The 267,600-nt window shown below is 40.3% G+C and overlaps 6 protein-coding genes across 13 annotated transcripts; 3 read left to right on the forward strand and 3 right to left on the reverse strand.

Annotated features, from left to right (window-relative positions):
- Positions 1-50,542: 50,542 nt before the first annotated feature.
- Positions 50,543-55,165, forward strand: C14H20orf85 (chromosome 14 C20orf85 homolog). The gene is made up of 4 exons (XM_049817091.1): positions 50,543-50,604; positions 51,325-51,406; positions 52,474-52,572; positions 55,010-55,165. Exons 1-4 carry the CDS (start codon positions 50,543-50,545, stop codon positions 55,163-55,165), a joined length of 399 nt encoding a protein of 132 aa, XP_049673048.1.
- A 4,136-nt stretch (positions 55,166-59,301) lies between these two features.
- Positions 59,302-81,465, reverse strand: ANKRD60 (ankyrin repeat domain 60). 3 transcript variants are annotated; one of them, XM_049816343.1, is made up of 5 exons: positions 80,135-81,465; positions 79,167-79,297; positions 76,922-77,087; positions 75,853-75,992; positions 59,302-60,043 (listed from the first exon to the last, which is right to left on the reverse strand). In XM_049816343.1, exons 1-5 carry the CDS (start codon positions 80,307-80,309, stop codon positions 60,035-60,037), a joined length of 621 nt encoding a protein of 206 aa, XP_049672300.1. In that variant the 5' UTR covers positions 80,310-81,465; the 3' UTR covers positions 59,302-60,034. The 3 variants fall into 3 exon arrangements, with proteins under 3 accessions (XP_049672300.1, XP_049672298.1, XP_049672297.1); XM_049816341.1 differs by lacking the exon at positions 59,302-60,043 and having other exon boundaries at positions 68,862-75,992; positions 79,167-79,294; XM_049816340.1 differs by lacking the exon at positions 59,302-60,043 and having other exon boundaries at positions 68,862-75,992.
- A 92-nt stretch (positions 81,466-81,557) lies between these two features.
- LOC126045335 (serine/threonine-protein phosphatase 4 regulatory subunit 1-like) lies at positions 81,558-108,802 on the reverse strand. 2 transcript variants are annotated; one of them, XM_049816321.1, is made up of 20 exons: positions 108,701-108,802; positions 108,524-108,568; positions 101,699-101,831; positions 101,242-101,348; positions 100,502-100,644; positions 99,861-100,007; positions 97,329-97,436; positions 96,117-96,182; positions 95,384-95,542; positions 94,670-94,863; positions 93,887-94,323; positions 91,790-92,022; positions 90,629-90,721; positions 89,917-90,102; positions 89,450-89,611; positions 88,724-88,824; positions 87,462-87,582; positions 86,657-86,791; positions 85,707-85,848; positions 81,558-84,755 (listed from the first exon to the last, which is right to left on the reverse strand). In XM_049816321.1, the coding sequence occupies exons 1-20, from the start codon at positions 108,705-108,707 to the stop codon at positions 84,601-84,603; spliced, it is 2,874 nt and encodes a 957-aa protein (XP_049672278.1). In that variant the 5' UTR covers positions 108,708-108,802; the 3' UTR covers positions 81,558-84,600. The 2 variants fall into 2 exon arrangements, with proteins under 2 accessions (XP_049672278.1, XP_049672279.1); XM_049816322.1 differs by lacking the exon at positions 108,524-108,568 and having other exon boundaries at positions 108,701-108,780.
- On the forward strand, positions 108,731-174,100 carry VAPB (VAMP associated protein B and C). Of its 2 annotated transcripts, XR_007508069.1 has the most exons (8): positions 108,731-108,737; positions 135,281-135,351; positions 151,708-151,860; positions 159,707-159,810; positions 162,111-162,191; positions 163,792-163,968; positions 166,108-167,576; positions 172,682-174,100. XR_007508069.1 is itself a non-coding variant. In XM_049816344.1 (6 exons), exons 1-6 carry the CDS (start codon positions 135,294-135,296, stop codon positions 166,264-166,266), a joined length of 732 nt encoding a protein of 243 aa, XP_049672301.1. In that variant the 5' UTR covers positions 135,024-135,293; the 3' UTR covers positions 166,267-170,057. The 2 variants fall into 2 exon arrangements, 1 of the variants encoding a protein (XP_049672301.1); XM_049816344.1 differs by lacking the exons at positions 108,731-108,737; positions 172,682-174,100 and having other exon boundaries at positions 135,024-135,351; positions 166,108-170,057.
- On the forward strand, positions 109,037-129,872 carry RAB22A (RAB22A, member RAS oncogene family). 4 transcript variants are annotated; one of them, XM_049816346.1, is made up of 8 exons: positions 109,037-109,164; positions 111,083-111,162; positions 116,006-116,087; positions 120,211-120,282; positions 120,406-120,512; positions 122,325-122,434; positions 123,050-123,093; positions 123,794-129,872. In XM_049816346.1, the coding sequence occupies exons 1-8, from the start codon at positions 109,129-109,131 to the stop codon at positions 123,869-123,871; spliced, it is 609 nt and encodes a 202-aa protein (XP_049672303.1). In that variant the 5' UTR covers positions 109,037-109,128; the 3' UTR covers positions 123,872-129,872. The 4 variants fall into 4 exon arrangements, with proteins under 4 accessions (XP_049672303.1, XP_049672302.1, XP_049672304.1 ...); XM_049816345.1 differs by having other exon boundaries at positions 123,062-123,138; XM_049816347.1 differs by having other exon boundaries at positions 123,062-123,093.
- A 1,624-nt stretch (positions 174,101-175,724) lies between the features above and the next one.
- Positions 175,725-195,062, reverse strand: APCDD1L (APC down-regulated 1 like). Its single transcript, XM_049816326.1, has 4 exons — positions 194,712-195,062; positions 181,803-181,932; positions 180,832-181,390; positions 175,725-178,337 (listed from the first exon to the last, which is right to left on the reverse strand). Exons 1-4 carry the CDS (start codon positions 194,746-194,748, stop codon positions 177,573-177,575), a joined length of 1,491 nt encoding a protein of 496 aa, XP_049672283.1. The 5' UTR covers positions 194,749-195,062; the 3' UTR covers positions 175,725-177,572.
- Between the last annotated feature and the right edge of the window lie 72,538 nt (positions 195,063-267,600).

Below are 267,600 nucleotides of genomic sequence, written 5' to 3' on the forward strand. Positions count from 1 at the left end.
GGTGCTGGTGACTTATGGGAAATACCACATCACACTTGCCATCAGGAAAACATATGAAAACACTGATTCTGATTTTCCGGATTTCATTAAGGCCAGTGAAATTGTATGTGGTTTAAATGAGACCAAAACTAGAATCAGGTCCTAATAATCTGTCGTGGTTTAATCCCAGCCAGCAACTAAGTACCATACAGCTGCTCACTCACTCCCTGCCTCCCCCCGCTGCCAGTGGGATGGGGGAGAAAATCGGGAAAAGAAGTAAAACTCGTGGCTTGAGATAAGAACAATTTAATAGAACAGAAAAGAAGAAACTAATAATGATAACACTAATAAAATTACAACAGTAATAACAGAAGGATTGGAATGTACAAATGATGGACAGTGCAATTGCTCACCACCTGCCGACCAACACACAGTTAGTCCCCGAGCAGCGATCCCCCCGCCCCCACTGTCCCCAGTTTATATACTAGATGTGACGTCCCATGGTATGGAATACCCTGTGGGCCACTTTGGGTCATCTGCCCTGGCTGTGTCCCCTCCCAACTTCTTGTGCCCCTCTGGCTTTCTCGCTGGCTGGGCATGGGAAGCTGAAAAATCCTTGACTTTAGACTAAACATTACTTAGCAACAACTGAAAACATCAGTGTGTTATCAACATTCTTCTTATACTGAACTCAAAACATAGCACTGTACCAGCTACTAAGAAGACAATTAACTCTATCCTAGCTGAAACCATCTAATGTGTACCTTTATTGCCCCTAACTGAGGTCCATGAGCGACCTGACTGAAGTTTAAAAAACCCACAGAATTTTAAGTTTCATGGTTGAACTCTTCATTCAAGTTCCTTCATAGAGTGAGCCTGGACAGGACAAGAAATGTATGCCAAAATCTGAGACACCACTACCTGAAGAAGAAAAGCATCCACTCTACAGTTAAATAAATCCAAAGCAGTCCCATCATCCCTAGCTGGTAGATAGCCTTCTTCAGTGAAATTATTGGTATTGTGTTTCCCATGGAGAACTCAAAGTAAGAACCAGATGTCTCTTTTCTGTAAATTCAAACCTAACTGAAGTGACAGCTGAATAACAGTAAAGAAGTTATTCTGAGAACTCTCATGTACAATGTATGGAAACCTCTTCCTTCTGTTTGCAGATGTTTGGATTGCTTTCTCACATGGACTATGACCAATAATTATGCCACTGTGGAAAAAAAGATGAACAAAAGCACACAACTCTCACCCACCCCAAAGTACAATTTCAAAGCTAAGAAAAACTTTTATTACAGATGTCTCCAATAAAATCACTGGAATTCTGTCACCATTACACCAATAAAGTCAGCACAGAACTACCACTAATCCCTGTGGAACAGTAAATTTTTAGGAGGTGCCAACTGTAAGAAGATTAAATATGACCATTGCATGCTTCAATACCAAGTGTCCAAATTTCATTCAACGGTGCTTCATTTTTGCTTTTTTTCTTTTACTTGAGCTATAACCATAAAGTGTAAACATTTTACATGGCAGTCAGCAGGGACACTGATCATTGATGTCAGAGACAAGTTGCTAAGCCCAAAGCGAATTTGTCACCCAAGGAAAAGATGTGTGGGGTTGGCCACCTTACTCAAACTTGTTAAGAAAATGTGCAACAGAAATAAGAATTGAGGAAGTAAAGAAATTAGATATCCTGTTATAAATGTCTGCTTCCTAAAAGAGTGGGCCCTTTGAAGAGAAAGAAATATGTAACCTGGGGAGCAAACACCATGGGGTTTTTTTCTGGTTTTGTAGCTATTCTAAGCGCACATGATTAAGAGTTTGTTGTCCCCAAAATCCTTGTTTATGTAGTAGATAAAAAGCATCCAGATGTCACCAAAAATATCTCCCCTGTTCCATAGACTGTACTGTACGTCACTCTTTCATATGCTGCTGAGTTTGACATTGATTCAACAACCCAGCAACAGATGGTTGAGTTCTATGCTTCCATTGTGCTAGCTGAATTCTTTTTTTAGGAGATATTGGGGCAATTCTTCTCTGCATTTTATTTAGGCCTGAAATTAAATTAATTCACTGCAGAAATATTTAAAATACAGGGGATGGAAGAGATTGCTTATGAGAATTTTTTTTTTTTTTTTAATTCTCAGAATTTCTCATAGTTTTTCTTTTTTATTTACACCTAGCAGCCAAAATTCATTGTGGCACTACCCTTCCAGGAACTAGAATTTATTTTTGGAGTATAAAACAACCTGCAAATTTATGGGTGCTATATAAATAAATAATCCAGTACTATTTTTGTAACTCCAAAGCATTTTGGCTTTTTCAAGTCCACATGATGAATCTGCAGTTGGGCCCAGGGTTTTTGGAACAACAACTTACATATTGTTGCACTTGCGCAAGATAATTGTATGGGTACAAAGACATTGAAAACTCAAAAAATCCTTGAGCACAGTGGTGGCTGAGGCATTTAGTACATATGGAAATACCTCTTCCCTGACCAATGTCTTCTGGGTTTTGGGTTTTAGGGTTTTTTTTGTTTGGGGTTTGTTTTGGTTTTTATTTCCTTGCAATTGCCAAAGGGTTTTAGGACATCACAAGAGGTCTCTGTTTAAGGCAAATCACCCTTTCTGCAGAAGACTGGTATAGCTTAGATACTTAGATTTTATTTTTTGTTAGAGCTCTGTGAGGCAGCAGTCTGATGGCTTTTGAAAGGACTTAACAAGTTCAGCATTAAGGTTCTTAACTGCAAATACTGCCAGAACTGTGATCTACCCAGCCCTTTTTGTTCCAATTTGAAGGAAGAGACAAATCTGTTGGGGTTTTTTTAGCCAGATCTTCATCCCACAGAATCTTCTTCATGCCGTTTGCCCAGTTTAGCCTGTAAACAACTTATTAAGTTTTCTCCTGATTGAAGGCCAAATTTTCATCTAATCTTAGTTCAACAGAGTTCAGTAGAGTTACTCCAGGCAACAGTTTAGCCCATGAACTTTTAATTAACCTCTTACCAAGAGCCCCCTTTCTCTATGCATATGTTTATCACTAAAGGAACCCAGTAAGGGATTACCTTAACATAATAGGTATTCTTCACTATGAAACACTCTTTGCAGTAGATTAACCACTGTTGGAAAAGAATTGAGGTAGAGAATGTAGTTCATGTACATCAGACATGATTAGGAACCAAACGAAAGGCTTTCAGGACAAAATATATACAACTCAGCCAAAGCCAGGAAGAAATGCTACCATTGAAGAAAAGAGGATGAGCGCTAATGGAGGAGGAAAACAGGATTTCATTACAAGTTTGAATCTCTCCAGAACACCAGAACAGGTTATAAGAATTTAAAATAAAAAAGGGTTAACAAAAGATTAGGATTTTGGAAGCCTTAGGCCTTGCAATGCCAGCTGTGACTTGTGCATCTGCATTGGTTACTTTTATTAACTGCATTGCACTGAAGCTATCACATCCTTGTTGTGTGACCTTAGGGATTTTCCTAAGAATCATTTAAGAACAATTTAATGATTTAATAACAATTCTGCTGGAATGATCCATTTCAGCATGAATGGATTTATGCAGAGGCAAGAGTTTAGACTTCGCTCCTTCCTTAAGTTCACCAACAAAACCAACAAAATAGAAAACCTTACTTCACGGAGATATCAAGGGGCTAAATGAATTGACACTGATTCCAATTTTGCCTAGCAAATGCTGAGAATCTGATTTTTTCAACACTTACAACAGCATAAACCTGAGATAAAGACGATCGTTTCAGCGATACAAAAGTCCTCTTGGTATTTTTACAAGAACTATTCCCGAAGCAATGATATGTGAAAAAGTATATAAGAAATAATTACTAGCACTGTAAGAGACCTTCTGAGTCCCTTTCTTCTTCTTGAAAATACAAAATGCTCAGTTTATTTTATTTATTTGAATATTTCCCTTCCAGAGTACACAGTTGAAGGACCAAGAGTGCTTTCTGCTGAGCTATGAATTTCTTGCAAATTGATTTTCTCCTTCGCAGTGTTCACTGACCATATTGGAAAACTTGCCAAGTTTTCTCTGGCAGGTAATGTTGTTAAGTACTGTCAGTCAGTATTTCTGTACAAGGTTACTACCATAACATGCTTTTCTAAAATGTTTGCCAGTGCTTTGCTACAACTCTGCCCAATTCTTTTAAGGAAAAAGATGTATCAACTTTTTTTAACAATAAGAATTCAGACTCAACAGAAATTCAGGACTTAATCCTACAAATTTTACTCACATTAACATTCTTATTGGCTTTAAAGAGAATGTTCATATAAACCCCAATGAGCTGAGAATTATGATGCTTTCCACTTTGTTAGTTTGTTTGGAAGACCTAGGGTTCAAATCCCAATTTTTCCACAGATTTCCTCCATGGCTGAAATACATCTATTAGGGCCAGCTACACAAGGTACTATGGTATTTAAACAGGGAATAAGGGAGGGAAGTATTTCTCTTAACTAGTCCCTCCCATACAAAAGTCAGTGCCCACTGTGCAGATTCCCTCTATAGTCAAAGAACAGAAATAAGAACATCTGGAGAAAGAGTCACCCCAGATAAGGTGTCTCTGATAGTAATCCCAGGGATGCTTTAAAATATCACTGTTCCCAGCTCTTTGCCCTTGACCTTAAGAAACCTTTCTGAAAGTAAGGACATCAACTCATCCACCTCTGTTCATAGTCTGGTCTATCAGCTTAAAGTGTGGAGCAAGGTGTTTCTTCACTTCCAGTCCAATTTCAGCATGGTAGCTTTGGGCTACCAAACAGAAAGAGAGCTGGGAAGAGAATGTCTAAAACCACCCTAGTAAGAGTCACTAGAAAACTCAGAACTAAAATTAGAAAACTAGTTAGTATTTGTGAGTGTAGATGTTCCTGTACCTCATTTCTAGAACTGTAAGACAGAGGTGACAGGTCCTCTCTGTCTCACAGGGGTTGTATAAATATAAAACACTGGAGGGCAAGGTGCTGCATAATATATAGTAATGATAGCTCCAGGAAGATCACAGTCCTCAGTTTTAGAATCCTATTATTGGCAAAGAAAACAAAATCTTTTTCTTTTTAAAAAGCTTTCTTAGAAGAAAATGCATGAAGTATGAAGATTTTTACCAAGTACTTATAACTGAAAAAGAAAGAATTCTAACTAACTGTAGTCAGCTGAGGGCTACCTTTGACATGGCTCTTCTGCTCGTGTACTAGCACCAGCCAGTCTTTAAGTACAAACACAGTACCTCAAGCAAAGTTGACTGACTGCCTTCTAGAAAACATGCATGGTCCTGAAAGGATCACAAATGGTTTAGCCCACTGAGAAATACCTTCTTCATGCTAACTTACACATTATCTGTGACCTCTTTGAGGAAATGTTCCTCTTTCAACCCCATCAGGTTATCTACCTGGATCTGAAATCCCTTCTGTATTATAATTATTGCTTGAAGATTAACATACATAATATTTCAGGCTTAACAAAGGGCTTTGTTTCTGTCAAGATTTCAAGCAGGTTGTACATACAGAGATGCAAGTACACGCACAGTTTGCTTGCTTCTGTGTGTACCTTTGTCTCCAAGGTCAAGTTGCTCTTTTGTGACAAAAAAAAAACTTTCAAAAATCTGGACATTTTCATCACTGTTTCTCTGTCACCATTCTTTCAGGGGAATACCCAAAGCATAAAATCCATAAGCTACACAGAATTTGGGGGCTCCAGCAAGATAAAGGGCTTCTGCCTATATATCCCATGCTTCTATAAAGAAAGCTTTTCACGAGCTTCAGTGTACGATGTTATTGGGAAACAAAAAGCAGAAAAGGATCCAACATTTCCTCAGGCCACAGCGCTCTGTTTTCCCCTGAGTACGGTGTTTATGTGCATGATAGCTGGGCTTCTACAGGAAGGAGGAAGATGAAAAGGAAGACTGGTGATGCAGGTGTTGTCATAAGGTCATGTAAGAGGATATATAGTCTAATTTGGGGCATTACATTAGGAAGCAAAGTCAGAACTCCAGGTTTCCTAAATTGCTTTCTTGAAGCTCCACTTGTTAGATTAGAAACCTTAAAATATGAGTCTACTTTTCCCAACTGACTATACAGTAATCCGTGTTCTTCTCTTTCCATGTTAGATACCAGAAATTAGATGAATAGAGTAGCCCAACATCCTAATACCCCAAAAATCATCAAGAGTAACTCATTTAAATTCATTCTCTTTGCAAAAACAGCTTGTCAAAGTACTACATATTCCCCGGAACTCTGGCCAAAAATGGGACATCTCGAATACAGTTCAGCCTGTTTCTTTTCAAGGTTTAAAAAATAAATGTTGCTATTATCTTCTGGGTTATTGGCTATGTCAAGACATTATATGGCCCGTAAATCAGAGAGTAATTCTCAATTTGTTGATATTACAAATAAAATCATTCTCTTCCTCCTTATCACGTAAAATGGACCGAAAACATTTTAAGAAAGCAAACACAACATAACACATTGCCTGGAAACCTACAGGTAAACCACCATTTCTAAATAATTTCACTTTCTAGAAAACACATTTTCAATATCTACAGTAACTTTCAGACTGCATTCATCTGTGTCAGAAATTCTTGCACTCACTTTCAGTTTAAAGCTCAAACTCCCTGTTTTTTCTGTAGTCAGTGTTGCTTCTGGCTCAATGTCATACTATCTTACTCGAAAGCAGAATCAGATGTGAAAAACAGCTCAGTAATTAACCAGCAATTTGTATAAGAGATAAAATATCTTCATAGTAGGGGTATAATGGAATCATTATTGAAAGCTGTCTAAAAGCACTACATGAAAACAGAAAGATGTTTGACCTCAACTACACCAATTTCACAAATAAAGCCTTAATAATAGCTTGCAATCACACTTGGCTGGGCATTATTTCCCAGACACGCAAGGTCTGCATTACAGGGCCAGAAGCAGTGACTCACTCTGCCAGCTGCTGTGATGGCCTGGGGCAGCTTGTTATTCTGTCATAAGTTGTTTTGTGCATGTTGTAAAAGCTTCTATACATCTGATCCCTCAAGAAAACATTCACTGTATATAAGCAAGAAGGTAGGGAGTTTTCCCCATTTCTGAAAATTCATTTAAAGTTAATTTTTTAAGGTAGAAGAGAGAAATCACATTATCTTTTACTCAAAGAACAAGAAGATTCAAAAGGTACTATTTTAAAGACATAACTGAAAAAAGAGGGTTGAATGTTTTCCCCGCAAAGGCAACATAAATGCATGCATTCAATGTTACATGTACATCTGCATCCATCAGCACTGCAGGCTGTGTATCACTGTGCAGTTCTGAACTGTAAAACAAGCAGACAAAGCTAAAAGGCTGTGCATCTTTTCTATACCAGTCCTTGTCTAGATCCTCAGCTGTTCAAATTTTCACAAGCTGAAAGCAGAAACCGGAAAGCTAGCCTAGCAATTCTATGTACAAAGACTGGCTAAAACAGCCTATTATTTGTGTCAGTAAAAGATTTAAAGTTAACAATACTGTTTAAAGCCCTTGATTAGTCCAACCATATGATCACTGCCATGTTTTAGAGATTGAATTTCTTGTGTTTATGCCTTTTTGCCCTCCTGTAGTACCTGCTATTTCCTCTTGCCTAACAGGTATGACATTGGTCAGTTTTAGCAAAAGGCTCAGGTTTATTTGCAGTGATTCTCCAAAGGTTTGGAAATGAATAATCATAATTTAGCAACTGACTAAAACTTTATACAACTTGTCTGTACGTCTTCATTTTTGATAGTTTATCTGAGTTTCTTATAGATTGGCTTACCTTATGAGACTTCTAGGATTCCTCATTTCTGAACTTCCTGGAGATAAGCCTGTCTTTTATAGCATGCTGACATTGCTGAGTCCAATCCTGGATAGTACCCAGACTTCTAGAGGTGCAGCCTATGTTGGACATATTTTGCAATAGCTTCTTAAACATTCAGAGGGAAATCAACAATATTTCATGTTGCAAAGTGATAGGATGAGGGTCTTGTTTTTTCTGACATGTATCATCCTGTTCTTCAGTCTGCTCCTTGCAATAAGCAAGTAAGGCAGTAGTCAAACTCTTCAGAAACACACCTGTTTTCAGTAGTTTTTATGATTTCTGATTTCCCACTGACACTCTCTTCAGATCACATACGGTGTTCACACCTCTTCAATACCTTAGAAAAACTGAGTGAGATGTAGTAGAGTTGAAAAGCTTGTACTTTAATCTTTCCAAAGAGGGAAAATCACAGCTAAAAATTTCCTGCTTGAGGGTATAAGCTAGCCTCTACATGCCTGAGGTTAAAACAGATGGTCCCTTTTGAGCATGTAATTCCAGGATTGTCTGCTATAGGGTTTCCTTGCAACTTTGTCATCTGGGACTGGCCACTGTCAGAGGTATGTATTGGACTAGATAGCCATAGCCATTGCAATATAATAGTACACTTCTAGTCATAGCATTATAATTAATTTATTTGTGGTTTCATCTGGTATGCTGTCCCCTCACATTATAATAAACCTCAAAACTTTCAGCTGCCACAGGAAAAGTAAGTTTGTTCTCTAGAGTTAACAACAGTATTTGTACAGTAACTGAGGTTGTGGCATCATTTAACACCAGTTTCTTCACTGCCACAGAAAACAATACATGACTGGTGAGTCATATCTGGGTTTTGAAGCTTAAGTTTGTGCTTAAATTCTTCAGAACCAGGGAACTCGAAGCAATAGTTTTGCAGCTTTTGGCAAAAGTAGCATGAATGTTCCATCCTGAAATCTGTAGCTAAAGAAAGGAAACTCGCCTTACTTTTAGTGCATCTTCTATTTATAGTCTTCAGACTGAAAACGCAGAGGAAGCAAGTTGAGGAGGAATGGTTCTCATATAAAATGACTACTGTACCACTGCAAAATTGCATGTGACCCAATTCAGAGCACAAAGCATCAGGAAAGAGTAAAGACAGCTGAGACGGCAAATTCACAATCTGAACGCTTAGGAGATTTTCCTGAAGGTAAAAGAAAGAATAAGACAGAATGAATGAGAGAAAAAGACAATGAATGAAATTACCCAAAATCGTTTGATTGAATCCTAATAATGAAGCACTGAAGTACATCTTCAGTTAAACTAGGAATACATGTTGAAGAATCCCATCTTAGTTGTTCACAACAGCTGAATGCCTAAATCCATAAGTACCACGAAGTTTATGTAATAACATTTATCATGCTTGTTATTTAATCAACAGTCAAATATGATAGTCTTATTCTGGGATGATACAGAATAGTACAAATCACATTTCATTACAAACACTGCTAGAACATGGAAAGTCAGTAAGAATTATGCAAATATATATAAATACTGTGAATGGAACAATTATAAGAGCTAGATATCCCTAAGCTCTCCACATCAAAAATATAGTAGACATCTGTTTGTATTTGAACACACACTGAAAACAGATCCTTAAAGATTCACAGATTTTGCAGATATATCCATTGAAGCTATCTAAACTTTCAGACTGTAATGTTTATTGTGCGTTTAAACGTGATACAAATGCACCTAGAAACAATAATGAGACAAAACTGAGGCACATAATAACTGCTCACCTGCTTCAGACCTCAGTGGGACCTTTGCTGGAGTAAAGGTGAGGCATTTCAAGGTATGAGCCAGTTTGTCTGAAGATGCCTTCATATCATGTATGCATGGCTTTCAGATAACAAGGTTTTCTCAAAGATCTTGCAGAATTTTAAAAGGCTTTAAAATGTTGGCCCATTGCATACTTGATAGATATGATAGATGACTGCATACCATCTTAGCATTTACTGTCTTTGAAGTGATCCGCAGAGCCTAAGATAATAAAGTGGGTGGCGTAAGAAGAAAGAATACTAAAAAAAGATTTAAAATGTTTTTGGGTGTCTCAGAGTCCTTTAGCTATAATGCAACATACATATACTTCTCTAACTGTACCTAGTTTACATCTCCTTTTGTAGCACAATATTATTCTGCAATTTATCAAAGACATCAGAAAGGTTACACATGAAACAGAGTCATAAACACTCCCCCAAACACAAAACCATAAGGGATCTTATGGTATCAGAATTACAGTGTAGTGGGCAGTACTTTGTGGTCTCTGTGGTGTCTGCAAAGAAAACCACAAAACTTGTAACATTTGTAATCTCTCATTCTGAACGGATGTCAACTCCTTCATTCACAGGCTCATTCATTCAGGTCTCTCTCACTCAGGCACCACTCTGACCAGTTGCTAAGCAGCTCCAGCTCTTGCCATCTGCTGAGGTAGGGCCTCATCGACTGGGCAGGTTCCCTTAAAACCATGGTGGGGAAATAGACTGTTCCCATTTGCACCAACACTGGCAAAAAGCACAGGTGCAGACGTATCAAAGATGTACTCATTCACATAATTTACAAACATGAGGACAAAACTTTTGTTAAACGTCATTCCAAATCCATCCTCTTACTTTTTCACCCTCTTGTATTATTGTCTGCTACATCTCCTGCCAGGCTGACCCTATAAATGAGGTAAAATTTCCCTGCAATTTATTTAACCACACACAAACATGAAAGCAGAGGCCATCCACTTACACTTGGGTCTTGTCCATGAGGTTGGCTCTAATGTCACGGTGTATTCACAAATTTTACAAAATGCTCGCAGTCAAAAATCTGTTTCTATCTCAAAGCTTTACTGAATCATCTGGATGTGGTAAAACATGCACTGCATGGCACAGTGCAAGTTGCAGACACATTCGAATACTTAGTTGCACCTACAGATCAAGACCCTCAAACAACCACATTAAGATTTCAGATAAAACAAGTTCTAAAGTATTCCGGATTTTTGTTCATTAGCCAGTGAATACACCTGCTAACCTCCAACTGATACCTTCAATTTTTATGCTTAAGTTTTCATATCTTTACATTTCTAAAGATTTTTCAGTTTATTTATGGTGTCAACTTTGTTTCCTTTTACCTTTTTGTTGCGCTTCCTTTAACGAAGACATTGACCATGCCTAGGAAATCAGTATGACAATCTAACTTTAGCTGTCAAAAGTGTCCTCAAATACAAACATACTCTGTTCACTATTGGTTTGAGTCTATGCTTGTATTTACTTGGAACATCTATCCTGAATTTAATCTTAATTATCAAAAAAGTTATACAAGGTTAGTTGTCATTTCTATTAATATTACTAACATTACTCAGCTACTTATTCCTATTGTTTCCCTAGTCTCTTCCTGAGCATAAAGTATCACTGTTTGAAAAGAAGAGAGAAGATGAAGACTACAACTCTCCCGCTTTTAGCACACATTGCAGTACCTTCTCAAGAGAAGACCTGTAGCTTCTGCACAATCTGTACAGAACAATCTCTAGCTCAGAGCTTTGCCCTGTTCCTCTGTTTCTTTCTTGCTGAGACTGAGGAGGGGCACCTGCTACATCTCTTTGCACAGAGCAAAGCACTTGTTCTCATGCATCCAGGAGCAACTCCAAAATCAGGACACAAAACATTCTGTCATAAGTTCACTTGCCCTGCAACGCAGATAGACTTACAGTCTGAGCAAAATCAAACAGGAGAACAAGTAGGAAACTATTCCTTTCTCCCTTTCATGGTTTAGTAATAGCTGCATCAGTCTAAGCAGGAGTAAACAGCGTTTGCCTAAAAACATCACCCAAAGCACATCACAGTGTCTCCGCAATATCTGAAGCCAAAGAACAACTGGTAATATTTTACATTCTGGGAATCAAATACTTAGTGATAACTCTGACTGCACTTTAAGGTAGTTGCTTTCAGCTCATAACTTCATACTTAATTCACGTTAACAATTGTCTGAATTTCACATTAGTTACTAAAATACCAGTGCACAAAGTGGAAATAGGGACTAGTACCTGAACAGTGCAGACACATACATCTATGTAAAGATCAATACATAATGCCTTTCATGAGATAAGGAGTGCTTTATTCCTCAGACTTTGTGCCTCATTTCTAAGATTTATTGCTGCACAGATAAAGCTTAAGTTATCGGCTTTACTCTTTTCAAGGACTATGGAAAGAAGGGCAGTTATGAGTACCTATTAACCGTCCACTTCATTTGACTGTAAATCATGGTGAAAGACTTCAGTTTTATATATTTAAAAATGGAAAAATATATGCCTGATCACAACTTTTTGTTAGAGTTGTGCTAATTCTTCAATGAATATATTAAAAGAATGATCATGATTTATTCTGCCTTTTAAAAGAAAAAGAACTTCAGCCAACCATTGCAGTTATATCGCTCTCATAGCTGGAAAAACACTGAAATGCAAAACATGTATTTATTAAGAAAATTTAGAAGAATTAACAGTTGTTTCAGCTTTAGAAGAAAGGCCTGTAGCACACACTGCATCTAAAAAATTCTAGTATACACAGACTAGCAATGGCAAAGGCATACCACTTTTACCATGATCTGAATTTTTTCTTTTCATCCCTATGTCCTATTAATCTGCTTCCACGTTCTCTGTGGATATGTTGTTACTGTACAGCACAAAGGACAATATACTTCCTCAAAAGGCTACAGTCCTCTTCAGTTTCTCCAAACTGTCCCATGAAAATATGAAGTACCTCTCAGGTAAGAACACAAACTCTTTAGAATTTTGTGTCCAGACTGTTGATAGTTCTTGTTTCAGACAGAGGTAGTCTCTCACTGCTAAAATTCACTAGCCTGAACACTTGCAATTTAAGATAATTCTGTCATGCCTTAGGCTTGTGGTGCAAGAAAATGCTAATGAAAGCTCAATAGATACTCAAAATCATCTCACAGAAACTTTCTCTCCGATTCTTCAGAAATAATTACCTGAGCCTCCTATACAAATTTTGATTTCAAATATAAATTAAAGTTACTAATTCATACACCATGGTGTCTGCTCTGAGATCTTTAGGTCAGAAACACAAGTAAGTTTTCAGTCAATTAAAAACCCCAAATGTACAGTAGTGCAAATGTTGAAATGTAAGGTATTCTGTTCCTCTCAGCTCTCCAGGTGACTCCCTCTCTTTCCACATTAGATCTAGGAAGGTCAGAATATCTGTAGGTGGCCTAAAAAACCTCTTCAATACATCTTATAGGTTTAAAAGTATTTTCTTCCCTTTAGTTTTATTTCAGAAAGTTGACAATGTTAGGCATTTTTTCTCATCCCATTACTCATGAAACACTTCTGTGGCTGCTTTGCTGCTTCCAGCACTGTTAGCTTTTTTCTTATTTTGTTTTGTCTCTCAAATGTACTGTTCTTTACCACAGTTTATTGTTTCATAATTTTAAGATGAATTCATGGAACTGAAAACAAAGCAATTCATAAGATCTTCTCAAGGTCAAAGCTGAAAAGAACTATAAACTAAGACTATGATACTTCAGGACCAACATGGTAGTAATGATGTCTCAATACTGTCAGAGGCAGGGAGCAGTGCAAATTTTCATACTTCACAACAATACTGAAGGTTACTTCATAAGTTTCTAATTCAGATTTTCCAGCAAAAAGACTGCCAAACCTAAGAATAATATTTCTGTTTAGGAGCAGTTTCTGGTGTGCTAACTCAACTTGAATGGTACATTATCCCTTGAGAAGTCCAGCAGAACATGGTGGAACAAATCATGAAGGCAGCACACAGCATGAATAATCATGTTAATCTGTGTAGCACAAGGAGCAGAGGTGAAGAATGGGAAGTGTATTTCCCAAGCCCTGAAATTTCTCTGTATGAGAATTTTCTCAGGTAATTTTTTGCTGTTCTAGCAATAGGACTTCCTCAGTTTCCACCTTTGAAAAAATACAGTATTTATTATGCCAATGACCTGACTGGATCTCTCACATCCCAGATAACCACATAAAATCAGTACAGGTTTTTACCATGAGAAAAATGTGCTCAGATTACCTTGTGCATGTTTATTACACAGAATAAAGCAGAAGGAAAATAAGTAGTTCAAATTAGGCAAAGATTATGGTGGACAGATTTTGTACATCACTTGTGTTCAAATAAATCTAGAATAAGTAGTAAAAATTGTTCTCAACTACTTTGAGGGGAATTGATGTTGGGGCGGGAGTGGGGGCGGGTAGAGAAGAAGAGTTTAAAACTCAAAAATAAAAATAAATTCTAATCCAATACACACTACAGCTAAATCTGATCAACTGGTGAGGACTTCATAACAGAGAAGCATCTTTATTCTGGAGATTATCCTCCTCTTCTTAGAGACAGTTCTCTTCCAAGCACTTTTTTTCCACACAAAAATGCCTTGTATTGATAATGAAACTCAGTGACAAACCTGTGGGTTCTCCAAAGACAGATTGCACCTTTTGGTGAATTATTGTGTCTCCTAAAATGTGAACACATACTTTTTTGCTCAACAATTCAAATAGGTGTCAGGAACATGGTAGGTTTATGCATACTATTTCTTTTGCATAACACACACTTCTGTAACATGCAGGAGTATATCTCTTTTTCAAATGGATTTTTTTATTAATTTTTCTACAATTCAACACCATAATTCAAGTAATATAAAAGACACAAAGCACTGAAATCCCACAAAGAACTCCAATAACATGCTATTATGCCTTGAAATTTATGAGATTGATATAAGACTCTTTGCATTATGGAAACAATTTTACCAAGATTGCATACAAAGTTTGATGCTTAAGTATGACTGTGTTCTATTATTCTCTGTCAGAAAGCAATGTTTGGGTATTTTTCCTCAGCATTAAAATAAAATTGACAGAATTCAGTGATGCATAGAATCAGACAATCATCCTTTTACCTTCAAAGAATCTTCAATCTGACCCCTAAGTCTACACTTCTGACAAGGAAAGTGAAATGGTAGAACATATCCTGGTGGTGACAATGAAAGGAAATTGATTGTTAATATGAAATAGGTCACCTTTATGACTACATGTCAGCTGCAAGCAAGTGATAGATGCCTAGATGTTTCACCCTACAGATGTATGAGTGATACATGAAAATTTTCAAGCAGAAGCTGCTTGCATAAAGGCCAAAGAACATAATGAAGAGGAAGTGGCATCTGACCTTTAGATGGGAGAAAAATGGAGAGGGATTGTGTAGCTGACTGATACTTTTGTAAAAAGAAAAATTAAAAGTTCAAGCTGTACTATAGCCATATTAGGGCTTGTTCTTTTTCTTTTACAAGTTACTATTTTACCTGCGATCTCTGAGATAATATTAGTTGAAATAAGAAGTATGGAAAGGGTGGAAAGAGTTACGATATTACCTTAGGACTCTGCAAGTATAGACATTTCGTTATTCTTTCACGTTTTTTTAGTGAGTGGGTGCATCATACGCTGTCTGTATAAACAATAAACAAAGGTAATTCTAGTTCCTTCTTCTCACACATTGTTTATCTTACTTAATTACATCCTATTCTTTTTATGATATGGATATCTCCTACAGTCTGCATACACTGCATACACAATAATTTCCCCCCCACACCCATAGGCTGTTGGAAGAGAGGTGCAGTGTGTCTCTGAAGCTGGGAGATGCTCAAGGAAGGAAAGGCAAGGAGCGTGGTGGAGCGAGTTCCTACTCTCTATTAGCCTCAAATTTAAGGATGGCCCCTTCTTCCACAGGGCATTAATTTATACTATTTGTCAAGAAGAAAGGAATGTACAGATTAGTAGCTCAGTATTAATCAGCTGCAATCAGTCTCCTGTCATTCTACTCCCACAATATTGAAAGCCCTTTCAAAGAATCAGTGCCTTGGAGCTCTGGATAATCATCATTTAATATTTGAAACCACCATTCAGGAGGTACCTATCTGTCAACATGTCACTTTACATACTAATAAAACAATTCTTCTTCTATTGTACCTGAACTTAGGAATCTCAAGGTGTTTTGGAAACAGTAAACCTTAACATTCTTATGGGATCCTTGTGATTTCCAGTGAAAAAGCTGATTTGAGGGCCTCAGTGGTTGCCTGATTTCTGGAAAGAACTCGGTTCTGACCAGTAAAAATTAAATATCTTTTAAAAGTATGTTTAGTTTAATGCTTAACACTTGAAACACCAAAAGTGGTCATTCACCTTTAAATTTAAGCCATAGTCTGTCAGTAGTTACTAATGCTGTCTGCTGGATCACCTGTTAGACACAGAGCTTTCAGAGTACACAAAATATATCACATGCAAACAGAATTTGTAAAATGTTTTATGCTACTTGATCATAACCTCAAAAAAGTATTGATTAAATTTAAAATATATATAAAAAAATGCTAATGTCAAATAGCAAGGCTGCTGAGACATCAACATTTAAAAGCACTTGCTGAGTGGAGTATTTCTTTTTATCTATCCAAAATGACTTTTGCACATTTTTATATTCTAAAAATACAGGATTAACTGCATCTGTTAGATCAATAGCATAAAGTAGCAATGCTGTCTTCCATAAACACCCAGTCATTTTTATGAACCAGATTATTAGTAGTTAAATATTTAAAGATGCTTGCCCTTTGGATCTCACTTTGATGCTTGCAGCCAGAAAATTCTATCTTCCAACACCACATCCAGGCTCCACAGTGTGGGAGGAAGATTTTGAACCAGTTCAAGAGCAAAATTAATTTTCCATCCTTCTAGACATAAAAAGAAAACCAAGAATGTATTCAAAAACAATACTGCACATTTTGGCTCATTAGAGATTGTCTTCAAGGAACGATGCAGAATGAACCATATCAGAACAGGCACAACAAATTTAAGAGGGCAGAGAGTTAGGCATAAGGGTTTAGTTGTTGCGTATGAGAGTCCTAACATACACAAAGTAATAGCACTGTAAAAGAGTGAATCAACCTTCCTTTCTTTGTGTCATTTTCTGTTTCATGGCTTTCTCTTTCCTCTGCAGTGTTTGGCACCCTCAATGCTTCTCTGTGTTTTAAGTGTAGCATATCAATCTTCCCCATGATTTGCTCCCCCTTCTCTGTTCAGTTTTGAAAGTTTAAAAATAAATGTGCACCAGGGACCATCTACTACAAGTAACTCCTTGAAATAATATTTCAATTAAATTAAAATGACTGGCTGTCCACAAACTGGGAGGGCATAGGCAGCAGAACTAGAGCTGTTTATCAAGAGTATTCCAGGAGCTGATTCAAGAATCCCAGGTATGTCTACGGGAGAGAGACAGTGAGGGTTAGACAGGGTAATGGTAATGCTGTTACATGGGTTATCTGGTCCTTTCATTCAAAACAGGGTCAATGCAGCAGCGACAAAGGAACAACATATATAACCCGGAAACAAGATTGTCTCCCTGGAATTTTGCCCATTTCCCCAGGGTACTAGTCAGGCTGTGCACTGAAATGTAACAATTGGTTTCAAGCACACTAACAGGTATACTACACTGAAATTTTAATAGATAATAATAATAATAAATCCTGCCTGATTTCCTTTCACAGTAACCAAGGAACAAACTTAAAGAGCTACACAGTAAAAATCAAAATAACCCAATAAAAAGAAAAAATACAATTTCACTAATTCTTGGTGTCCACTTGTATTGAGACTGATCCTTTTTTCTTCTGTCTTCTTCTGTTCCTTCAATTGCATACTTATCTTTGGGAGCCCACCAACATGCCTCCAAACCCTCTGTGGCAGATGGGACAAGACTCATATTACCCAGACACAAACATCGTTAGACTTTAAAAGAGCACTTCAGCATCCAAGGCAAGGGGAGCAGTCAGTGAGATGCTGCAAATGTTGCTTATAGAAATACATTTACAGTGAAATTAGGGAAATCTAAGCTAGACAACATCTGTGTACAACAAAGAAGAAAGTGTAATGCGATTAGCCCAGATATGCTGAATTGTGTATTGATTCTGTAGGTGATGCTCAGCTAGTACATGACAGCTGAGGAGGATAGGACTGATGGAATTCAGAGAGTGAGAAAGAGTACGAATGTTAATTAGAACCATACCAAGACTGACTCCCAGAGAGTCACCAAGCATAGACCCCATTTCCAAAAATAAGGGATATATTTAGCCAACATGTTGTCCCCATGATTGCTACTTAGCTGCGTCACACAGGAAGCAATCCAATCTGTTCATACATTTGTACTAACAGTATTTGTAAATTAAATAATAAATGTGCATCTCAATAGACTCCCGTTGGTTTAAAAACACACTGCAATGTATTCTGAAGAAAAAAATACGCATGCAAATAAGATGTTTATAGTGATGTGACAGTTAAAAAGGTAGTGTGACACACAACCATTTTGCTGGCTAGTGGTAATAAGCTTTTCACCATAACAAATTAGCATATCTGTGTAAAAATGTACGTGCATCTCCATACAGTCATCTGCACACATATTTCTGTTCCTGTTTTAAGAGTACTTCATATAGTGTCATATCAAAACCAAAAAAAGTAGTCAGTACTAGTATTTACATGAAGTCAAAGTAAGTTAAGATACCAAAATAGTGCTTTTGTTTCCCTGAGATTCCTCTATCAATTTGTTTCAATTTAAATATAGCATATTAGTTTTCCCTGAAAAAGAAGAAAGAAAAAGAATTTATCTTTGTCACCTAGAATCACATTATCTCATAACTATAATTCACATAAAACAAATTAAGAGGCTGATCAAATGCTCTGTTAACATAATTCTTTAATAATAATATCACTTAGATCTTAAATGGCTTAATTAGATTTCAGTCATTGCAATCAACAGCCTCATTGAAAGTGTTCATTTATAATTTATACTCTTTGCATTTTACTGTTCATTTTTTAAAAAAAAAAGCATTAACAATAAGAGCCAACAGTAAGTAGAAAAAAACAATAGTAACAATTAAACCCAAAGTGATTTATAGAGATGTTGCACCCTTTAGGTTTTGGGATGAACTTATTTCGTGGTTCACTAAACATCAATGAAAATATTTCAATTGGCTTGAATGGCTTCATGATTTCCCCTTAGGAAAAATATGTTTGGACTTTAAACACAAATCTAGATCCAGCCTTTTGCATTTGACCACAAATCTGGATTGAATAAAATAAGCTGTGCTTTTATTGAAAAACTGAAAAATGAAATAGATCTTTCAGACACACTTGAGGCCTTAACACATTCAATTAAACTTCCATTCGTTAATTAGATTTTTCCAGATAATGAAGATGTAAAGAATAAACCTAGCCAATGCAACATTTGCTGTTGTGAAGTATACTGTTCTTTATTTTAAAGAACACGTTTGTTTAGATCATAGATGTGTTCTGTCAAGGCGGCACTTGCACACTTACGCATATTTCAACACAACCATGTTCACAGATAACGTTTTTTCTGACTGCAGATAGAAATAGGTCATTCAGGGTCAGATGACTTACTGTCTTGGGATAAAGAGACAAGAAGCTCAACATGACCTGGCAATGTGCGCTTGCAGCCCAGAAAGCCAACCGTATCCTGGGCTGCATCAAAAGAAGCATGACCACCAGGTCGAGGGAGGTGATTCTCCCCCTCTACTCCGCTCTCATGAGACCCCAGCTGGAGTACTGCATTCAGCTCTGGGGCCCCCACCATAAGAAGGACATGGACCTGTTGGAGCAAGTCCAGAGGAGAGCCTCAAAGATGATTGGGGGCTGGAGCACCTCCCCTATGAAGACAGGCCAAGAGAGTTGAGGTTGTTTAGCCTGGAGAAGAGAAGGCTCTGGGGAGACCTTATAGCAGCCTGCCAGTACCTAAAGGGGGCCTACAAGAAAGATGGGGGAGGATTCTTTATCAGGGAGTGTAGTGATAGGACAAGGGGTAATGGCTTTAAACTGAAAGAGGGTAGATTTAGATTAGATGTAAGGAAGAAGTCCTTCACTGTGAGGGTGGTGAGGCACTGGAACAGGTTGCCCAAAGAAGTTGTGGATGCCCCATCCTGGAAGCGTTCAAGGCCAGGTTGGATGGGGCTTTGAGCAACCTGGTCTAGTGGAAGGTGTCCCTGCCCACAGCAGGGGTGTTAGAACTAGATGATCTTTAAGGTCCCTTTCAACCCAAACCATTCTATGAAATTACAGTTATATCTACAATGGTAAAGTACAACCTTTGGGCCTGGCCTGCAGGAAACAGAACTCCATATCTGGTATCATTCACCCCACAGAGCAAGTGAAATATTACAGCTCCAGGACTTTAGATAAGATTTATGAGGATTGTGGTTACTCTTTGAACAGAGAATATCTTAATGTTAACAAGACAGGCTTTCTGCTTTTATTCCTATTAATAGTCAGATCTTTATCTTCCTGTTGTTATTGCAAGATTATGTGTTTATATTTTTATATTTATATGTTTATAATTACGCTCCCTTTAAATAAGCAGTGATTGGTTAACACATAGGTGTTTCTTCAATAACTACTTTAGCTAGTTAAACTGAGTACATTTCACTAGCTTCTTCCTAGCAGTGCCCACAACAGACCTCAGCAGTATTTTAACACCCATCCCTCTAGAGCATTCTGCTGATATGCTCAAAATATATGTGTAAACTAGCAGGCATCTGCTAAGCTACTAGCGAAGTCTCCAGTAAGTAAATAAATGCATCTGGGTTGCAGCCACTGAGATTTATAGCACTTTTCCCTGATTTCCTTTTTCACACTACAGTAAATACAGTAATGGTGCTGGCTAATAAACAGCCATAAATCTGCCTTCCTGTTTTTATGATGTTTGCTGATTGAAAAGTAATGCTGTGAAACTAATGAAGTCAGTGACTATGAATGCAGGAAGGTTTTGTGCGCTTGTGGGGGGGTACATTTTTAGTATATTTGAAACGGTTTATTTTGCAGCACTTTTCCACTCCCACATCAATAAATCGGGGTTTTCTCATAACCTTCACCCCCTCTATTTTCCACATGCTGTAAGCTAGATTTTTATTCCTAATATATTCAACAGATCCAGTGCAGATGTCAAATAGAAGAGGAGGTCTGGAGTTTTTTTGGGCATGGCTTCTCACCAACAACTTAATTCAGTTCCCATGAAGTCGTTGGAAAACTTCCTGTAGACTTTCATGAGAGTTGAACTGGGCTTCTGTTGCTTCCTTCCTTCCACGCTATTTCTTTTATACCTCCTCTTCCATCCTTGAAGCAGCAGGACAGTTTGGGAGCAGTAGTATACAACACACATCTGTTCTTACATTTCAGTTAACAGAGCAGTGCAGGAAACTTCTAAAAGTGCAGGAAACATTGCCTGCAGGATCTCTGCAGGCAAAGCATGGCAGAAGCATGCCAGAGATCACCCTTGTAAGAATATCCATTCTGTTTCTGTTAATATCTCAAATTTTGCTGAGCCTGATGGGACTGTCCACAAAAGTCAGACATTTCTTTTCAAGTGATGACACTTTTGAGAAAAGTGATTGCTTTTTTTCTCAGACATTTCTTGGTGATAGTACGAGAACTAAATCAAAAGCAAACAGAAAAGGTGACTTAATTAGATTATTTTATCCAGCAACTCTGGAAACAACTTATTTTATCAACTGAAGGCTTGCCACTTCTGTAAGTTGGAAGTGATATACATGTCAGAGGTAGTCCAAATATTAAAGCAGTTTGCAGATGTCAAATCTCCAAGATGTCAAGTGACAGCTACAGGGAATTAGCTGTGTTTATATTTCAAAAGAACAGAAATATTTTTTCTTCCTACCAATGAGAAGATAGACAGACTGTTGGCATCAGCCAACAGAAGTGAGTACTTAGCAGCTCATCTAGTCTTGCCTATGTGCATCATTACCTCCTTCCCTCTTGCCAGATGCACTAATTTCAGGAAAGTTTAAAGTGAGCTCAAAGAAAACAGGTGAGACAGAACTAGCTATGCTGACCTGTAAAAGCTCTCCCAAGAGGAAGCTTAATTTCATTTTGACAACCGTTATCCCACCCAGCATTTATGGCTACCAACTTTGCAGACTGATATAAAATCCCAGCGGCTATAGGAACCTCAAAACAAAGGAAGAGGTAAGACCTCATGACTGGCTAAACAAGAAATTCCATTATTTTCCTTCCACAAGAGCCCATCTACAGTCTTGCTCATCCCCTTACAGTAAAACAGGTACTAATGCTAAAGGGGAAAGACCTCAAATCAAATACACAGCTATACAGTGAGAATGCCTGCAGGAATTGCAAAGGACTCTCCTTCCCAGCTATTATTACCTCCTCGGAACTGCACAAACCCAGCAACCGCTACACCCACAAGATGGGTGAATTGACATGAACTCATTAGAGTTCACAGAATGCAGGGAACATCCCTTTTTTCCCCCTTTTTTGATACTCAAGTATAGGAAATGTGCAAAACAAGCAGTTGTAGTAATGATGCAGGTGGACAAAGCCTTCTTTTTTGAATGTGAGAATGTTTTACTTTCTGTAACCAAATTATTTTTTGCTCAATATTATTTGAAACAGGAATTAAACTGTACATCAGGACCACCATTGGTTTGATTCATATTTTGCAGGAGGAGAAACTAAAACTGTAAATTTCAAGTGCAAAGGAAGAAACCTCACTGTGTAGCTCTGTAACGCTGAAAGGTCATTGCTTGTCTTACTTTATCCCTGGCATTCCTAGTTTATAATTTCTCTGCCATACATGGATCTCAAGTCCCATTTTTATTAGTGCTAAAATAGACTGTTCTCCCACTGTCACACCATCTGTCTCTTTTCCTCCTGCCTGCCAGTATACAGAACATCTAGGAGTTGTTCTGAAAAGAGAAAGAAAGGAAAGAAAGAAAACTATTGTTTTGGTCACACACTCTGCTGGCGGCAGCCTGTTTCCAGCAGCGACTGCCTTCACAGAGGGACACATTCAGCCTTCGCCAGCCCATGACACACATTTAGTTAAAAAAAAAACAAAACAAAACCCTCACTGGTTTGGAATGAGGAGAAATGTGATTTCCTTTCTGCTCTCCCACTGTGTGATTTCAGAGAAGGGCAACTCCTCCCAGTATCAGTGCTGCCTTGTTGACATTTCAGGTTCCATATCGGAAATTCCTCCTGACAAATTTCTGATTCAGCCTGAGCCTGAATCAGCAGCAACAAGACCTGTTCACAGCACACACCAAGAATGCGATTTTCAGAAAGTGACAGAAAACACAATATGGGCTGTTGGTGCCTTTGTAAAATTTACTTTGACTTTAAATCTACAAGTGCTTCTGGGGGGCTTTTTAATACAGGCATTACATTCTTTTTTTCCCTCATATAACAGCCCTCTGTATGAGTAGCAATCTAGGAGATGGCAAATTCTACTTATATTCAAGACAAGACAGAAATTAAAAGTAATGAGTGGCATAAGTGGGGCAACAGTCTTATTACAAGGAGTGTCCACATGTATAATTTTATACCTGCCTAACACAAATACCAGCAGTCATAATCTCATGAAATCAGTTGGATCAGTCACTTTGCATTATGTGTTAGAAATAGCTGTAGACATTTTTAAGGCGAACAGACTGAATCAAAGATTGTCAGCAGGAAAAGAAAAAGGTAGTAAGACTGCATCATTCAGAACAGATTATCAGGCTGACCATCACTTAAGTCATGTGAGGTAGTACTAGAAGAACAGAAAAGACTAAGCAGCACAAGACTTCTGAAACTGTCAGTATACAGGGTCTCTGTCTACTATATTCAATACATAAAAGTTGTATCTCAGGAGAACATTAACATTTGTTTAGTTCCTAGGTTGGTGAATGAACACTTAACAATGCCTCCAGTAACTCCACTGCTTCAACTATAGGATATTTCAAAAGCAATAGAAGTGTGAGCCATGACAAAGAAGGATGGATAAACTAGATCCAGAAACGTACAGACTTGGAAAGTTCTGGAAGCCATATTTTACTTGTTTGCATGTGTAAACCCTTAATAATAAAACTTAGTTTCACAGAAATAAATCCCAGCAGTATTTGAATTTATTCTAGTCTGTGACAGCATCTCATAGCTCAGATTGAGAGGCTGATTGGGCAAAACTGAGAGGGTCAGCTTTGAGGAGCTTCCATTTGATTTTCATTCACTTCCAGAGCAATATAGCTTCATATTCTGTTTAATAGTCCTTGCAATACCCTGGCTTTTTTCTTTGGGCTAAAAATGAATTTGCATTGAAGTCATTTGACTTTTCAAGCTTTTTAAGATTTTTCATGGGAAAATAGCACCATCTGTAGGAGAAAATGGACCAAATTTCATTAAAATGTGTTTCTATTTTCAAGCCATTAAGCAAAAGTTCCCATTTTCTAAGAGAGTAAATACATTAATTTTCGAAGTAGGGTCACGTTTTATGCACAGAGCAAGCCAAATGGACTTTTGCTGGTCTCAAGCAGGAAAGACAATGTCATTCCCATCCCAGGATAAGAGAGAAGGTGCTAAGACAAAAAGCTGGCTACTCTAATTGCCTCTAACACTGTTCAGAGAGGCAGTAGTCTATAGCCTACAAACCCTGTATTTTCCCTTGGCGGCAGCAACTGAGCCTTTACACACCTCAAAGTGGGTCCTCATTGGTTTTGTCCCAACAGCCATCCGCTAATGACAACTGCCTGCTATGTTTATGTCCACCGTCAGGCTTGCAGACACTCTGGCCTCCATAAATTACAGTCTTAATTTTCCGAAGGACTTCATGTGATGTTATGGGACAGACACTACAGTGCCAGATGCTCTGCTGGGTACATTCTCATGTTCCTAAGGAGCTATATTGACTGGCACCAGCCAAGACTCTGGCTTAATACTTATTTAAATAACACAGATACTGGAAATATTCTATATTTAATAGTGAAGCACTTTCATTTTCCAAGCCTTTTCAAAATGCCAGTATGTCCAATGTCCCAGTTTACCACAGATTTAGTTCTGTTTGCTGACATGCTTGGGGCCAGAAGATAAAAATACTTTTATTTATTCTTTCCATGATTAATATAAAACCATTACAGGAAATCAATGAAGTCATACCAAACATTTATTTCCTGAATAGAAGCTCACCTGTAACTACAAAAAGCTAGTGTTTGTAGCTGGTCCAGACCAATCAACACACTAAGGGGATGGCCATGCTCACAGAACAACTAACAAACAAGTTATAATTCTGAAACAATCCATGCAGATTCAACATTCATCTACAGCTGCAACTATAACCTAGCCGTTTTAAAGAAGGTGACAACATTACATACCTGACAAGACTGGCACTACATCACATTTTTGGTACTTCCAACCTTCCTGTGCAATGCAAATAGCAGAGGTCAGAAAGCAACTGTTTGAAAAGAAGTTCCAGCAGTGAACTCTGAGCAGGGGCCTTACAGACATAGACTTACAGAACAGCTCAAGTTGGAAGGGACCTCAAAAGATCATCTGGTCCAATCTTTCATGGGAAAGGGAGCCTAGATGAGATTATCTAGCACCTTGTCCAACTGCATCTTGAATATCTCCTGTGATGGAGACTCTACCACATACCAGGGGAGGTTGTTCCAGATTGTACTCACTGTAACAATATTTCTTATATTAAGATGAAGCTTCTCCTGATGCAACTTATTCCTGTTGCTCTTGTCTTCTCTACGTGGCTCCTTGTGAATCATTTTGTTGAATTTGTTATTGGACTATACAAGAAACATGCCAGCAATATCTGTGTAAAAGTGAACTCTCTGGCAGGTGGCTGAAGCTTCATGACTAGTCCACATGGGAGAGTCTTTCATCTTTGCTAAAAAAATAACATTCTAAAATAAGCACCAAACATTCATTTTTCAAATGTAAATAAACAAACAAATTAGCTGGTAAGATTACCACTACCCAGTTGACACTTTACAGGCTATTCTGTTTATTAAATCACATTCATAGGTTCACTAAGAAAATTCTAAGCCTCTCTTCACAAATGATTAACAATTTTTATGCACGGATGATGATATTCAACCGCCACATTCAATAGATGTTTACTATTCCCATCCAACTACCACAAAAAGGTTAACTTTGCTGGAAAATACCACCTATGGTGGATAACAGCATTCCTAACTTAACTCTCAAGAGGTATTCTGTGCACTTAATGAGCATGCACATTCAATACAATTCTTATACCTCCCTCCCGACCCTCTCCTCCATACACTTCCCTCTGTTCAGAAAAGCACAAAATTCATACATGCACTCAAAGAAAGGACAACATACTGAACAGCTATTTAGCAGTGGTGCTAGAGAGTACTTTGCAAAGAGGTGCCAGCAAATTCCACACAGACTGTGAACTAACGCTGTACAAACATGGCACTGAGCTTGAGCTAGTAAGCACTAGCGAGACACGTCTATTACTTCACATGTGTTCAAGCAGCTTCTGGCTCTGAAAATAAAGCAAGCATCCACTGTAACATACAATGCAGATACACAAGTCTCTGTATGCATCCATACAGATGTAAAACTGAATCAACAAACTCAAACCTCACGTTCCTATGTAAGTATGAGACACACAAAGGAAATATAAGGGAATATTTTTAATTACCAGCCTGTCACACAGAGAGCAGTATATAGGAGCAGCAATAATTTGTATAACAGTCTGAAATGTCCTGGGTTTGGTTTGTTTTGGGTGGTGGTTTGTTTTTTTTTTTAAGTGTTACATAGGAGAAATAATGATTTGGGGGTGGGAGGATAAGAACTGAAATGAAGTAATTTATAACTGTTGCAAAAGAGTTCTTGCATATCTGAATGCAGTGGACAAAAAAGGGGGGTAAAAAGCACATAGAGACAAAGAAATCAATTCAAGCTTGATCCAGCATTCACTGAAACAGTGAGTTGAGCCTTTAAGATCCTGCACCACCATGAGAGAAAACTTACATCAGGCTATTGTTAGAAATATTTTTTAGTTATTGCTAAGAAAAAAGAATCAGACCCTTCAGTAAAGTTCCCAACAGTTGGCCAAATTCTGTTCTAACATGCATCCATTGTCTTCCACTAAAGCATATATGTGCACTAGAGAATTTGGCTGCTTGGTATGAATGAGTAAAACATTCAACAAGAGAAGGAGCTGCATAAAAATTTGAAAGATTATTAGTTCCATGTTCTTATTCAATCAGAAAATGAAACATTATCTCAATTGACAGGAATACACTAGCAGTGATAGTAACTATTCTGTGACCCATTTGCTCTCTAAAGAGAAGAAAAGAATTCCATTTGCTAAAATACTCCCTAGAAAAAAAGTCACTACTCTGGAACCGAGTCCTACTTCTACCCTCATCTTGTTGGGCAACACTGTAAAATGATTAAAATACTCCGTTTAAAATACAAGGAAAGTCTGTTGGCTTTGGCAACCTTTATAGTTTATTTCATGCTGTTTGAAATATTTACATATACTATACCTTATTTCCTAGCAAGAATGTCATGCAACAGTTTGAAAGGCTTTAAGGATGTATCATGGCATTTGTTGCTTTTAAATGTACAAGTAGTATTTCAATTAGCTTAATAATGGTTTCCTAGGAGAACTGAAGATTCACTTAGAAACACTGCACAGAACAGAAAAGCTAGTTTTCAAGCAAATGTGTGCATGTAGGCATGCTTCTGTCTTTCATCATCAGGTAGTCAGAAGTGTTGTTATTTGCCCACGGACTTTTCTCTTCTTAATTTAGCCTTCAGATTTCACTCCAGTTTCTATACTGACCTTTATTTCTTAGTGGCAGTTGGTCTACACCTGAAGGTAAAATTTAAGACCCATCCTTGTTCACAGAGCCTACAAAAAATCCTTGGGTTTTTTTTTTTTTTTTTCATAATAGCTGCAACACAGCTGCACAAACTGATAATTCAAGAGATATTCCACTTGGTGTTCAACTGTAATGTTGCATCAGACAACATTACTAACACCTTTTTATCTGTCCAGCCTTCAGGTGAGATGTGGAAGAGCATAGCTATTATCAAAACACCATCAGCTTATTCCAGTGGCACAGCTGTTACATGTAACAAAAAATGACCCAGCTGAACATGTTAGCCTGCCCCCCAGCTAAAGAAGCAGTCATATAGTAAAAGGGCTCATAGGAAAAATCATCTAACAAGCCAAAAAAGCACAATTTGAAGCACATGCAATGTGTTTCCCTCCCTAGTCCTAGCTGCTACCTCAAGGAAAGATAATTCCTGTAGAGTAAGCCAATCCTGTAATCCAAAGGTAACCACAATTCTTTTCAGAACTGCACCAACTCCTCCCTGGGAAGTCAGAAGGGCGTGTAAAATCATTCTCTCCCAAATTCTGGTTTTGAAGCTACAGAACAAGATGTGAAGAGCCCAAGAGGAACTTCTAGGTTCTGCTCCTTCCAAGATTCCACTGACAGCTAGTCTCACATGAAATACCATTCTGTTCCTTCTGGGAGCATTGCTTTCTGCAGTTCATAAGAAAAAGTTTCTAGAATCAGTTTGCAGACAGAGAAACAGGGGTGGGGGTGGAGCAGGGGCAGGCACTTAAAGCAGCAGCAGCTGCAAAATCAAGTCTTGAATGAACTGATGAAGAAAAGCTTCAAGATATCATCTATGCCAGGTGGCATTAGCTTTCAGTGAGATCTGGGCATGAAAGTAAGATACATGCTGTTCTCATCAATAAAGCACAGGGAGTTTGTAGTTAGTAAAAATCATAAAATAGTTTGAACAGCCCAGGAGATACTAATGAAAGACTGATTTGTAGCAATCTGCCATTCCCTCACCTGTCTTACATATCTGGCTTGGAAAACAGAGTGACTTTGAGTCTCTGAAGTTACTTTCCATTTTACAACTAACATCACCCGTTTTTACTACCTTTTGCGATAACACACAGACTAGGCAAAATTCACCCATGTGGAGACAGCTCACTAAATGGAGCCTCCACTCCATTTACATGCTCCTTGACTTACGCATACTGATACAGATATATTCTGCAGGATGTTTGCTCCAGGCTGAATTTCCTTCAACAAGCTCTTTCTGCATCTGAAGACCTTCTAACACAAAACAGGGAGATTTTCTTCAAGTCTTTCATGTATTCAGGAGTCATGATACTTAGGATGATCAGGTTCCATTAAAATACTTAAACAAAACAATATTATGTTTATTTTACTCTGAATTTCCAGATTCTCAATAGCCCTAAAGACTAGAAACTTCATTTAAAAGGTAAACTAAAACTACCACCACATGAATTCAAGAGGCTAAGATTTGAGCAAAACCTCAAGTATACAAAAAATGCAATAATGACATCAACATAGTATGTTGATATCATCTTGATATTAAAGAAGAAAATACATAGCTGGGACTTGTCCATACCACAACTTCTAACCAAGTTTGAATCCAGAATTGGCACAGTCAGTTTTCTGTAACGTTACACTTAATGTGCTGAAATGGTTCCACAGAATATAGCCAACTATAACCAGTTGATTGTGCCTATGGCCAAAGTAAGTTAAAACAAGAGCTACTTGTGTTCATAAGGCATCTAGGACAATACAATCCTGATCCACTGCTAGGGGTTCCCAGACATTACTACAATGTAAGTAAAAGTTAGTTTTAAAACGCTTGTGAAAAGTCAAGAATGCAGACAATACACAATTTTAATAGAAAAAGAGCTTACATTAATTCATGATGATTACATATATAGACCAGTTCAGTTTTAACAATGAAATAGAAAGCAGCACCAGCAAGGCCAGAATGACAGAAAAATAGTTGGAAAACTCAATATGGTTTTAGGTTCTGATTTTAATTTGCATTAAGAACTTTCTGCTTCACTCCAGTACCACAAAGCAGATTTTATAAAAGCAAGAATTTTGTTCTTACTGTTTTCTCTCATATTCTTCTCATGCTCATCAATTTGCAGCACCCTGAGATTTGAACAAATTGTGCTCGATCAGAAAATATCCCGTTTGCAAGGCAGCTTTTGCCCCCTCAGTGAAAATTTATGAAAGTTGTGTTTTCCTCTAACTTTTTCCTGTGCAGTCTGGTTAGATGTAAACCTAGCCTCCTCACCAAAACGTGATGAGCAGGAATGGAATAAATGGGTCAGGTTTCAAGAGATGTCTAGCCTGGAGTGATATTTGAAGCTCAGGAATGTAAACTGGAATGCAAGCTGTCATGGGAGAAATACTGGAAGATATCTTACTATATTAAGTAAAAGTCTTCTTACCACAACTCTTTCTGCCATCTTCCCTTGCCTCACCTGCAGCTAAAGAGACATGTTAAATTATAATAACCTCAGCAGTTTCATGAGGGTAATTAAACTTCCAAATCAGGTGACAAACTCAGAGTAAAAAGACTTCACTAAATTCTACAGAGCTTTGTGCAAGTATATGACTTGGGCCTACTTAAGTGAATTTCAAGACCTTACAGTTTTGTGCCGAGTCTGTAAAACTCATGTGTACACATGTCTTTTGTGCAGAATCAGGTGGAAACTTAACTTCTCCAGTTGCATTTTACTTTCCACCGGAAAGCCTGGGTCCACCGGAAACTACAAATGACATTAAAATTTGGTGGAAAAGAGGTGATGGAAAAGGAATGAATTTACATAACACAGAAACCGAAGGCAACATTTGCACAAGCTGCTCTGAAGCCCAAATCCCAAGAGTCACAGAGCAACAGTCAGCATGTGCTGAGAAACACAAAATATTAATGACACTATGACAAAGCTTGTATATTTCATCTTAGGAGTAGGGCTCCTATTGTTTATATTTGATTTGTAAAAAAGTAAGAGCACACATCACAGATGTTGGGATTTTGCTGCTCTGATTTGACTTGGAAAGGCACAATACAAACTGATAGATGAATACCCGGAGAGTGGTTGTCCCACAGAGACATATTCATCTTTCAAGACCTTTCACACTTCATGGTATTGCATTCTGTAGCATAACAATGTGATGTGTCTGAATACCAAATCACTGGCTTCCTGCTGAACATATAAAGAAATAATAAATGTACTTTGCCTTCCTTTTCTTTGGTACATATTCTTCTGAGTGAAAATTATATGGCAGTGTCTGAAGTCAAAGGACTGACAAACAAGTCTTCTTTGCCAGCATCCAAATTACCAAGGATGCAAATGCTTCATTTGTCTCTCTGTTCAAACAAGGCGGGCTGTTTTTATTTTTTAATGCCAGCATAGACCTATTTCCCTGCAACTCTCTCACGTGGCTCATCAGATGCATGCTCTACTTAGAAAACTGTCTTCTGATGTTTAATATTGATGTCTCTGCAGACTGCTTTCAATGCACCAATTAGAAAACGAACAACAAAGCAACTCTCAAATTACAGTATAAAGAGTCTTAAACTATATGTAAAGGTAGCCTTGTGAAATGAGCTAGTGTAAATGTAAAATGAGTCCTCAGAATACCAGAAAATAGCAGACCATAAGGAGAGTACAGTCACATATGTACCACAGAACTGGACACAAATTCAGAAATTACCAACACTGACCCATGTCAGTATGCCCAGGGAAGGCAGAGTTAGAAGGGTGTACCAGCAGACAATGTAGTCTAAGCACTACGATCCCCAGTATTTTTAGTTGTGGAGATGCACAAAAACAAGCTCAACTAACTCAGAAGACTGAATGTCACCTTGCCTTGGAAGTGTTACTCTTGCATATTTAACTTGTGATTTATCTATTACTCTTAGTTACCATCATCTTAACAGTAGTGGACAATTTCCTGCTCTTCTGTAAAAAAACAGAACTGAAAAACAACTATGTTTCAGTTGAATAAACTTACTTTCAACTTTTATAGTTACAGAGGAGAGGGCAAAGGTCTGCATGTCCAGCTAATCTTCTAAAATAAAAATTAACATAATTTCAATATATCATATTCTTTCTTCAGTCCAGAATACCCTTGTAAGCAATCACTCCCTATAGAATTACACTGAGCAATTCTGCTTAGATGTTAAGCCAAACCTCTAAGCTGCATTCTCCTTCCAAGCCTGTCTTCAATAGGTCAGCTGCCTAAAATTTATTATATGTCTTCAGTCCAGCCTCTTATGAAAGATTAATCTCTTAACTGAGCTACTTGCCTTTTTCCCCCCACAGATGTTTTTGTTTTAAATGGGGACCAGAGAATCACCCGATTTGTGCCCACAAAAAAAAAAATCACCCAGGAGACTTCTTATTGTCATTATAAGGGATAATTATTGTCATTATAGCAATAAGTAGCCTATGTGTAAGGTCTAGATGTAACTGGATTACAGTTCCTGACTACTTCACACAGAAATCCAACAAAGTCACTATATTTTCAAAAAGCAGTGTACAGTCGAACTGACTCTATTTTCTCTGGCCCAGTTTCTAAAGGCCACAACCAGCCTTTAGAAGCACTAGTAATTATAGCAGTGATTTATTTCATACAGTGGGAACAGGATTAAAGGCATTCAAACAAAATTATAAAAACAATCAACACAGAGAAAGTCTTTAAATTCTTGGGTTTTTACATCAACTACTGCTTTAAATAATCACCAGTCTTCACCATCTGACACCACACAGTACATTAGGTTTCTGTTACTATTACTGTACTAAAGTACTATCTTAGAAAAAGACACTGGTTGCAAAGAAAATTTTTGGAAAAGACCCTAATCAAGAGGAGCATGTAAGAGTCAAGAATGTGCCACTTACACTATCATCTATGATATTTTTCCAGTCATATGACCTTCATTAAAAATTTTTCTACCCAGTCAAGTGATTAAAGTGATGAAAGGTCATTTAGCACTTTCTATTCCTTAAAGGCACTCAGTCACACTTTGTACTGCAGGGAGTATTTGTCTTCTCTCAGAGTGTTTAGCACTACAGAGATGGCAACCAGCATTGTCAAGATGGAAGAGTTGTTCATTTCTCTTACATCAATTACGCTTTATTACTAAAAGCTTCTATTAGCTGACTCTCTTCTTTTGCTTGTTGATTAGAGTGAAAGACAAATCTTATTCAAATTACTGATGAAAGACTTCTTCATAGACTGGGTCAGTCCAGCCCTTTTATATTCTTCCACTAGCATCCTGTGTAAGCTGCCATAGGGAATTTCCAGTCATAGTGCCTGTGTTTTAATATACTTTTATAAATATTGACGCAAGCTAAGTTTATCTTGCATTGGTGTCAATTCTCAAAGCTATCACGAACAACAGCTTTCAACTATAACTACCACACTATTTAAAAGAAAACCTCATTTCCTATAACAGAAAAATATCCAACATTCTGAGGATTAGCAAGTGTTTTCCTGATTACCTGGTCCACTCTGCCAAATCAGACAACAAAAATCTTTGAACTGGGGTAAGCTGCTGTAGCTCACTAACCTGGCTAGTAGAATAATAAACTACAGACACTCCAGTTGTAGGGAGTGTGAGGATTGGGAAATTGTGTGCCTGGTTTATCTGTTATTGATTATCAGTACTATGCAGTAACACCTAGATGTGCCCTCTGAAACCAGATTTCTTGTGTCTTAGATTTTATAAAACACAGATTGAGATAGAGTTCCTGTCCTGAATACCTAAGAAGGTACCAGATAAACAACACATAAGTAAAGAAGTATTGTTATACCCTCTCTCTATAAGAGAGAAACAAAACCTTAAATAATTTAACCAGACTAATACAGCAATTCGCTGTCTAAGCTCCAAAGCGATCTTAGGTTCCCTGAGCTAGACCCATGGAATCCAAATGTGAAGAGATGCAAAACAAAAGAAAACTTGGGGCGGGGGAAGACTTGTGCACTTTCTAAATTTCCACATTATAGTGGGGAATAGAGACAAATAGCAAAGAAACTTTTGGAAGTGCTTTTGTAACTTGTCTTAATATATTACTTCCCTAGTTTGCAAGCACTTCATTTTCAAAGTTAATTTCCTATCTGTGTATAGAACAGATTTGCAACATCCACTGCAGGGGTTATTATTTGGTGAGCTTACCTTGCATATGGATTTCCAATGATTTGCTTTAGGTCAGAAAATACAGTGTCATGCTTTGCTAGTGGCATCCATAACAGATTGGGACTGTAGGTGCTACAGGACCGAAGCAAGACTTACCAAGGATATTCACTGTGAACTGCTAAGAAACTCCCTTAAAGGCCAGTTTAGTAAGGCTGAAAAAAAGCAATGCAGGTTCCCGGTAGAGAAAGACAAAAGGTGGTTATGCAAGCAGAACCATCTGGAGGGAGGTGCACATAGAGGGATTGGTAAATAGGTATTCAGTTAATTCCAACACTATAGAATATGCTTAGCTAACAAAGGAGAAGTTTAGCAACAAGTCTAGATTTCTAGAAAGCAGTGTTTATTTGGCCTGTATGTGAAGGTCTGAATAATACTATCCAGCTATGTCACTGTTTTTGCAGTTTTCAAAGGATATGTCTGGTCACTGGAAAATAAAATGGACAAGACTGAGAAGTTAAGGCCCTGTTCAGCATGATTTCCCTGCTTAGCATGCTCTAACTTCCCCCTGTAGACAACCACTTTGAACAGACCATAAACCCTCAAAAGAATCTAGTCATTATTTCCAGATAAACTTAGATGGCAAATAAAGAATACTCTCTTCTCTTTAGATGTATTCTTTTCTTTCCAGATTACACAGAAGAATTGCTGTCTGAGAGACTAAATTAAGCCTAATTCTATCATAAATTTGAAACTGGGCATAGGAAGAAAATTCATCTAGAACTCCATTTTTTTTCTGATCTTTCCTGTTCTAAGAATTTTTATTACTTTTTATATTTTAATTCTTGAATCACAGATTACTTTAAAGCTGATGTAAGCTATCTAAAAAAAAATCCTGTAAGTGTGGGCTATATATGGAGCATAATCTTACTTTAAACTTGGTTTTGCCAAGTCATCACTCTAATTGGTTTGTTAAATAACTGGAGGTTTATAAGATTGTGGAAGCTGGTGGTCAGATTTGCACATTGACTAACCTTTTCTTTTTCTGCACAAATTGTTCTACTCTTTGAAAAAATAATAAACAAATTACTAAAAAGTCTAAATCCATGCTTGAGTACAAACGGTTTCTCAACAACAACCGCCACCAACATATGCACACATACACCACTACAGAATCATAATCTCTCAGAAGTTCTTTAATACTGGCAGTGTAGCCTCTCCTTATACAGGACACAGGTAGAGGAAAAAAACATGCAAAGAACTTGTGGTTGTCAGAGCTACCAATAATCATGATTACCAGTATAAAAATATTCTCATTACTTTTTTTTATGGTACATTCAATATTAGCTTTCATTTATTTTCTAGGAATTAATGGCATTGAGCACAACAGCTTGCAGCCGTTCACACATCATGCTATAAGTTCCAAACAAGACAATTTAGAGTTAGGAGGCAGCCACCTGTATTCTACAGTTTTTAACTCCATCTTTCTTAGACTGGACATTAAATGCATACATTCTATATACTTTGCTTGCATGGTACAGTTAGTATTTTAAAATAAGAACATCCCTCGATAATGGAGAAATACTTTTCTCTGAAGGATGGAATTAATCTCAGTTACACAGTAGAAAGCTACAGCTGATCTACTATGTAAGATGCAGAAGATACTTATGGATTTGTCAGTAGAAAGTCTCATTGACTTCCATGGATGATGGAATTAGCTAATTCGAAAATTCCAAGTTCTGTAATGTTTTCATTCCATGGCATTTATTTGGAAGTTGTTCATCAAATGTGTCTCACATTTATGTCTGTTCTTTCATTCTGTCTTATAAATTCAGTGTTTCTGGTATACCTAGCCTTTCAAATCAAGTCTTGACAATAAGAAAAAAAAAAGACTGCTCAGCAAGTCAGTTATATATGCTTTTTAGTTCCTTAGTATAATAGAGACAATAGTAAAGTAGATCAAAATGCCTAGTGCCTATGAAGATATAGACCTGTTCAGTAACCAGCACTGCAACTGTTACTGTAACCAGGGTTTGAGTGATTACAGCTAGCTTGGTAGGGAATGGACTTTGAGCGAGCATTACCTTTAAGGAGAAGGCACATTTTGACTCTTTCATTCTATTCTAATGAATAAAGTATGCTACCTATCATTGTCCAGAAAAAAATAATAGAAGAAGGAATTAAAAGCTAGTAAAAATTCCTGAATTTGCAACACACAATTTGTTAGAGAGGTAAAACGTACATGTCACTCAAAAGATTCCTAAAACATTCACCCATGATTAATAGTGCTGTGGCAAGCACATAAAGAATAAACAGCTAGCATGATATAAAACAAAAAGTACCATGTTCACTCATAATAGGGTTCAATGTGTTGAGGGAAAGTTTTGAGCTGAAATGGATGTCTTAGTGGATGTCTTCTCACATGTGGTAAAGCATCTATAAGGGCTTTGGAATCATCCAGTTTATTAACTGCCTTGATTCCTAAAGAGCATATAATTTCCATTCCTGCATTTCAAGGCAATCACCCTTAGCACAGTTTTTACCATAGAGTGTTTTGTAACATGATCTTTTAAAAAACCCTAGAATTTTTAGAAGAAAAATACCTACCAGAAAACTTGAAAGGAAAACACAAAACAGAAGGAAAAAACTCATTTGGTTTAGGGTATTTTCATGTTTTTTGGTAATTCCATCCTTTTTTACTTGTTGGCTGATTTGAGCCGCAACATTAAAAACTTTGGCAGAAGAGAGCAGCACAAGAGAAATGTCACCTTTCTCATTATCACTAGTATCCTGTGGACTGCACCTCACAAGCAAGAAGAATCTCATTCAGGTTAAGTACTACCACCATAGTCAATGACAAAAATGCCACATCACTCCTGCAAATTAAATTTGGCTGGAACAGTAGCAAAGAAGAACAGAGCGCCAAGCATATTTTTGTTTTGTTAAATTAAAGGACGTTCTATCATTTCAGCTAGAACCCATATGTCACTCATACCGGGGGATATCAATAATACGTTTTCTTCTGAAGAAAGAACACAATGAAGCAATTAATCAAACCTTTAAACTGTGAAGAAAATTATTACAGCCATTTGTTAAAATACAAAAGGGCATTAAGAAAACAAACAGTTCTAGTGATATTTGCTATGGTTAATGCAATGATATTTTTCAGTGCCCTAGGTTTACAGAAAATTGGCACCTTCTTTCTGGGACTCAAGGGCTTCTGTAGAAAGAAGTTTCTTAGCGCTCTTTGATTGTCTACAAATGAAGAGACTTACTCTGTTTCTACATGAATCAGGATAAGACTAATGAAATAAGTGTGTGTGATTCTGCATGGGCTCAAGTCTTTTTTTATAACTGTGCAAAGGCATTTTGAAATCCTCCTATTTATGTACTTACTTTACATGATAGATAGCAAAAGTATTGTTAAGCACACCTAACTTCAACCAGAAGCTATGAATTTATTTGAAGCTGGCTGCCTAAGCTGTCATTGTCAAATGAAACGGGTACCTCCAAAGGGTGGTGAATCCTGTGATGGTTGACAGCCTAGAGCAAGTGGAATGTACTGATAGTTCACAGTTCTACATATCTCATTTTTAGACACGTAAAATGATGCAATGTAAGCTATACAAAACACCAGGAAGTGGAGAATCAGTCTCAATGAATAAGTTTACTTAAAAATATGTCTCAACATTTTAACAGTCTCAAACAGATCTGTGGCATCAAGACTGGAGTAGTACAGAGAAGATGGAAGAAAGCAGACAAGACAGCTGTAGAACCATATGGCTCCACATCCCTCATGTGATCAGAGTTCAAATTTTACCAGGAAGTGCAGGTAGGGCATCTGCATCAACTTTGAATAGATTTTCTGAAGTGCAAACACACATAACTGCACATTTGTGGTATTGTTCTTTTAGCCATAATCATCTAACAACATTGGCAAGGCAAAGTTCATAGACAGAGGTACTCTCTCCCATGAGACCAATAAGTAAATCCTATTGTGTCATCTGTCTATCTTTGATTCCTCACATAAGTGAAGCATATGACTATGCAGCCATTTCTGATGTACAGCTGTATGACTAGACCTTTTTCTCCAGGAAAAAAGCTCCAGAGCATTTGCAATAGTTTTGCTGCCCTTCTCATTGTTGGGGTTTTTTTTCAGTTATGTCAGACAGAAAATCTGTGCTAATTTCATTAACAATGACAGTTGTTCCTCTTTACATCTTCTTTCTCAGCAGTAGTAAAGTATAGCTGAAGTGAACCAAAAATTATGGTGCTGTTAAAGCAAGTACTGGACAGTTCATGGCCCACTGCAGATTAATTTTATTTTATTACACCATTTTTGCTTAGAAACAGAATGAGGAGCCCTTCCATATCCTATCAAGCACTTATTTGTAGTGTTAGTGCAACCAGCTGGATAGCTTACGTGAGCAAGTACTGATCTGGCCCTTGGACAACACTTCCTTTAGAAGAGGGACATTCTTATAAAGGTAAGAAGCAGATAGAAGCAGAAGTACAAAGAGCCTGTAATTTAGTCCACTCCTATGCACTACTGCGGCATTTAACCAATAGTCTTCAGGATCTTTACACACATAGTCATATCATTGGTTTCAGTAGAAAGTCCAGGTGAGTGCTAAGGATTCCACTCTAAAATAAAGAAATTCAAATAAGGGCCCTCATAACAGTTGAAACAGTTAAGCATCTGCATACCTGCTTGAATGAACAATACAAGTGACTAAATGAGATTGACAAATCTGAAGTTATACATAAGCAGAACCTTTGCAAGAAGTAACAAAAAAAAGTAAAATTATCAAATTGGAAATGCAACACTCATTTAAATTACAAAGGACAAAACACTAGTGGTTGTTATCTTTATTGAAATGGTGTTTATTTAGAGCAATTAATTAACAGAACCCTGAGATCACAAATAATGCTGCCTGGATAGAATTTCTGTTTCCATACCATACACACATGAAATTCAAAGTGAAAGGCATAAAAGCCTAATGCAGTGAAGACAGAAAATATTAAACTCTTCAAATCCTCATTTCTTTGGCCTTTTCCTCACCCCAGTCTCCTATCACTTTTTTTTCCTTAAAAGACATTATGTGTTAGGAGAGCAAAGCAGCCTGGGGAGGTGATATTTTACCATCGTCTGTGCCATTAATGCAGTTAAAAAATCCTCAGACTGGAAAAATCAGACAGATGCATCTTCCAGGTTCACATGTGCCAACTCCATCTGTTAAATCATTAAAACACAGGCTTGGCAGATTCTGGAGAAAAACACATTTGTTTTCACTATAAAGAGGAAAAGTAAACTTTCTTTCTGTTCTTGTAATTCCCCCCTCCCCCATAATTACTTTAATGGGAAAGCCTGCATGAGTGGGTACTATTTAGCATGCCACTGAAAGAGGTTTTCATTGAATTGGAGTATACATGTGTTAAATTTTATGTCATAACCTGAGTTAGTCAAAGATCTGTTAAACCAAAGTTTATAGCTACATTAAGATGCTTCATCATTTGTCTTTTTACTGCATATATCTTGTTACAGCACCTAGTTAAATACTCATTTTCCTTACAGGAAAGAACAAGTTCAATTTACATTTAAAGGTGCAGTTTACATAAGGAACAGCAAATCTGATCAAAGCAAGCTGCCAAACCTTGAACAAAGTAATTGATAACAATAAGCCTTTTTCCAAATTTGTAAAGAAAAAAATACTTTTTACTTTCATGATAAACAACAGCAGCAAAATCCTAACCTAAATTCAATACCAACATCCTATATTTTCCCAGTATCAATACTAAATTGATTTATGCATTATTTTTTCTACTACAGTCACTGTACAACCATTCTTCACTATGGCAACATTACCTATAGAGCATATGTCTAAATACTGAGCTTTTTGAATGCAACTAAGAATGTCTAAGCTCATCATATTTTGTAAGTATGACGCTGTAAATATTTTAAATCCCATGACTTCTCACAGCTACTATTAAAAAAAAACCAAAACAAAACCAAAAACCACCAACAGATTGCTGCTGAATGCATTTCTTTCTCTTTGTATTCTACAGAGGAACAGAATTTCATTCTCCAGGCAGGGGCTTATCTTAAGAGCCTTCCAGACATTAATATTGAGAACGTTTCTTGAAAAGACAAGCATCTTTCACAGCACATCATTCCATAGACAATCACAGACCAGTCTACAGTTTTTATCAGCAGTAAGATTGCTAAAGACACCTCCTACTTTGCACAATGCAGAAACACAACAGCATTTTTTTGGCTGTACATGGCCATTTCACATAGCTAGAAAGGGCCTTTTAATTTCCTTGAGTAATGATAAATAATATCATCATGCTTTTGGAGGAAACATCCTGCCACAAGACTAAACTTTTTCTGGACAGTAAGGCTTAAAAGTACATAGTGAAGAAGTTATAATAATTATTTCTGTGAGCATCTATCTCCTTAATATGAGTATCCATCCATATACTACAAGCAGCAGGAACCCTTCAAGCTTAGTAGTAGAGATTCAGACATAGCTGTAGTGACTAGAGGGGGAAACAGAAGATTTCAGGAAGCTGACCTTGCAGAGCTACTAAAGTTGTGGCTAGCTGTGGGAAAATGACTTAGACTTTTTTACCATGAGAAGGAAAACATTTTCCTTAGGCACAGAAGAAATCACCTTTTGGTGTCTGGGACCAAAACAGTCCAAAAAATTACTGCCTTCTCAGCATAAGATACTAGTCTTCTCTCTGGAAAGACCTCACAGCACAGGGACAATTGACCCTTTTCCAAGGGAATTTAAACACAATTTTGCTTCCAATGCTTTCTTTTGGGGGTTTAAACTGAGTCTGCTGTACCTGATAGATAAATCAGTTGTAATGTTATGGGGAAAAGCTATTTTCTTTTCCATCATTTAAGCTGCTCAAACTATGCCCTGCTCCCAAAGCAAAAGGAGAATTCAGCAGGTTTATTAGCAGATAGACAAAGAAACACTTTGTTTCATAAGCGTATGTATTGTAAAATTTAACTTTATGTAATGTGATAAATATCCCATCAGCCCAACATAAGTGGTTAAAATGCACTGAAACAAACCAGATACCAGCTTTACTTCTTGAAGCTACACTGTGGGTCAGAATCTGACAAGGAAGCAGTAAAGACACACAGTGTAATACAGCAGGGTACAGACAATTCCTACTCCTGTATTAACCAAAGGATTAGCAAATTTAGCCAATGGGTTACAACATTTTAATTCTATAGGTTGAAACTATCACAGGCAGTTCCACAGACAGCAATACATAGCATTACATTTTTTCTTAGGTCCTTAGTTTGCCATCTGAAAAGGTTAGCTCAAGGCCAAAAGGCTGCTTTGTCCTGCATAAATCAAGCTGAACTCAGGCAGTATGGAGGTCTCGTACAGGCGCTCTACCCAGGATAAATATTCCCTCATTACGAACTATACAGGTTTACATGCTGCAGGTGATTATATCTGAACTTTCTATATCGGACTGAAACTATATGAGGCCTTTTACATGTGTAAAGTAAAAACACAGCAGAAGACTGGCTACCTAAATTCATATTGTTAAAACACTGAAAATGATGGTCACTTTAAATGAATGTTTTATAGATTTAGAGGCTAGAACAAAAGTGTTTTAATTTCATAAAATAGGCTCAATGATTCTTGGTAGAGAAATTACTCTCAATTAGTCTATCAAATCTACAGGATTTTTAGTTCCTGTGAGTTATGAAGTGCAATTTTTTCAGGAAGATTTAGATTAAGTCAGCATATGGAACTACAACATTCCCAAAAATTTAAACAGGATAGATTGAGAAGTGTTTGCCAAGTAGCAGATGATCATGCTTCAACATGTGAAATGGACCCTGTATGAGGCTACAGTCTAATACCATTGCAATGCCAAAACTAGACCCTCCCTGTCTGGGGCCCACCCTTCAGCAGGGGAGCAATTCTATATCCTGCCTCAGAAATCAAGATGCCTCAGTGCAGTTCTGGACATACCAAAACCTCTGTCCTTCAGACAGCATTTCTAGCTGCTGTGAGTGCAAATAAATCTTCCAGACATGAGGCAAATATAAAGGATATGAGAGCAGCAAAATATCTTTCAGAATCACTAGAATTCCAGAAAGCATGGGAGACATTAGAACTGTTCACTGATTAATGAAAGCCAGCAAGAAACAAGTGAGATGAGAGACCCATATCATTTACTAAACATGATATTCCATTCTGGTAGCATCAGTGGTATTTGCAGACAACCATGCCATTGCTCTCCCACTACAGTCAAAAGCCAGAAAACCTACAGATTTATTTAAACCACACTGAGAACAACAGGCATGATCAGGAGGCCCCAAGAACCTGAACTCTTTTTGCAAGTCACACATTTTACATAAAATTATGATCTGCCTACAGAAACAAAGATATAAAGAAAATTTTGCATGTTAGAATTATTTCAATGCTTACTGATGTAATTTTATCACTTACAACACATTCAATAGTCTTAAAACCCTTCTGAATGCCAAGACATTATTTTAATACTTTTCTATTAGAAATGTTGAGTATACATCCAGTTGGTGTTTTACTTTTTCTGATTACAGTTTCCTAACTACTTATGGGTTTAATAATGTCAGTAATTATTTAAGCATGTTTTGTTGATAGTTTTAAAATTATTTACTGAGAGGTCATTAAGAAAGAGAAAAACATTCCAATGTTTGTCATTTTCCACTTCTTATTACTTGTTTGTTTTGGTTTGTTGTTTGTTGGGGGTTTTGTTTGTTTTTTTTTAATAACTATCTCCTCGACTTAAAAGAAAGAATTTAAGTAATTCTGGGAATTTTTATGGATTTCACTGATACAAAAAAAAAAAAGATTTAAAGAGTAGAAATATCTTCATATTTGTTTAGAAATATTTACTATATATCCAGAAGTTCCAGGTACTTCATTCATTCCCATCTAAGATGTACAAATCTTTTCAACACCACAAAAATTCATGGAAACAAAAGATGAAGTGTTACCAATAGAGGCAAATCTATCAACCACTATAAAGTGAGCCCAAAGCAAGTGATATGTACCTTTACTGTCATTAATACACACTTAAACCAATCTGCTGCAAGAGTAGACAAACTATTATGTTCCTTGGTCTTTAAAAATGCAAAAGAATATAATTGTCTACCTAGAACAAGTTTCTATTAATATTTAAATACATGTCAAAATTTTACATTTACAAGTTCAAACAAAAAATCCATTAGTAGTTTGAAAAATTTAGCGGTAAGATTATATAAAGGTAATTTATATTTGAATTGGATTCTGATTAATTTTTAACTTTAAATAACATATATTCTATTTAAACCCAGCAGTTTTGTTTGGAAACCTTATCTGGCTTTTGTGTTTGCTTACATTTTTGCAGCTATTTTGTATAATCATATTAAGTAATTTTCCCTTTAGCTTTCTTAATAGCAGAGTGGAGAAATGATCAGCTATTTCAAATCAAGATATCTGCTTTCACTGAATAAATATCTCTTCATAAAGGATATTCCATCACACTATCCTGAAGTTTCAGCAAGTCATCATGCCCTGCCATTTAGTGCATCAAGGCTCATAGAATAGTCTTTAGCCTTGAAACTGAGATCTCACTTTACATGTTACATAACTGCAACCTTTATTACTGTCAATAGGCCCCACAAAATGGCTGTGTGAGCTGCAGTTCTTTGCCTAAAAGGGGTTGAAACACTTTGACTGGAACTGGTAATTCTCCTTCTGCATCTTGTAAGGAATGAACTGCACTCCCACCTTTCATCCCCCTCCTCCAAAAGACTTCTGAAAAATCTCATGGAATTTATTCTAACTAGCTATCTTTGAATAGAACTGATGATGCACTATGTACTCCACTATCAACAACTCTAAGTATTATTCTTGTATTTATGCAGTCCTAGAAGAGTTCTTGGAACCTGGGAAAACTGCAGAACTGTTGCTTTGAGTCATCCAACACGTTCCTAAATATGCTCTTTCACTTTACCTATGCACCACTTAAATATGGCTGGGGTCTATATAGGGCACTAGTTACACTAGTAGTTGATCTTCACTGAAGATCAACCTCGGTTAAGATTAAGTGGAATAGAAGGAGTTCCTCCAATATTGAGCAACATAGTATTTACAATGTATTTACAACCTTACCACTTTTATAGCACCAGTGTAACTTCCCTGTCAGAGCTGTACCCAGGTTAAGACTAAGCAAGCAGAGTACAACATGAGTGCACCAAACAGAAAAAACAAAACACAGACATATCACAGAACACAAAGCAGAAAGAGTACTTTAAGTATTTTCCAACAAAAAAACTGTTATTGTAAGTATGTACTTTCTTGCTAGCAAGTATTTTAATGCATGTGCTCAGAAAATGCACAGGGAAATGTGTCTGAAAGAGACAATAACTATATCACATTACAGCTGCAAATAGAGAAATCTGAACTAATAACAAATATTCTCTTAAACTGGAACACAGTTAGATGCTGATATCCATCATTGCTTACAATCACCCTCAAGGGAAGCAAAATTGCATGGGACTAACAAAATGTTCACTTGTTTTAAAATTTACAGGAGGCTCAAAAAAAGTTTCAGATGCATTTTACCTCAGAAACAATGTGCTACTTATTCTTCCTAGCAATGATATTTTACATAGCATTCTGGGATCAAAATGTAATTTCAACAATAACATATTTTCTGACATTCTCCAAGGAAAAAATTACTAGTTTCTTCCCTCTAAAAGGATTTAGATGGAATAACATCTGTGTTGAAATTATTGTGAATATGTTAAACTGACAGCAAGTCTCTAAGGGGCACTGCTCATTAATGTTCTGTGCATAAAATTAAAACTTGAAATATATTTTTCAATCCATTTTGAATCATTTAAGCAATTCTCATGCAAAGAAACTATTGTGCTGCAATAATATATTTGCAGAGTAGGATATGGAAGCTATTAAAATGTCCTAGACCCCCTGCCTTTCATGCAAAAGGAAAAAAGGCAACTCTTTCTCGTTTGAAACATGCACTGTATTGAAACAAAAAATACTTTCAAAGACCCTGAAGAGTTTGATTTCAGTTTATATAGTGTAACAAAAATCAAAATTAGGTCCTTTGTCCTTCATCTTTAATTCATACTGTGCCTAGGTACTCCAGCATCTATCAGCAGGAGAATTCTGGTAAGTGTTGCACATTGGCAATTACAAGAATTTTTTACGCTGAGCAGGCTAGAAGTGGTGGCCATGTTCCATGGTCTTTGAAATTGCAATAAGGCAGCATTCTGCAAGCTCTCTGCAACCAAAGCTGTGGAACAGCACTCAGCGACAATGCCTATTAAGCCAAACATGTCCTCCAATTTGAAAATGACAAAGCAGAAATAATTTTATTTGGAGGGCATGCATACTTATTCCACCAGGTACAATACAAATATAAGTGTACCAACCAGGTGTAATGTAAAGAAGTATCTCATGTAAATCCTTAGTTTGAAAAGCAATGTTTGTGCTCAAAACCAAATAAAACTCCAGGAATTACTGAATGGTATCTAAATTCAATTAAGATTGTTCATATACTTCGAGCACAGAAATCTGAATAAAGCTGTAGCTGTAAGTGCCATTTTATGGAGAGAAATGAAAACATATTATTGTTGGGAAAACAGACATACCACTCACTGTTCAAAAGTCACTATGTAATTACAGCCACAATAAGATGACAGTTCTAAATTTTGCTACAACACGTAAGGGTTCTAACCAGGCCATTGGGTTCCTTTTGTAAATGGAAATTCAGGAACTCCAAGTAACATATTCTTGATGTGATAGACTTTAGCAGGTTTTTTTGGAATGAAGCCAGAGTCTATAGTGTCAATGGGACTTTGTTTACATAAATCACAGTAATCATAACAAAGCAGTCTACCACTCAGGCTGCCTACATTTGAAATACTATTTAGAAACATTAGCAAAAGACACTTAAGTTATGTTTACGATCTCCTCTATTAGACTTCCACACCTAATATTGCAAACCATGGAGCAGCAAGCACAGAACTGCCAGTACTAATTAATATTTTTTTGGTAAACATTTTCAATGCAAAAGCCTAAGCATGGATACACAAATCGATACATAAACACCTCAAACAGCATTATTTTCAGAGGTTCTGACATTGCTGACATTGGAGGGGAAGAAGCAAGCTCAGTGTAGCTGAAAAAATAATGAAGCTGCTTTTCAAGTTTTTAGATGTGAAGATGGCAGTGCTTAGTGTGAAGTGCATGCCTTCAGAAACAAAACCAGAGAACATGGACTGGTATACACCACTGGGTTTCCTTAGGGATATTAGCATTCTCCCGTCCCTCACTGCTATTGTCTCCCATCAGTGCAGAGCATTTGTTCTACTTTTCCAGCCATCAAACAGCCTAGTCAGAGCACTGACAGTTGCCTTTACAGAGCTGCCAGACATCCAGCAAAAGCTGTAGCACAGCAGGAATTTATGGGACTTATTGGTCACATACTAGTTGGCAAGACAGCTCTGGGACAATTTCCCAAATCACTAGTGTGTTCTGTTCACAGCACATGTATTACATTGCACTGTCTGAACTGCTCAGATAGAAAACAGCATTTACAAATATCTATTCCAGCAGGACACAATGCAATAGAAGTTGCACAGCCCCCTGTGCTATAGCTGTTCCTGTGAAGAATTACTGTCTATAAAGTCCATCTCTTTATAAGAAAATGTGTTACACCAGGCCTTTACAGTTGCTAGTTTATTTCAAAAGTGTTCAGAAAACAAGTACACAACTCAAAGCTTCATTTAGTGACAAAAGCTTCTGTACTTGGAAGCTTTTATATCACAAAGGTGAAAAATAGTTGTACTTTTTCATTTGCATTGTTGCTTTCTCATTGACTATGGCAGTTACTACACTTTATGATAAAGTACACTGTTACAACATGGGATGAAGACAGAGTTGGATGAATTCTCCCAAAGCACCTTTATGCTGCTACACACCTGGGTCCACCAAAAGCTGAGACAGTCCTTACAAGGCTAAGACCTCCTCTAAGTCTAGCCAAGCAGGGACTGTCCTGCCCAACCACAGTATTATGTGCTCTAGTGCCCCAAGCCAGCTCTGCTTACACTTTACTTGCATGTATGTTGGACAGTAAAACAGCACTAGTTCTTTTACATCACCCCATACTTCTCAGAGAGGATTCTCATCTCTTTTCTTTTTTTTTTTTTGGGGGGGGGGGGGGGGGGGCGGGGTAAATATCCAAACTGAACAATGCAGAGCTCTTCATAAGAGATCAAGGATTTAGATCTAATTGTGATTCTGTGATGAATAATACAAAATAATAACTTATGGCCTAAGAACTAGTAAATATAAAACCACTCAAAATACCCCTTACAACAAAAAATAAGCTTTTTCTTTAATTTCCCTACCCATTCTCTGATGAAAGGCAGAAGAGCCTAGTCTTTACTGGCAAGAACATTAAGTACAATAAAACCTGTGTTAGTTGATAACATAAAGCTGGAATTAGGGACACAATCTAGGTCTGGCCTTGTACCTGAAGCTGAAAATTACAGAATAGCTCATTTAGAGTACCGTAAAGCATATGGCATTTTATACCTACATCTTTAGCACTGGGGCAACAAGTACCATCTAGAATCAAATCTCACCATATTCAGCAGGAGGGGACATGCTCATAGAGCCCAAAAGAGAACAGGTTTGTTCCTTTCAAGTAATTTCAAAGATTATCATTGAGAAAGCTATTGCGTGCCAGTTTGAACACTTTTCTCCATAAACAGGCAATATAAAAAGCTTTAACATTTTCATATCAGGGTGGACACATGAGATTTCCAGGAATCAAAAATTAACTTAAATCTTGAAGACCGTGAATGACATTAACAAAGTCATAATTGCATTAGACAAAGTCTTTTGCAGCAGTAAAGGTTTAAGATATCCACCTACCCTGGGTTGTTCATTTCAGCTCACACATCACCTTTTCCTGTCTCCTTTCTGTCTGCTGCCTTGATTGCAGAAGCACAACTGCTTGCAGAGCTGTTCTGCAAAACAGATTAAAACAGTGATCTGATTTTTTATTTGTGCAGAGTCTATTTAAGTCAGTTTGGTTCCCTGACCTATTTCACAGAGTGGTACCACCTGTATTTGTGTCAACACAACATCCTAAGGCTGTAGCTTTGTAAAAAGTCGGACCTAGCATTAGACATCCAGCAGTGCCCTCCTCCAAACTGTCATGCACTGCCCCATCATGTGCTGGTGGAAGCATTTGTACAGCTACACAGAAAACTGTATTTGGGTTAAAACATCTTGATTTCCACTTGGTTAGTTTTAATCCATATCAGTACCCCAGCCTGCATCAGAACATAGCACCAAAAGCACTTTTACTATCTGCTGGAAGAAGGGAGTACAGGGTCTGTAAAAAACACAAGACTGAAACTGCTTCCCCAGTGGTAGCATGATGCCTTATACACGTGAAAAGATATCTGAAACTCAAGATACTAATCTGCAACTCTTGAGTTATATACAGGTTGTAAATTCTTGAAGAACAGTTGTGAGTTCTCAAAGAATGGCTACTTGATCAACAGCAGCACTACTGAGCACCTAAATAATTGGATAATTCCTAACCAGAAAAGGACAGGAAGCATTAGCATTAGGATTTCATCATTTATGGCCATGTCCAGGTTAGAATTTACCCATCTTAGAAGATCCAAATGTTGCTTCGAAGCACCAAGTATTTAGACTTGATTCTAAACATACATCTTGAGTGATATAGTATCTACTTCAGCATTTGTCACATGATGACAAATGCTGTTGTATGTAGCTACGAGATGCAGACTTTCAGCAAATGACTTCTGAATCTCAATGGACCTATACTCCTAAGTCATTCAGTATAGTTATTAGCTCATTAAAATCCTATTTCACTTCTTTTCTCATAGTGCAAGTGCAATTCTAATGTTGTCCTGTGCTTGTAAGAACCTAATAAGACCTAAAACTAACTACTCATTTATTGCATTCCTTCATCTCAAAAATTCAGTTAAGTACAAAAAGAGAAAGACTGAACATTTTAAAGTCCTGTTTTCACAATGTTAGTACAAGAAGTTTCGTTCTCTCTTGACAAATGCTACTGCAGTTTAAATACTGACACATAGTAAACTATGAATTTGATTGTTTTCATTATCAAATTACTTTTTTTCCACAAAAAGCATCAAGGCTGTAATAAGAGGGCTCCTGAGATAAATGTGACTAAGCAGCAGGAGTTAATTAAGTAGGACAATGAGTAAGCATTTATGGGTGTGATAAGAGACCCAGCTGATTTAATTGCTAGTCTAATTATCAATTAGAGAATCAAGAAATGGCATGTAAGTTAAATATTCTATTTGTTGAGAGTTTAATGATTTTTAGAGACCCAGAAGAGCATTATTAACTGCTATTTTAGGACTACAGGAGGTTCCCCCCCCTTTTACTCAGAGGTTCTTAGTACTAAAATGATTAATAAATGTGTATATAGTCTTCTCACACTCAAGTATTTAAGGCCTTTAGATCCTTTGCTCTATTAAAAAAAAAAACAAACCCAAATAAAAAGCTAGCAATTAAGTATTCAAACACACTACCTATAAACCACTCAGGTCAAAACCTTTCTGCATTTATTTTATAATAAGGATAGTAACTGTCCAATGGTGTGAAAAAGTCACATGAACTATTTACAGTGTGTTTGCACAAGCCAGTTTCCAGACAAAAAGAAAGGGGTCAGGGAACTATTTAAACCCATAGGGGCAAACAGCCAGTTGGCTACATTCATTGTTGAAATGTTCTATAAAGCAAGAGCAAGAAAATAAAATTACCAAAAAATTGACGGAAAGCCAAAAATATTAATATATTGGAACACAGTGAACTTTTTACAAGCTGTAAATATTTTTTGGGTTCTCACATATAACCCATAAAGTATGTTGAGGTCTTTCTCAGAACTTCTAATATTAGCATGTAGTTTGTAAAGAACAATATCTACCAGAAAAAAAGAGATCAGAAAGACACTGTATGTCATAAGACCAATGTTATTTCCCACTACAATTACCAAAAGATAAGTTTGGTGCATATCAAGAGGACCTAGGAACTGGAGATGCAGGTTAAAAAAGTAGGAAACTGAAGCAACCACCCATTATAACACATATGGTCTAAGCTTTGGACACATTGATGAGCTGATTCTTATCAGAATAAAAAAAAAAAACAAACACCATCCTTCAACATTTTTTCATGTCCTTTACAAACGATTGAAGAGACTGTAAGTTTTTGGCTGTTGAACAACTCCCCTGTCTGGGTTTAAAATAGACTCTTAACAACTCAGTATCCAGAAAGGTGTCCAACTATTTATTTTCTGCTAAGGGGAGCCTGGCTAATCAGTAAGTTACAGAGTTTAGACAACACATCTTCCTCCGAAACACGGCTAATTCATCAAGCAAGGTAACAGCTTTTTATCAGCTTAATCCAAACATGTTTTCCTGCTGAATAACATTAAAAACAAAAAAAAAAAAAAAAAAAAAAAAAAAAAACAAACACTAAAATTACTGACAACATCGAGTGCACTTCCCCTGGTTTCCCGAGAGACCAAGAGAAAACACAGAACGGGCATTTTTAGCCTTTCACTTGAGAGACACGGTTACGGTATCAGTGCAGGAGGGTTACTCGCCAGTGGGGGGGGCCGCCACTAGGGAAACCGTCGCCTCAGGGAGCGCAGGGCAGCGCCAACGGTTACGAACGCGCGCCTGCCCTTCCCGCCCTTTTGTAACGGCCGCCGGCACGGCCTCCGCTGCCGTCGCCCGGCAACGCCCAAGCCGCAAGGGCCCGGCCCGGCCGGGCGACATGGCGCAGCGGCGCACCGACCTGGCGCAGCGGTGCAACTTCGTAGCGCGGGACAACTGCTGGTAACGGCCCCGGCCCTCCCCTCACAGCCGACGGCCCCCGGCCTCTCTTGCCGCTCTGCGGCCGCCTCCTTCCCCTCCCGCCCAAGGCAGCCTCCCCGGGCAGCTCCGCCCGCAGCGCCCACCCTCAGGCGGGCGGAGGCTGAAGGGATTTGGTCGTACGTTCGCTTCAAGTGTGTTTGTAAAGTGCCATCTGCAAAAAGCCCAAGAATTTTAGTACTCTCAGGTGGCCCAGCCCCGAGATGGACCGGCCAAGCGGCGCATGCGGGACCCGAAGCGGCCAAGCGCTGCCTGTGGGTTCCGTCGCTGGGTGCGAGGAACGGGGAGGAGGGCCAGGGCCCGGGCAGAGCGGGGGGACGAAGGGTCATTTCATCAGTCAATAGTAAATGAAAGTATGTACAAAAGGATATTGGTGCTTACTTTTCAAGTTTCTCAAAAAATGTGTCGGCAAATTTGACCTCCTCCAATTCCTAACGTAAACATAGTTCGCAAGGAAATACTGCTTCATTCACACGTACTGGTTCATTTCCAACCTATGGAAAATATTTCCCTGTTACCTCCAAGTCAGACAGTTGCTAACTCATACATAAACTTGCTGTTTTGAAATAAAGGTCTAAAGATTCATGCTAAAGTGCTGTGCTTTGTGACGTTAGTAGCTGGGTTTGCGTGTTGGGGTTTTTTTAATGAAAGCTTTCAGTCATCTTAAATATTTATCTCTTTCAGGAAAAAATACATTGAAAGTGAACTAGAAGCTGCAAGAAGATGGTCTCACAAATGGGGATTCTTGAAAACACCTCTTGAGGAGGTAAAATTGAATGGCGCATAAGCAATACATGAAATTTACTTGTACACAAATTCATCTGGACACAAAATTATGTGAGCACGGAAGACTAGAAAAGTACTGAGTATGCTTTACTAAGCTAGGTTCTGAGGTAACAAGTGCACTTTTAAGATAGGTTCAAAGTTTCAGTTTTCCTCTGAATGAAATACGGCAAGTGGTAATTTATATGCCATGCATATTCTGATATATTTCTCTTGAGAAACATGACTCCCAATAGTGTTAACAAGTACTAGATGCACACTGACAGGAAAATATTTCCCCTTTGTCTATCCATATGGCAGTTTAAAAATCTAGGGGAAAAGGTTCTAGCTAATTAAATTTTCAGTGGGGGAATTTGCAACAAATGAAAATATTTGGAGAGATGTCTATTCTCAGTGATGTTTAGATATTAGAATATAGTAGCACATAATGTTACATGTGGAATCACAGTATTTCATTGCTAAAGAACAGGGTTGATGCAGCCCCTGAATAGTTACAAATGTACTTTCCATGGGGCTAGAAGTACTTAATCTGTTCTAGGATTTTTTTTAAATTCCTGTAGGCATACAAGTTAGCACCTTTGAAAACTTTGGTCCTCTAGGGTTCAACATCCATCCTTGATAACTATAGTCTGTCATGCATATGACCTTTGCACAGTACTAATAGATGTACAGCTGAAAAGTTGACAAACTATGCATTGTTACTATTGGTGAAAGTGTACATTTAGCATTTATTAGTCTTTGGGTTGTGGTCATAAAAGATATATGTAAGATATATTTCTAGCCCTTTTTGGACCAGTGATGTAGTTAGGAGAGTTGGAATCACTTAGCAATATTTAGCCTTTCATTTGAAATTCAGAATTGCATCACTTTCTGAAACCAAAAAAATACATTACAATAATTTCCAAAGCACTACAATAAGTAGTCATGTTTTAGACGAGAAGAACAGGGAGTTCAGATGCAACAGTGAGGGGAATGGTGTAGATATCAGATATTACAGCATATTTCAAAGGATAAAGAATCAAATTTTTAATGTTGATGTTTTGGTTTTAGTTGATTGAAGAAGAAAAGAAAGAAAATACAAAGCCCAAGATACAGCTTCCAGAACATCTGCAGGTTCAACCTGTGACACCTGTGGAAAAATACATTAAGGTTAGAAAATTAGATTTTAAAATTGCAATACAGCAATATCTGTTTTAAGAAACCACACAAGCTCTAAAAATCAATTGTCCTGTAGAGGTGGGCCTTTAACTAAAGGTCAAAGTAAATTGTATTTGCAACCTGAGCAATGCTTTAAAAGCATTCATTTAAGACAAGGAATTGCCCGTTGGATATGGTTGCTAGTTCACAGAGCTTTCACTGTACATAATCATCCTTCTGTAAAGCACCTCCCCATGCACTCCTCTGTGACATCTAGTAACAGAACAGTCAACTGAAAAGTTTAGTACAGAAGAGTGCTCACAGAGCCATTTATGACTGCTGACCATTCATTGCTCAAATATACATTTCTTACTTCGAGGCTATTCATAACTTTAACTCTGTTTTAACTATTGGTTAAGATGCAGTCATTTTTGTAGCTTTATTTAAGACAGTCTTTTTGGCAGGTACAATGCTACTGTCCACTTTAGTGGCACAAATTAGTAAGAAGCCGGTTCTAATGAACCAATTCATAACTATTTGATTTTACATTATATGATTTATGCTCACATATACAGAGTCTAAAAGTTGTCAAACAGCTGGAAATGAGAGTGGAATGTGACTGATGATTTGATTTATAAATATACAGTGTCAGAATCACCAATGAATATGATAACTATACAGGCAGCTAAATCAGTGACATTGGGAGAGGAACACATTCATAAAAGGGGAAGCAGAATATGCTAACAAAAAGGAAAGTTAGTCCACTTAGAGAAGATTAAGGAAACAAAAGAGATTGGAAATTCCTACTTGCTGAACTAGCTTTCTTTCAAAGAATTCCAAGGGTGTGGAGATAAGGTGAGGAAGTAGTAAAAGCTTTTACTGAGATTAAATTGAAAAAAAAAAATTAAGAGCTAGTGCCCAAGAGTGGTAGAGAAATGAAATGCCAGCATTTCTGCCATTAGTGCTACTTATTCTTAAGTTTTGTCTCAAGCATCCAATTTCAGTTAAGTTTACCTCTGCTTCAGCACAGTGAAGGTGTATGTCTGTTAACAAATCATGCAGACAGTTATCAGCTGCTAAAGTAGCATGCACAGCCTGGTGCATACTAAAACAGGGATCATAGTTTCAACTTCACCTCAGAATCTTTATTTGCTAAGGAAGATAAGGGTTAGCTGTGATTTAGGTCACCCTTCACATATTCAAAGCAAAGTTTCTTAAGTCTTCATTCATAACTATGTGTCCTTCTTCACATTTACCTTCATGGTAACAGTGATCATATCTGTTCTTCTCTCTGGGTTAGATTAATAATTGCTTCTTCATAGTCCCTTCCCCCAGATCATAAGTGGGACATGATTTCCTTCATTATCTTGCTCAGTGGGTGGCACTTTTGGCCATAAAAATTATCTTTTCAGAGGAACTGCTCCACCTAAATATCATAAACATTTTCTAATCTTGGCCAAAGAACAAAGTGAAGCAACTCTGGCAAGAGAACTGAAACATTGTTCTCTTGCTGTGTATTTCTCTACTAAAGTCCCCAGATGCTAAAATGATATAATGTGCCCAATTGAGATGATTCAGCCAAAGTAAGCACAGCAGTCAGTGAACAGAGACTGTTGGCTTTTGTTTTGTTTCCTTTTTAGCTAGATTAGTTGCAGATTAACTTGATGTTTACCCATCTTTTAAAGTAGAAAGAAGGTGGAACGAATAAGTAGTTCTTGATGCAAAAGCCAGCTTGGTCAGTAATATCTTTAGCATTTGGCCACAAAACTATTATTCCATAGCTGCATTGCTACCGAATACATTGCAGCAAGTATAAAATGCTATTTCTCCTGTTTAGAGAAGTTAACTAATTTTAAACATTATTATTATTAATTATTGTTGTTGTTGATATTATGTAAGGAAAAAAGATAAAGCTGAAGATAAAATTCTTCTCCTCATAACGTAAAGCCAGTAAAGCCCTTAGAAAGGTATTGAGCAAAACTTAAAAAAGTATGCTAACATACACTACTGAGCAATAACTTTGCTTTTTGATTTCCTGTTATACATACCAATTTAGGCATTAAAAGACTTTTTTTGTTTTTTTTTTTTTGGAAGGGTGGTAAATGAAAGTTAGTTACTTCATTGGAATTTGGCCGTTTTACTTCTCTCTTTCCCTGTGCCTTGCTATAGAATGGGACCTAAATTATTCTAATGAGTTTTTAAATTATAAACTATCCTGTATTATAAATCAAACTTGCATGCAACTGGGCTATCTATCGAAGTTCTTATTTCCTTCCATTAACGTCAGTGTGTGTTCAGGATATTAATTCAGCAGATTGTATTTAAACCCACTATTTTTTATAAGTTCTCATTTCCATCCACACTACAGCACTGCAGAGGATGTTGCATGACAGAAATTACAATCAAAAACCTTTTAATCACTGAATTCTACATGTTACTTTTATTCTAGGTGATTCCATCTCCTCCAGTACCTAAGACTACCCAGGGATTTATTGGCTGGAGATCAGCTGTTCCAGGGTTAGAACTTGAACGTGGTTTTCAAATCCAAAGCTGCAAAGGTACCTTTTTTAAGGATTTGAAGTGGCCATGTGAGCCCTCTGACTGACATTGAGAAATAACAGCTAGGCACATAGATCCATTTGCATCCCTAAGTTAGCATTCTACATTGGACTGTTGGACTGTTAAACGTTTATGCTTTAAAATTAATAAACTCATATAAAGATCATAGAGCAGGTACTACTTTTATTAGCATTAGTAAGACTATGATTTTAAAATAGTTATTGGAAGTCTTTAAAAAACTCATTTTGTAATGACAGAGCACATTTTTATAATTGTTTCTCCATGAAAGCCTCCATTCAGACTCAGTTTCACAGCAGCTTTTTCAAACATAAATACAGACTGCCATGTTCCTGACAATCCTACCCCGCTGCTTGTTCCCAATTCATCACTTACCAGTATTGGAATCTGTGTGTAGAATTAGTTTTCAATCAGGACTCTGAACTGGCCCACTATTGAGTTGCTCAAGTGCCTGTGCTAGCACAAAAACATCTCTTTTGTACAGAAAGAGAATGAGAAGAGGCAGAGAAGAGCAGCAGGCATGACTTAAACTGGCTCAAGCTGCCATGGAACTGCATCCTTGCATTTGGAAAGAAGCTTTCCTCGTTAAAAAAACAAAACACAACAAACAACACCTGCAAAAAAAGATAATTATCAGGCTTCATCATGGTCTGTCCACTACAGCTTGAAAAAAACAGACAAATCATAAGTACAGTTAAGTCATAATTATTAAATGCATTGTCTTTTGTGTTGTGCGTGCTTTACAGGTAGTTTGTGTAGTTACACACATAAGAAATTGAGTACTTTCCAGTGCAGCTGCTTGATTGGTTTAAGTAAAGTATACAAAGGCCACAGTGACACAAAGTCACTTTCAAAAATCAGTTTTGGTATCAAAACAGGGGGGGTTCAATTAGTTGATCAGAATGCAGATGTGTTACAAAGTATTTATGTTGCTTCTGTTTTGTTTATACCAATATTTATACCAACCAGGACTGGTGAAAGTCTCCCAAATAGTAGGGGGTTGCACTGACAGTTACTGGTGTAGCTACCTCAGAGCCATGGAGTTCAGTCTTGCACTTCATTACTTACCTGAAGATTTGCCAGGACTTTTGGAAACACAGAGAGAAACTCATTTAGTTGTAGCAACTATTTGCAGAACATAGTTATAATTGGCTAACGTGTTTAAACTAGAAGATTGTTCAAACAAATAATAGCCTCCAAGAAATCAACACAGGCAGCTCCTTATAACTCCTTATTACTTAGAGAGGAAAGACTTTCCTCTTTAATCCTGCTGCAAGATCTCCTTTGTATTCTGCAGCTATCAATATCTACTTCTTGAGTCAGCAGTAAGTCCTTGGCTTTCATAGCAGTAGGTCAGCAGCTTGTGTTTGTTCTTTTCTTTTTCCCAAGAAATGACTCACAATGATCAACATCCCATCTATTTTTTTTTTACATCCAGTTCCAAATGCCCACAAAATAATAATATTTTACTTTTTCCATATTCTTTACAAATAATGGAGAAGTGACTCATATCCTTTGGAAAGATTATCCAAGAACAAGGATACATAGCAGAAGTAACTTCAGACACATTACTTAAAAACCAGAATAAAGAATAACTTGGAATCAGACTCTGGAAATTTAGGCTAAATTGCAGTTTAGCTACTAATTATAACATGTGTAAACTGTTCTTTGAACAAGCAAGATAATTGTAAGCACAATATTTTAAATCAGTGTGCTTTCTTGTCATTGCTACGTTTGTATCTGTTTTGTTTTAATCACATGGTTCTTCATTTTGTTTTAAGGTTGTGTATAGATCCTCTTATTCTTGTGTGATTTATATAAACAGGTATGGTAAAGATTAATACATAATTTAGTAGCAACAAAATTACATGAATTCAGGCCAAATGAAAGGGGATATTCAAGACCACTGTTTTTTAAAAAACTGGCACCTAATATCCAGTAGATGTTTGTATGAAGTGAAATCCAAATCCATATGAGCCATGGTTTGATTTTGAAAACCAAAATAAATTCTTTGTTCAGCATCTACAGTTGGACATTTCTGAATTTTATTCCCAATGTCTGAATATTCACTCTGTACTAACAGTAATGCTTATTATTATACTTTACATCATTTAAGGTGGCTTTACTTCAGGAGATACTTTGATATAGCCTGATTTGGGATGTGTAGGGAGTATTGTCTAAAATTTTAACTCATTCCTCTAGCATAAATCTGTCAGTTGTTAATTGATCCATGTATTTGGGGGTTTGGTATTGAAGAATATGCAAAACTATAAACCTGACTATTTCATTTCCCAACCCTTTTAGTTTGACCCTTTATACCTTTTATACCTGAAAAAATTGTGTAGAAGTTATGGATTTGCAGCTGACAAAGGACTGCCCAGTCAACTGCCCCAACTGTGAATCCAAAAGGCCAATACAGAATTATTAAATCACCTTGTAATGTTACAAACTTGGCATTTAATTTTCAGAAATTAACCTATTTATTGGAGCCAAGTTGGGCACATAAATGTCACTGCACACTGTAAAATATCACACCATCTCCAAGGTCAGGACAGTGTTAGTAAACTCAGTGCACACACTGGGAAAATGCTTCAAAACAAAATTAAATCACTTCAAAAATGCAGCAAAAGTCAAGACAATTTTAATTCTATATAAAAGTCTTAGACCTGTGCTTCTGTGCGAGTCAGAGCAGAATGGGATATTTCTAAATGTATATAAAAAGTTATGCAGTTTATTTTTAACCAAAATTTTAAAACAAGATGCAAGTGTATTTAGATGTCTTCTGTGCTTCAATCAAATTTCATTTGGCATAGTCTTTTGTAAAGCTTTTGGTGGTCTAAGGTTCACGTTAGCAAAGTAGTATGCATATCAATTCCTCCTTAATATACGAAAATTTTTCAGAAAACTGAAGCCATCTTGTCTTTTGACTGTTGTTTTCAGATAAACTAGTTCTTTGGTAACAGGCTTATTTTAAAGAGAAACTATGGATGATGCTTTCAGAATTGCATATGCAAAAAATTTACTGTATCTGATACAGTCACCACAGCAAGACCTGAAAATAAGTCAGCCATACATCTTTTGCCACCATGGATGTGTGCCTGCATATACTTTTGTGTGTGATGAAATAATAGTAGAGGCTTAAATGACAGCTGTATTTAAGTTGAAGAACTAGGAAATCAGAATTATCTTTCTCACAAGCACTTGCTTTATAAACAACAAAATTGGGTGGCAAAACCCTGGTGCATTTTCCTTCACAATGTGTTCTTTTCTGTGCTGTTGGAACTGGCATAGAACTAGCACTTGCTATTTATAATTTCATTAATAGAAGATATCCTACCGGGAGCTCAGAGTTGAAAGATTATTATTTATTTAAAATGCATTTTGTATCAGAGAATAAAGATTTTTTATTAGATGATAGTGAAATGGTGATTCTGAATAAGTAGCACTACTCAAATTGCAATCACCATACAAGTGTTGCTGTACATTTTGAAAGAAGCACAATGAAAAGCAACCACAGCATGTGCATAGCCAATTGATCTAGCTACTGTAAAAGGTGGCCACTGAGAGAATAAATCTAATCACTATTCTGCATGAGACATTTCTACAAAGTTACATGCTGTGACTATCCTAATGGATACCCACTGCTGTCCTAAGCTTGTGCAAAAATTACTATCTCCAGTTCCTGCTATTGGCTACTCTCAGCCTGAAGTAACTTCAATTTTGAGATCGTTTGCGTTACAAAGCAGAGGTAGATTTTTGGTTTTTTCTTTTCAGAGACCTAAGGCTCCCCATACACACGTATCATTTCCCCCTTTAGTGAAGGATTCTTTATGGTTTCTTCCACATTCTAGAGTACCAAAGCGACAAATACTAGTCTAACATAGTCATTGGCAACCAGACCAGAAATCTCTACTCCCATGTGAAGCCCAACCCAGGTCACTTTTTGCATTAGGTTCCTAAATGTGTTGTATTTAGTTCCCCTTGAAACCGTAAGTGTCAGTGTAGCAAGACAGATAAGGCCCACTCACAGCTATTACCTTCTTCCTGACTCCTGTGGTTTTCACATCCCATCAAATTGCTATTTAACTAGTTGAAAGCATGTCAAACCATTTCATAGGGCCATAGTGTAATAAATGTAACTGTACTGGAAAATGATAGCATTGTGTTGTGAAACTGATCAGGTTGCCAGTGAACAAAATATTGCCCCTTCAGTCTGCTCTATTGTACATAGAAAGGACCAGCAGTACTGAGAAATAAATTCAAAATAAACCCAGAAACTTTGTAAAAACAACACAAATCTGATTCATATTGCACCAGTGAAGCAAAACGCTTCACTGACATGAAGAGTCATTATTTTCATCAGATGAATTGGAGATAATTTTGACCTTAGAGTTTCAGGCTGCTCACACACATCTCAAGACTTGCTCTGTTACATGGAGAACAGTTGAAAGAGATTAAAAGAATGCTCCTTCCTGTATGCCTCAGTGGTGGATTTGTTTCCATTAGGGTTTTCAACTGGAAATTCTCTGGTATAACCTGAGGAGTACCACAGGGCAGCTTTTCATCTCAGTACAGAAAGATGTAGTATTGCCACCTTTGAAGTAAGACACACTTATCAGTCTGAGCAGTGGGTTTTACAGGCTCTGGCAGAGTATGAAATGTCCAAAAGCATCCCAGTATGGTGGTAAGCCACTGGACACCTAGCACAAGGCTTGCAGAGAAACTGGAGGTTGTGTGCATGAAAAGTGTTCTGAAGCATCCGCATTTCTCTCTCTGCACCATCCACGAACTGCCATGACTTCAGATGGCCACCCTGCAACACTGTAGGTTATGTGCAGCATCCCAGCATTTCAGGAGGCAGTTCACCAGATGTTTAGAGAAGGAGGATGAGATGGAGTCAGACCATCTGATAAGTGAAAAAGTAAACGTAGCAGGTTAATTTAACTCCTTATCATTTAAGCAAATGCAGCTGTATTTACTATACCATGCAAAGTTCTAGCTGGACACAAGGCAACGTATTCTTCAGAACATCATTATGTCTGATCCCCAGTGTAAGATTTTTCTATCCTTTAATGTTTTAGTTATTCTTAAATCAGTACATTGATCTCAAAAGTAACATTACACAGCCTTAGTAAACCTTCTAAAAGTACAAAAAAATCACTATGTGTTTAGCAACAGCACAGGAAATTATAGATCAAAGGTGGGTTGTTACTTCTTGGTGCTTTTGTTTTCTTTTTTTAAGAGACAAGAGCATATGAAAAATCTAAGCTTAGAATAAGCACACTTCCTACTCTTTGAAAATGCATAATAGAGGTTACATTTATGGAAGAGATGTGCTAGGTACATTATAGTACAATACATTAAAGTATCTTTTTTAGAGAGTATCTCTGAGGATAATTACCTGTCATATCTTTTATATCATTTAAGTTTATTACTCCTGACTTGTGTCAGTAACAAAAAGCTCAGGATTTTAATGATAGCTAAGAAAAAGGTAACCATGTTTCACGCAAGAGCGGTGCATTTCTTTTTTTATTTCAGTAAATATTAAGTTCTTAATATCCTGGTAACAAACTAAGAAAACTTTGACCAAGTTTCTGCTTCATTTAGCCACAATTTTAAATGATCCATAATAAATAAATACATTTCAAATACTAGGTTTACTTTTAAAAATAATCAGCATGAAGCTATTACATGGTACAGGTGTAAGCTGATGTTGCCACAGGCAAAGGGCTAAAATGGAAGATCGTTCAAAATTCCTTCCTGTCCTACTTTCCTATCTCTCTATAAGACCCAGAAGACAGCAGCATCCCAGGGTTCCTTCCGTATTCCTCAGGCATTTTCAGTATTGTACTACAAACCATATTGAAGCATACCTAAAGCCCTATGGCACCCAAACCTTTGAATACTTGGATGCCTATCCAAACTTAGATCAGACACAGGCAAAAACTAAGTTTACCCAACCGAAGTTGCTAAGGCTTGCTCTGAATTCACTCTAAGTCAAAGGACCTTAAATCTATTGCCATTCAATGTCCATTGCACACTTACTACAGTAATGGAGCAAGCTACTGTTTTAGTTTGTATTTATTCATTTAATTGTTTTGAAATGGAGAAAAGGGATTACATCAGTAAACCTGGAGTCCAGGAAATGAATTGTAATAATGGAGATGCAGTTTTACCATTTTTACTGTGAGGCAGCTCACTAGGTCTCTATTCCAAACTCTAGCATTTCTTTATCATGCGATAACTTTATACATCCTCTTTTAGGTGAGGTGCACACTGCTGTTACATAGCTATGTTGAAATTGGCTGCAATTTTGAAGTGATTAGTCAGTACAATGTGTTTTTATTAATGTAAGTTACACCTAATGGTCGCAGGTTGCATACATTGCCCAAGTTTGACTCAACTTTGAATTTGGCCCTTTCCCTCGTGTTTTCCCCCTCCATGCTTTATCTGCTTCACTAAAGAAATGAAATAAACTGAAGATTCACAAAAGATTGAAATAAACCCGAGAACTTCAAAGCACAAAACCAGATGCAACCATGAAGAAATAGAACAGAAAGAATCTTCATTCTTGCCCCCTGTCCTTTTCAGTCAGGTGGCTCTGCTGACACCATCTTCACTGGGTGCAGTTGACTGCAGGATCAGGTTTTGCAGGTACCAGATTGGGATTAAATGCAGGACTCCTGTTAAACAATGTCTTTAACAGCTCCAGTAATAGCATTATTTAGAGTTCTAATATAGGGAGTATAGAAGTGGCCATTTTCTCTCTCTGCTTCCTTGACAAAGGCTCTTTATTCAATCCATTTTTCTGAGTCTGCATTCCAGAAAGATCATTGCTGTAGAGAACAGCCTTGCACCAAAACAAGACATGGCAGCCTTTACCCCCCCACACCCTGCACACACACACTTCTGTCTCTTGCTTTTTCCGAATGATGCCTCCAGGCTGCCGTGTGACACCCAGATAATCTGTCCTGCTGAGAGTGCCACACAGCCCTGTGCTCCAGCCTGACCTAAACCTGACAATGCCTTCTCACTTCTTGCAAGCTGAAAACAGCCCCCCCTTCTCCTCCTGAAGTGAGAGACGGTTAATGCTTTTATTCCTCACCGGGGAGCAAGATGAACCCAGCTATGCTAGTGAATCTCCTTCGCTTGCTGACATGCGTCAGACACAACATTCTCATCCTTAAAAGCTGGAGCAAAAACAAAAACAAAGCAAGAGCCCAAAAAAAACCAGTGAGCTACAGTCCCCGTCTGGAAAAATCAAGCAGCCATTATGGTCTTGCTGCCAGAGTGCAGTCATGCCCTTTGTTTAAATGAAAGCTGTAGTAATTTCTTGTGCTCCCCATCATGTGCATTACGGCTTCCATTTTAGCATTATACTTGCTTAATGAACAAAACCTATATATTTACAGTCTCTTAGTAGAAGCCAAGATACAGCTGACAGGCTGGAGAGAAAGCGTAGAGGGACACTGTTTATTGGTTCATTTGAGCAGAGAGATGTTGTCCCCCACCTCATTTCCTTCTTGGCTGTAGTCACAGGCAAAGTTGGGAGTTCTCTGTGGCAACACATCCTTAGGGGCAACAAAACAGCCCTTCTTGCTTAAGGCTAAGTCCTGAGAAGTCAGGCTGGCTGTACTACTTCTGTCACAGGAAAAATGAGGGTGTATGAGCAGTGGTGCTGCTGGGTCAGGGACTGGGAGGAGGGAGAACTCTGACACCTCCTGCTCTTTTACTGCAGTGCAGAGCACCAGGAAATGGGCCCTGAAACTTTAAGGTAGGAAAATCCACTTTAGCCTACACTTCTGGGGGGTCTTGAGCCAGCTCTGACCAGGACACAGTGCCAGGGTAAAAGAAGAACATTGCAGTCCAAGCTAGACAATAACTTGGCTCTCAAGGAGCACTGCTGATGCTTTTGTTCTCCTAGAAGCTATGTCCTTAATAATTTGAGTTACTTACATGCAAATGAGAAAAGTTCACCAGCTCTCACCATAGTTCTGACCAAAACAGGTTTTTCACCATGTTTCTTTGTCCTTCTGTTTGTTTAAGGTACAAGTGCTGAGAAAATAAGCATTTTAATGGAATAGCCGATAGCAATGGACAGTTTGAGACTAACTCCTTCACCTTGGGTCACTGCTATTTAACTTGAGAGGGAACAATCTTCTTCATATTCAGCAAATCACTATTAAAATGTCCCTCATGCATTTGTGCAGTTATTTTACACTTAAAGGACTCAAGAAGGAGAAAGCATTGCCTAAATCTGCTTTTAATTCTCCTTTCATTTGCACTGTTGGAGTCATTGCTAATCAGTCATTAACTATCAATAGTGACAGGCATTACCAGGCTTGTTCTGCTCATACTGTTTTGTGCTGAGGAGCCAGACTCTGTACTGCTGTGTGCACCTCTCAGTTTACTGGTTCTGCGGGAGTTAACAATCTGTTGAGGTTTTGTGGAACACAGAAGACACCAAATTACATAAATACTACAATTGTTTGGAATGTATTTTATATTCATTTCATGGGTATATTTGGCAGTGTTGCTATAGTTGTTTTAGAGCTGAATAATGCACATGCAGATAGTAGTCATCAATGTGATAAAAGCATCCAAATATGAGAAAGGGTCTTCAAACCTACCGAGCCAAACCTCTTTCTGTTTTGAAGAAGGGCTCTGTACTGATGATTTTCACATTTTTTAATGTGAAGTAGATAAATACACACTGTTGCCTTGTAAGTCTATGCCTACTGAGTGGTCCCCATAAGGGCAGCTGACAGCCAGTTTGCAGAGTTTGTCCTGTATCTCAGGTTCCAAAAGGTTGCTTTGTTGAGCTGGTCTCACCTAAACCTGGTGGGTTTTGGATACCTGACATAAAATACGTCAGACATACTGTCTGGCAGCGCTGGACTGGATCGTGAACCTCCCCAGGCCTGTGCTTCTAAGAAACTGTTCTGAATTTAGACTTCAGCTGACTCCCAGACCCTCTAGTCAGGTTGCCATGTGAGGCAGGCTCATATCTGTCCAAAATGCAGAGAACAGATTTACAGCCATATTTAATCACAAATGCTCCTTAAATTAAGCCTAGACAGCAGTTGACCCAGGGCCTGCAGAGCCAGAATAGCAGAAAAAAGGATAGGAAGCCAGTAAGATTAGAGTGCAGGGCAGGATATGCTGCTTTAGGAAAGGCCCATAAACGGGTGAAATAGAGAGTTAGAAAATAAGTTCTTTGTAATACAATGAGACATCATAAAATATTAAAGCTTATAAGACTGTAGTTCCAGCTCAGGTCTCTCACAACACTAATAAAACAAGCAAGCTTCGCTTTCTCTCCTGATGACTACAGACTTCTCTATAAAATTACAGCTTTATTACACATAATTCAATTTCATCAACTGCTTTTCTTTATTGTCCCTTCTAATTATGCACATATATACTTGTTATTTATTAGAATATACAAATCACGCCCAAAGAACTGCACAGAAGTACACACACACACACACACTTCCTATGTAATTAGAATGGAAGAACCAGTCAGGCCAATCAGGAATTTATTTACTCCCCTGTCCTATTCTGGATTTGGAGATGTTCATACAGATTCAGAAACCACCTCTGAATTCTGTCTGAATCTTTGATTGTTACAGAGGCATTAATTAGCTGTATGCCATGATGTATCGTAACACCTTTAAATTCTGAAAAATAAGGCCAGATGCACAAAAGTTTTTGTGCTTCGAACAGCTTGTTGATAACACAGTAACTCAACTTGTTGCTTGACCTTAGTTTCTCTGAGCCAGCATCAGTGATGTTTGATATTTCACATGGATTAATTTTAAACTTCTCTGATCACTATTCAGGACTGGAGTCCAAATTCAGACCTTTAAATGGTGCACTACAGGATCCTTGCTTTCTCCACAAAGCTACAGAGGGAGCTTGGGCAATAAGGTCTTATCTTTAGACTTCAAAGGTAGTTGTCTGAAATTAGTCAGTGTGGATAACCCCTTCAAGGCAAGATGCCAGGGCTGTACAGGAAGACAGCATATTAAACTTGCTCCTCCTGAGCCCACATTTACTGTGCTGAGCACTCACCCTTCCCTTCAAGAACATCTGCATAGAACAAAACTAACCAAAAATTTCAAATGTGGGGTTTTTTTCAGCACATATCAAATTACCTATGGAATATAATTAATCTCATCTGTACATCATATCTGCAAGGTGCCAGGATACCACATAGTCCAGAGGCATTTACATACAGTGAAAAATGTAATGCCTGCAGGTCTCTCCTCTCCTAGAGGAGAGAGAGACTTGACAGGCCACTGTAATGGATGGTTTATTTGTTTGTGGTATTGATTTATTAATTTGTTACACGCTAATCATTTATCAGCATCTGGTGCACAGACAATACAAGAGGTCGGACAATCAGCCATGCAGTTTATTACCCACTGGCCTGCCATCTCTTCTCCAGAACTCACAGAGAAGCTTGAGTTTGTTAAAACACCAAACAGACAGATGAATTGAACTTCAAGCCCAGGAGGGGCTTTAGTTTCATAAACTAAATGCCAACACTGTTTTGCACTCCTTAGGTTGAGCCCAGCCATGAAAGCAGTCCTAACTAGATCAGGGAGAGCTTGCCTCATATCCCTAAGGTCAGAATTTGGCTAAACATATGCAGAACATGTTTGGCTCATTACACATGTGCATATTAAATCTACATTCGGCAGCGAGGGAACAGAAAGACAATGTATGGTAAAGATACTGGAACTGAACTTCAAAGATCAGGATGCAATTCCATGGACTCCCAGGGTGACTATGGCCACAACAGTCACTCTCCCCTGCTTCAGTTCCCATCTGTAAAAAGCAAAATAACCATCCCGCATTTTTACTTCATCCATCTTTGCAATTTAGACTCAGAGTTCTTTGTAGTGGTACGTCTTTCTCAAAATACATCCAGCTCCCAGCACACAATGTCCTCCTCAGAACAGCCTTATGGAAATGTATATTAAAAAAAAAAAAAGGAACCTTATAAAATACCACTGATGAGATAAGACCACCAGCACAACCATGCAGTGAACAGCTGTAATCTGTGGGAGGATTATTTCTCTTTGCCATAAATGCCATCTATTTTTCAAGACACAAGTTATTCCCTGTCATAGAACAGTGAACTCAGTATCTGCAGACAACTTGCCTTCCAACCAGTACGTTTTTCAAAGGCTCCCAGTAGTTTGTGACATTAAATAGAAGGTGTCACATCTAAATGACAAATATTAGTACTAGCTTGCTTGATTAACATAATTTGTTTCTTCATTGGATATTTTATTCCAGATGAGCTGCTTTTCATCTGTATTTTCTAGGGGAAAAAATATGCATTCTGACATGCAATGCTAATGCGCCCTCTGCAATGACCTCTTATCTCCAACTTTTCATTCTCACCTCCCATTCTCTTCAGTGCATGAAATGAGCTCTACCAGCAGCTATTGGTCAAGAGTCTCATACATTGGATACCCGCCAAGGCTTTTTGGGTGTTTAGCACAGACAAAAGGTCTATTCCTATGACACACATATTTAAATTTAGCACTAAACTGGTGGGAAAAAAAGAGAAAAATATGTAAAATGTCACTTTCTGACAAGCAGAAAATTAGAATTCATTCCCCTGAGAATTAAATGGACTTTTCTGCTTCCAGTCACTAACTATGACAAGGTTAACATTTTTCAGTCTAATGACTAAGGACGTTAAGTGTGCATGTGAATAAGAAATAAAATTACTAGAGGGTATTAGCAAAGTGTGTGACAACAGCCCAAACTGACAACAGAACTCCAAGGAAGCAGATTCTAACTAACAGTGACCATTTGCCGTGGAGAACCAATGGATAATAGAAACATGGAGTACAAGTACGTGGAGATCATCTTTCTTTCATTGTTATTATTACAACAACATAAGCAATCAAAGGAAGATGTACGTCTAGGTGGGGGTACAGCACATCTCAAAGCACTTCCAGCATGCTTCCAGTATCCCAGGCAGGGACACTAGACTGTTAACCAGAGACCACAAAAGGCTGAAGAGACTCAGAAAAGGAAAAATTCCAAGTGCATCTCTTATTTCCCCAAGGATTCTTTCATCACTCCCCATTCATGACCCAGTTCTGATATGACAGAAGGATTAGGGTATGAGATCAAGTTATCATTTGTGGCTTGCCTTATCCTCTGTCCTTCCCAGTTAAATTTTCCCTGTAGCTCCTCACTGCCATACTCAACTACTGCAAACATAACACATGCATCTATGGCTTCTAGACAATAATGGACTTCCATCTAATGCAGCACCAGGCAGGAAGGACTCAAAGAAAAAGAGAAGTCTGTGTGTTATTGATATACCTTAGATATTAAGACACTGAAAATTACCAACTATTGGGAATCTGTCTGGACATAAATGAAATTGAGGCAGTAAAAGGTAAGACAGGAAGATTATATTTTCAAATATGTAATTTGTTATGTGAAAAATAAGTGTAAAAATGATGTTTAGAGATATGGGTCAAGTTTGAGAAAGCACTTTTAAACAGAGTTGGTTAATATGTTATCTAACAGAATGAAGAAAGCTGCAAGGACATCAACAGACTTCAATGCAGAAAGCTCTCTTTTTATTGTTTCTGCCTTTGATTGGGTTTCAAAAGCTACTTGGCCACAACTGAGAAAAATTTAAAACTTACTATTTAGGGGACAAATGAAACATTTTAAAAATGAAAATAGACATTAGAACTAAAAAGAAGGAAAGAAAACCAGAAGAAAACAAGTACTTTCAAAACCATGGAATCTACCTCCAGATTAGCCAACTGGAAAGATTCACCAATTCCTCTGTGCTTTACTGTGATCCAGCAGGGTGCTCATTAGTCCAAAACAACACATTTTTTTTATTTTTCTAATCTATAAAGTCAGTGTAATGGACTATTAGGCAGCTCAGTTACAGATCATGTTTCGTCTGCCATCAAAAGCTGGGTTCTCCTCTGTTCATCTGCAACTAACAGGCACACTTCTTACAGGTTCTGAAAGGTTTTTGCTTGGTCAAACCAGCATGAAACAATTTCTGCATGTTTTTACACCTCTAGATAAGGCCTGACTCTGTCCCTCTAATTCATGTTGGCATGGCTATATTCCCTCCATCTTCCTTTTTGCCTGACTTGGTTTGCTCCCAGAGAGAGGTACAACCGTATCTGGAGATCTTCGAAGAGAAAGATAATTTTAAACCCAGGCCTCATTTACAAGCCAGTTCATGGATTGACAATGCTGAACAGGAGCCTCTTTAGCAGGACCAGCCATTTCTCAGCCACGTGGTAAGCACAGCTGTAGAGCTGAGCTCTGTAACAAGAGAGGCATCAAGACAGCTATTCACCTTAGAAACAACTTCCCCAGTGCTGCATATGCCCTTTTCGCCATGCTCTGATCTGTATTCCACACTGCTCTCACTCCGACTAGAGTCTGATTGCTTTTGGTCCCTGGCCTCATTACCTCACACTTCCCTACAATAAACTGCATAAGCCACTTATCTGCCTGTAATCCTGATAAATCCAAATCATTTTGAATGAGTTTGTTTTGTTCCTCTGTCCCCTACCCTCCTGCCCCTCCAACTTCCTCAGCCTTATTTTATGTCATCAGCATATTTAAGGTACTTTTGAAATTACATTCTGCTCAAGGTCACTGCACTGAATTTAATCCCCCCCCCCCCCCCATACAGCACATCAATGCTTTAACTCCCATCTGATTTATTTATATTGTTTATTATCAGAGACCAATTCAATCAATACAAGCTAGAATTCAAACACACGCACACATTTGAATTATGCATACAAACACTCATCAAGAGATATAAGACAACTACTATAGTCCAGATAATTCCTCTAACGTATGCCCAGCTTATAGGTGAGGAGACTAATAGCAATGAATTTTTATACCTTGACTTTCGCTTGACCCCAATGGCTGTTTGGTTACTGGAAACCAAAGGAATTGAAATAGCGTCACAAATTCCATGGAAGAGGCTTAAGCAAGGGATTTCTGCATTTCTTTTCCCAAGCCAGTAGGACCATATTTTAAGATGGGCTTTCTGATTTGATAGTTCCTTTATTAGCTTCTGTACACACAGGAATTCTAGCAAAACACCATCAAACCATACCAGACAGTCACGTCAAGCAAATGTTGCAAACAGAACAGTGTATGGAGAACTGGAACTTGAAGGAAAACCAAAGCACTAACCTCAATTGCAGCCTAGGTTAGGCATTAAACCAACCTAAACGGGATGCTGGAAACATAGTAGAAAGTGAATAGCTTTTGGCTTCCCTCTGCAAACCACTATCCTTTTTAAATGTTAATGGTCAGCATGATCCTCAGACACGGTTCATGACCAACTTATGGTTGTCTTTGAACACACTTAGTGGTTACAACACAAGAACATTGCAAATTCAAAAAATGAAGGCAGAGAAAGCATGCATACACAGGTCCTACTATAGACAGAGATTGTCCTGTAGACAGAGGTGGACTATGCACACTGGACTAGAGCCTCCAGGAATTTGAGGCACAAAGATTAATCAGAAGATTTCAGTCAGGTGCATGAAGTTTGGGGAAGAAGAGTGCACGTTGTTCTATACAAAAATATTTTGTGTCTGCTTGGTTAGCTACAATGCTAACAGGAATCTATAATGCTAAGTAAAATGCAAAATGGAACATCAATGTCCACCATCATCAGTTGGGGGTCTCCAGGACTAGAAAGCAGATCCCTGCATAGCTGTCACCTTCATAATTACATTCCCCAGCTGATCTGCAGTTCTTTCCATTTCTCTCTGTCCTTTACTACCTCCTTATTGCTCTTCCCTGTCCATCCTCTCCCCAGCACAGATCCTTTGCAACTATCTTTTATAAGCAATCCCCCTCTCTTCTAATCACTCTTCTGAAAAAGTTGTTTCTATTTTTCCTCACTGATAGAAGGTCTGTTACACCAGAGCTGCACTGGTTCATACCATATAGAGGCATGGCCTAGGGTGTCAGGCATTAAATCATGGCCTCTCTGAACTCCTCGACTTTGACAGTGTCAAACTTCACCCTTGCATCTTCTCTGGCCTATAGTTACATAAGTTCCAGGAGTCTCTTTGAAATTTTGTTTTAATATTTCACCATTTATGCACAGAGAATATTTTGGCTTCTCTATCAATACATTTCTGCTTGGTAACTCCCAGTTTGAATGCTGATTGTGTTTTGCATAAAATTAACTAAATTGCAGCCCTTCTGTTTCATTGGTACTTTTTGTCTGCTTCCTTCATGAACAATGTCAGGAAGATTGCAAGCTGACTACAATTCTCTTTCCTAAGCAAGAGGAAAACAACATCTAAGAGCCCAATCAGTACAAGTTTCCTGATGTCTGTTGGGTTTTATAAGCTATATTGTACTCTGACATTTAACAATTTCTCTTCATTTGATTCACTTTAAGAAATGAATGTAATGATTGCCACAGTGTTCTGCACTACTGTTGTCTATTGATAAATATGGAACAGGTATAACAAGCAGCTTGCTCCTTTTTCCTATTTAAAAATTCACTGAGCTAACAAGTTATTTGTACAATGCCAAAGTAATGACAGGTCTTTGCTCTCAAGTTTCAATATTCAGTTTCCATTGGGAGGTCTGCTGTAGGCTGCATTTCACAAGTAAGACAAGATCAACAGTGGTGTTAGGCTTCCAGGGGTGTTGATAAAACACATGAGCAGAAAACTCTACTCAGGTGTTGCCTGAGTCTGGATACCCCACAGGTATAGAAGTTCCACTGATAAATAGCACATTTTTTAAAAAAAATGACCTCTCTGTCTTCATTGAAAGAAACTTTAATACCAAGTAAGTTTCAGGACTATGAACTGGAAGCAGAGGGAGAGGCTTGTCTGCTGCCTAAAGCAAAGCACAGCTCTTGGTCCAGTGGGTGAGACCTACACTATATACAGGGAGACACATCATTCCTTCAGCTGGGGCCCTTGGTGTATGAAGCAGCAAGACACTTGAAAATTAACGCTGCAACATAGACTGCTGTACTTCTACTTCCTTACAGATGCATCCATTCACCACTACGCGCATCCTCATAGTATCTCACTTTTGCAACAGCACCAAGCCTTTCTCTTCTGCAGCATCCACATGGGAGAAGCTCAGAGAGACAAAGTAAATATAAGCAAGTTTGAGGTGTAACTCAGGTGAAATTAGAAACATTTCTGGAGAATGGGAAACGTTTGGGGAACATTTCACTGATGTTTGAAAGTATGAAAGGTGACAGTTGAGAGAGACCCAAGGCTCACCTGGCTACAGTGACTATCCCTAAATAGCAGCAGTCACTGTTTCAGGCTTGCTGAGCCTTAGCTTTCTCAAGGCTCTGGGGGAACAGCAGTCAGCGTGACAGCTGTGAACAATACTGGGAGTCTGCCCAGGCAAGGAAAGGGGGTAAGCTGGTAACGATAAGAAAGTGTGATGAATTATTCCTGTGCTTGTCATCTTTATTTAAGTTACTGTCTTTTGCATCCAGGAGAACCACAGTCCTTCCAAAAGAGTTGTTTTGGATTTCTTAATATTAGGAGACAGTTGTGACGTTTGTCCTGCCCTGGGCATAATTAGACTCAAGGCGTTTTTAGTCCATTTTCTTCTCCATAATGATCTCCCTGTTTCTTTTCTGAGGAACCCAAAGTTCATTAACAAGTCCTTGCTAAAGTCTTCTGGAGACTGATCCTTTCTTTGCCTGTGCTGTAGCATAGAGAAGATAAAGTAATGGTTGCAATGCAAAATGCACCAATCTTTTGCTTGCCTATTTGTTTCCTTTCTTTAAAAAAGTTATTACAGCTTCCCTTCCAGAAACAGACTTTTGCACACCAATGCAATAAAGAAACAACATTTGCAAGGATTCCTGATACTATACAAGAGAGAAATCAAGTTCTTAAGATCACATATGAAGCAGCGACAGAGCTGAGCATAGATTTCAAGAATCCAGAGCCTCAGTCTCTTCAACAGTCACATTTCTGTCTGAGCTATGCATCTTAGTCTGCGGTCTCCCCTGATGTTTTTATCTGGTGCACACTACAGCATAGCTAGTTACTTTAAGACAGGCAACATTATCTGCTTTGTCTACATCCAATTTTTATTCTTTGGAATAGAAACCTTAAATAACAAATAAAATCAGCATTCAACAATGGCTGCCACGCAGTCCAAACAGTTTTCCAGACCATTCTATCACACAACAGCATTCTTAAAGGCACACACGTTTAGTTAGGTCTCTTTGCCCCACTCCTCTTCTAACAAGACCTGTGAAACATATTCTGATTTCTGGTTTTTTATCCCAGCAGTTTCCTTCAGTGTGAAGAGCTTATCTATCTCCTTGGCATTTATCATCTTGGATAAAGAGCAACACTATCCTTGCATGGTCCTTTCTATCAGCTGTGCCATACTCTCCTGGCTGTCTCAAGAAAAGGAACTCCTTCCTTTCCCCTGGTTAATTTAGGTGTCTCTTCTAGCTTGAGTTCACCTTTCTCACCTAACCAAAACAGCACACACTGTTCCAGAGCTTGTCTCACCCACACATTAATTCTCTTCTAATTTGTCCCAATACAATTTTAGACTGGTGCGCACCAACCCATTTCCCAGCCGCAACACATTGGTGACTTCTGTTCTGTTCTTTCCAATGGATGAGTCTCCAGCTTCCAGCAAAAAATACTTGATATTTGGCCCTAACTACATAATCACATAGTACATCTTTTCCTGCCATTCCTGGCATCCTTGTCCTGAGGTCACCCAGATCTCTCTATATGACATTCACTGTTCTTTCCCGGAGCTACACAGCATCCTGCATAATGTCTAAAAGCAACTACAAATCCTCTCTCCGTTTCTAGAAGCTTGGTACAGATTAGACAGTCTAGACAGACAATAGAAAGAAAGAATAAAGGATTTCTAACGACTTTTCTGTATAATCCTGCTTGCAATATTCAACTGCTCAGCAAAATGCCAGAAGCACCATCTTTTTTTTATCTTGTCTACTGATCACTTTGATAAAATTTGTGATCTTCTCATTCTCCAAAGCAGTTATTAAACAACTATAAGTCACTAGAGTTAATCATCAGCATAAAACCTGTTCAAGTGAACTTTGTTTAGATGACACCATGAAGGCGTGCCCTCAAACCAAAGGAATTCTGTGCTCATTTGTTCAGACTGATGTCGGCATGTGTAAGCATTACTCTGTGTCCTCTGGAATCACAGTACAGAAGTGGTACTTCCCATAGCCTGAAGTTCTGGACCTTGCTTTATTACTTGATTAAAATAAGGAATTGAAAGATAAGAGGTATTTATCATCTTAGATTTGAGAAAATTTAAGTACAAATACCAATTCAGAAGGAATACAGGGCTGCTACTTTTGAAACTCTGGGTAGATTATCTTAACAACTGGATGCAACTGAGAAGATACGGCTCAAACGCAAACAGCAATTTTTCATAGAGGAATGGTGAACACAACACAGACCTAGGGAGGAGAGGGCACACATGTCCTGCAGACCACTCTGGAGGCCCTGCTCCCACTGACTGCCATGATTGCCCCACTCCTTCAACTTCTGTTGTATAACTTCAGGCTATTCAAAAGAACAACTAGGGATTTTCCCTTTACCTTGAGACCTTTTAAACTGAAGTAAAAGCAAGCAATAGAAACAGAGAAGCAAAACAATCACTCAAAGCCCTTTCAGTTTACAAAATAGCTGAAGGGATATTTTTGTTAGATCACTCTAGAGATTGAATCTGTGTTTTTTTATTTCTCAGCCTCCATTCCTGGTTCATGCACGCTGTTCTATGAACAGCGCATAGTCTGGTGGCAGGGAAGATCCAAGGCAGGCTCAAAGCCCTGCTTTCAGACTAAGTATCCATCCAGCCCTCCACCCTGAATGAGGCAGACTAGTGCTTAGGGGACGCAGTTGCATTTTTAAAGTATTCCAGGTTAGTATTTTAAATTTACTAACATGGAAACTAGGCTTAGGGAATTACTTCCAGGAAGCTGAGAACTGTGAGCACAGGGAAACAATTCCCTGGACAGACTAAACTATCTGTCTCTAAACTAGGCAGCCACATGCCTGGATACCTGCCACATCACGCTTACTGTGCTCACCCTGAGCAACACTCCATATTTCTATCTGGGACCATCTGACAAGAAACATACATGGGAACATTATTCAGATCCCATGGTTTTTTTTCTGGAATATAGGGCACCTTTGCTTGCATACTACGACATCCTGCTTTGCAGCCCTTCCTACAGGACTAGGTCTATGTAACTTGCCTCTATTCATTCAGTGCACACAGAGCAAAACTGGGAGCATTCAAGTCAATTCTTAGTCCACACCATTAGCCACAATCTCTCCCTTAAGGGATATAAACTAAAGGTATCAAAGTTCACAGCCAGCATCTTTCTGATCCTCATTTCACCTATTCATAAAAGACAATGCTGCATGATTTTTATCACATTCTGGATATAGCTACTCCCAGGCACTGATCTGGAACACAAAGTATTGAGACCAAAATTCACTAATTACCTGGATATTTATGTAGCAATCCTGGTATCAGTTAAAGAAAATGCTCTGACACAAGGAAACATGAACAACTCAGGTTAGTTATTTGTAGAGTCTCCCTATGCATGGGGCTTTGCAAGCAAAAAGGCAGCGGGCCAAGTTCTCAGGAGCGCTCAGCTCCCACTGAGAACCACCTCTTCGGTGGTTAATTGAAAGTTAAGTGCCAAGTTCTTTGGAAAAATGTCTCTTCAAGCAAAACAATAGAAACTCCTCAACATTGAGCACCGATTTCTTAGTAACACCTCAGGAAACAGACTACAAGCTCTGCTTCCTTCTACTGATCATAGAGAGACTGTAAGGAGTATTTTTATTTTTAAAGTATCTAAGGGATCTGGGATACTAAGAAACTTTGAATGCAGATGGGCAAGCAAGTCCCTTCACTCCATCACTGGCTTCAGGAAAACCCAACCTTCAAAGCCCTGAGGCTAAAAATGTTGGGAGACACTAAGCAAGCACAGGGCAATGAGAATTAATCACTTACATGCGCATCAACTTTGCCTGCACTCTCGCATGGCAGACAAACTGCCCTACTTATAAAATAACCCTTAACTGATCTGCCAGAGGCAATAAAGCCAGCCAGGGCCAGAACAGGATTAAAGATCTAGGGATTTCCAGTCCCCTGAAATACCCATTAAACTGTATCATCCTGGTCTGTTGCCAACTATTAGGAAATTGTCCTTGCTAGCATTCCAAAGAGAACCTGCAGACAGCCTCGAGTTCTCCTACAACCCATATTAACTAAATGGCTGGTTTGGCTAGGAAACGACGTTATAAATACTTGAGCTACAAATTAAAAGTGTGTTTGAGAGCTGTGCTGTCAAGTTAGTTGTCATCTTAGCTGCAGCATCACCAGCACATGAGCTTATTTCATAACTAAAACCTACAAATCCCACCCAGTGACCTATATCTGAAGTGTGGGTCTCTGGGAAAGTTACTGACTGTCCCTTGAAATTTGCCAGAACCAAGTTAGTCTGTATGTATTTTAGGACATGGGACCAGACATTTGCTGCAAGGCCCGATTCACAGCGCCAGAGGGTGGCACAGCACCCGGGGACCTCTTCCTCCACTGGAAGCGAACTATGGTGCATTCACTCTGCTTCTGGCCCCACAGGCGGGCAAGGCTCACCGCTGTTTGTCCTTCACTGTCTGGGCCAAGAGCTCTTGCCCCATAGCTTAGGAGCAGTTCGATGCAGTCGCACTGGCCTGCGACAGCAGCGACGTGAAGGGCAGTCCTTCCTAGGGGGGTTTTGGAATGCAAATCTGCACCTGCAAAAAAAAAAAAAGAAATCATACACAGTCAGAGTGTGACAAGGCATACAAAAGGAGGTAATGCCACCTGCGGGCCACAATGCACAATTTTTTTCTGAAGGCAGATGCAGTTTGTTTTAGCCCCATCTAAATCAGTGGAATTAACAAACCTGCCTAGTGAACAAATGCTCCTACCTTAGCTCACACACAACAGCTGGATATGGTTTGTTCCACTCAGGGGAACATTGCTAGCTCTGCCGTAGCTAGGCATTGCCATTATTTTTGTACTGGGAGCTCTCACTTGCTGCGAGAGGACAATGTCCTTTAACAGGGACTGACTTTGAGGAGGCCAGGCTCAAGAACCAGGATTAAAGGGAGCACTGTCAGACAACGTGGGATTTTCTCCTCAGCACTCACTTTCAATGATAAAAAGTGATTAACAAATGTCCTTTCATTCAGGACAATCAAGTGACCTCAGCCGACCCAAAGGACTGTCCATTGTGCAAATGCAGATTTCTGGGGAAACGGCTTATTTAGTTGCAAAGCAACAAAAAAGCCCAAATGTCAGAGGCATAGAACTAGTGCTTACAACTCTCCTTGCATTTCAGTGGCTGATAAAGCACTGCACAGGACTGATAAAAACAAAGTATTTCTACATAATAAGAAAGTGGCAATAAATAAATGAGACTGAAAGAGGGAAGTAAAAAAAAAAAATCACTCCTGTTTTCCAACATTAATTTCTTGAACACCAAAAGTCATTAGACTTAGCAAGAACAGAAATTTTTATTGTCTCCAAGTCTACATTAGAACTGGATGTGCTGAACACATGCTCCACCTCAAAAACAAAATATGTGAGGCCATTTGGGTAAAATTCTACAGCCTGGGTAAGCAGGAAGGTGGAATGCTGTGCAGGTACAACTAGAGAAGAATTGTTCTAAGAATATTACCATGTCTCAGGAGAAACTTGGCAGTTTCAACATGACCTCTGTGGCTGGCAACAAACAGTGCCACGAAAGCTCGGTGAGCTACCCATTCCTTTTTCTGCTCTGGTCCCAGTAACTCTGCATAGGGCATGGTGCCCGCAAAGTCCACTGTAACTCCCAGATGGGCTAGCTGCAGAATAAACACAAACCTTTTAGTCTCAAAAGAGTAGACTGATTCTTTTTAGGTATCAACAAAGTCTCATATCTGTACTTATGGGATGCTTGCACACTGGATAAATCACTCCAAGATCAGCTAATACCTGCTTGTTTCTTATTCTTCTGCCCCATCTTGATTCTTTATCCAATGATATTTATTTGTAGTTATCCCTTGGAGGGAACATTAATTTGGGGTTTCCTTTCCTACATAGCTATTAAGCACCACAAAATCTTCTAGAAATTGTTTCTCTTTGCAATCCTTGTCCTTCTCTTAAATCTGTTGGAAACTGACTTGAGCTTTTGGGAAAAAGGACAGAAGGCATTGGCCACATAAGCCCAGGATCCTTAGAAGGTAGACAAGACTTCGGGCCTTAATTCCAGCAGGCAACTCATAAACCTAAGCTGCCTCAGGAACAGTCCTGTATCGCATTCTTTCACAGAAGGAGCTTTTTTTTTTTGTAAGAAACCCAAACACATTCGTTCTGAAGTGTTGCCGAGAGGCCTCTTAGGAACAATTTTCAGGTGCCTCATGCTGCTGTTCTTCCTGAGAAACCGTTTCCATGTCGGGCTGCATCTTCTACAAAGCACCATGGGTTTCTCATCTAGTAAGTGGAAGCACATTATTAGAACAGCTGTACAGTTATTAAAAAGATGGGGTTTATTCATTTGAAAATCAACAGTGTCAACAAGCTTTTTGTGAGGCTCTTATACCAATACACCGTTCATTTCAAAGGAGACCATTTGTCTTTGTGATACATACTTCTGTTTCCTGCTCTACAGTGAGTAGGAAGAATCTTTAATACAAAGGGAACACAAAACACATGGGAAAACCAAACAAAACCAAACCAACAACTTGCCCAACAGCAAAACGCAAGCCATTTGTGGCATGAGGCAGAACAGCTGCTTGCCAATGAAGCGCAACACTACACAACAGTTAAGGAAAGGAAGCAAAGAACTCCACAGCATCCATTTGTAGTGGTTGGGGAAACACACAGGAACAGAATGCGATTAGCCAGGTTGGAATTCGGTCAGGGCAATGGAGATAATGGTTCTTTATGAAAGGTGCCAAAGGATATTTCATGAACAGATCTGTTCGGGCCTGAAGGTTTCCAGTACAAATCAGCTAGAGTACCTTGTGCTTCTGCTAAGACAACATTTCAGTCCTAAATCAAGAAAGCGGCATGCCCTCTATCACAGCACCACAGAAACTATTTGTTCTATTAAAAAAATCAAAGCTTTCTTGCTAATCAGACTCGACAAGATCACAGACTCAAGACAGTCCATAAGGTAGCAGCAGATAAAGTGGATGATACAGGGAATGTCTTCTGACTCTTGATTTTGATACTGTCATGTATTGAGTCCCATTCTTACTCTGGAGTCAGTATGGCCAGAGGAGGATGGACTGTGAAACAGAGTTTCTGCCCCTGATTCTCATAACAACAGACAAGTCATTCAGCCTCACCATAATACCCAAGAACAGATAATCTCAATCTTCTATGATGTTGTAACATAACCAACAAAAAGGCCCTGTTTACATACTATGTATTATTTCTCCTATCTATATGAAAAACACCGGGATTAAGTATCTTTGGCTGGGAAGACATCAGAAGAGTAAAATGGCAGGCAGCTGAACAAAAAAATGCAAAATTTTTTGGACAGCAGGATAAGCAGGGACAAGAAAAGTAATCTGAAAGTATAATCACATCACTGCTACAAAAAGTTATAGAACAGTGAAAAGAACTTGCACTCCAAGCATATGTACTGCTTACTAGTAAGAGCAAAAAGTCATCTTATTTCTAAATTGAACAGACTGCATTAGGGATTGACTCCTTGGTTTTGGATTACCAGCCCCCTTGAAATTACCATTTTCATTGTGAACTGTTGCCAGTACAACTAACCTACTTCATTTCTATGGCAAGTCTCTTCCGTTAAAGGCTTCCCCACCGTTTGCTCTACGAAGTCTTGCTTTATAAGAGTACTTAGACCTTGAACAATAGGCTTTTAGCTTTTCCACACACAGTCCCCACCCATTCACAGAAGTAATGGCATCAACCTTCATAGTATCTCCTTTTGCAGCAGCTGCCACAAGATGCCCCCAGCCATCTTGTCGCCAGATGCGCATTGTAATCCTTCCACCAGGGACAATGTCATTGTCCTCAAACGTAGACTCATCTGGCAGATCTGCTGTCGGGAGTTGAAAAGAAAAGCAAGTCAACATATCCTCAGAGAAGATAACAGCCAGCTTAAAAAACATAATAAAAAATAAGGTTAGACAGTGACCGAATTCTTTTAGCCACGCTGGTGTTCTCTGATTTTACTGTCATAATGCATCAAGGACACCTCCAGTCCCATTGTGCTGAAACTACGAAAACAGATATGCTCCCAGGCTAGAAAAGGCTACAATATAGTGTACTTGGGATAACATGGTTGTAACCCACAGAAAGCTGCAGTTCACACATGAAGTACCAAGACTGTAGGAGAAACATACTTGAGTGAATCCATACACACATGGTGTCTTTATTCTAAAAAGACAGCACGAAGTTTGTTTGATCTGAGAAAGCAAGTAATAGGGAGAGTTATTTTAAATAGCAAGTTTAAACAAGTTTCAAGGGCTATCTCTGCTTGTTACCTCCAAAGCCAAGTATTCCAACACCACACATTCAGCTGACGTAATGGGAAAAAACACTGCTCCACACATTCTAACTTGCTAGAACCTTGCTAGAGCCGTTCTAGGCTGAGGTGAACCAGCCAGGTACTGGCATTGGCCATTGACAAGGCTAAGCAGGAATTTAGAGGTCAGCACTTGCAGTCTCTAACCTGCAGAGACCCTGTTGAATAGACCATTATCTTCAAGGAGTAGGAAGCAAAGTGAAGCACTACAAGCTGAATTCCAAGTGCAGTACAGTAAAAAGAGGAAAGCAGAACCCTAACCTTCATCCAGGACCTAAACACAGCCATAACTAGCAGGCAAAGAAACACTACAAATAACCTCCAAGAATCCCAGAGGTTACAGGTTCTCACCTTCATCCAGGTACTGAAGGCGCTGGAAATGAAGGGGGATCCCAACCAACAACTCTAAATGGGACTTAAGCTTCCTCAGAGTCAAGTCATTTTGGCATTGAGGCAGTGAAAAGATCTCATTAGTTTCAGCTAGATGGAGCTGGACACTGAAGGTCTGTAGGGGCAAAGAAGGCATGGTGATGAAGTGGCTCCTGACCAGGAAAAGTTCTTGGGACTTGCCTCTTCAAAAAAGCTTGGAATCTTTGTAAGGACAAGGGTCTAGACCTGGTAGTAATTCTTCACTCCCCTAGACATTCCCCTTGTGTCATTAAAGCCCCTCCAAGTATAGATCCCCCTGTGTATCATAAGCATATTGGAATATTCAGGCAGCATAAACTGACATCATAGAAGTACACTCCACGTGTGATGTAACAGCCTACACGAACTTACCAGAGACCACCACAAAGTAACGCACCAGAGTGATTACGGAAAGATTTTTGTTCTTGCCCAACTTTTGATTTCCACTACGATGACAAACTTACTTGGAAGATAAAGAGCAAAGAAACAAAGTAGTAACTCAGGTAAGCACACAAAGTTGCCTGTATTTTATGTTCCTGTTTTCTTTGTTAAAGTCTAGATAGATCTCCATCTACATGTTTAATATGTGTAATGTGTAATAAAAAGACCATATGGCTGTTTTAATTTGTGTTTCCAGTTTATTACATAGGTGCCTTGTGCCCCAACTCAAAGCATGTGGGTAGGCTTTATCGGGGCGTGCAGGGACTGTTTTATTCTCCCCACTTTTGCATCAGCTAAAATCCTGCAGAGAAAAGAGGTCAGATATTCTTTTGCAGTAGTTGGCAGAAGTTGTTGAGCACAGGATGGAGCAGCTAGTGAGTGTCTGGAACTGCCAAAAGGGTGACTGCAGCAGTAGAAGATACAGAAGACTCCTAAAATTAGAAGCAAAATCAACCAGCCAGGTATTGATCATTCATTGCCACCCCCAACTCCAAGGCCTAACAGCTACACAGAGTTCATCAATGTAGGATGTGTGAGAGCAACAACACCGCACTGCAAAAACCAGTCCAGAATGTCCTTCCAGGCTGAAGTCTGGAGAAGGAAGGATTTAAGACAAGGATCTGAATGCCAGTCTCAGCTAGCACACACAAGTTCTCTTCATTTAAAATATATCTTGTTAAGAGTTTCAGTTCCGACAGAACAATTTTAGTTCCAAAGCACTTTTGGCATGCTCACTTCAAGGAAAAAAGAGCTACTTTAAGTCTCTGGACATTTAATGGATTTTTTTTTTTTTTTTACTATGCAGTATGATTAATTCCACACTCATCCTGGTTTGACAGATGACAGTGTTTACGCTAGGGAGACATTTCATTAACCAAAAGAAAACACTCACATCCCACCTATGACAAAAGTCAGTTACCAGAAGTTGGTTTATAAAACAGTCACAGGATTTATTGAGATAAATACAAATAGAAAGTTACATAGATTCTCTATTCTGACAAGTGAATGACACTTCCAGAGCGTCCCCACTTCACTGGGTTCTAAACAACACTGTGTACAGACACAACCACCACTAGGGCAGCATCCTGACCAATGCCAAGTGTGTATCATACATGAGATAGCAGGGAATTTGAATTCTAAGCAACATGACTAACATGCTTTGGATTACAAGTGCTTGATAATTTCCTATAGCATCCAAGCGATATTGCACCCACTAACGTTATCTTCATGTTCCTTAGCTAGAAATGTTTAAAAGTTATATTCTTACTGCTGCTGTGAAAGTGGATCAACTACCTAACTTTGCTCCATCTGGCTTATAAAATACATATTTTTGCATAATTTAAACAACCCAGAGAATTGTACATGAACACGCCACTTTACTCATCATTGCATACATTTGTCTAGTACAAGATGTAAAGTGCGGTCTTTAGCCATGCTGAAATAATTTCTAGTTTAAAACTAAACCAAAAAGACAAACCTTGGAGAGAGTATATCTAATAGACCTGCACATTGACTACAAAAAAAAAAAAATGCCAAAACTATGATGTCTCCATTAGTGCATGCAACCGTAGAGTTTTAACAAAAGTTTTTAAACGCTCTACTGAAATCATATCATTTAAAGCAGACATGATTTCTGGAGCCAGAGAGGTACCAAAATATTATTAAAACCGAAGAACTTTGTTTAGCCTTTTAGTGAACTTTTAGAGCTGGTGGCTTACTGTTTACACATATTCTAATTAAAAACTCTTAGTGAACACTAACCAAACATGCTAAAACATATGGAAGCTTGTGTTTTCCAGTGGATTATTGCAAGTAAAGGTAACTATTTAAGATTATCTGACAAACAGGAACCTGGGTTGGGTTAATGTTCAACGTATTTAATTTATATACAGTACATTTCAAACATACTTACATATACACACACTTAAAAAAATTTGTTCAGTGCTGAGAAATTTAATGAACTGATAATAAAAAACAGAAGTAAAACCTTGTCAGAAAGGCCTTAGAAAATTTGAACTGTTAGAAAATACCAGTATAATGCCAGCATTAGAAAAAGATATCAGAACTAGAAAAAATTAACTTGAGGGGTATTTTTGTTAAGAAATAGCAATCATAAAAAGTCTGTACTGAAGAAGCATTTGTTTTAAATTATAAAAAAAATTGTAAAAAATTAAATGTATAACGTTGCAGAATTTACAGAGTTTATACTGGTTGCTGTAATAGCAGTGATAGCAGTGGTATATTTCTGCCTGCAACTTCCAAAAAGCATTCTGTGATCTCACAAGAAAACAATTTGTTACAAATACTGTACATATTATAATACAAGTCTAGTTAAACAAACTTATACAAAACTGAGCCCTCCAAAAATACAGAACCCAGCTGAGGAACCTACTTGCTGTATTGCAGACAAGCCAGATTTAAAACAAAACAAAAAAGAAAAAAGTAATTTCTGTAAAAACCTTCACCCATGTGAACTACTTACTAGTATAACCGTGAAATAAGGGGAAATATTTACACAGGTCTATTTATGATAAAGTATTGTGTTCACAGAGAGAAAGTAACTGTTATTATGTGAAACCATTTCTTTAGTATTTAAGCATTAGTTTTTGAACAGAACAAAAGTTCCAATCCACAATCTAAAAAAGTGCAACTTTTTTTTTCCAGGCCCCACATTATCTGCAGATTTGGGACACAACAGAAGACAAGATCCACCAAAAAGTATTACATTTATAATTTCTCAAACTGGTCAGAAGCTATCTGATTTTATTAACAGAACTTTGTTCTATCTGTATAGTCTGTCTTTCTTCCAAAACACCTGTTTAATACACAGAAGACATCCTACTTCAGCTTAAGGATCTCAGTAGCCCTCGTTTGTGGTTTGCCCCAAACCTTACCATACAATGCACAGAAGTCAGAGCAAACTGCATCACCACCTTTCCCCTGAACATCTGTTATTTGGGATTTTTCAGAATTTAGAGGTCCTTTGTTTGTTAGGAACAAAGCAGCAGGCTGTTCAGGATTTGAAAACTGGACCAGTTAAAAGGTCTTTTTTAAATGAGGTGTGTATGTAAAACAAACAAAAAATTAAGTCTGTAAAACTCTATAATACCCTTCTACAGATACAGCACATGTTGCAGGAACTGAATCACTTAAATGAAGTGAACATTGCTAGGGCAGAATGAGTAATTTTCAGTTTGGTAAATTTACAGTCTACCTAGCACTACAAGAGCCAGCAGAACAAAACCAGACATGTTAACACTTGTAAGGGTATAGCTCAGAAATAAGAAATTAATAGAAAAGTCACAATATACAAAGAATGTTGAGCTCTCTGTGCTTTCAAAAATATCACATTATGTTAAGTAAAGACAAACCATGCCTTAATTCTAGCAGAGTAACTACTTTATAAAATGATCTGATTTTTTGAGCTTTTTTCCGTTGATACAGAAGTTCTCCGTTGTTTTTTTTTTTAAAACTCCAAACTATTCACATATATACATTTTTTCAGTTGAAATGCAATACTTGAAACAATACAGAAACTACAATAAACATGAGGAAAGAATATCTTCATGTAAGTTTGCTAAAATGAGGTTTTAAGATTTAGAAACCATTTTAAGCTTATCACAGACTGCTCTACAACTGGAAATGTTTTGTTAGAAAATGAAACATGAATTCCAATTACACTGAAACACTGAGTATGGTGTAAGACTTTACATACAATACTTAACTGCAGGTGAGATCAGAGTTATCACCCACATTTACAAAGAAAAAAAACCCAAAGGGAATCACTCATGTGTATCGGACAGAGAGCTGTAGATGAAACATGGTCACGAAACGAAGACTGTAACATTTCTCAATACATCCTTTCTTAGGTAACAAAAACCTTCTTATTTGTCCACATTAGTCATGCTAACCATGAACATAAGGTGAATAACCATTTTGATGTTCAACATTTACTGCAGAGAAACACATTAGTTTTGTTTTTCAATGGTAGTATTGTCTATGTTACCCTGCTTTAGTTTTATGGTGGCAAAGAAGGACACATCTTGATCTCTGTCAGATTGCAGGGCTAGAATGGTCTCTTCTACAGCTTCTAGATGAGGATTGCCAACACTTTTAAAATAAGCTAGAATAAGGGGAGAAAAAACCAGTTTTAATCAAAGCCGAAAGAATAAACCCTAGGGCATAAGTAGTGCAGAAATATAGAGGATGCCAAAAACATCTGGAGTAGTCATCCAATTTATAGGCTCCCTAGAGAAAATACAGGAAGCTAAGAAAGCTGAGAAAGAGAAATATACTGCTTCTTACTCATCTTATTAGGTACTTAAGTATTTCTAAGAGAAATTCTTTTTGCTGAAGCCTAAATAGAAACGTATCAACAAGTAAAAGCAAGCTCAGGAAGCTGCCACTGTACAATGCATTACAAAACATTCTCTATACTTCATTCTGTAAAAAGATAGAAGAGGAGATTTCTGCGCATCTTCCTTCAAATAATCAGACCAGCTGATTTTTTTTTGTTTTTAAGGAATACAAGAAATTGTAGCAGCATACAAATTTACATTCTTTCTTAGTACAACTGTCAGCTTAAGACTAAAATGACAAAGCAAACTGTTTCAGAAACAGGTATAACACTTGCCCTGAAGGACCCCAAAGACGACTACTTCATTAAGATAAAGGTCTGAAATGTATCAAAATAATCTATTGTGATGTTTAAGAAAGAAGTATTAGCCACACACATCCCGGATGCCTGCAGCAAGCCCCAGGACGGGCCGTATGCCTTGCTCTAAAGAAGGTCCCAGCTGCCCTCTAGCGGGTGATGGTTGGTGCCTGTTCCAGGCCCATCAGGGATGGCCATCAATACTCTTAAGACAGAAAAGCCACCACAACATACGCTCCTAAACACACTATTCCTGAATTTAAATGCAGTAGCCCAGATTACAATGTATAATTCTGTTTTCAGTACAAACAGAACCAAACAGCCTTTTACCAGTTGAGCCAATTTATCAGAAACTGCACCGGCAGAGGAAAGGCAGCTTTCATGAGACATTAGTTCTTTAAAGGAAATTAATGACCACACCTTTCTCCAGTAACGTCTGCCTTAGAGCCTTGGCGAGCAGAACCCTTACGTTTGGCACAGGATCTGAAGCAAGACTTAAAAGACTGGGGAGCAAGTGTTCAACAAACTGGTCAACAGGCATACATTCTTCTTCTACTACAGCCTACAAGATAAACACAGAACATGAGAAAGCAAGATTTAGGTTAAAAATACACTATTTGCCATTCCTTTCCATCTTGTCCTTAATTTGGCCTGACTGTTAAAAAAAGTCAGTGATTAACTCTGAACAAATACACCCTATGTTGGTGAAATAAGTACAACCTTTGAAATACTGTTACGTCTTACCATTCTAAAGTTCATCTGAAGATGAGCCAACAAGAGCAGATAACTTTCTTTTAACTGTATTTTAGGAAATACTGCTTTCTTGCCTGTCATCACCTTTTTGCCCTTCAACATTCAACCCTTGCTCCTCATTGCTACTGAAGTAAGCATTTTTGGGTGGGGGGGGGGGGGAGGGGGGGTAGGTAAGTGGAAATAAAGAGGGAAATAGTTCCTGGCATCTAGCACCCACTGGTAGTTTGAAGAGCTCTTGTGAACCTCTATCCCAGCATGTCAAAGTATTTAAAAATGCACCTCCGTTTAGGACTTAATTTTTGACTTTGCTACTGGGATGCCAGAAAGTACAAGGACCAGTTATTTCAGCTGGAGGCACAGACCAAAACAAGGGCCACAGCTTCAAAACGGTATAGGCATATACTAGTACTGAGACCAGACCAACTCTGCCACTGTCTTTTGGGTTTTATGATTCTGTAGGTTGACAAAGAATGACAAAAAATTTCTGAGTCCAAATTTCAGTTTTGCCCACATTGCTGAAAAGCCCCTGATTGGCTCCAAATTAATTGTACACATTTGTACATTTGCAAATGTCTACATTTGTACAATGTAGAAACACAGAGAGAGAACATTCCAACCTGACAAATGAAGGCAAAAGCTTGTCTTCCAACCCACTTGGAGCAGTGACGAAACCGCACTACAAGTTCATTAATGAAATTTAATCCCAGTGCATTTGCATTGTTTGTGTAGAACTTCTGTAGTATTGCTACAACCTGTGAAGCAAAGGAAGGGTGAAGGGGAAACAGACAGGAAGAAAAAAAAAAAAAGAACATATGAGACTTAAGTTGTAGCTTTAAGAAAGTTAAAAAAGCATCACTTCATTTGAATCCTCCAAAGGGACACCAAAAACTGTATTTGGTATCATCAGTTGTGCTTGCAGGATTTAATAAATTACCAGGCTTATTCTAGAGAAAAGAAAGTGTAAGCTTTAAAAAAAGATGTTTGTTCAGGTAAAAAAAAAACAAAACCAAAACAAAACCAACAAAACACTAAAAGAAATTAAAACAACCATTAAAATAATCCCCATTTCCATGGTGCCATGAAGAAAAAGAAGAGATTGAAGGAATCTTTCTATTCACTCAGGACATTTGTGGGGTGATGGCATTATAATGAAGTTCATAATAAATTAAGTAGATTTTGAGGAAAGATAAGTAATTATTTTTCCCCCAGATCTGGGGGAAGGTCTCCCACATCTCTGGAAGTCTGACAACTCAAAATATTTTACAAAGTTTTCGTTTCACTTTTTACCATATTATTTACCATATTTATCAAAACATATCTGTATTCAGCCTACTCATCTGAAAGAAAACAGAGTGATTTCAGGTATCCCTCTCAAGGATCATTTTCCTCCTCTCCTGCCAGGAAGTGAACTAAATCCCCTACCAGTTTGAAGGAGATCCACCGAACTTCTGAAACTTTATCGGAGCAGAGAGTTAGTGCAATATGTCTTAAGTAGTCATAGACATCATTGGGATTGTAGAGTTCCAGTATCAGGATCAGCTGCCTGGAACACAAAGAAAGCGATTAACTCCAGCAAGTGCAACACTAACCTGCTCCGATTATACCATCTGTTAAACATAGGGAGAGATCATTTGGAGCTTCAAAAATACCATGGTTGTTACAAAGCACTTGAACAGTTTGTTCTTCTCTTTAGTTTATAAAGGTGTACACACATATTAAAGAGGTACATGCTTTAACCCATCAACGAGTCCAAGAGAAACATTTATCTAAACTACACATACCAATGAATCAGAATTATCCCAAATGGTAACAAAAGCTACAAACAGAAGTACAATGCAACTTCAGACCAATATCCTGTACATTCTTACAAAGTAAAAATGAAAAATTTATTTCAATGTAGAAATCTACATTTCAGAAAACAGTTTATATCTCTGAACTGCACAGAACTCATTCTAGCCACACCACTGCCAGGATGTTACCAGCAGCCATGCACAAACCAACCACAAAGTGGCAGCTCTCCACCAGATGTCAGGGAACTGCTGTACAACAGTCTTGCATCGGAGTGAGATTTAGTTTGCTGTGCCAAACTACAAAGGCAGAGTAAATCCTCAATAGCCCAAACAAAGCAACGAGATAAAGACAACGGTCAGATTTTAGCTGCAAACTATGCCTACGAACATTCTTTGGGTGCTTCAAACATCAACAGGGCTTGTAGAAAAAAAGAATTGTGGAGATGTTGCTCTATCTCCATTATACACCCAGCCATACAGAAATACCAAATGAATGAACTAATTTTTTTAAGAACCGTTTTTATTTTCATACGCATTAGAAAAATGTCTTTGTATATACATTTCAAGGCAGTCTAGAACTGAATAAAATCTGAAATGTCACTGAATAGTGCCTATCAGATTGTCATATTTCATAAGCTGCAAGTGAACTAGATCTCCATTTTAGTATAATCACAGACATTTAAGTTTCAGTCACACTTGATTACAACACAACTTGCCAACACCCCCCCCCCACCACCAATCCCCAACAGCCAGTAGCTTTTAAATTCAGTTCCTTAATAATGAACGGTTGTAATCTTTTAGCTCCTAATTAGGGTGTGCTAACTTCTGAATGTAATTACCTATTTCCAAGTTAGTAATACAGATTAAAAATAAGAAGTTAACAAAATTACATACTCCGCCAGCTCGTAACGAAACCTCCAGTTCCTGCTGTTATCAGTCACCACAAATTCTTGAAGTTGGTAAAGATACTCTCGCCTTTTGTCCGCATGAAGTAACTAAAGGAAAAACATTACTAGCATAAAACTGATAAAATTCAATACTTGCAGTTCTCTGGGGTGTTACTGTATTCATGCCTATACACACTTTCCTACTTGAAACCAAGTGATCATTCTTAAGAAGCTTACTAGAAATTGCGTACAATCAGCCGAGTGCCTGGACTCACAAGATTGACATCCAAAAAAAGTACATTGAGTCATCACTTCTGCAAGGATACCTGTCAAAGCACCATCTCTGGGCATAAGAAAGCTAAGGAGTTAGGTTTATTATGCAGCAGCCCACCGAGATCTGCTCTTTCCTCTCCCAGCCCCAAACACAAGTTGCTAATGGTCCAACTTTCCTACTGGACTGCACAAAATACTAATTCCTTTACATCAGCCAGGGGCATTTACAACCACCTTTACAACAAGTTTTCAGTTTTGATATTTTGTTGGGATATGAGACAGAAGAGAAGTGAGGGACCTTAAAAAAAGCAACAGACACACACACACAAAATGACAGTATTGCACAAAACTATAAACATGTAATTAGATATCGATAACTGCAAATCTTATTAAAAAACTCTTTCAATATAATGGAGTCAGAAAAAAATTTATCTTGAGAAATTAAATTACACTTTCCTACCTTCAAAAAGTCATACAGATGTTTAAGGACACCAATACGCACTTCATCCAGATCTTTCAAGAATCCATTGAAAATTGGCACCAGATCAGCAGCTGTTAGCTGATCCCCCAGAATAACTGCTAGTTCATGTATGGAGAAAGCTAGCGTCCGACGTACCTTCCACTGCAAACAGTTTAAGAAGGGAACTAGATTAGGCACCATAACTAAAGAAGCTTTTGAACTACACCTGTGTGAGGACTGAGAGAGAAGAAACAGTGCTAGTTACACAGCAGTAGAAAAATGCTAATCTTACTTATGAAGTCTGGTTTAAATCTTGAATTTTCTATTTTTAGTGTACATTTAATCCCTTATAAGAAAGTATACAACGTTATAACTTCAGTGCAACAAACTGAACAAAAAAGCTACTCAAAATTCTGATTTATCATTAAAAAACTCTGTGGTTTTTTTTGTTTGGTTGGTTTTTTTACCTGTACATCTGAGGCCAGCGTCTCGTATGTGTCTTTCAGGCAGTGCCAGTTCTGCCTGCCCAGTGTTAAGGCCACCCCAGGAAGACTATATGCACAGTGTTTGGCTATTTCAGTATCAACAGTCTGGGCTCGAGCTGGGTCAGTCATTGACAAGTACTGGTCTAACAAAGGTTGAGGTATGATATCCTATAGATAGAGACAGTACATCAGCAACACACACTTTATTTTAAAATCAGAAAGAAAATATACCTGTTGCGCTACAGTATTCTCTTGCCACTAACCATCTGGCAGCTAAACGCAAACAGTGGCAAGATGTCCCTTTTGTGGGCTAGCTTTACAAAGTGTAAATGACCCTTGTATTTATTTGTCCTCTCATTAGGATAGAACAGTGAGCAATGAACAGTAATTATTACTTTATCAACATGCTGCATCAAACCAAACTGAAAATTTCTTCTTTGCTAAAGACAAACAGTAAATCCAGTGAAAAAACAGTATTGTCATTGCCTACCTTGGTTACATAGATTGCCTCTAAGGCACCAAAACCGCAACAGAATTTTTCTAGCTTTCCAATTTAAAATAGGGTTCTCCTCAAACGCCCAGAGCATTTCTTCACATTCTGCAACTGATCAATTGCAAAAGCTATCACTGTATTAAGGATGAGATGAACTGTATCCAGTACTCCACTAAAGCAGTTAGATGCTATTTTAATCACCTGTAATTTTGACTTGTCATCTTCAAGTGCTGAATTATTTTCTTGCTCTTTCTTTAAAAATACACTGGTTCCTCTGCGTTGTTCCTCTGAGTCCTGTAAAAGGACATACTAGCTAGTGAAATGAATTAGACTTACTGCTGTTTGAGGCATTTCAAAGCATCACACTACAGAACAGCACAGTTCAGGTACAGAATTACCTTTCACAGATAAAGCCTTGTACAGGCAAAGCCTTACTCAGTGTGTTTATGCGAGTACAAAAAGAGTTGTACACTAAGACAAACACTATTAAGACTGTAGCAGTGACAAGTGGAACAGTAGTTAGATTTACTTCTTAAAAAAGCAATCTAACACAATAAGCCCAACATTCATAGAGATTTTGGATGGTTACATTTACTATACTCTTCAACAGTTTTTCTTCTTGGCATGAACTTAAATTATATTAAAAAATAGACAGCTTAGCAGTTGCTCCAAGTCAGCCAATACCATGATAAAAGCTTTACTTATTTTAGAATATACTGCTGGAAACTCCCAAGCCTACCAAATTATGAAGTATACACCTCTCCCCAAATACCAACAAAAAGCTTCAAAGGCATTAAAAGGTTTAAAAAGACCAAAACCAGACAAAGTTTGAAAGTTCACACAGTACTCTACATTTTTGTTTGTACAGGTTTTATCTGCAATTTTTGTTCATAGGCAAGGAGAGCTTTTCTTTGTACTTCATGATTAGCTCCAGCAACATTAAATATTGTGCAAACAATTCTTTTTACTATCTGTACATTATAACCAAGAATGAATAACCGGTAACTGTGTATATGTATCACCATCTGATTCAGCCTCCTGTCTGGAGATAAAAAACTAGTTTTAGATTTGTTACCGGAAAAGGCGAGACTGTACTTGGTACGTTTCATCTGAAAAAAAACCCAAACCCTACAAGACTAGTGCAAAACCTAACTCTTGGGTAATTTGTGTGCAAACAGAAATAATAGCCCTCAACAGCTTTTCTTTTTTAATTAAAATCAGTAGCATGTGATAGTTATGGTGTAGTAACATTCAAAGTCTTTAGATCAGAAATGGGTCCATTATGCCAGGGACTACATGAACAGACACAGTACTTCAGCTGCTAAGAATTCATTTCAGACATGCAGCACAACGCATACTTACTGTGCTTTTCAGTACACCAGTGGTAGACTGGTCACTGATGTTATTCTGGGAGGCACGGGATGAAAGACTGTCTTCCTCCACCTGCTTGCAGCTAGCATCTGAAACAGCTGCTTCATCTGAAATAGTTTTGTTCTGAAGTTCACCACTGCTTTCTTCAGGTTTTTTGGTCTCATAGTCACCAACAGAATCAAACTGAGCAGCTCTGAGAGCGGCAGACAACACTTGGACCTGAGCTGTACAAAGCAAAAGACGACTATTTACTCTCCCTTCCGCACTTAAAAGCATTAAACTTGTAATTAGTTAACCTGAAAAGAAGAAGCCCAGAGCTTTTTTCTTCTGAGCTGTACAGAAGTAACATATTAGCAAACATTTGCTCTTATAAAGGGAAGGCCCATTACTCTTCCACAAAACCATCACAAATTCAGAGCAATGATTTGGATGTATTAACATTTTCAGCAACAATTTCTACTACTGAAAGATATTTCTAATAATCCCCTGTAACAAGGTATCACAGCATGATGGCTCACCTCCCATTCTTCATACTGTCAAACATTTTAATACAAATTATTTTGTTACATTAATTGATTCAACTGCTTGGAAACGGCCTCAGTGTGCGTTTAAAACCTTTCTGAGGAAAACTTTATCCAGAGGAGGGAATTAGTCCAACCATCTCTGAACTGTTTTGCAGAAATAGATAGCAAACAAAAGGTCAGATTTACCACTTCATCACCAATAAAGTTAGGGCAAACTGGATTTGCGCATCATGCTATATTGCTGCTAGGAACACGAAGTTACAAAGAGTTCAGAATGCAGAAACTGTAAGATAGCTACATCTGCGCAAGCCTACAGCAAGTACAGTCTTAAGACGAAACACTAGAGCATATTTAAAAAGTTAAGAATACTACAATACTTTGGAAATAAGGGAAATGGACAACTTAAAAAGGCAGAAGAATGGATTACAAGCATATTTATGAGTGTTTTAACAGTTAGAGCAGGAGGAAAACAGAAACTAACATCTACATCTCCTCATTCTGAGAAAGGAAGCAAGACTGTTCTGCTAAAGTCATAAGGAGCAGGGGGAGAGGCAGAAATCTTCACTGTTTCCTCCATTGCCTCTCCAAACCCCTCTACTTCTCACTGCATAGCCGTCAAACTATCATCTCTCCATTTGTCTTAGAACTACGTAATGGGTTTTTTGCTCTTTTCCTTTTACCCTCTGCCTTCTCTTTCCAAAACTCATTTATAATTTTTTCCTCCTTTCATTTGTTCATTTCAATTTCCACATTTTCCTTTACTGTTTTAAATTTTAATTTTTTCACCTCTTCCCCTTTTTCTGATCCATTGCCTCACACATGAAGAATTTTTATTTTCCTGGTACCTTTCTGAATGGCCATGGGGAGCCACCTAAATATGCCATGCTGCCAGTTGGCTTGCTACTCACTACTACTACAGCAAGGAATCCAAATGATGCTGCAGTTCTCTGCATGCAAAGTCATATCTGCAGAAAGGGATGAATAAATGGGCAGATGAAAACTGTTAATTCACTAGAGTACTCAAGAGACTTAGTGGAACAAGAAACCGAGTTGGCTATGGATGACAGAATTGTCAAGAGTCATTTGGCCCAGGAAACACATGCATCCCACTAACAGGCTATCACCATTTTGGTATGTTCATCAACAGGCTTGTATGGGGAGGCTAAGGAAAGAGAACTTGAAATTAGGGGCATTCTCACTCAACCAAACTAGATGAATTCAGCTGGTAACAGGTAGCTCTGTCCCTAAAACCACAGTACGAAGTTACAGTACTTAAAATTAAAGACAGTTTTAACAAATTTCAACAAGCTCTTTTCCCTTTTGTAGTTAGATCCAATTTATTTGTCATGCAAACAGGAGCTAGGAACACTTTTCCAACTGTTCTAGAAGTAACTCAGGTCTTGTGAAAAAGGCTGTTGAATAACTTTCTACTATAATTTACTACTCAAGGAAGTCTCATCACCTTATGAACACCAAGCCAATTAAAACGTAGTCAAGGTTTTTTGTAAAGGCCAGGAGAAAACCAGCTCAGAGAAAACATGATTTTACTGTTACAGAGTCTCACCTTGAACATCTGGATCATCTATGTGCTCCTGTAAGCTTTCTAGAACTTTTTTTATTTCACTACTAGCAACACAGTTATTACATGGCACAGAGCAGCTATCCTTGTGCTTTTCAGTCTTGAACTGAAGTAACTCCAGATCCTGACTTATATCAGGCAGAGGAGGGCGCCAGTAGAGGAAAGTATTAAATATGTCCTCAGCAGACTGTAGCCTTGAGTTCATTCCAGGAAAACTGCTGTCCTTAGTGACCTCTAGCACACCAGCAGCAACTTTGTCACCCTGAGACAATTGAGAAACATCTTCTCCAAGATTGGTACAACAATCTGAACTTTCTGCCCATGTATCTTTATTTAGATTCTCAACCAAGAGCTTTGTATTAACTTCAGCTGAAGACTCCTCAGTTGATGGTTCTGGTTTGATTTCCATTGGTTGTTCTGAACTGGTAAGAGACACACACAGTTATCCAAATAAAACTTAAAGTACTCTGTAAAAACACTTTTCCGTTAAACACTTCATAAAAGACAGCATCAACTACAGAAGCTTATTTTCTCCGCAGAAAGACAGAACCTATGTTACCACTATGCTTTACTTCACAGGACATTAAAGGGAAAACTGGTAAAGCCATCAAAGTTAATTTTTCAATAGTGTGGCTACACTCAGACACATGTATGACCTCACCCTTCATACCTTTTCTGGAACTATATTCTCAAGCTGAGCTTTTTAGCCCTGAGCCGCTATTAAAAGAATTGTCTTCCTTCTTCCCCCCTCCACTACAACACTTTTACCTGGACAGTGTAGCATTTGTACTAGAGGATATTAAATTTATATTGTTGTTTGGCTGACAGGAGTTGGAATTCACATCTTGCGTTGATGGCCGGATACTCAGTGTCCCATCTTCTCGAATGTAAAGACCAGCACTTGAAGGGTTTGCAAAGGTAGAAATAAACGGGCCAAGAGACTGAAAAGCAGCCTGACGAACCTGTGATAGTGTAAAGACAACAGTCAGGATTCATGCAACTCCCACAGAGTTAATGCGGAAAAATAAAGCTTTTGTTCAATTTTTTTAGTAAGAACCAAGTGATTCTTACTATAACAGCTTCATTTAATACCAAATATATCCAATTATCAATTACCAAATAAGGGACAGCTAAGCAACTGGTATTAAAATATTAAGCATTTATCTATAATCATAGTAAGGAAATTTTTAAAAAGTTATAAATTTGAAGGCCATCACTGTCTACTTCAACTAATACCTTTAACACAAGCAACCTATTGTCAGAAAAGTGTTTACACTTATAAGAAAACTGTGATAGAAATTCTAAGTAGTAAGAGAGGGAGGAAAAATAAGATACTGATTAGAGGAGATTAGATTTTAGTAGATTAGACTCTAATCCCAGCAAATTTAGTTTAGAGAACTTTCACAGCGCACTTCTGACTTGCCCATTATTTGTGTATGATCTGCCTGGGAAGATGTATCAATTACAGAGTGAGTTACTTACCCATCTGCAAGTGTCACTAATAAGACTGATAAACAGCGGAGATAGTTTGCTTCTGCGAACTTCTGGGGATGTGGTGTAAGACACCGCCATAAAGCATTCAGCACAAGCTTTTCTCATTCCCCAAACACTATCAGAACAGAGTTCAAAGAACTTGGGAATCTGCCAAAAAGAAGCAAAACCAAGACTAATTAAAGACTAAACAGACTGCAGCAACTTACTATCAAGGTATTTGTTTGGAAACTGGAGACATTGATAACTCAAGACAGAATGAGTGAAGAATAGAAGAAACAGAGACAGGTTAAAAACATGTTAAATGAAAAAATTGGAAAAACTATCTATCTGCCATTTACTTCATTAGAATTTTATGTGTAACTATATGCAGTAGGAAAAAATAGAAAGAATTATTAATGGCCTATTTTTTCTGCAATTGTAACTTGACTGATCATCTAGTTCAGGGATAAAAAGTCAGTAATTCTAAAGTGAGTGTATATGTCTGTGTGTGCGTGTGTATATATATAGGCTGTCAATTACATTTTTAAAAATGTTTTGCAAAACAAGAACTTTCCATTCATTCCCAGTTTTGCTATATAATTGCAACCAAAGCCTTAACCAAATCAATTTTAAAAAGTATGCATACTGATTAATTTACAGGGAAAATAAGAAAAGAACTCATTATTAGACCTTTTGAACTGAGCAATACAAGTCTTGTGAATGGATTTTGATTTTTACATACCAGCAGTCTTTCTGTGGCTTCTTGCCCAACTGCATTACAAATGTCACCAAAATTTGCTGCACAAATCTAGGAAATAAAAAAACTCATTAATAACATTCTGGCTCTTAAGTGCATTAGTTTTATTATCAACTTCACTATGCATTATTTATCCCATGTAACAACTGCACATTTGACTATTCAAATGTCAGCCATGTAACTACATCCTGTAATATTAACTCATCCTGAACAAAGACTCATTAGAGCAAGCTTCCATAAGCCACATGCCTTTGAAAGCAATAGTAATAAAGGTTTCTGCATGAAGAGCATCATCTACTTCAGCAATCATTAAAAGGGACTAATAAGCCTACCTGAAAGTTTCAATTACTTTGAACAGCAGCTGTCAAAACCGAAGCGACTAAAATATGATACTAGGGTCAGGACTTAGGTGTACTGACAGAACTATCTTTGCTATGGCTGAGACTGGCTTAAGTACTTTACTGAAGCAAAGTTTAATCAAGGTCTCGAGTCCATGCCATTTACAGTACATTACAAATGCTATAATTAAGGCAAAAGGGACATTCCCTCATGCTGGAAAAAGATGCTGCCAAAATCTGAAATCAATTAAGATAGGACTGTGTTAATATAAGATTTATTAATTCTATATGCTTATTTAGAATGCTGTAATGCAGCTCAAATTCCAACAAGTGCAGCTTAAGTTAAGGATCAAGCTCAACCTCTGCATGACGCTTAAGTCTACTCAAATATTTTAAGACTTCTTATGCTACAAGTTTTCTTTTGTATTCGACCATGAATTAAAATAAATCTTACACTTTTAGGATTTCTCCTTTCAATAATACCAGATTTTATTTTTTTTAAAGGAACAATGTCTCAAGTATCCATTGCTTTTGAATTTCTGGTTTTGAAATAAGACAGCAGAGATCAGGTTAACTTGTTTGCATCCTATAACCAAGCAGTGGCTTAGAAAAAATTTGTGCAAAACTATTAAACATGCAAGATCAGTTTAACTGCTACACTAAAGCTATTCACTAACGACTGTTATCTATTTCTTTACTGAACTACAGAAACTATAACCACGTTAATAAATAAAAACTGCTCTTCCATACACTTTCAAAAGTTAATCAGCTAAAGTTATCACTAAATTATTCAGGAAGGCATTTGAACAGCAACATACAAGTTCATTTTTAAGTGGTTCAGGGTTGAAAACACACCAACCTTCCGGACTTGAAACAATTTCCCATCACTGCACAGTTCACAAAAACGAGGAAGCAGCATGTGCTCAACTGTTGTTCTGCTCAACATAGAAGCCATTTTACAGATTATCTAAAAATCAAGGAGAGGATACATGTAAGGAAAAGAAAATTATAAAGCTTGTAAGCATAGCCAAATATTCCTCCTAAAAATTACTTCCGAGAGCAAGCAAGCAACTACTGTCAAATAGATTTAACTGCTACGCATTATTTGTCTCTTCATACACCTGTTTTATGTGACGCACAACTACAGTTTTTATTTAAAATCATTCTATGCCACTGTGCCTGAAGGTAACATTTCTGCACAAAATTCATGTCTTTTTTTATCCAGTTAAATTTCATTAATAAATGCATTTTCAAGGTGTTTTACAATGTGGCATACACTGGTATTTTGCATGGAGAAGAAAAAAGTTCCATTGCACTAGCCAGCATACAAAAATCACAATCTTTAAGCATATTAGAAATATCTCAAGCTTAAGCATGCAATAAGCCCCTTGGCTTACAGAACTGTTCAGATACTTAAGTACAAGCACAGTCCCAGCTCTTTATAGGCTCAGACAACATAAAATAAAAGTCTGCCATACAACAGAAAAGAAAAGAGAGAATAAGACAAACTAGTTGCCTATGTGAGCTGATGTACACTTTACAGGAATCATCCTCACAAATTTTAGGAGTTAACATCGCAGCATAATTAAAGTTAGTAACATGCTCATTAATTTAGCTTTCTTTGAGGTACTGCCAATTTCCACTGCCATTAGAACCCTTGTTTCTGCTATGAAAATCAGGTGCTTTAGATTGTATGTTTCCTTTCAGCTCCCACTTTCTTGCGTAACTTTCTACAATTCTTATATTTGTAAGAGTAAAAAGGAAGGGGCTCCCCTGCACCTTTCTACTCACCTGTTCCCCATGCAGCACCAGCAGTTTAATGCTTACACGAGTGTTGTCAGATTAACAGTACTCATCTTGTATTTTAATTTTCCAAAATTATTGAAGCTTTCTACCTCCACAAAAATGAGCTTTATTTGTAGAAACATTTGCCTTTCTAATAGAATGGTAAATAAGACCTAAGGAAGACATCATTGAAGGCCTTTCCTACAGATTTTCAAACTCCTAAAAGGTATCTGGTGCTCAGATGTCACCCTGGAAAACTGCCTAAGCAACACCCAACTCCCAAATAAGGAAGAGGATAATCTATCTGGTAAAACTATTTTACAGGTCAAGTATCAGATATCCATGCTGAAATGTAATTAGACACCAGCACTTTTCTGTGGAGTCAACTGATTTCTTGAAAGTGAACGGGGAGTGTTTTTTTCGAAACACTTAAGAACGAAGGTCAGGTCATCATTCATACTTTTACAACTTTACTGTGAAACCTGGTAGAGCAAATGTGAAGAAACTACTGGAGAACATAATCTTAACAAGAATTAAAAAAAGGCTGCCAAGAACCAACTGCACTTTAAAGTTATTTGGCTACCATTTTGACAATCATTTACCATCCTGAGGTATAAAGATGGTCTCTTGAAACCTGATCTTTTAAAAAATACAGAATAAAAATGAAAGATTTTGTGTTAAACTAAAAATTCAAGTATGTTAATGAAAAACCACAAAAAGTTTGATTGCTTATTTTATTTAATGTCAGTACTATTCCTGGACCTCATCTTAATTACTGTTATAAATGAAAAGAATTGGTTGTTCTTGTTAATACTCAATTCAAGTACTCAATACATGATCAATCATCTATAGGAAAAAGCCCCTCATCATCTTAGCAAAAACTTTTCCTGAGTTTGAAGACCTGATATTTACATTAAGCATAAAATAACATTTTTATTCTCAATTACCGTACTGTATAGCTCAAATCTCAAAAGCACCATTTCAAAAACATTCCTCAAGCACTTCATTGATGCAGAAGCCTAGATTTCTTCATTGCACAAAAGGTATAGGACCTAGAGAAAGCTTACCTGAATTACCTCTACACTTAGCCAAAGGCACTAATAAATAGTACAACAGTACTCAGGACAACCTTGCTTTCTTCTCAAATTCAGTTAAGATAATTTTTAGCCTCTCAGTGTAGTGCATCAAGTCCTGACCCTGTTCAAATTCTTTGAAAATTCACATTGTTTCAATGGTGCTCAACACTACAAATGACTAAGAAACCTACAGATTCAAGGCTTAACAGCTTAGCACACTTAAGCTTCAACTATATCACAACAGCAGCTTCTCAATTCGCAACAGCGTGACTAACAAATAGAGAAGGAATAAACCAAACTAAAATAGTAATGGTATAGAAAGTTTAAGTTCAACGATTAATGTAAAGCTCTCAGGACAGTGAGAATACAAGTACAATTTTTATTTTCTGGGTTTTATGCTCATGAAAATCTCACACAAAGTTGTTATATTCTAAAAGAGCTTTATAGTAGCACTGCTAAGAGATAAACAAAAAGCAATTAAAAACAGAAGAAAAAAGCAAAGATAGAAGATTTCTTCCAAATTTGCTTACATTCACAGCTTCCACCTTGTACTCATCATCACTGTCAGGAGCAGAGAGGTCCAACAGAATCGGACACACCTTATTTTCAATGTCACTCTGAGCAACAAGATCTTGCTCTAGCAGTATAAGCAGTGCTTCTTGACCTGCCTTTCTAACCTATTAACATGAACAAACAAAAAAAAAAATACATCACTATAAAAACAACATTTGCTGATATGAGAACCACAAAAGGCATGTTTTCAATGAACACACAGTACAAACTAAAAAAACCTTCAGTTTTAACATCATAAGGAATTAGTCATAAATACTAAAGTTTAACATAATCATTAGATGACATCCCATCAAATTCTGAAAAGAAGCCAAAAGATGAAGTAGAAGACAGGACTGTAAGTTATGATTCCCATAACAGACTGTATCAATGTGCTGCTAGGCAAATTCTGTAAGCTTCTCGTTTTCTCCTAAGGAAAGTATAAAAATCAAAATTTAGACCTCCCTAGCAAAGTGTGCCAAAACCAATAAACACAAAGCACTACATAAAAGCTAGGTATCAATCAACTTGAAACTTCCTATTATCTCTTCCTTATGCCTTAAATTCACCAAATCACACAGAATTTTCCAATGATTCAACTCATGTTGTCTGTTTTTCCTACCTGATTGTTAACATCTGTGAGGTATCTCACTACTATGGGCATAAGGTATTCAAAAAATGCTGTTGGGAATTTTGGTCGACTTTCTTGCAGAAAGATGGCAATAGGAGGTATTTGTTCCATCAGCTCTGTACGTACAGTTGGTTCTAGTAATAAAAAGAAAGTCAAAACTGCATCAGTATATACCAAATTAAGAGCAAGTCCCTTAAGGAAAAAGTAGCATTTTTTTCAATGTTTTCACAATAGAGGAAGATGAAAATACTCAAAACAAAGAAAGAAACTTCACCACTGAGACTGCCTATTCTTAAAGGAAAGCTGAATAAGATAGAACAGCCTTACATACATCATCACAGTCCAGAGACTTGGGATCAGTTCCCAAATAAATCACATAAAATGAGAGCACTAGCTAGAAACCCCAACTACCATGAATGTGTGCACATGAAGTATTAAAATGCACAACTGTTCTGTGCCACATACACCACATGTTCAGATGTAATGAACTCCTTGAAAAAAATATTACTTTGGGCCTTATACTAGGTAAGAGCCTTTCACTTATACACCTATCATACAAAATACTTCAAAAACAACAACAAAAATAATCTTGTTTTCACTGACAGATATTGCTGTTAGATTATTTAAGTTCTTTAGTTCACTCATTGCCTTCTCAAAATCAAAAGTTATTGCCTTCTATATTGCAGCTTATGTAAAATAAGTTACAGAAATTAAAAAAACAACTTTCAAACCTGCATCTTCAGAGAGCCTGACCACTATTTCCATTACAGTCAGGAAGTCTTCTTCATTATTACTGAAATCTCGAAAGACATCCAAAAGACCTCTGGCAATAATCTGCCTGTGGAGTGAACAACACATTAACTGCCTTAATATCCTGCCAACCACACACAGATGGGATGCAAGGGGAACTTACCAAATGTAAATGGGCACTTTAAAAAAGATCAAGCTCTTCTATGATACTCTGAACATTCAGACATACCAGTTATAAGTTTCTCCACATCCCAACAAAACAAAGATGGAGTCAAGAGATCTTATTCAGATAACCAAGAATGAAAACCTCTTTTTATGCAAGTGTTATACAAAAGTTATTCAAACAGAAACAATATTTGGCACATGCTTTGGAGAATAACAACAGAAGTAGTGACACCTTAACATCCATAACATCAACTGTAGCTGTTGTACTCTTACCTGTTAAATATGTTATCACTGAAGGCATATTTTTCTAGGCGAGCCAGTGGACTTAAGTTATCCTGTCCAGGAATATCCAAGAATGCCGTTATCCTCATGCTATCACAGTCTGGTCCATAATCTTCAAACCCAACTTGAAAGACAAGAAGAGTAACCCAACAAAAAAAAAGAAAATTCCAAGAGTCAACAAGAGATGTTACAGTGTAAAATACACTATACCAATAACTATTTCTTTTTAGAGCTATTCTTCAAAGGAAAAGTATATGTACATCACTGGAAACTGCTTCCAAAGAAATCTTAGGTTGTACCTAATGAAGTTAAGAGCAACACTTGCATATAGACCTGTAAATTCAAGCTTTGAAATTTAATTAATTTCAACCACCATAAATCCTTGGCTTTTAACACATTTTACTTCACAATTTGAGTGGACTAACCACATGCACTATGAGTTAAGAGGGCTCAGCTGACAGAATTGCATGCCACAAACTGACATGTTCAAAAGGAAAGTAAGCCCCATTAAAAGAAACTGAAATTTTAACAACAGAAAATCCAAAACTGTATTGCTTTAAACAGCAAATTCTTGGGTTTGTTTCAAAGTTACCAAGGCACATTTTTCTCACTGTAGTTACTGGGTCCCATACATCTAAGACAGACTGGTAGCTTCAGGAAAAACTTCAACTTTACCTTACTTGTGAACGTACTGGGAACTTTCTACTGCAGACCTATCAACTACAGACTTTCCCATATAAACCTACCCCTTCTAAATCTTTTTTGTATTCACAGCTTCAGACTTTTAACCAAATATTACCACATCAACTGTTAAAATTTGCTTCACCAAGTCTTACAATCACCTAACTCAGCAACATGCACCTTCTTACAGATTACAGGCAAAAAAGTAAGACTGTGAAGAGGAGAGGGAATAGGGTAACTTTGCTGCCAAGTTTTTTTTTAAATTGTTCACCCTTAAAACAAAGGTAGTGAAATAATGTGCCTGTAACACAAATCTTTCACACAAATTCTCTCATTTCAGCAATGGATATAGGAACACATACCTAATGGCAACCAAATCTACAGAAAGAGTTGCACTAGAGTAGCTGATATTCCTGCTCTGGATTTACAACTTTCCCAGTGAAGAACTCCTAGAATTATGCACACTTCGTTCACAGAAATAATATAGCAACTGTGATCATACTTAAGTACATGCAAATTGTTCCAATACGGCTTCTCTCATGCAAGTAGTCTCTCAAACCAGCATATGCGCTGAGAGTGACAACCACTGAAGACAATAAGCCAGTTTCTGACTTGGCAGGACATACATTAGGTATCTAAATCAGTCAAGAAAGCACAAAACTGGTAATAACTTGAAAGCACAACAAGCCAAATAGGTTGTATTTGAAACTGTGCCTGTAAGACTATAGTCTAGGCACTCTAGGTTACGCCTCTAGAGACAGAGACCTCCTGTCTTCAGGCAGTGGAACTTAGATGGTGCCTCCATATTAAAAAAACAGCAGAACTTTGGCTAAATAACCAAAAGCAAACCAGGACCAACTTCATTTATAGGACCAGTTTCCCCTGTTTGTAAAATGGAAAAAACAGGAATACCCTCTCCCACTGATGCACTTTGCTGATTAAGAAATGTGAATGTAAATTACTATATAATCCCCGTCTTCAGTATTCTGGTTTAATTAAAAAAGAAAATAAATTACAGTCCTTCCCAATATGTCATCCCAATCAGTACAAAGCTTCTGCACATCTTAAAGGAAAGTCTATATTATTTCATAATGCACTCAAACTGCCAGTGGGTTAAATTATGTGTATATGTAATTCCACAATCTCCGATATAACAGTTTCTTCAGGATTGAAGTGGCTGTACCTTATCAGCACAATTAAGCTTCAGCTCTACCCTCACTCTCACTTTACCAGTTTTATATTCCAAACACCCCTCCCTAAAGAGTCCCTTAATCTGAGACCTGGCACAATGAACTTTGGCTCTAAACTACATTAATACCCATTATAAATCACTTTCTATATTAAAAAAATCCTCTATTACCAAAAGGTACCAAGCCTCAGCTTTTTTCTTATAGAAAAATTCCTATTTCACATATAAAACTCTGTTTTCCAATTATTTAACACAAGCCAAAATCTTCTCAGAAATACATCTCATTTAAAGAGGAAATAATCTGAACATACTTGGAGCAAGATGTTATACCTGGGTCTTCAGTGGGAAAAATATAAAAAGCAGACTGGTTTAAGAAAGCACACAGTCTCCAAGGAACCCAGGTGAATTAAAAGACTAAAGCAATTCTGAATTCTGCTGTTCTTGCAGACAATATGCTCTGACCAACAAGTTCAATGGGATTCAAACAGAAGAAAACTGTGGGATTAGAAAAATGTTCATGTTTCAAGTGTATATACAGTGAACCCACAGCCACATGATCAGAAACATATGCTAATTATTCATGGCTTTTTATAATGACTACATATTCTATTGACACCCTTATTTCCATTCAACTGGTCATTATTATTTCTAGTGGCTGCTCTTTATATATTTTTAAGTTCTGTCAGGTCCAAAACATTTATCCGCACAAGCGGATATAATTTGCATTGCACAGGTCTGTCTGGTATTGATCTGTCCACGTGCTCTCAGGCTAGCTCTCCCACCACGCATAGTATCTGAAGAGGTAGCATCCAGTATTTGCTGCTTCAAAAGAAACCTACTGTATCACTGAAAGCTCACAAGAAGTTATACAGCACACATAGGATCGTAGATTTCCTTTCTGAGGTTGCAACAAACTCTCCATATCCAAACCCAACTCTGACCATCCTTGCATCTATGCAATATATATATTTTAAAATCCACACAGATCAGACACACTTTCACTGGTTTATTTTTGAGGCTAGCCAGCTGTTACACAAAGAAAGATTTATTAGGGCTTAAAAAACCAAAACCAATACATTTGCCATTAACTTTATCTAGTGACCACCTGTTCTTGAATAAGGAAATTATTTAAAAATGAAGGCTCTTATTAGTTCACTTCAAATATTTCGGAATTCCTACCAATTCCAATTACAATGAAGTAAATATCAATTCTAAGTTTGACTACAATACTACGCCTGGAACTAATTTTGTAAACATGATGAACACGCTTAATTTTACTACTTGGAGTAGTTCTGTTTTTCATTTAAATTACCTAAGCACACAACAGTGCTTCTAGGACCAGAAGGAAAACAGAGCAAACTACTTATGATCAGGATCAAAAGAGTTAAATACCTGAAATTTTTTCCACACACTCTCAGTACACATAAATAAGGAAGAGTCATGGCAGAATCTATTTTGTCTTCTCTCAAAAATTTTAATTTTCTTTTTTTCATAAAGTAAGAAGCCATAGGTACTTACAAGTTTCAGAATACACGAGAGTACTAGAAAGTAAATTACAGAAAAATAATGAACTAGTATTTCTTAACTTAGCTAATGTTCTTTCATAGGTGAATCAACATTACAGTATTTTTCCCGCTAATGATATCATACAAGCAAGCTTGAAACCTGTCCACCTATAAACAAGAATAAATGTGACAGCATTCACAGCTGAACTTGAGTTCACCATACCTTAGTTTGACCCAAGTTCAAAAGCTGCTTAGAGCCTGTAAGAAACACTTACAGGGTCACAGGATTTAACTATGCAAATCAGCATCATTAGCTAGTATCACTATCCACTTTTCCCAATACAAAAACAGTAAATACTCATGCAGAGTGCAATGATTTCACGAGCTCAAGGAGGTCATTTTCTCTCCCGCTGTTTTTAGAAGACAAAACTATTTTTAAAATATGTTTTCTTTATTGTACAAAGGCCATAATTAAGCTAATATTTTTTCCAGATGATCCAATATCTCACCTTACCAAAAAAAAGTTTCAAACTGTACTGGCGGAATTTAGGTAGATTTTACTACAGCTTTTCTCCATATTCAGAGGAATCCCACAGACATTGTTTCAGTAAAATTGATCTTCAATATGCATAACACTATTTAAGCAATTTAGTTAAAGTAAAAATCCCGTTCCAGTGATTTGTTTCACTGAGATTTTCCTAACACACATCACGAACTCTTTGCTAGACTAGTCACTTAGTGTCTCAGTCTAGATGGGACATCTGAACTCTGCTGTAACACAAATTATGGCATTGAAAGCTGCCTTCTAACTGCATTATCAAGTTAATGAACTTAATCAAAGAATATTTTTAAATCACAAAATAAGATTCCAGTAATGCTCTAAAATGCACATTTATTTACATGCTCATCCTGAAACTGATCAATTTCTTCTACACAAATTTTAAGTGACCCATATAAAAAGCTTATTGATTACTGCTTATGGCAAAACCTTTTTTTTCCTTTACCTGAACGTTTTTATTAGCTTCATGACTCAAACTAGAGTTTTGCCTACAAGCATCAAACTTCTTAATTGACTTACCAGACAAATCTGTTACAGTCTCAACAGAACAGCCAACGACTGAACAGTAATGGAGAATGAACACTTAAATCCTAGTGATGGTCACCCCCGGTTCAAGGCTGAGACCCATAACAGAACACTACAGGACATTTGCATTTATTTCCACCACTTGCACTTCACTTTACACACTCAGCAAATAGAACTCAAATGACACGCTAGTTTTGGTTTGTTTGTGGTAGTGGGGTTTTTTCTTACTACAGAGAGAAGAAAATTGGAAAGGTAACTGCGAGCAATTCAGAAAAACCCAATGAATTCAAATAGCTAAGCATTCATTAGCACTATCAAGGGTTTCGTTTGGTGCTGGGTTTGTTTGCTTGTTTTTTAATTAGGGCAGAGAAAGATATTTTCAGCTCTTAAGGTACTACAGCAACAATTATTGTGGCTCTTCTGCTAGATGAACTCCCTGCAAAAGTCTTTAAATCAGCATAAGCACATTGAAATGTATCAGCTAACGTCCTTCTCACTTAAATGCTGTTCAACACATACATGCTTTTTGTCATTTAATGTGATGACTTCTTACAAACGTCTTACATTTACTTACTGCAGCAAGCAATAACCTTTAGTACCTCTTTTAAAGCAACTTCTTACAATGTCATCAAAAATTTAAATCCCCATGTATTAAATACTTCTATTTCAAGTACTATCCTCCACACTTACTATGTTCTTTTAGATTTCTAGCTTTTCAAATAGATAATTGTATTAAGGAAGAGGAGGGTGCTTTTTAATTACAGTTTTAAATTCATTAAGACTCACAGAGTTACAATTTATCTCTATAAGAGAATGTTAAATATACTTTTAAATACACAAAAATACAAACATAAAACAAACCAAAACCCCTTATATACACAATTAATCTCATCATTTATACATCACTTGCATCACAAAAGATACCAAACTTTTCATTCTGGAACTTAACCAAAATACAAACACCGCCTTTTTTTTTTTTTTTTGCTACCTAGTAGTAAAACACAGAAACCTCAAAGACTGAGGGCAACAACACTTAAGAGCAACAACTGACAAAATCCCACAGAACAACCTCCCGCCTGCAGAGGCAATGTCCCTGTGCGTCTTTCCCATTAATGGAATACTTTGGATCTCACTTGTATTCTAACATTTCCCCTGGTGTTCCTGAAAACCACCTTCTTCCTAAATTAGTTTATTCATGCTAGATTGGGGTGGGTAGGAATCTACTTTATACACATTTTCAAGTACTACTAAAACAATAATGGTCTTGTGATAAACAAATAGAGTCTCTCACAAGAAACAAATTCAAGTATCAGCTTTCATTTTTCTAATGGAAAAGTCAATCCAGTATCCAAAGTACCAGTGAAACCACCCCACGTATACAGCTGCTTTCTAAAGCAGTACAAGTTAATACAGTTATTAGTCAAATATTTATCTCCTTAAGTAACAGCTCTTACCAAGCTGTCTGACAGGTGTTCAGCTCCACTCCTGTAACGCAGTCCTGGACTGTACCAGCTTGAGGTAGAGCTGTTGCCTGCTCTAGGACCTACGACACGGTACTTAACCTAAACCCACCGGCTTCCGAGTACACACAACGGCGGTTTTTCTTTTATTCCCGCGTCCCAGGTGCAGACACAGCCACGTCCTACTGAGCGCCTGTGCTGCAGGGGTGCAGGAACAGCAAAACACACGGCGTCCTCAGCAGCCTCGACAGCATTTAAGTCTCACCCATTTGAGCTACCGCAGCTAGGAAATCCCTCGGCTACACCAAGCTAATTTCCACCGACAACAACAGCGGAGCTAATCCCCTGAAGCACCGCCACCAGCACCCCTCTCCCCTTCCCACAGATTCATCACGGGCCATTGTTGGAGGTGCTGTTTACACCGAATCCAGCAGTTCAGCGGCCATTTGAAACGGCGGGGACGGTCCCTCGGAAGGCCGGTTTCCAGACGCCGCCCCGGGCCTGCCTCCCGCCGAGCGGGTCCTCCTTCCCCGGCGGGAGGGACGGCGGCTGCCCCCCAAAACCCCGCTTCAGGAGGCCGCCCCATCCTTCGGCGGCTCGACCCGCCAGCCAGCGCGTAAAGGCTTGTGAAAGGCGCCAGGTGAGGCGAGGGCCCGCAGCCGGGGGAGGGAGCGAGCCCGCTTCCCCTGTCAGCACCGCGCACAAATGCGCTCTGAACTCGTCAGCCCTAACGCCCTGTAAGCCTTCACCTACCAGAACAAACAGCCTCAAAATCCTCCCCTCAGCCTAACCTGGATAAAAACGCGGAGAGGGAGAAAGAGCGGCAGAAGGACCCCGGGGTGGGGAAGCGGGGGAGGGCCTAAATAGGGAGCAGAAAAATAAAAAACAGTTACTCACAATCATCTAAGTCATCCTGCAAATCCACAAAATACAAAGGGATCCCTACAAACAAAAACAGAAGAGAGACACCGGGGGGTTGGTTTCGGAGGGCTACGGCGAGGACGGCGGCAGCCCCGGGTGAGCCGCCCCAGCGCCCCGCACCCGCCCGCCGGCCCGCCCGCCAGCCCCACTTACCGGCCATCTTGGAATGGACATGGGCGAGGAGGAGGAGGGGAGCAGGAGGGCACAGGGAGGAGCCGCCGGTACTTCCTGCTCCCGGGTCAGCCCCCGCGTAGCCGAAACGCGACCGGTTTAATAAACAGTCGCTGCCGAGGAGGAGGGGGGGGGGCGGGCGAATCGCCCCTCAGCACCCGCCGTCGCCTCCTAAGAGGGAAGAAAAGCCGCGGCGGGCGGTAGAGGGGGTGTAGTCAGGTGATGCCGGCGGGCCGCCCAAGATGGCGTCGCGTCCGCGGAGCCTGAGGAGGAAGGTTTACTGGTAACCACGGCGTGAGGAAAGCGGGGGGCTGCCCCCGTAGGCCTCCGGTGTACGCGTGCCTCGGGAAGGGCTATGATCGTTCTAGGCTGCGTCTCAGGCGCTCGTTAAAGGCGTAGCCTGCCTGGCCATGGCTCTGAGGGAGCTGAAAGTTTGCCTTCTGGGGGTAAGTGCTCCGCGGCCGGCTCTCCGCGGGGCCCTGGCGCGGGCCGGGGGCGGCGGGAGGGAAGGAGGGAGGGAGTCTGCCGAGGCTCGAAAGGCTCTCTGTGGTGGTGGAGGAGAGCCTCCGCCTGAGCCCTGGAGAGGCTCTGAGTGTGGGGGTCCTCTCCCCGGTCGAAGGGTGGGCCTCACCCCCGCCGGAGCTGCCGGCGCGCCCCGGCTGCCTGGCCCCGTCCCCCTGAGGAGACCCGGCGGCCGGAAGGGCCTTCCCCTCCACGGGGGGAGGCGTTCTCCAGAGCTAAGTATGGCTGCTTTTTATTTCCCGGTGTTTTCGTTTAAAAAAAGAAAAGAGAAGAAGCACAAACACTCACTGCGTGCTTTCCTTTTGCTCACAAGTTGTTTCGGGCTTGGCGTTCACTAAATAAATAAAAGCACCTGAAAGCACACTCGAGGAGGAGGGGCCTGAACTTTTGGGGTTTTTTAACAGCATATGTAGGTTTTGAAAGTGCCCTAAATGTTGCAGGTGGTGGAAGAATGAGACATCAAGCAAAAAGGAGTAGAAGTTTAAAAAAAAACAAAAACAAACAAGGGTGTAAAGCTGTGTGTTGGCTTGGTTTGGTCTGAGGGCTTCACTGGAGAACCTCATGTTAAATAGGTGGAGTTGTCTCCACCTGTATCTCAATCTTGTCGTGTACAGAGTACGACTGTCAGAATTGTTTTCTGGTTCTAAATGGCCACGTTGTCCTTCAGAAGGAAAAATCATGTGTTTCTGTGCCCTTCGTGTTATGAAGGCATTCAGGGTAACTCCTAGCTACTGTTTGCATTCACCTGACCTGAAAAACCTTTCACTGTAGAAGAAAAGGAGAATAAGCACCCAGGAAAACTGGTCCTTGAACTCCTGGAACCAGGAACTGCATCAGTGTTTCTCTTTTTGAGATTTGTTTTGCTTATTGAAACTGCAGTCATCATAAAATACAGAGCTGAGATAATAGGCTCTTCTGTGAGAGGAAAACAGCTTGAAAAGATAAACACAAGCATACGTGAAGTACCCAAATTTACTACAATATTCAGAGATTCAAGAAAATGCATGAATGGCGTAAAACTTCATTTCCAATGAAGCAGTTCCTTGGGGTTTTTCCTTTAACATTTTAGTAACTCTGGAGATGTAAAGCAAAAAGATTGTCTTCACCAGTCTTAATTAAATGACGGTTTAAAATGTCCAGCTGCTGTTGAAAACAGTTTTACTGCTAATAGTTTGAGTTATTTCACTCCTAAATATGCCTTTTATATATCTTCTGGTTTTTTAACTATGGAGTCAGTGATGCAAATACATATGTGACCCAGAATTTTCATGTTACGTTTCCTCTTTTACCATTTATAGCTCTGTAGAGTTGCATTAGAAACATGTGTCAGGTGTGTCACAGAAGAAATTTCAAGTCTTTCATTAAGCAGGGTGGGATGGCATTAGTCAGAGGTTGAAATGCATGTGTCACACTTGTATAATTTCATGTGCTGCATTGGCTTGTAAAGATGGCATACCATACTCAGTTGCTATGTATTTGACTAAAAGTAGTAGATGGTCTTTCTCTATTCCCGTTCCAATGCAATTTGTGCATAGCTTTGGGAAAACAAATGTTTCAATAAGAGTATGGTAGTGAGCATGAATGTAGATTTTTGTAGTCCTTCATAAAAACATCGTAACAATTTTGTTTAGAAAACTGTAACTGTAACTTATCAGAGACCTTTCACTTCTTTACTAAACAAATTATAATACCCGAAGTATTTCAGAATCTTGACTTCTCTGGCATTCTCTGCAGGAACATGTTATTCATGCACAGTGTATTGCAAGATGTGAGGACAAAAGGAATCATCTGTTCAGAGTAACTAATGTCTCTTTCAACTGTTTGGTTTTGGGGTTTTTTTAGGACACTGGTGTGGGCAAATCAAGTATCGTGTGGAGATTTGTGGAAGATAGCTTTGATCCCAACATCAACCCAACAATAGGGTAAGTAAATAAAGTTAAATGTGACTTATTCAAGAATAAAACCAAATTGTTTGAATATATATTTGTACCTCCTGAATAGATCACTTGAGGATTCTCCATGTGTGGCAGCTAAATGGGGTAATAAACATGACTGCAGCCTTAATTAGCTCGTGAGCTGCCTTAGGAAACATAGGAGTGTATTTGGCACTCCTGCAGCTTTCATTTTCATGCATAAGATCTGGACCCATTTTGTACTGTTAACAAAATCCTGCTAGGAGTCCTGGGTTATGAATAAATTACGCTATAGTTGCTTCTGTTAAAGGAATGACATGATTCTCTCATGCACTACTCTGAAATTTCAAAGTCTAATTATTATGCAACTACATGGGGTTTTTTTTAAGGTGTTGTTTTTTTTTAAAATCAAGTACAATAACAAGTCTCCTAGGTTTCTGAAGGTAGTTATACTAAGTCAGTTTGTAGTTCTTTTCATTAATTAGTTCTAATGTTATACATCTGTATGCAATACACACACATAAGTAACTGATGAAATTGTTAATGCGATTGGTCTCATGGGTAAGGATATTTGAAAGTTGAGCCTCAAAGTAGCAATGTTACTGAGCTCAAATCTTCAAATGGATAGAAGGAAGGGTGAGCATCAGGAATTCTTGGAGTGGTTGGATCTTTTTATTTGTTTTGCTGTCTTTTTTGCTTTGCAAGTGTCTTATGGGCTGCTTTGCTCAGAAGCAATTCTTTACTTACAGGAGGACATGACTTCACTTGATGCTGAGAAGTAGTGGTGGTGGGTGTCAGTGCAGCTTCCTGTCTCAGGTGTCACACAAGCTGTACTACAGCTTTGACCGAAAAAGATCCTGCTGATAAAGATCAGCTGTGTCTCATCCTGTCCTTCTAAAAAAATGTGGTTCCTATGATATCTCTCTCTTTCCTCCCCATCTCTTTTTTTGAGTGTATATACTGGTATCGAATTGCAAGATATTCTGTAGGAAGTATGCTTTTGTTTGAATTTCCCTATTAACAAAGGTAGCCTTTGAGATGGATTGCTAAGTAGTTTTCTTAGATCTTCAAGGCCTGAACATTCGTAGTTACTGTCAAATTAGCTACAGTAGAGGTTCTTTTTTGGAGGACGGTGGAACTGATGTGTGGATAGTAGTCATATTGCTGTTTGGTTAAGTAGGGGAGCAGGCTGTGTTAAACATTTTAAGTTCAGGTTGTATAGAAAGTTCGGACCTACTGCCCTTAGTGATATCAACTGCAAGCAAAACTCCTTCTTCAGGTGGACACTATTGAAAGATTCAGTTGTTTTTCTTATTACCTGAGGTGTTTGAGAAATTGGTTATCCATCTTCATTCCAAGGCATCCAAATACTTCTAAAACCAGTCTGTTGAATAGTTGGATAATATGGGTCGTATCTACAGTGGCCCAAATTTAGCCATTGTATTCATGCATACAGTTCCGGGGGGGGGGGGGGGGGGGGCGGGGATTAAAGTGCTTACCTAGTAGGTGGCCAGGTATGGTAACACAGACTTAGGTTTTGCAACGTGAGAGGTCCCTATTTTGTTGGCTGGGATGCTCTGTTCTGTAGTTAGACATATGTCACCACACATCTAGACTAGATGGGTTAAACGTTTGAGTAACCCAGTATGGAATTTGCATTATGTCTCCAATCACATGTGATCTGAAGCCTCAAGTTTGCTTTCAGATTCTAAATTCTAAAATACTGTGCTTGATGGCTTTGGGCCCTGCACATCTGCAAGACTGTCTAAATTTGCAGAGCAAAGATTGTGATCTGTGATGCTTCTAGCCTGACAAAGTAGAATTTTCTGTAATCTGGAGAAAACTCAGGAGAGGGGTTTGTGGTGTTTTTTTCTTTTTTTCTTTCCTCCTAGGGAAGGGCTGAGACTAGAATGAACTTCATCAAATCTTGTTGTCTACCCTCCAAAGTCAGTTTCTTTTAATCTGGTAGTTTTCTCGCCCTGTGGGTTGATTGCTTGCTTGCTTCTCCCTCCAGTGTAGCACCTATCGGTTTGAAGGCAGGAACCCAAAGAGATCACATGCACATGTTTACCCAGGGGAACCTCTGTAACAGATACTAGGTAGTAACTTAAGGTGCTGTTAGAAGATGCTAGCCATCTGGTAATGAGGCTAATGTGTAGAACGGAATTTGTCTTCATGGGTTTAATGACAGTACTGGGGTTAGTATACTTTCTTGAAGTAACAGACTAAAAATGTGTCATTTAGCAGTCTTAACAAAATCATTCATTGGTCCGAGGACTTCATATTTTGGTAGTTTGCTATAGCAGTATAAATGAATCAAAACTTGCCCAAATGCAGGGATTGTGTGAAGCCCCAATAACATACAGTTCCAAAATTTTAAGCAAATTCATTTTGAAACTTTTTCTGGACCTTGTTTTTGTTTCCTAACTGAGACTAGGAGGTGGAAAGAACAAAGTAAGGATTACAGAGGAATTTTGAGCATCTTACAAAACTAAAGCTGAGAATATTTCTACATTCACTCTTGGGTTTTTGAATTCATAAGATACAATCTTATGTTTCCTGTCCTCTTTCCATTCCTCTTAGAATTATCTAAGCAACCGTACTTTGTCGTCATGAATGTTCATCATTCAGGTTCAAATATGGGCAGCTGTAGAAACCCTGTCAGAATTCTGCAACTTTTGTCCTCTCAGGATGCTGAGGACACACTCTGCTTTGCCTGACCAGCATATATCTCTAGGTACTGCAGAATATCTAGTCTTTATCATTATAGCATAAAAAAGGAATTATGAATGAGTACAAAACTACTTTCAGGTGCATCTTGTTCATGTAGTTATAGTGCTTACTTGTCTGGGAGAAACAGCTAGGAAGTTTAGTAGGGATAATACCTGTTTCCTTACTAGTTGTCAAGGATAGCTCTGGTTTGGAGGCTTTTGTGGACCCAAAAGTGGTTTGTCTTTAAGCTGTTTGTTTTTTGTTGTGTTTTTTTTAATTAACGTCTGTCACAATGAAATATTCTACTTGTCAAAGAATTTCAAGAAATGTTTAACCTCTATTGTCAGCTACCATTTGGGATGTTTAGTTGTGATGTGAATTAAAGCAACACACCTGTTCAGTTCAAATTGGCTGTACAGGAATTTTTTGGTTTATAGAACCAAGTAAGATAAATTTTCAGTGAGAATCTATGATTTAGGAAATTGTTTCCATATTGGCCAGGGAATTCAGCATTGATGCTTAATTTGCAACAGTCTTAAGGAAGTAGAAGTCTTTGCTGTGCTTTACAACAGACAGTCCTATCACTTTATTTTCCATTACTCATTGCTAAAATGCATCAATTAGTCAACTGTTGAAATGCATTGCAGTTAGCATCCCTAAAAAGAAAGAGTCTGCAACCTTATATTTGGCTTCTTAAAAGAGTAATCAACTTTGGAGATTGACGTACTATTTGGCAAACCATCTGAGCTAAAGGAATGGGGAGAAGGTTACTTCTTAACAGTCAAAAGCATGGTGTAATTACTCCCTTTCCTTTTTTTTAAATGTAGATAGCCGTTTTGTCCTCCTATACCATTGAAACATGTCCAAAGACTCCACTTGTATTAACTACAAAAGTGTCATAGACATAATTCAAATCTATGCCCTGGTGGTACTTAAGATCCAAGATAAACCGAAGTTCAGAGTCTTGGGCTACGGTATTTAATGTTGATCATGCTGAAAGACTCTTGCTATTTGACTCTGAAGGTACCGGAAGCTTAGTGTACTCTAAGAAGCTCCAGTACAGGCCACCTCCAGGATCCTATCCTGCATCCTGTCCAAAACTTGACAGTAGAACAAGTTCGGAAGTCTGCAGTATTTTCAAGTGACAGGAATTAAGCATACAAAAGCTGTTCAAGATCGTAACGTAAGATCTCATATGCTTAAAATAATTATGGCAACTAAAGTTCCTATTCTATAAGGGTTTGAATTCAGTGTGCGGCTTTTCTAGTAAAAAGTATGCCTACAGGTAATAGATATAGCAAAGAACTCCCTCTTGTAAAACATTAAGTCTCTGAATTCCTGTTCTTGTGGGAAACAGACTGATTCATGTAAAGCAGCTCAAGTAAAGCACAGAAGTACTTTACAATATTTTGCAATATTTTACTGTAAAACATCTAGAAGTTGGGGGGGGGGGGGGGGAGGCGGGAGGCAGCTGGAGCTGAAAGAGATGGGGTTTTTATGTCTGTCTTCTGCAAGTGCAAGAGCCTCTGCAGACTGAAGTGTATAATGACAGACAGGATTTGGGAGCTTTACAGAATGCAGACAACAAGCAAGCTACTCATTATTGTTTTCTCTGTCCTCTTAACACCTACCAATAGTGACACAAATCTCCCATATTTTAGTCCCAAGTATAGACTTACCAGCATTTATCTGACTGTTACACAGAGAGAGAAAAAACTGATGCAAAGGGGAAGGATTTGATCTCTTTCCCTCCAGAAATTTCTAGTATACACTTAAGTGATTTGCCATGATGATTCCTCCATTTAGGAAGAATGTTGTTAAAAAGGCTGACCTTTCTTATTTTTTTGGTCATACATCTTTTCTTTTTATCAAAAGCTTATGAACAATAAAAGCTTATAATTTGCATTCATGTTCCTTCTGTTTTGTTAGTCAAATTTCACCATCTGAAAGGAAATTTCATCCTCTGAAGCCCTTTGCCTCATTCATTTCAGCCTTTATGTATGAAAATCGTCATCAGTTTTGTGTGTGTGTGTGGGTAAAGCACTTTCATTGGAATTTAAACCTTTTTAAAAGTCCATGGTAGTAATGTTCTAAAAATGTATTTATATTCTGAAAAGCATAAGCTGTAATTTTTTTCCAGAGCCTCATTTATGACCAAGACTGTACAGTATCAAAATGAGCTGCATAAATTCCTAATTTGGGATACAGCTGGACAGGAGCGGGTAAGTAGAATCAGTATCTGTGGTGATAGTTCTGACTAGCATACCCTGTCCCTGAAAGTCACAATGTGATCTGTTTTTACAAACATGTATTAGAAGGTTTGTTTCTATGCAGGTTTTTATCAAGATATGGGTGCTGTAACTATGTTTTTATTTTTCATTGCTGTCATGGTAAAAGTAAAAAGTTAAGGATGATTACCGAAGAAGAGGAGCTTATAAAACAAAAGACTGAGTTTAGATTCACTGACAGGGAGTGCCATTTCAGAAGAAAACAAGGTGGAGGGGGGGGAAGCCAGCAGCTGTCTCTAGTACCATTTCTAGTTGAGCTTGAAACATTCAACTGCAGTATTTGCAGTCAGTGCAGCTGGCAACAGGAGAATAAAAGTGAAATAAATTATCATGTTTCATAGTACAAGTAAGGCCCTGATTCTGGAAGAATACACAACTGCTAACATGTTCTCTTAGCTTCAGTGTTAGGGTTATTAATGTGAGTAGCATGTGGGTTTAGGCTTTCAAAAGCAGCATTTCAAGCAATGTTATGGGTGATAACTGATCTTTTATTATTTTGTGAAGTTTTACTTCTCAAATCTGATAGTGTTAGGAGCCATGTCAAGAAATCCATTTTTGAAACTTAAATTTTAAGTTGGTAGTTTGGGGTTTTCATCTCTGCAGTGTGTGTAGTTCTGAGGGGAGGCAACAAAAGTTTTCAAGAAAATGACTAGTCAAATGAAATAACAGTTAATTAAGTTTCATTATTTTTGCTTAGAATTTAGAAGGAAGACTTTTCTAATTAACTTGCTTGTTTATGAATTACTAGTAACAATGGTAGAAATTGCAGTAGCTGTATTAACAGTGCTTATTCTTGCAGTTATCTTGACTGTTAACTACTGGCAACTGTCAATTACTCATAATGAATTTATTTAGGATGTGAGCTAACTGTAACAAGGGTAGATGCCAGACCTGTCCCCAGGAAGGGTCAGTTTGATCAGGTTGCATTATTACTTTAGGATAATAACTATCAAATGCAGCTGTATTATTTTTCAGGATTGGCTCAAGAAGCAGAGAGCCCAAGCGAAAAAAAACAAAACCAAACAAAACAAAAACCCCACCCCCACCTCCAAAAACCAAACAAACAAACCAACATACCCCCAAAACCCCAAATAAACAAACAAACAAAAAAACCCTTATAAAGGCTCAGTCATCCCTATTCAGTGTTACTTGACCTTTTGGAGTCTTGATAGAACTGACTTGCTAGCTTTTTAGCTTGATAACAGCCTTGATGGCTAGAAAGTAACTCAAGTATATTTGTGCTGCATTCCGCTGTTCTAGATTTTGAATGACAATTTATTTCCTTCCAGCAGTGGCATATAAAGCAAACTTATGTTGTCAGGGTTGTGTCCCAGGGATACGTCCAATAGTATCTATGTTATCAGAAATATCCGAATCCTTCAATTATTAGCAGTCAGTCAGCATTTGATGTAAATAGTTTGTCTTCAGTGAACATCCTAGCCCATTCTGAAATGTTAATGCTGGAATGTGAGTCTTCTGAGAGGTAGAGTATGAATTTTGAGAGGTACTCTTAAATGGAAAGCTTTGTAAACGTGCCTGCCACCACTTGGCAGGAAACATCTATTACATATTAGCATTCCATCCTGTTCACTTTAACTGTGTTTGCAAGCAATGGGAGAATGTTGCAGTTTGGATTCAGCACACCACCATCTGAGGAAGTATCTCTGTACATGACTAGCATGTTCCTTGTCTTTCTGTGTTTAGACTTTGAGTGATACCTCTTTAATTTTCTTCCATACAAGTTGCGTGGTACCTTAATTGAAATCAAAAAGGGAAAGGTGTCTTACCTGGGCTCCGACTCAAGAGCTGTGATAGCTGTGAAACTTATGTTCCGCACCTGAGAGAAGTCACTGTGAGGCCCCAATATATCCAGGGAAATCAGCGATATGGGAGGGAGGATATTTACTTTGAAATTATGCCAGTATCTTTATAGATGTTTCCTTCTCCACAATGGAAGAGCACTATCACTGCTAGTCACAAGTGGTCTGTATACCTGCCTTGCCCTGAAATCTGTAGCACAGTTTTCTGGTTGTGCAACACATCTGACAATGAGTTATGGAAGGGATACCGTTCATGGTGGTATGGAATACCAAAAATGTCCACAGCATTCTTGGAACTAAAATGTCTCTGCTAAGCTATGATATGTAATGCACAGAATTTGCAGTCCTGGCTTCTTGAGGAACGTTTTCTACTTTCTACTTTAAAAACCCAGCAGCGACTAGTTCTACACTACACTGGGCAATTCCTTGTTCTAAATGGCTTCAGGGAATGGCTGGCTAGCTTCACTCCAAAGGTGAAGATGTGCACCAATTCACTTCACGCAGCTCATTTCCCTACATACACATGCTTTATTTCTTCTACAGTGAGTAAAGTTGATAGGAGATTACTTATAGCAATTAGGATTTTTGCCTTCTTGCCTAACAATTTTGACAGTTTGTATGGATAATTACATTATGTTGTCTTAATAATTCTGTCAGAACACAAATTGGAGGCTGGAGAGCAAGCTGAAGTCTTTGGAAAAATAGCAAAAGGAAAATTCACTGTTTCTGGTAACATCTGTTTTGTTAATGTATTTTATCTGCTGACTGCTCTTAGGTGGAAAAAAGTATCTAAGTGTTAGCAAGCAGGAAATGAGAGTAATACAAAATCAGCAAGTGAAAGTTGGTTTATTCCCAATGTAAATAGTCAAATAATCAAAAAGCCAGGTTGCAACCAGTCCAACTGGTGGTTTACCAAATATGTTTCCCTTTACATTTTAGTACTTAGGAGGAAGAGAGAGATTATGTCCCAACATGAACTGAATGCCTGCCCATGTTTCCCTTTCCCACTATTAAATATTTTTATATTCTGAACTTTGTGTTCAAAATCCTGTTTTCAAAACAGAATTTGAGAGCCAAATTTAAATGGTCTGGAATTCTGCTTTATAGCAAGATTTTTATGATTTATAATATTGCTCTCAGTTGAACTGTACTAAGCAAAAGGAAATTGGTATTTTATTAGAATCAAGTAAGCCTTTATGAAAAACTGTATTCTAGTCATGATTTTTACCCTGAGTAATAAGATGCACAAAAGCTCTAAATCACATATGCTTACATCAAAGCAGTATGTACAGTTTACTCTGTGCTTTGACTGAGAGTTTTGATTGCTAGATTAGTTGCCTGGTTCTTTTTAAATTGGCAGAATATCACACATTTTAAGAATGCTTGACTGATATTTTTGATGCAACTTAATTATGTGCTGTATCACTTTTTTCAGTCCTGCATTCATAACACTCTGCCCATGCAAAGGTACAGGTGTGGTTTATACCCTGCAAATGCAATACCAACCAAATACACCTGCTGTAGATTCATTCTAAAAATTATGTTAAAATTACTGTAGGCTTTTACTATCTAGCATGTTCCTTAAAGGTCTATTTTCAACAGGTCACATAGTTGTGGGCTTTTCAGTTTAGTTTTAAACATGGTTCTAACTTTTGAGGAAAAACTTAAGTGAAATCCCTAAAGCTGTAAGTTACATTATGAAGAAACTGATGTTTCTAGCATTTAAGAGTGCCATGACTAATCCATGGGTCTAGGGGTTGAGCTTCTTAACATTTTGGATGAGCAGTAATATATGCTAGTTTTCCTGAAATTACTTTCTGTCCAAAAGCATGAGTGTCTAAAAGAGGAAGAAGCGAGTTCAATTTTGACTATTTTCCCCTTGCTCAGTGTTTAAAGTTGAGCCTATATCCTGCGGTTTTGTGTCTGTGTATAATCTACAGTCTTTTAAATGAGAGATTCTAATCTAGTCAAAATAAGGTCAAGTTTGGCTTCCTGCTTTTTGCAGTAGGTGTGTTGCTGGTCCCTAAACTATTTATTGGTTGGCCTTTGTAAAATAATACTTCCATGGAAGTTTATGTACTCTGCTGCACAGCCTCTCTGTAATTGTAAAGAAAAGTTTTCCACTAATGTGAACTTTAAAGCTAGTTTTCACTTTCTTCAATAGTAATAATAATAATAATGTAATAATGGATGTCAGTGGAAGATCAGATTCATAATGTATGGTGTCTTTCTTTCAGTTTCGTGCTTTAGCCCCAATGTATTACAGAGGGTCAGCAGCAGCCATTATAGTGTATGACATTACAAAAGAGGTAAGAAATTTGATCTTGACATAGCATTACAGTTTCTGGGTCTTTTTGTGTGATGGGCCAGTTCTGACTCTTAATTCAATTCCTTCTGTTTGTTTTTTCTTTTTTCTTTTTTTTCCACATCAGGAAACTTTCTCAACATTAAAGAACTGGGTTAAAGAGCTTCGACAGCACGGACCTCCAAACATTGTTGTAGCTATTGCAGGAAATAAGTGTGATCTTAATGATGTAAGGTAAATAACCGTTGCCAGTTTGGAGGTACAATACTTAGCACTATGAGCTTAAGATTTCAGAACAGGTGAAAGGTATCAAGCAATTTAAGCTGTTTTGCACTAGCACTCTAGTTTCAAAAGGGGTCTGAGCTGTTTCTGCTGTCAGAAGATTTGGTTAGTCTGCCCTTGGACAGTCTTGCCTACTTCCTCCCCTGTGCTGGTGTGAGTTATGTGTGTGATTGGGCAGTAAATCAGACTGTAAAATAGATCCAGATTAAAACTAACCATTTAAAAAAAGGAAAACTGATCCAAGTGCGTTTATCTTTCTCACACCATGGATACTTGCTGGCATAACGGAGGTGGGATAGCAGGGTTAGGAATGAGGAGTTTACAGGGAGACAGGATTGCCTTTTCTGGTGGCAGTGCCAAGTTACACAAGCCTAAACTGCCTGTGAAACTACAGTGTAATACAAGCTGTTTACCTCACTTTATAAGAAGTACCCCTGTCAGTCTGTAGCACCTCATTTTGTTAGGAAAAACATCAAGCCTGTTGGAAAGCATTGTGTAGGTTTTCCTGACTTGCTTGTTCAGGTGCCTTCCTTCCCTGCTTAAATATTGGGGTGGAATTGGCTGTGGCTGAAATAGTTGCAGGGAGTGGGAAAAGTTCTTGAGAAACTTTATGAACAGCCAAACTTTCAAGAAGGTGTGTACTAAAAACAAAAGAAGCCCTTTTTTATTGATGTCCTGGTTAAATAAGCCAAAATTCAGAAAGAAGGTGTGTGCAAACTTCTTGCTTTAGATTTCACTGGAAAAGGTACCACAGCTGGTGTCTCAAACGACACAGATGGTTATGTGTTTAAAGAACCACTGTAAAGTATAGTTTTGCAAATTGTTAATATATAGCAGTTATCTAGTGAGTTCTAATAACTTTTGTTAGAAGTCGCGTGTCTCTTGAAGGAAAGGTGGCATAAAATTACTTAGAAGACAGATATAAGGCATGCAGTATTAAGTCTCTCACAGTTATTTCTTGGTACTTAGGTTGCATCATAAATTATGTAAACATTGCTATTCAAGCTAATGAGCAAGAGTCATTGTACTTCAGTCAGAGGCAATATTTGAGTCGCTGATCCAAAGTCTGTGCTTTTGATATCTTAAGTCCCTTTATGTTTTCTTAAAAGTATATGTAAAGTGATACAAGTATAGTCCAGTCCTTTCTCCACCTATTAGGGGTTTTTTTTTCCCATGTTGTTTGAGGAGACATACTTCGTTATCAATTTGCGTACGTAGGGGTGCAGAATAAGTTTTTCACTTCTTGGCTCTGTTGTGTGCGCAGTCTAAATATGTTCCTGTCATAGCTATGTCTTCATGCTTTATGCAAAGTAAATGCTGTTAATGATCTGTGCAGCATTGAGAGTTACTTGGTTTTGTAAACAGCTGTAGGACATCCACTGGATTAGGGGAACTAATACTTTAGGATCTTTTCAGTATGTCTAGAACAGTTGTATGTGTGAAGAATAAAGCACCCCCTAATGATTGATTGCAGACCTACACTTGGAGCACTCAAGAAACAAACTCCAGTGTAATGTTGTCAGATGGATTAAGGGCTTGTTTAGTTTATGATTGTTCTTCAGTGATGCCCATACCTCAAGGCAGGGAGACAGCATAGAGTAAAGAATGAACCTCAACTTCAGGATGAGGGAGCATTGTGATGCCAAAAAAGTAAAATACAAAGTACTCATTTAATGAGACACTTAAAAGCTTAATCTGTCCCTTATGATTTTGTGTAATGGGGTTTTTTGCATTCACAGTTTTTTCTTTGCTTTGTTTTTCCAGAGAAGTCATGGAAAAAGATGCTAAAGACTATGCAGATTCCATTCATGCAATATTTGTAGAGACAAGTGCGAAAAATGCAATAAACATTAATGAACTCTTTATAGAAATTAGTAAGTATTTCAACAGTTAATGTTCTTTCTTCGGAAAAGTTCAAGTAGAAATTTGATTACTCTGTTACTTTTTATCCTATTTAGGTAAGCGTACAATGACTTAAATTTGTTATAATCAGACATGAATACAAACTGCAAAATGAGCTGTATAAATTTTTGGTCATCTAATGACCTCTAAAGATTCCTTCTAGAGATTTTAAGCCTACTGTGATGCTGCTGGATAAATAGCAAGCAGGGCACTCATGTCAGAAGTCAGTGTCATCTTACTATATCTGTTATTGAATGTTTCAATTAGTACTTCCAAGGTTATGGTAGGGAAAGGAAATGGCATGAGGAAGATCCAAACTTTATACAGCTGAGAAAAGGAATTAAGTTCTCACTCTTAGGGTTTGTACTTAGTCTAAAACTGCGCATTTTCAAAAATACAAGAATTCATAAATGCCAGATTACTGCATGGGAAATAGCAACTATTGTGTGTGGATTTTCCACAAGTTTTTTTGTGATACCTTGGGGTTTTTTAATTAAATCTTTGTTTCATTCATGGCGGGGGACAACAATGACAATTTTTTTGTGTGAATGGGAAGCAGACAGCATTCCAAAGTGAATTTCATGCAGTATTATTTGCAGGATATGTTTCAGGCAGCAGCACCAATATGCAGGTATGTCAGCCTGTTTGTGAAAAGAGGACAAACAGCAATCCATTTGTGAGTATGTGTGCTGCAGTTTAGCTTTGAAAAACTACAGAAACATTAGATATAAAAAAATAGGGTCCTTATAAGCAGTTTAATATATTGAAGCAGATGTAAAAAGTATGTACTGTACACTAGCTTCCTGATTTACTGCTTTATAAAATTGATCTTGAATAAACTATGGAAAAAAGTCATAAATCCTTTTCAGAAAAGAATACTCAGCTAGGAATAGTCAATTTTAAAGACTGACTAGATGACTAAAGCATCTATCTTTACAAGTACTTACTGTGCTAAGCCCGACGCAGGTGATCTGCTGTGGAAATACAGGTCAAGATGGTAGTTCTCAATGAAGGTATTCCAGATGGTATTGCATCCTGTAGAGTGTATTCTCTGGGTGCTTTTATAGCGTACCTCTCCAAGTCTAGATTAGCTTGAAGTGTAAACACTGCAAAATTAGCTTAAAACTGCCTCTACTCTTCTTTTGTGGAACCATATCTCTTACAGACATGGTATAGATTGTTAACTGCCATCTTTATGGTATGCAGGAATGTCATCGCTAATGACGTATGAGTAATTGAAGACACATTTCTGCATGCCAAACCTACACTGAATGCTTAGAATTAGTTTCAAGTATAATGTTTGCTATAAATTTTTTTCTGTTTCCTTGTAGGTCGCAGAATTCCATCAACTGACACCAACCCCCCATCTAGTGGTAAGGGCTTCAAACTTAGAAGACAGCCATCGGTGACAAAGCGCAGCTGCTGTTGACTGATCCCTTAGAAAATCAGACTTGTTTATACAGTAGGTGGTCTTGGAAGTTAATAGTTCATGTTGGGTTTATATTATCAGTCTTAGATCTCTATCTGCTGGTGTTCATATACCTGAGGTCCCGCAAAAATGGACCGGTTCATCTGACATCTGTACATTCGCAGAAAAGACTGCAATCGTAATGTCAGCCTGTTTACTTACAAGAAGTGTAGTATCTCTTGCATTCAAAGGGAATCCATCATCACTTTTTTGGCCTTGCTTGAAAGGAAAGTGACTATGTGGATGGTAGAACTAAAATGTTTAATAGTTTTGTAATCAGGATTTTAGGGTTTTTTTTTGTAAAAAGGGAAATGAGCACTTTTGTGGGACTTGGGGGCGGGAAGAGTCTGGAAGTTAGATGTCACTTCTTTTTCTTCAGTGAGCCTTATTTTAAATTTATTGGTAGCTAATCCAAAGTATGATGGGACAGTTGATGCAAGGTGGCTACAGAATAAGCAACTGAAGACAAATAATAGGCAAATCAGTCCATCCAGTCCCCAAATCCCATTTGCACTTTTTATTTAAAGATGATATGCTCCAGGGGTGGGGACACAAGCAACAGATCTTCAACCACGGACAATCTTTTTTTCATGCTGACTTTAATCACTTTAAGACAAACTGATATGCTTATAGGCATCTTTTTGTTCCTGCAAGTTTTTTAATCTTAAGATGTTGAAGGAAAACTAGTTGTAGTTCTGACTAAATTAAGTGGTTACTGACTAAAAACAGATGCTGTACACAGATGCTGCCAGTGGTTCTGGTAAGACCTAAAAGTTTTGGGGAAAGCTTTTAATTGCTTGGCATGTGTAAAATGTTCATATTATATTTATGAGACCAGTGTTTAAAGTATTATAAATTATGTAAAACCAGGAAAAATAATGCAATCTTATACACTCCTTCCATTCCACACCTATGGATAAACTCCTGGGGAATGTCCATCAGGTTTTTTTCCTGCATTTTAGGTATTGTCACTGTGAGTTCATCCAGAGGCAGACTGAAATTCTTTCCCTTTCAATCACATTTGAAAGGGCCAATAGAAAATGCTGTTGGTGCAGCATGAGGTCTGTCTGTTGAACAAGGTTTCATCTGTGATGCACCCAGTCTTTCCTGTTTTGGGCACAAAAATACAAATAGGAAATAACCTTCAGACATGTGGTAACGTAGATCGTTACCTCTTGGTTCCTGGGCTTTTTCATCTGTGAGGGTTTTTGGTAAATTGGTGTTTAGCTTATTCTGTATTGGCTTTAGTACGCCTTCAATTAAACTATAGGTTGACCATACCCATTTGTGCTATTTTATTTATTTTTACTTTTTGTTTCCTACCAGCACTAGTGAGAAACTTTATACTTTAGAAGAAAAAGAGCTTGATAGACTTCAGTGTATACTAAAACATGCTGTTTAGCTTTACTGCCAAAATGAGGTCATGTTGACGATGCTTATTCTTTGTTTGTAATCTGGTTTTCTATCATCTCAAGTATTTTCTCTGAAGGAAATGTAGAAAAGTTTGTAAGAAACACAAGGACTTGTACTTCAGATTAGTTTTTATTAGTGAAAATTCTTGTAGAGCTATTCTGGAGCAAAACAGGTGAATATTACAGTGAGATTTTGAATGTGTCAGTATGTTGTAATGAAATTTGGTGACTACATTTTATCATGCCTTTTACTTATGCATTGTCAATTATGCCTTCTTTGCCACAGTTGTGCAGGCTATGTGCTTATAGAGAGCCCAAGAAGTGTATCTTCATCAAATGAAGGCTGTTTGAAGCCCCTTTGAAACATTGGTCCTTAAAGCATCTCATAGTAGAGACAGATTTTTGTTTGGTGTTCAGCCTAGTGTATGATTATTTTTTTTTTCTTTCCCTGTCACTCAAAGCAAGTAAATTATGAACAGAAGACTTTAGTACTCCTACAAAATGCTTGATGGAAATATAATTAGTACAGAAAGAACAGAGTAAGCTTGCTCTTGGGCATATTTTTAATTATAAAAAAGCAGGTTAGCAATTAAATATGGAACTTCCACAGTGGCAGTCATTGAACTCCCCAATTTCTTTGAAATATCTCAATTCTTACTCCTGGCCAATTTTTAAAAAATAAATCGTGGTTATTTAATTCAACTAAGTTTTTAAGACATCTTGTGTTCACAGTGCTTCAGAAGTCTATTCTATACCAAGATATCGGGTGCTTTAGTATCTTAACTGTGATACAGAAATAGTGCTTTTATTAAAGTTGGTTAGTAATAAATCTGGAAATTCTTGAACTTGGAAAGATCATAGTAGGAGAAGGAAAGTCTCAGATATTGGGAATATCTTTCATGTAAATTAGTAGAAAAAGGATTTTGAAACATTCTAAATTATTGTTATTGCCTGTTAGCATGTGGTAAAAATGGAGTTTAAATCTGTTTTTCAGTGAGGTAGCAAAAATGGTTTAATAGTATTTATGCAAGATTTATTGACTTGAGAAGACAATACTGGACTCTAGGCAGGACTGAGAGCTGGGCTAGTATTGAGATTATTGCAGTTCTCTCCAGTCAGGGGAGAGAGCCATATATCTTAGCAAACCTTTATGAACTGCTTTGTGATCGATCCTCACTTATTTGCTATACACCAAAATCAGACTTTAAAAACAAAAAAACCACCCACCCCAAAACACTGCAGAAGCAGCAACAATCTGGCCTCTCTCAAATGTAGTGAAGTCTTGATGCCTCAGACTCCTTTTGTTTTGTTACCAATCTCTGTGAAGTGCCAGCATACTTCATACCCTTTTTGCAATTGTGATCTTGAATTACTGCAATTAATGCAAACATGGAAAGAGCCAGTGTTTCAGATTGTCCAGACTACAAATACAGAAGAGAGGCTGCTTTTTAACACATGCCTATTTAAAATGACAGACTGTTGATTTAAGTTCTCTTGAGCCAAGATAACTGTTTATTGATCAGTTGGCCCTAGCTGAAAGCTGGAATGCAGTCTTCCCTGGATAAGATGCACATGTTCATTGTTTCATTTTTGTTGGAGAAAAATGGTTTCTTCTGTATTAATAATTTGTTAGGTCATCTGGTTTCATCTTGCACTAGGCTTACTGAAATTGATTATATTTGTCCTAACATAGCTTCTCTATTTGGAGATAACATTAGCTTTGGAGTGCTGATTATCAACCATTCCAGCTAAATTTTTAATAACTTTTTTTCTGTTAAGAAGTTGTTGAAAAAGCTTGGGACTGAAGTTTTATTCTGCTGTGCCTTCCTGTCTAATGAATGGAGCTCATCATAGAGACTAGACTTTCAGATACTTTCAAAGGGAATTAATTGCTGCAAAACAATTTTGGGAGGGTAAAGTATCATGTATGTAAAAATGTACTGAGGTGCATGTCATATCATTGATCCAGAGCATTTTTTAACTGACAAAATATGACACTTTCAACTTCTAAACACCACCAGTTCTTCCCCATGAAAGCTAAAGATTTGTACAAAAATATAATTTGATAAATGTTTAGTTCTTAAGCTTTGGAGCAACTTAAATGTGCTCTGCAAGTTTTGGAGGGTGTCTTTGTGTGACCCTCTAAATTACAGCAGCCTCAGGTGACTTGCCAGGCTCTTGATCTGTGCTGTAGGTCGTTGTGTAGTGGATTTTAAATACATGCTGAAAACTGGCATACTAAATGCCTAAGTAGGTGAAATCTGGAAGCTTATGTTTAATGACAGAAGCATCTAGTGGTCAAACTACTGAAAATTGTTGCAGGTGCTTTGCAAAGTTCTAAGACAACTCTAACAACATTTGCTGTTGCCAAAAAGGTAAAGACTTTGTTTATGTTATTAGATCCATGTTGAAGCAAAACAAATTATTGCACTTCAAATCCCTACTGACATTAGTGAGACCCTTCCTTTAAGAGCTACAGGATCAGACAGTTAATAGTTTAGAGGGGCATTTTATGCAGACTTGAGTGTTTGATGTGTTGGTGTACATAATACCAATTTAATGCTACCAGCCTGCTCAAGAAAGATTATTTACATGCTTGGGAAGAGAGTAAGAGGAGAGGAGACAATGCCTACTTGCTGATTTGGAAGTCTAATCCTTTAACCTGGTTGAGAGATGTAGGATTCATTGGGAGCTGTCTACATTCATGGCTAAAGCTTAATTTTAATTATCAAAAAATAATTCAGGCTAAATGTCTTGAATGGTTTAAAAGTTGGCCTCAACAAGATTTTTGTTACAATGTTAATCCTAAATTATTCCTTAACATAAGTGTTAATTTCTAGTGTAACATATTGGGTATTAGTTGGAAATGGAAGCTTTAGCAATGATGTTTGAATGACTTTCTTGTGAAACAGTCTTTAGTGTTTATTAAGGATGGTGTAGTCTATTTGTGGTGTGCTATGTCAGCAATCTGCAAAGACTACCTTGGATTGATGATTTACAGGACAGAAGCTGTCTGAACTGTGTAGCTAGTCCCCCTGTAGCAAACCTCACTTGCAGCAACAGCTATGTAGAAGTAGAAAAAAATCATCTCAAGCATGAGAACCTGAATAGTTCACTGACTTGAACTTCTACACTGCCTATTCATTTTCTAAACAGTTTCATGTATCTCTCTTAAATACTTTAAACCTCTAAAAAAAGAGGCTCTTTGTTCATGGACAGGACAGAAGGACAAACTGAACTTTTTTAGCAGGCAGTTGTTTTACAGCAACCTGTGACTGTATGCCACAAGTCAGTTATTTGAAGCAGGAGAACTGCGTGCTTGGAATTAAGCTTCTAAAAAAGTCTGCACAAAATTCTCAAAAAAAAACTGTTAAAACTTTATGTTCAGATCACATTCCTAGTAATAGATCACAGCCATAGTAATGGTAGGTGACAGAAGATTTATAGAATAAGATGTTAGTGTGAATTACTGATCTAAGATAGAAATACAGGTTCTACTATAAAAAAAGTCATGTCAACTCTCCTTTTCAGAGCCATATGGCTCCAGCTTGTCAAAAGAAGTATGCTTGAAACCACATCTTTGTTTCTCATACAAGAATTCAGGTGCCAAAACATACTTCCCTAAAATTATTAGGCCTTCTGACACCAATATTTGTTTCTGAAAAATCCTTTCTGATATTCTGGAGGTCTCAAAAACTTGAATGCAAACCCTTTCTTCATCAGCTCAAATAAAAAATGCATGACTTGGAAAAATCAAACAAGTATTACTGAACTTCATGCTTAAAGTGTCACAGATAACAAATATTTCAAGGGATATAAGATTATCCTGAAACCCAATAGTACAGATGGGCTTAGTCTCTGACATGTCAAAATGATCCTAGGGGTCAGCTTTTTCTTCTCTCTCCCCCCCCTCCATTTCCCCCTGCCCTGCCCAACCCTGAATTTTTAACATGGTGTTGTCAGAGTGTACATGCTGTAAAAGCTATTTAGAAATACTTAGAAAAGTTCTAGTGGCTTAGAGTTATTTGGTGCTCCCTATTTTATGTGGAAAATGAAGGCAGTAGGATGATTTGTGCCCCTAAAAATTGGGACAGCATTTGCTGAAACTGCTCTCATTCTAGAACAAAGACTTCTAAGAAGAAAGAATTTTCCTTTTCCCATTACAGCATCCTGCAAGTTGGGGTTCTTAAATTTTTACTTAAACACTAACAATGAATTTTCTTCAAAGAGCTAATTACCTTTGTAGAGGTACTCTTCTTTTAAGAAGGTTGGGTTTTTCTTTGCTTCATTTCTGTTAATGTTTTCACGTATGTATTATTGAACAAACCAACTGCTAGTTTTTCAACTGTTGAAGGATATGGACCACTCTTTTTGTCATGCCCTTCATCTGCTTGTGTGATACTCCATCCAGTTGTTGCACTTGGAAATGCTGTAACTCTGACACCTAGATAGATTCAATGCTACTATCTTGCCTCACTTTTACTCATGTTACAGTATGTATTTCCTATTAAATCCATTATGTTTTCTTGACACTTTGTTCTTTGTTTCCTTATGGGATCTAGTCAAGGATAGGTGGCGAGTGTGTTTTTTCTCCTCAAATGTTCTAGAAGTATCTGTCACAGCAGCAAATATTTCTAAACAAAATGGTAATTCATTAGTGACAGCCTTATGAAACTGTTATGAAAATATAGCAGCTGAGGCATGTACGACTACTATATTATACCACATAATGAAGGCTGTGAAAGCACATTCACCTGAGGGAGCAAATTATTGTAAGGCTCTAGTAACATGACACAAACTCTTCTATGTTTTAACTTCCTTTTTTTGTACTTCCTAGTTCTGAGTACTGTGTATCCAACGCTGAAATCGTGACACAGTGAATTGATTTAAGACACAGAAATGGATTGCATTTTTGTAGCTGTAAGACACTTAATTTCTGGCAATCTTCCCCTTTGTACCCCCCACCCCCAGTACAATGAAACAAAAAAGAAATCGTTCAGAAGGTTTCTTCTAAACAAGAAACTTTGCATTTGCATTTGTGTATTCAGGGCACAAAACCTGGTATGCATATAGCTCTTGCACTGTAATAAATGTTTGCCTGTAAAATTAAGCATGAAGGTTAACCTTTGTATCAGCAATTCTTGTCCCTCTTAAGAACGTTCTGCCTTTTCATTATAGGATTGGGTTAACCTGTTACAAAGGTTGAAAGGTCTGTGCCTTCTTATTATAGTATCTCTTATTAAAACAAACTTAAGCCGCTCAAAGTTACAGAGCATTTGCAGCACTGTAAACTGCACAAATTTACAACCATTGCTTCACTGCATGAAATGTAGTCAGATTACTAGTGATGAAATATTGTAGTGATGAATTCCCAAGCTTATGAATGTGTTGAGACTTTTTTTAGTCTTCTCTTGGGCTGGTCCTGAGAGTGTGTACAGGTTTGTCTGTATTGTTGGTTTGTAGATGCTAATGAGGAAAACCAGGCTTTTGTTCTCTCAGTTTTGTTTGAATTGTTACTCCTCCATATAGTGCATAGAATGCAAATAAAGAAATGTTGATTTGGCATAATGTAAACAGCCTTTTCAGCCTAAGCATTCATAATAAACTTTTATAGTGTAATAACATGCTAAATCACTACCGGTCTGATGTATTGTGGGAAAAAAAAAAAAAGGTGTAAACATTTTATTAATAAAAAAGCTTTGTTTATAAATGTCCTGGCCTTGTTTCTAAATGCTTCCAAAATTCTCAATGTCTTAAAAAAATAGTCTCTATAACAATAGATTTATAGAAGAGGAATGTAAGCAGTACCATGGCAGAAGTGAATCCAAGTGATGATTCAAATAGCTGTTTTCCCAAAGTACTGACTACTGGTCATTCAGAAACTGAAGCTTTTCCATGGTTTATGTATACATAGACAAAGGCAGAAGATGAACTTTTACAAAGAAGGGATGGGGAAAAACAGGAGAGAGAATGCAGCTTTTGTGTAATGCTTCCTTTCTTTGCAGCATGATGTCTGAGAAACTGCAGGCCACACACAGTCTTGCCAACCAGTGCAAGGCCTGACCAATTCTACCAGGGTCAAGTTATTTAATACATTGCTTTTAGCTTAGGCTGCATGAAATGTAAAATTCTTGACTGCTTAGGCCAGGTTTCTGTCAATCAAAACTGTAAGTGCTTTTAATATCTGCATAGTGTTGTGGGGGCCTGTCATGCTGGGAAGGGATCCTTTCTTATTTGTTAATACAGCCAGCTAGTTGGCAGCTTGCTTTTCTTAAACCACTGCTTTGCTGGTTATGTAGAGCACAAAAAATACAGAGTTGGCTGCAGTTATCTCGCTTGTCTTATGCGATGCTTAAAAGATGCAGTTTTCTTGTTTCAATGTGTGATGCAAGTCTAACATGTTCAGTTGTTACCACCCTTCAAAAGCATAAATAACCAAAAAAAGTCCTGTTTCTGATACTGCTATTTCACCGGAAAACGTTGGATATAAGTTTCTACTAAACAGCTGGCTGTAGTTCATGTGCAGGAAACACATACTGTCATCTTTTTAACAGAGACCTGGAATAACTTAAATTTATTGTTCAATACCTACTGTTCTTAAGTTATCCTCTTAGACGTGTGTAAACTGCTTCTGAAGAGCATCAAATACATTTGTATAAGGGGGTATAAATGTGCATCAGAGAGAGCATAAGAAGGGTAAATACAAGGAATGTGCTAGAATAGAGAGAAAAACACATTTACATGTGTTTGCATAGGGAATCTAGATAACTAAATGCAAACCACCTAATTTGCACACACACAATGAGAGAAAGTTTTACTTGAATTGAATATTTCATAGCTTTTAAGGTGAAAGTTTTGTAACAGATTAAACTGTTCTTTAAAATTGTTCCAGTACAAAGCCTTTAAGCGCTCTTCAGCGTTTCCCCGTAGTGTTCATCCCTACTTTTTCCTGTTTATCAGAAACCCACTTTGGCAACAAGTTGCCTTCTAGTCTTGTCATGGCTGAATTGTTAATAAAGTGAGGGTTGTTTTGTGTAATTGATAAGGATGTAGTATTACAGGTGGCCTTCACGCCCATTTCAGTGAATCAGATCTGCAGAATATTAAATGTACACACATTATTTACATATAACAAAAAACCTGACAACCTACATTCATCAGACTTCATAAATTTCCAACTTAAACAATGTTGCACTTTATAAAAACTTCATCCTGGATGAAAAAACATGGGTGAGTCCTTCAAATACAAGCAGGTAAGTTCAGACCTGCCAGTTGCAGTAAGACGATACAACTTGGCGAACCCTTTAAGATGCAGATCATCAAACACTTTGTACTTCTTTCAGGAAAAGTAGAACTTGGAATGGTCTGGGCGGCAACACTGAACAGTTGTTTACTTTAGAGTTTTTTTATTATGTATGACTATATCTTGTATGAAGTTTCCTCTGTCTTATTCGACACTGTTAGTTTCCAATTAACTTGCAGATGCATGTAAAGCTTGTCTTTTCTACTAATTACTGGACTGAGAATGCCTTGCTCAGTGAGAATCTGTTCATAAAAATAAAACCTAAGCGATTACGTGAAAGAAGATAACCTTTCCAGAATATCAGCCAAAGAAAGTTCTGCTCCAAAGTGTAAGTGAACTCAATTCTCTCCTGATTTGAGATCTAGTAAAATGTTATGACATAATCTGTAGTTTATGCTATAAATTAAACCCCCACAAGTAGAAAAAGTAATAAGCCAAGAGCATCCCAGGCTCCAAATCTAATTAACTAAGCAAAGTAGAATAGCAGGGACCTGATAAAAACAATGCCTCCCTTTTATGACATTATGTGACCGTCTTTTCTCCTTAATTCCTTCAAGGAATTTAAGGAAGAACAGCAGTACATTATTTATGCGTGTTGCTGTACTTTGCTGAAGCTTCTGAAAATTAGTCCTGCTGTATTGGCTAGAAGGAGTTAGCAGGTTTCACTTGCATTATGCAAAACCAAGGATTATCCTAAACACATATATGAGTTTGGTTTGTTTCAGCATGGAATGAAAGACAGAACAAAAACAAAAGATGAAACAGGATTGGAGGCAGTTAAGCAGATGAGCTGAAAAATGGGGACTATCATGCACAAGAGCAGCTGAAGTCTTGAGTTGTGGTATAAATACTGCATGTAAGATCTAAGATGTGCTTAGAGCACTGAATGTCATCATCCCGTTTAGTGGTGTTAATTTTAACATATACATCAGTCATTTGCCATTGCTTTTATGGCCAGGAATGAGAACAAACGCTGTTAAAAATTCCAGATCTCTTTAGCTACCTTATACATTTTTGGCAATTATGAAGTAAAACAACATTCAAGATACAAAGAACTTGTCTGAGGGTGAGGTACACTGCATCACACGGATTGTATTGGTGTGATAAAATGAATTTTCACAGTGTTTTACTACTACCATATTTTTATTTGCCTCTTTCTTACCCGTTTGCTAATCAGACCTGATTAGGACTTAACATAACTGTATGCTTTGAGTTGCTATTCTTCAGAAGCTGACAGATGTCAATACAATAAATTTTATCTCTGCAAATGGTATCTCCTCCCGAAGTCCTGTATATCTGAAGTCCTGTTGCTTAATGGATACTTTTTGGTGTACACAAATTACCAGTTTTTAAGACCAGCATGTTTCTGTTAGTAATACGGGCATCCCAAACTCCTGCTTCATTGTTAACCCTCTGCTGATTTTGACAGGTTACAGCAATGCTTTATAAATTCTTAGAAACTTATAGAATGCTTAAAACAACCTGAGGGGAGAGAAAAAAGAAAAAAAAGTTTGCTGCTATTGTAACTACCGTGGCCTAAAGCTATCAATAAAGCAGTACTTCATATTAGACCAATCTGTAAATTTAAAAAATATTTTAAGTCATGCTATTTGGAGTAAAAAAATAAAAAAAAAAAGCCCAAACCCAACAACGACAAAAAACCACCCCAAAACAACAACAAAAACGCAAACCACACAGTCGAGAACTTTGGTTACGGTTTACTTAAGACAGAGGGCGGGAGAGGTGTCTTCAACACTGAGATGACCTGAACGTCTAGTTTTATTTATTAAAAAGTCGGTCTTTCCTATAGCTTGACGGCAGTTTCCAGGGTTTTTCTGGCACTGTCGTGCTCCGTTCTTCAGCCTTGCAGTCATACTGTAAGTGCCCTCGGATGTCATTCCGTACAGGGCGGCTCTCGGACGCTCCAGCAACCCCTCCTCGCCCTGGACGCGTTTCCCTTCCCCGTTTCGAGCCGAAGGGTCGTTCCCCGGGGACGCGGGAAGGGGCCAGCGGCCGAGCCGCGGGGCCTCTGCGTGGTCGGGGTGGGACACGGACGGACACGGCCCCTTCCCTGCCGCGGGCAGCCCTACAGCGGTGCAGACCTGCGCTTTACGGAATCAAGGCCTGAAATGAGAGGCTGCTGCTCGATAAGGCGGCGTTTGCTACAGATCATGATTTTTCAAGAAGAAGGGCTGAGGAGCCTCCCCGCCCACCCGCTCAGCCCCGGCCCTCCCTCTGCCGGCAGCCGAGCGCCGGCCGGGCCGGGCCGTCCCCCTCAGCCGAGGCGGGCGGCGGTGCCGGCGGCGGCGGCAGACGTCAGCCGCAGCCTCTCTCTGGGCCCCTCCGTGCTGCATCATCCCGCCTCCGTCCCCGCCTCCCGCCCTCTCCCCGCGTCCCCGCCAGGGCAGCGTGCGCGCTGGGAGCCGCCGAGCCGCCGCCCGGCCTGTCCCCGCTCCGCCGCCCGCAGCGCTTCTCCCTTCCCCGCTCCGGGGCCGCCTGGCGGGGGGTGAATAGAGCAGCCGGGCGCGCCCCCCACCCCCCCCCCGCCCCCGCCCGCCTGCCCTCCTTCCTCCCCTTCCTCCCTCCCTCCCTCCCTCCCCGTCCCTTCCTCTCTCCGCCTGGTGCCGCCACCGCCGAGGAGGAGGAACATGGCGAAAGCGGAGCAGGTCCTCAGCCTCGAACCGCAGCACGAGCTCAAATTCAAAGGTACGAGGCGGCCGCCGCCATCCCCCGTGCCGCCTCCCCGCGCTGGGCCGGCGGCGCGGCCGCCCTCAGGCCCCGCTCCAGCGGCAGCCATTTTCCGGGGGCCGGGGCTGGGCACCAGCCGCTAAAATGTCCTTCAGCGCCGCCACCCCCGCCCTGCCGGGCCTCTCCCGCCTAGCCGCGGGGCGGGGAGGCGCCCACCAGCCCCGTGGGGCCGCAGCGGGGCGCGGGGGTCCCCGCCGGGCCTGTCCCCGCCGCTGCTGCGCCGCCCGCCCCCACCCGCGCCGCGGGCGGCTGCTGCTGCTGCAGGGCCGAGGGCGGCCTGAGGCGAGAGCGCGCGGGGGGGTCCCGGCCGCCGCCGCCTCCTCCAGCCGGCAGCGGGGCAGCCCTGCCCGGAAAAAATTCGTTTCTCCCTCAGGCTGACCTTCCCGCGCCGCGGCGGAGGGGCCGCTGCGCCCGCCGGGCGGGGGCCGGGCGTTCTGCGGAGGGCGGCGGGCAGAGCCCGAACCCCGTGGGGCCGCCCGGGAAGGGGTGAAGATGGGAGGCGGTGGGAGCAGCCCTCGGCCTCCGCGGAGGTGCGGTGGCCGGAGAAGGCGGGGGGGGGGGGGGGGGGGGGGGTTCAGCTGACGCCGAGGCAGCTCCGGGACCCCCGGCCTTGAGGCGGGGGAGGCGAGTCCTCCCCGAGCTGTCACGCAGCCGGGGCGTGGGGCAGCCGAAACGTGTGCGGGAGGCTCGGCCGGGCCGTGACAGAAAACACGGGGCATCTGGCCAGGTGCTGGGTAGCGTTTCGTGGCTCCTTTCGCATTATTGTTATAGTTCGACAGGCCATTTAGGTAAATTAATCGTGAATACTCTGCCTGCGCAAAAATCCGTCCTTTCTTTAAATAAAAATCTTGAATGGGTTTGAGTTCTCGCTAGCGTTGAAATTCCTGTCTTGTAGCCTGACAGCACTACTGTAATACAATATCCTGGGATTACAAATAAGCATTCAGCAAGTTTATTTATGCTACCAGAGTCAGAGCTGCTTTATAGCTTCATTTGAATATCTGGCAAATACGCTTTTTTTTTTTAAATAGGGGTTTATTTACTGGCTTCTGGTAAAAATAATACTCCTTTAAAAAGATTTCATGTACATTTTCAAATGTAGGGGAAGTCTTTACCTGTTTTTATTAGTAAATATATTAGAAGTAATAATATAAAGTGGGTTTATCAAAAGGCGTGGTAAAAAACACTGGGTGGAATGAATGTATCTTTGTTGTAAGCTGAAGTATTTGCATGTTGTTATGGCAGCAGTATCAAACATGCTTAAGAAGGAAACTGTTGTTGTTTTAACGTTCTTCATGTTAAGTATGATTAGATGAAAATCAGCTCTTGTTCTGAATAATACCGCTTTCAACAAGCGAGTGAATCCAAACTCATGTGGGCAAAAAGTGGGGCCTTGATTGGCAGTGACTTGCTAATGAAACAGAATCGTGATTCAGGGTTTGGGGTGGTTTTTTTACCTTATCACAGGTAGGTATAAACCTAGCCGAACTCTGTTTTTTGTTGAAATACAGGCAACTTGTCAGGCTACCTGTCTTTCAGTTGAGGTTCTGGGCTAAATAATCAGTAACCGTTGAAGTTAAATCAACTAACCGTATAGATTTTGGTTGACAAATCTTCAGCCCACAGTGTATACTCCTTGTAACGTAAAATGTTACTTGACTAACTGTAGCTATTAAATGGCTTAGTTTAAAAGTATGCTTAAATATTAATGTTCAAACAGCCTTAATGCTATGGATAGCATTCATATGCCTTGGCAATAAATTCTGTCTTACAGTCCTTTCTAACAGGCAGTGCTGACCGCTGTCCTTCATTCAGGAAAGGCCAATTTGAAATATTCATGAAGTAAATTCTGCTCTAAGCATTTCTTGTCCTACTGGTTTTGTGATGGCATATTGCCTGGTAATATGGTAGTAATGATTTTCTCACCTTTGTAAATAGTTGCATTTATTTCCAGAGCATTGCTTTGCACTGTACCAGTAGATACAAACTGACAGAGGTCAGTAGTGCTGCTAACTGGTGTGGTTGTGCTTCCTCGCTGGTGTGCACTGAAAGATCTGATGCTTAATGTAGGGCAGCAATGTCAGTGAGGTAGGACTGTAAACACTCGAGATGGATAAAGGTCTTGGTCAAAATGCAGACAGGTAGAAAAAGCAGAAAATAGTTACCTCTGATGCTGTTAAAGTGCTCTGTGTAGTTCTTAAATGTAAAATCTAGAGGGAGGTATGATGTTTGCAAAATGATGTGGGGAATAAGATAACTGAAGTGAGGATTTCTTCTATAGTGTGTCCCAGTCACTGTGGGGTTGCAACCATCTCTCTCTTGGCCAGCACTTTCACTTGTAAAGGATTGAAGACCTTTTTTAAGAGGCTTTTGCAGCCCCTTAATTTGCAGTTAATCTTCTAAATTTGTTTGGCGCTCCGTTTCAAAATACTGTGTTTGCAACTTGCTTGCAAAAATATCAAAGGAATTTTTTGTGCTAGAATGTGTTTTGGTTTTTTCCACAGCATGTGAACATGATGAGCAGGGGTTGTCTTTCCTCCCAGCCTCGCATCTCCTACACCGTAACACACATGCTCCAAAATAGTATCAGCATGTGCTGTGCTGAAATGCAGCTGTGAGTAGTGGGAGGCAGGACACCATTATGTGGCTGGAGGTGCCCATTTCCTTGCCCTGGTCTCTGATGCCACGTAAAACAGAAGCTTTACTGTCCTGCCGGTGACTTCCTCCACTTCTTGGTTGTTGCAGACTTGCAGCCTAGGTGGGAGAGCATTGGACTAAAGGTTTATTGCTCGGACTTTATTGGTAGTGAATGGTGAAAACCACTGTTGTTATACATGACAACATTTACATTTATGTTTCTTTTTTCTTTTTTTTTTTAAATCTAGGAGATAACATCCAACCATCTACCAAGAATTAGTTTGATTACAATATTGAAGGTGCTGACTTCAGGAATTACTAGATTTAAACTTAGACAAGGATGTGTAATTCTGGCCCCTTTTGCTAGATCCTTTTTGATACAGCTGTTAATTACTGTGCCACACTTGTGCTGTAGGGCACTGCCTCATGCGTTTCAGAGGATGGCTACCCAGTGAGGTCGATCTGTCATTTCAGCGTAATGTGCCCATCTTGAAGAGATCATTTGTCTAATGTCAGCAAGTAAAATTTTGTTAGAATATAACTTATTTTAGAATCTGCCTAGATTTTTAGGTGTTTGAAATGCTGCTGCATTCTTTGCAGATGTAGAGTATCAGGGGAGTGGTGTTTAGTAGGGGACACGCACAAAAACGGAGGTGGCATAGGCTGAGGTACATTTCAGCGATGACGTTTTTAGAGGTTTGCTACAGGTTAGGCTGGACTTATGACTCAGCACTCTGTTGCAGTGCTCCCCAAGTGGCAAATAGCAGTACTGCCAAACGCGGGATTAATTCCTCGCAAAACTGTGTGAGTTGCTGCCAATTGGAAATGCTGTTTCCTGTTCCCAGTATGTGATTTTGCACCTGCACGTATGCAATATGTCACGGTGTAACTTTGCTTTCTGCGAAGGGCACAATAATAAACCAGAACAGCCAATACTCTCCAGTCCTAATAGTACTGATTCAGACCTGGCCTGAGGCCTAGCAGTGCTGTTTCCAAGCTATCAGCTGTCAACTGGCTCAAGTGAATCCCCTGGGTACTTCAGAGCTGCAGTCCAAAGGTGTGGCCTCGTCCTGTACAGATGTGCTCAGTCCAACAGCATATCTGCAGCGCTGTGAGTGAAGCATTTAGTATTTAGCCACAGTCCCGTGCAGCTTGTGTAACCTGCGTTACCGTGGTTAGGTGGCTGCCACTCCCAAATCAGATAGTTGGAGCTTCTTCAGGTAAGTCTGTGTAAATGATAGTCAGATCTGTGCATTGCAGTGTAGGTGTGCAAAACCTCCTGTATCTGACATGAATATCCAGTTCTTAGCAGATAGCAGGCCAAGGCTCTTCAGTCCAACAGTTCAGTGACGTTTGGGATGTAAGATTAGTCTTTACTGAACCTGCAGTTGTCAAGTCTCAGAAGAGAGGTTAAGGGATTAGTCGGACATTGCGACTAAACTATATAATTATATCTCCATCCCTGTCATCATCTGTCTGTAATGACTGAAACACTCCTGTACTGACTTACTTGAAGGGATTTGACTCTGTGCTCATTCTGTTCTGTATTGGATAAATAGGGATTTCTAGTCACTGCCACTGGAACAGGCTGTGTTTACAAATGTAAAATACTGACAATGTTGTGAGAAGATGCCTATTTAGTATAATTAATATGCATCTTCTAAGCTGAAAATTTACATGCTGTTTTCTTTAAACTACTAGAGCCCTCCTGGTATTCACAGCATAATGGCAGTCAGTACTAGGATTTCTTTACTCTTTGAAGGCTGCTGTGTCAATGGCTATCTACTTCTCTGCTGGAAAATGTGCCAGTCCATGCTTCCCTTTGTCTAGCCTGATTCCTCGTAAAGTAATTGTTACTACATTAAATAGGAGTAAACCTTCACATCTCTCTACATATTTGAATTTGATTATCAAGTTATACACTTAAAAAGAGGACATAGTATTTAAATAACAGGCAGGCTTTCTAAATCTAAACAAATCTTAAGTATGTAGCCCAACTATCAAACAAAATTCGTCATTTTCTGGTGACAAATATTTGCAGTTCATGTTATGCTTGCTATTCTTGCAACTTAGATAAAATCAATAGCTTATTCTAACTACTAAGTGTTTGTTATAGTTGTACAGACTTGCTGCATCTCACTGAATTATTCTAATTTCACGTGCACCGTTATTTTTATAATTACTTCATCACTTTGCGTAGATGCTTAACTTCACTTTAAAAGAGCAGTGTTTGGAGGAGAAGAACTGGAGATAAAAAGCAAGATAGTGATGCATTGTGAGTGTCTCGTGACACATCTCATTTTTTTGAAAGATGGAATAAGTTGAAGATAGTGCTTCTGTTGAGCTTCCTTAATCTGCTGGTGTCCTGTATGCTAGAGACGTGACACTAACAGCTCCACTGGGAAAGGGGGGAGGAATTGTGCATGTGGGGGCTAACAGAAATTTGAAACTTTGAATAGGATGGTTAAAGAGCCATATAACAATTATTTGAGATATGTGAAGCAGTCAAGGATGTTTAGCTGCATTTTCTGTTAAACATACTTCTAGTAGTCTCACAAGACTACTTCCAAAAATCTCAATATCTGCTTGAGGGCTTTGGCCAATGTGATTTATGGGTTGAGGGCTTTTGAATAATTTTGTACTGCATAGATTTTAAGAATTGCAGTTGAAGTAATGAGCATTAATGGGATCAAAGTATTACTATTTCAAGGAAAGTCCTAATGCAGTGATAAAATCAGCACAAGCAACTGTTATTTGGTGGTTACTTCTCATAGTTTTGTGGGATTTTGTGTTTTTAATACAATCAACTGCTTGCCTTTGTTGTAAGGGATGGGACATATACATTCATAATTTCCCATTCCTTGGGAATCCCATGTTTGTGCACCAATTTTCAGCTCACTTTGAGGTATTGAACCATTGCAATGATATGTGAAAAAGTTCATCAAGTTTGTTATTTAAAGCTCATCAGGATGGCAGACTGCCAGTCTGATTTTGTTGACAGGATGTGTCCTCTATTTTCTGAAGTGATGAATATATCTGATAACTAATTATATTGAAAATATATATGTAAACATAAGGTAAGGGGTGGCTGTCTTAAGTCCTAGGAGCATGACTATCATGTCAAAATAAAGACACAGGTAATGCGTCATAGTGGGTGCGGGTTCACACAGACGCTTAGCAGTAAATTGTATTTACCAGCTGCTACCCTGCATGCCATGTGCAATGTCTTAGCACCCGTGAAAGAGGAATATGAAGTGGAAATTTGCACAGGAGTTTCTGATAGTTTCTTCTCATTGGAAATTAAATTACTGTCTTTTTTTCCTCGCTTCACAGGTTTTATAAATTAAAAACTTACCAGTAGTCATGCAATGCTTGCTTTCTTTTATAATAGGTTAGCTACCTCTGAATACAGGGCTGAATTTTGTTTAATTGCACTCTAATTCAGAATTAGGATTGTAAAAATTAGACTACAAATCTTTAAATAGATTGTCAGAAGTGTTTTGAAACTCAACTGGAAAAAAGGCATCATCACCACAGGGAATGATCCAACTTTATGAGTTCACGTCAGCTTACATCTATGAACAAATACCCAATTTTAAAAGAAGTTTAATTTGTTGTGTGCACCCAGCCCTCAAAGGTATTGATTGCATCAAATGAGTTTTGAATCAAATAAGCAACTTCTACATAAGTTATAATGCAATTTTTGGAGAAAACAGGGTGACTGAGGGTTTGTCTTGTTTCTTGCTTTTAGAGTGCCTCTAAACATAGCTTTCTGCCTAGCTGGAGACAATGCGGGAATCAAATGACCCTTGCTAATTCTGCCCACATCTTGCAGTCACACTCATTTTCTACTATCTTGTTACCATATTGGTCTTATGCTTGCTCCCTGCTGGGAACAACTAATAACTACTGAATGCATTTCATAGTTGGTACAATAACAGCTTTTCTCCTTTTTCTGTCAGCATAGTTGGTTGGCTTTGAAAGCTTTATTGATGATGTTTGCAACAGTTTTGTTTGTGGTAACAGCTGTTGCTTCAGACTTAAATTTCATCTTTGTATTTGTAGGGAATGTGATCTTTAACATTATCATCGTGCTGCTGCAAGCTGGTTTTTTTTCTCCCAAGTAACTCCTCACAGGTTGAAGTGAGCATCTGGTTTGGTCAGGAACTCTTTCCTAGTTAGACCTCTCTTCTCTGAATGAGGGACTCTGACACTTGTTACTGCAAGTAACATTGAAGCCTCCTTTCATTGTCTTCCTGTGTGATGACCAGAGGCAGAAAGGAAACCTATTTTACATACATATATGAATATTTAAATACCATTTTATCTAAATGAGGGGCCAGACTCATGCCAAGTCTCTTCCTCTGGCATTTGAGCCAATATTCAATATATAAATCCTTTCATACCTGCTTTGTAGACTGAGATGTCTGTAGAGACATAGAGGATATTTTCTGATGTCTGGGATGTTGTCGAATTTAAAACTTGGCCTGCTAGGCAACCTTTCATAAAGAGGGATTTGTGCCATCAGTCTGGAACAGCTGTCACAATCTTGCTGTCATTGAAAATGTATGCAAAGCGAATCACCATTGCCATGTTTAATTCAGTGCAGGATTAAAACGCACATGGGTTGAAGTGATTGAGTGTTTACACTAGCAAGACAATCCAGACTGAGAGTTGACTGAGTCTATCCTTTCCGTATTATAGCTGTTCTGAAAATTGCTTACTTCAACTGTAATTCTTCTGGCCTCAAAAACATTTGTACAAATTGGGTACTGCTGCTGCCTGCAGTACTTTATCCCGCATTATTATAAATACTTTATGAAAATAATCTCTTTACTAAACTACTTTAGTGTCTAGTTCTCTGAGCTGTAAACGAAGTCCCTCATACCATGGTGCTATGGATTAGAGATTTTATCGTTCTAAATTTAATCCTGTTTTCTTGGTTGGTTTCCATGAGGGGTGGAAAAAATAGAGAAGGGGGAGGTTTGCCTGGTGATCCAGTTACTTACGATGCAAATTATAAAATCGTGTAGGTGTGGGGCTCACTGTAGAGCCAAATCTTATGGTTTTGCAAACAATTTTAAAGACCTAATTCGAGTTAATTGTGCTTGTAGAAGGCATGTCAGATGACTATGTAATTCTTTAAGAAAAAAAAAATCTTGCAGTTTTTTGTTTTGGCTGCTCCTTTTCATCTAACAAGTTACTTCATCCTTACTGGTGCTTCTAATGTTTCTCACAAGCAGGAGTAAGGCCCTCCCATATGCAGTTTCATGTTTGGACTGCCACTGTTGCTTGTTTATATTTGCAACTGCTGCTTCTTGTGATATGTGAATTAACAATATATTTTGCATCTTCTCAAAATATTTGCATGCATAATTTCCTCTGGTTTGCAATGTCACCTCTTCTGGCCTTCCTACATTTTTACCAGACTAGGAGCAAAGGTGTAACAGCAGTAAGATTTTCTTTTTTTTTTTTTTCTTTTTTTGTATAGCTGTTTTTACACTATGCTTACTGGCATCATACTGTGGTTTAGATAATGGTTACAGAAGTTTAGGTTTGGAGGATGCAACTTCACATTTGTATCTTGTTCTGTGCCAGACAGTATAAGCTGTCTGGTATTTTTTTTCCTTATTAAGTTTTCTCACTGCTTTTGACTAAATTTCTGATTTGGTTTTGGTTTGGTTGTTTTGGGTTGGTTTTTTTTTCCCTTCGATTCTGAAAGCACAGTAAATAGTCTAGTTTTCAAGTGGTTCCCCAGAAATATATCTTGCTAAATTCAGGATTCCTTCGTTATTTGTAGCTATAATTAGTTCCTTACTGCCTGTTTTAATTTTAAGTTGCTAGAAAGCAGCTACTCATGCATCCCAAAATCTGTAATTTTGCTTGTTTCTTCTGATATTTGCAATTTATGCATAGTTTTGCACTTAAAATATTTGCTCGGTTGCTATTTAAGTTACACATCAAATTTGTCTATTTGAAGAGTATAGATAAGCATAAAATTAGAGTAGTTAAGTTGCTCCTTCCCTACCATTTTAATGTGCATCTGAAATGGAAATGGGTGATTAAATTAGACCAGGAAAAATTGCTTCACAAGAAGTACAAGAAAAAGCATAGTTTGGGACGGTGATTAAAATCATGATGCTTCTTCCAGGGAGATACTTTACATTGACTTCAGTCTCCAGCACTGTTTTTGCTGGGGAAGCTTGCGCATCAGGCCATCATTATGCTGCGCTCTGCTCTTTGCTGCTGCATCCCCACTTCTCCCTGGGGGCCTGTGCTTCGTTTCAGTATCCTTTCAATACCCACCTAGCAACCGCCATGAATGAGGCTTTAGCCATGTAGAATAAGTAGGTGTCTTATTTTAAATAGGTCTTGCTATGTCATGCTTATTGAAAGAGATGTAGCTACTATTCCACTATTGAAAGAAGGTATGCCACTATTTTCTGAGCTGTCTTCATACCTGGAGAGTTGGTACATGTGGTATTTGTGAGCGGAATGAACAAAGTAATATGATATGTTTGGCATTCGGTTCTAAAAGGTTGTAAAAGCACAGCTGAAACGCAGATAAACCTCTAAAAGCTGGCCAACTCTGCTATCAGTCTCTTGTTTATGCAATTGTGTGCAGAAATCTGTTTTGAGTTTAGGATGTAGAGAAGATATTTCATGTTGTGTGATTTTTTTTTTTTTGTTGCTGAAGATTGCTGTAAGTAATGTTTGGCTGTAATAAAACTCTGAAGAGATCAGTTGGAAAAAACCAAATGACACTTGGTACCAAAATTATTTGAAGGACATACTCTTCCATTTCTCTTGGCAAGCTTATGTGTGGCCTCTCGGTTCTTACAACTGTGAAGTCAAACTGTTAATGATCCTGTGAGGAATAAAAGGTGACAAAAATTACATACTAATAGATATCCTGAAAATAGTCTTCAGTCTCATATTTGGTTTTGGTTTCGTTTGGGAGTTTTTCTTTTTTTTTTCCCCTTGTTTTTTTTTCCCCATTAAGCATGAGGCATGCTCTGGGAAAAATAGTTTGTGCCAAAATAGGCCAGAGGACAACACTGATTAAACTATCCAAATGGAATAGTTTACTGCCAACCTCGCTCCAAGTTTGGCGTCTGGATCATGTAATTTTGTTGGTTTTCTACATCTTCTTTTTTTTTCTCTTAGCTCATTTTATTGATTACATACTTCTTAAAATTACTCCACTGCATCAGCTATTGCATGGGGAGTGATTTGGATGGCAGTTCTATTTTTGTAATAGTTTTTTCATCAAGGCTTCTACTGCTTGACACAGAAGAAGTGGAAATGACCACTTCCCTCCTGTCACTTTGCTTCAAGGGCTCTTTCGGGTGAGGATAGTTGTGGTACAAGTAAAGAAATTGATTCCATGGGGGTGGGGATTTCTAGCTACATCCATTTAAAATCTGAGCTGAGATTGAAAGGCTTGTGAGTGGTTTACGCCAGGATTAAGAGCGGCCTAAGTTTTTCTTAAAAGTAGTTACCAAATTTGGGGTTGTTGGGTCCTCTCAATGAGTTACTTGTTAAATCAGATGTTTACGCAACACAAGCACTTGTTGTTTCTTATTTTTTGACTTGTTAGATTTCAAAAGTTGCAGATGCTCACTTAATTATGAATGTCACCAGAGCCAGATGATGATGATGATGATGATGATTAAAACTTGGCATACAGTACTTTTCAAAACACTAATCTTCACAAGATTCTCTGTAATTAGATAAGTATTCTCCTGACTTCACAGAGAGGAAAACTGTAAGGGTCCAAACCTCCTTCTGTTTTGGAGTTGCTGTCAACTCTTAAGGCTCTTAATAGCAGAAGATCAAGCCTTTAAGTGATTTGTCTAAAGAGAAGTAAGATGGTGGGAGAGTTTGATTGGATCTTGGGTGTTCTTGATTCACAGGCACCTGGCTGATAGCTCAAGATGTCTTGCTTGACATTTCAGCTTTTTTCATTTTAGTGTTTATCTTTAAAGGTCATCAACTTATATATAACTTTAAAAAGAAGTGTACAGTAAGTCAAGTTCTACACCTGTTGTTGAACCCTCTTGCTCATTGCTAGTGTTTTTACCTTGACTGTCTCTCTATTGCTGATAGACACCCCCAAGAATAAAATGGGAGAAATTGTGGAAATAAAATGAAATCTGTTGGTACTGTCAGAGGCATAGTAAAGGAACTGAAAAACAACTCAGATATTATAGGAAAAGCTGTAAGTAGAAAGGCTGAAATACTCCGATGGAAAGATGACTGTGTTCTTTCTTGGGTGGTAGTTGTTTTGTCGATGGTGCTAATAGACTCTCACTTAGGACTCTGCTGTAGGTTCATAAATGCTAGAGCAAGGTGGGGTGCATCCCTAGTTTGAGGAGCTGACCAAGCTGGCAGGGAGGCACTTAACGCCGTGGGAGCAGGAACCAGCAATGCTGTGTGATGGGGAAGGGAGCCTGAAGTATCAGGTTTAACCCCCCACCCTCTCCCCTCACACGTGGGGTCAATGTAGCTCTTTCACTGGGTGAATTATTGCTCCATGTGGACATCTACTAATCAGGGCACATCAACATGTAGGATTTGGGCTCTTGAGAATAGCCACAGAACAATTTTAACTTTCCCCTCTACTGCTTTCCACCATCTCCCTTATTACTTGGTTACTTTTCTATGGCTGAGTAATATGTCAGGTGATTAATGACTTTCATCTGACACATCAATGGGATTAAGCTGTGGTGAAATACATCCTTCCCCTCTTATTGTTGCATTCCACTGCTTTTTACAAAGGAAGTACAAGAGGTGGTGTCTCACTAGAAACTCTGCCTGTATTTCTGCCTGTTTCCAATTACCTTGCTTTTGGATACGTATCTGTGGTGCCAAGTTGGAGTGGCAAAAGTTTTTTAGGGAAGGATGATTGAAGTGCATCTCAAACATTCTGGGAATAACATGGGCAACTTGATGAGAATTTATTCTTAGTCTTGTTGATCAACGATTGCCAGTTTAACATGACTATGATTGGATCGAGTGGTCCTGCTGCAGTGCCTTTGCTCTGAAAAGCACCGGTCCGCTAAATTTTTTAGGGGATGCCTGGCTTTAAACAGATGAGAATTTGCATTAGATTTAAGCACACAAAAAAAAAATAGGCATGTGCCTTAATTACTTTTAACAACTGTGCCAACACTACAAATGCGACTGCAGCACGTATGCCTAGGTGTGTTAGCTTTAACCTACTAAATATGAGATGATGTTGCCTTAATTTGGCAGAATGCTGTGCAGAAAAATGCGGTTTCCCTGATGCCAGTGTCTGACTGCTGCTTGATCTGCCTGAAAACTGATTCTCCTTTTTCTCTTCCCCACTGCCCCCTCCTTCCTTGTCTTTTAAGTGGATTAATTTTCAGCCCAAGCACCTCTCTGGCTCAACTCTGAGTACAAGGAGATGAACACTGTGCAGCTAGCACAAGCAGTTGGTGGAGGTGAGAGCTCAGACCACCTCCCGTTTCAGCAGCGAGACGGACTGATGCAGGAATAAAGCAACCATGGGGTTGTGGCACGCCTAATGTGTGTAGTTAATTTTAAAGATGTAGTGGTATTTGCACATAAAAATCTGTAGAGGACTGTGCCTGTTTGGTTTGAATGTTCCTGCCCAAGCCTGTGCCGTCAAAGCTTTACCTCTGCTGATTCTTGTGCTGACTTCTTTCACATGCCGAACAGTGCTACAACAGTGTTCTTGCTGCATTGAAAGTACATGTGTATGAGGATTGTCTCTTTGCCATGCTAAAGCATGAAATTTTGGTTAAGGTGAGAATAATTGTATTAAGATTCAGTACAAATGATGTAGCTGTGTTAATGTGGTTACTGTGAGTAGTGAATGGCAAGAAACTTACACGAAGTATTGTGCTGATCAAAAAGTTATCAGCTCGGATTTGCTGGTACAATTATGGGCAATTTTTTTTGCGATTAGAGTTATTTAAAATTTAAATAGAGTTGACATCATGTTCTTTTGACGTAATTCTCAGGCTTTTGTATTATTACTAAAATGATCTGGGATATTATAATGCAGTACACTGCAGAATGGCACACTTAGGAAAAGATTGATACAGCACTGATGTTTGAATAGGAAATGGAGCGTGGCAAATTCTGAGATAATGCTGTGATCTTCAAATGTGAAGGGTCGTATGCATAGCTCCTGGGTGGAAAGCCACAGCTGTAGTTTGAAACTAACCCTGCTGAAAAGTGACCCTATGAAAACCCATGATACTTCTTACTGTTCCTTGTTGCATGAGTATATGAGATGATGTTTTCTTTTCTGTAAGTAGTATTGCTAGTTTGCATATCACTAGATGCCCAGTTTGCATTAACACAAGTTGACTTTATTCTAACTGGCAGGAAAAAGTCATCGAGCCCTTGTGGAGTATTCCAAACTTTCACCGCCAAATTCAATTTACTACATTCTTCCTTCTGGACAGCTTGCTCCCATGACAACCCCATGTCAGATGATGCATGTACAGACCCTGAGTTTCCCATAACTTTGTCCTTGGGATGACACCAGTGGCATTTTTCTCATGTTCTTTAAAAGCATGGGAAAAAAATAGTGCCTTTTTTTTTTCTTAAGAAGTGTGAATTGTCATTTGGAAATCACACTACCTTCATATAAGTTTAACTAATCTAGAAATATTAAGAGCAATCAAAAATATATTATTTTGTTTTGAACATTACGAAATAAAGGTTGTGTTTGTTAAAAGTGAGGCTTCTGTTAAGGCACGCAGTAAGAGTCATTCTTCACTGCAGAGGTGACTTGTTGCTTTTAACCCAAGTACAATTCAGATGCACCAATCTGACTGATCGCAATTGTGCTTACAGCCCACCTTGGGGGTATAGGCGTTATCCAAGTGTTGCATATACTTGTATGAATAGTCTGTCCACTTGCAGTAGGAACGAAGGCATTGGAAAGTAGTGTAGAGCATTTTGTCTTACTGTGTCTGTGGGTATGATTCCAGAAGTCCTAAAGTCTTGAATTGAAAAATGAAGCTCCAGGGTAGGTGTGTGTCGCATATAACTGTCAATACCTAAGCTAACCTTACCTGTAGTGCTTAAATCCAGACGTTAGAAAGCAAAGGTGTATCTCCAGTACAGAATTAGCTTGTGTTTATCCTGGGATCAGTTCTCCCATATACCCCAACCTCCCCCAAAAATGTCTAACCTAGGCTATAGTAACAACAAGCTACCAAGGTTTCATTTCAGCCTGAGTTGGCAGTCCATGGGCCTTGCTCTTAAAAAGCAGGCCAGCCAAGCTGCTAATATTTCACTGCCATGCCCTAATTACCCCTCAGTAATACTCTATTTTTTTTTTACATGCTTCGAAACACCTGTAATGGCACTTTAACCCTGCATTTGTCTGCTCTGTTTTGCTTTGCTGCAGTATTCGAACAGCAATGCCGTAAGGAGTATGCCGGTGCACGAGTTTGCTGAAGGCAGACATCAGCCTTCTAGTACAGTTGTGCTGGCTGATCTACAAAACCTGTAATTTGGGGAAAACATATCTAAAGAAACTAGTTAAAGTTTAGAGGACAGAAAAGAAGAGGAAATGTTAAGCAGACAAGAAGAAATTAATTCGGTCTGGTGAAAGGTTTTGCTGCCAAATATTTTGTTATGGTCTATGTTAGCAATAAGTAACTGCATTTGGAAATTATTTTACACACAGAATTGTTGTCGTATTACTATTACAAACAGCAGCTCTGTGCTGGGGTGCACAAATCCCGCACACATTCATGGATCAGCCAAGTAAAAACATGGTATTTCCCACAGGAAATCTATCCCAGCATGCAGACTAGTAAAGCACTATTGAGGATGCAGCTGCATATGTAGGGCTTTGTACAGATGACCCTCCCTCTTCTCTGGAATAGCTCAAGCTGTAATTTTTTAGTAAAGGTACATCCTTAATGCTTAGGCATCAAGTAATTTCTTCTGAAAAGTTAGACTTCTAGTTAGAACTATCTTGAGCTGTCTTTACCCCCCTAAATGTTTGCTGGATTTTTCTGATAGTTTGGCTTGTTTAACTTCTTTAACAACTCATTGCTGCTTCTGCCCAGTTATTTTCCATTAGACTTAAAGTCTGTCTTTGCATGCAGAACCCAGACAAAACTTGACAGCTGTGTTTCATTCACTTCCACATCTCAGTGTTTAACCAGGCACAGGTTTAGTGAAATCTTTGTTATGGGATCTGAAAGTTTTATTGCTTCAATTTTTTGCTACCAGGTTGCATTGTAAATGCAAATCTGGCTTGTTCAGAGTGGAGGCAGAAAAGGTGCTACATTGTTGTCTGGTTGGTGGTTTTGGGGCATGTGATTGTTTTGGGTTTTTTCCCCCTTCTAATTATGTAAAACATATTGGATCAAGGATAAAGGTTGCAGGTTGTAATACTTTTACAGCTGTATGAAATTTCATTTTAGGAGACAAATTTGTGTGATAAATTTGTAGAAAAGGAAGCAAACGCAGATTATTTTAAGCCAACCGTGCTGCAGGAGGAGGATGGTGGAATGTTGCCTGCTAGTATTTTTGTTGTTGTTATCATCATCATCATTCACCCTTTTGAAATTTTAAGGCTGTCATTTCTGCAAGGAAAAGGTTTTTTTAAACATGTTTGCTCTTAATCCTGAGGATAGGTGAAGAAGTTTTATTCAGGCATCAAATTAATTACTTTTATGCAGAAGACAGTTGATCAAAGAGTGGTTATATTTCTTTTAATTTTACTACTTTACCATCTGAGCAAGCACTGCAGTTGCATGCTACCTGTCTGATTTATCAGTGTCTTGTAGACAATCACTAACTAGCCTTTTCTCTTAACCTAAGGGGTTTGGGCAGTTTCAGCTAAGTAGTGGGCCTGCAAGAAATAGATTTGCCTGCACTTGGTGTTGCAGAACTTGACAGTGGTTTGATTCTGGCTTTGCTGATACAGAAATCTTTGCAAGTGCTCTCGGCATCCAAGAATTTTCCTATTTCCACATGGTTATTTCCTGTCTTTTGTGAGGTAGGCTACTTTATGAAGATTTCTTCTGGTTTATTATTTCTAGTAGCCAAGAGAGTTATTTAAAAAAAAAAAAGAAAGACTTGGTAGGAAAAGGGGATGCACACTGAATGCTTATCTTGCTGGTTATGGTATGGCATTTCTGAATACCTGGTGGAATCCTGTTCTGTGGAGGTACAGCTTGCAAATGCAGATGAATCTGTAGTAGCCGCTTTGCTATCATTCCCTTTCTAGTTAACATACTGTACTCTCCTATTTATCGTCTGTAGCATAGGTATTATATTGTATCTCTGTAAGCCTGGGTTTACTGGGATTCAGTAGTTAGCATGGAGTAACTATGATACACCAGAGAATTTGGCATCATTTGAATGCCATGTTGTGTTGGCACCATATATAAATGATTTCCTCCTTTTTGTTTTGTGATTAATGATCAGTTTCAGCTGTTGCACTGTGAGTGTTGGAGCAAGCTGCATGTCGGAATGCTGAGGCCTCACTGCATCTTCAGCTTTGCGTGCACGGTTATCTGTACATGCCATAGATGGAAAATGAACATCTAATTACTTTATAAGATTTGTGAACAGAGATTTAGAGCCTGCTTAGCCTTTGCTTGAAAAGTACTTTCTGTGTGATTTCAAGTCTGCTTTTTCTCTTCTTCTCAGGTCCTTTCACAGATGTTGTTACTACAAATCTGAAACTCGGCAATCCTACAGACAGAAATGTGTGCTTCAAAGTTAAGACCACAGCACCACGTAGATACTGTGTAAGGCCTAACAGTGGAATTATCGATGCAGGAACATCAATTAATGTTTCTGGTAAGCCATTCAAGCAGTTTTTTGGTGATTGAAAATAGCTGCTTCTAATCAATTATTTCTTGGAATGCTTTGCAATCTGAAAGTATTTTGTTGAATGTTTGTAAGTAAGAGGTGGTGATTTCATGGAGAAGCAGCCATTTCCTATATCCTTACATCCCTTATTCCTGGTCTCTAGCAGTAATAAGTTTTGGGTTACATCTCATTTTGGAGGGGGGGAAAAGGGAGAAATACATAAATGTTTTAAATATAGTTCATTAACAGCCTTAGCCAGCCTATCCAAACCAGTACTGCTGCAGCCCTCCCCTCCCTGTGGGATTATTTTTGTACGGTTAGTTTTTTGCCAGCTTCACTTCCTGAACGAGCTCACCACAGGGTCAAACAAGTGCTTGGGTGGGCATGTCGAAGGAAGAATAAAACTGAGTGGACTGCAGCCACACCAGTTTAGACTGGCGTTGGCTGTTGTGAAACTGCCTAATACAACCAATAATGAAAACATTTACTTTCAAACCATGCTTGTTTTGTGTTCCTTGAAGATGCAATGTGCTTTGGTGTTAGAAATGTCAAGTGACTAAATCTTTGCTGTTCCATAGGAAAAGTTAATGATTTTCTCTAATGAGTCAGTAGCTCTTGACGTGCCTAAGTTTAGTAATGGAAAAGCAAAGGAGTGGCTTACTTTGAAAGCGTAAAGAGCTGATTATTTCCCATAAACAGAATGTATGTATATTATTAACTTGCTGACGATACATGCTTTAAAACAGTGTATTTTCTTAATGACTTCTCCGATCCATGTTTTTAATAAAGAGTTCTATCAAAGCAGGTAGTAGTGGCATACTGCATGAATAAAGTCTGACGACTTAGTTAAGAAAATTATTTCTATAAACATGCAGATCTATTTTACTATTTTTAATAAATTTTAATATTGGCATGATAAGAAAAATTACTTCTTGATAGGTTATACGGTTTGCTGTTAGTCTCTTATCAAACTTTTCTAGACTGGAGTAAAATATTTTGGGACCTAAAACTATTGCTTTTTACTTGAAAAAAATCAAAAAGTAAAAATCAAGACTTACATTTTATTAAGTAAAAAATGGAAAATATTCAAAACACCTCACACTTGGAGAGCTTGCTTCAACAAAATAAAAATTGGTCCCAGAAATACTTTGCACTGTAACATTAAGAGACTTCAATCCTGTAAGTCGTCTTGTGCATGTCTACATTTGCACACACATTGATCTGTTGTCTTTGGGATTTCTACTGTGTCAAACTGAGCATGCATATGATTGCAGAGTTGTGCCTCGCTTGCAGTTAATCTCTGGGGAATGTCACAGTGCGGAGATAACCAGTGCAGTGTGGTAGCTGCAGGTGGGGCAGGCAAAGCACTTCTGCTTCAGGAGAAGGTTAGCATGTATCCAGTGAGTTCTGAAATGACTAATATGTAAATGAAAAAGCTCTCTAGAGAAAAATTGAGATTTTTAAAACTCGGGACAATTCCCAAGTAAAGCTGTCTGTCATCTATACTAGCTGCAGGCAAGCATATTAAATGCCTAGAAATCAATGAAGTGATAATGAAAATTAGCATGGTTTCTAGCTACAAATTATGTTCATGCTATAAAGATGTGGATTCTTTTCATCTATCAGATGGACTTTCAAAATTAAAAGCCCGCTTCCTTTGCAGGCACTTACCATGCTTTTTAAAACGTTGTCTTGATCTCAACATTGAGTATTTTCTTAAACTTCTGCTTACAATGACTCCTTTGCTCTACCTTGAGCAGAATATAGCATAGGCGAGTGTTGTATGAACCATCTTATGTTATGCTACCAGCATGCCGACATGTTACTTGCTTTTCCAGCCTGACTCTTCCCATAGGCATACCAGATAGAATATGCATCTAGTCCAAGACTTGACTTCAAGTATCCCATTATGTGAGATTGCTGTGCTAACCTTAAGCTATGCTTTGCTCTAGCTTACGTAGCTTTGAAAAATACATCCCTTTTCTGATAACTTTATAGTGAATTATGATTCAGTTAGTTTTGCGAATGGCTATGGTATATTTAATCACAAACTCACATTTGTGTTCTACATATTTTCATGCCGATAATAACTTAGTAATAACAAATATCAATCCTAAATTACCAGTCCTTACATTAACATTGTATTTTAAAATACAAGCAGTACACATTCATTGTTCTTTAGGTAATATATTGAAGCAAATTTATAGGTTGATGTGTTACAGAATTCTGGGCTTATAAATGTTAATTCTTTACTCCCTAAAACATTCTAAACTGAAGCTGTCTTTATCTTGTACTGTAGTTCAATTTCTCTTTAATAGAGCTGTATATATTACACTCCAGGTAGCTCCTTTAAACCATGCATGGGACCTAATTTTGGACTTGGAAGATGGCAGTGTCTTTGCTTCTGATTAGCAGGAGGAATCTTTTGGATAGGGGCGATCAAAGAGAGGATTTTCATTAACTTACAGAACAGAATTGTTTTCAAATTCACAGAAAGGGTGGAGATGTGTGAAAGAGGGGAGTGAGTAATGTTGCTTAAGAACAGAGGGCTGATTTTGTAGTTAATGAAGTGAAAAATAAATAGAAATTGTTTCTTTGCTTCTGAATCGGTTATTTTTCAGTCATGTAAGTCTTGCACAGGGTATAAAAATAGGACTTGAATAAATAGGACTTGAATTCCTCCAAACCTAGTGAAAATACTACTGGTGAGAAATTATTGGAATATAGTTATTTCAGTAATCACTTCTGGACACTTTTAACTAATTGGGTTGTATTTACTATATGCAATCTGTCCTCTTGAGAATTCTGACTGGCTTTAACACAACCTCTTGGTAGCACTGTGTTGGTACTGCACCTTGTCTTTCTAAAAAATCAGTGCCCAAGTATAGTGGCATGAAGCTCTGGAACAATTTTTTAGTTTCTCAGTGTTACTGACTGAAGCTGAGTTTGGGGCAGCCTTTTCTTCTTTTGCTGTAGTAACAGGATGCCTTTGTTACATTCCTGTGAAACTGTATCTGTACTATTTTGATGTAAGTGTATGAGAAGATTATTCCACTTGATTTCATACTAGTATGACAGCTAATTTAAAACATAAAAAATGCTAGAAAAGTAAAGCTTGCTTTATTCTAGTGGGGTCTCAAATACTGGCTTCTTGTGCCATATCATAGCTTTTCTTAAATATCAGCGTTTAAGTCCCTGTCAGCATACACTGCTTGCTGCAATGTCAGGTTTGTAGCCCATGTTTTCACCTGTTATATAATGGCATGTAATTTTAACAACTGCGTTTATGTAACTGTCGGGAAGTGTATGTGTACGCTGTCATCTGATCTCATTGCATGTGGTCTGAAATACTTTGAAAAAAAGAGTATTTGCACACATTCCATTTTTGTTAAACACATCTTATTTCAACAAATATATCTGATTTTTCTCACTGCCAAGAGGTTGAAATCTAAACAAAAGGCATGAATGGATTACAAAGGAAGAGTGAAAAAAAATATAAGCAGGTGCTGATGAGTCTGCAGATAGGTGTATAACAGGGGGAGAGAGGAAGTACAGATGGTACCATCTGTGCACACTGTCCCACTGAAGAGAGCAGTCTGAACGTGCTTCCTAAAAATGGGGAAAATCTGACGTTATCCTTGGGTTGCTGTTGAATATCCTTGGGGAGGATTTTTAGTCTTCTGTAAACTTGCCTGCCTTGGGAAAGGTGGCTTGCATTGGCTTCAGGAGGGTGCTTCTGCAGCTGCTCTGTCGCAGTGGGTCTGCCCCTTTGACTAAGACACCGGTCGTGTCCCGTCCACTGCTGCAGCTCCAGAGGCAACATTGCTGCTATGCACCGTTCACCCGGGCCTCCCAGGACTATGTAGCAACTGCCAAGTTTTGGGTTGGTTTTGTCCGTTTGCTTTAGAAGAATCTATCTTGGTCTTCACAGATTCAACATTTCTTAGTACTACCGAAATATTTACAGAAAGAACTATGTAAACATGGAACAAATGTGAAGCAGCGCAGTGGATTCTGCCTGTTTCTGTAGATGTGAGTGTCCTTTGCTCACCTCTAGCAGAGCTGATCAAATTGCACAATGATCTTGAGGCTTGCCCCTGTAGCTGGTTGGGGTATTTTATGTAAAGGTGACATAAGTGTGGTAGATGTGATATATCCAGACCATAAAGAATTTCATGCAGTGCCATTTGGGAAAATTATCAATAAAGCTAGAAAAGAAAAATAGACTCACAGACTATTGAATGGTCTACTTAAGAGTAAACAGTGATGTGGTGGATGGAAATGTAATAGCAGCAAGTTACTAGTGACGTTTCTTGAGAATGATTCTTGGTACTATTCTTGTTTAATGCTTTTATAAGCAATTCTGGCACAAAGAGTACACTAAAAACCCTGATGATGATGTAAAGTTGGGAGGCTGAAGGTATGCAGCAGAACTGGGTGTCCTTGAAGGCTACAGTAAGAGAAACAGGATGAGTTTCATCAGAAAAACTGCAAAATCATGTACTTGGAGAATAAAATACTCCTGCTATAACTGCAAACTTGTTAAGGGGGCTGGCTAGGGTGGCCAAGATACTGACATAATGTGGCTGTGAATAAGGCAAATGTACTATGTGCAAACAGGCTGGATAATGGAAGAGGTAGGAGGGTCTATGCTCGTATCCAGGGCATGAGTAAAATATCCTGGATGTATAATTAGAGTAGCTCATATAGAGGAGTTGAAGCCAGAACAGGTGCAGAGAATGAATGGGAAGCCTGGACCAGAGAGGATCCACTGAGTCTGGCTTATTTAGTTTACCAGAAGGCCAAGAGTTACTGTGATTGATGTCTTGGAGTGCACCAGAAGTAGCTGACTCTTCCCCTTCTTTGATATTTAAGCATAAGGGCACTATTGGTCCAGGACCAAGTAAACAGGCCATTAATAAATTTAGATGGAAACTAGAGGAAGGTTGCTGACTATCTGAGCAGGGAGACTTCTGTTCCTTCTGCTCTTGGAAGGGAGTGCTAGATCCTAGCAGGCATTACGGATGGAGTTTTACCTCCTTCCATGTTCCTTGCTCAAATTTACTCTGTTCCTTGAGAGTGCAGGTTTACTGTAGGAAAACCAGAAGAGTTTAATGCTTCTGACATTGTTACTCACTTTGCCAGTAAACTGTTCTAGAAAAAGGAAGGAGCATGTTAGGTGGTCACCGCCTCTCCTTCACTATCTACAGAGGGCCTTGCGTAAAATATGGGGGGTATTGCAGGAATGTGAGAGAAAGCTGGTATCCATTTCTTTGCAGAGACTTCAGAACATGATGCATGTAAGGTTGGCCCTTCATGTTTTAATTTTGAGAGACAAGTGGGCTGCTAACAAATACAACTTGTGTTACTCCTCATTTCATTGATCTCTCAATGTCTTTGCAGTTTTTGCTTTTGGTGGAATACTTGTGGTGCTTTAGCTGTAAGGTGATCAGTTTAGAAGGCAGTTGAAATGCATAGCTCTGCCTAGTAGATGCTGGTGCTAGTAAACTTCAAGATCATGTTAATCATTTTGTTTCTTAGAACTCTGGGTTCTGGTGAAAGCTGGTCAGCCACTTTTGACCAGATGAGGTGACTGATGTGATAAGGCATTTTGTAGGAACATACACGTTTCACATAGTTCTTGCATAAGGTATGGAATTTCCAGTCAAAACAAAGGAGCCACATTCACAGTAGCAAATTCTCCAGCAATTAGGGCAATTACATAGAACTGATCTTTCACAGAAACCCCCAATAGTATGTGAATAAATGTTGAAATGGTTTGGTTTCCTCTTGAACAAAGTACATATTTTTGAGCTTCCCATCTGGCTTACAAGACATTTGCTGAATAATTTGTGTCAATGTGGCTTTCATGTATTGATCTAAAAATACAAGTGCTAACAACGTTTGTACTGTCAAGCCCGCTCTAGCTGCTTGCTCTTAGGATTCAGTGAATGGAATTCAGAGCAGCAATCATTTGGCGTTTGGGAACGGCTTCAGCACTATCACTTGGGAAATAATGATTTTCAAATGAGCTTATAGCTGCACTCAGCAAAGTGAATTGAAAAAACTGCAGATCTGGAGAAGTTCCATAAACAGTGGATAGTTTTGACTACCCAGTTGGATCTTACACATTATGTAGATTTGAAATAAGTTAGGTGTCTACTACAGGGGAGAAAAAATTATGCCACTGCTTTTCAGTGATGTATCATGCAATGTTGAAATATATGTACTTTCACAGTGCGGTCACTTCTGTTTGGAAAAATAGTTTTAAAAGTAGCCTGTTAATCTGCAAACATTTATTTTGGACTAGTATTTGATTACCACAAGGTGAGTTAAAATGTGTAATAATTTTTAAAGCACCTCATCTGAGAGAATTTGCTGTCTTCCTTCTCTTCTGGCTTTAAAAGTCATGTGGTTGTTGATAGCCACAGATTGTGTGCATAATAGAGATGGTACAGCCATAACATACTCTGCTCAATGAAGGAGGCAAATTGGTTTGACTTGCCTTCAATTGCAATAAATGGGATCTTTGAATATTGCTTTTATACGACAAACCCCTGCAATTAGTGCATATGAATTTGGGCACATAATGTTAATAGCACTAGCACTTGAAAGTAATCCTAATCCTTGAACTGCTTCTCTTCTTAGTGATTGAATTGAGGGACTGAAGTAGCCTCATGGGTCGTAAAATGTGAATTTTTAAACCTTACACCATTTTTTATGTTAGTTGTAATTGCAGTATATGCAAGCTTCATTTTAAATTTGAGGGGGTGGTAGCTTTTTGCAATATCTAATAGCATGTTTGTGTAAACTGCTTTGCTTATTTTCACATCTGTTTGTCTCAGCTAAACCAGTGTTTGTTAATGTCACAGTAGCTGAATATCCAGGTGTCATTTGTAAAACATAGGGGTTCTGAATGAGCACTGTGATTAAAGGATATTCCATGTACACGAAATGCATAACTCTGCCTCTTCAAGTTACTTTAACATGTTAGTTCTTTACCCAAAAAGAAAAGACAAGGAAATTCCTGCTGTTAAATAAAAAATGTTAAAAGAAAAAGTGTGCACACACACCCAGCCTGCCATTCCTTGCTGTCTGTCCTCTGAACACAGTCATTTTCTGCAAAGTAAATTCTGGAATGTTGGTGATTTTTGAATGGGGAGAAATACATTTCTTGTATACCTTTCAGAGTTGAAGTTTATATAACATTTAACCATAAACATCCAGCTATAAATTCCTAACAAACTTTCAGCAACTTATTTTTGGAAGAGAAATACTTGTACTTGATAAAACAAATACCATGAGACTCTTAAAATTTGTAGAGGAAATTTCCATCCTGAGACTTGAACCTCAAGGTTTAAAATGCTTGACTTTGCCTCTGTAGCATTTCTCAGGAACCATCAGGAATACTGTGCGTACAACTAATCAAAATGCCAGCTTGTTACTTCTGCCCCAAGGATGGAGGAAGAAAAAAGATGCTTTCTTTGAGAATTTTTCCCTCTGTCTCAGAAGATATGTAGATTATCCTGTTTACTATCCTGAAATTACTATTATTATCTTGCCATATTTGTGTGCAGAATATTGTACAGTGATCAGCATTTCTAAAATTCTCAGACAAAAATCTTGACAGACTGAAGACTGTTTCTCTTATCTTATTTTAAAATTTTGTTTTAAAGTGACGTTCCTGATCTCAGCTGCTGCTTTGGTCATAACAGACATACAACTTAAAACCATTTTAATGTTTGTATTTCTCTAATCTGGTAACTCTGTCATCAGTGCATGACTATGCATCAGAGCAATGTTAACATAATGTGTTTTGGGGTTTTTCTTGCAGTGATGCTACAGCCTTTTGACTATGACCCTAATGAGAAAAGTAAACACAAGTTTATGGTTCAGTCTATGTTTGCTCCAGCTGATACTTCAGACATGGAAGCAGTAGTAAGTATTGAAATTAATTAAAATGGACTTCTTTCTGATTGTATAATTTTATAAGACCTTGGACTGTGTTCCTTAAGGGCTGTTCTTGAACTGCACTGGAGTGATCCTTGAAAGCTTTGCCAGATTTCCATCACTGTGCAATGGAAGGTGTTTTCTGTTTATTTTGAGCCCCAGGAACCTCACACTGAAAGACACTGTTGGTGTCTGTGATTGCTTCTTGAGGGTGCTGCTGTCAGTAATGGAATACCAAGCCATTAAACAAATGTTAAGTAGTTGTAATTTTTTTTCAATATATCATTTTTTAGAAAGGCCGACTTGAACTACATATTTTAAGAATATATAGAATATATTCTAAATCTGTGGCATCTTTTATTATTTTATGCCTCTACTCTCAGTCTTGAGTCTTCCCTTGAGCAGCTCCTTTTCCCAGCAAGAACCAGGTGGATGATTTACAAGTATTGTGTTTTTCTTTATCCCTACCTACATCTGTTGTGGCTTAGGTAAATGAAAGGCCCTCATAGGTTCTGTCCTGTGGATTACAAATGAGAGTAACAGAAGCATGTAGGTACTGTAGCAAAGAAGGACAAAAGATGTAGAAATAAGATGTCAGGCTACATTAAGACAACTTGGAAAGGAACAAACCGGTATGTCAACTGGTGGCTTTCCTCTAACAGCAAGATTTGCTACTGCAAGAAGGCACAAGGAAGCTTTCTGTAGTCTAGCTTTTGTTCTCTTGAGAGAATGCTCGGTAGCTATTGAGGACACAATAAAAAAGAAAAAGAGGCCATTAATCTAAAGTGTGGGGCTTGTGTGTGTTTGTAGGTATGTGTATTACTTAAAAACAAAAAAAAGCCAACCCCCCAAAACCTCAAAGTGCATATCATGGCTTTTTTATAGTAGTCTTCACAACAGGCATCTTCTTCTGAATAACTGCGGCATTCCGCAGGGTTAAGAATTTCCCTTCTGAAAGAGATTTATGGAACTATTATTTGTTTAATGGCCTCAAAATAAGATCCAGTGGGAGAAGCAGCAATAGTAATAAAATGTCTACATCACTAGAAAGATAAGCCAGTCTGCTTTTCTTTCTAACTCTTTAATTTTTATGAGTTACTTTATACCATGAAAAATGTTATTCTGCTAGCAAAGAATGTTTTTTAGGACCTAGATGGCCCTTTCAGTTTTCCAGAGCTCTCCAGACCAATATGATTTCTTTTCCTATAACACTTGATCAGTTCTCAGTTTTGTTACCACTCTGCAAATCTCTTCCTATTCTGGATAAACAGGTGAGACAAATTACTGGAGTACTATAAAGCTTTCAACACTTCACAGGCAGCCAACGAGCTCAAAATAGAATTCTGACTTCAGCCACAGAAGAGCTGAAGTACAATTCAGCTATTTAGGATGAGTCAAATACTTCCTCAGGTTGCACAGGGGTTAGCCATAATTTGACGCCTACTTGAGATATGCTGAGCAATACCATGCTATCAGAAGTATGGTCAGAGTGAAGAGAAGCATGTGAGAACTCCAGGACATAATTGTGGACACTTCTTGCTGTATATCATTACTGTGAATCAATCTTTTCAGTTCAGGGTTACAGCTGATACCGAGCAAATATTTATAACTGTTAATCCCTGTTAAAAATATTGGAAGGAAACTTTTTTATGGTAGACTCCCTAGCTGAAGGGGAGAGAAGGATGAGAGGGGGAACTATCCCTTTCTGTATGTAGCACATCTGTTACTGTTTAGATGTTGATGCTGAAAAATAAAGAGGTAGAAAACAAGGAAGGGGAAGAACAGTCCTGTTCATACCAGAAGGACTGGTATACTTGTAGTTCATACCAGTCAGGAAGAAAACCTCATGTGAAATTTGGAAACGTTGAATAGGAGTGCCACTGAACAAAGACTTCAGAACTAACATTACTGATTTGGGGTTTTGTTATCTTTCCCTTCCTTTGAATGCACCCCTCCCTTTTTTTTTTTTTTTTTTTTTTTTAATTAGAACCATAGCTCCCCCTATCTATGCTAATTACTCTTACAGATTTCCCAGTTCTCTCCTAAATTACCTGTGTAAGTTTTATACTATTCAGAATTATTTCCTTCATAGTATCTGGTCTTCCTTTACAGTACCACTCAGTTACATATTTGGTTTCATTTTTATCATGTGTGTGGTTAATGGTAACATGGTAAACACCTGTGGGTTTTTTCTGAGTCAGGTGATATGTTTATGTAATACACTGCCTTTTCCATCTGCCTTAATATTCTAGTATGTTTAATATTAAGTTAATATTAAATTATTCCAGTGGAAAGAAGCAAAACCTGAAGAACTCATGGATTCGAAACTTAGGTGTGTGTTTGAGCTACCAGCCGAAAATGATAAGCCTGTGAGTATTTTCAGATGCATGTTGAGTGTTTTAACTTAATACCACAATAAATCATGTAAAATGGCATGTTTATACAGACAGCTATATAAGCAAAAGACAGAACCCTCTGTTTCACTGCCTGGATGGCATCACCCTTTGAAAACACAATATAAACTATTTAAAATCTTGGTGATGCTTAATGTACCTAGCAGCTAATTTGAACAATGTAAGTGCAACACAAGCACAAAGAAATCTTTGAGTTGATCTGTTTTCACTTAGTGAAAGATCACAGGATAAAGAATATTTCAAAAAAATTTGAAAGATACTGATTGATGGTCATAAAGGTCAGGGTTTATACTGAAGCAGTTATAACCATCAGCAATATAAATTTGCCTGTCCGACACTCCCCTTTGCTTCCTCAATACCACACTGATATTAGCAAGTAAATTGGTAGAAAGCTAGTAAGGAGGACACAAATGTAGTTAGGGCTTATATTGCAATTAGCAGCTATAATATTGTAGGATCCTTTTTTGTTAGGGTAATGAATGCATTAATTTCTAATGGAATTATGTAGTGTCAAATGTAGAACTGATAATGGATTGAATAAACTGAAAAAATGTTTCCTAGTATGCAGGTACTGAAGGCACAGTTGCTTTACCTTGCACTGGACAGCTTGTAATTAGGATTATGTATTGTTATAATGTAACTATTGTAGTCTCACTATGTCTGCTCTACCTGCTCCAGACAGCGAACATTTGCTCTGAAAGTAGGTGCTTTTGTTTTAGGCCAGAGTACTTTCTGTGTTTCTAGTTCAGAGGTGTGATGAGAGGAAGGAAAAAATCTGAATTAAATGAAATTTAACAGCTTTTCTGTTTAGTCGTAATTTTTTCTATAATCCCTAAATTCATGAGGGCAAAACAAAGCACCAGTAGTAACAAGATCCTATTACTTTATTCATATAAACAAAATCTTCATGTTAAGACTTTGGTAGCAGTTTGGGTGGCGATAGAGTGGTTTGTTTTTCATGAGAGCCAGGCCCTTTGCATTCTGAAGTGCAGAACATGGAGAGAATCCAAAGGCAGGAAAGGGAGGAGGGTTTGGAGGTCTGCAGCTTGTTTCCTAACTTGGGTTGCAGGTTCTTCCATCACCACAGAAACGCAGAAAGGTGGAGAGGTGATAGCCAGTTGTGGGGAGTGAAGAGAAAGGGAACTGCAGCAGAGCAGGAGGGTAGTTCCTAGCAATACCCTGCTTCCTGGAGAAGCTGTTTGTGTTGTCTTGGGAAGGGAAAGGTGAGGAGAGCCTGAATACTCCATAAGTGGACTGTGAACAAATAAGTTCCCATTCATGTTGTGGGACATGGTCTAAGGATATTTCCTTTTCCATATATGCAGGGACTGAAAAGTTGAGGTCATGCTGTCTGCACTTACTGCTACTAATCTGGTGTTTTCTGTGAAACAGAAAGGGAAGTAAAGGTTACAGAAAGAAAAATGTTGTTTATTTCTTTTGATACAGGCACATTTCAGGTGTGCACAGACAGTTTTACCTGATTCTCCTCCTAAATATCAGGTGTGTGGTGTGGTGTTAATAACTAACCAAAAATCACTCTATCCTTTTTTAACAGCATGACATAGAAATAAATAAAATTGTATCCACAACTGCAACAAAGACAGATTCCTCTGTAATGTCTAAATCAATAAGTTCTTCTTTGGATGACACTGAAGTTAAGAAAGTAATGGAAGACTATAAGAGGCTTCAAGTAGAAGTTCAGAGGTTACGGGAGGAGAATAAACAGTTTAAGGTAAAGATACTTTTTTTTTTTCAGATTTACCCCTTTCCTGAAAAAGGAGCTTCCAACTTAAAGGTTTGGTTACCTGACCAATATTTTAATATTGTCTATAAATTAAAAAGATAATTTAGGTTTCTCTCTATAAACTGAGAAAAAGTGTTGGAAAAATACTTCCTTTGAAAGGAGCTTACAAGTCATGCAGTCAGAGAAACTGATTGGATAGCAACCCAAAGTAATGAATTCTCTTTTCTTTTCCCACCTAATTTTCTCAATCTGAATTAAGCTGGATTTGGCCCTGTTCTCTCAAACTGATGGGAGCTTGAGGGCAGTGTTGTGCAAATACCGAGTGTTTTAGTAATTGCACCTATAATATGCAGTTGAAATGACCAAAGACAGATTAATAGGAAATATGCTTCCTGTCATATCCAGCACATCACTGTGAAATCAAGTAATTGAGAAGCCTTTATCACCATGCTGAAAAACTCTTTTTACAGTAGTTTCATTTGTTGCAAATGCTTAGTTTCATAGATAACAGCACCAATGAAAATTTGGAATTTTTGACTATTGGACCCCAGTGAAAGGAACTGTGTCCTGTCAGCATTGATGCTGCTTGGCTGGCTGATGTCTGAAGAAATTCTTTGAAACATTTGTAAGCCAGTTTTGTTTGGCACATAGAAATAATGTATGTATATAGCTGAGGCACGACCTTAACTTCTCCTTGTGTCTTGTTTTGCCAGTGTCTCACAGTAGTATGTGATTTTACTTCATTTTTTTGCAAATAGGTCTTGAATAAACACTGTACAGGAAATATGTAGAATTGAGTTGATGTCTTACAGTAATGTCTTAAAACCGTGAGCTGTTGCTCCCTTTGTGGAGTGTTAGAAACATGTAAAACATCACAAAACAATGTTAAATTACTGCCAGCCACCAGGTGCTGTCAGTGTCAGGCTAGAGTCACTGTCAAAAGGAAGTTAAAATATTTACAATGAAAAGTAAAATTACTATATAGGTAAGCAACATTTTATTGTTTACAAAAGCCAGTTATCCCCATCTAGACATAGAGCAGTAGTGAGGTATCAGGTAGTCTGTGACATTTAATAAATAATTTTTTTTTGTTTAAAGAAGTTTTCTTCCAGAATGTTAGGTGCCCCTTTAAATTCAAAAGTGAGAAACACTGACATACAGTGAGCCTTTTGAATTTCACTTATCTGACAATTTTTAAGGCTGCAGTAACTTCTATTACAATTTTATTTCTTGAGTATTTTTTTATGTATAGACTGGAGGCTTTTGCTTCAGTATCTTACACTTTTGTACTGTAATACTGTATCACATAAAAAGTCTAACACTATTGCTTCAGCTGTGTACAAGTTGGGTCACAAAAGGCTCATTTTACCATCTCCTAAAGTGCTCTGTGTGTGTGTGTGTGTGTGGAATGGAGTGTGCTAACACACAGCTGTGCTGCACAACAGTTTAGATCAAGATGTGGGGAACGTCATCTCCACTTGAAATGATAATATCTGGTGTTATGATGTTGTTTTACCTGTTGTCTCATACATCTTTAAATCAAGAGAGCTGTCAAACTCATACCAAGAAAATATCCTAATTATTGCCATTAGTTTCATGTCAAAATGTCAGCATTAATATGATGGGAAAAATAGATTTCCCTTCAAATGCTGGTGAAATTTGCTTGTGACATCTAACTAGGGGATTGACGAGTATTATTGCCTTAAAGTTGCATATTTTTCACAGCCTACCTTAGTTATATTGAAAAGCATTTTCCCCAACAGCACTATATTTGCTTACAGAGCAAGAAAAACATCTTCATGCCATTCCCTCCATCATTTTTTTTTTTAAGTTCTGGAGCTGTGTCCAGCCTTTGGACGAGTGTTCTTGCAGGCTTCCTCATTGCTTCCCCTATTACCTTAGTCAGCAGGAGAAAAATTCCAAGAGCATGTGATTTTTTGCTCTGCTAGTCAAATAGATACAGAATTCCTCTCCTACCCCAATACCCTTTCCTTCTCAGGATTATCTAGGAAATAGAGCTCTAAATTAGCTTTTGCCTATTTTATTGTGCCCACCTAAAATAAATATGATAAGGGAGAATATTATAAGCTTTTTTCCAGTAGAAATAATCAATATATCTTCCTTTAGGAAGAAGATGGACTGCGGATGAGAAAGGCACCCCAGACAAACAACCCAATATCTGCTTCTGCAGCTGCTGTTAAGGATGAAGGGCTCAGCTCCAGACTACTTGCTTTGGTGGTTTTGTTCTTTGTCTTTGGTGTAATTATAGGAAAAATAGCCTTGTAGAGGCAGCATGCTGGAAACTGTAAATTGGTTTGATGGTTCTGCCATATCATTGGATTAAATTTATTCATAACAATGTTTAAAAAAAAAATTAATGTATGACATCTCACAGGTCTTGCCTTTAAATTACCCCTGCACAAATACTATGTAACATAATCTAGAAAGTTTAAAATGTACAATGGATGAATGAAAGAAAATATGCTTCAGTGATGAAGGTGGGGAGAAAATAATGATTTAACACTACAATGGAATATTGTATATGTCATTTTAAACATTCTTAGACCCTGGTATATGTTGCTGGATTACCTCTTTTTAAAAAAAAAAAAGGAAAAAAAAAAAGGAAAAATAGAACAAACTATTCCTCCACTGCTGGAGCTGGCCCTATTGGATGTTTGGAGCTGGGTTAGGCAGGAGGTGTTGATAACTTCTGTAAAATACGTTAATCCACCATTCTGCTCATAAATTTAACAGTTTCTGTCAGTGTCTTCAACTCTGTGCAAGTTACCAATTTCTTGGCACTTAAATGAATAGTGAGAAGCTGAAAAGAATTGTATGTGGCAATGCTGAATGTGCTAGGCATCATTAAGAGGCATATATTGACTGGTATGACACTCATTTGGAATAAAGGTCAATGCCTTGTTCTCATAAAGGGACCAAGCTACATTGCTGTTGGTTCATTTAGTTGAATTAAAATGTTATTCAGAGATGTTTAATGCATATTTAACTTATTTAATGTATTTCATCTCATGTTTCCTTATTGTCACAAAATTGACTAATACTATATGGTATGAAAAGGCACCTGTTTAAAGCCAGTGACTAGAACTAAAAATTTGCTGCTGTAGTGATGCAAGATTCTTCTGCCTCCTGGTATTTTGGGCACTACACAATTGTTGGGAGTTTTGATCATCTGAGCATTGGAGAAACAGTGGTCAGGAAACTGTTTTTGTATGTAAATAAGTCTATCTAGGGGAAAAAATATTAGTAGTAAACTAGTCCTATGCCGTAAAAGACCAATCCTGTTTGACTATGTAGCATCTTAAAAAAAAAAAGAAAAAAAAGAAAAGAAAAATTAAATAAAGCCCCCAAATTAATGTTTCCTTTGTTACTTTTGTCATGTTCTCACAGTTTCGGGGGCGGGGGGGAGGGAACAGTATTCTCTGTCCACCTTGTTTATGGCATAAAGAAACTTGCAGCCTTGTTTAAGGATGATATTTTTTTTTCCAGCCTAATTTTAAAATAAATCCAAACAGCCCCATCATCAGCCTGATATACATAAGTGTTCAAAATAATGATGCTGACTGCTGAGGTACAAGGTAACTTTGCATTTTTCAGTTTAGTTGGGTTCAGTAGTTAAGATGCTTAATAGCATGTTGAAAGTAAGGTTAAGGTAATGTCGTTTCTAAGCATACTTTTAGTACAAAATACATAAACTCAAATGTGTTCTAACATATTGAACTTCAGTAGATGAAATAGCTTTTGAGCAGGTAAATTCTTGTACGTTCTTAGATGGTAGAGCCAAAAAACATTGGTGACAAAAGTTTTTGTAACAACTTTCAGAATTAAGATACATATTTTAAAAGTGACTTCTTTCATTCCTTTATTTTTCCTGTGATTTCTTGAGAAAGCTGTTTGGGCTGCAGCCTGTCTACTATGCTCATTGACCTTTATATTTGTTCCACTTGTGGCTCAAGGGTTTCTTGCTTTGCAAATGCAAATAAGTGAAATTTTATGTGAGGTTTAACAAGAAAATAGAAGGAAAAATCTTAACTGGTGTGTTCAGCTTATGAACGCAACTCTGGAAGTACCTCTAGAAGATTCAACAGGAATGAGAGGTGTATCTTTAGCATTCTAAAATGCTAGTGCCTTGTCTGCTCAGGATGGAAGTGACAAAGCTATTGAAGTATGCCTGTAAAGGGCAGAGAAGATGGGAGATGAGCTGGAAAGAACGAAGCAGTGAGTTCACTGACAAATTGGACAGAACTGATCAAGAAAAAGATACTTTTTGGGCAGTAGAAGCTAATGAAAACTTTTACGTGAAATATTTTAAAAGAACCTTTTCAGAAAGACAAGGTTGTAAGTGATGTTGCAAAATTAGTTTTCATGGCTTTGAAGAATATATTCGAGAAAGCCTTTACTGAAGGGAGACTGAGCTATGCAGTATTTTTTTAAGAGGCTGTAAATATCTTGATCTTTTGAGATCTCTTTTTTTGAGAGCCCTTTGTTCTGCTGAAAAACAGCCTCAGAAAAGTTCGTTAAAAAGAAAAAAAAACCAAAACGCTGTCCTTGGAGGGTAAAGGGGGAGGATCAAAGCTTTAAACTGGTCTCTTGTCAGTGTATGTTCCAGGCAAATTTTACACACAGTTAGCTACCGCAGTTGACTGTTGGCACAGGCAGCTCCCCAGATGAAGGGGAAAGCCAGCAGAATGTCTGTCCTCTTTCCAGTGTTCAGTAGTCACTTCTTAGTGATTTGTGACAACTTGGAACTTTAATTTGTGAGCAAAGTTGTTCCTGTTGCTTGCACTCCAGGATTATAAAGAGGTCCCAGAAAACATTCTCATGCTTTGCTAGATGCCTTACAAACACGTGATCAAAGAGACCAACAGAGGACCTTAGTTAAGGATCTGTTGGTAACAACTGTAGCCTGCAGTTGGGGCTGACCCACACCATCAGTCCTAAACAAGACTGTTAAATTAACTGCTTATATTTTGGAACTTAACAAAATTCTGAAGTCCTTCCTAACCATTTCTGAAAACAGCTTGAACAGACAGTAGCACTGAATTGTCTGGGTAATGCTTTGTTTTTGCTGAGCTTAAAATAAAATGACTGATCAGTGGAATCCTTATTATCTGTCTGTTTGACCGGGCCCTTCTTTCATATGCCATTGAAAGAAATCTAAGGATGCTTTTTCTTCCAAGGTTCCTAAAAGGCCAGTCTGTAGATACATTGCAAAAATATATTGAATGGATGTTCTTAAGCCACCTGGATCTTTTGTAAGTTGTTCCTTACATGATGACACCAGACCAAGAGTTTTCATGAAGTATTCATAGAAAGTGAATTATTCTGGAGGGCATTGTATATCTTAGGTAGTTATGCATGAAACATAGAGTTTCTAAATAAGATTATTGTCTGGTGTCCTCAAACAACACCAGATACTAGAAAATTGTAATTGATACATGATAGTAGAAATCAAGTTATTACTTAATCTAATTATTGTCCTTACTGTTATTTTAAGATGCCCACTTGCATATATATTTATTGTTAATTTTTGTAAGAGCCAGTAGAGGCTGCTTAGGTAGTCTTCATGTTGTGGAGCTTTACACTCCTGTCTGCACTCTTTGGGCAAATTTGGTATAAATAGATATCTAAAATGTCTTGAAGCCTAGTACTGGGAAATTAACGGAGATTGGTTTCTACTATTTTCATGTAGTTATCCACATCTTAAAGCAAATATTCCATGCATGAATGATCATAACTATTGCTCTGCATCGGCAGTTGTCAGCTGTGAATGCACAACTGAAACAATTGCATATGCAAGCTAGGCACACAGTTTCAAGTTACTGTTGAATAGCCTTAGGGATTGAAGAGCAAGAGACTATGTGTGTCATGTTGAGAGGGATTGATGTACCATGATGTAATTTTCTAAAAATACAAGTTTGTAATAGCTTGATGGTGGTATTCCATGTTACTTTTTTTTTTTGTCCTGAAATGCTGTTAGTGGGCTGAAGTTGGAACCTCACTTCGCAAATCGCTAAGAGTTTCTTCTCACCAATAAACTATAAAGGGTTTCTATTCACTGCACATGTAAACTTGCAATTCTTGTTATAATCTTGATTTAGCAGTCAGTATATTTACATAGTGGTGTGCACACAAAAAGGGATTGTTAACGTCTTAAGATACTTGATGTTGCAGTTGCCTAATGAAAGAAAACTATGTCATCCCTTTTCTTTAGAAAATACGTATGACACTTTGATCTCTTAATTGGAACACTTCCTTAATTCTCGGGCACAATAGTGACTTAACTGTACTATTCTAAGTTTTTGGAACTATACATCTCTTGCTCTACATGATGTCCTGAAATGCCATATCCTGAGTTCTGTTTTCTATATAAAGTAACTGAGAGAAAAAACACAACCAAAAATCCCTTTGTTTGAAATTAAAGAACATGTAAAACAAGCACTCTGAACTTTATGTTTGTTGTGGCTGTGTTACAGCTGCAATAGTACTTCACAGCAGCACTAGAGCAGCTTGGGGTTGGAGAGCTGCTTTTTCATTGTTTGAAAATGGGTTAGCATCCATTACTCAAATCCTCAAGTGAGCAAGTTGAGAAAGGACAGGTGGGGAGTGAATTTCAGTGTACATATTGGGGGTGGGGTGGGGGGGGGGGGGGTGTTTTCTGGGGGGAGGGAGGAATGGGGTCAGAAACACTAATATAAAAAGAAGAAAGTAACCTGTACAGGAATGAGAGTAGTTCAATACAGTATGTGGAAGTTACTATTCTTTGTCATCAGGTAGATGTCTACAAATCTGATTTACTAATTAGAAAATACTTGTATAAACCGATGTTTAGGCATTTTAGAAAGAAAAGCAACTACTGAGGAAGGCTTCTCGCTCATGTAGTGAAACCTAGCAGTTCTCTAGCTATACTTCATTAAAAGATGATAATGGGATACAATGCTAGTGTAAATCATCAGTTGCAGTTAGATAAATAATGGGATTTATTGTTCAAGCAGGGCAATGCTGATTTTAATTGGACATAGTCAAAGGATTTCTTTATATTATGCTGACAGCTTCATGTATACTGAATCACTTTGTCTAATGGGCGTCAGTTCAAAAGTGACATTACTCATTGTGCTGTTACTAACTTTTATTTTTATTAGCTTCAGAGGACAAAGTAATTGTGTGTTTCTACTACTCAGATCTGCTTAACTATAAAATTTGCTTGTTTTATTAGTGGGTTGATTTTTTTTTACAGGATAAATGTAGATTATTTTTTAAAATAACACAAGTAAGAGCCAGCCAGAAATCTCTTGCATGTAATATTCTTATAAGCATGCACTTGCACACTTCCAAAATTACTACATACCTGTCATTTACTCTACTGTTTCCTGTGGCTTCATTTCCTTTTGCAGAACTGTTTTCACATTCTTACTTCAAAAAGTAAAACTTTTCAAAACTTTACTAAACATCCGTGTAGATCTTTTTGCCTTTCGGTTCAGGCCTAAGTTTGTCTTGAAGCTTCTGCATGAGTGAAAACTACAAAAAGGAACACTGAGTCTATGAGCACAGAAACAAGGCTGCTTTTCCTTCAAGCAAACTTGAACTTTGGATCTTTCCTCCTATGATCTGTCATTAGAAAATGGCCTTTTCCAGATGGCAAAACAAAAGAAGTTAAGAAAACAAATGAATTAAGAAGAACTAATTGAAGCTGCATATTACAAGTTGACATTATACATCTGGCATTTCTGTTTATGTTTCTGCATCAGTACATTTCATTCTTATTTAATAAGTTCCTAATTTTGTGATTTTTTTTTTCCAAGATTTTGAAGTGCCTGTAAAGAACAGAACAGCCTGTAGTAAAGTATTGTTCCCAGTTTAGCTGTACTTCATTTTTTTTAATAAAATCTTTTTCTTCCGTGGATAAACTCACAAGATTAGAAAAGCCTCTTGAACTCCCTCATGTTTGAGTTGGCAGAATTCCCACACACAATTATCCACACACAACTACTTTTAAAAGACCTTTATTAAGGCTGTACAAAGTCAAGCACTCAGAAGTTTGTGCGCTGTTAGTTTGGCCACTTTCTGTGAGTATGTTGCAGTATCTGATCAAGCCTTCAGTACCAGGTCAGAAAGTGGGCTAAGGCTGCCTAGAAGTTGTCTAAAACTGCTAAACTTTGTGTGCCTGACCTTACATAATCTTAAGTTCTCCTAAGATACGTATAATTAGGTTTTTAAAAGTTGAACTTAAAAAATGGCATCAGCTATTAGGTGTAACCCATGTGTGTGTCAGGATTGAATCCTTTATGTTCTGCATAGGGACACTCGTTCTGGACCTAAGCATCTGATGTAGTGGTGAGTAACTCTTGAGCTGAAGCAGAAATTTTTGTTTTCACGTTTCACTAGGAGGCCACACAGAAGTGTGATTGGAGCCAGGAATATTTGCTTCAGTTCTGAGCCCAAAAGAATGTTTCTGTGAAGGCTGCAGACTCTCCTGCCCAATTTCTTTTCTGATCTTTTCTGCCTGAGCTGTCAAATCTCACTTCGTTCCCTCCCTCAGCCCTTTGATTGAATCCAAGTCATCCTTGTTCCCTCGCTGCTCCTTGGCAAAGAAACTGATGTCCAGTCAAGCATCTTTAAGTGCCTTTTCTTTGCTGCCTATTTATTTTTCATCTCAGTCTCTTTCTTCCCATTGCTTTTCCAGTCTTGCTCTTCCCTGACTGCCTGGCACTGACTTCTGGCCCCACGGGAATGCTCTGTGGCTGCAGCCGGGCTGCCTGGCAGAAGCACTCCCTTCACATAGATGTCTTAACTCTGGTCCCAGATGCCTTTTCCCATCCGAGGTAACGACTCACCTTTCTGCTTCCTCTTTGATCAGATTTGTTCCTTCTTCCTCTTCGCTCTGTGTAGTTTGGAGCAATGAGTCTTGTCAACCATCTGTCTCCAGCTTTTTTCTGCTGTTTCAATGCAGCATATTTATTTTTAGTAAATAATAGGCTTTTATGTTCAGTGTGGATTGTTTATCAAATGAAGCACTAGCTCAATGCTGTTAATATATCCCAAAGCTTTTAAAAACTTTTTGTGTTTTGTTTCAGTTTAAGAATTGTTTGGAAATCTAGAATGCAAAATACATTCTGAGGTATTGTAAACAGGGGGGCCTGAAGATGGCTGATTGGAAAAATGAGTTACTATTAATTAAGCTGTGAACAGGAGATCAAACCCATGACTATGTCGGCCAAACTCAGCTCATGCTTTAAATTGTTGTCCCTGCTAGAGAAACAGAAAATTGCAAAGGCAACTTGTCTGAGTAGCTTATGATATTAAAGAAGATACGAAAGACTTTCATGCTTAGACTTGGTATAGGAAGCTAGTAAATGTATTCAGAGTGTTTGAAAATTATTTTATTTTTCTTTGCTTTTTTGAGTGGTTAAAAAATGGTTAAACTTTTCCAAAGTATTCTGTAAGAAGTGAATGGGGAAGAGTTTTCCAAGACACACGTGCCCGTTACCATTGACTTTCAGCTAGTACTAAACTGCCAGTGCATGTTAGCTTGGTTTTCTTCACAGGTACAATAAAAAGGTATATATTTATTTTACAGTTGAAAGGAGTCCAGTAGTCAGGACGGATGTTCATTGTCTAGGTCCTAGACCTGTTTTTTCTAATGCAGTGTTAGACATGAAACATGAATTTACTTGGTTTTGTCTTGTTCATGTCAGATAAAGATAAATGAATCGCAGAACTAGGAAGTTGGAATCCTGATTACTTTCAAGCTTGGCATACAGCCATCTGAAATGCTAATAAATGTAATTGGTGCTTCAAAAGGGCACAGCTGAGCAAATTTCTTATCAAATCTGGTAGTGAAGAAGAAATTAGATGGAAAACTGAATTAGAATTGGCAGGTTTTTAAGTGAAAGGTGTTAAATGGCCAAAAACCCAATAATTTTGCAATCGAGAAGAGGGACAACTTTGCCTAACTGCCCATCCTGTTTCAGTAATGAAATGAAGGGGAAAATTAGATGTAAAGTAATCTAAAACAAATAAGAAAAAGGGAAGCAGACAGCAATCAACTCAAAATGAGAGTTATGAAGTGTAGAAAATTAATAAGGCAAACAATAGCCGGGGGGGGGGGGGGGGGGGAAGTATGGGTTGGAGTGCTTGGAGAGGCTGATAAAAGAGCAGAAGTTCAGAGGAAATCTTTGTGGTAGGGTAAGGACTATTACTAGATGCAGGTGGTAAAGCTGCTAGTGATGGTGTAAGAATTGGAAAGGTGATGTCACCCATTAGCAATGCTTAACATTAAAAATCAATATTTTAAATCCAGTAGGTCTAGAAACCTTGTATCTGTATTTCTAAGGGAGATGCCTGGGGCAATCTCTGACCTGCTTATGAGAAGGATGGCAAACAGGACAGGACAGGACAGCCCAGGTGAAGTGCATAGCAAGCTTGACACCCCCAGGGAAGGGATGAAAAAGGAGATGAAGGAGCGTAATGTAAGTCATTTCATTCTGTCTTTTGTTTTTCAGTTTTCTTTGGGATTAGAGTGATGCGAGTATATCTGGGCCCCTGCAAAGCTTGGTGTGTTCTGACAATCACACGTTTCAGAAGTGGTCGTTCAAAGAGAGGGGATACTCATAGAAGGGTTCTGCTGGGACCCCATATGATTCAGTGCTTCCAGATCACTGGTGAAAATGGATACAAAATCACTACTCATAAAATGTTAACATGATAAAAATATCCATACCCAGGACCAGAGTGAGTAAGAGCTCCTCATGTGTTTCCCGTGCAGTCCCAGGGTAAAAGACTAATGAATAAGGATGTGTTCTTGGTTTTGATTACCGTTAGCAGTAAGTGATTATACTTCTGTGTGTCTCAGCTGTGAGAGCTGGGAATTTTGGATGCAACTTGGATATTGACATTTTAAAAGAGAAGCTGAGTAATTACAATGGATGCAAAAAAAAAGATTCAAAAATTACTGGTGGAGTGTGAAAATGCCTTAGAGAGGGTGAGAGATTAAACTCAGTTTGCCGAGTTTATCTTCCAAAATTGAGAATGTCTTGATTACAGTGCATAGGTACCTTCACGGGGAGAAAATACTGACCACTGCAGCTCTTTGATCTTAAAAAGAGCAACACAACAAGAACCACTGCCTGGCAATCAAAGCCAGGCAGATTCAAATTGGAAAAAGGCACAAATTCTTAAGAGAGAATAACTGTAATTTAGGAATGTTTCTCCACAGACTGTGAACAGAACAATAAAAGTTATGATATTTATGCAAATAGCTTTTTCATGGCTTTTTTTTGTCTTTCAGAAGTATACTTAAAGGGGGGAAACAGGGGACAAAGAGGCTCCTGATGAAGCTTTCATAGGGAGGTTTACTCAGCGTAGCCCATCTGTCGTGCAGAGTTGTGGAGCTGTGTCTAAGCATCCAGTGCTGCTGGAGCCGAATGGTGGTTGACCTGCTATGGGGAGGTGGTGGGAGCTTTCTCAAGTGCTCGTTGCATACATTGCACAAGTATGTGATGTTGTCTTGTAACTTTTTACATCATGTTAATCCCATCACCACCGTGAAAGGATCTGTGATCTTGGAGGAGTTTTTACACCATGCGATGTCTGAACACTTGCTAAGTTTAATACGTTTCCATACTATGTAAATGAAAAAAGTATCTGCACACAAATCTTGTTCTTGGGTGTAAATGAAGAGCAGGAATTGCCTTCCCCCTCCTCCACCCACCCTCCAAAGACAGCAGAAGGCTGTTCCCTAATCTTGCCATGGACATCTTTGGGTCCTGCAGAAACATGTAGCTTTGCTGATTAAGAAAGTTCTGCCACATGTATGGTTTACATGAGATGCAGCTGTGCTACCCCAGACTTGCCCTGATTCATAGCATCTCAACAGGGACATCCCAAAGGAAATGCCCCATTCTGCAAGATGCACTTGTAGTTCTTCAAACATTTGCCCATGGATCTCCACACAGTAGCAGGCAACAAAACACAACGACCTTTAGAAACAGGGAGGTATTTTGCCTGGTCAACTAACCCTGGAGAAGTCTCCTTCTCCACTGATTGTAGAGGGAACCAAAGGTGAGGTAGCCAAGCTTGGCCTTTTTGTGTATCATCTTGAAAGTGTAACTGTTTATGTGCATAACTAATACTCGATCATGCCTGGAACATGCTGACAACGTTTATGTCACGATTGTATGCATTTAATAAGCATCTCATTTGAATTATTAGTTAATGTACAGATCCCCCAAAAGTATTTTTATGTTATAAAACCCATAATTTATCTAAGTACAAGCTGCAAGTTTGTAAATACAGCATTAAGAAGGTAGCTATTGCATAGCTGGTTTAACAAAATATCCTTTGTGAGTAAGATATATAGGCTTATTTGGAGAGGATTTAGCTACTGGGAGGAGGCCTTCTCCAAGTAAGTTATATGCTTCTTAGCTGCAGCAGGCAGGGAATATAATTTCTTAGTTTGTCCTTCTTGTCAGTAGAAATCAGTTTGACCTGACTGTGCTGTCTGAGTATCTCCGTAGCCCATTATTCACTAGAGGCAGATTTATAAAACATCTTTATAGGAATGAGGCGGGAAGTGACATTTTGATTGAAAGGAGAGCTGGATTAACAACTGTATGCCAGAACACTTACTAAAAATGAGACAGTGAAAATACACAGCCTGAGAAGACTTTTAAGCAATCTTTCGCTTCGCTTGGTGCATGATGAGTGGGAGTCACGATTGCCTGGCAGTGCCTCTGTCTGCTGGACAAGGCGGGCAGTGACATGGGGCCATTGCTGATGCACCAAAGGGCAGGCCAGTACTGCACTGGAAAAGCCAGAATAATGCAGCAAAAATGCAGTGCCTGCAGCTAGGTAATGCTGAAGGTTGGAGCGGTTGTGCACAGAAGCGTTTTCCATTGACTGGATCTTCTTTTATGACCAGGGTCAGGCATAACAGTCTGTCGAGGTAATGCTCTCTGAGGGCTGCTTTTGGTACATACGTAAGTGGAAAATTGTATGTTGCATCTTTGTGTGCGTACGTACACAGGAAAACTGCAGAAAATGTCTGTAAACTGAGAGAGGCATGATTAACTGTGCCCTTATCAAGAACACTTGCTGACTGTTTATCTATTGCTGACTGACTCTGCAGATTAAATTTGCAAGAACAGCAAGAAGGAGTATGATGGGTGGGAACTTAACCTCAAAGAAACTCAGCAGCTGACACTTCGGATGTTTGAATTACATCTGAATCAAGCTCTTGATTAAATCTTAGCAATGTCAAAAGCTCAAAGCAGCAATTGTAATTGATGTTGCTTTTTTCCCCCTCATATTGCCGAATTATCTATTGCAATGTGCAGCGCATCCATGTCACTACATTAAATTTGTACGCAAAGAGGGGAGATTAGGCAATAAAGCCACAGGACAAACACTATGTAGTCAGGCATATCTTCTTGGCTTCGTTCACTGTGGTTGGGTGTTTTTAAAAAGTGTTTCCAAATCTGATTAAAACTGATTCCAGATGTGCTCATTTGAAGGATATAAAAAAATCACGCTAGCACAAAGACTATCTGAATTCTGTGCTGTACCTGAATAGATAACTAGTCCCATCTTAAAAACAGAAGTGCTATAAACAATAAAAAGGCCACAGGCAAAGATTTTAGTGCTTCACTCCCATTAGCATCCTTTTTTCCCAAGTATTTTAGACTAACATAGTTAGAGAATTCCTCTGGTGCTCCAGCACACTGAATCAGAGGTGCCTGATACGATGTGGGTCGCTTGTCTGGACTGTCGGGACTGGATCCGTCCGTGGGCCTTTCGCCAACGTACAGCAGGCTGCGGTCTTTCACGTCTTGCTCCGTTTTGAAAAGCTCGTACTCCGTGTGGGGCAGCTTGATGCCCAAAGCCAAACATCCATTTGTGGGTGTTATATCCTGCTCCACCCCAGCACTCCAGGAGCTTGTCAGCCCACAGCTTCCAGGTTCTGAGGAGTTCAGCATCATCACCGTCACCTGGTCCATTGGCGTCACCCGAGCCTGGGTGACTTTAAAAGCCAGCTCTGTGCCACCTCTCACTTTAGAGGAGGGGATGCCTTGGGTGTAGCGCCCAGATGCGTAGATGGTGAAAGTCGGCTGTTTGCAGAGTGGGTCGGAATAGTGATAGTAGTAACCTTCCCAGGTGTGGTTGTTACCGTGGAATATGAAGTACCTGGTAAGGAAAAGCACCGCAGGTCGGACCTCGCAGTGGGTGCTCACCCAGCTGCCGCTGAGCTGCATCGGCAGCTGAGCTCTGACGGGTAGTATGGGTGGGTGGTGCTCATCAGCTCTGTATATAATCCCACAGGCTGGGCAAGGATGCACATGGTGCTGCAGAAGACAAAAAAGAACTGTTTTGTAAACTGATAAGCAAAAAAAAAAAAAACATTTCAGAATATTTAAAAAGCTCAAACTCCCCTCTTCCGCACCAGGGTGTTCAACTGCAGTGAACTTGGCCCAAGACATCCAAGCAGATTAAGTGGGATAAAGCGCTGCCCTGGCTCTTTGCTATTCTGGTACGCTGGGAAGGACAGAGGTCTGTGCCCTGAGGCTGTGCTCTGTCCTGTGCCAGGGCCGCTAAGGATAGGCTGCAGGGAGGAGGACAGGGCAAGGGCAGAGCCCCTGTAAGGGCAGGGAACGCTCCCTCGGGCCATCCAGGTTGTTTCCCCACAAGTTTTCCGCTGCAAGCTGCTGCGCTTACCCGCGGGTAAGGATGAGGGTGCTGGGAGATGTCAGCTACACCAGCGCATTTCTGCACCAATTCAGAAGAAACAGTGCATTCTTTTTGGCAGTCGAAAAGGCTGCGAAACCTTACCGTGGGGAGGCTTCTGTGGCTGTACTACACCGAGCTGATGGCAGCCCCTCCAGGACAGCCAAAAACACGGCACGTTCCGCTTCCCCCTCGCCCCGTTCCTACCGTGGCCTCAGAGAGCCCCTGCCCGCGCTCCCGCATCTGCGGCAGCGTTCGCGTGTCGCCGTCCGGGCGGCAGGTGAGGTGGGCTGGGAGGAAGGCAGCGGGTTTGCCAAGCAGCCAGAATGGGCACCGCACCAGAGATGGAAAAGAACGAGGACCTGACCTGTGCTTCACGCAGAACTCTGAGTCAAACCAGTCCTGCAGCTGATCCAATGCCAGGAGGTTTTTTGGTGTAGCTTGGAACTTTTTCTTCTACTTCATATATCACAACTGATTTATTTTTAAATAACCAGGGTTTGAACACTATATCGTTTTCTAGAGCACGAGCTAATCTTTACTGAACTGTCATACGCAGCAAGGTTAAATAGCTCAGTTAACTGTAGGGTGGGTAATTTACATGCAAGTTGATTGGAGTCTACTGTAATTTAGTCATTTTCAGCTTGCTTTACTGCTACTGTCACGTTAATGAGTGCTGACAGTACACAGTACATTATGGCTAAATAATCCCAGAAGTTGGCAAATATATATGCTCTCCTTAAACAGGAAATTCTTTGATAATGAAAGGTAATTTGGGGAGAATGGGTTTCTTTAAAACAGATATAAATTTAAGGGAAAAAGAGTGGTATTTTCATAAAGAGGGTTAAAAAATAATTCCTAACATAGCTGTGTAGCTCACCAGCACAGGCAAATAGATGTTAGTTCAGAGAACAGGAAAAAAAAAAAAAAAAAAAAAAAGAAAAATCCTGTGTCCAATAAAATTATCACTGTAGACATGGAGCCAAAAATCTTACTTGCTTAAACCAGTCGTGTGAAGTTATTTCTAATGTATGGCAGCTTCTAATTATCGCCAAGTGGTGACATCATGTGCTGGTCCATTGGAGAGCTGTTAGCTGATTAATTACAGTGCTATATTCAGAAAGTGAATTTCGGTATCTTTAGATTTGGTTTTAAATTAACTTTTTAAAGTGTTTATGTTTACCATCTGGTTTTGCTCATATATATGGTTTTGGCCCAAGATAACAGCAGTTTAACCAATTTGAGAATGTTACTTTTGAGGGGGAGAGGGGTGTTGCTCCGAGTTTTTCAGAGTTCAGTTGGTGTAGTTTGGGATGTGGGGAAATGTTGCCCCAAAGCAATTTTTTTTTTCTGTTAATTCAATTCTATCTGGTAAAGTTCAGAGAGGTTTATTCACCCCATCTCGCTGCTCAATCATTTCTGAATTGATTAGCTATGATTCGGATAGAAATGTGCTTTCCTGGAAATAAACTAACCTGCTGCAAAACAAAATATAAAATAAAATAAAAGGAAACCAAGTCTCCTGCTCAGTTTTATTTATGTCAAAATGAAAGTTTGATTTCTGTGTAATAACGTAATTGTATTCACGGCAGCTTCCTCTTCTAATGGCATTACACCAAGGACTAACGATTTAATGGCAAACGTTGCTTCCTCGCTCCTCTCTGAACCTAGAGGACACGACAAAGAGCGAAAGAGAGGGGAGGAAGACAAACGACAGAGCAGGCAGTCTCTAATGGTGTGCGGCCCAAAGCTTCCGCCGACTTTGGTGCGGGAAACTAAGAAACCGCCTTTCCTAGGAAAACACAGAGCTAAAGAAAAGCCATTCACTCCAGGCCTATGCCAGCGCAGGCTTGTTTCTGATACTGGTTTTGCTGAGCTTTCACCCGGCCCAGTCCCGCTCTCTCGGTAAGGGAGAGGGTGAGCCCCAGATGCCGCGGAGCACCCAGGCAGCACCCTCGGAACCCGCACCTACAGCCCCACACCTCCTCATCCGCGTGTCCTTAGGGCAGAAGGGGGCTAAGCGCGGGCAGGCGGTATTTTAACAGTAAGGAAATCGCGGGCGCTTGGCAAAGCCTGTGAATCAACGAGGGGACAGCGTAAAGGCATCGTCCTTACCACGGCGCTCTGCATAGGTCGCTGATAACCGGTCGGTCGGTAGTGGAGCCTCTCCACCCACTCCGTGTGAATGTCCCCCAGGTACAGCTCCTCCACCAGCCGGCTCCCGCTCTGCTGTGGCTGCAGCAAGGGCTGGTAATGCTTCTCCACCCGCACCAGGCTGAGCTCGTGCATGGCGAAGCCCAAGGCGGCGGTGCAGTCGCGCTCGGTCTTGGCGCTCAGCAGTTCGTAGAGGGCTCCGGGAGCCCAGGTGCGCCCCGGGGGCAGGAATCCGCTGCAGCCCTCGCCGGAGGTCTGGTTGATCCAGGAGGCCACCTCCCGCATGGCCTTCTGGCTGTGGAAAACGATGCCGACTTTGTGGAGGTGGTAGTCGGCCTCGGTGGCCCCACGGGTGATCCAGGAGGCCTGGCGCAGCCGGAGCTTGCCCTTGATGACCAGCGAGTAGGAGGGGTCGCGGCAGGAGGGGTCCCAGTAGTAGAACTGGTAAGCCTTGAAGAGGCGGTTGGCGTAGAAGAGGTAGGATCGGGTGAGGAACTCGGGTCCCGGCCGCACCTCACACCTGGGGAGGAAGGCAGTCCTGAGCCGTCCGCAGCTGGGGGTGCACAGGGTGAAATCCCTCCCCAGGGACACCCGGGGTGTGGGAGGAGAGGGGCGAGCACGGGTGGGAGCAGCATTGTGGGCAACAGCCTCCCAGACCCAGTGGCCACCCGTGGGCGATTTCAAGATCTGAGGATCTGCGACCAAAATGTGACAGTGGCGGATCTTAATCTCCACAGAGGAGCGCCAAGGTGTGTGTGTGGGGGGGGGGTGTCAAGGCTGCTCTGCCCATTTCAGTACGGGGGGGGGGGGGGGGGAAGGCAGGAGCAGTGCAGACGGGCTGGGCCGGGCCGGGGGGTGCGCCCCGAGGGTTTGGGGGTGCGTTCCCACGGGAAAGGGGTTTGAGGTGGGGGGGGGGGGTGAGGGTGCCTTACCCGGTGGAGACCCAGCGCCCCTCCAGCCGGGGCGGCAGCCGCGCCGCGATCCTGGCGCCGTCCTGCAGGTGGCGGAGCTGCTGCCGGCACCGCGGCTCCCAGCGCAGCGGCGGCTCCGCGGCCGCGCAGGCTGCGCGGGGGACGAGAGAAAAGGGGAGGGGGCGTCAGCACCGCGGGGCAGCGCGGGGGTTGCGCCCCCTCCACCACCACCCCATCCCCCCCGTCCCCTCCCCAGGCAGCGGGTCTCCGCCTCGGCACCGGGCTCCCGCAAAGCAGCGGACCCACGCGGGTCCGCGGCGGGGGCAGGGGCCGGGAGTCCCGCTGGGGGCTCGTCTCGGGGCCGGCACCGGCTGCGTGGAGGGTGGGTGACTCGCCCTACCAAACCCGCGGGGGGGGGGGGGGGGGGGGCTTCGGCTGCGGGGCGCGGGGGTGCCAGGCCAAGGAGGAGTGCGGAGGTCTGGCAGGGAGCTGCAGGTACAGCTCGGATCCGGCCGAGTGCTCGGCCTCTTTCTTGACCGCTTCACTGAGACAGAAAACGCGTCAAACGCCATCGGCTAGCAAAACTCCTCTGGCTGCCTCAGCTAGAAGAGCTAGCTAGAGAATGAAACGCCAAATGGGTTAGCTAAGCGGCAAGCTCTTCGTTAAGGATACGGATTTTTTTTGTTTTACTGTTTTCCAACTGGAGTTTCAGCTGAACCCAACTCTTTTCTAGATGAAATCTTCAAATAAAACGGAGTGCTCTTTGTTCGTGCTCTCTCTCGCTCAAGCTATTGTTGAAGCAGTAACTGAAACAGGGAATTACAGCATGGGAACATTAGACTCGCCTGTCGCCCGCCATAAGGACAGTAATTCTGTCACTTACCTCATTTCCCATAACAACGGATGTTATTGGCTTAGGGAATGTGTGAACACTCAGCTAAATCCTGAAGACCTTTGCATGCACACATATATATGTACATATATTCCTATATATTATTCACTCTTTACTTAAGCAAACTTCTGTTGCACTCATCGTGAGTTTGCTTTGGTAAGAAACTTGGGGTTTACCTCTTTATAACGCCACAAAACGAGCTCGCGGGGAAGCTCCTCCTGAAACCCCACCGATTTTCTGCTATCGTACAACTGCCCCGTCTGGCAGAGGCCGGTCCCTTGGCCCGGTAGTGTTCAGCCCAGCCCAGGGCTGCTCGGGCCTTTATAAGCCCAGACGGGGTTCGCTCGCTCTAGCTGTACTTAACACTTTACCTAGTAGTGTGCTGGAAATTTTCAAGCCAACTTTTATTCACTACATACCAATGGTTAGGACACAGGTTGCGTTCCAGCCTGCCTACCAGCAGGAAAGAAAGATCTCACATATAGGTATTACCTTCCCACAGAGTGACAATGCTGAACATTTGCACACCCTGTGCCTGAGTCAAGGAGATCAAGATACAGAGTCACGACTGCTTGTCTTAGTCCCTGTGTGCCACATACGTACTTCTACATAACCTGAACCATCCTGTGCTCTTTATAGGGAGATTTGCCTAAGCCAGACCCTTCACTGGGAAAAGAAACCCAAACCATCTGGCTGCATGTGAGAGAAGTGACAGGTAAGATTGTGAAGGGCCCAGGCCTGGCTTCGAGAGTGCAATCACCTTCCTAACAAGAAGCGTTTGCAGATGAAGCTAGCGCATACGGATCTGGTGCAAACCATGGGCAAGACTACGAGCTGCTGAGCAACATCGGCAAAATTCCCTGGCTCACGAGCTCAGGATATAACACAAATACAAACACTCAGGGTGAGATTCACAGCTGGGGTCTACCAGGGAGGCTCCCCCGATTCCCACAGCCCATTTATTCCAAGACAAGAGCCTCTCATCCCTGGCATCAACACATCCTACACACACAGAGGTTTAAATCCCTGTTACAAATCTCCAACATCCAAGTTTGCCACAAATATAAGCCCTTAGACCGAATCAAATGGGAACTCGGTAATTAAACGTCTGCTGTGCAAGTCAGAGGCCCCTGAACATGTGGTGAAGCAAAGAGATTTCCACTCGAATAGTATTTTAGTACTAATCTAGTAATAGATAATTGAAGACTTGCGTCTGGTGGACAAATTCGGTCACTTCACTATGGTGCTGCCATTTGGAAAGGTTTACACGTCACAGTAACAGAGTCCTTGAAATGTATTTGTGTACATTCAAGCACGCAAACCCTGAAACTACCACAAAGGGAATAAACACATGGAACGTGAAGCCCCCAGCGAAGCAGGAGAGCAGTAACAGAAGCAGCCTACCTACCCAAAGGCCAGTGAAACCAGCCTTGGATTTTCTGTTACCTCACTAGGCACTGGAGTGCATAAACTAGCTGGAAAGATGCATTACTAGTGTTAAGGGCTCTTCTTGGAGCAGTCTCACAATTGTACTGGTTTTATCACCTTTTAGAGCTGGACATGGCAAGCAGGCATAGCCAGCTCCTTCACAATTGCTTGCACTAGTCCTTCCTAAAAAGCAGTTCCTGTGAGTCTTCAACTGAAAATGGGAAAACATTGGATGACAAAACCCATTGCTATTAGTTAAGCCTTTAATTTGGCAGCTGCAGCATGCATGCAGGCTGCCCCATGGGTGCCCATTTAGTAGAGCCCATTAGGAGTCGGGGCTCTGCGTCCCCATCTCAGTTCTGCCATGACTTTGCTCCATGGCCTCAGGCAAATTTACTCCTGTGTGCTCCTTACTCCCGGGTCGGGTCTTTTATTTTACTCACCTGCAGAATATGCCAAGTTTCATCTGATGCCCTATCAAGAGGCCTAATTACTGGCAAAGCTTTTCGAGACCCATCAGTACAAGGACAGTCCAAACTGAATTACACTTAAAACAAACATGAAATCATTATCCTAGAGAATACGGTAAACTAAAAAAAGAACTGTATTTGTATTAGAGGTAATGGACTATAAGGGTCGGATTTGCTCTTGCTCATAACCACAGAAAGACTCCAGAGGCATCAGTGTAGTCTATAGCTATACCGAAATAACAGCACAGAATACAGCCCCATTCTCAACTCGCTAACTGCACTCTGAGTGTGTTTATTGCAGCAGAAGCTTCAATATTTGACTGAACCCTTAGTGCTACTTTTGGCAGAAACACTAAAAGTCTACATTGTTTGAGAGCACAGACACTTTGGCAACGCAATCACTACATTTTGACACATTCAATAGAAAAGGGAATTTTTATAATCAGGATCAAAATCCATGGGAAAAAAAAATAAAAAAAAAAAAACCTGCTCCAGAATGTAAATATTTGATATGATGGAATTCCTAGGGATTTTGTCTTAACTGTACACAAGAATCCAAGCTGCACGCATCCTCAAACCAAAAACTATTGGCTTGTGTCCAAATTTTGTGGCTGCTTTTCTCTCCCAAATACTTCAGCCCACCCCCACCAGATCCAAAGAGCCTTTCAAGCTGGAAAAGTTCAGTTCCAGACCTAAAATCTGTAGTTACAGTGCATCTCTATTCCAAGAGCAGCATAAAGTGGCTGTCACTCATATGTCACTCTGTTAGCCGCTGGTGAAGCACATCAGAGCAGCTCCTCTCTCCATCTTAAGAGACACAAATTAACTGCTTTATAGAGTTCTTGGGCAGGAGGAAGGAATTATTCACAATTCATCTTCAAGACAAAAATACTCATTCATAGGAAAATCTAAAAAAATCCCCAACTGTGATCTCTTCCACTCACTCGTTAGCCCGTCTGTCTGTATCGATTAACCACAAGCGTTTCCAGAGAGCTCCTCAGTACAGCAGCTAGACAAAACAGTATCTTTTTCCAGCTTTCTGGTGCGTGCTGCATCCAAAGTACTGGCCCAAAGTCTCCGAGCAATGGGGCTGCACAAGCACTCAGTCAATTAGGAATGCCGGTAACTGGGAATGGCAGCTGATCACTGCAATCAGCAAAAACTGGATCAAGCCTTGAGACAACAGCACTAGCAAATACTGACCAACTATTCCATACGCTTGTTTGTACAAATGACTTTCAGAAAAATCAGACCCACAGCATCAAATGATAGAAAGGCAGAACTGGAAATTCTCTGCAAAGTAAACTGTTGGTAGAATTAAGACGAAAGATTCCTAGGCAATGGCCAAGCCTGAAAATGAGAGCCTGCCAGTGGGGCTGTGCTACATAACTGCTGTACGCTCCAGATTCAGACCCACTTCTCACTTTTAAAGGAAAAAAATACCAACCAGGAGAGAAATACTGTAATATGTCTTGTTGGAAACAAATCTTGTTTGTGTTCCTCTAAGCAGATTGACTTTGGAAAAAAGCAAAGTTGAGTCACACATCTGTTTCTTTATAAATGGAGGAGAAAATGCATACATTACAGTTTGCACCAAATTAGTTACTGTAGATCAACTCTTCTCCAGAGCTAGATTGCTTAATCTGTTACATGTTATTGCCTCCTATGGCCAGAATTTATTATTCCCATTTATAATTCTAATGTTTCAGTTAGTCACCCATTCACAGGGATAAGATCAGTGCCTGAAGTCATGGAGCATTACACATTTCTTCATTTAGAGATGACATAAAACCTTTGATATTTTCTGAGGAATGTTCAGAGTGGAATGAAATGGACGATAAGAAACATATCAATATATTCTGCATAAGTGAATTATACTTATCCACACAGACTTCATTAGCAGAGCAAAACAGTGTTTCTTTAGCATTTTTTCTCTCAAGAGAGCACGCAGAATGGATTTGGGGTTAGCCACTAAAGGAATAAGCATTCTTTTAAAAGCAAAGAAAATGTTTGTATTTAGCAAATCAATTTTTCTTGCATTTGTGTGGAGATTAAGTTAGTTGTGCTTTTAATTCACTCAGAATATGGCATTCCCAAGAGAGCAATTCTGTGGGAAGAGATACATTTTATATTATAATATTATAAAGTTATAAAACTTAAATATAACCCACTGGGTTATGTTGGTGGAAAACCGAATCACAGCAGAACAGTGCATTTTGCCTATCTGCAAACTGAACCCAGTTCAGGACAGGATTTAAGCACATGCTTAAGTCTAATTGGTTTCAGTGAAACTTAAGCATGTGCTTGAAATTAAGCCAGTGCATGAGCATTTTTCCTGATTAGTAATGCCTCCCTGAATTGAAGCCAGAATGTGGTCAAGTGGTTGAGGGAGGATGCCAGTGCTTTCACTGGAGTACTGTTTGGCTTCTGGAAAAGTATTTCTATTATTCATCTATTCATCCCTTCTCTTATTTGTCTGTAGAACGGGTATAATTACATATAGCTGTTTCACCAGTCTGGTGCTCAGTTCGTGCTATTTGTAAAATGCTTCAAATTCACTAGATGTTTCTCAGTTATTCTTTTAAGGATGACATAATAAATGTATTACATGTTAGCTACCATTGCAGAGCAGCACCTTGAGTTTCCTGTGCATACCAGAGCATAAACATACATGAAATTCTGCAGATCCTAAGAGCCAACTCAGACAACTCAAAATTCCCAAGCAGCTCAGGATTTTAGAGAAATTTTCAAAACATACTTTCACCACATACTTTCAACACATTGGCAAACGGGTTCAGCTACCATATTTTATCACTTTAGCCTAGCTTTATTCTAAGGCTGTGATCATTACCTAATTTGCCTGATGTCCACAATTAAAATAGTGAAGCACTTCTGGTGAGTTGACTGGAGGTTTTTAAGGCACTAGAGAAGTAAATATTTTGCTCTTGGAATCATGGAATCATTTATTTCTCCTGTAAGTGTCATGTCCAGTGACAAGATGACAAGACAGATGCGATTTGTGGTAGGCAAGGGCAGAAGGGAGAAGGTATTCTCTCTTGCACCTCAAAGATCTTCTTCAGTATAAACTACATTTAAATAAAATGGCTTCTTAAAACTGCTCTCTTTGGCTGTTTACCCCAAAGAAGAAAACCAGGCCTAACACTGCAAATGGGATTGCAGGGCTTGATTCCAGTTTCACTGGGGTCCGTAAACAGGAATGATCCCATGACCGTACCAACACGGCATCAGCACCTTATTCAGAAAATGCCCGTCGCTCCATTTGGAGAACGAAGGGATACAAAGGAGAAACACGATATGAAAGATTCTCAAATGGAGTGAACTAAGCAAGACATGTAAGAGTTGGCATAGAGGACTTGCGATGACACATAAAAGCACTAGAGGCGGATGTGAGTACATCTTCCCAAGAGATCTACAGTTAATGTTAATCAAAACACCACGCTTTTCAATGACACAGCGGAGCTTTACTCACCACGTACTTGCTGTCCTGACAGATACAGCCATTCCACTTCGTGTTTCTCCCTCCACCCCTCAGAAGATACTGCAAAGACTCAGAAAGAGGACTTGTATGCTTTTTCCACAGCTAAATTGGTCAATGTCAAAAGATTTACTGCAGAGCAGCTGAGCAATGCCACATGGCCCAAAAGCCCCAGTTGGCCCAACCATTGTGGTCAGCTCAGCAGTAACTGGCCCTTAGCTCGGAGCCCTGTCCTGCTGCCAGCCCCACACCGGGCAGCCCAGCCGGGGGGTCCAGGAGAGTGGACAAGACTGCTGAGAATGGGTTCCTGCTGTGAGCCAAAATCAGAGAAAACACAGGGCTCCCCTGCAACAATCCACCACCTCCGCATAAACCTACAGGACAGAGTCTGGAGGGAGAGGGATGGTTAATCAGGAAGGGTAAGAACTAATGGGATAATTGCTACATGCCTACTTTTTTTGGCATTGGCAAGCAGTGGAAAAAGCAGATGTGTTCGTTCAGGCTACACTAACACATCGTGACTTGTGTTAAACTCTGATCGATAGTGCCACATAAGTCTGGCACAGAGAAATATATAACCAAAACCCAAAAGAAACCAAAGGAAAGAAGCGTGATGCTAGAGCTTTTTTCCTTGAACACTGGTGAAAGTTTAAATTTTAATTTGGTGAGATAGGTGAGACCATAGTGAGATGATCTCTAATCCCCTGGGTACCTAGACAGTGTGAGATTGGTGAGAACACATCAGGGAAAGCATTTATTTTCAAAAATGAAAGGAAACCAACTCAGTCCAAGGCTGAACAACACGCCGGGGTACTACCGTGACTCAGTTAAATTCTCACTGGAATTCATATTCTTACCAAATGGGAAATATTACATCTATCTTCCTTAATTTAGATGAGCTGGAAACTCATTAGAAAATACAGCACATGGTTTTGAAATTAATGCTACACTGTCATTTCGAATGTATAGAGCACCCATGCAGTTTTTGGCAACTCCCTCGAACCCCTGCACAGACACTTTATTAGTGGCTATCGTGGCCATTTTTAATAGTGATGGCTAAGTGTATTTTTTCCTGGACTGCTTTGAAGAGCAGAACCAGTAATCAGGCCATGGCTTGGCTATAAAATGCCAACCTCGTTCTGAACGTCTAAATCACTCACATGGACCATGAGCACAGAGAAGACCACCCACCACATAATATTAACATAAATATAGCATTTACCCAAAGCAAAATGAGCAACTGGACCTGGCGGGACTTGAGAGTAGAACAACAAAAAATGATTAGGGGGTGGGAGGGATTGAGTTACAAAGCAAGATTAAAAGAGTAGAGTACATGTAGCCTGGCTGAGTGACAGCTGGGGCAAGATGGACATGATAACAGCCTATAAATATTCACAAAGCATGAACACCAAGGAAGGGAAGGAATTCTTTGCAGTGAATAAAGAGGTTCTGTTGGGAGTGAATGAAGAGAAGAAAAAATGCGGCTTGTGTATCAGGGTGAACTTCTTGAGGCACAATCTAGACAGCAGCGCAAGTCCACTTGCTTGGCAGGATTTTGAGGGATTGAACAAAGCATTAGTACAGCATGGAATAACCCGTTCTTGGCAGGGAGTCGGCGGGATACTCTGAGTGGCCTTTCAGTCTCCCACTGCCATGGAGCCGTCCCAGTTCCCTGCTCCCACGGGAGACAGCTGCTCTCCTGTGTAAGCACATTGTTTGCCGTCCTGCTCATCAAAATCACTGCTTGGCCTCCATGGGACTAGAAATACGGGACAGATGCACAAAGGCATTTAGGTGTGTAAAGACATAAGCAACTGCAATCGGTACTAAACTGCTGGACACAGCTGGGAATCCCAGTAGGTTCCTGCAATGTCAAGTACTCACCGTTGAAAATCTAAGTCCAGGAAATTAGATTATAAACCCACTAAAGCAAGAACGATCCTTTTGTTCCCTCCTAATTTAGCACCTAACACAACAGGATTCTTGGCGCTGCTGCAAATATACTGTTTATAGTAATAAAAATAGGATCTAATAGGATCTAATAGTCTGAGGCTACTTGGCTCCTGCAAAGCCAAGGATGAGAAAGGCGTTCAACAGCAGTCATAGCGGAAGGTATCCTCAGAAAAAAAGCTCTGCAGAAAGGTGGTAAATTGATACATAGCCCACACCAGAAATACACACACATGTTTAACTTAGAATCACAACTGACCACAGAAAAAGGTTACTTGTTCAGCTGAAGCACAGAATTAAAGTTACTTCTAACATGTGTTTTGGGGTCTGGGTGTGGTTTCTAGATAGCCTGAAATTTCAGTCTACTGTTTTGCCTGTCAGCTTTAGCCAAGTTTTGATGTGTTCCAGTTCTCTTAAACACTGCCGACAGATGCTAAAATCAAAGTTGACATTCAACCTATGCTCTGCATAATCTAATAACGGGACTCGTGCTACTCAAAACTAACAAAACTTTGGAGCTTTTCTGCAGCAAAACTTTGCTGTCATTTGTATTTTCATCTGTCTTTTCCAGGGAGTCTAACTGGGAAAAATGATTTTTCCTCTGAAAAGCTTTAAAAATAACATGTGTTTTTGTATCAACAGGGGAGATGAGACACTTAAAAGCCATAACCTGCCAGTGTCCAGCACTTGTGGATTTAGTAAGAGCGTGAACAAGGTGAATCCAATTGTCTCAGTGGGGAGCTTGGTGTATACCTTGATCTCAGGGTACGGGGTGAAAGCCTGCTTCCAAAGATCTCTGTCTTCGACTTAGACGAGGCCAAAATGTCACATGTTTGTCAGTGTTTGTTATTAACCTAGTAGAAACCATGGGGGACTTTTTCAGTGATCAACTGAAGGGATACACTCAAGTTTAAAGCATTATTTTAAAAACTAAACTCAAGCAAATATCTTCAAACGCTCAGTGGTGAGACTTGTCCTGTTGATTTATGTACCACCACACCAGTTGTAAATTGAGAGCTGTTGTTGCACTGATCCAAACGTCTGTCTAACAGTGCCACGGGAACTGAGCTTCACTGTAGTATTCTCAGTTTCAGATGAATTCAAACTGTGATGATTTAATAAGCTATTCACTGAAAATGAGAAAACATCAGTATGAAAGACATGATTATCACACCATCGCCCTGCTAAAACTCAAAAATAATGATGGATTTCAACCCTCTTATCACTTAACACTCTGGAGCTTTGGCATTTCAAATAGACATCAGAGTTTCTTTCCTACTACACAGAAACAGAACTTTCCTAATTTTGCATTTTAGAGCATGAGACCTTTAACTCCTTAAAGGAAAAGAAAACACAGATTGTAGATTACTAATCCCTCAGATTTTATACAATTTAAACTAGGTAGAGAAGGAGCAGTTCTATGAATTGTATTTTCAGTTTCTGGCAGCACTCTTAGCCTACAGAAGAAGGGTTACACATTAAAATTCTCACATTCTCACTGTCAGCTTCTTAGTATTATTATATCTGAACTGCACCATATTAAAATCATGAAGTTAGGAATTCTGTTTTTCATAGCTTTATCTTCCTCAGCAAATAAATAAGAAAACCAAAGGAATTGTCTAACAGTACGGTATAGGTGCTTCCTAATTTTGAACTTGATCTTAGCAGTGATTGTATCTCACGCATGAAAGCATTGTCTTTATAGATGACATATGCTATGTTGTGGGGAAACACAGGATCCCATTGAAAGCAAAATCTCTTTCCAAACTTTGTTCTGCCAGATGCAGCCTCCCCTAGCATTGGATTCCAGCTTTGGTTTTCTTCATAGCAATTTCTGGCTTTTGAAAATCTCCTTACTCAACAATTTGTGCTTGTGGGGAAAATATAGAAACCACACGATATTTTTTTCACTTGTGCTTTTTTTACATCTCAGCCCTGTTTTTATCTATATCCATATACTTTGAAACATGGCTAACCTGTAATTATGGAAAGAACAAATAGAGTCGTATCACACAATCCGGCATAATACATTAGTTGTTGATTTTTTGGCCAACTTGAGAAACAAAGAATAAAAACCACCAACTTGGTAAAAATAAATTTGTTAAGTAAACATTGCCCAAACACATATTTGAACCAAAGACAATTATGTTAATTTAATAGTAAGTACACATATATGCATGTCACACACACACACATATCTATCTATATTGAAGGTACTACTATCATTTATGGGATTCTCTTCCTAACTGAATGCAACTGCTGATCTTATCTTACCCCAACACTGTAATTTTCAAACTTAAAATAAACATTGAAAGCAAGAACAGATCTTTTATGTTAAAGCCATGTAGGAGAAGCTATACATGAAAAATATCAGCGTGGGGTTATTGGAATGTGAACACTTTAATGAAAGCTTAGGTAAAACTCAGCAAATCTCTGGGGACATTTCCAGGAATGAGTGACTCTTTTCTGGAGGGGACCCCAAAATCAGATCCAGTAACCTAACTAAAGTCCTTTTTCAACTAATTAGCGCTGGTGTCATGCTTATGCTGATGTTCAGTTTTATGCAAAATATAGAATGCCAGTCTTGCTCACAGTGAAGTCACTGGCAAACCTTGCTTTGATTTTAATGAGTTCTGGATCTGACTTAGCTATTTAAATATATGTTTTAAGTTCCAGCTTCTGTTCTTACTGAAATCAATGGAAATTCCCTCACTGACATCAGATGGAAGAAGCACAGAGTTTAAATTAGATTGGACTAAAATAAATTGTATGAGGATTTAAGAAAGAAGTATTCTAATTAGACTTAATGAGTAATCTTACATATATATGCAGTATTACAGATCTCTGAGCAGAGCAACTCGAGCTCATAAAATATAGACAGAAGGAGAATACATTTTTCCCAACCTGTTAAGCCTCATCTTTGGGGAACAACATATGACAAAGACCCTGCATAAAGAGAAGAGAAAAGTAACCCTAGAGAAGTACCATGCTTAGAGATTTCTTTCTGTAGTCTGGTACTTTACACTTATATGCAAATAACGTCTGATAGCTGTCACTACATGATTTTTTTGCAACGATAAGTAAACTAAGCCCTGAGCTGGAGAGGCAGTCGGTGTGGTATTTTGCTGCCCAAAACCTCAGATGAGTAAACGAAGTGGTAGAAAGGAAGCGAGCAGCAGGAAACCCAAGTGTCTGGATTTCCAGTGTCCAGACTGCACTGGGGCCTCAGGGGCACCCTCCCACCCCTCCTTTCACCTGCCCCTTCTGTTCAGGGGTGCAGTCTCAACCGAGGGTCTCCCTTGCATTTCCTAGGAAAATACACTGTCCAAGGATGGAGGAGCCTCCCTCTGGCTCTGCTCCTTGTTGTAAACAGAAATCATTTTGCCTTTTTTCACAGCACAGTTGTCTTTGTTCTCCCATATGGTCTCTAAGTCAGAACCCTTTCTTCTGAAACTGCTCCAAGAACTGGGGGGTTGAAAGATGTCTTTCCGAAAAGGATCCCCAAAGATGCAGCCTGCGCTGCTCTGAGGGTCGGTCCGTGCAGCTGGGGCTCGGTGGCATGTCCCTGGAGCAGGAGACTACTTGTGAAGCTGTCTCTGGCTGGGGCAGGTGCTGGATCCTCCCAGGGATAATTCCCAATTCCCAGTGAAACACCACTGAGAATCACCTCTGAGCCCTTCCTGGATCTAAACTCAGCTCAAGCTCTCACTGTGCTCCGGACAGGAGCAGGCTCCAATGGCACAGGGGAAGCCGGACAGGGTTTGTGGGCGGGGGGGGGGGGGGGCAGCGACCCTCACCACTCTGGGAGCCTCGGGGGTGAGGCAGAGGCTGAGTCCCAGCCCAGCACCGCCCCGGGCAGCCCAGCACCGCACCTCCAGCCCTTCTGGCATCTCCACACGCCGCTCAGAAGGGGGGTGGGGGGAACGGGAAAGGCTTCAGGGAAGCCCCTCGCCCGGAGGCCTATCCCCCCTCTCCGGCCCCACAGCTCGGCTGCATCCCCGGAGCTCCGGGCTCCCTCCGGGGCTCTCCCCGCCCGTCCCCTCCCCAGGGAAACGGCGGTAGACGGTGCAGGGCAGCGCGGAGCACGCCCGGGAACGCTGTCCTGGCTCCTCGGCGGACGCTCGGGCCGCACACCGGGGAAACTCTCCCCGGGCCGGGCGGCATCCGAGTGGAGAGCCGGGCAGGGAGCGAGCGAGAGAGCGGAGCTGCGGGCACCAGGTGCCTCCTGCCCCGCCGCCAGCACGGCCCGGGGACGGCAGGGACACCCCGGGGGGGGGGGGACGGGACACCCGTCCTAGAGCTGGCCCCGCCGAGACCCTCCTTGCAGCTTCCTTGCGCCCTCCTCGCAACCTTCTCGCCACCTCCTTGCCGTTTCTTTGCACCCTCTTTGCAATGTCGTTACAGCAAGGTTTCTTGCATCCTCCTTGCCGTTTCGTTGCGCTCTCCTTGCGCCCTTCTTGCACGCTTCTTGCTGTTTCTTTGCACTCTCCATACAATCCCCTGCCACCCTAACTCCTTCCACCCTCCTAGCAATCTCCTGCCCCTTCGCAGCTCCCCGGGGACAGAAGGAGGCGGCGGGGAGCCTTCCCTCCCACCCCCCACTCCCCCGAAGGGACGACCCCGACGCCGGTCGGTACCCGCTCCCCCTCCCCTCCACCCTCCCCGGAACAGCAGCGACCGCCGGTGCCACCTACCTACGAGCAGCCCGGCGAGCCACCAGCACCGGACCATGGTGGCCGCTCTGTTTCCTCGCCGAACCGGCGGCAGGAGAGACGCGATCGCCGCCGGTGCCCGCGGCGCTCAGCGGGGCGCGGCGCCCGGCGGCGCAGCCATGGGCCGCCTCCGGAGCTCCGGTGCCCGCGGCGGCGGGACCCCGGCTTCGGCCCGCCGGCGGGAGGCTGAGGGCTGCGGGGGCAGGCTCCGGAGCGGTCGCCCTGCTCAGCCCCCAAGCCTTGCGAAGGGGGGAGGAAGGGGGAGAAGGGGGGGGAATATATATATTGTAAAATAAAACACCGCAACCCACCCCGCCTTCGCTGTGGAGCGCGTCCCCCCCGACTGCTGATAGCTTTAATGGAGCTTGGCAGCCACAGGTTCAAGTTGCCAGAAGAGGTGGAGACTCCGCCGCCTGCGCCCCACATGCGGCCGCGCATCGCTCAGGCGGGGGAGGCGGAGGGCTGCCCCGCCGCGCCGCCGCCGGCCGACCGACCGACCGACCGACCGGGGCCGGCACCCCCGCCTCGGGGACCGGCACTTTCCTCTCAGGGACCGACACTTCTCCCTCAGGGACCGACACTTCTCCCTCGGGGCCCAGCCCTGAGGGCCGCCCTGGCCGTGGGGCGCCATGGCTGCCGCAGGCCACTCTGCGCCTCAGGGCCACCCGCGGCCGGCCAAGGCGGGTGTCACCCCCACCCGTGGCGGTGGGGCTGCCCCGAGGTCTTGGAGGCCGCTGTGGGGGCTCGGACCAACTCTTCTCAGTGAGGTGCTGTGAGGGGATGGATCATCCTCGTGTCGTCACGGCCTGGCCCTCCCGGCCGCCATGGGCCATGGGTCCCTCAGACCCGTCAGCCCTCCTTTATCTTCAGCCTCGGCTGCTGGGGCTGTGGAGAGACAGCAGTGTGTCCCCCAAAGAGCCTCAAGCCCTTAGAAACCATCTCAACATCCCATGCTGAAAAAATACAGGACCCTTTGAGGGCAACTCCCAAGCACCCACCTCAGGCGGCACTCACCCAGGGCCCTTGCGCTCATGCCAGCCAATTCCCTTCCCATTGCCCCCATGAGGCCCACGGGACAGAGCCGTGACTGATAAGGGGCTTATAACCAGCTCTCGGCATCAAGCGAGGCACAAATCTCAACTTAGACGCGTCTAAGACAAAAACAACGCTACTCCTTGGTGATTAGCCGTGAACCAGCCTGTTCACTGCCCTTCAAACACAGCGAGGCGACATGGGTGCGATAATGTGCTGGCTCGGTTGCCTTTGGAAGCAGTGAGGGGAAGAGGCCGAGCCGTGATGGCTCTAACGGTCGTACACTCATGCCGGTGCTGGCACTAAAGGTTGAAGTTTAGTGCATTTTTTCCAGGCTGAAAAACTAGGTTCAGTTTTTGCAAATGAGGCAAAGAAATCAAAATACATGTATGCCCCCAGAAGAACCCCAGGACCCCGCAAACTCACTTTTCCTGGTGAAACTGGCTGTTTCACTTGGTAAAGGGAAGCTTTAGAGACAAAAAGAAAGCTGGTCTCCAAGTTCACAGCAGTAAACCCTTGACTGCAATGAGGAGAAGTTGAGGCCGGATTCTGCAGTCACATATTTGCTGAGCAGAGGCTTCAGTGCACTGGGGTGAGGTCTCAGTGCAGTGGGTTTATTACTTTGTCAAAAATAAAGCATAACATCTTTAATGTGAAGTGGGACAAACTTATCTGTCATGGGTGCATAAAGAATTAAAGTTTAATGATACTTGCCAAGATAAAAATAACAAAGTCCATTTGTAATGCAGGCACTCCTTTTTCCAGCTGATGTTTTTATCTCTTTTTGTTTCTCAAATTCCCCAAACCAGTCATTCTCGGTAAATGTCCAAACCACTGTGATTTTATTATATTTACAAATACATAAATTATCAAATGCATAGGCAAAAAAGTTGTCCTTTATAATGACTCTAGAGAGAAAGGACTAATTTTGCAAGAAGTTACCTTTACAAGCAGAACATATTCTTTTCAGACATAGTCAACTGAAACCCAGAAAAATGATGGTACAGGTAATCTGCCAGTAACAAACTTCAATTTTGGCTATCCACTTCTCATATGACGCTTCCAACCTCTAACGCTAGTCTCCTTCATTTCTTTGGGAGTATTTTAAGAGCATTTGTCTGAGGGAGGGAATAAAACCAAAGCAGAGTAGTTTTTATAGAGGTGTTTGAAAATTTTAATAATCATATGTAAACTATCATGAGCTTTTATCATATATCAGAATAACAGGGCATAGCGATAGATTTCATTCATATGGCCTCTTTCATCCCTGCGGCTCCCAAGGGACCTTATCAAAGTAACCAAGTCATAAGCACTTTTTCTTTGGAAGAATTCCTCCTGCGACCATTGTGTTGCAGAGCTGCCGGAGCACAGCAATGCAGCTGTTTCGAAGCGCGCCGCCCCGGGAGGATGAGAAGAGTGCCACAGCCTGTTAGAAATACCGGGAGGATTTAGACAGGCGATCAAGTCTTCCAACCTGGAAGTCTGCCAGGACATCAGGCTTAAATTCTCAACTCATGTAAAAATTGCTGGGTAATCTTCAGCTCCTGCAGAGGACCAGCAACGTAAAAATGCCTATAATTTATATTATCAAATAATTACAGACTACCTGCCGGGCAAAGCACGTGGAGAGAGACAAATGATTGCAAATAGCCTGTAATTCCAGCAGAACTATGTGGCCTGATTTACACGTTTAAAGTGAATGTTAAGTTGTTCCTATTCTGATTCAGGAGTACTTTACTCACGGCGCTGTAAATACTAACACAGCTGCAGGGTAACTGGGAACCAGACCAAGGTGTTTTTACATTAGCTATGCTTCACTTGCCTGGCACCTTGTGTAATATTCATTCCTGTGCAAAACAGGTACAGAATATTTGAACTCAGAATCATGCACTCTTGTCAGCAATACAGGGCAATGAGTTGCCTAGCCCACGAAGGCCAAATATTTTCTCTTCCCCTTGCCAGACTAGCAAGGATAGGCAACCACACGTGAAGGCAGCAGGCCAGGAAACCAAAGATTAATAAGCCAACAGCTCTGAAAATACTGTTTGTCTGAAGAAAGGGATCCTCTGAGTAGATACTCGGGTCCCTAAAAAGCCATGTCCATAAGCCATAGCAACTCTGCTTCTGAAGTTCAGTCTCTAAGAGGTAATACCAAAGGATATAACGTTTGCAGAGCGGAAAATACTGGGTGATCTGAAAGTGCTGAGTATGTGCATTTACAACTAATATTTACCCTGTAGAACCACTTGCACTCTATTTCAGTTTCAAGGGTGTATTTTATGGGGCTATGGGAATTAGTATGCCCTAACAGCTTTCTAGGATAGCCTGTATGTTTAGGCACAAGACTACTGCAAAAATACTAGTGAAAGTACAATATTAAAAAAGATCTTTCTTAACATTCAGACTGTTTTCATCCAGGTAATTTCAACTGCTATGGATGGTCACCTGTAAAATTTTGTTCTGCATCAGGATGGAGTTTAAAAGCACAGCCAACATCTTTCTCAGTGCCTGTGAATGACTTCCAATCTACGGCTTCTTTTGTCAAGTCTCAGTCAAGAATAGATGGAATTGAATAATAAATCCCTGTTTTGGGGGACTTGTGGGAGAAGAGGTAGGCATCCCTCATGGCAAGAACTTCATTGAATCTCATTGGGAAACTCTGGAGGGAGCTATATACATTTAACACTCTTTGACTCACCAACAGATGGACCATGATGCAGAGTTGGCAGGTGCGGGCAGAAAAAAGATATTAAAAAGTTATAAAAAATAAACAAACCTGGAAAGAATTCTTGAATTTCTCAGAAAAAAAAATATATAAGGTGCAGATTCTATTTCTTTCACTCTTAAATAAAAACAGTTAATATGGGCAGAGGATTCTTCATCAGAAATACAACATACAGAGCCTTTATTCATCAACTCTTATAACATGGCCAAAGGAAGATAGCATTATCTTCCCCACAGGGACACTGGCGCCAGGCATGATAGGTGTTGCTCAAACAAGTAAATGGTGTCATAGGTGCCTGCCTCAGGACATCTCCCAGCTATGATGTGCAGTGATGAGCACCCCATTTCTCTCAATTCAGCACAGAACAATACTTCCCTACTGTGCATCGTACCGACCATATTATTGACACATCTTCACCATTGTTAAAGAAAATGTAACATTGCCCTCCTTGATCACCTCTCATTTCTTACGCCAACCAGACCTCAAGTAGGTTATTTCCTCTTGCTTTTCCGTGATTGGCAACAGCTATTTGGACTCTGCCATTTGAGGCTGCTGGTGGATATAGACAGAGATCGCTGGCATTTTGGTTGTCTTTATCAGCCACCTGAGATGAGCACCTTCTGACAGTGGAGTGGTGAAGGAAATACCACCTTCCTTTAGCCTGTTACTTTGTGCTATTCACTGACAAGTAGCATTTTAAAAAAATATTGCAGAGTCATATGATGCATACCCAGTGCACTTTACAGAGTAACAATAGGAAAATGTGAATAAATCTTCCAGGGTACCTGGCTCAGTGTGTGTGTGTATATGCTAAAAAGCACCGGAGTATTATTTACATGCTTAGCTGGGGTTTGTCCTTTCTAGAGAAGTCTGGACTGCTACCTGTTATACTTGGCTCGTGACGATTTAAATAAGAATTTATAGACCCTAAACCATCTGCAAAATGTCCCAGTTCTTCAAGGCCAATGTAAATGCAATGAGGGGGGAAAACCACAGAAAGAAAAGGTTAACAAGGTTTCTCCTTGGCACATTTTATAATTATAATGTCTGAGAGCAAAGGTTTGAAGCAGATAAAGCTCCCACATCCTTGGAGACAATTGCAACAGTTTACATAGCACATTATACCAGAAGAAACTTGGTTTGGTTTGATTGCACTGCAAATTGCTGAGAATATGTGCACTGCAGGGCACTGTGGAGCGCTAGCTTCACATCTTAACATGAAAGCAGCTTGCTGTGATTTATATCATCACGCTAATCAGGGATAGGCATTAATCCAAGATCCCTTTTGGAGCTAGGGGAAGAAGAAAGAATCAAAAAATGAGCCAGCTTTCTATCTTGTGCAAGGTGCCCCTGCCTTCCAAAGTGTGAAGGAATTAAGTGTGTCATTAGTTTTCACAGTCACTCTAAAAGGCAGCTAGAGGAGAGATCTCGCTGCATGCTACAGTGAGAGCCACAGGCGACAGAACCTTCTTCTGCCCCCGGACTCTATCAGCATTAAGGAAATTTAAAATTTAAATAGATCTTGAAACTCTAGCCCACGTTTTCTTATGAATGACAGATCCTTCCTGCCCTCAGTCCACCACATTTCTCTAAGCCTGAAAACTGACGCTTCCTTCTTAACAGCAAAAAGTGGGAAAGACGTTTGTGGTCTGGTGGTTACACCATGGGGTTGGAAAGCAGAAGAAGGGTTGTTTCACATCTGGGCCAAGTTTCTTGTTCACCATGGACTTGATCCTGCCAGATACTGAGCACCCATTGATTTTTCAAGGCCAAGCCCTCACACAATTCATGTGAGTCCAAGTTCTTGTTCCAAAGCAAAAACTGGGGCTGTATTCAAAAAAATTGGTGCCGATTCTGTGGTTATGCTGCTTCCTTCACAATCCCAGCAGCCCAGCATTAATTTCCATTCTCCCTTCTAGTGGCATGAGAGCTGGGACAGTCATACTCCAACACTTGACACCTCCAAAGCCCTGATTCCTCATTAAAAATTTATTTTACTCCTCTCTAGGGTTTTGCTTTTTCAGATTAGTGGGAGGTCCTGTTCCCTTCTGTTTCTGCCCATATCCCGGAAGGGAGAAGAATAACAATCTGGAAAGAAATTGCTTTTATTCTTATGAATTGCAAAATCACCACTGGCTCTAACTTTCGCTAGAGGAGAAGCTACTATATATACAGACATAGCCTGTACTCAGACTGATTTCTTTAGGGCAGCATGTAGCTTAGAAACAACAAGCAAGCATAATCATATATCTAGTCTGATTGCTGGGCAAGTAATAAAACTTCCTCAAGGTTTATTAGTGTTCACCCATTAGGATTGTAGGAATTTAGGTGCTAGCGCCTTATAAATACCTTAGATGTGTGATTTTATGTATGTTTTCTATGGACCTTGTGGTGACTGTGAACTAATTCTAGGGTTCTGCAAAAAATAACCAAGAAAAGCAGGTCTATTGTCAGTGACTCCATGGGGGTCCATGAATCCTAAAAGACTGGAAACCACCACTGAGATCAATGGATGGATTATTTAGATTGGATATGGCCCCTTTCTTGCATCCTTATATGTAATCCAATTTTCAGTGTAAGATTTCAGTGTAAGAAGTGCCAGTTGCACGACTGCATGCAGAAAACTGCACAGATTTGGCTGACTCTAAGGGTCTGTGGCTCCAAGCATGGCCTCTGCCATTCTGCAGAGACAGAGAAAATAAGAGGGAACTCGGGCCATCAATAAAGAAAGGTAAAATAACCATATCTTTGTTCAGTGACTATAGTAACCATAAGCAGCTGTTAAAACAGATTGGAGAGTGTTAAAAATCCAAGTCTTTCTGTGGTCCCTCGTCCAGGGCTGTTATAATGAGGCTTGTTTTCTCCTCGTTAAAACAATCATTTACTCTTTACGTTTAGGAAGATAAATGTTTTCAAGGCACATAATGATATCAGCAAAGATAAATTACAAAGGCCACCAGCCAAATTCATGCTACTGTGAGGAACGCATCATAAATCATTGCAGCAGACACATATCTACTCTAGAAGCAATGTTAGTATGCACCTGCTCACGGCTTGAGACCAGCCCCTTGCATGTTATATTCCTGCAAAGCACAAGAATAATCTTTGCAGGAGACTGCAAATAGGAGCTAAGACTGGTGCCCTATTCAGGAAGGCACTTAATCACTTATTCAGTTCTTGCTCTACCCAAAAAGTATTCAAGGATATGAACTTTAGTTCAAGCCTTACATGTGTTGTATCCTTACATGCCCAAAACATTATTCCACGGTGTGCATTTTTTCTGGTTTATAGACGTGCACTTTCCCTGCCACTCTTCAAACCTATTGCAAAATATTTTCAAAGCTTTTATTTAAAGGTAGAAGGAAATGATGGAATAAGGGATGTCTTTTGAGTGCCTTGGATTATATAGCACACTTTCATCTGCGAGTGCCCCGTGGGTACCTGGCTGTTCCTTATGCTTGCCAGTACGTCTCGTTGCACAAACCCTCCTTGCTGCTCTGTAACAACCACCAACTGTCCCAAACTGCTGACCTATTAACCAAACAAACTCTGCTAAATATTGCCATGTGTAAGTGTACTACTATTTTTCTAATTGCTAAAAACATGTCCTTCCTGCACTCAATAGCCTCTAGAAGAGATTGTTAACATCTGGGTATTTAGCACAATAGAGGCTTTAAACTTAAAGGAACATTGTCCAGGTTAGCCAGTGAATTTGGCCATATGTAATTTTTTGTAGATGATTCTTTTCATGTTACCCATGTTACATTTGAAACCGTGAATCAAGGACTCTCATGAGGATTAAGTCAGCAGAGAGCATAGTTCGTTAGAAAAAGAATAGACCTGAGAGAAGATGGATGTAACCTCAGACAGGTGATGATGGATTGGAACTGCTTTTTGACTGGATGTAGAGCCTTCAACTGGGGGAATGAGGTGTGGGGGGAACAAAACCTCTCTTGCTATTTTCTGATGTGGTTGTATGGGATAGCTCTGAGCTTTATGACCCAAAAAGTCCTAATCGCTCCCAGCTATTTAGGGATCAGTGTACGAAGGGTACTCCAGATTGTGCTTTGCCTGTGGCTTCAGCGATGAGGGAGTCCCTCTTACATACGGCTGTAATAATTTTGAAAACCTAATTTTATTTTCCACCACTAATTGCAAGGGGCTTTTTCTTCCTGCTTTTTGCTTGCCATGGAGGACAAGTCATTTTTATTCTTGTTTCTAGACAGCTTCAATTCCTGCAGTTGTGAACTGGTTTGCTGTTACAGCATTTGTATTTTAAGCATGAAAAACAGATGTCTAGACCCAGTAGTGCAGGGGAGAGAAATTTCTTTGGTATTTGAACTATAAATATGGCAAATTTCCCTTCATCTTATATTTTGTAAAGCTTTGTTTTTACAAAAGTATTTAATATTAAATCAAACTGTGTCTCTGTTTAGTTATAACAGTCCTTTGGAGCCAATACAGTCTATCACATCAGTGACAGTTTAGGTATTCCGAAAATAAGATTATTATAAATCTGAGCTCTGTACCCGTAGTCCCAAAACCTTAGCAATAAAGCAGAGATACTCCACATTTACAGAAGCAAGATTTAAACCTCAGAATCAGAGTGAGTTGCATGTGTGCTGTAAACAACGATATTGTCAGGCTCAAGAGCCAAGCCTTCACAGAAAGAAGTGACCTCTTCTGTGACTTTCAGTGTCAGCCTTTCCCTCTTTCTGCATCACCACTGCAGCGTCACAGTATACAGCTGCCTGATTGCATGGATGCTAACAAGTCACAGCTACACAAACGCTGGAACCACGTCGGGATGCTGGTGGCAGGAGCCTGCAGCCGCAGACGTGCTGCAGGACAGAGGAGAGACAGAGACCTGCATCAAGACCCCAGCTCTGTGAGTAACTGCCCAGCCTGAAATGCAGAGCTGACAGGGGGACCTTTGATCCTCTGAAAACAGAAAGTGCAATTGATTCTTTTCACTTAGAAGCATGACTGGTGTTACATTTCCTGAGCTGGACAAGGGTGGTCCAGATGTCTATGACAGATTTTTGCATAAGCACTTTATATTTTTGTTTTTCTAGCTGTTTGCTCTTCTCCCCTAGTTTAAAAAAAGCTCTTCGTACACAGTCGCTGTTGTTGAAGCCACTGTCCTAAAAATGGAGTTACATCAGCCTTTAGCCTTCAATAGTTTATTGGATCTCTGGTTGCTAGTGGGGAAAATAGACAAAATTAGGCAGACAGGAAAAACTGTGGGACAATTATTTATGTGAATTTTGCGTCATTTTTTCTTTCAGACAAGTTAGTAGTACAAGCATATGCTGGAAAAAATATGCCAAGTTTTACCCAATCTACTCACAAGTCAAATAATTGGACATATGAACTGATTATTCAACTGCATGTGCATTTTGAACAATCTGGAACATTATTTTTTATGGACCAGATTCCAAATTATTCAGACAATCTGCAAAGAGTCAGAATGAAATAAAAATGTCATGATTCTGTCTCCATCTTCATTTTCCTGCGTGTTTTATGTGTCCACTCCATAATTGCTGTATACACAGAGGTCCCAGGCCTACATGCAGAGAGCTGCACAGGGTCCCTTCAGAGGAGAAATGGGGACTAGCTGCATACCTCTAGGTTTCTGTAGAGATGGGCAGCTCTAAAACATAGATGCATTCACTATTCAGTAGGGAAATCAGAATGGTCTGAATGTGTTCACTGCATACTAGTGTGCTACCAGTATGGAAGACTGCTGTTTGAGCACAGTCTTTTCTGTCCACATGTACAAGATATAATATGATCAGCAAAAGCTTCTTTGTTTATGAAAGACAATGCAAGACCACAGGTGATGGAAAAAGCTCTTCTTCTACTTCAGTTAGTAAATATCTCAGTGATTTACAGCGTATGATCTAGAGGCATGACCTGAAAGTGAAAGTTGGTCCTCCTTGGTCTAAACTGGGGTCACATTCAGTTGAAAATGCATCGAGATGGGGACATTACCGCAGAGTGTTTGGCTGTCCCTGTGAGTTGATCCCAGCTTTCTTGGGTGAGAAGGATCTTCTCTGCATTGCCTCTGAGCCTGAGCCCTGTTTTTTGTCCCTGTAATTACACACTGGGAGGACCGGCCCCAGCAAACAGCCTGTTGCCATCAATGAGTGTTCATGTGTGGACTTGACCCAGATTGACTCGAGATATCCTGGTCAGCCAAACATAGTTGTTGGGAATAAGTACATGTAGAGCTTAGCATTTATTGCCATGCACAATGCAACTGGAAGGACATTGCCAGTCTTTAAGAACTTTTTAAGCTTGGAGAATGTAAGTGCTGCTTAAACCTTTTAGATAGGTCACTAGGAAGGTGTAAAATTTGTATTTCTCATTAAATAAGTAAATGTTGCTGGGTATGTAGCCATACACTCTCTTGAAAAATATCAATCTTTATCCTGGCAGTGCCACCTTACTTAATGCATTATTATGATCGGCAGTGACATATTTCCTTCCAGAATTTTTATAGGATTTTTTCTTATTATTTCTCTTTGTAAGGCTTCTAAACAAAGGACAACAGAATAGAATGGCCTTCACAAATCTCCCCACTGAGGCTTTGAGATAAAAGGTTTCTAGTATGCACAGAAATATTTACCTTTTCTAGGCAACTGCAGGACAAGGACTTGCAGGGTCACAAGGAAGTTAGTGTCAGATAATCATAGTAATAAATAATATATTAATACAGATCATTGTAAGTAATGTTAGAATTTGAATCTCACAGGTTTTCAAATTTGAATTCCTTCTTTAACATCTAAGGAAACACAAAATGCTGAAATAATATGTTAATACAGATCATTGTAAGTAATGTTAGAATTTGAATCTCACAGGTTTTCACATTTGAATTCCTTCTTTAACATCTAAGGAAACACAAAATGCTGAGTGTACAAATATTAGTCTATCTTTCTGACCGTGCCCCATCCAAGGCCCGCTGAGTTCAGTGGAAAGTCTGCTGTTGCTTCAGTGGGCTATGGTTACCCCTGTACGCCTGCAAGACACTTATTTCTCTGATACTAAAAATAAACTAAAACAGTTTCTGAGCCACTTCTGAGTTCGCTTCTGGTATATCAAACATAAGTTTTCATTCTCTTATTTCTTGATTAATGCATTGAACATCGACTTTTGTTGGTCACTTCTAAACTTTAATCAAGGAGAAATGATCCCCCAATGGGCATTTTAATCTTGTTTCTATATTTTTAAAGGAAATTAAATGTTAATTGCTGCTAGGTAAATTCATCTAAAACAGCAATTTTCAATTCTTCCCACAAACAGTAAGAAAATAAATGTAATTGTGTGGCATTTCCTGCTGAATAAAGGGAGCAAGGACTTTTTTTCCCAAATAATATTTTTAAAATAAAGTATTTTTAAAGATTACTGTTATTGTATATTTTTAAATGTCTGTTACTTTCAAATGCCCAGCTAAGCCGACTGCAGTAATTGTTAGGAAAATATTTCTTTCCCTGTTTCAGAGGTGACTGTGTAAGAACTATGACTTTGTTTAAGGAGAGATTAAAAAGTAACAAGAAATTGCCATTGCATATTCAATAGCAGTCTGAAAATATAACGCCCAGCTGCATTAGTGGACTTGTATGTGACATCCATGCTGCTACAGTGTGTGTAGCTTGAGTCCATTGAAGCAAATAATCAGACACTGGTTATAGCACAGCCTATTATCAACTTGGAAGTCAAGACCATTGATTTGGGGATCTCACCACTTGTACTTGCCCTTTCATTATGTATTGGGACTGGTCTTCAAATGTTCTGACTACACCATCTCAGGAAGCTGGGAGTTTCAAAAGATGTTACAGGCTGGCTACCCTGAAATCAAGGCATCCCAAAACACATGCAAATTGGGACCAACACATCTGGATTTCCAACAGGGCTGCCCGCAACCATCCAAATTTTAGGATTGAGTTCTTGTATTGCCAAAGATTTAAACCTAAAAAATGTCTTTGGACTAAAATTTCTGTAAGATTTACCACTAAAAACATCTCTGTAAGCAGCAAGCAAAATCCTCATGGTTTCAAATATTACTTTTTGATGTTTTTGACAAAAGCATTGGCATTATTCTATGACCCAAAGAAGAAGCTGTGAAGATCACATCTTCCACATCATTGCAATCATAAGAAGAAGAAAAAAAAATAAAAATTGAAAAATGTCTCTATTATATAATCTACACACTAACAGGTGGAAAAACAGCAACATAATTTAGCTTTCGACACAGAAATGTCTTCCTTGGAGCCAAGCAAATTCACTCTGGTGTTTAATCTGAACAGTTGCCAATTTTCTGTCTGTAATGGGAATCTAGTGGAAACTCTGGGGGAGAAAGAATTAAAGATAAACGCCACTTTTAGTGCAGAGGCTTTGTCTAAGTAAATTTTGTAGGGGCTAGCAGAGCAGAGTCCTAGGGACCAGTCTCAGATCAGCAGTAGTATTGCCTAAGGAGTGTGCTGGTTTGCTTTTGGGAGTGTCTGCCAGAGTACGATGGTGACTTACGTCGTGTGTAAAATTATCATAATCAGTTAAGGCTTTAGCACAAACATAAGTTCAGGTCCTCCAGACTCACTTGCTCTCACACACACATACGCAGTTGGTGCTACCATCTTGGCCGTGTTCTGGACCAAACATTTCAGTGATGCTCTGCAGCCACTCCGCCATGTGGTCCGTGACCAAAGCTGATGCTCATTTCTCTCTGTCTCTGGAAATGATTAGAGAACCCACCCACTATGGTCCTGAAAGTCTCCCACTTTGAAGAAACATTGGATTGCAATTAAAAAATCCTAGGACTAAAGAAAACTGCTCACAGGAAAGTGAAATGTGCAGGAAGAGCTTGTGGGAGTGGAGCATGGGTTTGCATTGGGTCAATATGCCCATTTAAAATCCAGAGGGTGTCAAAATTAATATTTTTTTCTAAATTTCACAGATGGTGTTTTATTAATAGGAAACCCTGAGATGTTCAAAGGAGGCAGGGAGCTAAGATGCCAGTGTCATTGAATTTTAATGATAGATGTATTCCTTAGGCTTTTTTAAAATCCCAGCTTTAATGTGTTGCTTCATGCAAGGCTAGATAGCTTGATTCCAAGCAATAATTAAAAGTCTTCTAATCCCAAGAAAAATTAGATTAAACCAGAGTTCCCCTTTCTAGTGATTAGACTAAAGCTACTAAAATTGAAGCTTCCTCGTAGAAATTACTTTGCATTTTTTATTGTTAGTGCCTCACTCTGAATCAAGAGCTGCTAAGTGGGGTAAATATAATGTTAAACATGCTAACAATGAAGTTTTCAGTCTAATCAATCTCTCTGTTACTCCAGCAAATGGAATTATTTTAATGGAGTGCCAAGATAAGTAAGAAACTGAAAGTAATCTGAAAATTTCTCTAACTGCCTGTTAATAGTGGACTTTCCTTCATTTTCTCCTTTGAAAACATTCCAAGAGTGTTCAGAACTTGAGTGAAATACTTCCTCATATATTACCTAAGAATGACTTTTGTGTTGGCTGGTTTAAATGAAAAAAAAAACCCCAACCCCCCCCCCAAAAACCAACAAACAAAAAAAAACCCAAACCAACAAAAACCCCTTCTAAAAATTACTGCAGTCTTTCCTTTTGCAAAGATGGTGAAAAAAAATCTGGAACTTACTTCTCCTTTGTTTGCATCAATAGATATTTTATTAGGTTGCTGGAGTTTGAACAGACATTGATCTTTTAACTTTCAGTATAAAACCAGAAAAAAATCAGGAAAATAAGTAAAAATACAGGAGGGGGAACTTATAAAACAAATTAGTTGCACAGTGAGATAATAATAAAACAAAATGCTTGTGATACCAAAGTTACATGGCCACGATGAGGACTCTGCAGCAACAACTTTGTTGGAAGGATCGCCACGAATTATTAATAAATATTTTTAAAGCTTTCTTGCCTAGAGGATAAGAGATGAAGCATACGTAAAGATATATGTATAACAGAGTTATGTCCCAGTCGGTAACTCGTATCCCACTTTTCTTTTGAACTGGCTACAACTGGGGCAGGCTGTTCCTTTGCTTTGCTGCTCAGAACCACAGGACCCGTCGTCTGGGGACAGGGTGCAATGCAAAGCATGGGACTCGGGGACCTGGACCGTATGACAGGCATGGTTTGATGGGCACATTATATTTTAGCAGTTGCACAATAACCTGCCTCAGCAGGGCATCAAGACCACACAGTCTGAGCTCAGAAATTCTCGCCAGCTGCAACCCTCTTCTCCCAGCTCCTCCAAAAACCCACATGCTGCCATGCACCAGGCTTTTCCCTGGAGCCTGATGCTGCAGACCCTGTCCCTCCCTGGCGTGGGGCAGGCACCAGAGGGCAGACAGTTCTGTCAGAGCCTCCCTGCACCGCAGCCTGCCAAACATTTCTTTTTTCTCTCCTCACAACCAGTATTCCCCTCTGGTCGTAGTTTACTGCTTGCATACCCTCAGAGAGGCATTTGCAGGAGGGGAGTCAGCGTAGAGAGGTTTTCCAGTAGATTTAAATACCTTGGAACTGCTCCGTCTTGTTTGGAAAAGGACTTTGGTGTGTCTGCCACGTCGCAGTGACAAACAGCGAGAAATCCTCTCGCACCATTTGTGCTTCCAAATGCCAGCCAGGCTGCACTGCCCACCGAGAGAGCCCAGTGCCAGCCTGCGCTGGAAAACGCCGCAGCGATTTGCAGAGGAATCACTGAAATCCATCAAAGACCCAGAGTTACCGAGCAATGGGCATCGCTGCCAGAGCCGCTATGGCATGAGTAGGAGACCCGTGCCATGGCATTGCTCCGGGTGGGAAGTTTGCAGCCATCCTCCCTTTCTTCCCCCCCCCCCCGCCCCGGCAGGCCGGCACAGAGCGTGCCGATGGGAGACGTTGTTATTGTAGCCTGCGGTATGTTTTGAATGTTGCTACTGGCATTAGCCTCTCAGAAGCAGGCTCCCTCCAGCCCCTCGCTGTCATGCCTTAAATCATCAGTCTGCCGTCATTCCAGTGCTTTGTCCCAGCTTCTAAGACGTATTGGCAGTGACAATAATGGTTCTCAGTGCAAAGTTTATAAAACGTGCCCCTTTCTGTAGATTTCTAACACATAACACTGTAAAACGTGCCCATTTCTGTGGTTTACTCCTAGTGAGCAACTCAGTTTCAGCAATCAGAGGAAAATGGGCCAGGATAATTCTACTCTATCCTAGTTGCTCTTACCTGTCATGTTACTCGAAGATATTTGCAACACGCCAGCCCTAGGGCAGCCATAGCCATGCGAAGCTCAGCCATATGAATAGCTCCCAGAGCTTCATTTCACAAAGCTTCTTCCTTTCAGTTTGTTTTTTTAAAGAGGAAGAATTTCCCTGTGGAGAGTAATTTCATTGCATTTCTTTGTGAAGTGTTTCGTCTAAGCTTTTCCGTAAATTGAAAGGCCAGGAAAAAAATACAATGTACCTGGTGTTGAGGATATTCTCAATGCAGCCTGAGTGGGAAAACAACTGAGGCCCACGAGGCACCAGTGAGGGCAGTTCTGCTGTGTCCTCTTTTACATGGAAAGACTAAGCCGAGTTGTGCAACGTCACCTGAAGAAGAAAAAAGTAGAAAGGAGGGAAGTGTAGGTGATCGAGCACCTAAGTGTGGTGCAAGAGGAATCCAGGCTTTAGTTTGGTATTTAGAAAAGCCAGGCTCAAACCTCCTGTTGCTTAAATGTACGTAGCTACGATATAGATACTAGCAGCTACACTCACATGGAAGCAGATATTCAGTAATTGTCCTAATTTACTTGCCATACCTGTTTCTCGGGGCTTTTCTTTCATAAAGCTATGTGAAGTGTAGTCTCAGTTCAGGCAGAACTCCTCTGCCTAACTATATAGAAAGCATATAGCACTTTATGCTGTATAGAAGTACAAGCAATGCCTACTGCACATCTCAGTGGTGGGCTGGACAATATCCCAGACACTAACATAGAACTTTTAATCTTAACCCAGTAAACATGTTTTTCCCTAAAGATAGCTTAGTCTACCAAATGACCCTGCTTATTGAAATAACCCACTGGCTTTTTAATAAGTGTTCTGTTCCAAAGTATGTGTACAGAATAGAGAAGGATTTCCAGTTATATTTTTTGCTGCACTAGAAGAATTTAAATAATCAATCAATAGTTTAAAATAAAACTAAAATCCAAATAATTCAACTCGTGAATGCCCTTCAGTTGAAGCAGTCTTTCTTTTCTTGCGTAGAGTTTTCCTGTAAAATCTTTTTGACACATTTTTTCTGTTTATCGAAGTCTGTCAATCCCTGATGCAATGAACTCAGATTTGTGAAGAGACGGGGTGTATCAGACAGCAGAACAGGTCATTCTTCATGACTTAGGTTGGGGAGAGTTCACATGTCCAAGGCTCTCTGAACTTTTACACAGACCAATATTTCACACCTTTGTAATCTGGAGCATCAGTAAGCGATGCAGTGACCTGCACTGTTTTGATATAGGATGCAAAAGAATAAAACCACAAAATCTGTTCAATCCACTGATGCCCCTGAAGGAGTGCAGAAAGCAGAGGCATTCTTGTGGGCTGTTGTAAATAGTGCAAAGGGCTTGGATGCGGCTCCCTGGCTCTTTGCAACGCCTCTCTTTTTATCTACCCCTTACAGAGATGCAGTTTTAAAAAGTAAGGTTTTAAGCCCTCCCTGAAGAGCCAATACCATTAAAGGGCACTGAAAATCACTGCCTCTGTCAAGCTCAGACCAGTCTTGATAACAAAGCTCTGTTCCTGCTTTGCATCCGTAACTGCCTGTGCATCCCTCCTCTCCTTTGCTCTCTCGTCCATATACATATAAGGATCCCTGGCATAGGAATGTCTTCTTCTTATATGCTTATGAAATCCATAGCATACAGAGCCCCTATTTTTTTCATTTTTTAAACATAAGAATAATGAACAGAGTAAATAATGTATGTAGGTGCTGAACTGGCTGACTTTGGGCAGCTCTGTACCTAGTTATCCACTCTGAGCACTCAGCTACACACACAGATCTGTCTAATTCCTCTCCCATCACTGATACACACACACACATATCTTAAAGATTCCGAAAACCAGTACAGAACCGATAAAACATTTTTGCAGGCACTCTAAATAGGAATTGAAAAAGAAGTGTTTCCAGTCGTCTTAAGTACTTACTTTTCCTTTCTGGCATATTTAGCCAGGTGAGAATTTGAGGCAGGTGCCCTCCAGTGACTGCCGCTATTATCTGCTGAAATTTGTAGTGTAAAAGTAATTATTTTGTATTAGTGTGTAATGTGTGTTTGTGTACACATCTATGGAAGCTGAAAATAAAAATCGAGTCCAATGATGGCATCTTAACCCAAATTGCTATAGTACTCTGATATTATCCAATTATAGAAAAAGCAATGTTTAATTTGGAAAAAGGAGGTACCAGTTATATGATGAGTTATGGGTATTTAATTACAGAGCAAGATTCTCGTTAAATTGGTATTACATGATGTGTGAGTAAAAGTTCTTAGGATTTAATAACCTGGTCTTCCTGCATTTTTCGGTTCTCCTGCTTATTGAGAAAAGTGATCTCTTTGCTCCATGGACACAAGACCAGTGTCAGGGATTTAGGAACTGGAAGTAAAAAGGAGAGGACAAGCAAGTGGAGACAGGGGAGCCACTGTCCTAAATAAACCACAGCCAGGAAAAATGCAACTGCACTTGCATTGCTCTGTTTTCAAGAATGCACTTTGTTTCTAGAAACTTTCCATGCATGTATCAGTTAATCTACTGAGCAAAACACCTGCCAATAAAGAATATAGCTTTTGTGGCAAGAATATTCTGGACAAAATTTTATCTGTCTAGTAGAAACCTCTGAGCAGGCTGGATTGCTTCCCTGCTGCTTCTGGCCTGGGTGGTGGAGCCAGGGGATGATGGCATGTCACTGCCAGTCCCCTTTCCTTAGGTGTGCCAATACCAGCGGAATCAGCATGGGTTATAAATATAATTTTTAATTTTCTTTTCATGTACAAACATGAAAGGCTGTGACTTGAGATCTGCCCCCTGGTATTTCCAAAGTTTGGGAAAATGCAGCTCAAAATCTGGCCTTTGGTGTGGTCCCTTCTAGCTCGGGTTGGCAAGGTGACTTGTTACTGCATGCCAGATGCAGGGACCCGGTTGCGCACGCTAGTTCGTGCAGAGCTTTCACGGGCTCACAGAGAGCCTAAGCACAGGCTGTGCCAAAGTCAGTGCAAGCTGTAAGCTCCCACTGCTGTGAAGAATCAAATCCTCTTTTTAAAATGCAACCCTCACTGGTCTGTATGACAGAGATAGGAGAAGACAGTGCAGTGCAGTATTTGTGTCAGCTATCACAGAAGTGTGATAAATGTGCTGTCAGAGTCCTACAGCTCTATCTGTTTGCTGTCTGGTGGTTGCATGATTCAAGATCAGTTTATGAGTTTCTTCTGGAACCAGATGGTTGCAAGGCAACAAAACGAATGCCAGCTACGTATAAATGTCAAATGTTCAAACCATTACATGTCAACATATACGGGGTGTGCAGCCAGCAGTGCTGCAAAGCACAAAGCCAGAGACAGGCAGCGGGTCTCGTTGAGCCAAAGAAGTACAGAATTCAGGAAAACGCTGATTCTAGTAGAGATACTTGGTGAAAATAAATCAGCTCCTTATAACAAAAATATGACCAGGTCTCTGTGTCATGAGATAGCCTGCAATATATGTCATGAAAGTGAGTTCTGTCAAATTTAATTACTTTTTTCTTGCAGCTTTAAACAGAGCTGGCTTCAGGATGAAGGCAGCTCCTTATTAAAAACTAAATACTAAAGATGAGATTACTAACCATGAGGAATTTACCAACAGAGACAGTATCTAATCCTGTGCAATATCCTGTGCAATCGTGCAATATCTGTGATATCTGCAGCATTCCAGAGAATTATATTTTGGCATTAATTAGTCTATTTAATTAGTCTCGTCAGACAGAACCTAACTGCAAGGCCTTTACAGCGTTGGAGAGTACACTTCAGCGGGTTATATTAGCAGATATGATGTGCTACTTTATTCTAGATCAAAGTATTCTGCCCAGTAGTTCTCCATTTTTATGCCAAATCCTGATCCCGCTGAAATAAACTTTAAAAAATCCCATGCACTTGAGTGGGGCCAGATCTTGGACTTTGGCTGGTTTCTTTATGTTCTGGCAGAGATGAATGCAATTTTATAATGAACTATTCAAAATCTTTCCAAACAAACTCAGTAATAAAAGGATTTCCCCGCTGTCAGAAATGAGGTATTTAGATGATTCGTGATGAGTACAACCTTTTCTAATAAGGGCTGGATATATTTTCTTTTGAGCTGCACTTCATTCATTTGCTAGAAATCCAGGAAACATTTGACTCGAGTTAGGACCAAACAGTGCAAGGCTGAAATGTGGTTATCATCATGTCATGCATGAAGCAAAGACTCAGGCAGAATCCACTCCCTCCAGAATGTTCCCATCAATATTATGGGTGTGAGAAGGAGCCTGCAGCCATCTGGCCTTTATTAACTGTGTTTCCAAGCTTGATATACATGAGGAAGAAGTCTAAGAGACAGTCTGTTACAGTCAAAGATTTGCATCAAATGCCCAGTCCCTGGATGAGTGATCCCAGGAAACTACCTGCTAATGAATATAACATGGCATTTTGCACCAAGGATGCTGTTAAACTGATAAGCATTAAGATGTAGTTTATGATTGTCTCTCTTTTTAAAAATTAAACACTATGTGCCATCCATTTCAGAGCCTTTATAACCATTCATTTATCTCTGCAAGACTTAGCGAGAACAAGTCTTTTGGTAAAATCTGTGTCATTCCAAAATTTGTTTCTCACAGGCTGTTGCAAAATTGTTTGTCCTCCCAATACATCAAGTTTTATTGCCATCAGTTACAACTGCACAACAGTGTAATATGATTATATCCCATAAAAGAGTCAGCAGCATATCACTGCGGGCACCTCTATGAACCTTTCGAGGTAAAGTGCTGCCTCATACGTATGTGTTCAACAGTCCAGACAGTGAGCTAGTGCCTTTACATGGGTGCTGGACTCTATCCTGAAAACTGGGACCAGGATGGATCAAAATGCATATTAGCCTTGACCTTACAAGACCTCTGCACAGTAAATTCCTACTGACTTCAGCGGGCCATTGAGTGTGGGAGGTTGGCAAGACAGATGCTGGGGTTTTGCTGCAGGAACCATTAAGGGGCAGCCCACTGTACGCCCCTAAAAGCCTTCCGAGGCCTTAATTAGAGCTGGGCACCATTTGGGTCGGTGGTTACAGAGGCTGCAGAGATTTATGTGGAGTCCTCAGAGAACAGGCAGTCACTCCATCATGGTTGTTCCCTGGGTTTGTTCTCCACAGCGGTTTGCACAGCATGTGGGGAAATGTCTACCAAATCCATCAGCACATTCTGCAAAACCCTGCTCCAGCCCCAGGCGGGACGGTCGCGGGTCTGTAATTAACAGCGTAAATGTGGTCCTGGCTCCTTCCTGGACAAAGCGTGAGGTTGCAGAGTCCTGGGTCAGAAAATGACATTTATCGCAGCATATTGAAAACTGCAGTTCTTCCTAAAGAAAAAAAAATAAATAAAGTACCTATGCTAAGATTGATGTGTAACATAAATCAGAACTAACACAACTGAGACTGTTAAAATAAAGCTGCTTTTTTCTTACCAAACTGAAACATTTTGATGTGACTAAAATGAAATGGTAAAGGCAGAACTACTGCTATCGACTATCTTAAATGAGATTTCACTTTGATCAATAAGATTCTGCAATGTTTCTGACTTGTTTTCCCTGGCTATTCTCAGAGCCTTGATCTATTAATATTTACTACCTGTATTTTCACACCTGGAAGACTGGGTTGCTCCCTACTGTTAGTGAGCTACTATAACTTTGAATTTCCTATCAGGGCTGTACTGTCGGGCTGGCTGTTGCCAGCTCCATAGTTAGCGCAGGGATGTGAAGAGCCAGGCTTTAGTCTTCCGTGTGGTTTGAGCTTGTCATCTTCAGCCTCAGATTCTTGGCTGCTAAGTGGGAGACAATGCGTGCAATTTTTACTCATCCAGATGTGAAATTTTCTTTGAGATGCTCAGCTGAAAAGTTAAGAAATTCAGATGACTTTAGTACCATTTACCCTGGTGCAATAGGAGGTTTGTCTACAAAAGATAGAGAGTCCATTTGGCGGTGCATCCCGCTGGCGTGCGATTGACGCCTGTGTGCACTGCATTGCCTTCACCGTGGTACTTCAGCTTTTGGGACATTAAAAGCAAACAGAAGCTCCTGTGCTCACTAGAAGGGAAGCTGTCTTTTTGGAAGTTGTCCTGCTGTTTCTTCTTCCTCCAAGGACAAGCGGATAAAAGCAGCCAGAGTCCCAGAAATACCAGTGATTTCCATGGAAGATTCTTGCAGAGAATATTCATACTCAAAAAATGAAGAAACGAGACTAAAGATTTTTCAATTCTCAGAAAGATGGGACTCTGTTGAGAACTTTTCTCCTTGAAATAATACCACTAGCTGAAAATTTCTCCACTGAAAACCAACGTCAACAGGATCCCTTCCAAGCCTCCCACACGCCCAGGTCAGCATCTCCTTTTTGCTGCCTTGAGGAACCCCCGGTGCAAAGGTGCCAAGCGCCCGGCACCTGGCAGCATGGTGGCAAGGCTGGACCGTGCTGGGGGGACGGAGCTCGTCCTCGTCCCCTCTGCTCGTCCCAAAAGGTCAGAGCTGGAGCACGTGCGTGGAGGCTGCTCTGGGGCACATGGAGGTGCTTTATCACTCTGCTGCCTTTCACGACTGCTGCCTTCCCACTGATAAATCCTCCTCGCTTTGTCCTTGCGCTCAGTGAAAGGCTTTTCAGATTGCCTGCGCAGTTAATTTTATCTCCGTCGCCGGTCTCCTCGTTTCTCTTCCCACACAAAACGAACAGCCTGACAGCTGAAAGCTAATCAGGAGGAGAGCCAGAAGCGGTGCGTGCCAGCGGCCCGTAGCGTGCAAACAGCCACTGCCTGAACTGTGTCAAAGCACCTCCGTTCACTGCAGGGAAGATTTTTTTGATGCCCCAGACAGATACCTGAGACAAGACAGCACTTATATACTTCATTATCTGTCAGAGAGAGACAGAAAATGGGTGATAAGGAAAAGGGGTGGGGTGGGAAGCGCTCTGTTGACATTGGTAGTGAAGAGGTGAGCGTGGAGGCTCCTGGGTGGCCTTGGGGAAGCCACCGTCACAGGTCCTGGCTCTCTGAGAAGGGCAAGGCTTGTGTCTCTTCAACCTAGCAGCACGCACGGAAGGCACGCAGAAGACTGCTAAGTGCAAGCCATTGTATGGCTGGGGCAAAAGATTTAATTTGTTTACAAAAGCGAGTGAAGTCAGTTGATATAGAGGCCCAGAGAAGTTCAGTCTGTCAGGAAAAAGACTGAAGAGAAAAGAGCAGGGACCGGGATGGGGACTGTTGCCCTGGCCTGCGGGCTATGGACATGATGTCTGCTCCTTGCTGTGATGGTGCAAATGGCTTATCCGTTAGTTTTGCCTCCTCAGTGTTTAGCCACTGTCCTTACTGAAGGAGAAGGGGTCAACCCATCTTTTCATCTCAACATGAGGTGAGCCTCTGCAGGAGCCTGGGATTTTATCCCTGAGCCTTTATCCCATTCTCCTGAAGTCTGGTAGATCCACATCAGCGGCCCATGGTTTGATGAAGTCAGCATTACAAGACAGCCGCCACCGTGAGTCATGGACTTACCGACACGATGCCAGGCCAGCGCAGTACCCGGGTGTCTCCAGCACGGGTTCCCATGGGAGAAACCCATGGACATGATCCCTGAGCAGGGCATTGCTTAGTAGGTGCTTGCTGACAGTAATTGTATTCCCCAGAGGCAACGGGGCTGACTCACGCTCAAAATTTTAATACAACATTTGGGATGGGCAGTGTTTCTGCTCTGAGTCACACTAAGCCATTGCTCTTTATGACAGGAAAGATGCTACTGCGGGGTTTCAGCTGAGCACTGCGGTGCAGAAGATTTCATGCGGTTGTCATGGGGCCTTTATGGAGGTCACTGTTCTCAGGAGGATCAAAGTCCCTTCACTGCTGCAGCCATTCCCATGGCATGCTCCAGGAGTTGAGTTTTGCACAGGAAACGCTCAAAACAGTTACTTAGCAATCGCAAGTAAATATGTAATTGGAGCTTAACACTCAAAAGTGTCAGGAGCCAATATCACCACGCTCCCAAGACATGCTTGCATTTAAAGATCCCAAGGAGGCTCTTGCTGTCCTTATTATAGTCCCGGATGAAGACTGAGCCTCTATTTCTTTCTCTGAAGACAGCAGCTGCTCTACTGATGCTAGTGGAGAAACCGCTGCAGAACTCGGCCGCTCAGGAGGACCCCAGCAGGCTGCCCGAAACTCCGGCCAAGAATAATATTACAGTACAATGTAGTGAGTTTGTTTTTCACAAGGTTCTCCTAGCTTCCATGGGCTGGGCGCATGACTCAAAATTAATGGAATGCAATAATTAATTTCACTTGTCAAGCCAGCATTACCCTATCTTCTGTGCTGAAAGTGGTGTTGCATCACACCGGGTCTCAGTTTAGGGTGGAATCCTGGAGGAAATTGTACACGGAGAAGTCATGAACAGGCCTAACCTGGGACTGGATACAGCATATCTAAGAGGGTTACTTTTACGTCTGATAGTTTCCTTTTAATTAAATGTAAGCGTGCCTAAGAAAATAGAACTTGAGGTCAGGGGTTTTGGGTAGAAAACCAAATGACCGGGCCACATGTCACGTTTCACAGAGGGAAGAAGCAGTGCAAGGGATTTTTTTTTTTATTAAGGGTATAGAGATTAGGTGGTTTTGGGGGATAAATCCTTCAAGTGTGAATACCCAAAGGATAAAAGCAAATAGTGTCCCTCCTTCAACACTACCTTAACTGAACCACTGCTGGTACTGCCGGGTGTCCTCAGACCTCCGGGGAGCATCGCTTGGTCCCGGGTGAGCAAAGGGGTAATACAAACCATGGGTCTGTTCCCCTGCACCTACGTTTCCTTGCTCTCCCTCTTGCAAACCCCAGTTGGATCTCCGTGTAGAGGACCTCGGCTCAAATGTGAGCTGGACACCTGAGCTCACAAAAAAACAAAGACCTAATACCTGGGTCTTAGTGACTACAGTGCAGATTTCCCAGCCAGGGTGAGGAGAAACACCTCTAACGCAGTGGTGAGCCACTGCCTCCAAGGAAGTATCACTTCCCTCTGTGTAGCAGCAGGTAGAGGCTGGAAGGGTTGGAGTTGTACGAGCCACTGTTGCAATTACTGGTGTTGCTGGATGAATGTTTTCCTTAGTGCTGTGCAAAGTTGTATTCTTCGGGAGAAAAATCCCAACCCAAATCTCCTCAGAAACCACTTAAGACACGAGATGCAGAGAAAGATTAATGATAGAAATGAATATAGTGCAGTTTCTCAGACTGAGGACAGGGCTTGGTTCAGCTGCACTAAAATGCAGGCTCAGATGTGCACTCGGGGGCTCTGGGACCCACCTTCTGCACAGAGGGTTCACAACACACCTGTGACTTCTCTCTCAGCAGAATGTGCACGCCACTGCCAGAGAGCAGGTGAGGCACTGGCTTGTGTCACTTGCACACTTTCCTCTTACCTTCAGGACAGATTTAGTCTTTTTTCTTTTGGTCAAGTCAATCCTTCACTCCTAGGAATGAAAATTATACTCCAGACCAGTTTGGTTTTCCTCCCCTTATTGCTGAAAATTGTTTGCTTCAGGAGTGAAGAATCATGAAACGTTCTTTTCTTTGAAGGAAACAGTCTCACACCAGTGAGTTTTCTGCATGAATAATTGTTTGCATCCCTCATTTGTTGCACTCTGAGTCAAGCCTATGGGCTCTGGCAAACTGGACGGCCATCAAGAAAAAGGGGACCGGGGTGATCTCTGCTGTCCTGGAAATCACAGGCCACACCGCTTCCCTGCAAGAGTTCTAGCTTGTATTTGATAATTTTTTAATGATTTCTTTTTTAATAATGTATTTATACTTCAGAAGATCTGTTCCAAATCAACTTCAGCAAAGAGCAATTGCATTATGAGAAATGGATCCCTTTATTCTCAGTCACTCTGGGAAAAAAATATGTTCATTGGTATATTTGGTCCAACGCAAATGTAAGTTACTCAACTGATCGTATAAAGTTGCACAATCGCTAACTTTCTGCTTGGCTTTATGAATTTCCTGTTGTTTAACCACCTATGCTTTAGTGTGACATATAATTCCTTCCAGGGAAATACTGTGATCTGCTTTATTAAAATCTCTGCATACCTAGGGAATTCAACTTCTTTCAGATAATTTATCAAGCAAATGTGGATTTTTTTTATCATCCTTTTAAATTTTGTGCTAATTTTGACCCCGATTTAAGATTATTGACATTGAGATTCACCCTCTATGGACCTTAAAATTCCAGGCTCATGAAAACCGTTTGATCTCTAGGAACTGATTTCAGTCCTTGAAAGGCTAGCACACACCATGGGGTCATATTTATTTTATGAGATGATTTTTTCCTAGTGAGATCAGTTAATGGAGCAGCCAGTGTTGCAAAATGTGGAATAAATTTCCAATAATATACCGCAATACCCAGAAAAGATCTCACCTGCTATTTAGTAGTCAGTTATAGGTGCATTTTAATAGCTTGCATTTTACATATCTCTGGTTTCATAACTCCCCTGCCCTACTATATCTCATATACATGTAAAATATATATATATGTAAAAAAAAAATATAAAATGGTTTCCTGCTTTCTTACTGAACACTGGGGAATTAAAAGTCAACTCTGCTTCCCTGAGTTGCTGAAAGATTGCTTTCAGGTGCTATAGGAGTTCTTCCCAGGGTTTACTATAAATCAAGACAGCATCCACACAGGCCACTGCATACCCCAAATGTTTGCATAGCAGCAGGCTAGTTACTTGAAAGACACTAAGGAGCAACCCACACAAACCACAGGTTTATGCTGAAAAAAATCCAGTAAGCACTGAAAATTTTATTGTGGCCTTGGAAGATTCTGCTCTAGGTGTTGCCAATATCTGCTACAGAAATACAGAAAGGTGTTTTTTTCCTTGGCCCTAACATCAGCCGGTACCCAAGGCATTTACACAGCTTGCTGGAATCATTATTTAACCTTGGTGCTGCAGGACTAAATAATTTAGTGCCAACCCCCCACATGGCCATCAGATCAAGATCTCCTTCTGAAAAGTTGCCTTCTGTCGCCAGCACTCCCTCATTCCCACCCTAGTTATCCAGTCTCTGGACACACCAGAATTTCAGGAAAAAGAGCATGGCAATTTTAGGGCTAGTGTTAGATGCTGGCTGCAGGAGAACTGTTAAAAACCGTACACTGGATCCATATCACACTTAAATCCACTGGAAACCTTCACTGCATTCACCAGCAGCACGAGTAACACGCTTCACCCACTCCACTCAGGCAGGAGACCCCGGCTTTCCCCGGAGGAGGAAAGCTCTCCGCATCCCAGATGCAGGCAGAGCCAAACACCGCTCTTGTTCACCTTCTTCTCACTAACTTGACATTCCAAAAATGATATTTTTCCCCCAATAAAGTTTGAAAAATGCTAAGACGCTCCAAGGCAAGTGATGCATGTGCATGTTGAAGGGATGGGGAGGGGATGGGGGAGTGTGGACGTTCACACTGTCTAATTTTAGATGTCTAATTCAATTAAGATCTGGCCTGGTTGCATAGTCAAAGAGACTCGCCTTCTGATGAGGGTTACTCAGAGCTCCTAAATTAGGAGCCTGCTGCTCACCGTGAGCTGGGCAGGCAGCATAAGCCTGGAGTCAGACAATGTTTGTACATCCTAGACACGATAGTTCGTTCGACTCTCTCCACTATGGCATGTTGAAATACACCCTTCTTATTTTGTCTCAAAAAAGGCTTTATTGGCTTAGCCTTATGCCCCACTTTAACCTCTCTTTCCCATTTGTTATTTGTGAAGAGTCAGCCCTGATTAAAACCAGTCCCATCTTTTATACTGTGTGATGGCTGTTGCTTCCTCTCCATGGATTTCTTCCACAGGATTCAGAGTTTCCTCAGCCCGGCACGTAGGAAGCCAGCAGGCAGAGCAGGCCAAAGAACGAGATTTCCTTTGTAGCTTTACTTTAGTTTTCCTTCTGTTTGATTTCCAGGAGAGAGATTTTATGTTGCCTGTTTTTTAATATTTAAAAAAATACTCAGGGCCTGGCTTGCTCAGTCAGGGTGCTGGGCAGCCCAGCAAGGCACTTCTTAACTCTTAGTGGTCTCGCACCACTGTGAGACATTTTAGCAAAAGTTTCTTCATCCTTCACCTTTCCTCACCTTCCCTTTCCGATGTAAAGTGATTGTGCGTGAACTGATATTAATTTCCTCTATTATTTCAATCACAAAAAGTATTGGCTCACATTCCAATCACTGTGATGCCAGAGATTAAAATGACCAAAACAAAAGTGCATTTCCAGCCCCTCAGCTATTTGCCAGTAATTATAAAAATCCCCCATACTCTCCCATTGGTTTTGCGGAGCTGAGGTTAGACTGGAGGTATCCCTGACACCAGTTCAGTGCTGCTCTCCTCATGGCCAACAGACGATAGGAACCCACCTCAACCCCAAAACAGGAACCAAATTAAAACCCTGTTGACCAGCTCATTATTTTCAATTGACTCTACATTCTTCTGGTCTCTTAAACCAGCATGTGCATGGGATGTGGGTTTGTCAGATACAGAAATAATTAAATGTCTGCATCTTGACTCCACTGTTCATTGCACTGAAAAAATCCTCTCTTCAGCCATGGCAATCTTCCACGAGTCTAAAGAGGTAAGAATCGTACACTGGGTATAGTGTACTGGCAAGAGTTTCCTGATGCTTTGAGCAATTCCTTTTAAAATTATGCATAGGAAACCCAGGCTGTAACCCTAAGTCATGCCAAAACAATCTCCCCCTTCTAGATTTATAAAGTTTGCCCAGCTTTCTACCACTGCCACCCAGGTGGTACTTCACCTTACTACAGAAAAACACCTATAATTTTATTTCTTTGAAAAACATGTGAAAGTTTTGGCTCAAAGGCTGGGTGGGAAAAAAGTACATTTCTTAGTGGTTTATTGCCCTTAGGAAAACATACTTCAGTTATGAAGTATTCCCCCCTGAAAACTTACTTGACATTTTGTCGAGAAAATAGTAACATTTCTAAAAAGTTAGCCAAACTACTTAATATCATAGCTGTAAAGCAGAGACCTATAGAAATGTTGGTGTGTGGATCAGGCTAGTGACCTGGATTGTTTTTATTCCACCTTTATGATTGTGCACTTCTGCTAAGGGACCCATCCTGTGAAGATTTACCCACAGTAGCAGGAGTTGCTTCTGTAAGAGAAGCTGTGCGGGTGCTTCCCTGCAGCAACACCGTTACTGTCTTGCCAAGGGGCTGTTTCACAGTCTGCACGAGGCTGGAGGGTGGGAGGTAAAGGCAAGAGAAGTTTGGGCATCATGGTGAAGCTCCCAAAGGGCTGGACTGGGTCCCTGGAGGTTCAGGCAGGCTCCGCACCCTCTTCAGAGGGCAGACCTCAGCACGGAACAGCTTTTCTCAATATCTTGGGAGCCTCAAGCCACTCCAAATCCTCTGTCCTTTCCCATGTCGGGCTCCCAGACACGTGCCGTAAGCAGCTCAAAATTAGTATGGTGATGCACTTCTGTCAGTGCTCACTTGCATTTTAAAGAAATAAGCCTAGCTTAGCTCAAATAAGTTAATTAATTAGTATCAGTCTGTCTGTCTATCTCTCATCTGTCTCTTCAGCTTGAGTGAAATTCTGGCTCTGTTGAAATCAATGGAAGTTTTTCTATTGACATATATGGGACCAGAATTTCACTCTTTACCTCTGCTTTTCAGTCTCAGAGCAAGGACACACCAGAAAGTAAAACCCTGTCTCAGCTGCGACCACTTCAGGCACATCTCCCAACGTATATTCATAGCAGCAGTACCGCGATGCACATCCAAACTTTGCAGTTGCTCCCATCTTTCAGGAGCAAGAGAGTTAAATGCTGCGTCTGGATAAATCTGAACTGCAAGAAAGTTCAGACCCATGCTGGGATGTGAACTTTATGTCTTGAGCCTATTTCTAGTTTTGCTGTAAACAATTTCAGAATGTGATTAGATTTTAGGGGAAACTTGTAATAGAGCTGTAATAAGATATGATGTAATAGGTAATAATAATAATATATAGCAGCTGTTAAGTAAAGCTTTTTCTGCATTTATCCCAGAAGGATACAGGGAGTCAGCTGCAACTTCATATTTTGAAAGAGGGAATATTAAACACTAGCACCATGATGCAATGATGTTATTGTAAATGCTAACAGGAAAGCCCAAAGTGTGAGAGTTAAGACCAGCAGAAGATGCCCGCAAACAGCTGCTCTGACGTAAATTCCCTCAAGTTTGGTTCATTTTCATTTATTTAACACAGAGTTAATACACTGGACTTGCAGATACTGAGAACAGTGGGATTTTTGCTCTTGCTTTCCACCATTGCCCGAGCGAACCCGCAGAGCACACCTAAAGAGATTAATGTGAGGTGTCTCTCCAAACGCCTGTCTGAAGCAGCGTCACTCAGCTTCAAGCAACACCCTATCCTCAGTTCATGCCTTTGGGAGAAAAGAAATATAAAGTCAACAGGAGTTAGGACTGGAACATCAACTTCAAAACGGAATTTCCTGGCGTTTTTCGCAGCATGCCATAACTTAAGTGTTAACTAATATTGCTCCGTGTATTTAATCTCCATGTGTTGAAGGAAAAAGATCTTTCATGGAAAGACTAGAACAGATAAACCTATATTTAGCCTTCTATAAACACCTCCTAGGGTCACGTTTCTTAAATGCAGAGGCCAAGGATTGCACAGAGAAAGTGTATGAACACAGGCACAGTTATATTTGATTCAAAAAAATGAGCATTTCTGTGTGTGATGGACAGAGCCCGTTATATATTAGGCAACGTATTAAGATAAAACTTTTAATTGTTGACCATAACAAGAAATGATCCAACGGGGGGGGGGGGGGGGAAGGAAACACATTTTTTGGGGTCATTAACCTGGCAGAAGGTTTCCAGGGTGAAGTTACCGAGCAGCAATATCAAGCAGATGGAGGGCCCGATTCTGCCGTACACGGCTCTTCTTCCCCACCTGCCCTTGGCAGACAGCAGTGCCAAAACCCTGCCTGCCCTGGGCTCTGCCAACCCACTTCTGACATCAGCTTTGCTTTCCACGTAACCCATTTGGCTTCTGCAGCCCAGGAGAAAGCTCTGGGTCCCATCCTTCCTGCCGGTGACAGGGGCAGTTGGGACCTCTTGGTAAGATGAGGACCCCAGTTCAGCATCTGCAGACGCAATGAAATGGTGAGGTTTTTTCCTTCCAAACTTAAGGACATGCTGGGATACTCATGGTGTCAGTGTTAGAGAAGAGAAACAGAACCGAGTGTCCCATTACACCGGCTTTCAGCTGTATTTGGGAACAACCATTACGTGAGAGGCACTGCCTACTGTGTGCTCTAAGTAATCCAGGCCTGATCCAAAGCCCCAAACCATCTGCCCTGCCAACAAAAGCATGTTAAATAACTTACCAGAAAGTACATTAAAACAGTCTCCTGTCCTTGGTGTTATTTTGGTATTTTGCTGCCTGTGCAATGTTACCACATTGTGCTTGCTGCTCAACTGTATTTTTAGCATAATAAAACTAGAAAAACAGTCATCCTTTCACCTGAATCTCTGAAGTTGATTCATTTTTAATGTTTGAGGATGTCCTGAATTCAAACAGGGATTTGATTTTTCTGTAGATTTGGCTCTAAAGTTGAGGGGAATTTGCAATAAGTTTTGCAATCTTTTTTTTTACTCTCTTTTAAGAACTGAAGGTCTTTGTGTCATGTTACGTTGCCAACTTCAGAGAGAACAAACAGGTATTGGTAGGTGTGCTGATGAATCCAGAAGAATTTGAGAGTGATTAACTTCAAACAAAGAAGCTAGGCTGTTTTAACGATGAGATTGTTATCTGACTTGAATGCATTTAAATGTGTATTTTACAGTCTGCTGGTCAAGTCATAGAAGTACTATAAACCTTAAAAGGAAAACTGAAGGTTAATAGGTCAGAAATCAGCCTCAGAATTTTACGGGTCAGGAAACAGCAGGTTTTCTTCTTTCCAAGGTACCCTGCAAGACAAGGTGGACAGAGGTCAGACAGTTGCACGCTGCGTGGGGATGGCTTTTCAGCAGTCCCCTCACAGGGAGGGAGGAAGACCACATCACAAAATCTGGGCTGTCATACTGAAGCGAACAACGATGCCAAGCAGCGTCACCGGCAAATGTCTGGTGTCATTTCCCAGTGACACAACACTTTGTTGGTGCTGGCTCGATGGCATTTTGTCCTTTGAAATCTCTGCCGAACACCGCAGCAGTAGCACCTGGGGCAGTGCAGAGAAAACGCCACTGCTTCTGCGTCCGCCTGGGCTTCGTGAAGATTTGACTGAGCACATTTCCCATCTGCAGCAGAGCGGCTATGTTTTCTCTTTTGAAACAGGGAATGCTGTTCTCCTGCGATTGTTGTATTTATTTTACGAGTTGTACTAGGAATGTTGTGTGGCACTCTCTTGGCCGCTCTCGCCTATGATTTACAGTAGTTATAAACATTCCAAAGTATACATGTAAGTTAAATGATACATTAATATTATAAAGTTACAATTCTGGTATAAATGTGTCATCAGTTTGAAAATTCAGTTTTTCCTTTGCCCAGCTTTGTGATTAGGCTGACTGGAATCAGCTTGATGCAAAAGCACCACAGACATGAATTCAGTGTGCCTGTGTGTCCCCAAAGTAAACTGCAGTGAAGACAAGAAAAGGATATTCTGCCAAGCTGAAACAGTTCAGGATATTTAACCGCTTACATGCATTTTTATCATATACTTCAATAAATAGACCGAAGGGGAAAGAAGGAATTGAACCTCATGCCCATGACAGGAAGACAAATTAGACTCTCAGCAATACCCTCCAAGGTCCAGCTCTTCCCGTGGGTTCATGCCACTGAAGTCGTTTCTGCAGTGCCAGAAACCACAGAGCTGGACTCGCTGCTTGGAAGGGTATGTCTGCACCGATGGCCCTTCCAGAGCCGGCCACACGCTGCCACGGCTCCAAGTTGGTCGGATCCAAGCCAAGTCCGCAAGCCAATGCCTGGTCGTCGCTGGCCTAAGTGCAAAATGCCTCTGGGACACTTGTACAGACGTACTCCCCTGCTTCTCCTTTGTCGGTCGGGGCATTTCAGCCCCACTGCTTGCAGCAGCAACAGCACCGTTGGGCTTTCCTTCCCCACTTACCCCCACGTTTCACTTTATGAAAAGAAGCATTTACATCTGCTAGGAGGAATGACCCAGACTAGGATTTTCATAGGAGGATTTTAACAAAATTCAGAGTCATCTCCATCTCCTGTATTTGCAGAATAACTGCCACAGCAGCAGTGAAACACAGCGGAAACTGGTGATTAGTTCAAGATCACCCGGGAAATCAGTATCACTGGGAGGAAAGAAACCTAACGCTTAACAGCTATACACCCAGACTCTAACACTAACATACAGAAACTCAGCTGGCAGGTATTCTGTAAAATACAATCTGGCTATACAAAGAAGACTAATAATCACTTACATAATGAATGCAATAGGATAAATTAAGATGAAGGAGCCTATCAAAGGAAAATGAAATCTGTGCATTAAGAATTTACAGGATCCGTCTCAAAGTCGGGTGGAGATGAGTTATTTGGAAGGAGGTGAACTGACTGTATTTGTTATATCCATCCAGCTATGTACCACGAGTCTGAAGAACCCCTTGGAATGCTCATTTTCAGAATAAAATATATTAATGAACTATTTAATAGAAGGAGGTGACCTAATTCTTTACACTCACATGGCAACTCTGTTTCAGCCTGATTAAGGTGAGTAGTTCATCTGCTTCATGGGCAGGGAGGAATGTCCCTAAATCCCTGAAAATGTCACTTGCGTTGTCTTAATAGTCAATTCTTCATCAGTCGTTCCTTAAGAAAATTTTTTTCTTTGTAAGAAATTTATGAAAAAACAGCTTAGTATTCAGAAGTACAGCCCTTGAGAAACACTTCTCCCTCCTGTTAGACCCAGTAAAGGGAGCCGGGTGAGCTATCAGATCAAACAAGCCTACCACAGAGCAGCTTCAATTTTCATTGTTGCAATATGAAAATATTTTATGATGTCTCATAACTCATGCATGAGGCTCTGATAATGGTCACGTCAGCCCCCACATTTCACACTGCGTTTAAAAATACGGCTTGTTTATCTACCACATGGGCTGCAGCCTGCGATCAGATTTACATTTGAAAACACTCAGCACCCGCACGCAGTCTCAGAGACTCTCTTATGAAAAGCGCCCTAACACGATACAAAATTGTTGCCCTCCTGATTATAATTAATGTTTTAGAGTTTCACATTTTTCATCTCTGGGTTTGGAGACAGAGTTAAATCCATACTCAGTGCCCTTTCAGGAAATGCATTTAAGGTATTTTGCACATCCCTTTCACCCTGTATCCCCTGCAAACTGCGGGCGAACAGGGTAGGTGGGTGGCTGGATGGGGCAGAGCCACAGTGTGTCTGTGTTAAGGGTTCTCACGTCCTCTTCATTTTGTTGTGTTCTGGTGCATCTAACATTTTACTTACAGTACAAATCTTACAGACAGTTGTGAGAGGATCTGTACTCTCAGCAATAAAAAATAGCCTTGCAGCCCATACGATTACACTGAAAATCTTCAATATGCAGCTGAGATGAACCTTTGGGTCTTAAGGCAAATGCAATGAACCTCAATGCATTTAAACACACAAACACATAAAAATTAAACAACATAAGTTCTAAGCCAATTTCACAATTATGCTGCCTGAGTCACAAAACTAAATTCCTTGGAATTGGCAGTAACATATGAACTTTTATTTGGGTCTGTGCTCTCTATTACATTACTCTATTAGCTCTTCAAATAGCAAAATAAAGTATGACTTAGCATTCAGCAGTAAATCCTTTCCTTTTTTGTGTCCTATGCTACAGTAGCATAGTTTAAGTGAAAATAATTTCTGACAATGACAATAAATGCAACATATTGCCTGACTGTAAAAATGAGGTGGTGTTTCAGTTAACTATTTCTTTCTTAATGCAGAGTATTACATGTCAACCAGAGGCGTTAGCCACGGTTTTAAAGGAGCCTGTTGATGATTTCAAATATTCAAGTAGTGTTTTCCTGCCTTGTTTGTATAGTCGTTGGGCAGTTGACAAGTAGTTTTGCAGAGCATAATGGTTGCACTGTATCACACCAGAGCCTAGAGAGAGCCAGATGCTGCAATATAAGGGACGGCAGCTTCAAGCAGGCCAGCACATCTGTAGGTTGGTGTGTTTATCATTAATCCATGTGTATTCAGGATGTGTAATCTTCTTCCGTGTCCCCAGCTGGCCCACCGCCCCAGTACCCCCAGCCCACGCCGTGCCCATACCACCTCCAATGCTGCCTTTATCTCCTCGCTTGCTGAGGCTCGCTGCCCACCGCACAGCGTCTCTTTAATCTTTGTGAACCAAATTCCCCGCCAGAACAAACTCTGCGTGCCAGAATGTATTTGGGAGGGATGGCAGGGACGAGCGGCGAGAGGCTGCATGGCAGAGCAACCGGCGTAGGGGCCTCGTGGGTTAATTCGTGGTCGAGCACCTCCTTTCGCAAAGCAGAGCAGGCAACAGAGAACTATTAAATCCCCTTAGAGGTTTTTCCACTGATTACGGCACTGGTCTAACCTGTATTCTCAGGCTTAAAATCACATAAAACCACCTGGATGTGACCTGAATTTCAGCCCTGAAATGTCTTCTTGTGCAGAGTTCCTGGCCAAGGGTTGCTTTTTGGGTGTGATTTCAGGCAGGAGGGCAGGTTGCTCTCCAAAAGCTCTGCCTGGATACAGGAAACAACAGGCTTTCATGAAAAGCTTATTCTGAAAAAAAAAAAAAATACTGTACATTGTATTTGGAAGCATGTGGGGGGTTATCCACACAAGCCAAGTGTTATGTTTTCCAATTGTCCAATAAAATAGATTTACATAGGAGCAAGGAAGAAATAAGGCATTTTATAAGACTATTCCTAACCTCCATGAACTAAGACATCTTGATTTAAAACCACTCAGTGCCCAGCAAGAGGAAATAGTTTAGACTATATGTGAAAAGAGAATAATGGCTCCATCAGGTAGTCTGTCAGCCTGTGTAAATAGGACCAGGTTGGTGTGTAGGAAAGCAGGGTGAATGATCTACTCTCCCAGGAAAGGGCTTCAGTGAGGCATTTAATGAAACTAGAACAGACTTATTGTTCTATGGGACTCACACGGCAATTCCCCTGGGTCCCTTTGGAAATCACAGGCTGAATAGACACAACAGGAAAAATAAAGACTGTATTTACAGTGGAAAAGTTGAGTCCCAAAGCATTTACAAGCTCAGTCTAAAGTCTTTCAGAAGTACAGGCTGAATCCATATTTCTTAAAACCTAGCACCTTATCTACAGAACATCTCCCCGTTCAGGAGAAGCAGCACAAAATGTACCATTTGACAGTAATGCTGCACTCTGTGCAAAACCTCACTGAATTTATTTTTCAGGATGTCTCTTTCCTACTTTATTGCAGGCAAAACTCCACATTGCCAAAAGACTTCAATGCAGAACAAAGTTTTACAAACCTAAAGACCAAGGTTGATTGAAAATCAGGAATCATTCATGGAAAATTAGGAAATGTGACACACGCGGAGTGAAATCTGCATTAAGAATCGCCTCCAACTGGCGAGGGCTTAACCTACGGGACAGCTTTACTGTATCTCCCAGGATTACAGCATAATTTTCTCTGACAACTGGTTCACGATCCAAACTGTGCAGAAACCCTTTTTTGGGGTCTGCTCTGAGGCTGCCTACTGCGCCGGGATCTGTGAAAAATATCAAGACAAAAACAAGCAGGAGGGATTTTTTGGTTTGTTGTGTGCGAGGAAGAAATAGGCCTTGAAACAGCGAGAGCTTCCATGTGCCGAGGCGTTGTTTCAGACTCTTTAATTCTTCTGCCTGGATGCACATGCGGCTCCTATTAATGTCAGCTGGAGCTACACATGCCACAGCAGAGGAGCAGACCCAGCAGCGGACATTATCGCACCACCAGGCGCGTGTGTTTCCAGACACCGCCATGCCGCAGGTACATCCGAGGCACCACATCGGGGCTGAGCTCTTCCCAAAATCCTGGCCAAAATAGACCAGAGCTTTTCTAGGGCCAGTGAAAAAGCCTGGGAGAGCCCATTCATACCATAGAAAAATGTGGGGGCTCTTGGGCGTCACCTCTAGCCCTCTGGGATCCCCTTCCCACAAAAGGGAGACCCAGATGCTAAAGGCAGGAGGAAGCTCCTTACAGAGATACCAGCTGAGCGGGGAGGACCAGGAGCGAGGTAGCTGATGGAGAGCACCATCCCCACAGTTTAACGACGCCTCTGGTGATTTTGGTGGGGGTCGGAGCCATCTCCAAGTGACTGAAGGTGCCCAGGGTGCACCGTCCCCACTGCGGGTGCCAGTAGGGCCGCACACATTGGGGGTTATTAGGCAGCAGGCAGTCGTGGTCACCACGTAAATGAGAGGTATTTTCTGAAAGGAAAGCACAGAGAGGCTCGTCGCTGTCCTGTGGCAGAAGGAGCGTTGAAGGGCAGACTTGGGGGCAGCTGCACAATCTGCACGATGTGCAGGAGAGAGCCCGGTCCAGGCGCAGGGCAAGGGATGCTGTTGCTCACGCAACATGAGGCGGTGGTGGGATGTGACCTGGAAAATCGGCAGCGATGCATGGAAGGTGTGGCATGGGAAGGTGCTGCAGTCTGCACGCTCTGCTGAGATCGGCATATGGATTCAATGTCAATAGATGAAAGGCCACACGTCTGGGGAGGAACAATAAAAATGCAAAATATACTTTGGATGGAAATGTTCATGAGGAAACTAAAGGGGAAACAGATCTGCTGGCAACAGTAGCTGCAAAGCAGTCAAACGGGGCTGGAGAATATAACGGTGGGGGACTGGGTTACAAAGCAAAGGAGATAACTGCTCCCCTCATCTGGCCACATCAGGAATTCTATAATGGTGTTACTCAATTTGCTTTATAAATTACACTGGGGAAGAGATTCAAAAGGCAAAAAAGGCCTTGTGATAGGACAGGTGCTGCTTTTAGGAGGACCTACTCAGCCAAGCAGTTTTAGCAAGGCAAAAGTCAATCTCCTCCTAATACAGGATAAAACCACCCGAAGGGCTGTGTGTGGGGAGAGGTGCTCTGTCTTTGGGATGGGTACCACTGCTTCCCTCAGGCAGGGCCGCTGTTTTTGCCAAAGGAAATGATGAGAAAATATATGGCCGAAGTGTTGCAAACAGACAAGACACAAACTTTTCCAGAATAAGAGATGTGGCTCCTATCGAGCACTCATTACCAGAGGCACGGGGCTGGCTGTGTACGCAGAGGTGCGCTGGCGGGGATGCCCGTACCTCTGCAGGCAGCAGCCATGTACTCAGGATGATGAAATTCAGCAGTAAGCAATGGCAGGAGGTGGCCCTGATGATGCTTCAAGGGTAAATGTTCTTGCAGGTGTCATCAGACACCAGGATGTCATTGGGGTGAGGGTGGATTTAGACAGGGTAACCAGTCCCCATTCTTTTCTGTGATCACATCTGGTAATTGCAGGGGCTGCAGTCTCAGCAAGAACCATCTTCTGCCTTTTCTTTCCTCACATAAGCAGCAAATGGGGTCATGGATGGGAAGTGCCAAAAGTAATCTTTCAATCTCTTGTTTTCTTAATATGAAAAATGTATTACATTTTTCTAAAAGGAAAAAAAAAGAGACAAAGAAAAATGACTTTGTCTGGAACCAAAAATTAAAAACCCCAAAGCCTTCCTTGTGAAGTGAGCTAGGAGTGACTTGGATAAACACATCTATTGACTTTAAAATATAACACTTTTCTTCAGAAGGAACAAATGACATGAAGGGTGTGTGTATCTCAGAAAGCTATTTACATTGCCTTAACCTGGATTCACCTTTTTTTTCTCTGCAGTATTTATATTCTTTGCGTAATGTTCTTCTACACATTAGCCATTCTGCCATAATTTCGTAAATGGATTTGCAAGAATGCAGGTTTTGTTGTCTGCAGTTTTGCTTTAACCTTTATGCAACTTTTGTTTCCAACGAACTCTTTCTAGTTTTCCTCATTCTTTCTTGTTTCTTCTTATTTCATCTTCTATTCTTAATGATTCCTCTGCTCTTCTTGAATCCTTTTTTTACTGTTAGGTTTCAATAGCTAAAACCTTTAGGACTTCCTAGCAAATGAATGTTGGCTTTTGCTCAGTATGAGCCAAAACTCTTATTCCAGAAGACCGAATTTGCGTCTTTTCTGTTTGTAAAACTTCGGTAGTACAGTTTCTCACCATATTGAACAAGGGTCTGCTTTAAAGAACCACATGGTGTCAATGTTCATACATTTGATTTATTCATTAAACCTATTGGAGGAGGCTTTGCTTTTATCAGGAGGCTGCCAATATGCAGTAATAACTGCAGGGCTGTTCCTCCCCCTCCAGCCTCAGCACGTGGGGGATTATTACACCTTTGCATTGTTTTACTTCACTTCCCTGGTGTCAGGAGGTCTGTGGGATGTGGCCAATGGCCTCATCACTCTGCGGAATAACTTGCTAAAATACATGATGGAGAGGAGCTCAAAGTGTATGGGCTTAGTTTGTAACCCCAAGGATGGCTACAAAGAGACTTCAGCATAGTTCTGCAGTTGCTGGGGGGGGGGGGGGGAGACTCGGGGACACCGCAAAAGTACTGTAATGACTGAAATAGTTACAGGCAGGCTGAGAACCATTGCTTTTAAGCCAATATGGTCCACAAAGCTGAGGAGCTCTGTGCATGATGTCTCATACTACGAAAACAAAGTCATCGTGCATCCAGCCACAGTAAAAGGGAATGTGGTCAAAGCTGATCCAAGGATGTTTTTTTCCACGTGAAGGCTGATTAAGTCAGAATTTAGTACCAGAGGAAGGCTTTGTGGTCAAGAATTAAGCTCGTTTAGCAACCATATAGGATAATAAACTTGTCCAGAGCTATAATGGTTACTGTTAAATCCTAGAAATACTGTTAAACCTAATGCTTCAGAGCTGAAACCAGCCTTCACCCATTGCAGATTAAGAATTGTCTAGAGCAGACAAACCTCCCACACCAGCATCTTAGGCATTTCATACCAGCACAGGCTGGTGACTGCATGGGGACCAGGATAGGTTTTATCGGTAATGACCATCTCAAAATGAAGATGCCTACATGAATTCTAAACTCCTTTAAAGAGTTTGGCCCAACCTAGTAAGAAAAAGAAAGGGTTCTCCAAGGTACGGTTATTTCTTCAGGCTGTATTGGGTAGCTGCCAGCTTTATTCACAAAACTGCTGTTTTCCTCCTTCCAAAGTGGGCAGAAAGCCACCTCACAGAAAAGAACTGGCACATCCTTGAGCTCCGTCCACCCGCCTCAGCAGAGTTCGTTAGGATGAGCTGGCTGGCAGGTGCAGCCACTGTCTTCCCACAAAAAAATGCAGTCTGACCTCTCTTTGCTCCTTCAAGCTCAGTGCCCGCTCTCAGAGTCGAATTTTCCAGTGCTATGAATGTCAACCTCTAGTTGTTCAGGTGCCTTTTCACATCAAAAGCTTGAAATTTTCCTCCTCCAGCATGCAAAAATTGATTATTTATCCTTCCACTGCCAAGTTTGATCCTGCCTTATGTCATGAGCACCATCAAACCAGTGGCAGTTATATCCAAGTCGCTAGCAAGTTTTCAGTGAATTGGGGTTTTGTGTTGCTGGAAAATGGCAGTTAATTAGAACTGAAGCTTTCTGTGCAAATATATTGGTTTTGCTAAATTTAACTCAAGACAAGGTGTGAAACCGCTGAGCAAGAAAGCAGGACGGGAGCATACCCCTTTCTGTCTCTCCTGTCCTGATCATCCAGGAGAGTATCTGGTGTCCAGGTCCCTCACCTGCACTATGGAAAGTTATTTTCAAGTCCTTTTCTTGAAATGGTGCAAAATCTTTCACCTGGTACCCTAACCAATGGATGAGGGAGCAAAGAAATCACTGGTTTCTATCCCATGACAGATGGATGCTATAAACTGGTGCCTCGGGCGTTCATTCAGAATAAGAAAACAATTCCCTTATTTTTTTCTGAAAAAAATAACCCAGAAGTTTTCAATTTCATTTCTTTGCAGAACAAAGCAAATGTTGACACCTGCACATTTCACAACAGGTAACTGTTGGTGTTTCGGTTACCCCTGGCATTGCAGTCGGGGGGGGGGGTGAACCTTTGGCGACCCACAATCATACCCACCAGCTTCTCCAGCGACCTGGCTTCAATGTTGCCTCTTCATCAGTCCTGGCACATCTGAAACTCCCAAGGTCATTTGCAAGGACAAGCCAAAAGTTTACATTTAATAAACCATTTCTGATAGTTAATTAATAACAGTTCAGGTAATTGCGAGACCTGGGTGAGGCGTGAGGATCAGCCCTATGGGTGTTATCCTGCCTTCCCCCAGCTCTTACTCCTTCAAGTCCAAGTGTGCACCACAGATAACTAGAGAGAAAAGCAGAACAGCAAGTTGCAAAATCACATTCTTTCCCCTAAAACATGAAGGGACATGTTTGCTCCAGCATATTGGGTTTCATAGTGATAGAGTATAAGCAGGTTAGGGAAGTAAGCCTGTCTGCCTATGGTTATCAACATGTCTTCATCTCGGTATTACTGTAACCCGTAACACGAATGCAGAACCACGTCGCCAGAGAGCTGCTACCTGCCTGCGAGCAGCCAGCAAAAAGCCCTCAAGAGACCGAAGTCTTTCCTCTCCGTTTGCCCAAGCAGTGTGGCTCGTTTGTATGTGTTGAAGAAAGTTTGACACCTTTTAGTTTCTTGAAGAGTGGATGTCGGAGCAATGGGAGAGGAAAGGTGAGGCAGGAAATCTGGCTCCCTTTAAAGGTGCTTTGATAATCTCCTGCACAAAAAGTGAAAGCCCTCAGGTTTCTCACATTGTAACATGGAGCATGCACTGCTCGAGACCTACATTTATAGCTCAGTTACTAGGAGTGAAATGCTTTACATGCCTCTGGGGACATGTGAAAGGAGAGCTGCCCCCAGTGTACTACTAGAAGCCATGCCAGCAGTTCAAATAATTTTTTTCCAAGATTTTATGATCTGATGCTTGGATTACATTTGTTTAGCTGTAGAGGTGTGAGGTCTGAACAATTTGTCAAAGGAAAGAATAGCCCCAGCTCCAGACGTGTGTGCATTTGGAGTTCAGCTTCAGCCATGACACTGTGGAAATCCTGGAGGAGGGATGAAGTCATAGGACATCTTGCCTGAGACCTAAAGCGTAGGAGAGAAGAGGGACACAAAAGGTGGGGAGAAGTGGCTGTGAGCCATCATCCCCTACTGCAGAGCAGGCTGGGTGCAGCGTTTGGGGACGGTGTCTGCCTGGCAGTGGGGAGAGAGTCCCAGGAGCCATCGCCTGGGGTCGGCAAGTGCTGTGCACCCACACCTGGGGTGAATCCAGCACCAGGGTGAAGTCACCTAAAGTTCACCTGGACACCTTGCACCATGCAGTGGTCTGCAATGGGCATCTTACACCCCAGTCAGACATCCCAAAGGAGCAGAAAGGGCTGGCCGTGAAACACCACTGTCTCAGTCACCTGCAGTGCTATGACAAGAAAAACCTTCACCTCCAAATATTTAATTTTATTAAACTATTTTATTCCAACAACATTTTCCTCAGATTTCAGGCTTCAGACCTTTATTTCTGTTGTTCCAAGGGGGCAGTTCAATAACACAACACGCTTCTCTCCCTAAATCTTCACAGACGTGAACGGAACCTCACAGCTCCCCAGACTGAAGGCAGCTATGGCAGTCTCCCTGCCGTGCAGGTGGGGCATTGAAGCAGGGAAGCCAGTGACATTTCCAAGGACACAGAGCAGAGACACCCCCTTCCCCAGCCCAGGCAGGGCGGTGACAGCAGACAGGGACTGAGAAGTGCAAGTGACAGCCTGGGCAAGTTTGTGGGAATCCTGTCTCAAAGCCTCAGGTAAGGATTAAATGGCAGGGCAGTAACTCCAGGACCCCCACCCTATACCCCTCTTTGCATCCCAGAGCCTCCTATCCCAGAGCAATTTGCTTTTCTCACCAATCCTATCTCAACATCTTTTTTTTCTTCCCCATTTCCTCATCCCCAAATCCCCCTTTTCCCCCCTTATCAGCCTTCCCAGCACAGGTCCTTCCGCCAGCCCATGACACTTCTCATCCTGCCTTGACCCTTCATCATCTCCCCACGTCCATCACCCACTTGCATCCACCGACACCCTGCATCTGCCAACCGCGGCAAACCAAATCCACTCCTGCACACAGACGTGCGCGCTTCAGAGGTTGGGGAAACTTGGATGTGGGCTGCACCTATGAAAAATCCAGTGGAAAAGAACTTGGGGGCAGAAAAAGAAGACAAATGTAAGAAAAAAAGGTGGACATATGGTAGCCCTAATAAAGAGTGATAAAGTCCTCTGATGTTGCTGGAAAAACTCCCACTTAATTAACCGAGCTTCGGACCAGACTGCAAAGCAGCTCACTTTCCAAAGCTGAGATAAGTTCCTGGCTCCTATTTCCAGCTCTTGTGCTCAGACTGCTCGACAAGGCCCATCCTCCTGCTTTTATTTATATTAGGGAGTCACTCATTCGTAATGCATCTGGGACTGAAGCTCACTTCCCGTGTCAGGATACAGATCGTTTATAAGGCGATAAGGGACTATATTAACATTATAACCCAGTGTTTGTAGATGCTCACATTCTCTCTCAAGATGTTTATCGCCCATAAACACAGCAGAACATCTGACCTTCGTTGACCTTTGCTTCACAGATGATTCTCTTTCACACTGTACATAAAACCCGACATTTATTTAATGCAGTGCTGTGTTGGGTTCAGTCAAGTTCAGTACGTAACACTGAAGACAAGAGAAGCTGTAGGTGCTCAGTACCTTTGAAAATACTGCTCTTATAAACCTGTTTAGCGTTTTCAATTATCACACGTGCCAATAGTATATTTTTACTTGATCATCAGGAATTTCCCCTACACACTGTCCACCCTAAACCTCAAATTCATTTGTATTCATTTGAAGAATAACAAAACGTATAATTAACAAGCACATGACAAGACTTCGTGATGGATTAACACCATTTCACAGTTGAAAAGTAGGCCTGTAGATAAAAAGCAAATGTTAACAGATGGTCACTTAGTGAACTCAAAATCTCCACCCCATCTGGAATTGCAATGTCATGGCTAGTGTGTGCTGCATTTATTGAAATGAGTAGCAAACATTCATCTTTTCTCCTTGAAACATATTTAAATGACTTGTCATCTTTATGGCTTGTAAAAAAAAAAAAAAAAGTCTTTATATACCAGGCAGGTAAATGTCAAATCAATCTCTCGGGTAAGACAGCATTAATGAACTAACTGGTACAGGTACCAGCAACAAAAACTGGGCATGGATAGCTCATACCATTGGGACTACTCTTTGGTTCATATTTGAGGAGTCTTTCATTTCCAGGTAACAGGCAGGACTCTGCCATGCTCTGAAATGATGACCAACTGACAGTGAAGGGTGGAGAAGAAATACAAATTGCATCTGGTGCTCTTGCGACGAAACAGCACCGATGGGTCAGTGACTCAATGGGTCAACCCTATGCGCAGCAACTCTGGGGAGCTTCTCCTGAGCTGGGCTAGCAGAGCTTGGTGAAGGGTCAAGGCCCAGGGTGACGATCCCACCACAGCCCTTGGGTGGCCATTGCTCATGACCTATTACTTTGGAAATGACAGAGCAAGATATGGGGTGCCCAGCTCTGAAAACGTGAAGGAATGTGACTTCCAGTAAGTGGTCAGCACTCACCTCTAAAAATAGAGGCACTGGAAATCACTGGTGACTTTTGACAGTCTTGGCCAAAATCAACTATTTTTAGTCCATCTGTTCCCTCTGAGCTCAGTTCTCTCAGGAAGAATGTATATTTTGGGGGAAGGGGAGGAGGCAGAGGTTCTTGTCACAGAGTGAAAGTTGAAACACTTTCATATCAAGAGCGCTAAAAAATGACAGAACCACTTAATTTCTTTAAATGGGTGTGAGAACGTTGCCAAGTTTTGTGAGCAATTAAATTTAATGCAGGATAAGATGGCAGGGATGAAGGATAATTATATGCTCTCAAAAGCTTGGTCTTTTTGTAAATGAAATGGCCTTAGGGAGTTTTCCAGCAAAGTTTGGGCTCAGCCTTTTAGTTCCAACAAAGCTGATTGCCAGTCGTGGCTCTGTATCGGGCATATGTGACACGATTTTTAATGAATTCCCTGTCAGATTCCCATTCAGTTGCCCACTAAACCTGACAATAGTTTGGTTTTTCTTTTGTGGTTTTGTGCAATCGAATCTTGCCTAATGTGTTAGCTTTCCCACATACCTGCACTCTTAGCAAGTGAAGAATTCAATATACTGGACACTGAGAAATTTATCTGATAAATAAACACTGGAAGCCTCTGAGGTGATAATGTAACAAATACATCAATAACAGCAATGGGAGCACTAATTACAGTTCTTGCTAATGAGCCCTGACCTGTGAGGTGTTTGGTAGTTCGTAAGAGGTGCTCAGTGCCACCATTCACTTTGCTGAAAGTCAAGAGAATGAATTCATTCTTGCTGAAGGGAGGCACAGGTACTGATTCGCCCTTACACAAACTGTTGGGCACATCAGTTAGAGTACGTCCAGACATCATCCCGAAGCAGTATGAAAAGCAAATCTTTAATAAGATTAGAGGCTGGTGGCAAAGGGTCCATCCTTCAGACTTTGAGCACATTACTGACTCATTTTCTTTTGAAGTTATTTGTGGGTGTTATATGAAATTATTTATTTATCAGTATTCAGACAATGCTAGATTATATATTCATGAAAACTTTTTCAGTTTTCAGAAGTGTTGTAAACCCATTACTACTGCTTCCCCAAGATCAGTTATTTAAGAAACTGGGGGAGGTGATATAATATTCTTTGTGTGATGCTCATTACTGTCCTGTTGGAAAAGTTTTGAGTAGTCAGACATGTAACAGAAACAATATAATATGATTTAGACAGTATATTCAAAATATCTGATAGTCAATCTGAACAAGTTCATGAGTATCCCAACAATGGAAATTTTAGGAGGGGATGGGTTATGATAAAGGTCATGAATGATTAAAACATCATAAGAATGAAGGATTAACAAACTAAAAATGGGTAAATCCCTTGGATCACTCATCTGATGTTCGCTATCCACTCTTACATGTCGCAGTCTGACAGGTTACAAAATACAGCCTTAGGCCAGACACCAACCAGTTGATTCTAGCAGGAGGAGAGAATATTTATAAGCAACTTGTCTAACCATGTGAAAAAGTTATTTCCATTTTTTATTTTATTTTTTTCCATTTTCATTTTTTTATTTAATAAATCTATTTTGTGTTATTTTGGCAACATTCTCTCCATGTAAAGCATATTTTATTTGCAGCTAACTACAGAAATATTTCCCAAGTACATTCCAACTAGCTGCAAGGATGATAATCTTCCAGACATTTTTCTTTTTATGGTTTAATTATATTTATTTTTAGTTGAATTGCTGGGCTTATTCTTGGGAGCCTGTTGGATCCTGATGATGCTTGCATTTGCTGTTGGGAATATGGCACAAGCAGCAGCACTGAACTGGATAACATTTATAAAGGCTCTAATAGCTTCGCTGCTGGCGAAGAGCTGAGAATGTCATTTTCCCAACCCCACCTACAGATTTCAGGACCTAACAAGCTCCGGAACAAATGTTGCATTTCAATTTTGTAAAAATGATTTTATCTTTTGCTGGAACCCCCTCCAGCACTTTAGAGAGAAAAAAAAAAAAAAAAAAAAAGAAAGAAAGAGAGAAATACGGTTATATCTGATACCTGCATTTGTTTCTCCACTGGTTGAACATATATCATTCTGACTAGTTCAGTGATATTGCCCAATAGTATAACCATACTCCTACATTACCACGTAACTGAGATGGCCGTGCCACCATCAGCTAGGACATAATCAGCTTGTATAAGCCAGGTCAGGCTAAAGCTTTGTGTCCAGGCAAGCCAGGCTGCTCCAGAGGGATGCTCCAGTGGTTCAGGCCAGCCGGAGTATCCTTCTCTCCAGGCAAGTGGATGGTGCAAATGGATCGTGACCCACTGCAACAGGAAGAGTTTACTTTGACCACCGTGCTGGATGGAGCATTTGTGACCAGAGTTAGTGCACCGTAGTGGGGGGTGACAGGCAAAACAGTTGATGGGAATCTCATCTTTTCATGATTAAAGACACCATGTTCTTTTCCATAGGAAACACTCGACTTAAGATTGTGCAGTTGCAATTTCCTATCTGTTTTTCACTCTAGTTTTCCTTTTGGTCATTTCCTATCCATCTTTCTTGAAGGAAGATGCTGAACATTATGAAGCAACTTCTGTTTGAGATATTTACATTTCAGTAACTGACACCCAGTATAGAGTTTGCTAATGGATCGTTCAGGAAGGAACACACTAAATGTGTGGTACAATGAGGCATATATTAATAGTATGTGTTCACAGTTAACATTGGTTTGATATTTTTTACGATTTTGATGAATAGTGCCACATCTGAGAAAACAAAAAACAAATAAAATCCGAGTAAAGATTTCCTGAGTAGATACGTTTCACAGCAGCTAAACCTGAAATCAAAGCTGTCTCGCAGGTCTGTGCTTAACATGCCATTAGCACGTTGCACATGGGATTGCCTGTTTGCCCATCGTTTATGATTATGGTGCTGTAAATACCTAGCAATAGCAACACTTTGATGTTTCAGTTGTCATAGGTCTCACATCCTCGGACCTAACCATGCATCCAGTCTCTGTGGCTTGAAAGCTCCAGAGACAGATGTGGTTCTCGTGTGTGTCCATCAGCGTGCAGCAAAGTGTGTTTATCAGAAGTCTTTCTATTAATTGCCTGGAGGGGTCCTGTGCATTTATATTGGCATAACTCACACCAGAATCCTGTTCCCTAAACCTTGAAAAACAAATACTTTGGCTTCAGGAAAGAAAATGGATCCACAACAAATGGTGTAGCATTGCTTAATGGTTTCCTGACAAATCCCTGTCTCTGCTTTGGAGCTGTGAAAACAGACGCAGAGACCGCTCTCCTTTCAGTCTCGGGAGGAACCTGACAGGTGCAGCGAGCAAGCTGCTCAGGATAATAAAAGCCATGGGTTCAGTACGCTATTAAAAAAGGCATTATGCAAAGCTCGGACGCTTAGCTCAATTAAGGGCTGTCTGCAAAACCGCCATAAGAGGAGAGGTCCTGCACTGCTTGTGTGTGCAATGCTTGCGTGTGCTCAGATCCCTCGAAAACGGCAAGAGGGGGAAGGCAGGCAGGTTAGTCGTTACCTGGCACAAGGTGCGAGTCCCCGGGGCCACAGCGACACAGAACAGGGGCAAGTCAGATCAGAAGATGAGGTGAACCGTTCACATAGGAAATGTGTACCTGGAGACTGGGTTTCCACGTGTTTTCTTCTTTGCAATGGTTTTATAGTTTACTAGGAGTCTCACCATGAGTTCAGCCACAGGTCAGTCACAGCCCAAGGTTTCTTCTCTCTTAACACCACATTCCACAGTAATTTCTGCCCCACATTCAGATTCTTTGCCGTTTGAAGGACGGCATTGGATAGAGTTTTCCTAGTTTGTTGAAAAGTCTTACAGAACTAAACAGACTTGATCCAACAACCTTGAAAATCAATGGATCTCCTCTTGCTCCAGCAGTCACAGAGCTGGAAGGGAGCGCCTGGAGTAACAACCCTTCTTTTCCTCTTCACCTGCCCAGCCCAGACTAGACCACCTAGGTCCTTCCTCACAATTTATCTAGCCTGCTCCTAGAGACAGCAGCCTGCACACTCTGCAGCTGTGTTTCTCAGCCCTCACCCCAGGGAAGCTTTTTCTGATGTCTTGCCTAAAACTCTCTAGCTTCAGTTTAAGCCCATTGCTTTTTTGCCCAATCCACTTAGGTGCAGAGGAAGGCTTTATTTCTAAAATACTTCATAAATCGATAGAAGGTAAGATGGAGCCTTTCTGCTTCCATTGTTACTTATTTATTTTAAACTAGAAATTTGGAGGATTTATTAACTTCCTCAGAGCGGTTCAAATAAACCACACAGAAGAGCAATAGCTTTCTATGGAGTGCTTTAGGGAAAAGTAGTTTCATGCGCTAGTTAAACCTGGTGTACTGAAGTCATGGGAACTTTTGCCATGGAGTATAACAGAGCCTGGATTTCAGTCAGTGACTGGCGGTTTTCATACTCATCTATTCATTAGGGTCCATTGGCTCATCGATCCTGAAAGCATCTCAGTGTCTTCCAGGTAAAAACCTGTAAAACTGTGAAGCCTCCAATAGGTCTTGTTGAGCTATGGCCCCTTCACCTCCCTCCAGGGCAGAGACAAAAGATCTCCTTAAAGCGGGGTTATAAGGGCCTTGATTGATTTGCCTGAGCTTCACTTTAAGTAGAGAAGAAAGAGCTGAGACTGTAATTCTCTTACAACGAGAACACAGGTTTGAAGGAAGAAAGGAAGAAATACAGATTCTGGAAGAGGTGGAGACCCATGGCAGAGCACCAACAGTCTCAGTCCCATCCATCCATCACCCCAGGCACACACCAAAAGTCTCTCAGTCACAACAGTTTATTCATGTCAAATGATTCCAGCTCCCAGCAGGAGCGATGGGACCAGCACCAAGCAGAGGAGGTTTGAATCATCTGAGCTTATCACACAGAGGTTTCAGAAAGTTCACATTACAGAGCCCCAATGCATTTTACAGCTTACTTGAAGGGAAAGGACTGAAACATCCCATATATCTCCCATAGGCTGACAACCTAGTAAACACTCCAGCAGGATAACCATGATCCTTAGAACAATGGAAACATTTTAGTTAGAAACTGTAGAAGTTACAAGGCAAAGATTTATGTGCTGTGGGGTAAATAAATATTCAGTTCCCATTAATGTTAATGGGAGTTAAGTGGCTAATTCCCCACACATTATGCTGAAGATTTACTTCTCTGTGTTTTATAGAATAAATGAATTTATAGTCTTCCTGGAGGTTAGACCTGAGAAAAACAAAGAGCTCAGAGTTTACTCCATTTTTATGAGGTCATTTTTTTAAAGGAGGTTTATTCCCCGAACAGAAGGAAAGGTTAGAAGAGCACCAAGTTAAAGCAATCCCCTCCATGGGATGCCAGGGAGATTTGTGGCAGGCATTTAATCCAAACTCACAGACGGAGAGACACGCAAAGATCCATATAAAATGTCTTAATAACAGAAGCCGGAAATTCGTAACAATAATAAAGGCTGACATTTATACAGAGCCTTTCATCCACACATCTACAAGCTGGATTTTGCATTCAGAGGCACTCACAAAATTCTCTTGCAAACCACATGTGATTTCACACTAAGAGGGCAAAATGCATCAAGTAGGCTGACTTCAGCGTTACTGAAACTCGGCCAACATTGGGGCAGGCATTTAATGCCCCAGGAAGGTAGTTAAGCATGTTTCTATTTTAAAGCTCAGAGTATTCTCATTAACTTCAATTGATTTTTCGTGGCATCTGACTATACATCAGAAATGAGCATATGTACCTTGATGAACCAATACCTGCACCCACACTGAACAGCCATTCCCTGCATGTCCATGCAAAAATCCCATGGAAGTTGTTCTTTTCTTCTTATGCTCCAGTCTCTAAGATGACCCCATACATTTTCATTGCTGGTTAAAAAACCTTTAAAGTCAGTTTTAACACTTCAGAAGTCACAAGAATCCTTTGCCCAAGATGCAAACAGTACACCATAGTCTGTGTTCAAAGATGACCAACTATTCATTCCAAACAACCACATTTTTCTCTTCCTCTGTTAAGGACTACTACGTATTTGTGCTGAAAATGAGATTAGAGGTTATGTATGAGACAATTGCACATTTGTTTCCTTTTTGCTCATCTGAAAAAGAACAGCTTCAGGGAGAGGGAGAGAAAAATTCATAGCAGTGTTTTCAATAGGGCACAGTGATCTGCTACAGATAAGCAGCAGTCTTTTTTCCTTATTCAAATGTTAAGCTTTCCCAGGCAAATAATATTTTCCCCTAACTGGTCATTCATTCATCTATAACTCCATGCAAACAAGTCCTTTTCATTAGCAGGGTCACTCTCACAGTTTCATTTTGATCAGACATGCTTTTGTATTGCATATATTGGATTTTTTTTTTTTCTTTTTGGCAGCAAAAGAGCCTCTCCAGACCTTTGACAGGAACTCCATGCACTCATCTTTCATTAGGACTAAGCTCTCCCAGATGACTTCTTATTTACCAGAGCCAACAGCTGAAGAAGTACTGCAGGATCAAGTGGACCAGGCACCCACGCACCAGCTTCACCCAGCAACCTGGTACCAAGCCTGGACCACGGCGCTTTTCGGCATCCCCTCCCTCCCCCAGCTCCTGTTAAACGCTCTTGATGCGACTGGTTATCTCGAGGCTGACATGGAAATTGCAAAATGAGGTAGCACACACAAACTGGGGGTGCTGATGGGAAGCCACAGCTCAGAGCCCGCCAGTCATCAACCAGGGCCATGCCCTATAAAAGCAACACTTTCATCCTCTCTCCTCTGCTGGTTTTCCAGGCTATAAGCGCACAGAGGAGGGCAACAGCAGGCAGTGGACTGCAGCGTGACATAAGGGGTTGGATGGCTTCCCCTCTTACGTGAGAAGGGGTAGCTGCTGGTTTTGGGGTTTTTTTTCAGTGCTCAGTAAGAGCCTCCTGATGAGGGTGATGGGGAACGTGAGTGAGGGTCCTGCTTTGTGTCAGGCTTTGGAGGGTCTGTCTCTTCCCATCAGCTGCAAAAGTGACATAGGGGAACTGGTCAGCCAACAGAGACACCTAAATTATGTCTTGTATGAAGTGGGGCAAATATTCCCCAAAGTTATAACTGATTGTGTTTGCACTGGACTTCCCACAAGTAGAGCAGATCCTGGAGGGAATGTAGGCTGCAAAGAGAAAGCAGGACTGGAATGTGATTCCCTTGCATATTTGAAATGTTATTTACTATCTAGTAAACCCATTTTATAGCACCCTGCATTTTATTTTCAAACACTTCTATTGACACGCACTGTATATCAGTCATTATCTGATTATGGAAGCTTTCACAATGGTTTCCTGGCAGCTTTAAAAAGCTGCCAAAGAATTCAGTGTGGCAGAGGTTTGAACTTTATTGCTGCTTTTCACAAAAAAGAGATGGAAAAAATGGATTTCAATGACCTGTGTGAATGCAGTAGGCCCCAAACCATGAAAAAATGACCTTTTGGGGGTTATTCAGTTCAGATAACCTGCTCACAACTTTCTGCCAGTGGACCATGAGATCCATAGCCCCTCTGGCTTTTTTATTAATTCTTGAAGAAGAGCAATAAATAAATGTCTTGTCATTACTGGAAAAGCACCTACGAGACACAGAACAAATATTAATTGTACTTAAAGTAGTCCAGTTAGACGGTATGTGCGCATCCTAGAGAGATGATGGACAGGTAAAGAAAGAAATCTCTCCTTTTAAAAGAGATAGCTGACTCAACCAGTTTGTTTTTGCTGGCCACACGTGAATAGGATTGCATCTGTACAGATTACTTTTACATTCTCTGCTTCTCCTCGGGGACAATACCTTGTCTTTTTAAGCCATTTAGTTGTGTTGATAATTTTTATTCTTTATACTGGGCTGTTAGCCAAGGCAAATGTTTGTGTTGTTTTAAAAACTTGAAGTGTATCACTGTGGGAAACTTCAAATATACAGATAACTTCAGAAAGCATTTTTGAAAAAAAATTGTGATAATATCCCATGTTATTTTACTTTCCTTTTATTAGTTTTACATGTAGCAGTGTTCAGTGCCTTCGCTGCCTGTTTTTCTGTCCTCCTCCTTTCCCGTTCCAAATATATGAAAGTACTGATATGATGCTAATTGAACTGAACCATCAACATTTCTGTAGCAACAAAAGTTACACAAGAAATCAAGAAGCTAAAATCAAATGTTATTTTTATCTTTGAGAGAATGTGTGAAATATGTAGCTGACATAAGAAAAACACTTTGAAGTGCATGTATATTAAATATTAGCACTAAACAGGACTCAAAACAGTAATGGAAGGACAGGCAAAGTTTAATTGAAAATGACAAAATTAAATAAGACACAGCCTCTGAGTTCACATAGGGAACATTTGTCTCAGTCAAATGCTACCAGTGCTGCATACCAACGATACGCTGTGTGCTGCTGAGCACGCAAGGACTCAAATCAAAAAGATTACAAATTTGGCTTGTGAAGCCTGCCTCAGACTCAAAGTAAGACAACGTTAGAAGGCTCCAAATATTCAAGGACTGCTAGGCACTGATGAGAAAGCTTGGGGGAAGGAGCAGAAGTGAGGAGGAAGGCATCCAGGCTTTTTGCTGCTTTTGCAAAGCCACTCGCCCTCCCAGCAGCTCTCCCTTACCCCAGGGGTGAAAGCAGAGGATCTGCCACTGCAGGGTTAATCTCTGTTGCCCACTCCGTCCTGGAAGTGGATCCTGGCAAGATCCACCAGCCAATGGGATACTGCTCCGTGTAGAAGGAAATATTAGTTAAGGTCAGATTAGTTCTGATCCGCAGAACCTGGGCTTGCATATCTGAATCCAGCTTAACGCAGAGTTCAAGCACGCAGGTTTTGATACTGCGTTAGCAAGTAAATCAAGCTCGCACCAGCTGTCAGCCCAGCCCAGCGTCCTGTATTTCTGCCACATTTTTCACGGTGAAGGCATTGTTACGTGTTTAGGCAAGCCAGAGGCTGTCCTGCGTAAAGCCTGACATGAATGAACTATACGTGTGTCTGTTAATCAGATGATGATTGAGCCCCTGTGTGTCCTCGAGCTAATAGCGGTCCTGGCATATTCAGTGCAGACCCAAATCTATACACCAGCTTGTCCTCATGAGTCTTCATAACCTCAGACCTACCTTCCCTCTCCGAGACACGCACACACAGGCACAAGTCCCCCCGGGTTTGTTGTTTTAGGAGCAGATGACATTAAAGCAGTACGGAGTTGTGTAATGTAGCTTTAATAAGCATGTGCTTTCTATTTGTCCCTGCTTAAACTGTACTTTTATACACACAGCCCAGGAGCCCTGCTGAAATCTGCAAAACATTAACGGCAGCAAAGATGAAGGGGTTTCGACCACTCTGCGGGCTGGGGAGAGAGTCTGGCTGGGGAGGCCGGGTTGGGAAGAAGTCATTTTGATGGAATTAAAGGAAATAGTAATCAGGGTTGTAGTGAGAACTCTCTTCCTCCAGTTAATGTATTTTCTTAAACAAAGAACAGGAAGTTATAACAGAAAGCTCCTCTGTGCTCCTTAGGCACACAGCGACCGGCATCCTTCAGCTTAGCACAAATCCCCTTTGATTGGGGGCAAATCGGAGATTCTCCCCATTAGCAGCACACAATCCTGGGCATGCTCCATTCAACCCCTCCTTTTCCCACTCCAGGGATGCTTTTTCTCTTCCATATACCTCCTTAAATAGATGATCTGTTGGTGGAATAAAAAGAGAAATGTCAGTTTTCCCTCCTTTTCACTGAACTCTGTCCCTCCAGCTCTCTTGCTGGCTGTGAAGGTTCTTAGAGAGTCTGTTTTTCAGCAATAACCATTCCCTAACCAAGGTCACACATACTGTCTAAGTGCCAGCAACCAGAAACTTTAAATAAAGTGTTAGTGAAGTAACTGTACAAATACCTTTTTCGCAATAATCTGCTCGCTGTCTTTCATGTGTTTGCTAATGAGCTTTACCTCCTGTGGAAATTCAATGGGCTCTAGCTGTACAATTTTCCAGCATTCGAAAAATATATCAGCTTTGCTGGAAGGGGAGCTGGTGTTTGTTTTTCTGCGGTGAATTTTGTTTTTATTGCTCTAACTGCAGCTTCAGAAAATGAAATGTCTGTCAAAACAAATCAGGAGTAGGAATGCTCAAAACTTTCATTTCTGGCACCATTCTGCAACATCAAGTGTTCATCGTCTCAACTTTTTTAAATGCTGAACATGGTTAAAATGAACCTCAAGATCAAAAATTAGTAGATGTCCCATTAATTATGTTTCAATGTGTAGTAAGCTTCCAAGTGTACTGGAGGCCATACGGAATTTTGCTGATGCCAAAGCCTGAGGCCTTCTCCAGCTCTGCTATTGCTGCTTTAGTCACTCTCAACACATTCCATCCCCACAACTCACTAATAGTGGAGGACACTGGAGAAATCCCAGTTTTGCAAACATGTGCCACTGATCGTATTAATGATATTACTAGCACCAATACTCATAGCATTTACCCCTGGGAAGGATAACACTAGTTGCCATGGGGTTACTTAGGCATATAGTATAAGCATGAGAAATATTTGCAGGTCCCAGCAAATGTTCTCAAGGCAATTCAGTGCGGCGAACTGAAGTATCATGGATTATGAGGTGATAACAAAAGCAGGGATGCGAAAACACAACGCGGTTTGTCTTTGCGAATGAACCTACCTCAGCTTCTAGTTAAGCACAAGCAAGTCAGTGTGCACGATTAATTAGTATGGTACATGTGTCGTAGTATACAGCCTCCTCAGCATAGCCCCATGATTTGGGTGGAAGATGGCAGGTACAAAGGCTACAGCCCACGTCGGACGTGCTGACTGTGCTAATGCCAAATATTTTCAGCATAGTAAGCCTTCAGCTAATTAGTAAAGAAAGGCTCAAGAGGGAAAGTTATAAGCTGAATAGCATTATCATGATATTAGGATTCAGATGCTGAAAATTGGTCGTGTTTATGATATTGCTATTAATAAAGTAATTTCCAAGTGGGGTCTACTAATAACAATAATAACAGCAATCAGATATCAACAATGAGCTAATAGTTGTGCAAAGAGATGTGTGCTTAGGCATGGTGCCATCAGACAGCATGTACTAATCTTAATGTGCAAATTCCAAGTCCAGGAATGAACAGGTGGCTTCAGAGAAATGTTGATAAATACTTTTCTAAACAAAAAATAAATAATAGAAAGCACAGGCAGGCTACCACATTTAATATTTTCCATATGCAACTGCAGAATCACAAAGTCCAGAGATTAATAAGGGGGAAATTATTCTATGTCAACACTAGTGAAAGTTTTAGAGGCCAAAATACTCTTGAGTCTGAGCTCAGTCATGAGAATATTCCCTCAGTGAAGAACCGTGATTGTCTGGTAATAAAATAATGGGAAGAATAATGCATTGCACTTGCCCAGTACTGCATGGGAAGTGGCAAATAAGGACGGTGGTTGCATCCATGTAAAAATAAGCCCCAGGCTGGGCTCAAAGCCAGCTCTGCTGTTCACCTACACTTCTTTGCTGCTGTAGCAACCTGAGTCAGCTCTGGGGTGAGCCATTTGGCAGTTCAAGAAGGGGAGAATTTGATGTGCTTTCTGTACTGTACAGCACATCCACGGCATACGTGGGGCCCAGAGCTCCATGCCTAGCTCTGCAGCTTCCCTCTGCCCTATCTGCCTTTGTGCTGATGCCATGTCACCAACACTGGCCAGACAAGATCACCTGAAATCTTTCCTAGAAGGCCACAGTGTTCACTGCCTACCAGGGCAGATGGGATTTCTAGGCATGTCAGGTTGAATCCAAACAGCATACGAGGACAATAACGAATGCAAGGTTCTGGGATTTAGGAGGTAACCCAGGCTTCAGGACAGCCCCAGACGAGCCAGTTAAATTTTGAGGTAGCCACAAGGACCACCTCTATCTAGGTCTATAGGACAGATCATGGTGTCCACTCTGGCCACGTGCTGTCCTTCAGCACACGACCATTCCCAAACACCGTGCAGGCAAAAGGTTTGGCTGGGACACGGTGAAGGAGGAGAGGTGGCCAAGAGAGGCTCTGCTGGCCGTGCCTCTCCTCTGGCTGAGTGGCCACCAGCCCTGAGGTTGTTCAGTCACACTACAGATCAAATAGCCGTCCTAAAAAATTCAGTAGCCATTTACTGCTCCCCCTCCTCTCTGCAGTGTGCCGAGCAGACGTGTAGACTGATAGAATATGTTTAATCTAAGGAGGAGAAGTATCTTTATTAGTTTGTAGCATCATTTTTCTTTCAAGTTCCATTAACAAGGTTTTGTGTGCCTTTAGCTGGTGTTTTATTATGACTTTTAAATGTTAACATAAATGCTGTTGTTCATCAGTATATCTGCACTGATCTTATTTCATTAATTCCTATCTTTGCTCCTGCGGATTTTATTAATTTTAGTCAGTATATAATTAGATTTTTAAGAGCCATCATTAAATTTCTAGCATTTGAAATTGTCCTCAGAGAGTCACCCTGTAAATGTGACTGGCTTCAAGCACTTTTTTTCCTTTATAAGGAGTGCTGTAAGATCTTTTGTTTTATTCATGAAATGTCACATTGTCTAGTATCACAGCACTACATCACATAACACATCCAGTCTGTAGTAGTAAATCCCTTTATGTTTCTACATTGTATTCCAATTTGCAATATTAATGCTGCAAGTAACATATAGTGACAACTGAAACTTTCAAAAGAACATACATTTTCCATTCCAGACACCCACTATCATTTCCAGTAATGGGTATCCAGTCTGAAAGTATGTTTCTAGCAGACTGTAACAGTATGACCATTAAAGTACCAGCGGTACTTGTGAAACCACAAATATGCAGGTAATCTTCTGTGATTAGTAAAACATTTCCAAGAACTTTGACTTTTCCATTTCAAATCTTAATTTCTTGTGAATCCCCCAAAATACGTAATAATAGCAACAATAATAACCATAACGATAATAATAGCAAGTCAATGGCAGAGTAACTGTGAAGTGTCTTCCAGTAATACATCAGTGCACAACTAAATTTCTGTATGTGGCAGAGCAATTCCTCCTGCCAATCCTGTCTGGAAAGATGGAAGAATTTGACTAAACCATGGATGTCATCAAAAGGTAATATCGATTTTAGTTCCTGAAGATCTCGAAGGGTTTCCCACTTCTTTCTGTGCCACCAGGTTTATGCAAGCGTTGCTACCTTCCCACCAAGTGACCTTTCCACCATCCCCTTGGTGGAAGTCCATGCCTTCAGGGTTTCAAATCAGCCTTATCAGAGCCTCCTTTTTAACCTCACGAGAAATAGCTCAGGCATCTGCATACATGATGTTCCTGCTCTGCCTGCAGCTGTACTAATACCAGAAAATGTAAGAAAAGAAAAATGAGGGGTAGCTTTTGAAAATGTGATCGTTGAAATTTAGAAAAAAAGTCAAATTAAGATAGCCCCATCCCCTCCTCCTCACACACCTCAACCACAAGTTTAGATTTGTTCAAGTTCTGGCTTTTCCTGAGGCCTCATTCTCCATTAGGCAGTTTTATCCTTTCTTTACTAACTGTTTATACCAGAGGTAAATCCTCCCAGCTGCCTATGAGGAGCAAAGAGGTTCCCACAGCACTGCTATCTCCGGGAGCACTGCAAGCCTCGAGGGAACAGTTAAGAGGAACATGCACACTGCATGTCAGGGCCACATTTCTTTCAGGCACCAGTGATTGGGGCTTTTAATTATCTTCTTAGATATGTCAGGACAGGTGACAACATCCCAGGGAAGGCTCACAATTCTCTGCTGGCATTGCATCAGTGGTAAGGCCTGGCTGCAAAGCTGCGAGGGTGCCTGAAGATAAAGGAGCCCCCACATCCCAGCCTCTCCACGCATAGCTGCTTTCACCCCTGGGATTTCACAGGTCAAGTTGGCCCCAGCAAGTCAATAATTCTGCCCTGGGTATCCACGTTTACCCATTTCTTTTGCATCAAAAGGATGTTCCCAGGATGATCCCTGCCATGCTGGGGTGGGCGGGTATATTCAATTCATCAAAACTCGCAGTAAAGAACAGCCACCATCACAAAACCTGGCTCGGTTCTCAGCTGCACCAGGTTCATGCTGTAAACTCTGCTTCTGAGCAGAAGTTGGGCTGAAAGGCTTTGCAGCATACTTCAGGAGGACTTGGGGCTGCTGCAGCACATCCCAGCTGCAGCCAGCTGCTGGCCCAGCAGAGGGGCTGGCTAAATACTACGTGCGGTCACCCATGTGTGAAGGCAGGGACAGGGGACAGGCAGCAGAAAGCCAGCCAGGGCAGCTCTGCTCTGTCCCGGGGCTCCTGGGCAGAAGAATCCTCCATTACTCTGCAGGGACAGTGCCTTGGCTGCTTTCTGCTGCCTCAGCAGAGAAAGAAACCTACTACCTGGACCAAAGTCCAAGGATTTAGCCCATAAATCTCAGGGCTTTGATTAATTCCTTTCCTTTTATTTTTTTTTTCCTTCGCAGATGTTAACATTTTCCAAGCAGTTATATGCTACCTTGGTGAAGTGCAAAGAAAATAGAAACCATGTCTGAAATTACACAAAGGATGAAGTAGAATAGCATGCATTGGTTTAATGCAGCAATCAAGATTAGATAAGAAGCATATGCCCAGTGCTGGATCTGAGAAATTAGCAGGAACGCAAAAGACATTTTTAGCATGTGTTTCTGATAGAAAGTCACTTTCACTCAGGGGGGAAATACGTTGTGCACTAATACTGATATTTTCTTCCCTGATCCATCAGGTGAAAACATATTGGAAGAGGCAGGATAATACTATTTCACCCAGGGTACAATTTTCTTCTTGCTAGAAATAGATTTATTGTGCCTTCTCAGTCAAAACTGATAGCATCCAGCATACTCCCATTTACCTCTCACTGCTTCTGTCATCTGACATTTTTCTATAAACAGACAATGATTTAAGATTTCAGCAGAAACGAAATCATTTTGCCTGGTAGATGATGGTAAGCTTTGAGGCTGTGCAATCTTGATTATACAGTTTTAACATGAAAAAACACCATACAACTAAAACTTGCTTCCTTTTTTTCCAAAACTTCACAACTCAAGAACACCGTTGCTTTCATCATCCATCATCATGATAATGGTGATGATGAAAAGACATATTAGCCACGCTTAAGTTATTTACTCAGAAAAGTTTTAATATGGAAGTACTATAATAAAATCTGGGAACTCAAAAATAAAGGTTTTCATGTTACAGTCTGTTAGCTGAAATGTGGCAGTACATAGGTACCTAATAGTTCAGAGAAATCTGGAATCCTTATTGAGACCTAGGAATCCCAGTCTCACTTGCATTCAAATAAGCAGTTTTCACCGGGAATGTTATGGCTTTGCCAGTCGAACTGACATGAGAGAAGGTTCATTTCCACTCTTGAGGGGCTATACAGAATTGATGGAGATTTTTCATAATATGCTGTAGGCGCCTCATGTTGATGCTGTGGATCCAACAGCCAGGGACTTGTCTGTCCTTCTGACTCACCCTCCGGAGGAGCCCCGGTCTCCCTCTGTGGGAGTCTGGCAAAATGAGCTGTCTATTTTAGGGACTCAAGTTAAAGCTAAACAGGAGAGAATACTCCTACAGAGGCGGCAATTTCTTTTTCAAAGAGTGGCTGAACAACTGGACCATTTCTGCAATTATTTCCAGTTATATCATATACAGCCTCAGTTGTTTTGCAAACTCAAGTGAGAAGTGCAGTTAAATGCATACGTGTAGACATCTATCCCAGCAGTGCAGCAACGAACTACCACTCAGTCAACCCCATGGCACTGCTCTAAGACCACTCCTCTCTTTAAATTCCAGTTTTACATCTATATTATTCTTTATGAAAGAAACAAATTACTCCCATAGCACACGGGCTTCTACAACGCAGTCATTAACCTCGCATAAGTGATGCTTGCCTGATGCTGTTTCCGACATATCAAAATCCCAGGACTGGAATACATGACCTCTTCCTTTTCCCTTCCCGCTAAAGGAAATCACAATACATTTTTTATAAGGTTGTATACTCCCACATAGTGAGGGAAAACATGGTGCTGCTCTTGTGTATATCTTATAAAAGAAATTCTTTTGTCAAAGAAGCCCCGCAAATTATAGCCTGAGGCATAAAAAAGAGATCTAGATCCCAGCTCAGATTTAGATGTGAACACACTGTGATCAAAGATCTTGGAACTAAAGATAATTACACCCTACTGCAACGATCATTGCTGCTTTAAAAATAAACCAGGCTGGTTAGAATCTTTTCACTGAAAGCACTTCCAAAGCAAAAACGGGAGTTGGATCAAATACAATTTTAGGAAAATGTTATTTTTTAACTATTAAAAAAGATATTAGAAATTTCCAGGCACAATCTGGATTTTTGTATTAATTATATTTTCACTTAAAACAGAGGTAACACTGACATTTTGTTGCCTTTAGAAATCTCCCACCAAACATTTCAAGTGAAAAAATTTTAAGCAGAACATGTTCAGTTAAAAATTCTACAAGAAAAAAAAAAAACCAGCCTAAAAAAAAAAAAAAGAAGGCATTACTGGAGAAAACTAAGATTCTAAATTCATAAAAATAGGATTAGCTTTTATTTATAAAAGCACAGGTTTTAAATAGACATCAACTAAGCACTTTAAATGTGTGAGTCCAACATATTGTCACCAGTATGACCATAACTACAGTTATTGCTGAAACTGACTGGTGACATACTGGTGTACCGAAGGGTTAATGTCTCAACAAGTGAGTTAAGGAAAAGGTGCTATGATGCACAATGCATGTGTCTTATAAATTAGGTGGATGAAAATCAAAATCCCTTATTACTCTAAGCACAAAATTACAGGGATAAATTTAGAAACTACCTTTGATTTTTCAGTATTCCTACACCATTAATCCCTCTCTCTGCTTCTCCTGTTATTACCATATTAAGTTTATAAGCCTATAGCCAGAAGAACAGTCACAAACAGAGTCCGTTGGTAACTAATATAAATAATTTATTTCAATTCTGAGTTTAATCAATATACGGCCCAATTTTTCTAGCTGTATTTTCTTCCATGCATAGAAAATGCACAGAATTTCAATGGCCATTTCAGAATCCTTTTTAAAAATTGAACACTAGGGATCGTATTTTCCAAACCTGCCCAGTCTGTCTCTTCTAATTAATGATGTGCTGCACTAAAATAGATTGCTGTGTATTTTGCAAAGTGTTGCTTGAAGTTTGAGTTGTATGACTGCCATTGGCTTTCACGGCTGTTGCCATGAAAACTCCAAATCATTATAACAAAAAAAAAAAAGATGCCTGTAGAGCAGAATAAAGGCAGAAGTTGTAAATGAATATGCCTAAGTAAGCATGCCATCACTGCTATGTAGCAAAGATTGCTCCTCCGAACGGAGCTCCAGCCAAGAAGAGAAATGACGGTGATGAGTTCTTGTGCCATTTCACCCTCGGCCTCGAGCTCAGCAGCAGAATTAGCACCAGCACCTTCCGAATCTGTTTAACAGAACGGAGAGCAACGAGTCATTTCGCGGGAGAAGTCAAAAACCGATCAGCTGAGAAGAGCTTTTGATCACAACTCCTTCTGTGGCCCTTCCCTGGCCATAGGCCACCAGCTCACCTCGGCGTCCCCTGTGAGAGGGCCAGCGGCCCACAGAAGCTGGCAGCTCCCACGAGAGCAACGTGCGACTGCGGATTCTTTTGCTGGTGGATCTATTCATAACTGAGTTCTGTTTAAAACCGTCCAGCTGCAGAAACTTGGCAAGGGGACTGCTCCGCAACACAAGCACTAACTCAGTTGTCACTCTGGATATGGGGCTTTTACACAGTGTGACATTTGCACTGATGGATGAGGTATCCAAACAGGGTGTCTATGTAATAAACGCATATGAGTGAGTAAGCACATTTCATTCCCAAACAAAAATCATGCCTAGGAGAACAAGAAATCAACAAACACATTAGGGAAAGGAAAGGTCACGGGAGGGAGCTTTTCTCATTAACCCTTTAAGTACCGAGAAGCTGAAAAAAGTAGTCACTTAGTCAATGTATGGAGACCTAAAGGTCTCCATTGCTGCCTTCCTTCCCATCCATACCAGCATCTGACAACAGTGTACACAGGGATTTCTGATACTGCAAAACGATTTATGTCTTAGCGCAGGCAAGAATCACGGAGATCGTCACTGACAGTAGTCAAGATCTGAAATATTCTGGCCTGTTGGTTATAGCTTTAGCTTCTGGCACTGAGCCATAGTATACAGCAGAGGTGCAGCAGTATTACACCTCTATTAGTATATGGGATTTAAAATTTAAATTACAGGGATAAATTTAGAAACTACCTTTGATTTTTCAGTATTCCTACACCATTAATGCATGATTTAATTCAGCTGGTGTCTTATGTAAATGACCCACAAAGGATGAATGTATGCTCTGCTGGGTGAAAACTTGCCTGTCGCACGTGCTGCATGACCAGTGGCCCTGGCCTGCCCGCTGGGTTCCTCCTAAATCCCTCAGGGTTTGTTCCACTAACACAGCACATCTACCCGTGTGCAATCTGCTAAGCCACTGTTTGGACACTATTGCTAGGGAACCCTGATGTCCTTTTTAGCTTGGGTTACAAGGCAAAGCTTCACACGCAGCCAATGCCTCTCTCTTTTCAGATCCAAATGCCCTCAGGGCCTCAGTGTGGTGAGTTATCTCTGTTTCTGAAACAATCCACCATATTTACTTCACCACCGCATATCTTTCTGGTAATGTTTCTTCCTGCAGGTCACGAAGAGAAGCCTGGCTTTCCACAGCTCTCCTGAATTCCCAGTCACTGCAGGTCACCTATCCTTTTCTTCCCCGATTTTCTGCCTGCCATTTCAATGGCTTCTGAGGGAAGGGCAAATTCTCTCCCTTCTCCTCATCAGCGCATGGTCTTCCTCTTCCTCATCCCGCTAGCCGAGGCTGGAAGGGAGCAGGGGACCGACAGCAAAGTGAGGGCAGAGCTACTTGTGACACAGAAGCAGCGCTTTCTGAAGTGCGCTATGCCCCAGAAAGCTCTCTCCAGCCATCGGGTGGTCCGGGATCCATAATTTGAGACACACTGACGGGGAGAAACAGGCTTTCTCTGTTCTAGTCCAACACCATTTGGTGTTTTCTCTTGCAGGCTGTTCTCTCCACCTCACTGCACAGAGAAAACACCCCAGAGTATCCTGTTCAGAGCCACTTCCTTACCCTACATCCCAGTGGATGCAGCTTCTGAAAGGAAGCAGAGTCGGCAAGGATGGAGTGCTTTTGGGAATCATTCCCAGCATATGGAGACTGCATTCTGCAGCAAGCGAGGGCAGTTCCCTCAGCAAGTGGAAAATGGGCTTCACCTCCCTGTGGTCTCACTGTGGTTTGCTTCCCTTGCGATATTATTTTTGAACAGCAGGCAGGAGCTCTGTGTTTCTTGTTCTGTTTAGTAAATCCAATAACCAAACCTGGCCCACTTCTGGGTGGTCCTCGTGAAATACCAGAAAACCACGCCAAGGCCATGTGATATAATAATCATAAGAAATACAGGGATTGCTTTGACAGATACCTCAAAATCAGTTTTTCAAGAAATGGGATGTTTCAACCAACGTGTCCATTCCATCTGGGGTTTTTTTCCCCCTATTCCTTTTACTTATTGAGTGCCTTTGTTCTTCATTCTGGGAAGCCAGAATTACCAGCCTGGAAAATTAAGATCACTGATGCATGACGCTTAACTTGGTCTTAGGCTGGGAGACGTTACACTACACAAAATGCCTTCCAGGTTAAAGAATTCAGATCTGAATTGCTAGGCAGACTGACTGCTTTCATGACCAAGAATAAGAAAGAGAGATGCAAAAAGCCAGCCACTAAAGCCCAAACGTAAGCATGGTTTCCTTTTATTTTCCTGAATACTTTGTGGGTAAAGTTAGGGCTGAAGGACTAATCTCAGTGCACAGGGCCAGCTTCAACCTTGCCAGGCGGTACGCCTGCCCACACACCCGCAGCTCTGCCAGCGGACTTCACTTGCAGCAGCAGCCACCGCCGTCCCACCGCGGGGCCCCTGCGTTCGCCGTTTGCCAACGTGCTTCAGCCATGACTTCCAGTGCCCGCGGTCCAGCTCCGGCCCTCCTCGCTGACATCTGCTCCAGCTCCATGAGCATCCATGCCTCCCTGCCTCTAGAATTGCTTTTGGAACGTTATCAGCGCCCCCCCCCCCCCCCCCGGGGCGGAGATGGGGGATGCAAGATGGGCTAAGGGAAAGGAAATAATTTGAGTCCCTTCTGACCTTGCAGAAGGAGGGGCGCAGTCGATCATCGGCCAGTTCATCTCCCTGCACATTGGGGATATCCCTAAACATGCGTAACTCAGAGGGAAAATAAACATTATATTTTACCACTAACACGCTCCTTCCCAGCTACCAACCATTAATGATGTTATACTTAACTAACATTTTTTCATTCACAGCTTTTTCAACTGCATTGTATATATGCACAGTCATTTCTGGAGAGGATAGGAACCCAAGTCTCTTCAGGTCGAGAGGACAGGCTGGTCAGAGGCACTGTAGTTTATTCCTGTTCTGATAGCAATCAAATTAATAATTATTTGGAGCAGAAAGGCTCTTCCTTCTTAAGGCCCTGATCCACATCCCATTACGTCAGATGAACTTTTCTTCAGCTGCCTGTGCAACGGCGCCTAATTGGGCATCTATGCTCTTATTTGTCACTGTCCTGATTTAATTAATTGCCGTAGGATTAAAAATACTGGTTTAATTCATGCTCACATTAATATTAATCATTCTTGTCTCTTTTCATAAACACAGGCGCTAATTCAAGTATCATAATTTTACACAGCAAACATAGCCAAAAATGTGATAAAGGAGAATTTCATGATCAGAGATGTTGGCCAATACAGAAACATAGCACAGCAACACGACCAAAGCAGAACAGTGTGATTGATTTTCCTCTTCCTTTACTCCCAGCTGCTGCGATTCGTGTGAAATCTGTCTCAAGACAATGGGATCCCATGAAGGGAGCAATTGGTGCCGGGAAGAAGCAGTCAGCATTAAAGGGGATACACATCCTCCCTCTCCTCCTGGCATGGATATACATCTGGACAGACAGTCATTGCACTCCTGGATGCCCTGCCATTTCCTCATGATCTGGGAACCCAGCTGCTAAGCTGCACTTACAGAGATGCTCAGGGTTAAATAGGCACACCCCAACCCTCCCAAAACCTTCATCCCACTGTCACCTGGCACTTCACAACCCCGCTAGCTTTCCTTTGCCACGTTACTTTCTCACAGACCTGCCTTTCTTCTCCCAGCATGTAAATAATGTAAAAAAGACTGTTCTCTTTGTATTCAATTAGCGGGGGGAAATGGTTTTGTGGTTAATGGACCAGGTGGGGACTCGGGAGATGTGACTTCAGTTCCTAGCACTGCCACGCGCTTCCCGCGCGACATTAGCTTCCCACACAGCCTTGTCGCATTCACCCAAGCCAAAAGGAGAGTAACAGAGCAAGCGTGATTTCAAACAGCAGGCCCAGGGTGCCAAACCCACCAGCCATCAAAAGACCTGGCACCAATAGTGACACCAATAGGCTGCTGCCCACAATCGGCTTTGCGCAATCGGGGTCACAGCCTGAGCGGAGCATGGTGCGGTGCCATCCCTCCTTCTCTTCAGCAAGAAAACTGCACCGCAGTATTCCTGACTACAGTGATTTAGTGGCTGTTCCCTTGCACTGCACTGAACCAAGCCAGCCGGGGCGCAGGGAAGCCTAGGACAAACTGCGATGAAGGGAGCATCACCATGAAGACAGAGAAAGGTTTGTATAACTGCAAAGGCAAAAGGTCAAATCCTTTATTAAAAAAAATCTGTAAACAATTAAAGTAGCCATGAATATGGGAGGTATGAGTGCAGGCATTAATATTTAGGGGAGTGGAGGAAGGAAGACAGAGAGATGAAAGCTGAACACCTTTTTGAACCTCAGCCAAAGCTTTATCAACCGTATAACTAAGAGAACACATCCTGCTCAGCGAGACATGTATTCACCCTGTTTCATTACATTCTGTTCTGTCCTCAGTCATGATGGATCCTGCTGAGACTCGTGTTTAACAGCTCCTTCCTGGAGTGGCTCGAGCAACAACAAGAAAAAAAATATTGTGAAAGTCACACCCCATTGAAATTGCATCCTAAAGGGACCTGGCGAGTGCAGTAATTACCAGAATGACTATGAACACCAGGGCCACACTTGGCTCAGAGACTGCTGTACATGTTAAAATTAAGAAGGACTTTAAGCAGATGCAAGAAAAGTGGAAATTAGGGACCAAAGTGTAGGCACAAGAGCGATTCATCATTCCTGATAAGGAGCCATTAGGCTGGATTTTGATGGGAGCAGAACCCGGGGAAGCTGGCCTTTTTAAGCTTACAAATGCAGTGTAATCCCCGACTGTTTTCAGATAATGGAAAACTGCATTAACCTTGTAATGCTTCCCTGGTGACTCTATCACCCTCTTACAAGCCTCTCAGCTACTTTTTTTTGCACCCTCTGATTTCTCCAGATTCTGATTTCCATCCTCCGGGGCCAATGCAAAATGCCTTGGTACACGAGATCAGAATCCGGCTCCTTGTTATTTCAGTTGGAACAAGATTTCTGGCTTGTTTTAGCCATTAGGATAGCCTTGACATGCTTTGACTTGCCTGCACCAAAAATGTAAACAGCAGCGCTAAGTACAACAATTAACATTGTGTCTCTGCAGATGTTTGTTTCCCTTGAAGGAGCTTGGAATTTGAGTGGGGAAAAGCAGGGTAGGCAGCGAACAGAGGCTAATGCAGTCTGGGGCAAACTTCCCAACTGCAGTTTTATAAACAGCTCAAGCTGCTCCCCTTTCTATCAGTGATGTCACTCCTAACCTTATAGCGGGCTGCGGCATTGCGATCCATCATCTGCCAGCTGCTATTCCTTCCCCACCACAAAGCAGAAGGCACATGGTGCGTAAAGGCGGCTGGAGTCTTGAAGTGTTTCAGTTTCATGTGAGTGGAAGCCAATAAGCTTCAGATTCCCTGGATTTTTCATACAAATTATCTCACCCAAGTCTGCAGATAATGCCGTCTAACAGTTGTAGGTTATAATTTCCAAACAGCAAGATAACCTTCATCATCAAGCAAAGGCAAAAATGCCATTAGCAGATAGAGAGGTGATTTAACTCAACCCAGCCATTTGCTCACAAGTCTGAATTTATGTCACCAGCTGTGATGAAATGAGTGTTTTCTTAGATAGATATGGACGACTAACACAGCGCAGAACTCGGCAATCTTCAAAGGACTCTGAGTTTTAAATTCTCTGGCTAAAGTCAAACATTTGTCTTTCTTATCACTTTCACTCTAAGGATGTGTTTTTGCAATATTACATCAGGTTCATTTGCCAACAGAAGAGGCCAAAAGGTGATGTCCAAGAGATGAACGCTGCCTTCACTTACACAACAGTAACCCATCAGCTGCACTGGAATTGCTCTGGGTTTCCAGTAAAGGACTGACAGCAGGACCATAATACCCTGCTAGGACATTTCTTGTATCACCATTGCAAGAGCTCCGTAAATCCAGCGCTTTCCAGCTGAGACATTTCAGATGAGAGCTCAAAGTTGAGGCGATCAAACCACTAGCACAGAGGTGGCTGAACAATGAATAACAATAGGACATTCGCCTTCCTTCCTCTGTCCGAAAAATGTGTTAAGTTAGAGTAATATAAAATGTAGAGTTATTCTGTGTCCAAACCTATTTTGTCTGCAGTTCGACCCTTTCACAACATGAGTGCCGTAGGCTTTGGGAACAGAACATATTCTTTGACAGGTCACCTGCATTTTCTTGTTCTCTTCTCAAATGACAGCACCTTGGATGCTCTTGTATCCTCCTTTAAACTGTTTCTGAGCCAATCCTGTATGATTGCTTGCGGTGCTGCTCTCATCCCTCAACAGGCCATGAAAATCAAAGCAAATTTCATTTGCTTTGGAAGCAGATGCCTTGTGAAAAAGCCTCTGTCTGTTTAGCAGCATGGCAGATTCATTCCTCCTGCAGTCAAAAGGTTTTTATTTTAGTGAGGTCACACAGTCAGAAATTGGCCAATTGAATACTCACCAAAGAATCTCTGCAAAAGCCTGATGTGATTCTACAGGACAGAGAAGTACCTTCAGCATCAGGTAGAATACTAGAGCATCTCATTATTCAAATAGTGAAGTGGTTTCACTGCAGTACATTGTTATTATTATACACAGCAAATGTTGCTACATCAGTTTTACTTTCCTGCAGCCTCCCGTGGGGCTCACAGCAAAAGCAAATGAAGTGAGCAAAGAATGATTGTGGGCACCGGACTCCTTCAGGCGTAGGAAAGGCTGAAGCTGACTGGCTTTTATGCAATACATGACTACAAATCCAGAGCTGGTCGTTTGCCACTTTTCTACCAAGATAAACAAAACATGCCCCTACTCAGTGCATGCAATTTTCCACAATGCCATGAACTCTGCAGGTGACAGCCTGGGCAAGGGAACAGAGCCAGCTCTCTGCACACACGCTGACTGGATTTCAATACACAATTGTGACAGATGTGGATATTTTTCAAAGCTATCTGTGTACTGGAGGATTTGAAATGTTTCTTACCTGAGGCTACCTGCCAATAACTACTGCTATTCTTTGCAGCTGCAAACACCTTCAGAATGAAGGCAAAGTTCCAACTAAGCCTGATGTTCAAACTCTGGCTCCAGCTTCGAGGTATGTGAAGAATTCGATCAACCTACTCATGCATCTTGTTGAACAAAGATGAGCTGTTTTTCATGCCCATAGTTTCTGGACAGTTGTGTCAAGCTTTTTGCTATACCTAGCCAAAGACTTGCCTAAACCCAAATGCATCACTAGGTTAGTGAGTCTAAGTCATGCCAGCATCTCCACAGTGACATTAAAGGGAGCAACACCCTTTGAATCACAAGTAGCCACCTTCGTGGCTTGAGACAGGTGGGTCAGCTGGGAATACCTAGGCAAGGATGACCAGAAGGTTTCTGCAGAGAAGAAGCTAAAGAAAAGCACCCTAGCACAGTGCATTTAGCCATCACTAACACTTACCAAGTGCATCATTTGGAACAAAAATAAAAGTAGCTGTAATTCCAGTCTCTGCATTCCCTGTCTTCAAAGAGCTTCCAAAGGCAGCTTGAATTCTTCATCCTTTTGCTAGCATGCTCGGAGTGACATTAGAAGCCACTTCTGGCACTAGCTGTTATCACATCCTGGTAACTGCAGCCCCCAGCTAGCCACATGTTGGCAGCAGGAGAGGAACGCAGCTGTAACACTATCTGACACACACCCAGAGAGTTTGTGCAGCCCCACTCACAACTCCACTACACAACGGATATCAGCCCTACACACTAACTATAGACTTGCTGAAACATTATCATACATGAAGGACTAATTAGGTGTGCTGGGCCATTAGCCATCTCTGAACATTGACTGATGAAAAACATAATTAATGGCAGCTTTCATAAACAGAGTCCAGAATGGTGAATTAAATTAAAAGGAAAACAGCTGTTGCTAATGGAAATAAGGACCATTTCTTGATTAAAATATCTGCCTGTCTTTCTGTGGGAGTTTTTCCAGAATGGTGGGATGGAAGAGTGTAACAAGATCTGGGAGCAGAGAATCTGCAAAGCTTCCTGCTGAAGAAAACACAACTTCCCTGGCTGATGAGTCACAATGTTTTCCTTTTGCAGATTTGAGTAGGGGAAGGAGCTGTACAATTGCCTTGTTCATCTCACTGCCAGTCTAAATGGCTTTATAAACCTTGGAGATCAACCTTGACATAAAAGAATCCATTTCGGCTTTAACATAAGATAATATTTCATATTACATGAACACGCAGATATAGGAGGGTCTAGATTTCAAAAGCTACTTGCTAAAGCCCTACATACTAGTACAGAGCTCTGAATCTAGAAGACAACATCTCCACAAATCTCACTCAAGCACATATATTGATTCTGACACCAAACTTCAGCAATGAATTCATGGCTGAGAACATCTATCAGAGGGAGACTTCCACCCAGAGAGAGGCCCTATGGACTCAGTAAAAGTTTGCTGACATAAATGAAAGGGTCTGAAGGATAGAAAATGTCAGAATCAAGATTTCTTCAGGTCATGAGGCCTTTTCTTCATGCTGTGATGACTCTGATCCTCTCTGACAAGTAGTACTGCAGGAGGAACCTACAGTATGGAACAGTTAACATCCAGATTTTTATAGAAACTGAGCAACACAGCTTCATCTGCCTCCTACCGTCTTCTCTGTGACAGAAGTCACACACCTGTGGGGTGAAAGTCTTCTTTCCAAGCCCCTGAAGTCATTTACTTTTACATTTACTTCATTTAGCGTGAACATTTTCAGCGTGCTTCCAACTGCCATTGGGACTTGTGTGTCATTAGATGTGGCCTTCTCAGTTTTACCCTGTGCGTTTCAGCGTGCCCTCTCCAAGGCGCACAGACGCTTTAGTCTGTCCTCATATAAAGTCTTGAATCATGGGTTTGATTCTCTGGGTGGGCCCTGAGCACTGCGTGTTACAGATTAATACTGGTACTTAACTGTCGACCAGCTCTTTGTAGATTTGCACCCCATTCTGTACCTGGGGCAGGAAAGCCTCCGCTCTGCCGCACCGACTCCATCAGTCTTGCTCTGCCTTGTTCAAAATGATAGATCTTTTCCATCACTCTGATGCCTGAGAGCTAAGCCCTGGAAATCCTGTGCCCCATGAAGCCCGCTGACAAGGAAATACATGCTCCATACCACCTGCGCCTTGAGGAATGAAGGCATATGAAAGGCTGCGTTCAGGCTGCATTATCAGATTCAAAGTGGAAACTAAAGAGAGAGAAAGGTCTGAAAGATGAGCCAGCCAGGAATGCCTGTTGCTTTCACCTTTGATCCACGTGGCGCTTTGATGTGGTATTTCAGTCCTTCAGACAAGGTAACTTATCCCAGTCTGCAGCTCATGGCACCTCCAATGGATATAAATGAGGCAGCAAGCCGTGCTCTTCGGCTCTCGCTGAGGCACTGCCAGTTAGCAATATAATTCAGTCCCAGCTCCCTTCCCATCCCCATTTTTTTCTCTGCCTGCAGAGTCTAAATGGAAATTCCCTCAAATAAATACAAAAGAACTTGATGTTCATCTAATGGCATTTCAGGGAAAGGAAGCACGAAGCCACACAAGTTATTAATCTCCATAAAATGGTTTTATCAGAGGCCCAGAAGACAATTCCTTAGCCTGAGGAGGTCTGATCTTCCTCGTGAGATGTAAATGCATGACATTATGTGCAGAATGGGTGCTGCTTAAGAACCCAGATAGATACAGAGCAGGCATGTGGGAACGATCAGCATAAAACATTTCCTTTTAATGATGTGCACACTTCTGCTCCTTTGAGGGAGAACAATATGTGCACTGAATACTGCAGCACATTCTTCTAGTGATACGGAGGTCTTGATCTGCTGGTGAGGGCTCAGGCTGGAGACATTATTTGTATCACTGACTCAGGCAAAGGTTGCCTCTCCATCCCTCACCGTCAGTCAGCCTCCCTGTGCCAGGGTTTTCCCACCTGCAAAATGGAAACAAAGTTCATGTCCAGGGGTTCACCATCTGGGCAATGAGCTGAGCTAGAAAACCTGGCTCCAAAGTCCCTGGGGTTTCTCTCTGCAGTCAACAGCAGCATGGAGTTTATTTTTCTCACGTAAGATTATCCCTGTTTCTTCTTTCCCTCTCACAATAGCACCAAAGTGAGCCTGAACTCCCGAAGCCAGGATGACTGAATCACATTCAGAGGAGCCCAAAACCAGTACGGGAACGCAGCCTTTCTTGCCAGAGGCCTGGGTATACAGCAGAGGGGTCCTGCTGGGTGGGAAAGGTTCTTTCGGGTTCAGCTGCTGCAGTCTGAGGTGGTGGCACTGGAGCCGACCACTGCTCTTCCGCTGGAAGCTGCTGTCACAGCCCGGCAGCTATCGCAGAAATCACAGCTCACAGCCACTGCAGTTCACAGTTCATTGCCATAAATTAAATCACCAGCGTAAGGTAATACAGCAGACTGGGAATAGCAGAGGCCGAGGACCTGGCAGATATTTGTGCCTCTCTCCCCTTCCATTATGAAAACAGAGGCTTATACCTTCTCCGCCCCAGGAAGATTTGGCACAGTTTGGCTGTCAGAGTCCCAAGCAGCTCGCTGGAGGTCACGCAGGAAATGTGTGTCAGCACAGATCGTCGTGCAGGGTGTTGGATTTGCATCTCCGGAGCCCAGGCAAACACCCCGCCATGAGACTAACCTTTTCCTCCGAGCAGGGGCTGGCTGTAAGCATCAACCCCGAGCCCTCCAGTTACCACCGCCGCTGCCTGCCAGGCATGCGCCTGTCAAGCCGCCTTGCGAGCAGCTGGCACGTGTGTTAAAACAAGCATTATTCTGTAGTTGCCTTTCTAAAGCCCTGTTGAAAAATCTGTCCCAAAGAACAAAAGGAGAGGTATTAGTTTAAACAAGCACTCCTTAACATGCACGTGAAACAAGCCCTGGAAAGGGAGCAGAGCTGGAGCTATTCTTACTTGCTACCTCCTGTGCAGGCTTTAATTGCACGTTATTCATTAATCCTTTGCTCTTCAGAGCAAACAGATTCGTTTCAAGACACTTGTGTTACATAAACAACCAGAAACCCTTCTGGATGAGTGTGTGTGTACACACCCACCCAAGGGAGCATCGCAGACATGTCGAAGATTCTCGTTTCCCTGTGCAAGTGCTGTGCTAGAACTGACAGAAATTAGTAGTCGTCGTGTGGCTTTGTTGGGCTGTTTTTGAAACTGGTTTTACAAAATCTGCATGGGAACCCAAAATAATTGCCTAGCTCCTGGTTAATTTAGGAACAGAGACACTCTCAGGAGTGGCACTTGGAGGGAGGCAGATATTTGCAGGGCTGCTCTGAGCTA

Source organism: Accipiter gentilis, chromosome 14, assembly GCF_929443795.1.
Source record: "Accipiter gentilis chromosome 14, bAccGen1.1, whole genome shotgun sequence".
NCBI classification, from domain to species: domain Eukaryota; kingdom Metazoa; phylum Chordata; class Aves; order Accipitriformes; family Accipitridae; genus Astur; species Astur gentilis.

Excerpts from the sequence above, each read along its gene's own strand:
- C14H20orf85 (XM_049817091.1), top strand. The coding sequence starts at position 50,543 with ATGGCGCAGCGGCGCACCGACCTGGCGCAGCGGTGCAACTTCGTAGCG. Across the intron at positions 51,407-52,473 it reads TGAAAACACCTCTTGAGGAG|TTGATTGAAGAAGAAAAGAA; the intron begins GTAAAATTGAAT and ends TTTTGGTTTTAG. Across the intron at positions 52,573-55,009 it reads CTGTGGAAAAATACATTAAG|GTGATTCCATCTCCTCCAGT; the intron begins GTTAGAAAATTA and ends CTTTTATTCTAG.
- ANKRD60 (XM_049816340.1), bottom strand. The coding sequence starts at position 80,309 with ATGCCTTCTTTGCCCCTACAGACCTTCAGTGTCCAGCTCCATCTAGCT. Across the intron at positions 79,298-80,134 it reads CCTTCAGTACCTGGATGAAG|CAGATCTGCCAGATGAGTCT; the intron begins GTGAGAACCTGT and ends AACTCCCGACAG. Across the intron at positions 77,088-79,166 it reads CAAAAGGAGATACTATGAAG|CTAGCCCATCTGGGAGTTAC; the intron begins GTTGATGCCATT and ends TTTATTCTGCAG.
- LOC126045335 (XM_049816321.1), bottom strand. Across the intron at positions 94,324-94,669 it reads ACAAATGCTACACTGTCCAG|TTCAGAACAACCAATGGAAA; the intron begins GTAAAAGTGTTG and ends GTCTCTTACCAG. Across the intron at positions 92,023-93,886 it reads AGATGATCCAGATGTTCAAG|CTCAGGTCCAAGTGTTGTCT; the intron begins GTGAGACTCTGT and ends TGCTTTGTACAG.
- RAB22A (XM_049816345.1), top strand. The coding sequence starts at position 109,129 with ATGGCTCTGAGGGAGCTGAAAGTTTGCCTTCTGGGG. Across the intron at positions 120,283-120,405 it reads TGTATGACATTACAAAAGAG|GAAACTTTCTCAACATTAAA; the intron begins GTAAGAAATTTG and ends TTTCCACATCAG. Across the intron at positions 120,513-122,324 it reads TGTGATCTTAATGATGTAAG|AGAAGTCATGGAAAAAGATG; the intron begins GTAAATAACCGT and ends TTGTTTTTCCAG.
- VAPB (XM_049816344.1), top strand. The coding sequence starts at position 135,294 with ATGGCGAAAGCGGAGCAGGTCCTCAGCCTCGAACCGCAGCACGAGCTC. Across the intron at positions 151,861-159,706 it reads AACATCAATTAATGTTTCTG|TGATGCTACAGCCTTTTGAC; the intron begins GTAAGCCATTCA and ends TTTTTCTTGCAG. Across the intron at positions 162,192-163,791 it reads CAGCCGAAAATGATAAGCCT|CATGACATAGAAATAAATAA; the intron begins GTGAGTATTTTC and ends CTTTTTTAACAG.
- APCDD1L (XM_049816326.1), bottom strand. The coding sequence starts at position 194,748 with ATGGTCCGGTGCTGGTGGCTCGCCGGGCTGCTCGTAG. Across the intron at positions 181,933-194,711 it reads GCTCGCCGGGCTGCTCGTAG|CCTGCGCGGCCGCGGAGCCG; the intron begins GTAGGTGGCACC and ends TCCCCCGCGCAG. Across the intron at positions 178,338-180,831 it reads GACCTATGCAGAGCGCCGTG|CACCATGTGCATCCTTGCCC; the intron begins GTAAGGACGATG and ends TGTCTTCTGCAG.